Source organism: Ambystoma mexicanum, chromosome 14, assembly GCF_040938575.1.
Source record: "Ambystoma mexicanum isolate Mex_15411 chromosome 14, UKY_AmexF1_1, whole genome shotgun sequence".
NCBI lineage: Eukaryota > Metazoa > Chordata > Amphibia > Caudata > Ambystomatidae > Ambystoma > Ambystoma mexicanum.
In genome coordinates, this window is record NC_090940.1 from 597,046,432 (window position 1) to 597,268,940 (window position 222,509).

Below are 222,509 nucleotides of genomic sequence, written 5' to 3' on the forward strand. Positions count from 1 at the left end.
GGACGGCCATCAAGAAAGGTGTGCTGTCCAGGGGCACTCCCTCCAAATGTCCCAGAGAACACCCAGGGTCGGGTGGGATAGAGCTTGCTTTGGGATAGACCTGTGAGGAGCACACAAGAGGTCACAGACTTTTAGAGGGTGGACATCCATGTCTTCTAGGTATGACCAATATGTTTGTAAACCTTCCTTCATGTGTTCTAGAAGGACCCGTAGTTGCACTGCGTGATAGTACAGTTGGAAATCTGGGAGACCAAAACACCCCTCCTCTCTTGGAAGCGTCAAGGTGGCCCTGCCAATCCGCGGGGTTTTCCCCTGCCAAATGAAATCTCGGACCCCCTTGTGTAGGTCTATAAATGTTTGAGCGGGTACTCGGGTAGGGAGGGCTGTAAAAAGGTACAGAAGCCGAGGCAGTATGTTCATTTTGACTGCCGTCATCCGACCGTACCATGAGAGGATCATCCCTCCCCATCTTCTCAAGTCAGCGGCGATCTCGGATAGCATGGGTTCATAGTTGGAGGACCCTAGTTTTGTTAAATCCCTAGTGAGGAGAATCCCCAGGTATTTTATTTTGTTCTTGCTCACCGCTATCCCATGAAACCTAGTCAGGGGGTCTAGTACCGGGTCCACCAGTCGCATCGGAAGGAGGACAGACTTGGCAGTATTTATTTTTAGGCCTGAGAACCTCCCGAACGAACCAACCAGGGACCGGAGGGGAGGGACCGAAGAGCCCGGGTCCACCAGATATGCTAGGATATCATCCGCAAATAGGGATAGCTTGAATTCCATCTCTCCCCTTCCAATACCCCTGATGTCTGGGTGGGACTTAACCGCTATGGCCAAAGCTTCCATCGTGAGGACATACAGGAGGGGGCAAAGAGGGCAGCCCTGTCTAGTTCCTTGGGTGAGGGGGAAAGATTCTGACAGCACTCCGTTCACTTGGACCCTTGCTGTAGGGGCTCTGTAGAGTGCGGCGACCCAGCTCAGGATGTGCGACCCAAAGCCCATTCGTTGGAGAAGGAGGGTCATGTATCTCCACTCTACTCTGTCGAAAGCTTTTTCCGAGTCTAGGGACAGGATGCATGTCTCAAGAGTAGAATTTTGGGCGAAGTGAACCAAGTCTATCGTTTTGCGGATATTATCCGAACCCTGTCTGCCCCTAATGAAACCCACCTGGTCCCCGTGGATTAGCTTCTGCATTATCCCCTCCATCCTCCTACCCACCACCTTAGCCAAGATCTTGACGTCGATGTTGAGCAGCGATATGGGTCAGTAGGACGAACACTCCCTCAGGTCTTTTCCTTCCTTGGGAAGGACCACTATAATGGCTCTCATCATGGTGTCGGGGAGAGTGCCCCCCTCCAACACGGAGTTGAAAACCTTCGCCAGGTATGGAGACAGGGTGGATCGGAACCTCTTATAGAAATACACCGAGAAGCCATCCTCCCCCGGGGAAGTCCCCACCTTCATCCCACTAATCGCCTTCTCCACTTCTTCCTCGGTCACCCGGCCCTCCAGCCCCTCTGCCTGATCTCGTGAGAGGGAAGGTATCTGTATGGAGTCGAGGAACTCTTCGATATGGGCATCGCCGCCGTTGTATTCGGAGGTATATAGTGTCTCATAATATTGACGGATGGCTTCGCTTATATGGGGGGGTGTCAAATCCCATTGTGCCCCTGCTGTCCCTCACTCCCTTCACCATTCTGCTTCTCTGGACCTCCCTCAGTTTCCAGGCCAGGATCCTATCCGCTCTGTCCCCCTTCTCGTAGTATTTGTTTGACCATTTGGAGGCTTTTCTCCGTTTTATGGAGGAGTAGGTTTTTCAATTGGAGCCTGTAATCCTCCAGGGTGGCCATGTGGTCTCGCTCTAGGGTTTGTGCCGGGGAGCCCCCCGGTTGGAGGCGCGCTATTTTTTCCCTCAGAGTTCTCTCCTGGCTCTCCCTTTCCCTTTTCTGTCGGGAACCAATTTTTATGAGCACTCCTCTTAGTTTTGCCTTAAAGGCGTCCCAGAGAGTATGCGTGCCCACCTCCCCATTATCGTTAAGCTCGAAGAACTCTGTGATGGCCTCCAGAATAGTCTGGGCATGGACCTCGTCTCTCAAGATGGCGTCATTGCATCTCCAGCGTCCCCTCCGTTCTTTGCACCAGTCCCCTGCCAAGGTTACCCTGACCAAGTCGTGGTCAGACCAGGGGACGGGATCTATCCTGTAACCCGCTATGTGTGGTCGGAGTACCTCATCTGCAAGGATATAATCTATTCTGGAGAAGGCTTTGTGGGTGGAGGAGTAGTATGAGAAAGAGGGAGTCCCCTCTCGGGGGTGGGTAATGTGTCCACCAGGTTCAGGTCATCATTCACCCTTTGGAAGCAGCGAGACGTGGCGTCTCCAGCGGGTCTGGGGTTTGGAGCACCTACCCGTTGTCTATCTCTGGATGGGTCTAGGACCATATTAAAATCGCCTCCCACCACCAATGGGCCTTGGACAACAGTTTTCAGTCTCTCCCCCGTTCCCTCCCAGACTTGGGCCTGGCCCTCGTTCGGGGCGTATACAACCGCCAGGGTTATGGGTGATCCTTGTAGGGAGCCTCGTACGAAGAGGTAACGGCCTTCGGGGTCCCTTAGGATGGAGTCTTTATCGAAATTCAGCCCCCTTGCAATCAAAATTGCAACCCCTCTTTTCTTCCCTTTGTGAGATGCATAGAATATCTCTTCAATTCCACTACCCCGCGACCTGGGCTCCCTCCCCCTCGCCCAGTGTGTTTCCTGCACAAAAAGCAGGTCCAGCTTGGCCCTCCTAAACTCCCTACTGATTAGGGATCTTTTCGTGGGGGTGTTCAAGCCCCGCACATTCAGGGTTCCCACCCCTAGGGCCGGTCGGTCGTCAGCCATAGTCACTGTCGCCTTTCCCCTTGGTCACCGCTGTCGCAAGGGCGCTCCCTCCCTGCTTACTGTATTTTATTGTTTGGATCTCTTTGAAACGTTTCCCCAACATTCCCCCCAACGCATTCCCCACCCTAAAACCACCAACATGTGAACAAACCCCCCCCTCCCCGGCGTCCAGCCATGTAGTTCTTCCATTCCTGGGTTGTTGGCTGGACCACCAGCCGATTCCCCCTCAGCCAGGCATCAGATCCCAAGCTCGCTACCGTGAGCCCCCCCCCCCCCCCCCGGTCCCCCCTCTCATCGCTCCCCCGAACCTCCTATTTTAGTTACTGCCCCGGGCCTTGGTTGGTGCATCACTCGGTTCCCACAGTTATGGTCCCCTCTACGCCCCTTATACTTGCAGTTCAAGGGGGTGCAGCAAACCAGGCATCTCAAGTGTCATTCTGCATTCTAGGCCCGATGATCTCCGTGGGGTCGCTGGTGTCACCCCTCTGAGTCGGCCCGGTCATCCTCCATTGGCGTTGGTGGTGTGTTCAGTTTCTTGAACTTTCTCGCGCCGGTTTTTCTCCTTCTGGGGTTGAGCTGCCCGGGGGTGCCCCCTCTGAGCGCCTCCGGACCCACTGGTTCCCTCCAGGGGGGCAGATTCGCCCACACAATCTTGAATAGCGCCTTTAATGTCCTCTTCGGTTACCAGCGTTGTGCGTTGGCCAGAGTATTCAAAGGACAGGGAGATGGGATATCCCCATCTGTAGCGGACACCCTTCTCTTTCAGTTGTCGTCAGAGGGCAGCACATCCTCCGTTTGGCTAGGGTGTAAAGAGAGAGCCATGATCCTGGCTCTCTTCGTCCCTCTTCTCCAAGGCTGCGAGCCGTGTGTCAAATTGGATTTCCTGAGATGTGGAGGACGTTTGATAGTTTTCCATTTGTAGGACCCTATCCTCAATTTTGTCTACCCTTTGGTCCAGCTTCTCGAACTTCTGGGCAATGTCGGATCTCATTTCTCTGATCTCCTGAAGGATGGAGGCGAAGCCCTTTTCCATCGTCATTGCGGGTTGACCCGCGGGTTCCGTGTGGGCCATAGCGCCGGAGACAGTGGGGACCTCAGTCGTGTTTGGTGTTTCTTGGAAGCGAAACGTTTGTAGGGCCTTCTTCCAGCTCATGGGGTGTCGGTCCTTGCGCGGGGTCCGCTGCAGTCCGGGGGGCCCTAGGGGGAGTGCTGTGCCACCCCAGGATCAGTCCGTAGTGCGTCGCGCCAGTGAGTTTTGTGGTCGATGGGATGACCCCTGCAGGGGTTTGGGGTGGCCCTACAGGCGGGCACACGCCCCGCCAACTGGGGACTGGGGCCTCTCACCTGGGTCACGGGCAGCCTGTGAGTTCAAGGTGGGCCGGGGGTGCAATGGTGCGGTGGACGCCAGGGGTGTCTGTCAGTTCACTCGGGTGGCGTGATCGTGGGGTCTCCCTCCAGGGCTAGGGTGTTTATTGCCCCCCGGCTGCTTGGTGGGTCGTGGGGGTATGCTGTGCTGACCCAGGGTCAAGATGTTGTGGGTCTCCGGGACGTGGGATCCGGTCCTAATTTAAGGTGGGGCAGTCCCCCAATCGGGCCTGTTGAGCGGGAGGAGGCCTCTGGGCGGGCACTCGCCCCACCGGGTCCCGGCTGGGCCACACACCCGGGTTAGCCTCTTTAGTCGTTTCGGTCCTGACAGACTGCCTCGCAGTGTTTGGGGGGTCTTCTCTGGGCGGGTACACGCCCGGTATCCTCTGGGCCTCCGCCGCGCTCTCAGGTCCTCCTTGCAGGGGGAGGTGGGCTTAGTCGCCGTGCGGTCCCGGGTGGCGGGCCCGACCAGCGTCCGCCGCCTGTAGTCCTCCCTGGCGGTGGGGCTGGGGATCCAAGGCTGGCGGGCGGGCGAAGGTTGAGAAGCCGCAGCCTCCCTCGCGGGTGATCTGCAAGCCTCCCCAGGGGGCCTGAGCCGGCGCCCACGCCTCTCCGGAGGCCGATCGGGGCCGGCGCTCTCTTCCGTTCGGGCGCGTGTCGCACGCGGCCCGTGCCGTCTTCGCCCGGGGGGTACAGGCGGCCCACACCCTTAGGCGAATTCTCCGGATTCCCACTCCGAGCGCCACCTCAGTGGGGGACGGCCAGCTGCAGTGCAGGAGGACGAACCTACCCATCTCCACCTCCTGTGTCGGCGGGCCGCGATTTTATCTTCCGGGTTCGCGGCCGCCCGGGTCCTCTGCGGCGCTCCCGCCGGCAAGTCCACAGCGCCTGATCTCCGCTCTCCCGGGGTCCTCTAACCCCGCTGTTTCGATCGGTGGGGGCCCCGGGGGCTCTCCCGCACTCCAGCTTCCTCTCTTGCTGCGGGGGGGTCTTGGGGGGGGGGGGGGGGGGGCTCAATCCCTCTTGTGACCCGGCTGTTGGAGGAGCACGCAAATCAGGCAGCCATTGCCTGCGCGCCCCCTGGTGGCCTCCTATGGCGACAAATTTAAAGTTAATAGCTGCCGTTTATCACAAGATGGCAGGCCAGCATAGATCTTAACCACTGAATGCCCACTGAACAGCTATAAACCCTTCTATGTCAGCAAGAGGCTGATGTAGAGGAACCAGTGATAGAAAGCAATGAGGTAATTATACTGTACCATATCCTGTGGGAGGTGATGCTTTCCCCCCAAGACTCAGTGCAAGAAGCTGGAGGTATTTCCTCCAACATACCGCTCAAAATAGAACAATTACACACAAGATTTCACACAAGTTTTGTTTACCACCGAAGTCTTTGAAGCTAACAGACCAAAATAATAATGAGCTTAATGAAAGTACAATCAGAATATTTTCAACATCCGGTGTTTTTGTATTTCAAACAAAAAGGTGGACATTTTATTTTGATGGACGCCGCCATTGCTGTTGTGAGTGACAGGAGCAGATAATCGTTTATTTTTTTTGTATTTTTTCCGGGTTTCGTTAATAAATTCCACGCACGTCATGTTTGAGTATTTCTTCTCTGCCGGCCCCTCCTCCTTACATAACTGCCGCCTTCAAGCGGAAACTTCACAATGCTTCTGCGCGGGAAAATACGTACGCGGCTCCGACCAAATAAAAAAAAAATAAGGAAAATCTGAGCCACTGATACGGGCGGTGCTTGAGCCTGAACTATTGCTTGCCCGCCGAGTTCTGTTAAACTGTTCCGACCGTGTGTGGATTCTCAAGGGTTGGGGCTCTGTTTTCTCTGCTAGGCCCATTTCGTTTCACCCCCACGGGTCCGCCGCGGTGGTTTCTCCCTTCCCTCGCGCTCTGGTCCTCGCGCGGACGGCGCGCGCGCGCAGCTGCAGCACTAGCACAGCACTACTGACTGTGCGTGTTCTGGTGGGACCATGGCGGCCGAGGAGCAGCAGGCTGGTGGGCAGAAGCGCGGGCTGGAGCTCGAGGACGAGGTGCTCTCCCTGGAGGATGTGTTGGAGGAGCACGATGCCATGGAGGAGGAGGCCTGTGCCGTGCTGGGGGGCAGCGACCCGGAGCTGTGCTCTTACCCCCAGGTACAGAGCACCCCCTGTTTAGGGACTTCTCTGGGACCCATGCTGCTGGCAGAGCACCTCCCTCCTCCCCTATGGGGTGATTTTGGAGCAGTCACTCACAAGCGAAGTGTACAGCAGGCTTCCTTGCTACGGCTCACATATGCACTACCTAAGTCGTCCAGTGCATGGTTTTTGGTTCCCTGGATTTATAACGGGTTGAAAAGCAAACCATGAAGCCTAGGAATACTTGTGAACACTGGTCTCTCACTGCATGTTTTGAACTACGGCTCTGTGACCCCTTACCATTGACTTTGCCGGGTGGGATTCTGGGATCTGTAGTGCGAAACATTGAGAGATCATTTAGATAAACAGGACTAATAGCTCACCTAAGACTTGGATCAGTGGGGATTCTGGGATCTGTAGTCCAAAACAATGAGATGATTGGGAGAAATAGCTCATCTCTTTAATGACATGGCTCATGTTTGCATTCATGTAAGAGTGCCAGGGAGTTTCGATGGGCTCTTTATCGCTAGGAGTGAAAGGGAGGCATGTCGCTGTATCACTAAGGTGCCACAGTGGGAGAAGTTGCTAATGGCCCCAAATCACTAAACGTGTTTTGAGACCCGAGTTGGTGAGGGGTGGTCGCTATGGGGGCAAAGATGCCTTTGGAATGTACTGCTAGGGTTGCCTCAGTGACAAACCTGCTTGTAATTAATCCCAACTAGTGGGAATTGCTTGGGAATGCATCCATTGCACAGGTTTTGAAACTGCCACGTGTTAGGCAAGCGTTCATATAGTAACCCTGTTGAAAACTACATCAGTCTTGACCTCTTGGTATTAGGTATCGCACCTATTTGTATGGGTCTGTACTACACAAGCTGGTAGTGTGACTGAGCAGCCAGACTTATCTCAAGAGTGGTAACTGAGCTGTAGCAATGAAATCCATCAATACAAGTATCCAAATAACACTTGCACTGAAGGTTTTCTAGTAAACTAATTATTTATTTACCGGTCACTTTTAAATAAGCTTTTTTTTTTTTTTTAAAGCGAGATATGTATAGCAATCAAATGCACTTCAAAATACTTTCTCAGAATTGACACAAAGCAAGTAGATGCTCTTTAGGGATGCTTCATACACACTTCCTACACCCTGAGGTGACTTCACTAACTAGGACAGTAATGGCATTTATAGATCACTTGTATACTTTGCAAGTTCTGAGGTTTGTAGAATGGAAAGTTTAAAGGAAGGAAAAAGGTTAAACTGGTTCTGAAAGCATGTGAGCACTTTAAATGACCCAATGAAGTCTAGATAAACTAATATTGCAACACCAATGTATCACCTATGAGGGACAGTAAGAATCCATCAATGGGATAGAAGAGTCGTCAGGGAGCCAGGACCGCCAAAGTCAATTGGAGCAAAGTCAATGGAGCTGAAGCACTTCTTAGTAAAAATCTTGCAGCTTATTGAAGAAAATTCATGCTAGGGTCACAAGCTGTTAAACTTGTGAAAGTTAGAGTTGATATCAACTTTAGAAAAACAGCTACAGCAAGTCTCAACTGAGGAGAGCAAGCTACAGACACTGAGTTGTACCCCAAGTCGTAACAGTTCCTTTGGTTAGAAGAAGAGGGTCCAATCTGGTTGCAGTGATGCAGGTGGACCTTAGTCGCGGGGACAAGAGGGAGGACGTCTAGGGACTCCTGCAGCAGCAATTCTGTGTTCGTCGGCAACTAAGGGCTCTTTTCGGATCAGCAGCACTTCACGGTTTCAGCATTCGTTAAATAGCACCACTGCAGATCTTTGACACCAGTTGGGCTTCCTGCGCTCCTTTAGTCCTGCATTATGGTGAGGTGACTCCAGCTTGGGTCGTCCTGCTTTTGGAGGGTCCCGAGGAGCTTCCTGGAGCTTTTGGCTGGCTTAAAGACTTTGCATTTGACTACGGATTTCTTGATTTCTGCCGCAGCAAAGAAGTACAGCCAGTTGGGGAAGTTCTTCTCCGGGTTAGTTGGTCCCACTAACTCAAGGGAAGAAGTCGTTATTTCCGGAGCTTCTCTTATCAAACAGAAAAGTTTCAGCACAGAACCAGGGGTTCACCAGGCAGTTCAACTGTCCACGAGCTTCGTTCACGGTTTCTTTGTCTGGTTGTTCTTTACAGTGGTCGACTGTCTTCAGTCCCTAAACCCTTGCCTTTTTAAGCAGGTTTCTCCCATTCATGCACAGCATAGGCTGTCACTCAAGGGCAGCCAGCCAGCCAATCAGGACTGGGTGCATTCCGGTTTCCCTGGAGACCGAGGAAAGGTGAGTTTTGGGCACCTCTTTCCTGTCCTGCCAGACCCACTGAAGCAAGAGGCGGGTTTCAGTACTGAAGCCTGCCAAAGGCAAAACGAACAAAGGGCTCGAATCTGGTTTGGTGCGCAGTGTAAAACCCCTAAAAAACCTCACAAACAGAAAATGGTGAAAAAAAACGAGGGCCATTTTGTCACAGTTGTCACCCATGGGTGCAATAGTGCAGCTGAGGATTCAGCCTGCTGTAGAAAGCACAATGGTAGGACATTTAAACTACTGCCATCATCCATTTAAAGTAACATGGGTAACATAAAAATATTACATATGAGAAAGTAGGAAAAGTGTCTACTAAGTAACCCCCCCCCCCCCCGACCTACAAAGAGAAAAGGTAAGTAAAGTCAATTTCACTTTACTATTCTTGGGAACTGTAGGTCACCCAAGAAAAGGGTAGTTAAACCTGGTGAGAAATCTAGGATTTCTCAGTGCCACTGCACTGAGGGTGCTGTGTGTCACCATACAAAAAGTAGTTGCCTATGGAGTTGTCAGTCTCCAAAAACAAAGGAAATGCATAATCCAAATCAGAAAAATACATGAGGGGGTCAGAAAAAGGGCTCACTTCAGGGTTAAAATTAAGAAGTCCAGCAAACGAGCTGGGGGTCTCGAAGGTTGAAGGGAATTGGCACAGAAATGAGAATTATCCCCAACACCATTCTATTACAATGGGGTGTGGCAGTAAATGCATATATAAATCCTTGTTAGTCACCACCCATAAAGATGCAGTCCAGCCCAAACTGCTGCTAACTTCTCTTCTGCACGAACACCATAAGCACTCGGATATGTTTCAGCTTTATTTGCTGGTGTCGTCAATGAGGTGTGACTGAGCATAGCAAGCTCTTGACCCAGGTCTCTTTGTATGGTCTCATGCTGAAGGGACGGTTTGTCTCTCTGTAAAGGTGCTGCAGGCTGAAAGAATCCTGGCAGGATGTGGGGATGGCACTATCTTGTCCCGATCGAGTCACTCTGCCAGTTTGAATGAAGCAGATCCTTACCATTGGTGGGTCGGGCAGCCCTCAGTATGAAGTAAGCTAAAAGTAGGAGTCCTGCAGCCTTTCTCCACAATTGTTAGAGCAAGACCCCAAAGAAGAGGACCATTGTGCTGAAAAGCCAAACAATGCTGCTAAAGACAACCAGCAGTGCCCCAGCCAAGCCCTGGCTGGTTGTCTCTTTTGCACTGATCCAGGAAGAACCTCCTAAGATCCTCCGATCTTTGGGGGTGTGGATCAACTAGTCCTGACCCGTACCTGAGCAGTCTGCTACCAACAGCCTTCATATGTGTCCAGAATCATCCTGTGGGCTAACAAGCTTCATCAAAGGCAATCTCATGTGTCTGTTACCGTTTTTAGTTGCACCTTGGGAATCCTCATTTCTTCCATCTTGAGTTGCACCTTGGGAATCCTCAATTCTTCGACTTGTGGGCCAAGGCCAGTCCTCCTGCTGCAGCTGTTCTCCTGTATGAATAGGGGCCTTCTCCAGAGCCGTGTTCTTCCTCGCCACAAGTCTTGCCTGCCTTCATGGGACCTGCTGTTCTGAAATGCCTGGACAATCGTGCTTGAAGATTGCAGGGACCGTCTTTTCTAAGCTCAGAGCCGCTGTGTAGCTGTACCCTTGACCCCATGCAACCGACTGGAAACAGAATTGGTCCCAGTGAATCAAAGGTCTTGGCAGTCGTTCAGGGTGGAAGCATTTTGATTGCTGTGCACCGTTTTCTTCAGATTACTGCCCTACGCTTTATTTTACCCACCTTGAACTGTGGCTGCTTTTTTTTTTAAACTTTTTTTTTAAGTCTAGGTGATCTAACTTCCAGATGGGTACTTATGTTACTTTACATGCGTGGAGATTTACAGGCCTATTAAATATTGAGTGATTTGAGTACTCTGGTTAACTCTACTACTGCACCACCCCTATATCTCCTGAAGTCTGTCTTACTGCCTAGTCCACGTCTGATAACTTTGGCTGGACTGAAGTGCTAAAACCCTGTTCAACTAGTATGGCCTCTCAAACCCCCCTGCAAAGGCAGGTTCTCAAAATCCATCTTGCCATGTGCATTACCCTGATGCTAGTGGTGCCAGGAAGGAAGATATGTTTAGGGATGCCATTGGCGGTAACGCAATGGGCATTGTGCCATTAGGAGTTCAATACTGTCAACTGTGCCTGGCTAGCAGTGACCAAAGCACTTCTCAACCGTTGCTAGGGTACATGTGAGAGGGAACTACTTCTGTTATTTAGTGGACCCCCAGGCACAAAATACTTTTGCAAGTTAACCTGTAAGGGGTTGTCCTCAGAGATGGGGCATGAAGCCATCGTTGGAATATGAGAAAACGGGACGTTTACATTTTTCGGCTGCAGAGTGTTGACCTACCTAGTCTTTATATTAGCAAAGCCACTCCCGAAATATCGCATATGAGTTAGCAATGGGGTATAGTTCTGCATACTTCAAGGTGGCTATTCTTGTGTCCACGAACAATGACTTACTTCATGTGATGGTTGATGGAGGTGCATGCGACCAAGGGGGTGGTGTTTCTTAGTTATTTATCTGCAGTATTTTTCGACTTTTCCTATCCATGCCCGGCACTTCCGTATGGCAGAGCTCGGTTACAATGGAAGGCTATTGAATCTTGCAAATAACTTTGACCTAGAGCCCTAACCCAAGGTGCAGTGTATGGCCTTAAGCAGATGCACACACAAGATGAACATAAGCGCCCAAGCCCTGCCCAGACCCTGGTTAGCCTGGTACAACCTAGAGCTACCTGTTAGATTGGGATAAATTAAGCACTTGATCACACTTATAAAGCCAGTAGTTCTATTTATTTTTCTACACCGTGTGAACTAATGTACTAGAAAAGGCATGTGCTCTCCTTTTCAAAACTTAATTTTGTGTAGCGATAAAGGCACAGTTCATAGTAGTGTTCGCCTTTAGGAACTGGATTATCAAAATGCCACCTTTTACAAAGTACTCTATTAGTAGTTCTCTAGAAGGTGTTTAACAGGCTAATGTGTTATTAGGTTCAGTTTAATACGTAATGAAAGAAAGCATTGTTAGCCTCTCACAAGTCTGCCCAACTGACTGCTTGTTAACCAGCTTAATGAAAAATTGTATATCGGGGAGAACTCATTCAAATGGATCAAATCCTTCCGAAGCATCACACGTACAAGCAGGGAGTTTCAGATCCAAATCCAATGCAACGTGGAGCCTAGCTACCTATAGAAGCGACCCATCATTCAAGGGTTGGACTCCTTCCAAATGCACGCTACTGATCTGCAACTCGTGTTCAAAACAAAGCCCGGTCAAACAGGAAATGACAACACAGCGGGCTGGCTCGCCTGTAACCGCCAATGGGCTGGAAGCAAACTCCTAGGGGACTCTTGCCATTACCTCCCCCTTTTTATTTTCTGGTTTTCTTATGAGCGCGCCCTGTAACAATTAACCTATTTGCACGAGGTACCTTATGAATCGGATAACTAATTAATGTGCAGCTTGTACTATTCAAACGCTCTGCAGAAGAGGTAGCTGCTGTTCAGTAGGTGTTGACTGGGACCCCGAATCGATTGTTGGCTCATATATCTATTTGGATTCCCGCAGCTCATGATCGGTCTTGAGGCAATTCACAAAGCTGCAGCTAAATCCAAACGAAGCACAGCTTTTAAGATTGTGCAACAGACCCAAACGTTAATTCTAAACCCTACATTCACTCCTTTGACCATCGTGCATGCTTCAAAATGTTAAATATTTGATCTAGTAATAAGTGTCTTGAAGAAAGGCCATATTGCATGTGACTGTGAAAACGGATGAATGGCCTAGGATCGAACAAAGAAATGCTCACTACACCGCTTCCAGTAACATTGGACATACCTGAAAGGACTGACCATGGGTGGGCGTATTCTGATGTTGCCCATTGACTTAAAACATCTTGGTAACAGACTGTCTTCTGAATAAAACAGTTTTTGGCACATGCTTCTGCCTGTGCTTCATGAAGAAATCATGGTCTTCTGGCATGGCATCATCAGCACCTTTTTTGATATAGTCCATTTAAAACATTTTTTTTTTTTACTAGTCTTCGGTAGAGTTTTCAGTGGCCCTGTCCATCTCCAGTTGATACTTTGCAAGTTTAACCTGTCTCTCAGGTTTCCCAGTTGCCAAGGAAGTCATATTGGGAGTTCTTGCCTACTTATTCAAACGGTCTCACCAGACTGCTCCGATCTTCCTCTGAGCTTCACATTCCTCGCAAGTGCTCCAGCCAGACCTACGGATAAGGGGTGTACTCCCCAAATATATACACATGCTCCCAAAAAATAAAAATGGGGAGTACAAATATTCCCCCACCACCCCAAATAGGAAACAAACACATAGAACCATGTGCCCCTGCCTTTACCCACACTGCTCCATGGATATGTTTGGGCCAGTAGTACAGGTAGTACCACTGGGAAAAAAACTATTATAAATGCCTGGTAGGAAGAAGTAAACCTGTATCTTTTTAAAGTGCATGAATAACTAGGTGCAAAAAATATTCATTAAATATTTCCGTTTTCTATATAAAACATATTTTTGCTCGCTCATTAAATAGAATTTGAAAAAATAGGGCGCAAAATACTCCAGCTTCCGAATCTTATCTGGAGCATGAGTCTCAGGCGCACCATTCTATGCCACCATTGCAATGGAAGCCTGCCTTTGTATCGCCCCCCCTTTTGAAGCACTATTGATCAACTAGTAGCCAGACTGTGGTCTATTTGTTTATTTATATAGCGCCTTGTGTTTCAAAGCGCTTCAAGGCCTGGAGGGAACAAGGGAGAATACAGTGACATTCTTACAAGTCCCTGATACATTCAGAATGTGAAATTAACTATCGTTATCAGCCCGGCGACATTCCAGATCGTGCAAGTGTTATTGACCGTGATAGATGGGGTGGGGGGGAAGAATGAGACAAACCAGCGGCTACATTACTATGCCTCGCGACAATTGAGGTAGTATTGGAATTTAACAAGAGTTGGGGGAGGGGATGGAGTAAAGGGAGAAGAACAAAACAAGCGACTATCGTACTAGATCTGATGACCTTTCAGATAGGGTTGGAGAGGGAGAGGTAGGAGAAAACAAATTGGGGGGGGGCGGGGAGGAACAGGAGATAAACAAGCAGCTATCATACAGGTCAGGAGACATTAGTGATAGAGTAAGAGCTATTGACGGTGATAAGGAAGGGAGGGGAGGGGGGCGGACCGGAGAAAGAGACAGACAAGCGGCTGCATTAGACAATTGAGGTAGTGCCGGAATTTAACAAATGGCGTGAAAAGGAAATGGGCCCAAGGAGAGTTGCGAGTGGAAGAGTGAGAAAGGCTCGGTAGATTTAAAAGCAAAAAAAATTCGAATAAAACTCACATGTAGAGGAAGTGACCGAGTGGTGTTGGATGCATGTGTAGTTTTGTGTGTTTTGACCGGAAGGTAATTTAGTCAAGAGAAGGGACACACGCTTCAGTATTGGCCGCCAGAACTTTCTGTTGATGCAGCGATACGTCATGTTGTGTATGTGTGATGACCTTGAGATGTACTTGTGGTGCCCAGGAGTTGGGTGGCAACTAACTAGATAATTCTCTTGGATTCCAGGCAGTGGTCTGGTAAAGCTGTGCCCACTGACGTATACAAATAAACAACACAGATTCTAATAATTCACACTCTACAAACAAGAGGTAATATCCCTCGTTGAGAAATAAAGGAACATATTGCTCGAATCACATGATCCAGCTGCTACTCTATAGTTATCCTGGTAGATGTTCTTGTCGGCCATTCATAGCCCTGTGGTGCTATGAAACCTGTCTTGATTGACTTTCGTATTTGGTAGCTGTAAGCTGAGCAAACGTGCAGATAAACCATATTAGACTAGTTAATTATGCAGGTCATGTGGGAAATGCAGGGTATTTGTGATGTCGTTTCCCTCAATTCTTAGCTAGGGTTGTAGTTACTTTAATTTCTAGATTTATTTTTTTTATTTTTACCCACGATAAAACTTAAAACCAAGCAAATGCTTTTTGTGCATTGGGTACGATTGTATTTCACTTTAAAGCGTGTTATTCCATATCAACAAAACGATGAAATGGAAAGTTTGCTAGCTACCTCAGTATAAATGAGCTCTAAAGGTTGAATGTGGCTGGGTGAGCGTTACGCTCCCCAGGCGTTTGCTAGATCCATGGGGGGTGTAAACCTAGCTGAAGGTCAAGTTTATAAATGGTGGTTGATACTGGGGGTTTGATTGGTTGCAGGTCTGAAGCACGTGGGCAGATTCAGGCACTTGTACTTGTTTTTGATTAGTAATGTCCATCTGTTTCTCCGCAAACCTCTTGTGCTCTCCCACCCACTTTTCAGTGTTTTTAAGTGCTACCTTTCCATCATTTTTATTTTTTATTTTAATCTTCTCAGCACATCCTTGACTGGTGTAACTTTATTCTTCTCCTCTGCTCTTGTCTTTTAAGGGTTACATCAAGCGGCAAGCGTTGTATGCCTGCAGCACTTGCACTCCGAAGGGAGAGGAAGCCGCCGGGATTTGTCTGGCCTGCAGCTACAAGTGTCACGAAGGACATGATCTCTTTGAGCTGTATACCAAGAGGTGAGCTGTCTCGAAAAGCAAGCATTTGCAGTCAGTCAACCTTGCTGTGCACGTGCCAGGCCTCAAACTCTGCACAAGACATTGACTAGTAATGACTGACTCTTGGCAATCAAGCAGGGGAGCCGATTTATGAATTTCCGGGGGGGGCAAATACAGGAAGTGACATCACTGGCAGTTATATGACCGCAAATTTGCATGTAATCGCCAACTTGGAGCAACGGCGCGCGCAGGGGAGGCGGGTGTTGGCACGTGCAGAACAGTGGAAACATTGGCTAGCATGCACTGCATATACTAAAGTCAAGAAAGGAGATTTAAGCCTTCGAGTTGCATTCCAGTAAGACATTGCTGCCCCTACTCCACCGCTCTATAATCGTCCAGCAACACAACTAGGATGGGAGAATGAAATGCTTGCTAAACAGAAGGTACAGCTGCAAGATGGAGTACCGCCACCAAAAAAAAAAGTTCCCAATTCAAGGGAAACGAGAAGTAAAGACGTTTCCCGATTTAAAAACTACCAAGCAAGACGTGTGTGGTGCCATAGCCCAGTAAAACATCAACAATTCAAACTTACAATAGTGCTGCTGTAGATTGGCCAGCCACAAGTAAAATTTGCTAAGATGTTACCTCTGGGTAACCAGATAGAGTTAAGGATGTAGCTTAATCTTTAAACCTTTCAGTGGACGCATCAGATGTGCTGAAGTATAATTCAATCCTGGCTGAAGTATAATGCAATCAAGTGTGGTTTCAGACTTGGAGGGGGGGAGGGGAGAGGAGAAGAGTGTTAACTGCTTTTAACATTGTAGTTTACCAGAAATTCTGGTAAAGTAGTGCACAACGTTAAAAAGCAGTTGCCCAGGCTCACCCTGCACCCAGGTGGTGATTGGGACAGATGGAAGCACTCGCGTCTAAATGTTGTAGCCATGGTTGTCTCCATGTTTTAAAAACTCCCACTTTCCGGGTTTTCAGCATTCATTTGAAACGCCCCTTATTCAAAAAATGAAGGAGTCAGTAAAAAAAGCCAATACTGAAAAGCCTATTTCACACAAGTAGTAAGAGCGACTGTATAGCAGACCATGCCAATGTAGGATACTCCAGGATTACCTTCAGTCAAAATTCACCCACTGCAATGTTCCTAAATTCAGAGTGCAGAGTAGTGTCCGACTGAACCTCAATCGGCTCTTCCTGGGCATCAAATGGATGATGCACCACCTTCCTCTGCCAGAAAAGTCTGCATCACCCAGTCATTAATGCCAACATTTACTTCAGGGAAGTATTCATCAAAGCTGGACCTTAACGTTGCTAGGTGGCTTGCCCAGCTCCAACTGTTCTTTTGCAAAGTTCTAGCTTCCTCTTGAAGGCAAATACTTTTTTTTATTAATTCTTTCCTCTGTGTTCCCATGTCCACAGGAATGCCCCCAAAGGTGGGATTGGGAGTTTCTGGGGTGGTGAGTTCTAGTGGTCTTAGTTTCCTTTATAAAATACACAAATCACATAGTATGTCAACCAGACAATGCATCATTGTGTACAGCTTAAAGGGGGCGACCTGACCCAAAGCAGCACACTAGGAGATATATTTTGGAGCAATCAACATTGTAAACACACCTCTAGTTTATATTGTAAAGAGTGCTTGTGCTGCAATTAAAAGCACCCAGTTAATAAAGTCCAGACTTAAAACACTTGATCAGCATTCAGTGAGTAAAATAACCTTATAAAAATAAAATGCAGCTTTGCATAACATTAGAGAATTTTGGGATTATCAGGCACTGGCAAGCGGGCTCTGCTGTTGCTGTGGGAGACGTGAGACTTGCAATGGCGACACATTTTTTTTTTTAAACTTTGGTTTTTATTAGCATTTTGTAAAACAGAAAACGGGGCCTAACTGAGGCCCCCCTCACCCCCCTTTCACGGCCCTCCCCCTCCTACCCCCTCACCATGTCCAAACCAAATATAACAGCAAAAAAGAGACCAAACTTTCACGTATTTTCCTAGGTCTTTGGAGCGCCGCAACATGTGACCCATTCAGTTACTGGCTAGAAGCCGACATCGCCCCAGGCCGTGGGGACCCCCCGATTTGGTGTTGTCCTTCACAGCGGTGGTCGCGCCCCGGCCACCCGGGGACATGATTTCGGGACTAGTGGACATCCCATCCCCATGCCTGCTGGACCCCATACCATTCAGCGAGGAATGAGCATGAGTCATTGTTCACCAATGCAGTCAGTTTGTCCATCAAGAACATGTTCTTAAGTTTTTTGGTCCAGTCGTCTTTGGAAGGTGTTACCGGGCTCTTCCACCTCTGGGCCAGGGCTACTCTGCCTGCTCTCAACATGGTTTCCCACATCCTAGGGTACCGGTGTATTTCCGTTTCCTCCGGGGGGAGGCCCAGCAGCATGGTCAGCGGGTTGAGGGGTAGAGGGTCCTCCGTTACCTCCGCTATCCAATCTCTCACCGCTTCCCAATAGGTTTGTACCTTCGGACATACCCACCACATATGACTTCTAGTCCCTAACTGGCCGCAGCCCCTCGGGCATTCAGGGGATACCCCGCGAACATTTTCGAGAGTTTTACTGGATCCCTGTGCCACCCCAGCAGGATTTTAAAGTTGTGTTCCATGTCTGAGGTAAAAAGATTGCCATGAAACTATATCTTGAAAATGTGAGCCCAGGCGTCCTCAGATATCTCCTCCCCTGCCAGGTCACTCCAAAAACCACGGAAACCTCGCCTAGCCTGGAGGTCATGAGTGTTTAGGACAGTGTACATGCGGGAGACCGCTCCCTTTTTAGAGGTTGCTGACTCAAGGAGTTTCCCGAAGGGAGTTAGTTGTCTCCGCAGGTTAGGGCCCCACACAGGGTCGTTGAGGATGCCCTTGAGGCGGAGGTATTCGAAGATGGAGAGGGTCCCGCCTCCCAGTCTCTCCCGGAGGTCCTCATAACTCATTCTCCCTCCCTGAACAGCTGGCCCGCCCAATCCATTCCTGCATCTGACCAACTCTGGGATTGTCTGAACCCTCTGCTGCCCAATTTCAGGGAGGGCCCCCACAAGGAGGTCATGGGGGACGGCCATCAAGAAAGGTGTGCTGTCCAGGGGCACTCCCTCCAAATGTCCCAGAGAACACCCAGGGTCGGGTGGGATAGAGCTTGCTTTGGGATAGACCTGTGAGGAGCACACAAGAGGTCACAGACTTTTAGAGGGTGGACATCCATGTCTTCTAGGTATGACCAATATGTTTGTAAACCTTCCTTCATGTGTTCTAGAAGGACCCGTAGTTGCACTGCGTGATAGTACAGTTGGAAATCTGGGAGACCAAAACACCCCTCCTCTCTTGGAAGCGTCAAGGTGGCCCTGCCAATCCGCGGGGTTTTCCCCTGCCAAATGAAATCTCTGACCCCCTTGTGTAGGTCTATAAATGTTTGAGCGGGTACTCGGGTAGGGAGGGCTGTAAAAAGGTACAGAAGCCGAGGCAGTATGTTCATTTTGACTGCCGTCATCCGACCGTACCATGAGAGGATCATCCCTCCCCATCTTCTCAAGTCAGCGGCGATCTCGGATAGCATGGGTTCATAGTTGGAGGACCCTAGTTTTGTTAAATCCCTAGTGAGGAGAATCCCCAGGTATTTTATTTTGTTCTTGCTCACCGCTATCCCATGAAACCTAGTCAGGGGGTCTAGTACCGGGTCCACCAGTCGCATCGGAAGGAGGACAGACTTGGCAGTATTTATTTTTAGGCCTGAGAACCTCCCGAACGAACCAACCAGGGACCGGAGGGGAGGGACCGAAGAGCCCGGGTCCACCAGATATGCTAGGATATCATCCGCAAATAGGGATAGCTTGAATTCCATCTCTCCCCTTCCAATACCCCTGATGTCTGGGTGGGACTTAACCGCTATGGCCAAAGCTTCCATCGTGAGGACATACAGGAGGGGGCAAAGAGGGCAGCCCTGTCTAGTTCCTTGGGTGAGGGGGAAAGATTCTGACAGCACTCCGTTCACTTGGACCCTTGCTGTAGGGGCTCTGTAGAGTGCGGCGACCCAGCTCAGGATGTGCGACCCAAAGCCCATTCGTTGGAGAAGGAGGGTCATGTATCTCCACTCTACTCTGTCGAAAGCTTTTTCCGAGTCTAGGGACAGAATGCATGTCTCAAGAGTAGAATTTTGGGCGAAGTGAACCAAGTCTATCGTTTTGCGGATATTATCCGAACCCTGTCTGCCCCTAATGAAACCCACCTGGTCCCCGTGGATTAGCTTCTGCATTATCCCCTCCATCCTCCTACCCACCACCTTAGCCAAGATCTTGACGTCGATGTTGAGCAGCGATATGGGTCAGTAGGACGAACACTCCCTCAGGTCTTTTCCTTCCTTGGGAAGGACCACTATAATGGCTCTCATCATGGTGTCGGGGAGAGTGCCCCCCTCCAACACGGAGTTGAAAACCTTCGCCAGGTATGGAGACAGGGTGGATCGGAACCTCTTATAGAAATACACCGAGAAGCCATCCTCCCCCGGGGAAGTCCCCACCCTTCATCCCACTAATCGCCTTCTCCACTTCTTCCTCGGTCACCCGGCCCTCCAGCCCCCCTGCCTGATCTCGTGAGAGGGAAGGTATCTGTATGTAGTCGAGGAACTCTTCGATATGGGCATTGCCGCCGTTGTATTCGGAGGTATATAGTGTCTCATAATATTGACGGATGGCTTCGCTTATATGGGGGGGTGTCAAATCCCATTGTGCCCCTGCTGTCCCTCACTCCCTTCACCATTCTGCTTCTCTGGACCTCCCTCAGTTTCCAGGCCAGGATCCTATCCGCTCTGTCCCCCTTCTCGTAGTATTTGTTTGACCATTTGAAGGCTTTTCTCCGTTTTATGGAGGAGTAGGTTTTTCAATTGGAGCCTGTAATCCTCCAGGGTGGCCATGTGGTCTCGCTCTAGGGTTTGTGCCGGGGAGCCCCCTGGTTGGAGGCGCGCTATTTTTTCCCTCAGAGTTCTCTCCTGGCTCTCCCTTTCCCTTTTCTGTCGGGAACCAATTTTTATGAGCACTCCTCTTAGTTTTGCCTTAAAGGCGTCCCAGAGAGTATGCGTGCCCACCTCCCCATTATCGTTAAGCTCGAAGAACTCTGTGATGGCCTCCAGAATAGTCTGGGCATGGACCTCGTCTCTCAAGATGGCGTCATTGCATCTCCAGCGTCCCCTCCGTTCTTTGCACCAGTCCCCTGCCAAGGTTACCCTGACCAAGTCGTGGTCAGACCAGGGGACGGGATCTATCCTGTAACCCGCTATGTGTGGTCGGAGTACCTCATCTGCAAGGATATAATCTATTCTGGAGAAGGCTTTGTGGGTGGAGGAGTAGTATGAGAAAGAGGGAGTCCCCTCTCGGGGGTGGGTAATGTGTTCACCAGGTTCAGGTCATCATTCACCCTTTGGAAGCAGCGAGACGTGGCGTCTCCAGCGGGTCTGGGGTTTGGAGCATCTACCCGTTGTCTATCTCTGGATGGGTCTAGGACCATATTAAAATCGCCTCCCACCACCAATGGGCCTTGGACAACAGTTTTCAGTCTCTCCCCCGTTCCCTCCCAGACTTGGGCCTGGCCCTCGTTCGGGGCGTATACAACCGCCAGGGTTATGGGTGATCCTTGTAGGGAGCCTCGTACGAAGAGGTAACGGCCTTCGGGGTCCCTTAGGATGGAGTCTTTTTCGAAATTCAGCCCCCTTGCAATCAAAATTGCAACCCCTCTTTTCTTCCCTTTGTGAGATGCATAGAATATCTCTTCAATTCCACTACCCCGCGACCTGGGCTCCCTCCCCCTCGCCCAGTGTGTTTCCTGCACAAAAAGCAGGTCCAGCTTGGCCCTCCTAAACTCCCTACTGATTAGGGATCTTTTCGTGGGGGTGTTCAAGCCCCGCACATTCAGGGTTCCCACCCCTAGGGCCGGTCGGTCGTCAGCCATAGTCACTGTCGCCTTTCCCCTTGGTCACCGCTGTCGCAAGGGCGCTCCCTCCCTGCTTACTGTATTTTATTGTTTGGATCTCTTTGAAACGTTTCCCCAACATTCCCCCCAACGCATTCCCCACCCTAAAACCACCAACATGTGAACAAACCCCCCCCTCCCCGGCGTCCAGCCATGTAGTTCTTCCATTCCTGGGTTGTTGGCTGGACCACCAGCCGATTCCCCCTCAGCCAGGCATCAGATCCCAAGCTCGCTACCGTGAGCCCCCCCCCCCCCCCCGGTCCCCCCTCTCATCGCTCCCCCGAACCTCCTATTTTAGTTACTGCCCCGGGCCTTGGTTGGTGCATCACTCGGTTCCCACAGTTATGGTCCCCTCTACGCCCCTTATACTTGCAGTTCAAGGGGGTGCAGCAAACCAGGCATCTCAAGTGTCATTCTGCATTCTAGGCCCGATGATCTCCGTGGGGTCGCTGGTGTCACCCCTCTGAGTCGGCCCGGTCATCCTCCATTGGCGTTGGTGGTGTGTTCAGTTTCTTGAACTTTCTCGCGCCGGTTTTTCTCCTTCTGGGGTTGAGCTGCCCGGGGGTGCCCCCTCTGAGCGCCTCCGGACCCACTGGTTCCCTCCAGGGGGGCAGATTCGCCCACACAATCTTGAATAGCGCCTTTAATGTCCTCTTCGGTTACCAGCGTTGTGCGTTGGCCAGAGTATTCAAAGGACAGGGAGATGGGATATCCCCATCTGTAGCGGACACCCTTCTCTTTCAGTTGTCGTCAGAGGGCAGCACATCCTCCGTTTGGCTAGGGTGTAAAGAGAGAGCCATGATCCTGGCTCTCTCTTCGTCCCTCTTCTCCAAGGCTGCGAGCCGTGTGTCAAATTGGATTTCCTGAGATGTGGAGGACGTTTGATAGTTTTCCATTTGTAGGACCCTATCCTCAATTTTGTCTACCCTTTGGTCCAGCTTCTCGAACTTCTGGGCAATGTCGGATCTCATTTCTCTGATCTCCTGAAGGATGGAGGCGAAGCCCTTTTCCATCGTCATTGCGGGTTGACCCGCGGGTTCCGTGTGGGCCATAGCGCCGGAGACAGTGGGGACCTCAGTCGTGTTTGGTGTTTCTTGGAAGCAAAACGTTTGTAGGGCCTTCTTCCAGCTCATGGGGTGTCGTTGGTCCTTGCGCGGGGTCCGCTGCAGTCCGGGGGGCCCTAGGGGGAGTGCTGTGCCACCCCAGGATCAGTCCGTAGTGCGTCGCGCCAGTGAGTTTTGTGGTCGATGGAATGACCCCTGCAGGGGTTTGGGGTGGCCCTACAGGCGGGCACACGCCCCGCCAACTGGGGACTGGGGCCTCTCACCTGGGTCACGGGCAGCCTGTGAGTTCAAGGTGGGCCGGGGGTGCAATGGTGCGGTGGACGCCAGGGGTGTCTGTCAGTTCACTCGGGTGGCGTGATCGTGGGGTCTCCCTCCAGGGCTAGGGTGTTTATTGCCCCCCGGCTGCTTGGTGGGTCGTGGGGGTATGCTGTGCTGACCCAGGGTCAAGATGTTGTGCGTCTCCGGGACGTGGGATCCGGTCCTAATTTAAGGTGGGGCAGTCCCCCAATCGGGCCTGTTGAGCGGGAGGAGGCCTCTGGGCGGGCACTCGCCCCACCGGGTCCCAGCTGGGCCACACACCCGGGTTAGCCTCTTTAGTCGTTTCGGTCCTGACAGACTGCCTCGCAGTGTTTGGGGGGTCTTCTCTGGGCGGGTACACGCCCGGTATCCTCTGGGCCTCCGCCGCGCTCTCAGGTCCTCCTTGCAGGGGGAGGTGGGCTTGGTCGCCGTGCGGTCCCGGGTGGCGGGCCCGACCAGCGTCCGCCGCCTGTAGTCCTCCCTGGCGGTGGGGCTGGGGATCCAAGGCTGGCGGGCGGGCGAAGGTTGAGAAGCCGCAGCCTCCCTCGCGGGTGATCTGCAAGCCTCCCCAGGGGGCCTGAGCCGGCGCCCACGCCTCTCCGGAGGCCGATCGGGGCCGGCGCTCTCTTCCGTTCGGGCACGTGTCGCACGCGGCCCGTGCCGTCTTCGCCCGGGGGGTGCACACCCTTAGGCGAATTCTCCGGATTCCCACTCCGAGCGCCACCTCAGTGGGGGACGGCCAGCTGCAGTGCAGGAGGACGAACCTACCCATCTCCACCTCCTGTGTCGGCGGGCCGCGATTTTATCTTCCGGGTTCGCGGCCGCCCGGGTCCTCTGCGGCGCTCCCGCCGGCAAGTCCACAGCGCCTGATCTCCGCTCTCCCGGGGTCCTCTAACCCCTGTTTCGATCGGTGGGGGCCCCGGGGGCTCTCCCGCACTCCAGCTTCCTCTCTTGCTGCGGGGGGGTCTTGGGGGGGGGGGGGGGGGGGGGACTCAATCCCTCTTGTGACCCGGCTGTTGGAGGAGCACGCAAATCAGGCAGCCATTGCCTGCGCGCCCCCTGGTGGCCTCCTATGGCGACAAATTTAAAGTTAATAGCTGCCGTTTATCACAAGATGGCAGGCCAGCATAGATCTTAACCACTGAATGCCCACTGAACATCTATAAACCCTTCTATGTCAGCAAGAGGCTGATGTAGAGGAACCAGTGATAGAAAGCAATGAGGTAATTATACTTTACCATATCCTGTGGGAGGTGATGCTTTCCCCCCAAGACTCAGTGCAAGAAGCTGGAGGTATTTCCTCCAACATACCGCTCAAAATAGAACAATTACACACAAGATTTCACACAAGAATGGATCACCATACGTATCATTGATATCTGTGTGTATGATCCATATTGTCAAAATACTGTGACTCCAAGCAGACCTCCAAGGCCACATGATAATATGGTATTATATAGCACTTACCCATATGCATACAATATTTGTTCGATCACTCAACCTATGTTGGTACTTGTATCGACCCAAGAAGGATGAAAGGTTTTTGAAGAATAAAAAATGAAAAAATAAATTTGAAAAAAATGAATTTATCCGAATGATTTTTTTCAAACCGGCCCAAGCATGGCCTGAAACCGGCCCGTACTCCCCAGGGACTATTTTGGCCCGGCCATAGGCCAATCCGATCCTGCTGCCACCACCCATAGTGCGACAGAGGGTGGGCCTTTGTGGGGCCTCAGGGTCCATTAGGAGCCTATTCATGAAGACAAAAAAGGGCACACACCTTCTTTTGCCGCGATGACCATCATCAAGGCAAAAGAAGGTGTGCGCATTTTCTTTTGTCTTCATTAATAGGCTCCTAATGGAGCCTGAGACCAAGGCCCGGCCCCTTTCGCACTAAAGATGTGTGGCAGGGGGCGTGGGTCGGGCTGCTGCTTGTTAATGAAGCAACAGCCCGACTCTTTGGTCATTTATCTTTCTTTTTTTTTTTTCAAACTGTGGATGCGCGCCCCCCCTGGGCATGAGGCTGCGGCCCAGCAGAGGGGCGCGCCCCACAGTTAGAATACCGCTGCTCCTAAACCCTCCCCTCCAGGATCATACACCAATATGTGTACTAGAGGGGAGGGCTTAATCGCACATTTTCGCGATTATACCTGGCCGGAGAGAAGTGACGCAGTATCGATGGAAAGGGCCATCGATGCTGCATCACTTCTCTCCGGCTCAGCCCCGACTTGATTTTGCCCGGGGCGGGGGGTCGGGCCCCAGAGCCACCCCGTACTCGGCGTCCCTGCAAGCAAGAACTGGTGTGCTCTGTGAACGCGGAGAACTGAAGGGGCAAGTGACTTTTTTTTTATGCCTGGCTAGTTGCTTGCAACCTGACTTTTTTTTTTTTGTTTTTTTCTGCACATGACGAACTCTAGAATTCTTGAATGGTTTTACTTCCTTTTCACATGGTATTGGGCACATGGGCAAAACATTTAGATGCTTATGATTTCCACCTATGACTTAGCTGGGAGTCTGGCATGGGCCACTCCTTTATACCAGTGTTCCCACATTTTCGAGTTTCCTTGTGTAATGTGCTGAAGTTGTGTTTAGTGACCTGAATGTCAATCTTCACTATTGTTCTAACTCATGGCATGTACCTAAAGTTTGTTGTAAGAACAATTACATCTTTGGTTACACAGTGCTTTACCATTCTGTGGTGTGACTAAAAGCTCATGTTTCGATCTCTGTCAACAGAAACTTCCGCTGCGATTGTGGAAACAGCAAGTTCAAGAATATGCAGTGCAAGTTGTATTCAGTAAGTACTTTCACTGTGGTATTAAACCTTCACAAATCTTTCTCCCCACCCCACTCCTCCTTTGATCATCTTTTTAAAGGGGTTAGATCGAAGTTCATTTCACAGATAATGGCCCTTAACTACAACTTCTTCTTACCTATTGATTTACTGCACCGGATGCCTAGTGGAGTAACTACTTGCAGGGTACATGATTATCCCACACCGGTTGGTTCAATGTCTTAAAATCGCTGCAAAAATGGCCGTGCATACAAAATATCGTGGCAAAAATGCTGTGGTTTTGCCACTACAATCATGTAAAGGATGCAGGCGACACCCCTGGACCCATTATACCATTTAAGGGGAGCGGCCGGGGACCCTCGCTCCCCTTAAATGGTATAATGGGATACACTTTTACCGGGTCAAACTATAGCATTTCTGCTGCGATTTTATTACCGGATACCCACCGGTTGTGCAAAAGCAGCTTGCACCCAGAGCATTGCCATTGGTGTGCTTAAGAGGGCATTGAAATTAATGCAAACATTTACTTGTAGCCTGTTACAAAGTGGCCAGTGTGGATAAGAGGTTGTTGGTCTGCACGGATGTGCTGGATGTCAAAATGTTGTCGACATGAGGCAGTTCAGACACCCAACTGATAATCGTTCTTTGTTAGAAATGTGGTATGTTAGAGTGCTGAGCAAGCAACGTCGGATTGACCCGTCGGCCAATCGGCCCATGGCTGATGCGAAATCATGGCGAGGAGACCTGGGGCCGGATCCTGAAGCCTGGCCTGGGCCGGCCTACGGCCCAGTCATGGGCTTCACACTTCAGGAACCGGCACCCAGGGCCTCCGCCTCGCCAGTTGCAAAGGATCTGTAAGTAACTTACAGATCCTTTGCAATTGCAGCCCTGCCGCAGATGCAGAGAATGGTAACACTGAAGTGTTACCTTTCTTTGATACATGCGGCGGGCCTGGCCAACTGCCGTGGCCTGGGCCACGACTCCATGGCGCCAGAGGCAGTCTGTGTACAAAACATGGGAGGGAGCTGCAGAGCTGGGCAGGGCTGCCTCAGCCTGACCAGCTCCCTCCCAGTGTATGTTTTGTACACAGACTCTGCTCTCTGGGATGGCTGCAGCGCCCCTCTGCCCCCAGGATTCAAGAAGGGAGGACCACATCCACGAGTCACTGAAGAACCCTGTGTGTGTGGAGATTTCAAGACCCAACGGTAAGGGCAACTCAATGTCTTCTAAAATGTTACGTTTCCCATAAAGCGCCAGAGTTCGCTGACTTGTGTTGTGTGCACCATGGAAATGAGCATTCAAGAAGTATATTATGCAAGTAAATCAAATAAGTAGGATACAGACTATGGCAGAAATGCTTATCGGCAGATTTTAACACACGTGGAAGAGCCACCCAACAAAATACAGGTTATATATAACTCACCCTATCGTATTATCGGTAGCCAAAATGAGACTCTTAGAACACGTAATGCACTGTACCCCTGAAATATCTGGTACTCAGTCTGTCCATACAAGCTCCCTGAAGGAACTAATCTTATATGCGGTGCATACAAATCACAATACATAAATGTGCATTTACCATACCACACAAAATATCGCTCGTAAGGAAAGACTTCTTAATTGTGGGTAATTTTCCTTCCATGTGGCAACCCCTAAACTTTTTGCTGTTGTTTTCACCATGATCTAGACTTTGCCAGAGAAGTGCAGCCTTCTGCCGCACTCCTCTGGGCTTTCGCTCCATTCTTACGGGGAAACTGACATGCCCTTAAGACAGTCAGTACCGGGAAACGTTGTTTTCCGTAGTTCTTTTATCATGTTGCAGCTTTCGCGCAACATGGCACAAGAGGGCACTGTAAGCTAAGTTACTGCTCTCTTGGGTCTCTAGTGTTCTACAGGCCCTAGACACTCTTTGGATTGTTAACGAACGGTGCAAGTGAATCACGGACGGGACTGGTGGCAGCGATCGTTTCTTTGTGTTTTGAGCTCCTTTTGGCTGTTTAAGCGCATTTCTCGCGCTTAACCGAAAATGGTGGCCTGGCTTCCAAAATGGCTAGACCACGAGGCTTTGTCCTGCTCGCTGACCTTCTTGCCCCCTTCACCTTCCCCAGGTCGAGCCGACCCGGGGCCTTCCTTATTTGGGCATCTACTTTCCCGCGAAACACAGATTCTTTTGCGGGCTTCTACAGGCCTTGTGTGTGCCTCCAGGATGTGGGCTGGGATGTCTGGTCCCAATACATCTCCTGGGTGCCAGAGAGTCTAGGGTGGTGTGAATGCCTGGGACTTCCGTGGCCCGTGATAGGTCCACGTATGGTGTGCGTGTTTTGTGAGCAGATCTCCCAATGGGTCCCCTCCGTTTTGGCGCGAAGGGAACCGTGGATAAGAGGGGGCTGGAAACACCACTACCAGGTCGATCTCCTGAGTTCTCACGAACAAAGGAATACAGGAGCCAAGTATCCTGCAACTACGAGGCTGAACCGAGGAATCGCTGGTGACCCGCTGAAGGACTGCTCCTCTGCACTGCTGTCTCTTTGTGAAACCCTTTCTACCTCCGATCGAACGAGAAGGCCTGTACTGGTACTTCGACCCTTTGGAATAGTGGGAACAACTATTCTCGGCATCTCCACCATCTCCTGCACGGAAGCCTTTGGAAGTGTCTCTGGGCCATCCAGTGTACTGACCAGCCTACCCAGGAGTCTTGCTCTGTAACCGCCGTCAGGTTGTGTTGTATTACGAGTCCCTGCCACACTCGCACGATTCGTACACTTGGCATTCCCAGGTCTGAAGTGAGCAGTGTACATTGGGCTGAAATGCACACGGCTGCTCCGTTGCCCTGCTGTGGTAACAAACTGTGCGGGTTCACTGCGTTTGGGAAATCCTCAACTCTAACTTCTGCTGCCGAGGAATCTACACGACGCTGAGACATCCCCTGCTCGTATCTGAACCTGCCAGCACTGAAACTGACGCAGAGAAGCCTGGGTCTGCCTGCATCAGGGACCGGTGAGTAGCATCGCTAGGAACTGGTCGCCCTCCTGCAGTAGCCCATAGCTTTTCCCCGCTGTGTCAAACAGCACGCCTTTCCATACTCGCGCTCTGCTTCTGCCCACAGTGGAGGCTGCGCTTGAGTCGCGGAGCTCTGTTAATCTTCATTTGTTCACTGAACTGCCTGATTCCCTCGAGGAGACTCCCCTTGGCCCGTTGGCACCTGTGTGTGCAGGTACTTTTGAGCACAAGGCTCCACTCTTCGTAGGGCTTGGACTTCCTTCTAGTTAGGTGCCTCTGAAGGCGGACTGGGTCTAACTTTTATTCGCACTGCCTGTTTTCCTCCCCATCTAGGTGGTCTGCACATTTTGTGCGTCTAACTCATTAGATTCGTTGGTAATTGTATTATATATATTGTATTTGATTGTGATGTTGGTTTACTTGAGTTTTACTGTGATTTCTCGCTACGGTCAATGTTACGAAGGCCTTGTAATAAATGTGTCTATTATTTTTAATATAACACCTGCTTGGAGTAATTTGTAAGTGTCCTTGCTTTGTGTGCTCATTGCGGGCTTTCAGTCACCCTCACCCCTCTTGAGACCTAGTCTTGACCGCCGCGATCGCTACCTTGATTGGTCTGGCTTGTCCAGAGGTTACCCTGTTCCAAGAAACTAGGCTGGCCTTCTGAACCTCTGCCCCTCCTCGGCCACTTTGTGTTACACTTTTGGTCCGTGTCCAGGTTGTCTGGCCTCCCTGACCGTCATTCAGCCACTGAGTGTTCAAATGCTGCGGTGCGGGCCAACCCGGATTGGATTGGGGTGCATTGTTGGAGCGGTGTGGGGTACAGCATGGGGTGCTGCAGGTCAAGATTGGGTCTTTGGTTGTGCAAATGTTTCCAATTTGGCCTGCCCGCCAGTTTACCATTGAATTGCTGTATTGAGGAGATGTCTTCTGTTAATAACATGTTGTTATGCTGGGTCATTTTGTGTCGATGGGAATGGTGTTAATATATATTTCCCTAATATAAATGGATTGGTTTGGCACTTTTTTGTGATGTCTGTTTCAAATCGAATTTACAAATTGCATGAGATGACAATAAAGCGCACCTCAATTGAAGTGCGACTGAAGTTGCGAACATTTCCAAAACGTTCTCATTTACAATAACCGTGTACATGTTTATGGAGGCCTCGACCTTCTGGCCACTTGATGTGCTATGTCAAACATTGACTTCATTGTGCCACGATGAATGCTTTGTAATGTGTCTATCTTTATTCCTATCTCCCTGGCATGCTGTGTTCAGGATGTTTTTTTGCATGTATGAGGTAACGAGTGCCCAGAGAATGGGATGTCCTGCGAGTGCACTGCTTTCCCTATTTTGTCAACCTCTGATTCTGAAGCCTGAAAACTAAAAGTAGATGCACGCAGGCTTGACATGCTGCCAAATTTGTACCAGACGTGCAGATTAACTTTACTGGTCTGCTGTCAAATCTCAGTTACCAGTTTAATGGTATCCACTACAGAATAATTTCTCATTTTACTATAGCCGATATGATAGCTGAGTGGGTTGAGTGCTCGCTGCTGCGATGTGTGTGTGATTTGCAGGTTTGAATTCCCAGCAAGGCCATCTCAGCCTTTCATCCTTCTGAAGTTGATAAGTGAGTACCAACACAAGAGCTTAAGCATAAGTGCTATACAATAACATGATATAATTTGGCCTTGCATGTCTGCTTGCATTCACAGTAATTTGACAATATGGATCTATACACACCGATATTAATGATACATATGGTGATCCATTCTTGTATGCAAAGTTGTTATTTTATGTGTTGTAATGTAACACGAATGAGCCCTCCATAAGTAGCATTTTCTGTAAAGTCGTGGATTCACAGATGATGGTTTGAGGGCCACTTATTTTGAGGCGAGGGGTGGGCCACTTTTGTAAGGCGAGAGTGGGCCACTTTTTTGGGGGTATCTGGGCCTATTTCTTGTCCCAGTCCGACCCTGAACAGATGGCGACGCTTTCACTGCTTTCTTGTGTTGAAAATCACACGTGCATTTGGGAAACTCTTGTTGCTTTGGACTGCAATGAACTGGCTTTTCCATACTATACTGATGAACGCTTATAAACACATGCATACTTAGCAGGCTCACAGTCCATTAAAGTTCTGCTCTTTGGCCAGCTTGGTAGATTAAGTTATTTTATAGTAAATCTGAGTGAAAAGATTTACAATCCATATACTATTTTGCACAAGGCTTTCTATATGTTACGCTCCCACCCAAGTTCTCTGTAGCTGCAGACCTGAATGTCTTCAAATCTTCTTTTCTGGTACTAATTTTCCCAGACTACTTCTGTTTTTTTCTTTTCAGAAACTGCTGTCCAATGGGCCTAAATATGGAGTAATCTAAAAACGCAACCTGACTTCTCTACAACTTTGATGAAAGGCAGTTAGAAATTCCTTTGAACATTTGTTCTTGAACAATCGGCTCCCCAGCTATTATTCAGCCATCTTGGCTTGGGAGACCTGTACAACATAGGATTCAGGAAGATAAAGCACAAACACCTTGCCCAATCCCTAACATCTCCTCCTTGCAAAGCATCTTCCCACCCTATTTACAATCCCTAGTCCCCAGACAGCCCTGCCATTAACTCCCCTGTTCCCAGCGCCGACAATCGGGCAACCTTGCACATATGTCTCTCTGCCTTCCAAGGAAATGGATAACATCCATTGTCACTCCAGAAGGGGTAAGCACCAGTCGATACTGAAGAGGTTGTCTGATACTGGGACAGAAACGGATCCCGACGGCAGGGTTTACGCACACGCACACACACCCATCTGAATTTGATGATTTCATCACAGCTGATTGGGGTAGGGGGTGTGTGAACCAGATGACGTTGAACTCAGGCCCCCCCACCCCCCCCGATGAAATAGGGGCCATCCATGCGCTCATGTCCAGGACGGCCACGATGTTCGCCCTTGCGTCGGAGGAGCAGTGAAAGGAGTGTGCTGTACCAGTGCAAAGAGCAGCGCAGGAAATCTGTCATGTCTATCCCGCTGTTTGAAGACTTCTTGGAGGATGGTGTCACGCTCCAACCTTCAAGCGCAGGAGTGGTACGAACCAACCACCCCCTCCGCGGTCTGGGTGCCTGCAAGTCACAGCTTACACAGACCTCCGAGACCCCGGCGGGGAAAGAGGATTAGGGAATCGATGGTTGGACAGGAACTGGTTTTCAGGATAACCGGAACAAGGGTTAGGAGAGGGAAGGTGGACAGGACTGGGGGTTACAGGGTAAATACAAACTAACAATTAAACATGCATACCCAAACCTGCATATACATTACATGCCCACATTACAAACTGTCTTCAATGAGGCAATTAGAGCAAAGGACTTATCTCTGTTTTTGAGTGCTGGCCTCCTGCCTGCGCACTCTCAGGTCCGGTCTCCGGAGCAGATAAATGCTGCAGAGAGAGTTATGAGTTACTACCTTGTGAGTGTTTCCTCACACACACAACAGATGCATCAGTGGGTAAACGACATTCCTTCATGCACCCCCACTCATATCCAAGTTGCCACGTTCTAACTCGTATGCCCCCTTGAGTGGGTTTCCCCCTGATATGCGGTTAGGCCGCACGTGGCCCCGCAGTTCACGCTGATCCACGTGTTAATATGCACACATAGAGTAAATAATAAACGTGCCGCTAGCCGCACGTGGCGCAGTGCGACTTCAGTACAAGCCACGCCGTGTTCCCAGTTGCGGTTCCCTTAGCTTAGTGCACATGGCTAATTATGCATGCAAATAATATGCACTGCTCGTGGGATCGCTGTGCTTCGGTGCGAGTCTTGCGCGGGTCTTAGCTTTGGATTAATGCTGCACTTATCTTTTGCCGAACAAGGGGACTGATGAGTCTGGGCGGTGCCCCCTTGCATGTGCCCCGCTTCGCGTGAGAGATTCCTGACTGTTCTCCCCTGAATGCAGCTTTGCTGCCCAAGCGCGGTTTTCCCAGCATGTGCTGCAGCTGCTCCCCTGCGCTTGCGGTACTTATCTCAGGCGTGTGAGGGGCCCGGGTGATGGCTGGCTGGGGTGTGGCCCCTCGCGTGTGTCCCCTTGCGTGGAGCTGCAATAAACACGTCCTCTTCGTTCGGGAGTTCAAGCACAAGCCCCGTGCTAACGTGCGCATGCGCGGATGTGCTCCACCCAACGTCGGTGGGGTTTTGTAGTTTCCGGCCCAGGGCCTGCTGGGAAGTGGAGTTTGTAGGCCTTTGTTCCTGCAAAGAGGGCACCGAAGCCTTCTATAAGGCAATATTCGTTTGCGCTGGGGTTTTTTGTGTTTGCCCATGTGTGGACCACATCCACAACTCACTCCAGGCTCCCCTCTACACAATCCCAATGCCTGCACCCTGACAGATGGCCTGATTACGTTGGCGCATCCCGCAACTGCCCCGGTTTAAAAAAGAACGGTTCAACAAAAAGTACAGAGCCCTGTAGGGCTGGCTCAAGGTCACAGATTTTCGACACAATGTCCAGTCAAAGGTTGTGGATATGTCCTTTTTGGGAAGGAGGAGGGTGAGGCCTTACAGTCCATAAAAATGGACACGGAAACCGCTCACTCCTTGGGCACACTACAGCAAAGGTGCTAGTCCTTTTGTTTAGGAAAAGGGTGCTATGACAGGACTTTGCGGGATTACTGTCCCAGTCTTCCTCTTCCTACAAGACCCCGTACTCATCAGGGGACCAATACAGGAAAAGTCTCAGTCCTATAGGGGTTCGCAACAATGTTGTGGCTCCTCCCAATCTAGGGGCCAGTCTGGCAAACGAGCATGACCAGCCCAGGGCCAGGTCCTCCCACTTCAGCACCCCTGTGGGAGGTCGACTGTCAAAGCTCGCCAAAGAATGGACACACATCACGACCCACAAATGGATGCTATCTCTCCTCCAGCAAGGCTGCTTCGTGGACTACCCACCAGAAATTCCTCCCGCACACAAACAAGAAAATATGCAACAATGCTTGCTTCAAGAAGTGCAAGCTCTGCAGCAGAAGGGTGCAGTGGGGAAGGCTCCCAGGGACGAGTTTGCACATGAGTGTACTCCCGCTACTTCCTGGTAATGAAAAAGTCACTGCACAACAATTCGGGGTGGGGGGGGGGTTCTAGGCCCATATTTGATCTGAGGGTGCTCAACAAGTAAAGATGCAAACTGTCTGCATGGTCGCGCTACAGCAGGTGTTGTTGTCCCTCGGCTTTGAAGACACCTATTTTCACATTCCTATTCCCCTTTCACACCAGGGCGCCCTACACTTTGTGGTGGCATAAGTACATCAAGGCCCTTCCATTAGGCCTGCTCTGCTGGCGTTGCTAGTGGGGGCCCACCTGTCGCGGTAGAGCGTTCACGTCTACCTGTATCTAGACTGGTTAATGAGTGCCCCCTCTTATCCGCTGGCAGAAACCAACACCGCCACCACCATCCAGTGTCTACAGCAACTGGGTTTCTCCATAACATCCCAAAGTTGTGCCTGGTCCCATCTCAACAGGCCCTTTATCTCGGAGCAAGGCTCAACACCAAAAACTGCACCGCCAGACTCTCAGACGAAAGGGTAGCAGCTCCTCTACACAAGGTGCAGTGTCTCCACAGTGCTCGGGTAACGCTTGTCCGCAACTATAAATTGCTGCTGGGGATGTTGTCGTCATATATCCCATTGATCACAATCTGCCAGTTACACATGAGACCGGTGCAGGTATTCCTGGATGCCCATTGGATCCAAGCCTCGGTCCTGGGATGACCACATTGCTCCAACACTGGTTTTCGAACAGATCTTTTGCTGGTGGCCAGTAAGGGGGCATTTGGTGCACAGGGCCCCCATCAGGTTGCCTGACCATCAGGCCACTTTCACAGCGGATGCTTCACTGGAGGGCTGGAGCGCCCACTGTCAGGACCAACACACCAGGGATCTTTGGTTGGAGGAGGAAAAGAGCCAGCACATCAACCTTCTAGAGCTACAGGCATTTTATGGGCACTGAAGTCTTTTCTTCCCCTCCTGAGGGGAAAAGTGGTACGGGTTTACACAGACAACACAACGTCAATGTTTTATGTACGCAAGCAAGGATGAACAAGGTCCCTACAGATTTCCATAGAGGCCCAAGCCCTGTGGCATTCGGTTCTACAGCAGGACCTTTTTCTCATTCCCCTTGTTCTACTTGGGATTCAGAACACTTTGGCGGACTCCTTCAGCAGGGAGTTATGCTCTTGCCACGAGTGAGAACTGCACAGCGGCTTAACTTGTTTCGAACGTGGGGCACCCCAGAGGTCGACCTCTTTGCTACCCCACAACCACAGTCGCTGCAAGACCTTTGCCATCCGATTCTCCGATCTGGAGAGCTTGGGGGTCGGGGGGGGACGCCTTTGCATTACCATGGGATGGGAAGTTGATTTATGGATTTCCCCCTATTCCTCTAGTTCCCCGACCTTCAGACTGTATCGGTGCAAACTGATATTAGTGACATTGGGAGGATAGCTCAGGGGCAACGTGCTCGCCTTGGAAGCAAGACGACATGGAGCACCACAGGTCCGATCCCCGGGGTCGCGCTTAGAAACCTCTGGGTATTAAGCGCGTTATAAATAACCTACCGTATCATACCTGCATGGCTAAAACAGTTTTCTGCCCTTCCGTCAGCAACACCAGTCACTCTTGTCCAGGAATCGGGGAGCGGTACTGCACCCCGTCCTCTCTCTCAATCTGACGGTTGGCTCCTGTGTTCCTAGAGTTCGGGGCTCTGTCCTTTCCACAAGACTGCCGAGCAATCCTGGCCAGGGCTAGAGCTCCATCCACCTTGAAATGCTACCGGAGCAAGTGGAAACATTTTCAAGTGTGGTGCAAAAACCGACCGACTGCAGCCTCAAACCATCCGACCGGAGGATCGGAAGTTGTCTCAGTCTGGTTTAACTCAATGAAGGTGTACCTAGCTGCGATCTGCAGGTATGATATGATAGGTTATTTATAACGTGCTTAATACCGAGAGGTTTCTAAGCGCGACCCCGGGGATCGAACCTATGTTGCTTCGTGTCGTCTTGCTTCCAAGGAGAGCACGTTGTCGCAGAGCTATCCTCCCGGGACAACCTGGAGGATGCAACCGCACTCCAGGGTGCCATCCCTATGGTTTCACCAGCTGGTGAAGGAGTTTTTGCATGGGCTGTTCCTGTCTTTTCCACCTGTCTGTTGCCCAGCTCCAGCATGGGAGCTCTATGTGCTACCCGCAAGACTCATGATACCATTGTTTGAGCCCATGCACCAATCCTCTATTGAATTAAACGTCTTTCCTGGGAAACTGCGTTCTTGGTGGCCATAACTCCGACCAGGCGAGTGGGGGGGAAACGATTTTCTGTAAAACCGCCCTATTTGACGTTTCACAAGGACAAGGCTGTTCTAATTATCAACCCAATGTTTGTGCCGAAGGTGCCCTCTGCTTTCCATCTAAATCGGCAGGCGGTCCTGCTTGTATTGTTTTGGTACACCAACGTATCCAGCGGAGCAACCACTACACACACTGGATGTGGTGCTTGCCCTCAAGTTCTATGCGGCGTACTAAGTCCTTCCGTACATCAGATCAACTGTTTTTTCATGTGGACCTTCTGGGCCTGGGAAAGCTCTCAAAGTCCTCCATTGCAAGATGGATTGGTGTCTGCATCTCATTCTGCCATGAGCAAGCCGACAGACCCCTTCCTGGGATGCCCCTAGCTCACCAGAGCTGTAGCTGCAACCACTGCTTTTATCTCTGGAATCCCGCTGCCTGACATCTGCCGTGCAGCCACCTGAAGATTGTTGCATACGTTCACCAGGTTCTACTGTGTTCTGCGGAACCTTTTTGCATGAGGTGGGTAAGTCTAAAGTGGTAAGTTATACTGGGAGCCTGCATCCGCCCATGGGTATTGTTGCAATAATGCTTTGTAATCTCTTCACAGCATGTGAATCTATGGAAGATACAATGCTGGAGAATGAATAAGTCAGTTACCTGTAACTCTGGTTCTCCAGCATTTGGTGTCTTTCATAGATTCACATGCGACCCTCCCACCTACCACTCATGGCTCGTCTTTTGGATCTTGCTGCCACTCACGTGGGCTGCCAAATCTGAAGATGGCCGACAGTGGAGGAGTTCCTATTGGCTGTGAGCAGTATGACCCAAAATGCCTGACTGGGAATATTCACAGCATGTGACTCTATAAAAGATGCTTACAGGTAAGTAAATGAAGGATACCAATGCTGGAGAACCGGAGTTACAGGTAAGTAACATATTGCTTTTTGCAAGGAAACGTCAAGAAAGGGAATATGTGATTTACTATTTTTATGCTTAGTTTGGATGCTGCACAGTCCTGCGTTAAAGACGTCTGCATATCTTTTTTTTAAATTAAAAAAAAAAAAAAATAATATATATATATATATATATATATATATATATATATATATATATATATATATATATATATATATATATATATATATATATATATATATATATATATATATATTTTTTTTTTTTTTTTGATGGTCTGCCCCCAGACCTCCATGGAGGGGGGGGATGAAGCCCTGGATATCAGTACCTACTCTTTTTGTGTGATTACATTATGTAATCCATAAGTCATTACCTTTTGTGAAATTTGGGGTTGGATTCTGTGAGTTTGACAGTTCACTGCAAGATCAGACAGAAGAAGCAAAGTATCTGAGTGGGCGCCCCAACTACAAAGCGCCGTCAACGGCGGCAAGGTAAGTATAATACACTACTCCACTGGCCGCAGGCATGACTATCCACACACCTCCTTGTGCAGCAAGGTCTGTGACAAAATGTGGTTGTGCTGTTCATACATTCTTTGCCTCAACACATCCTGACAGTGCAGACCTACGAATAAAATTCAGGCGCGCTGAACACCGCTCTAGCACTGACGCGTCACCCCCTTCCCAGCACCCACCCAAATGCCAGACTGGATGGTTTGCTTCTCTACCGGAGCCTGGCCAGCCCTGCTAAGCCTTTTTTGGCCAAATGAACACACACATCCTAATCGTACTCCTGACCCCCAACGCTCCTGTCTTCGGTCCACCGAGGGCGTTCCCACTAACAGCGCATTGAAACTATAATAATGGTAAAATGGTGCTATACAAATGACAAGTACAATATAATTCAAGACAAGTTAAAATATGAACTGGGTATCTGTAATTTAGAATGTGTAAACTATATTCTGTAAAATCTTGGGGACTAGTAAAAACGAACCCCGATGAAGGACTAGGGAAGAGTCAGTGGCACTCCAGTTTATAAGGCTTCGAGGATAAGCCAGACTACCCGCTTGAACTGATAGAGCGGTAGGGCACAATGTGTCTCTTTATTCCTGGTTGGTAAGACTCCTGAAAAGTACTCCTGCTCCTCCAGCATCAAGTTGCCATATAAAATCACCCGGGATGGTAGCGACTACTTACTCAGTGCTGAATGGTGGGCTGACTACTGCATGAACAGGTACATGCAATAGAAGCTTGTACTTGCTGTGTGGCCGTTTTCCAGAAACCTTGTCTGGAACAGTAAATTAGACCTGGGTCGGATGTGATCAATCCATAGGGCGTTTTTTGGGGGATTTTTGTTTTGTTGTAGTTATGTAACTAGGGCAGTTTTGCATTCCTTTGTTACCATGAGTGTGCCACCGTGGGTGCACTAACAGTCCCAGACGGATGCAACCACCAGTACTAGAATCATGATTTGGCCATCCAGGTTCATGGCAGAGATAGGGCCAGGCTTTCCACTTCACTGCTACTTAGGACAGCCTATGCAGAAATGGCGAGTGGATGATGAGACCCATTTACCATCTTTAAGCAAAGATTTCAGGCAAACAAAGTAATGTACCCCTTCACATCCGCATTGTATCCTACATCACACTTTCAGAAAGGACCTCAGAACATAACTTGTTCTCTCGCACATAACCCGCCTGTACATTTCCTTTGCCTCCACTTTCCTATCCTAGTCTTTGTATCATATCCTGAAAACCTTGTGCAACTTCTGTTTCACCTACCACCATTGAAGCCTGTAAGGCGCTCGGAGACATTCTGGCTTAGGGCCAGTGCTGAATAAAACTTTCAAATAAATATAGAAATAACTTTTGATAGCATTTATCTAGCTAGATCCTGTTTCATCTATGTGTTCTTTTGTCTCTGGTTTGAACTAAGACCATGCACATCTGATCACATGCTTGCCACCTGTTTTATGTTGTGTACTGACTGATTTTTCTGTTTTAGGACAAGGACAATGTAAATATACTCAATAAATACGACGACAACTTCTTTGGCCTGTACTGCACTTGTAAGAGACCATACCCAGATCCAGAAGATGAGGTAAGCTGATTGCATGTAATTGGCTACCTAGAGTTTCCTTTCTTGTTCTTGAGTATATTGTCCATGTGGCTGAGGTTTGTGGGGGGCATTGGCACGTTTTAGAGTGAATGATGAACAGATGATCCCATTTGGTCATGAGGTAATCAAAAAACTACATTATATATAAAACTGGTGGCAAACATTTACCCCTGTTGTTGTTTTGAAGATTCTGGTAGCTGTGTATCGCACATATGATCACTTCTCTGGGTATGGAACCCCAAGGACTTTATATCCACAATGTGAATGCATCTTATTTCATATGGTGGCAGCACAGGAGAAATCCAAGGGTGGCGGTTGTGTTGAGCAGATAGTTGAGTTGAAAAGCAAAACTTCAGCCCCCCCCTCTTCTTCTCCTTCCTTTTAAACATGTCCTATCCCATTTGTGATCGGGGACGGGTTCCAAGGCTCCGGGGACCCATCTGTGAGCCATGGGGGAAATTGGAGAAGTTCCTGTACCAATGGGAAACCTGTACAGTAGCATAAAGGAAAACACAAGGTCTGCATAGTTTGTGGGATCGTGGAGTAACCGCATGAAGAAATGCTCTATAGAAGCCTGCAGTATTTTATCAAGAGGATGCCGACTAGCCAAATGAAGGAGCGCTTTGACTGGAAGACAGTCTGCCGGGTCCACTGATCCTCTCGGATGCTGATGGAAGTTGGTACAACCCAAGCTCGAATGTGCTGACAAAAGGCTTGTACCTGATTAGAGAGCTGAGTCAGTGGATCCATTTTTGAGAAACAGTGCCCGAGAGGCTGACTAAAGCCTTTGGGGATGCTGCATCGAAATCTGGATTAAGGTAAGAAGTTGACTTAAGGCAAATCGCAACTAAAGTCGAAATGGCGGTTTAGTGTCTCTGAGAACTACACTTTGTAGCAGAGAGACAGTTCAAAAGACTCTCTACTATCATACTGGATGAATTGTAGGGGCGCGAGAGCTAAGATTTATAAGTTGTATCTTTTTCTGAAGCAAGTCAAGAGGTGGACGAAGGCCTTTGATCGATTTATGGTATTCAAAAGAAACCCCCAATGGTGGGAGTAAAGCTTTTTTAGTATGTGTGGATATGAACTTGAAGGTCATTAGGGAACTATGGCTGTCTCTGAAGTGTTCAGTAATGCAAGGAGAAAGGTGTTGGGGCGGGGGAGGCTAAGCCTCTGAACGACTGTAAAAATAGAGTTTGGGCCTATTAGGGTAATTCTCAAAAATGGGCCAATTCCCAGCAACTTTGCTGCTGGATTTTGAGGACTGTTTTTTATCTGAAGCGAGTGAGACCCTTTTCCCACTCTCTCGTGTATTTTAATGTGATTTTATACACTTTCTTTTTGGTTATGGAGTCTAACCAACTCCATAGCCATCATCTTTTCCAATTATGTCACAAAGCACCTTCAGTGCAGTGACACAGGGAAGTCTTTCAGATTTCCCAAGGTTTAAATATCTTCTCTGGGATCAACTACGGTTTCCCAGAGCAGTGGAGTGAAATTGACTTCACTTAGTCCTGTAAAATTCTACACCCAGTGCTGCCCTATCTTATAATAGAGTGCTGGAGGGGTTACTTAGAATCCACTATGTCTAGTTAATCATGTAGCATTTATGTTACCCTTTCCTCTCAGAATGGCTGGTGGCAGTGGTTTTACAATGAACTACCATGATTTACCCCGACCGCGAACTGTTTGCAGCTCCGGTAACGTTAAATTGTGGGAGCCATGTTTTTCAAAATGGCGCTGAGCCTCCTTTCTTTAAAATGGACCCTGTCGTCTTTTTTTGCCATTTCTTTGTGGAAAGGTCCTTCTCGAGTTTCTCTGTGCGCCAAACCAGGTTTGGTCGCCTTTGGTGGGCTTCAGGAGTGAAACCCGCCTCTGGCGCCTGAGTGTCTGGGGTAGGCAGGAAGTGAGGGAGGTGCCGAAACGCCCTGTGCTTAGTCTCTTAGGAGACCCAAATGCACTCGGTGACGATTGGCTGACTGTCCGGCAAAGATAGCCACCCTGCTGGGTGAGCAGGAAGCTAGGCTGGAAGGAATGGGAGAGAACTGAATAAAAGGCGAGTCTCTTGGCTTGGAAGGCAGTCGACCACTGGACGAAGAACCGACTAAGAGCTTGAAGATTGATTGATATTCAATTTCTATCGCGCTCCTACACAAGTGTTTCAGAGAACGACAAGGCAAGGGAGGGGAACGGGGGAGAACAAAACGGCGTTCTTACTAGGCCCAGTGACTTTGAGAACACGCAAGTGCATGGGAGAGGGGAAAAGTGCATGGAAGGGGGGAGAGGTGGAAAGTGCGAAGCAGAGGAGAAACCGATAAATAACAATAAATAATAAAGGCAACAAACTGTTAATGCAGCCAGCAATTTACAAGTGCTAGGTTTAAGGCAGCAGACAGGGTAAGTCTGATAAGTGCAGGAAGAAAAGGGGGGGCTGTATGGGTACAGATACAGACCCCAGTGCAAGGGGTGGCCCGGAGGCAGTGCGGGAGGGTGGCAGGATGAGCAGGTACCTGGGCCCAAAAGACACAGGGTGGCCATGTGCATGGTGCCAAGAGGGAACCGATCAGCAGGGGAGAGGGGGAGCGAAGGCAGAAGAAAAGAGTACGTCTGCTGCAACTCCTGGACTGTTGGTTTGCCCGGTGAAGCCCTGCTGCAGGTCCGAATCGCCAAGTTTGCATCGACCGGAAGCCCTGCAAGGACACTCCCTTGAGTTGGTGGGACCAATCACTCCCTAGTAAGCCACCTGGACACCCATCTCGGAGCTGGTTGCATTTCCTCAGTGCTGCAGGAAACCGCAAAGCCAGGGAGAGGGACACCAGATTGCGTGCGTTGCTTGTAAGCTGGCCGGAAGCTTTTGGAAGATCCTCCAGACTCCACGAAGCAGGACTGACCAAGCCTGACCCCTCCTCCCCCCTCCCGCGCTCAGTTGAGTGCGGCACCTCCGATGTGAGGAAAGTCCACCTTGACAGCCAAGAACCATGCTTATTGCTATTTGCTGTACCGCAAGGTGCTGAAACACGAAACAGCCACTGAAAGTAAAGTTTGCTGGTTGCCAGCTTTGACTGTGCCAATACAGTGCAGGAGTCCCGCGACGTCCTCCCTCTTTTTTTAAAAAATGTTTTTATTTTGAAAGTAAACAATGCAAACCAAACTTGCAGCATTATTTACAATGGACTCGTAAACATCAATTAACACTCATTACTGCACCCCAATTCCCCCCCCCCTCCCTTATCAGCATTTCTGGTTCTGTATCCGCTGCGTGTGGCTGGGTATCGCTTCCTTCCGAAGCTGCAGGATCCACTACTGTGCCAAACAGTCCTGTAATTAACATTCTCCAAGCCGTCAGGTTACCTACATCTTCCTCCCTGCAATTGCTACATGCCTCCTGCCATACCACAGTTTCAGCCTCTGCCCATTTTTGCAAGTCCCGCCACCATACCTCTATCCGTGGCTTGTGGCATTGCTTCCAGCTCATGGCTATCCTTCTTTTAGCAAGCACATATGCCAGGTCCCTCAGTTTCCCACGGTGTTTAGTGTTCCGTGGTCTGGGAAACCCTCCCAGCAGGCAGGCCCAGGCCGTATCTATGTGTAGCGGGACCCCTTTGTCCGCTAGTTTCCGTGCCACTTCCCCCCCAAAAAGCTTCGATCACTGGGCAAGACCAGAACATGTGTGCCATATCTGCGTGTTCCTCATCGCATTTCGGGCATGCTTGTCTTCCTGCGTTCGCAAACTTGGATATTCTTTTCGGGGTCATATAGGCTCTATGCGTTATGTATAACTCTATCTGCTGCAATCTAGCATTTCTGGACACTTTCTTGTGGTATCCCATGGCCCGTTCCCACATTCCATCGGTCAACTGCACCCCCACCTCCGCTTCCCAGTCCAGCCTCAATTCAGTCAAATCCTTCCCCACCCGGGTCATGACCATCTCATATAGTCTAGAGATCTTGTGCCCTCCCTCCGATATGTCATATATCGTTCCGATTAGAGCGTCTGGTTCTTCCGCCAGCACAGTCTCCGGCCAGGTTTTGCGAATAGTCTGCACTAGCCTGAAATACGTAACATATTGGCCTCCATGCAACCCTGTCTCTTCTCCCAGGTCTTCAAATTCTTTAATAGCCCCTTCTTGCCATATGTCTCCCAATGTGGCCAACCCAACCGATTCCCAATAGTTCCTGATTATCATCCTAAGATGGTTGTCTCCCTTAGTTAAGGCAACTAGTGGCACCTGTGGGGAACACAGGCACGGGTTCTCCATCAATTGGCATACTCTGTGCCACATCTTCCACCCAAGCAACAGCATACCCGGGCGTTCATTCATTTCAAGTCTAGGAACCCAGATAATCTCTTTTAGGTAAAACGGGGCGCAGTCCTGCCCGAACAGCCTAGATTCAGGAGTTTCTTCATCAGAGAGCCATTTGGTTACATATTGCAATTGGCTGGCTACATAAGGCCTCAAAGTTCGGCAGCTTGATGCCCCCTCTATCATGGAAGTTCTGTAGCTTCCATAGCGCCACTCTATTGCGGGTGCCGTGCCACAGGAAGCCCTACACATGCTGTTCAGTTTGGCAAAAAACTTCTTGGGTATCAGGTGTGGTATATTACTGAAGAAATGTAACAGCCTAGGCAGGACCACCATTTTGAGCATTGCCCCCCGCCCCATCTTCGCCAGCGGCAGCTTCTCCCAAAAATTCATATTCGTGCAGATTTTCTTCACAGCCACCTCGGTATTGTGCAAGTGTTCCCCCTCCACAGTATGATATACATCTATTCCGAGGTAGAGGAAAGAATCAGCCGCCCAAGGTACGCACAACACTGGCAATCGTTCCCGAGGGACTCCTATGTAGCTCCCCAATGGGAACATGCTCGATTTTTGGGGGTTTACCGCTATGCCGGATAGTTCCGCATACTTTTCCATGACCTCTAAAATATACTGAAGATTTTCCTCCGGATATTTCAAATACAGTAACAAATCGTCAGCATATAGGGATATCAGGTGTTTCTTTCCCCCTACTTCAATACCAACCAAGTCATATTGTTGTCTGAGGTACACTGCTAAGGGCTCCAGGGCTAGAATATATAACATCGGGGACCAGGGGCACCCTTGTCTGGTGCCTCTACTGAGTTGCCACCTCTCAGATAGATCACCGATCCCGTGCGTACTCTGGCCAGTGGTTCACTGTACAACAATTTCGCCCACCTAACATAACCCGGCCCCATCCCGTATTCTTCCAGGGCCGCCAGCAACCATGGCCACCTCACTGAATCAAAAGCCTTGACTGCATCTAGGGACACCACCACCACCATTTCCTCATCGCTTCTGTTCCCCTCTTCAATCACCCGGTGGAGTCGCCTGTGGTTGTGAGTTATATTTCTATTGGGGACATAGCCTGTCTGATCCGGGTGTATCAGTTTACTGATGACCCTTCGTAGCCTATTAGCCAGGACCGCCGTCAGGATCTTGCTGTCCTGGTTCAACATTGACAGCGGCCTATAGGAGCCGCAGCAATGCCCTGGCTTGTTGGGCTTGGGGAGCGGTACGATTAGTGCTTCTCTAAGCGTATCCGGTAGCCGACCCTTCTCAAAAGACTCATTAAACATCTCTAGCATAGGGGGGAGTATCTCTGCTTTATATACTTTGTAAAACTCGCCCGGGAATCCGTCCGTACCCGGGGTCTTGCAGTTGGGCAGCTGTTTCACCACCTCCTCTAATTCATCTAGGGTAATAGGTGCGTCTAGTTCCTCCCTTTCTTCATCACTAATCTTAGGTAGTTCCATGTCTTTTAGTGTTTCTCTAATCTCCTCTTGATTTTTCCCCTCCTCTGTCCTCATATAATGTTCTATAATAGTCCAAAAATGCCTCATTGACTCCTTCCTGGGTGTCAACCACCTCCCCGTCCTCTCTAGTTATTATCCTAATCGGGGGCCTGGGGGTTTCGCTCTTGTATAACCACGCCAACAAGCGACCAAATTTGTCCCCACCTGCATGTTGCCTCTCGACATACTTTTTGTAGTTAAGGTTGCAGGCCTTTCCCAAAGCTCCGCACACCTCTGCTGCAACTCGAGTACAAGTTCTGCGTCCCCTCCTGCCTTGTCGCTTTCGCGCTCCAGTTTCTTCTCCGCCTTCTCTAGTTCTATTAGGACCCCACCCTGCAGGCCTTTTGACTTAGAAATGGCAGTACCCCGCAACACAACCTTAAAAGCCTCCCAGAGTGTACCCGCTGAATCCACACTGCCCGTGTTCACCTCAAAGTACTGCAAGATCGCATCCCTGATGTCGTCCCTGAAGACTGAGTCTCTGAGCGCCTCCGCAACGGAGGCGCCACGTCGGTATCCGCGCCCTAGGGCGACAGTACTGCCAGGTCAGCACCAGGGGCGAGTGGTCCGACAGGACCCTTGCTCTATATTCTATTTGGGTGGTCTCTATCATCACATCTGGCGTGGCAAAAAAAGAATCCAACCTTGTGTGTAAATGCTGCGGAGCAGAGTAGTGAGAGTACTGTTTCATTAGGGTGTTTCAGTCTCCAAAAATCCGCCAGCCCAAAGTCCTCTAGTAATGTCTGTAATACCCTGGCCGCCGGGGTGGGCCGATCAATCTTCTCATCAGATCTGTCTGCCTTTGGGTCGAGCACACAAGTCCCCTCCCCAAATAACCGCTCCCCCCACACACGCGCCCAGATGAGTACATAGGGTTCTGAAATACGTGGCAGTGTTTTGGTTGGGGGCATATGTATTTATAATACACACCTCTCTATTCTCTACCAAGGCCCTCAGTATGACCAGCCTGCCCTCCGTGTCCACCACCTCCTGTGAGTCGGAGCGGAACATGCGGTGCCACCCAGCCCAGCACTCCCCTAGCGTAGGCAGAGTACGGAGAGCCCACTACGGTGCCTCTCCACTTTTTCCCTACCAGTTCCAATTTTTGCTGGGTCAGGTGCGTTTCCTGCAACAGCGCAATATCAATCCTCTGTCTTTTTAGGTACATCATGACTTTTTTCCTTTTTAAATAGCTGTTAAGTCCCCTGACATTCCATGTTACGATCTTAAGGTCTCCCATGGCTCATAAGTGTCTTCCTGCCTCCCATGTAGCGACTCCCCTTTGCCCACGTGATACAGATAGCGTCTCGTTCTAGTAGCTTCTTGTGCCAGCTCAAACCCCCCCTTAACTATATACACAGCAAAACCCCAACTTCCCTCCCCTCACCCCACCCGTCCCTTCCCCAACATCACACGCCCCAACTGCTGCCCAGCTCCATCCTCGGAGCTCAGGCACCCCCACATCTAGCCCTGCAAGCACCGACCGATGCACAGAGCTCAGTAGGGTGAGGTCGCCCTAATGGCCACTCAACTAAAACTATCGTGGGATAAAGAGAATCGTTCCGTAAGGTTCCCGTTAAGTCAACATTAACCACAGTGCTTATGGCAAATAGTGCAATCGTCTGACCTTCTCTACTGAAAGCTGCGCAAGCGACTATATTCAAGTCCCACGTGCCACGCCATCTCGCGGCACCTTCTTCATGCCTCATTTATTTCTTCCGAGCTCTTTCTCGTTCGAACTTCTGACTCCTGGGGACATCCTTGTGCATCGAGCCATCCCATGGCATCCTCCGGGGTCTCAAAAAAGAGTTTTATGTTTATGAATGAGTTTCAATTTTGCAGGATAAAGTAACATATATTTGTGGCCCGCCTCCCTTAATCTCCGCTTTACTGACCCAAAATTCATGCGGCTACGCTGCACAGTCGGTATAATCCGGGTAAGCCGTGATGTTTGCCGCTCCTCGTGTGATCGTTCCTCCCTTACAAAAGTGTTCCAGTATCCTCTCCCGGTCGCGGTAATTAAGAATTTTGGCGATCACAGGCCTAGGCGGGTTCCCCGGCGGCGGCCTCCTCGTTAGGGCTCTGTGTGCCCTTTCTACTGCAAATCCTTGGGATAGGGCTCCTCCGGGTATCTCTTGCAATAACATGGATTCAATGAATTCTGTAGGATCGCGGCCCTCCATCCCCACCGGCAGGCCCACGATGCGGATGTTATTGCGACGGGCTCGTCCTTCCGCCTCCTCCGCTCTGCTCTCCAGGTTGCCCACTCTTTGTATCAGGGCGTGCAATTCGGCTTTATGGGAGGCGCAATCCGCAGTATTCGGGCAACTTCCTTCTCAAGGGACTCCGTGCGCTCCGCCAAGGCCCTGACATAATGTCGGAGTAGGTTAACGTCCTCCTGCACCTCTCCGACCTTGAGGTCCAGCGCCGTTTTTAGTTCGGTGACGGCTAGTTCGAGCTTAGATTCCCAGGCCGCCCTTAGGTCTGCAATCGCCGCCCGGATTTCTTGGTTGGCGCCCGAAGTCGTCATGCCGCTCGCATCCAGCTTGTCCCTGCTTTTGGTGATGTCTTGACCCGGGGACGTCTTAGTGAAGTCGTCCAGAGTGGGCTGTTCCGCCTTCGGCCTCACCGTTCTATTCGACATGACCCAGGGGACCTATAGTTTGCTCAAGTGACAAATGTGCACACAGTGCGCCGCTTTCGCTGGGTCACCGTGCGGCCCACTTCTTCCTTTGTTCCGGACCTTGGTCGGCCATTTTGTGTCGTCTTTCGTCTCCGGTGTTCTTTGTCGTCCGCACCGATCTCCGCCGTCACTCCTGCACCATCCAGAAGTTCACCACACGTAGCCCAATCATTCACACACCGGCATGTGTATTTTCAGTGGTCGGCGGCTCGTCTTCACGCACTTATTTGCCGGGATCATTGCAGGATCTCGGGAGCTCCTCCAGAACGCGTCCTCCTACATGGCCCTCGTAGCCACGCCGCCGCGACGTCCTCCCTCTTGTCCCCACTACTGATGCCCAGGAAGTGAAATCTGCAGAGCGGTACAGGAACAGAAGTCTTCAGCTGCATCTTTTTCTTCTTTACTAAGGTACTGTAAAACTAGCCTAAGAGAACTTGCCTCTTACTGTGGAAGTGCTTGTAACTTCTGCAACTCACAAGTCTAATCAGCTTGTGGTACTACATTTGGTTCTTCTTTTTATCAAAGACACCCAAGAACTTGTGCAAAGACTTTTCCATTTACTTACCTGAAGGGCTGCATTCTATACAAAGACTTTTGCCCATTGACTTTGCCTTAGCCTATTGAATTGACTGCCTTTTCACTTGCTATAAGAAAGTATTTGAACTGCTTAAGAAAAATTGTATTGTGTTCTAATCTTTTTCTTTTACAAACTATTGAGTATTCTGTATGCCAACAGTAAGGTATTCATGTCCCCAGCACCCTTGTTACTGAAGTCACCTGTGGGTGTAGGTTGTGTCTGTGGGCCATCCCAAAAGGGCCTTGTCTGATCCAGAAACTCAGTGTACAGTATTGAAGTATATTTGTGTTACTATTCTATTGCTCCCTTCTGAAGAAGGCTTTATAACTGACTACTTATTAATTGTTTATGCAAGAAACCTTGAGTGCAAGTTTATTAACTGTGAATCTTTGTAACTCAGCACAGCTCGCATTTCCCCTCTTGGGATAAGCCTGGCTGCTCAACACGCAACTTTGTAGTACAAGCTTATACCAAAGGTTGGGTTGCCTATACCTGTAGTCATAGTTGTTTGTAGTGTTCCCAGAGGGTACTGCATTCAAACTTTGCATAACAGGGCTGAAGTCTCTGAAGCAGAGATTTAAGTCTTTGAGAAGTGTGTGTGACTACATCTGGAGGGAAATGAAAGATTCCAAGCTTCCGAGAAAGGCACACTTGAAAAGACAATGACAGTCTCTCTCCAATCCTTGGTCTAAGGGACATAAAGGACACCTTCTGGGTTAAAAATAATTTCTGTTTAGGTCCTGTGAATGTGCTCTAAGTAGACCCAATGTTTTAACTTCTTTATTGCATTTTTCTGGGGATCGCTTTGTGCCAGCAGCAATTATTTTTTTGTAGTCTGGTTATTTGAAGCAGGGGGGTGGGGGTGACAGCCAGAGAAGTGGGATTTTTTTTAAAAATGTATATTTGTAAGGTGCTTATTCATCAAGCAAAAAGCGCCCAGAGGGCAACAGGGAGGGAACACGGGAATAAAAATCAAATAAAACAAAGTTGGAGGTGGTCCTACTAGGCCTTGTGAGCATTCAGAACGTGCAAGTGCAGAGAGAGAGAAGGGATGAGGGTTTGGGGGGAGGGGGCTGCTAGGTATACCCAGAGGGAAGTGCCAGGGAGTGACGCAACAAGTGCTTGGGTGAAAGTGGGCGGCTGCCAATAGATATGTACGTGCAGGCCTGTGGTGTTATAGGGCAATGGGTACTAAGGCAAGTGCTGTGAGCGGGTGGAGGCTGAAGGCGATTGGGTGACAGTAACAAGGACACACAAGAGACCTGGTCACCAATCTAGGCAGCAGTGGGGTTTAGCATGGGAGGGAGGAGGTGGCGAAAAGGAAAGTCTTGAGGAACTTCTGGATTTGAGGAGATCGGCTCAAGACGAAGGGGGAGCTGTTCCATAGAAGGCAGCCTGCTGAGGGAATAGACCGGCCACCAGCTCACTGTTTGGCGAAGCGCTTCACGCACAGGGAGTTGGCGCCTAGGGAGTGTAAAGATCTGGAGGGAAGAGTACCTGGTGAGAGCAAGTTGTAGATGGCGTGGTCTCTGGCCCGAGACAGCCTTATGGATGATGCAGAGGAATTTGGTCCTTGCAGCAACCAGGAGCCAGCGGAGAGTGTTTAGGGCTGGAGAGATGTGGTCCCTGATCTTGAGGCAAAGGATAAGTCCTATTCTGGATTAGTTGGAGGGGTTGTAGAGAAGAAGAGTGTAGATTCAGGAAGAGGTTATTGCAGTAGTCTGGAGAGAACCAGAACTCTCGAGACATTGAGCTTCTGGGGGAAAGTGAGGAGAAGAATTCCTTTGAGGAGGTAGTTGAATGTTGGCCTTCTTTGTATGGTCTTGGATGTGAGGGAGGAAAGAAGGAAAGGAGTCTAAGATGACTCCAAGGTTTCTGGCTTCAGATGAGGAAGTGGGGGGAGACCCAGAAGATGGTCAGAAAGAGGGAGCAGGATTCCTGTAGGAAGGATCTCAGTCTTGCTGGCGTTGAGGCAGGGGACATTGGAAGTAAACCAGGACTGGATGGCAGATGGGCAGTCTGGGACGATGGAGATAGTAAGGAGATGATCAGAAGGATGTTTGAAAAAGAGTTGTCTCTTCTGCATAACAGTGGAGGTTTGGAGATAAAGTGGAAATGAGGTGTGTAAGCGTAGCAAGATGGGCGTTAAAGAGCCAGGGAGAAAGGTTTGAGCCCTGGGGGACACCGCAGGTGGAGATGGATGTAGTGGAGGAGAAAGAACCCAGAGTGAACTGGGACAGCCGGTCACTGAGGAAGGAGGTCAGGCAGTCCAGTGCCCTCTCCGAGATACCTAGGGTATTGTGTAGTCGTTTTATGAAGATGAAGTGGTCGATGGTATAAAATGCAGAGGAGATATCAGTAGAATGAGAACAGCAGGAGAGTTGGAACCGAGATGCAAGCAGTTTCTCACGGGTGTTAGAAAACACATGCTAGCGCGTAGCCGTCGACCTGCTGCCACTGATCAGGTAAGTCGAATGTGCGTGTGTTGTATTATGCTGTGCTCAAATATCTAGGCAACAACTTGGTTGCATGCGCTGCCTCGCATCGTAGGTCCCTGCATCCTATTATTTCTCTCGCATCTCAGCCCTTACCTCTTTGATCTGTTGTGTACTATTCTGACACTCTCATGCTCCACTGATTTTCTGGAATTACTTTGCATTGCCTGCATTCTTCTTCTAGATTCCTGTTGTGTTCTGTGCCGTGTTGACTGTATTGACTTGGTGTTTGCTGTCTACGGTTCTTGATATCGTGTTGCTATCCACGGTTTGTAGCATCACGTTGCATTTGCCTACATTCTTCGCTTCTAGGTTCCCTGCAGACCGCTGTGTTTTGCTTTTGGTCCTGTATTGCATCTGCTTTCTTTACTTCCAGGTTCCCTGTGCTTTGCCTTGGTTTTGTACTACATCTGCATTCTCTACTTCTAGGTTCCCTGTTGTGCTCTTTTTTTCTTTCTGATGGTTCTGTACTGCATCTGATTTGTAGGTCCGTTCTTTTACTTTGTTGTGCCCCCCCTCCCTTTTGTCTCCCCCGCCACCCCACTCCCTCTGTGCCTCCCCTGCCTGGCCCCCCCCACCCCTGATTCCTCCCTGCACCCCCTATGGTGCTCTCTAGCATATCTTTCTAACTGTTTTTCTATCAACTGTCCTATCCCTCTCACTACGTCTGGCAGGAAAAAGTTCAAAAAGGACATCTTGGTCTCCAACCCAGGCCTCCCTATCGCTGATGCCTATACCAGTGCTTCCTCCAGACAGACCCTTACCGACATACTCTTTGTCTTTCCTTCTCCAGGCCTATGGATTCCCCCCCACCCCCCCCCACATATGGTCTGTTTTCTCTCCTTTTTCCTCTTCTCCCATTAATGGCGGCACCCAGTGGGATGCCCCCCTGGCCCCATTCCACTCCTTCAAGACAATCATTTATGTCTACTTAAATGGCACCGTCTTGGTCCAGGGCCCTCGGATACAATCTCCTCCTCCTCTTTGATCGAAGCTTCCCGCGCCTTATTAATCTTTCCTCTCCTGCTATTCCTTCTTATCCGTTTCTGGCTCCTCTGCTGCCTCCTTCCTTTGCCACCTCCTCGGCACCCCTTGCTGCTACTCTCGCCACCTTTTTGCCTCATTCCTCTGCCAACCCTCTGGCACTCTTCTCCCTCTCTGACTACCCTGCCTTCTCTTCCTTCCTCCTCTGCCCATCCTTGGGCACCTCCAAAACTTGCAGGGTGTACCTCTGGCATGTACTCCTCCCTCGGAAGTCCTTAAAATGTGGCAAACTGCTCCACATCGTTGCTCGAACTCTTGTTCAGCTGTCAAAAACTCCAGACATCTGCCATCTCCTGGAAGAGCTTGGTTTGGATGTACTCTGTCTCACTGAGACTTGGTTCACGGCCAGCCCCGTCACAAGTTTCGACACTCATCTTCCAGATGGCTACAAGATCCTCTCCAGAACCAACTGTCCCGGTGGGGGTGTATCCTTGATTTTTCCCCGATTGGATCCCTGCTTCCGTCATTCCAATGCAGCATTAATTCTTCTTTGAATGCTTGGTCTACAGGCTCCCCATCTCTCCTGGCCTCCCTCACTGGGCACGATCTACAGGCTGCCTGGCCAGGCCTCCCTCTTCCTCTCTGAGTGGGCTGACCTCTTCCTCGCTCCTTGCCTCTACCTCGCAACCCCTCCTCGGAGACTTGAACATCCACCTGGTTGCTACCAGCCCTTCTTCAGGATTCTTTCACCGCCGTTACAATTTCTCTATATATTCTTCCCTCTGGCCCGACTCGCTCTGCAGGGCACACCCTGGGTGTTGTGATCTCCTCAGACTTCCCCTTCTTGAACCCTCTCACCACTCCTCTCTCTTGGAGTAATCACTTTCTCCTTTCTTCCCACCTCTTTCCTAAACCTGCATCTCTGCAGCAACAACTCGCCGAATGTCTGCAAGGAGCTGGCCAATCTTGTTGCAGTCTCTACCTCTCCTGTTCCCTCCCAGACCTTCTGCACAGCCTTGGCCTCTCATCACTAGCAAAATTTGGGACATCTTGTCCACCCTCTCTTCCTCCTCTTCGTCCTCTACCACTCCTGGGCTGTCTGTCGTCCTCCTCCTTTCTCCTCCTTTCCCCTGTTCACCCCTAACAATGTTTCTAGACAAGTCCAATCTATGAGCAGGTTCTCCCCTGCTCATAATCCAGGACCACATCAACACCCTTGCTCCAGCCTTGGCCGATTTCTGCATTCACTCCTTTCCCCTCCCCTTCTAAAGAAGCCCTTGGCAGATCATCCTTTTCGGCTATCGCCTGATTCTGTTGGTTGCCTCCATTACCACCAGTCTGGCTTCAGAGCTGCCAGAAGCACGGAAACTGCTCTCCTGAACACCCTTGAAGACTTGCTCTCCAATCTTGACTCTAATCTCCCTTCTGTCTTCATTCTCCTTGATCTATCCTCTACTTTTGATACAGACAACTTTGGTATTACAGATCAGTCCCTGGTCTGGTTGATCTCCTTTCTCACCGGCCCTCTCTGGTCCAACTGGGGGTCTTTCCTTCTCTCACTCTCTCTACTTGTGGTGTTCCCCAGGGGTGTAACCTCTCTCCCTGGCTCTTCAACAACAACCTGGAACCTCTTGCCCACTGCATCGCTACTTTCTGCTCCAAATGTCAATGTTATGCGGAGGACTCTGCTCTTTCAGGCTCCCCTGAGCCACCTCTGCTTCTCATCTTATTTCAGAATGGAGTGCCGCCAATGAATTCTGCCTTAATGCCAGCAAGACTGAGATCTTCCTCAGTGGGTCTCTCTCTTTCTCTCTCTCTTTCTCTCTCTCTTTCTCTCTCTCTTTCTCTCTTTCTCTCTTTCTCTCTTTCTCTCTTTCTCTCTTTCTCTCTTTCTCTCTTTCTCTCTTTCTCTCTTTCTCTCTTTCTCTCTTTCTCTCTTTCTCTCTTTCTCTCTTTTCTCCTGTGAGGCTAAGAACCTTGGTGTCATCTTCGACTCCACCCTCTCCTTCTCTACTCGCATCTGACGTCTCTAAGCAGTCAGTTTTCAGCTGCACCTCCTCTGAGGTATTCTTCCTTTTCTCACTTCCCCCAGAAGCTCAGTCTTCAGAGCTCTGGTACTCTCTAGGCTGGACTATTGCAACAGCCTTTCTAAATCTTTCTGCCTCTACTCCTCAACCTTTTACAACGTGTGCAGAACGGGACCGTGGGACTTGTCCTTGGCCTCAAGCCCAGGGATCCTATCTCTCCAGCTCTGAAATCTCTTCACTGGCTCCTGTGGCTGCAAGGATCACCTTCATGACCCTCTGCTTTGTTCACAAGGCTTTCTGGGCCCTGGGACCGCTCTACCTCCAACCTTCTCTTCCTTCTCGAGCTCTCCGCTCATCCACCTCCAACTCTCTTACAGTCAGATGCTTCTCCAAGCAGAGAGTTGGGGCAGATCGATCTCCTCAGCTGGGGCCTCCTGTTGGAACAGCCTGTTATGGAGAATTCTCCTTTCTGTGCGAATTCCCTTCAACCTTAGAGTCCCCCAGCTCTTTTGCTGGATTTAGGACTTTTTAATTTTAACCCTGGAGTGAGGGACCTTTTTCTCACTCATGGTTTTTGACCTGGTTTGGATCTTGTTTTCACTGTTTTTAGAGTCTGACAAACCCCATAGGCATCTACTTTTTGCATGGTGACACACAGATCCCTCAGTGCAGTGTCGCTGAGTAATCCTTTAGATTTCTCATAAGGTTTAAACACATTTTCCTGGCTGAACTACAGTTCCCAAGAACAGTAAAGTGAAATTGACTTTTTTTTTCTCTTTTCGTAGGCCCAGCACACCCCATCTTATGTGGAGTGCTGGGGGGGGGTGTTACCTAGTAGCCCCTTATCCTACCTTCTCATGTAACATTTGTATGTTACCCTCACTACTTTAAATGGCTGGTGGCAGTGGTTCACTTTTTCATAGCATTGTGCTTTTCTACCGCAGTCTGAAATCTCATCTGCAGTTCAGCACCCATGGCCATGGGTGACAGTTTTGTCAAAATGGCCCCTGTCTTCTTTTTTCACCATTTTCTGTGTGTGAGGTCTTTATTGGGTTTTACTCTGTTCGTTGACAGGTTTGAGCCATTTGTTTCTTTCCTTTAGCAGGCTTCTTCCCTGAAGCCTGCCTCTGGCTTCAGTGTCTGGAAGCGCAGGATGTGAGGGAGGTTCCCAAAACTCTCCTGTCCTTGTCTCTAGGAATGCCTGAATGCAACCAGTCCTGATTGGCTGATTGGCTGACTGGCTGGTTGTCCTTTCAGGACAGCCACCCTGCTCTGTGATTGAGTCTAGGCTGTGCATGAATGCAACAAACCTACTTAAAGGGCAAGGGTTTTGTGACCAGAGGCAGAACCAATCACTGGGAGGAACGCCCGACGAAGAAACCGTGAACAAAGCTTGCTGCATCCTCCTGGACCTTTGAATTGCCTGGTGAAGCCCTGCTGCTGTGCTGAACTCCTTTTTTTCCTCGATAGAGAAGCTCTGGGCGGAATGACTTCTCCCCTTGGGTTAGTGGGACCAACTCACCCCGAGACTAGCTCCACTGGACCATGTGCCTCTCAGTTGCTTAGGAAGCCCAATGCCAGGGGTTGAGTATCCGTAGTCGAGTAAAACGTCTGTAGCACCAACAAATCTGGCTAGAAGCTCCAGGAGTCTCTGAAGGGCCCTTCAGAAGCAGGAAGACCAGAGCTAGAGTCCCCTCACCAGAGTGCAGGACCCAAGGAGTGAAGGAAGCACAACCAGTATCAGAAATCCACGACAGTGCAATATGCTAAGTGCTGAAACTGCGTTGCTGCTGAACCGAAAAGAGCCCGAAGCTGCCGAAGACCTCCCAATCCCTGCAGATGTCCTCCCTCTTGTCCCCACAACTGAGGCTCAGGAACACAGGGTCTGAACCCCCGTAGCTAGACAGAATCCAGCTGGACCACTCTTCTTCAAACCAGAGGTACTGTTTATGCTTGGGGTACTTACCTCATTGTCTTTGAGCTGTGCTTTCTTTTCTCAGTTGGGAATTGCAGTGGTTTACCTTTTTAGAGTTGATTCCTACTCTTCATCGGCTTTACAGCTGTGACCCTACAAGTGTTATTTTTGCTTTTTTGTTTTTTTTCTACAAACTCTCTAACTTTGCAAGACTTTGATTTAAGAAGTGCCTTCATTTGGAAAGTTACCTGAGGAAAGTACGCCTATTAAAAATCTTAGCGACGAAAGAGGCATTGACGTCACTAATCGTGGGAAATGAGCAAGGATTATTTATATACAAGGATGCCTCCCTTTGGCACAATCCTGGTCTGCAGATTGCTAATCGTCCTTATGAATTGGAGAAGTTGGATTGGTAGGGGTATTTTACAGGCTAGTGATATTTGGGGTGAAGACAGAATGGTCCCCTTTGAAAGGCTAGTAGAAAAATAGGATTACAAAACGGAGTTAAGAAGGTATGGTGAGTTGGTGGGTTTGATATCTGAAAGGATTTGAATGATGGATGCTCCACTATTGCGGAAACCTGAAGTCCTATATCTATTGGCCTGTGGATCGCAGAAAGTATCGACTATTTTGAAAGTTATGCAGTTAGATGTGCAGTGGACAGATTCATGGGAAAAATTGAGGTTGGCGTGGACAGAGGAGCTGGGTAGAGTTGAATGGGAAAAGGTCTGGAGAGTTTGTTAGCAGATTTGCAGCTGCGCTACACTGATCGGAGGATTTTGGATAGAATCTATTGGACTCCAGCTTGTATGTGTGCCTTGGGTATGATTGATTGTGATGGTTGTTGGGGCTGTGGGAAAGAGAGAGGTACTTTGATCAACATGCTATGGAGCTGTGAGTGAGAACTACTTTTGGAGTGATGTGGTTGATGGGATTGATCAGGTTTGGAACATTACATATCCTAGGAACCCGTCTGCAATTGTTTTACAAGTGCTGAGCAATGATTATAAGATTGATTGGGTAACATCGTGTTGGATTACTAAAGTTTTGTTAGTAGCTAAACAGATATTGAAGGTCTGGAAGACGAGGAAGAAACCAATAGTGGAGGACTTGATGTGCAAGTTCTTTCTAATTACGAGAAGACTATGTTTTGTAAGTTGCACAAGGAAGCATGCCATAATGAACAATGGGGGAATTTCATTGATCTTTATGGGTGAATTTTGGTTAATTCAATATAATTTATTAGGTTTGTCTAATACATATATTGTGGGGGGTGGGTGTTTGTGTTTTATTTTGTTTTATGTGGTCTATTGTGTTTGTGAATGTGGGGTCGTTTGCAATTATTTTATGGACTGTGTTGGTTAACATGTGTTGGTTAACATGTCTTTATGGATTTTTTTTTTATATTGACTGGTTTTTCTTTGATGTTCCTTATGTGATTGTGCTTTGTAGTTGCTAATGGCCTAGTTATCATTATTTTGCATGTACTAGGTTTTTCTTTTGTTGAAAATAAAGTTACAAAAAAAAGTGCCTCAGATCCATAGACTGTGTTCCAATTGACTTTGGCCGTTTTGGCTCTCTGAAGACTCTTCTAGTCCATTGACTTTGATGCCGTTTGTCCCTCATAGGTGGTACTTGGTGTAAACTGTTACTGCTGGGAAAGGCTTATCTAGATTTCATTGGAAGATTTAGTTGTCCTTACATATACTGCAAAACTGTGAACTTTCCTTCTGCAACTTCGGAATCTGCAAACTAGTGTGATATATAAATGCCATTACTGTCCTTGTGATTGAAGTCCCCTAAGGGTGTAAGAAGCATATCCAAAGATTATCCACTAACTTATTCGGATTCTGAAAAGTACTTTAAGTATATTTACATTGTGACATGAATTGACTTTATAAAGAATGCTTATTTAAAAATTGATGTTAAATAACTATGAGCGTTACTTGGCTACTTGTATTTACGGATTTCATTTGTACAGCTCACATTTACCCCTGTTGAGATAGGCCTGGCCGCTCAGTCACACTACCAACTTGTGTAGTACAGAGCAGAACCACCTCCGTTTCCGGAAGCAACCCAAGACCTTCCTTTTCACTTCCGCTCTTCCTCTACCATGCTGATGCATCTGACTGCTCTTCGCACTGTTCACCCTGTGTGCTCTAGCCCAATCTTCTGCACGTCTAGTTGCCCTCGCACAGCCTCTGGGCTCTCCAGCACTTAAGGGTCTGTATCTGCAACCCTACAGTCCCTTCTCACTGCACGTATGAGCCACCCGATGGCTGCACTTGTGAGTTTACTGCACTTCCCTCTTCCCCGCACTTCCGCAATCTGAATGACACAAGGCCTAGTAAGATCGCCATTTTATCTTCGGTTCCTTGTCTTGTCGCGCCTAGAAACACTTGTTTACAGGCGTGTTTTATAAAGGCCACATCATCATCCTATATCGTATCAAAAGCAGATTCAGTGCCTCTGGATGCTCAGAATCCAGATTGATGGTCGTGGTGTCCATCAACAAGTTCAGTGTGCTGGGTCAGTTGGGGGAAGACTAGCCTCTCCAAGAATTTCCTGAAGGGGGCTATGGATATGGGGCAGTAGTTGGCAGGGGAAGAAGGGTCTGCTGAAGGTTTTTTCAGGAGGGGGTGCGCGAGGGAGTCCTTGAGGGAGGAGGGGAAGATCCGGTAGCAAAAATGGTGGTTGCAGAAATCGGCAGGTGCAGGGGCAAGCGCGCTATTGTCCTTATTGGTTCTGGAGGAGCGAGGGGAGACCTGTTTTGAGGAGACCTTCATGGAGAGGAGAACTCTGGTAACCTCATCAGGTGTGGTAGGAGAGCAAGGCAGAGGGGGGGAATGGGAGTAGTGGGGGAAGGCGAGGGGGAGCGGGTCGCAAGGTGGCTCAGTATGTCCCTGAGTTTTTGCATTAAAGTGTGTGGCCAGTGCGTTGCAGAGGGCCTGGGAGGGAAGAGGTGAGGAGGAGACTGCAGAAGGGTTGGCTAATTCCCTGCAGATTTTAGAGTTCAGCCGTGTTCGACTCTAGCCTGGATGTGGGCACTTTCCTTGGTGCAGATGGAGTGTCTGTTTGCCTTTGGAGCAGGCGGCGTGCCAGTTTGTCAGAGGGTGAGCCTGATGTTTGCCATTTGCGTTTCAAGGCTGCAAGTGCAGAGTCATGCCAGGTGTTACGCTTGAAAGAATGTTTCAGGTGGATCCTAGTGACTGGGGCAAGAATATCAAGGGTATTAGTAATGGCAAAAAGTAAGTTGCTGAGAGCAGTCAGAGGTAATCTACAGTGGGGGGGATGCAACTGCAGCAGCTGACACCTCGTTTCATCGGACGGATATTCATGAACGAGGTTGGCAGGGCTGGGGCTGGTGCGGTCAGAGGGCCCATAGGACCTATGTGAGTGGAGAGGAGTGAGTGGTCTGACCAGGAGAGAGGGGTGACCACTGGGGGAGAGTGAAAGATCATTATGAAGGCATCAAAAGGTGTGACAAGCCGAGTGGGTGGTACCCAGAGGGGAGAATGGAGAGGGAGAGCGAGGTGCAGACGTCACAGAAGACTATAGCTGCTGTGATTGCCGAATCAAGGTGGATGTTGTATTGTTTTGTATTTATTACATTTATAGAGCGCTTTACTCCAAAGCGCTTTACATGACAACAACATGATACAGAAAATGTTAAGCTTAAATGCAAAACGTGAAATGAACCATCAAAACAATATGTAGAACAATTTTCCTAGGTCGGTAGAGAGAAACGGAACAGTGGAAGAGAGAAGAGATGGGGTTAACGGGACAGGGGGATGAAGAAGGTGGTATTTCAAGGAAGAACGGAAGGAGGGGTAGGAGGAAATGGAGCGGATGGAGAGAGGGAGAGAGTTCCAGTGTAGGGAGGCAAGGAGCTGAAAGGAACGGGAAGGGGCACAAGGAGGCGGGGGGTCGGTGAGTAGGAAGAGGTTGGCAGATCGGAGGTGGCGGGAGGGAGAGTAGGAGGGAGGAGAGGTGGGGGGGTGGCGAGATCATGCAGAGTTTTAAAGACGAGACAAAGGATGTTGAAGTCGCCCACGAGTTTAGAGGTGGTTGTGAGGAGAGAGGTGAGATCAGCCCATTCAGAGGAATAGGGTGGTAGAGCCAGGTGGCCTGTAGATGGTGGCAATGGGAGGTTGGAGAGATGACCAGCTTGCAAACCAGGCGCTCTAAGGAAGAGTAAGGCTGGGTGGGAATGAGGGAAGAAGGGACCCACTTGGGGAAAATCGGAGCAACCCCCACCAGCAGCACGGTTGGGGCGAGGCTTGGAGATCTTATAGCCATCAGGAAGAAGGGAGTCGAAAGCAGTGACTGAGCTGGCATTGAACCACATCTCGGTGAGAGCAAGGATATCTAGGTCAATGTCTACAAGAACGAGTCAGATGTCGGCTGAGTGTTTGATGGCAGACCGAGCATTGGGTGGCTAGCTGCAAGAGGTCGCCATCTTGGAAGGTTTTCCGATAGTGCCAGTGTGATAGACATTAATGATGGACCTGGATGATGCAAATCCCGCCAAGAGGACTTCCCATTTGGTGCCACCATTGATGGGTGAGCATGAGGGAGGAGAGTAGAGATGAGTCCATATATTAAAATAAATCCAAAATATATCTGGAGGGGGATATCAGTAAAGACCTGTCTGGAAGTTGTGCTGACAAAGGTGTCTGCGATCGGTAGGCCAGGGTTAGTGGTCCGGGTTTCTTTTTAGCTTTTATCTTCCAGACTTGGTGAGAGAGGGGGAGGATAGGTGATAGTGCTGCAGTTAAAAAAAGATTGTGGAGATGGCGAGTGCCATATGAGCAGCGGAGGATAGTCGGGAAGCGAAGAAAGAGTTGAGGGTTGCACAGCACAGTTTGAGCACAAGCCCATCAGCCGGCCTAGTAGCCGGGCAAACAATGGTAACAGAAAAGATGCCCTAGAATACTATAGTACTTGAGCTGGGTGTGAAACGCAAACCCGGTTTCAGTTTGGCGAAAAGACACAAAATGCAATGCAAAATGGGCTGCAAAAGATGTTAAAAACAAACACCAGTTTTCGGTTTGACAAATGGAGAGACAGAATGCAACGCAGGGCAAGGAGGTAGAATGATGTAGGCACACTTGGGTCCAGCAATTGTTATGGGTAGTAGAGGGACCATGTGCATGTCCAAATCACTCACTTCAACAACTGGATGTGTGGAGTTGCAGTGGTCCAAGGTTTGAGAGGTTGCAGGCTGCCTACCTGAGGATTGATCCATGATTTGCTGTGGGTGTGGGAGGGTGAACAGTAGGGGGCCCTCCAGTCCCTGTCAGGCACAGGCAGGGGCCTTGATAGCGGGGCCTTTGGAAGGGGGGCTGGCGTTTGCCTGCCGGCTCCCGGATTGGTTGCAGTGGATCACGAGCCAATCGGAGCAGCATCGGGTACACAATTGCTTTAGATCAGGGCGTCTGTTTTGGAACGGTGCAGCAGTCCCAAGAAGTATGGCCCAGGTTAAACAATGGTTCAACAGCGCCCTCAAGATTTTTCAAAATGTTTCTATTGATTCTTGGTGCTTGCAGGTAAAGGGCACTTTGTAAGCAATTAGAGCGCCCCTTGAACTTTGCTGCCCACCAGTGGCCTACCTGCTGTAACAAGTTGGAACAATGGTTATGGTCTTACTGCAGCATTTTCGAGTGAGTGGACCCCTGGTGTATTTTGAGACTGCAGGGGAGAAAGGTTTGACTTCAACATGATTACATGAATAAAACAGTTTTCATTGTTTCTCAAGTAGCTTACTGGAATGAGCGGTTTGCCTTTTGTACTATTTATATTGGCCTGTTGTAGCAATGTTATGAACACTGTATTACCATGCAACCTTTTTTTTAGTCGCCTGAAATGTCTCGTTTGCTTGCTTAACTCGTTCACAGACCTCCCTTATCCAAGTGAGTTCTTATTCACTGCCTAGTGTCAATGTAACGCTGTGAAATGTTTCCCCAAGCAGCTCAGTGCCCGGCTGTGTAACTCAGTGGCCGGTGGCTGCTCTTTGTGAAATGTTTGCATCTGTTATTTCTCGGATCAATTGTGTTCTCTGCGGGTCGCCATAAAAATGGAAATATGGCCGTAGAAGTCCAGTGTGACTCCAGTGAGACTCCAGTGTTTACTGTGTGTACATGGAAACGATTGCAAGACCATGGAAGCTCATTTCCTTCCTGAGACTCGAGGCTGAATAAATCGAGGCTGGGTTTCACTGCTGAATCAGTGTTGGGCGTTTGCCCAAGGAGTAGCCCAGGAATGTGGTGACAAATGTGTGGGAAAAAAATCGAAACGCTGGATGCTCAGCTATCATAAATGTTATAAGAATATTGGTTCTGTGCCATAATGACTCTGACGTGGTAAGCTCCGAATCAAGAATAGCCATCCTGCCCCAGGTCCTGTGGGGGACCCTCTGTGTGCCTCTTGACGCCTACTGTGGTTAGTTAACTCATAAAGCAACCTGCTCTGGAAACAGCCAACCTCATCCTGCAGAACTGCTTACCTGGTCCCAGGGTACTGCCCGCTTGACTCTCTGGCACTGCTTTGCCGCTGGGCCTCTTCTTCATCTTCACAAATTATCTAGGATCTCACAACGGAAGTACAGAAACACTTCTCTCCTGCTAAAGACTACCCCTGTTTCGCAGTATTGGTCACTCGTGGTTTCTTGTGAACGTGCCTACCTTTGCTGAAAAGCATTTCAGCAAACTTGTTACTTCTGTACCTGCTCCATTCTGATTTATGTTTTACCTATCTTTTATTGTATTGTTTTTCTCTTGGCATTTACTGAATGTAATTTATTTGTACAAATGTGTGTGTAAAAATGTGTTTTCTACCTGGGGAAACACCCCACCTCCTGAGTCATATCTGGGCTGCTCTGTCACCACTTTTACTTGGAGTGCCTGGTGATCTTGAGGGCACCTATGCTAGTACCTGTATTCGGAAGACGTACTAAAGGCCATGTCGTGGAAAAATAACAGACTATTTTGGTGGTTTGGTGAACAATTTATTAGTAGAAAGCAAGCAACATGACCAGACAAACCAGTGACAGTATGAAGTAGTTTGTTTGTGCCTACACCTCTTTGCGCCAAATTTCTGATCTGAATGAATCAAAGTACGTAGTCCAGTTTCTTCAAGCATATTTTCTTAATTTATTTGATATATATTCTGCCCATATGGATGACGTGTTTCGGCGTTTCTTTGACGCCTTTTTCAAATCCGGGCTGAATGCAAACGTAACATGTAATAAAACAAAACACAAAATATAACGTATGAAATAGCATTTTAGCATATTTTGTAACACATTTAGTAGTTAAAATAGTGACTTAGGCTGTGTAGTATATCCTTTGAGCATTCTCAAATTACATGAACACCTAAAAGTGCAGCACCTCTTAGTTACCTCAAATGGTTAAAAATAAATCCATTACAGTGACTATGTTAGTTTTTAAAATTAAATATGTGCAATCCGAAAAAGAAGTAAGTATGGGATGGCATGGATCTAACAATTTTTGGCTGTCAGAAAAGCATGTAAATTTGTTTTCTTACCCTTATTGAATGTAATACGAATCTCCCTTTCTTCATTTCCGGGAATTAGTTTTTAGTTGAAGTATATCACGGTAGTTCCAGGATTAAATCCCACCTAAAACAAATTTGATTATTCTATTATGCTAACATTAGCCTTTTAACCTTCTATCGGATTGATTCTTTGTGCATGATTCCCTTGCATATATTTAGACACATTTTATGCTCTGGTAAGCATGACTAGTAACATCTTTCTCATTGAATTTATATAAAAAGTGTTATTCATATTTGCAATCCTCCAATTGCATTGCATATCCTTGGTCTCATGCATTCTGTTACTCTAGCGGTCACTAGGAATTACTTTTTCAGTTACAACGACTGGTAATCGATTTGCTCCCCATTTGTGTCTACCAAAACACCCTGTCGCGTGAGTTTGAAATCCCAACAAAAATATATTTTATTTATGCCACTCGGCATCAAGCATGCTGATTTCTACATTGAGCATGCTTGTAGCGGTGGTCTTTCCACCCCTTAAAAGCGCTTACCTACAAAATTCACCTGCTCATGCCTCAAGCGTTGGGGGTCCCGTTTTGATTCTGACAAATCCTTGTTCATAAAGAGTTACAGATTGCTAGTCCCTCTTTCCTTTTGTTCATTTGCAAAATTCGGCGGCCATACTTTGGGCTGAGTTTTAGTACGGAAGTCCTTTTTTCCTTTTTGGTGTTTAAAATGGTCTGTTGCATTTGTGTTTAGTGTAACATTGGTTTGAATTTAAACTTCCGTATTTATCTTGCGCGGCTGATCTGTTACTTATTATTATGTCCAAATTATACAAAAATTAAAGTTAAAAGAGTAGTTTTACACTATGTTTATTAGTATTTTTTGTGCAATCTCTTTATATTATGTATACCTGAGACAGTTTCCTGTTGGGAATGGTGCGTTATGGTAACTTTAGTTTTCTTCATTGACCATTATTTTTTCACTATATTTTATTAGCATTCTTTTGACAATTTCAGAATGGTGCATTGTGGTACCTGTGGTTTGATGTTACTTTCGCCTCTCATCTGTTTAACTTTCATCTGAATAGCGGTTTCGCCCATATAGGATCTCCCCATGTGTATATCTGAAGCATATCATTTAGCAGTGCACATTCTTCTCACAATTTCAGAATGGTGCATTGTGGTACCTGTGGTTTGATGTAAATTTCACCTCTCTCCTGTTTAACTTTCATCTGATTAGCGGTTTCGCCCACATAGGATCTCCCCATGTGTATATCTAAAGCATATGATTTAACATTGCACTATTCAATAATATTTTTCTTTGCAACAAGTTATAATCGAACAAAATGGAAACCAGGAAAAAACATTTTTGTAATTAATGAAAACATTTGCAATATTCATAACAAGAGACCTGTATATTATCATTTTTTTGGTTTTGTTTCTGCTATTTCTCTGCTACTTCTCCAGCATCACAAAAAATGAATCATTTCATTATCTGAATTTAATCCATGTTCCAATGTTTGAAAATGGCAGATTAATCTGGCTTCTTCTTGCCTTAAGCAAAGTTCTTGATTTCCTCCTCATTTGCCCATTTTGATTCTTTTCAGTCCAATAAATCGAATGTCTTTTTTTATTTTGCATTTGATGTTGGTTTTGCCAATGAACAGATAACGGGAGGTTTTTGTCTTGACTTCCTATAGCTGAAATATGTTCTCTAATTCTAGTTCTTAACTCCCGAATGGTGCTCCCAATGTAGAGCAGATTGCAGACACATATCACTGCGTAGACCACATGTTTAGATCTACAATTAATTTGTTCCCTAATCTTTGTTTTGACACCTTCTTGGTTCGTAAAAGTAACTGTTTCTTGTACTGCATAGTGGCACATCAAACAGAAGCCACATTTCCTAAAACCTGACTGTGGTTGTCGTAACCATGTTTGTGATCTTGTTTCTTCTTTCTCCTCTTCGGACAACATAGAAGGACTCAACATGTTTTTCAAAGTTCTGGCTTTCCTATAAGTTATTGTTGGATAATCTTGTATGCGTTTCTCGATATGTGGGTCTAGTTTTAATAGATACCAGTTCTTTTTTAGGACTTTTTAAATTTCTTTGTTGTTTGCACAATATGCCGTAATAAAATGAATAGTATCGTCTGGTTGTATACTTTTGCTGCTTTGAGATAATGTTGATTGTCTGGTCATGTTTTTGGCCTTCATTTTTGCAGTTTTAATTGATTTTTGTGAGTATCCTCTGGCCTTAAATCTGTCTGATAACAGTTGACATTCACTCTCAAAATCTGATAATTCTGTGCAATTACGTCGTGCTCTAATGAACTCTCCTTTTGGAATGTTATAGATAACCGGTTTATGGTGGCAGCTAGTCGCATACAATGTTGAATTGACTTCCGTCTCTTTTCTGAATGTTTTTGTGTGTAATTGTCCTGTGGATACAAAAATGGTTAGATCCAAAAAGTTAATTTCCGTTTTGCTGCTTTGCCCAGTAAATTCTAGGCCAAATTCATTGTTATTTGCTTGGTTTAGTAGAGACTCCAGTTGTTCCGGTGTACCGTTCCAAATAATTAGTACATCATCGATGTACCTTAGCCATTTGATTATTTTATTCTTGAACTCTAGTAATTGGTATATGTGTAGGTCTTCAAACATTCCCATTACAATGTTGGCAAGGGCTGGGGCATATTTAACGCCCATTGCGACTCCACGTATTTGTCAAAAAAACTGATTATTGAAAATGAAAACATTGTTCTCTAAAGTTGTCATGAGCATTTCTTTATGCATGCATGCAGAGTTAAAAAATGACGCAGATCTATTTTTGAAAGTATAGTCCATTGCTTCCAGGGCCAATTCGTATTTAATAGATGTATATAGAGCCTTAACGTCCCATGTTGCTAGTAAGTATGTATCTTGCCACTCAATTTCTTCTACAATTTTGATAGCATCTGTTGTCTTTCAGATATGCCTGTATTTTGGGTACTTCAGGTCTTATTATATTGTCGATATATTCCGCTGTAGGTTCTGTAGCCCAACCTATGCCACTTACAATAGGCCTTCCTTCTGGGATAGTGTCCTATTTCTTGTGAACTTTCGGAAGAAAATATATGGTTGGAATTGTAGGTTTATTTACCCATAGGTGTGTCTGCTCTTCATCAGTTATTAGTCCTTGCTGGTGCCAGGCATTAATAAGGCTTGTCAAATCTTGTATTATTTTCGGTATTGGATTTCCTATTAATTTCTCATAACATTCTGGATTTTCCAAGTGGTTCATAGCCATCTTTATGTAATCCACTCTATTCATTATTATAATGTTGCCACCCTTGTCCGCTTCCTTGATAACCAATTGCTGATTTGATTGTAATTTTCTTATGGCAAGAATTTCATTTGCTGTAAGATTTTTGAGATTAGTTTTATTTTTTTATTGGTAGTCTTTTTCTTAAATGGTATAAATCTTGTGTGACGGCTCTGTAAAATGCCTCCACCATGTTGTCTGGTGATAGCTGGGGTGTGAACCTGGATTTGGGTTTCAATTCTTTCTTAGAAAAAGGAGTTGGCTGTATTTCTAACTCATGAATGGTTTGATGTATTGGATAGTCTCCTGGTTCTTGTAGGGATCGTAATAGGTGAATACCGCTTAGTTCTTCTATGGTTATATCACTTCTAGTTATGGCTTCAGATGTTTTTTTCCTTTTTTCAACTTGAGTTGCAAAAAATGTTTTCATTTCCGAACAAATTTGAAAAGAACCACATGTATTTCTATGGGTTCAAACTCAGTTGTCGGGGCGAATGATAAGCCTTTATTCAGTACATTAATTTCATCTTCAGTTAGTATTTGGTTTGATATGTTCATCACCAAGTTATTTATTTCTGTTGTTTTTTGGCAGCTTCTTTCGACGCCGCCCGTGTTAATCGTCGATAGGCGTCTAAGCCGTCTGTATTTTCTGGGTCCTCCTGATCCTCTTACCTCTTCTCCGACTCGTTTCTGTGAGGTGTCTGGTGCTTTGCTGATCTGAAAACGGACTTGTTTCGTCTGAATGTTTCTGTTTCCTTGTTTGTATCTTTTGATTTGATTTACAAATCCTTGTCCCTTCGATTTTGCACTTCCTAATACTGTTTCCACGTCATTCTCATTTTCGGGTTCTTCCTCTGCCTCTGAACTGGACGATGAAGTGTTGGGAGTAGTCTCTCTTGATGTTGGTTTGATTTTGTTGTATTTCTCTTGGAAAGTGAATACTCTATCATCTTGGTAATCTCTGTCATCACGATAGAATTTTCTCAATTTTATCTCGTCTTGATATTCTTTGAGAATTTCATGCATTTTCAAAAAGTTCTTTTCTTTAGTCACTTCTAAGGCTTTTGCCTCTTTAATTTCCTTTTTTATATTTTCAATTTGATCAGTTATTCGTCTGTGTTCTCTCTGTGCATGCTCAATTAGCATTTCTAACATGTGCTTTGAACATTGATTGAGGTTTATTTCCCAATTGTTAGCCAAATCTTTATCATCGTCTTTACTGAAATCTGGAAAGATCAAAATGCGAAGTCCTCTTGGGATCTGGTCCTTTGATATATAGTTTTTCAGAGAGATTATTTCCCAATACTTGTCAATTTCTTTGCGAGAGGCCCTCTTTAGTTTTACAAATTTATATCTGAGGTCCTCTCTTTTCGGAAAACTTGAAGTAAAAGCATGGGTGTTATTCCCTTTGGCAGAAAAAAGTTTGTTTGCTTCTTCTTCTCTATTCTCCATATATTCTGCCATTTTTTTTTAATGCGTTTTCCCAAATTGGTCTGCGCGGTACTGTATCCCCTAGTGACAATCAGCTGAGTGAGGAACTTCTTGAGTGGGGATCTCATAAGGTGTACTCTCGCGACCCGTATGTCAGTGCTATTAAAGTTAGCAATGGTTGTTTTATTTTATTCTTGTGTCGCAAGGGTGTAGGTCAACACGGAGACATAGAGTCCCTCAGCTCCGTTTGTAAAGTAAGCAGTAGTTTGTTTGTGCCTACACCTCTTTGCGCCAAATTTCTGATCTGAATGAATCAAAGTACGTAGTCAAATAAATTAAGAAAATATGCTTGAAGAAACTTGACTACGTACTTTGATTCATTCAGATCAGAAATTTGGCGCAAAGAGGTGTAGGCACAAACAAACTACTGCTTACTTTACAAACGGAGCTGAGGGACTCTGTCTCCGTGTTGACCTACACCCTTGCGACACAAGAATAAAATAAAACAACCATTGCTAACCTTAATAGCACTGACATACGGGTCGCGAGAGTACACCTTATGAGATCCCCACTCAAGAAGTTCCTCACTCAGCTCAGTGACAGTATGAGACTTTGACGCAAGTGAGTATTTCCCCCACCTCCTTCCACGCACCATTCTCTTATACCCAAAGGAAAACATGCATTTCAATGTAGGCAGCGGTCCATACAGGACAAGGAATCGTACTGAACCAATGTTACAAGCTGGGAACAAAGCCTGCATTCTCACATGTAAGATGGTGAAGGAAGGACAGCATAAAGTGATGTTAAGTGGAGCTGAATATACTCCTCAGAGGTTCACACATGGTCTGAGGCAGGTCAGCACGCTAACATTAGAATGATGACTTATGCCTGCAAAAGCCGCTTTTTCCTATGAACGCGGGAGTCTAAAACACGCTTGCATATGCCAAAAAGGAAACCTGTGAGAAGCGAGATGGGAAGTCGAGCATAGCTACACAATTGATCAAGAGCCTTCGTTGCAAGAACATGCACAGTAAACCTAAAGCCTCACCTCGCACTAGCAAGAAATATTTAAACATGGCAGTTTGCAGTATCTAGTCAATAGTGTAATGCAGCAGTATGCTAGGGGAGTACATGCAATGTTCAATTACAGACTCTTCCACTCTCCCTCTATCCCCCTTTTAACAGATTGTGAAACCTCTCCCTGCCCATCTAAAATACAAACGTACCAGAAAACAATCGTGCAAAACCCTTAGGTTGATTTTAAAACACGTGTTTGCATATTCATGCTTGCTACAACAAAGGATTTTCTTTCCTCCTAGTGAGTGGCCTATATAGAAAATAATGTATACTTTGATAGATTCCCTGCTGTTCATTGATGCTCCCATTTCACTCAGGAATTGTGGTTTTTGATGTTCGTTTCAAGTGAAATATGCAATGCGAAGCTTTTGGTCCATTCTGAGGGATACGATTATTATTGAGGAATGTTGATTTTGAGAAATAAAATGTGAATGCTGATCTGCAAAATAAACTGTCTTGCCTTAAACTTCTGCACACTATATCCATGCAAGCGTCTGCCTTTGTTAGGATTCCCACTGGTGTACATGTAGCTAAGTACTCCTTGCAAGCGCTGTTGATCATGTTATGGCTGAGTCCTGTTCATGTTTGTCTCTTTAAATTCTTCAGACTCCAGACGAGATGATCCAGTGCGTAGTTTGCGAAGACTGGTTCCACGAAAGGGTAAATATAGCGGTTAATAATTCTGCTTTTGTGTTTAATTACATGAATGTTTTACGACGTGAATGTAAAGCAATACCTTTTTTGGTGACAATGTGCAGACGGGTTGCCACATGGGCCCTTTGGATGTTGCGTCTGTTGTCTAATGTTGAATATATATTTCAAAATCCAAGCGCATGTGTTTTAAAAAAAAAAAAAATTCTGCAACCCCATGAAAATAAATTCCTATTCCCTTTCTGTGGTATGTCCATTCTTTGTGTCTGTCTGATGTGAGCCATTATGTAGAATAGTCTCAACAGCAGTCCACCAGCCACACACTATTGGACCTGGTCCGTTAGCTGTTAGCACATTGTTTATGCATTGTGCGTGGTCTAACTAATCCACAGTCGTTGCCCAGTCCACTTGGATGAATATTTCTGATGTGCCATTTGGTTGAGTGTTTTCCCCCCTCTTTAACTGTGAATGTTGACTAAATTTAAAGTGGAAAGTAGTTTTAAAAAGTTGGCATGAATGTATACTTCCTTTAAGTGAAATGCAAAATAAATCCCTTGTTCACACCCCTTGGGTTAGTGCAGGGATCTGCAACATGTGGCTGTACAGATATTCTGGGCTACAAATACCATGATCCCTTTCTGTTGGCTGTGTTAAATAGGCCAGATGGGGAGTTTTGATCCAAGACCTCTATAGAGCCAAAGGTTGCAGGCCCCTGCGTTACGGGGACCTAACAATCACTGCTAAGACAATTTTTCTGAAGTCCAACTAACGATTTGCAAAACCATACAACTGAGACAGTACACAACTCCACTCTTCGTATAAGGTAACATAGACCGAGCAGCCAGGGAGAGAGGGCTGTAGGAAAGTACAAAGAACCTGTAGCATACAAATGGTTCAAAAGAAACTTACACCCAGATGTGTTGTTGGCTAAGATTTGGGGTAGTACCCTTTTGGGTGCACTGCAACTACCTTAGCCTCCTGGCAATAGGAACCCAATTTATGGTATAAGTCTGTACTACACAGGTTGGTAGTGGGGTTCAGCAGCCAGGCTTATCTCAAGAGGGGTCAATGTGAGCAGTAGGGTAGTTGCACAGAGATTCACAGTGACAAGTATCCAAATAAACGCATACACTCAAGGTTTCTTGATTAAACAATTATTAATTTAACAGTCAGTTTGAATAAGCATTCTTCGGAAGGGGCAATATAACAGTAACACACAAATACACTTTAAAATACACACTCTTAGTTTCTCTAAATCAGCAAATACCCATTGGGATGGCACACACTGTTCCTACACCCTCGGGAGACTTAAATTGTTAGGACACTGTGGACATTAATATATAAGTGGTACATTTAGAGCAATACTGAGATTGGTGTTAAAAAAAAGGGTTATTGGAATAAACAAGATCACACAAATATTCTGAAGCAGGTAAGTACTTTTTGAACCCCCAATGCAAAGTAACAACTCCTTCCTGGAAGTATAGGTGCAACACAATGAGGGAAGAGAAGAGTCCTTCAGGGAGCCAGGCCAGCCAATGTCAAGTTGGCAAAAGTCTAGGTGAGCTGAAGCACTTCTTGCAGGTAAGTAAGTCTTGCACAATGTTTTAGAAGTCTGCAGAAAAGGAGCATCAATGTAGGGCCACAAGCGGTTTAGGCTCGAGAGAGTAGAAGATGCAAGCAACTCTACAGAGCAACCAAGACTCGTCACAACTGAGAAAGTACAACTACACACCAAGAGGCAAGTTCTACTGTAGAAGAAATGGTGTCAGCTGGCTTCTGTTCCTGTGCAGCTTTGCAGATCCCGCTGTTCCTGGGCCTCAGTTGTGGGGACAAGAGGGAGGACGTCTGGGGACTCCTGCATTGCAATGGGACGGTCAACGACCGCAACCAGCGATCTTCAAATCAGTGGCGTCTTGAACAAATAGCACCACCGCGGTTCTCGGATACCACTTCGGACTTTCCTCGTGTTTGGGGTCCAGCACTCGGTTGAGGTGGCTCAGGCTTGGTCAATCCTGCTTTCTGGGAGTCCGGGGGATCTTCCAGGGGCTCGGGTCCGACTTAAAAACAATGCACACGATCTGGTGTTCCTCTGCACTTCGGTTCCAGCAGCAGTGGAAGTACAGCCAGCTTCGAGAGGATGTCCAGACGGGCTTACTTGGAAGTTGATTGGTCCCACCAACTCAAGGGGAGAAGTCGTCCTTGCAGGGCTTCTCTAGTCTATGCGAATTCGGAGCATCTGCAAAGGAGCACAGCTTCACCGGGCCAACCAACGGTCCAGGAGTTGCAGCAGGCATCTCTTCCAAGTTCTTCTTCGGATTCCTTCGTCCAGTGATCGACTCTGCCTTCCAAGCCAAAAAGCCTCCCCTTTTATGCAGGTTTCTCCCATTCATTCCTGCCTAGCTGTCAATCACACAGCAGGGTGGCAGCCGGCCAATTACCTTTTGGGTGCATTACTGTAACCAAGGGGATTAAGCACAGGGAGTTTTGCGTACCTTCCTCCTTTCCTGCCAGACATACTGGAGCCAGAGGCGGCCTTCACTTGTGAATCCTGCCAAAGACAAAACAAACAAAGGGACCAAACCTGGTTGGGCGCACAGAGTAAATCGCAAGAAGGACCTTAACAACAAGAAATGGCAAAAAACTGGGGCCATTTTGTCAAACTGGGCACCCATGGGTGCTTCACTGCAGCTGCAAACGCAGCCTGCGTTATACGGTAGTAAAAAGTAAACCACTGCCACCAGCCATTAATTGTAGAAAGGGTAACATAACATTGTTAAATGAGAAACTAGACAAAGAGAATACTAAATAACCCCTCCAGCACCCTATGGGTCTAGAAAGTTACAAATGTAAGTACAGTCAATTTCACTTCACTGCTCTTGGAAACAGTAGTTTATCCAAGAGAAGGTATTTACACCTTTGGCAAATCTGAAAGACTTCCCTGTGGCACTGCACTGAAGGCGCTGTGTCTCGCATGTAAAAAGATGCCTATGGAGTTTTACTCAGACTCCAAAAACCAAAAGAGTTCAAATCACAGAAAAATACACGAGAGAGTGGGGGAAAAAGGTCTCTCTCTCCGGGTTTAAACATTCTCTCTCCAGGTTCAAACATTTAAAGTTCTAGAGTCCAGCAAAAGTGCTGGGGTCTCTAAGGTAGAGCGGAATAAGCACATTTCTGAGCATTCTCCCTAACCATTATAAAAATAAAGGCCCATTATGAATACTAATGGGCCATTGTAATCTTAGTGGTTAAGTACTTTTATCATAGTCATCGCTCTTCTAATGTCCAGAGTAGATTACACCAACAGCCTATACCTGGGTATGCCTGAGCGACTTAAAAAAAAGAAAAAAACTACAACGCTTAAAAATGCGGCAGCCAGACTGCTCCTCAAATGACCACGAAGAGAACACATCACTCCTGTGCTACAAACACCACATTGGCTACCAATCATCAAATTCAAATCGATGTGCATCATGCACAGAGCAATCCAGAACCAAGGTGCAGAATTCCTGAGAGAAATTACACCTACCTCGCCCCACAACAAGAACGTCCGATCAAGCAACGACATTCGCCTGGAGCCAAAACCTTACAACGAGAGAACTCAGAGGATCACACCAAAAAGCTGGAACGACTTATTCAGGAAACTGCTCAAATCGTGACTCTTCACTGCATAACTAGAAGAATGCCCACAGGGGCACAAACACATACCTGGTAACAATGATGAGTGAAGACACTGATGCCAGACCCCAACAATCTACCAACTGCATACAGAATCCAAGGAAGACATTCCACGACATATCAAACCACAAATTGAGTTAGCCAAAACGGGACACTAATGACAGACTACAATGTTAGACCAAGACACAAGATCAAAGACTATTCACCAATGGTACCCTGTGCCCAAATTAGGCCCAAGCCCAGCAGACCACCTTCAATATAGATGGCGAGGGAGTACAGGGGGCGGCCTATCCACAGCACCAACACCATAAGGGCAAGACTAGACCTAACCAGCCCCACCAACCCAAGATCCCTACAATAGAACTAGGAATGCACCGTAACATCTAATCTAACAACCTGATTACTAAGAAACGTAACCAGCTACTAAGAATACCAATAGGAATGCCACTTAAATATAACAAGATCGGCTAGAACCAGGATATACAACTCACTAACCTAACTCCAAATCTCTGCTTACCTGATTCACCCGAAAACTCACAGAACCATCTCTCGCCCAACAAACCGCATACACTTCACCACACTGCAACAACAACAAACACACAATCTGCATCAACAGCACACAAGGCCTTGTTCCGATTTGGTACTTACACCAAAGTTCAGCGCACAGTGCACACTGAAGCAGCCAACTGCACACTACTCTTCTCGCTTTCCTCTCTCCCTCGTCACCCGACTAACCTAACCCCCTGCCCTCTTGTTACAGATCCGCCTGAGCGCTTGGAGACCAACTCCGCTGGTGACGGTGTGCGATATATAAATACCTTTAACATAAACCTAGTCGTACACGTTATAAAAACACAATGCTTAAGTTACACAGACCAAAGCATAGACCTTGTTCAGAATAACTAACAGTATGTCTAGGCAATTCAGACCTAATCATACACATTTTGAATAGAACACACCTATTCAGGGGGCAGTAAAACCACAAGTTTCTTTTTATATTACTTGCAGTAATTCAAGGGTAGTATACCCTGTCAGTTATGCAGTGACACTTATTAGGACTGATTTTTCTATACTCTGGCTGGTGGACAGATGTATAGGAGGCCAACCTATATGGTGACTGGGTCAATTCTGGGGAGGTGTAGCCCAACTAGTTCAGGTAGAGGTGACAAGCGGTCTAGGCTAAGTTCTTCAGAGGTAGTGAGCTTGTAAAGAGTCCACAATGAATTAACACAATGGGAATCACAAATTACACTTTGACACAATGTATACACATACAGTTATAATTTATTGGCCAAAACACACTATAGGAAAATGAGCCCTAGAAAGTAGAGTTATCACACAACACTGATACAAATATGTACATTCATTTATAGGGCATAACACATCACAAACTCCTGCAAAGGAAAGGTAAGATTAGTATTGTGCACTTAAGGTCCACAGAGAATGATCCCTAATTTAAATTGTCCAGCCCTAAGTTGTCAGTCTTTGGCCCAATATTTCAGGTTGAAGTTCCACAGAATATTTGGAGCAGTAAATAATGTAGCTAGTATCTCTGGAGTCCAGTGAAGGGTTCTTATGGTTAGAGTACAAGTTAAAACTAGCCAGCAGAAGTAGCCCTAACTTTCAGAAGTCTTGCGCAAGCAATGGCAAAGCCAAACATGTTTAGAATAAAGGTTTATTATAAAGCCCATTGACTTATAATGGGAGTATAGTGGTAGGGAAGAAGCTCTGTAAATTATTCCCACCCGCCCCGGTGCTCCTAGACTTGGCAGGACAAAGGAAGAGGGTCCAAGTTTGCTTTTCCTGCCAAACGTCGCACTCCTCGATTTGCAGGTTCTAGCTGATCTCCAGTTGGTGTCTTTTACTGTTGCAAGGATTCTTGATTGAATAATGCAGTAAAACGTGATGCAGGACTGGACTCTGGTCAGGTAAGCGATTTCCCGACTGTGGTCTCTGCAGCACGCTGATGCATGGACTCCACTGCCACAGTCTGACTTCTCCTATCTCTGGTTCCCTTGATGCTAGGGCGCCAACATTTCGCAGAGGTTAGTCTCGTAGGGCCTGCTGAGGATCCCCCACGTTCCAGGTCCGAACTCTGAACGGTGATGCCGGCAGCACAGTAGCGCACATTCAGAGCTGGTCAGCCACAGGACGATCCCGGGACACTTCAAAAGGCTCTTCATTGCAGGGTACTGAGCAGACACCTGGAATGGATGGTCCCTCGATTCCGAGGGTCGCAGCTCCTTCGCAGGGCTCCTCCAGGACAGCAGCAGAAGTTGGTTGCCAGGGCTCCTTCAGTCCTTCAGCTTCAGTCGGGTCTCTTCGCAGGTCTCACAGCTGAATAGGATACTTGGCTCCTTCAGGTTACTCCAGGATCTGTGAGGAATGGGTGCAGGGGTCATTTTCTTATCCAAAAAGCCAATTAAGAGCAGCTGCTCTCACTAGCCAATGACAGGACTAGCCCTCATACACATCCCAGCAATGTCCAATCGGGACCACTGGCTGGAACATTTATGCATACCACTCAGACACACTGAAACCAGTTTGTGGATTGGGACCAGACAGTCCCAGCCCACATCCTGTATGCAAACACACACTGCCCTCCAGTTGCCCGCTAAAAGCTTCTGCTGTCCCTGGCACTGGAAGTCCTTATACCGATCTCGGGCCAGGAAGATGGCTAAAGAACAAGATGGCAAAAGGACCAGCGAAAAATCTCGTGGCACTGCCATGTTAGACCGGTAGCCACAGTTAGTAGCCAAACGTGAACGTGTTAAGGCTGAAACAAGTCCCAAAAAAGTGGGGAAAAGCCACTGCTGCCACCAACTTGTCCTTTTAGCACACCTAGAGTAACCAAAAATCCCCTAGTGAGTCTAGGGCAAAACAAAAATGTACTACAGTGTAAGCTGCATTGTACTGTTTCCCAGTACTGACAGCCCAAAGGATGTCAGTTTCCCCAAAGGCAGTGTAGTGAAGACTTCACTGCACTGCAAAAAGTACAGGTCAGATTAAAAAATAAAAGCAACAAAGTGTGGGGGTTCCATAAAGATGGAAGGAAAGGTGCAGTAAAGAGATCTTCCCTAACATTCGGTTAAGAAATCACTTAGTAAACCAACCCTGTTACCAGGATACTTTTCTGAATAGTGAAACAAAAATTCATGGAACAGTATGAACCTATAACTACATTAAGGATGACCCTCAGTTATACTAGGTGAGTAAGACCTAAAGCGGGTGGCACCAGCTTCCAATATCTAGCCCCAAAGAACTGGAACGCACTCCCTACAGCACTAAGAAATGAGAAATCCTATACTGTGTTCAGAAAAATGCTTAAAACAAAACTGTTTAACTAATTATGCTGCACCTACAAATGTACCTAAACTGAACTCTGACCATGATTAACTGTAACCGTCTAACCAACATGTAACCTGCCTCTTACCTCTGCACCATTATGTAAGCAGACCAAGAGCATGGCACAGCCTGTATGTAACTAATCTATGTAATCAACAAGCATTCTGTAACAAGCGCTACGATGCCCCAGGGCCGATCAGCGCTATACAAAACCAAATAAATTTAAAAAAAAATGTATTAAAGTTGCTTTTCAGATCAGTGGAACACAGACTAAGGTAAGCAAGAACTCTTTACACTAGTTTAGTATTGCACCAGGTAGACCAAAGTCGGCTAAACCCACATTAATAGCTGTGTGCCATTCTGAATAAGTAAAGGTATGTTAAACCCAAGGCAGGTTTATTTAGACAGGCTAAACGGGCCAGGGGACTCCCAACCCAGCTGATCTTATATATTTATATCCTAACCGAAATAAAGTGAAGCCAACAGAATTAACTTTTGGGACGTGGGGGACCAATTCACAGGTGAGTAAGATAACCTTATATGGCAAAAACACATTCAAAGGATAGTATGAAGTTTAGTAACTGCTCACATTTCAGACAGTTACCAACCAACTCTTTCACAAGTAACTTTTTAACACTTGTTATACTTTTCATGAATGAATCCTTTTCTTATCCAGTCCTTCCCTAGTCTATTGCATGAGTTCTCTTGGGGTGAGTCAGAAGAGGGACCCTAGTGGTCTAGGGGCCAGCTGTGGGCAGGTTGAGATGGGGTTCAGTTGCAGGAAAAGTTAGAGTTCCTGAGGAAGTATCTTCAAAACAATTGTATTTTACTTTGTTAGTTAGGGTCCTGGGACTTCAGAGAAGATGCCCTAGAGGGATTCCAGCATTGGGCCTGGGTGAACTGGATGAGAGGACTCCCAATCACAGGAATAGCCCCTAAAGCTTCACAGGAATCGCAAAAGGTTTCAGGTAAGTAATACCCCAGCCAACACAATACCTCAGCACAGAACATTTGCAGCAGGACGTCTTCAGGATCTGCAACCAAAAACCTGGTCCATGAATTCCTTGTCGTGAAGACCTGACACTGGAAGGGAATTCAAAGCCGTGATCAGCGGCAGGGGTTTCTTCGTGGCTGGATGTGGTTCTGTGGTTTTGGCGCCCTTTTCAGGAGCCAGGAGAAGACTGAATATCGCTGGTCGGATTCTCGTCGCTAATCTGGCCCAGCACTCTGGTAAGGGGACTTCAAGGATTCAAATGTAGTCTCTGGAGATCCAGCAGGATGCCACCAACATTTCAGCGCGATTCAGACTTTGGAAGACAGTGCACCGCCTAATGTTATGTTATTCAGATTTATAAGGCGCCAAAGCCCGCAGGCAACCAGGCGCCGAAAGACATAAGTAGCCGGGGGAACTAGAGATTTTATCCTAACTTCACAAGATTGTCTAACTGTTTGCGAAAGAGAAGATGATCTTCAATCTTACGTATCCTAGGTGGTAAGGTATTCCAGGCTTGTGCGCCCCGAACATGGAAGGCCCGCCCCAGTCCTCGGGATCTTTTTGTCTGTGGCAATACCAACAGGGAGCCCTCCATTGATCTTAAGCATCTGCTCGGTTGATAGGTATTGATCTTCTTCAAATATAAGGGAGCATTGCCGAAGATACATTTGACATGTAGTAAGCAGTTTAAATTGAATGCTAGCTGCCACCGGGAGCCAGTGGAGTTTTTTTCTTGCAGCGCTAGTTGGTTCAAAACTTCATCTGGAAGATGATTTGTACCGCTGCATTTTGTATTTTCTGCAATTGTTCAATATTGGCCTTACTGGCTCCTCCTAGTAAGGCATTACAATAGTCCACGCGTGGCCGAATCACTGCTCTTACAAGTTTTATACGGTTTTCCACCGATATTAGCGGGGCTACTTGTCTAAGTACCTTTTAAATGGTAGTTGGTGTTGGTAGAAATGGCTGTAACATGTGCCTCACTTTCAAGACTTTCTCCATATAGGTGCCCAGGGTCTTGACTTTCTGCACATTTATGGCTCGAGGTCCCAGGGTATTTGGGTATTGCAGCCCGGCAAGGTCGCAGCACGTCAAGGGATGGCTCAAAATGCAGGTCCTCGTGAGTCTAGTGGGTCTCGCAGGGGTCTGGGTCCCCAGGTCGCTTGAAAGGAAGGTTAACAGCATGCTCCGGTTACACAGCGAGCTGTCCGGTCGCTGAAAATCGATGCAGCTGTCCTTCATCTTCCTCTTCGGGTTCAGCTCCAGTGGTCCACTTGTCAGCCACTTCCAAGTTCAGAGTGTTTAACAGTAACTACAGCACAACTTCTGCATTCTTATCCTGCATTTTACAGTACAACAAGAGGTGGTCTGGCTGTCCAATCAGGACAACCAGCCCCCCACTGGGAGTTGGTTCCTTTCTCGCAAGGTGAAAGACAAAGGGCTGCAGAGTTTTGGACTCCTTCGCCTCCTGCCTTCTCAGACACACTGGAGCCTGGGTGGGGAATCCAAAGGATTCCTGCCGAAGAGGTTGTTCTCGCCTAGAATGGCAGGGGAAGACTTCAGAAACAGCAAGCACACAAGTAATTATGAAAAAAGGAGCCCACCATTTTAGCAAAATGGTGGCCCTTCTGTGCATTACTGAGGCTGAGTTAACAGCCTGCAAGAAATAGATTAAAAGTCATGGAGGTAAAACCACTGCCACCAGCCATTCATGTAAACTCACAATTGTAGCAGCATTTTACAAGGTGAGTAAGCAAAGGGATACATTTTATCCCCCAGCACTCCACTTAAGGTGGGGTGTGCTGGCTCACTATATGGAATGTAAAGGGGGATGAAAATCCCTCTTTGCTACTTCAGAACCATAGTTAACCCAAATACATGAAAGAGAAATTAACAGGGGAGCCCATAGGGGCAACCCAGCCTAGCCCAAAAGTTATAGGAAAATCACTCCAACCAAACGCTATGGAGCGACTTAAAAAGGTCACCCATTAAAAGAGTACAATGCTAAATGAGAGGGGGGGGGGGAGATTCCTCTTCACCTAGACACAAGGGAAAATAATTACTGAGTCCAAGCAAAAGGTTCCGGGGGTTGACGTAGGTCAGGAAGATTCATCATAAAATGAAAATCTTATCTAACAATCCCTATCTAGTATAGGGAAGATTGCATAGCTTTGGGGCGAGGTGCAACAGGTAGTACGTTTTGTAACCCTTAGTGCATGTAGTTTTATTGTGTTTCTAAATTATCTTAGATGTTCACGGTTTTATCTAATGGCGTCCGTCTTTTGGTTTGCAAGCAACTAGCCAGGCATGAAGCTGCTCATAAGTTTGCACATACGGCACACCAGTTTCTTCAGCAATAGTGTGGATGGCATGGTCTCATCATTCGTGGTCACTGGTGTGAATTCTGGGCAGCGAGGGTGGGTGAGATTTATTGCAGTGTGCCACAATGAATGCTGCTGGCTTCCTTGGTATATTTGACCGGTAGGTGTGTTGCGCCTGGGCATTTAGTTTGTCAGGTGAGTCGATGCTTATGCTGTCGTTGGAGGTGGTGCAAGGTTCATTGTGGAGTGCCTCAGCGAGCTGCTGGCTTTCATACAATATTTATCGGGTGTTGGTGATGTTGTGCGTGGGGTGACAGTTTGTGAGGTGCTGCGAACGCTGCCTGCATCAATTCTGTGTTTGGTGTATAGGGATGTTAAGTTCAGCATTGTAGTTTAGAGAGGGGGTGGAGTTCAGGGGTGAGTTGAGTAGAGCCATGTTTTTATGGCCTTTCTGAATTTCAGGTGATTTTCAGTGTTGCGAATGTGTAGGTGTAGAGAGTTCCAGATAATTGGCGTTTGGACCGAGAATAAGGATCTGCAGAGTCTGGCTTGTGGGGACTTAGTTCTTGCCTTCAGTCGCGCTGTCTCACTTGAGACTTGCACCGGCTTACTTTCTGAGTTGATTTCAACTCCCTTTGCACAGGCTTAACAGTGTTGCTACAAGTGATTTTTCTGAACTCTCGAACTTTGTGCAAAAATTTTATCCAAGAAGTGCATCAGAACTATAGACTTTGTCCAAATGACGTTGGCTGTCCTGGCTCCCTAAAAGCAGTCTTCTAAATCCATTGACTTTGGCATTGCTTGTCCCTCGTAGGTTGTAGCTTGTTGTGTACGGTTAGTGCTGGGAAAGGCTGATCTAGACTTCATTGGAGGATTCAGTTGTCCTCACCTTTTCTGAGAAACTGTTCTAACCTTTTTTTACTTCCCTAACCTTCCTTTCTGTAACTCCGTCTACAAAAGTGTATTGGTGTGATATATAAATGCAAATCCTATCCTTGTGATTGAAGTCCCCTAAGCGTGGAGAAGTGTATTCAGCATATCCAAAGATCATCCACTAGCTATATTCATTCTGAAAATAATTTCAAAGTTCACTTGAATTGTTGCAACCAATTGCCTTTTTAAAGAATGCTTATTTAAAACAGTGTTTTTTTCGCTACTTGGAGACTGATTTCATCTACAGCTCATATTTACCCCTCTTGAGATGGGCCTGGCTGCTCAGTCACACTACTAACTTGTGTAGTACAGACCTATACCAAAAGGTGGGTTACCTAATACCAAGCAGATGAGTCTTGTGTAGTCTGTGTGACTGCACCAATTCTTATCTAACACTTTTGTCTTCTCTAAACTGGACTACCGTGCCAGCATCCTCTTTGGTCCCCCTACTATGCTTTCCGTCTTCTAGACAAGATCATTAACTTCACTAACAGGACTCTTTGAACTCCCCCACTTCACAAGTTGTTCCTCGTATCGTCACCAGGCTGCGGTGCAAAACTGGGCCAGGTGTAAATTTCTTCTCCTGGTTCACAAATCTATCCGTGCCAAGGCACCACTGTATCTATACTCTACTCTATCCAACACTGCAAGCCTTCTCGTAATGTCCACACTGCCTACTTTACAACCTTTGGGGCTCCTTGCCATCCCTGTGCTTGCTCTCGCTTCCGCTCTTTCTCTCTTCTTGCTCCACTCCGTTGTCTTCCTCTGGATATCTGAGAAACAGTCCCTATGGATTGTTCAAAAATCAAAACGCCTACCTCCTTGTCTGAGTATCTATCTTAAACTACCTCATCTGCCTGCTAGCTGACTTTTTTCTCTCGCTTCTAACCTGCCTCCGTGCATCACTTCATCAATTTCGTCACTCACATCCAGAGCACAGCTGGCGTAAAGCCTACCTGCCCTAGTCGGGCATAAAGTCACTTGCCCCCTTCAATTCTCCATATACACACTGCGTAAAATTGCTTACTTGCCAAGAGTTCTGTTGCTAGTAGTGATTGCACATCTTGAAGCCTATCTGTAAATCTTAGCCATAAAATCCCTGCTGTTTGAATGTATTGCACTGAGGATTCAGTGCAATACACATACACATTGACTGTGAAGTTTCCATAGCATGTGAATGTAGAGGCTTGTTGCTGATAAATTACCTCTTGCTGTAGCTCATGTGAGGCTGGATGTGAGGATGGATGGCAAAATTAGCTGGAAGCTTTCAATGGCAACATTTGTCTATTGGACAACACTGGCTACATGGTTTGCCACAGCAGTTCTCATCCCATCTTCACCATTTAACCAAATGTGAAGATCCTTCACAAATTGGTGTCTTCTTCTCTGGTTCCGTTTGTCAAAATTGCGAGACCCTAAAAATAAACTATTTGACTACGCTGTGGCACAGTTCCTTAACATTTAACACTGTGTTGGGACCAGTTAGGACAGAAGAGTTGCCCTATCTCTTTGGAAAACGATTTTTTTTGTTTTGCTTTTGTGCAGTTTATGTTCTGGCCTATAAAAGGCTGCATGGTGTGAACGGGTTCTAGCTCTGTTCTAATATTCCGCTGTCCTACAAGTTTTTTTTTCTAGAGCCATCCCCACATAGGTCTTTGCCAGCAAGTATAAAGCACAAATTGTGCCCGTTTGATAGGCAGCTATTAAATAACATTGTAACAATTGTTGCCATTTGCTAGTTGTATACGTGGGATTATCTTAATGTATTGTATAAATGTGTTGACAGCACCTGGGTGCAATACCAGAAGAGAATATCGACTTTCAGGAGATGATTTGCCCCGCCTGCATGAATCACTGCCATTTTCTCTGGGCCTATGCTGCAACGCTGTCAGGTAGGAGACTTCCGTTCGAGTTGGGTGCCTAGCTGAAGATTTGTTTTTATTATGAATGATTGCTAACGTTATTTGTGTGTAGGAGATGCCTGGTTAGTAGCTTGGAATGTTTACGTGTGTGTTTAATGTGTAAAATATAAAACGCCAGCAAAGTTATGAGTTTTAAAAAAAAGCTGGAAAAATCCTTCCACCTAAAATGTGGAAGAATAACCCATCTGAGCTAAATTGCACCTGCCAGTTTTTACCAAACTTCTAAGGCTAATTATCTTTGATTCACTGGATGGTTGGATAACATTTTTGTTGGAGAATTCTAATTTCTGTGCCAATTCCCTTCAGCATCAGAGACCCCCAGCTCTTTTGTTGGACTTTAGGACTTTTTAATTTTAACCCTGCATTTAGGGAGCCTTTTGTATCACTCTTTCGTGTGTTTTGATCTGAGTTGGATTGTGTCGCCTCTGTTTTTGGGAGTCTGACAAACATCATAGGCATCTACTTTTTGTATGGTGAGACACAGCACCTTCAGTGCAGTGTCACTGAGGTCCTTTGGATTTCTCTTAAGGTTTAAATACCTTTTCTTGTGTGAACTACAGTTGCCAAGAATAGTAAAGTGAAATTGACTTTACTTACCTTTTCCCTTTGTAGGTCCAGCACACCCCATTTTATGTGGTGTGCTGGGGGACGGGGGGGGTTACATAGTAGCCCCTTATCCCACATTCTCATGTAACATTTTTTTTGTTACAAATTTTCCCAAAACTAATGTTCATGCTGGACCCCTCCATGACATTTTGGGGAAATGTGTTCATTTGAAACCAGAAAACATTTTCAGCATACTCCCATCCATCTTTCTGTAGAGAAAAGGTGAATCGATTGAAACAGTTGAACACATTTACACCAAATAGGTAGGACCGGAGAAGAGTCACACTTTGGATACAGGGCTCCAACTATTGGTAGAGGCCTGAACCACACAAGTATGTTGGTAGCAATGACTGAGCAACCAGGCTTCCCTTAAGAGGGAGAACAGGGCTGTAGGTGGTACAAAGAACTTAGAGTATGCACATAGCCCAAAGAAACACGCGAACACACTAGGTTAAATAAAAAATATTTAATTTTATATATACACCAAGGTAAGTACTAGAACATTCAAGAAGTAACTTTAGAAAAAACAATGCATTATTCACAATATGAAAATCACTTTAATATTTTCAACATGGCAGTATGCAATTTCAAAGGTAAGTAATACTTTTGTAATAACTTTTCATAATAAGAGTATTCTCAGAAATGTGTTAATTCCCTTCTACCTTAGAGACCCCGAGCACTTTTTTCTGGATTTTAGGACTTTTAATTTTTAATCTGAAGAGTGAGACCTTTTTCCCACTCTCTCATGCATTTCTGTTTAATTGACTTTCTTTTCACTTTAGAGCCTGACCAACTCCATAGGCATTATCTTTTACATTGTGACACACAGCACCTTCAGTGCAGTGGCACAGGGAAGTCTTTCTAATTTCCCACAGGTTTAAATACCTTCTCTTTGATAACTACTGTTTCCAAGCGCAGTAAAGTGAAATTGACTTTACTAACATGTGTAACTTTCTAGACCCAGCAAACACCATCTTACAATAGGGTGCTGGAGGGGTTACTTAGTATCACCCTTTGTCTAGTTTCTCAAGCAACATTTTTGTTACCCTTTCTACAATTAAAGGCTGATGGCAGCGGTTTCCTTTTTAATAACATTGAGTGTATTTACCGTGGGCTGCGTTCGCAGCTGCAGTAAGGCACCCAGGGCACGGTTGTCTTTTTCGCCATTTCTTGTTGGAAAGGTCCTTCTTGAGATTTACTCTGCGTGCCAAACCATGTTTGGTCCCTTTGTTTTGCCTTAGACGGGTTTCAGTACTGAAACCAGCCTCCTGGTTCCAGTGTCTCTGGCAGGGGAGGAAGCGAGGGAGGTGCCCGAAACACCCTGTCCTTGGTCTCCTTGCTTACCTGAATGCACCCAGTGCTGATTTGGCTGGCTGGCTGTCCTTGTAGGACAGCCACCCTGCTGTGTGAGTGACAGCTAGGCTGTGCATGAATGGGAGCAACCTGCATAAAAAAGACAAGGTTTCTTGGGCAGAGTCTACCACTGGAACATCCGACAAAGTAATCTTGAAGAGAAGCTTGCTGTACCCTCCTCGACCGTTTAACTGCCTGGTGAAGCCGTGCTGCAGTGCTGAAGCTCCAATTCTGAATCGACTAGAGAAGCCCCGGAACGGTCAACCTCTTCCCTTGGTTTGGTGGGACCAACTATAACCCCAAAACTTTGCTGGAGTACCTTCCCCAACTGGCTGTACTACTTTGCTGCTGCTGAAACTTGAGTGCCACAGGTTTAGAAATCCATAGTCTAGTACATTGTCTTTAAGCCGGACCAGAGCTCCAGGAAGATCCCGAGGACCCTCCCGAAGCAGGAACACCCAAGCCCGAGTCACCTTACCAGAGTGCTGGACTCCAGAAGCAAGGGAAGCCCATCGAGTGTCCATCATATGTGGTGGTACTGTTTGCCGATAGCTGAAACCGCGAAGTGCAGCTGAACTGAAAAGCACCCGTAGCCGCCGCCGCCGCCCTTCGAACTGCAGTGCAGGAGTCCTCCAGTCGTCCACCCTCTTGTCCCTACAACTGAGGCCCAGGAACCCAAGATCAGCAACTCTGCAACCAGGACAGAAGTCAGCTGGATCCTCTTCTTCAAACCCAAGGTACTGTGCTGACTAAGGAGGTCAGTAGCTTGCATTATCTCACTTGAGAGTTGCAGCAGTTGCTTTTTGCAGAGTTGATTTCAGCTCTGACCCTCACAAGCAAACGTGATTCCTTACAAACTCTAGCTTTGCAAGACTTTTGTGCAAGACTTTTGTGCTATCTAAACAAAGTGCCTCAGCTCCATAGACTTTGTTCAAATTGACCTTGGCTATCCTGGCTCCCTGCAGACTCTTCTGACCCATTGTTTTTGATTCTAACTGTCCCTCATCGGTGGTGCATATGTTTACCTTGCATTGCTGGGAAAGATTTAATCTAAACTTCATTGGGAGTGAAAAGTGCTCACATGCTCTGAGAACCTGTTAACCTTTCTCCTTCCCTAACCTTTTTCCTTTTTCACAACCTCAGAATTTATTAAGTACCAAAAGGTGAGTGCCAACACTGCCTAGTAATTGAAGTCACCCCAGGGTCTGGGAAATGTATTGTCAGCATCTCAGAGTAGCTACTTGCTTATTCTAAATCTGAGAAAGTGGTATGAAGTTTATTTTGATTGTTGCATATTGCCTTTTTAAAGAAGGCTTATTTAAAAATGACCAATAAGTAATCATTTTACTAGAAAACCTTGGATTTCGATGCTGCAGCTCACATTTACCCCTCTCAAAATAAGTCTGGCTGCTCAGTCACTCTACCAACTTGTGTAGTATAAACCTATACGGTGTAGTCTCCCACAGGGTTACTGCATACAATCTTGCCTAACAAGGGAGCCTAGTGGTCTAGGTGCCAGCTGTAGGCAGGTTGAGGCAGGGTTCAGTTGCAGGAAAGTCAAAGTTCCAGAAGATATTATCTTCTTTAAACAAGTATGCACTTTGGAGTTAATTGTTTAGGGACTTTTGAGAAGGCTCCCTATATTAGGTCTGGGCAGGTGGTATGGGCAAACTCCTAACCACACAATCACTCACTCGGCCTCACAGGATGCACACCAGACTTAAGGAAAGTATTACCCAAGCCCACACAGTATGTTGGGAGAAAAGAGCGGAGTGGATGCCTTCAGGATGCAGCAACACGCCCCAAACCCTGGTTTCTTGGTCTGGAGACGAAAGAATTGGACGCTGTGTTGGGTAAGAATTGGTGCAGTCACACTGTGTGAGACGACACAAGACATATCTGCTTGGTATTAGGTAACCCACCTTTTGGTATAGGTCTGTTTTACACAAGTTGGTAGTGTGACTGCGCAGCCAGGCCTATCTTGAGAGGGATAAATGTGAGCTGTACAGATTAAATCGGTCCATACAAGTAACACAGTAACACTGTCTCAAGGTTTCAGTTATACATATATTTACCTTTGGTGGACTTCAATTTGTATCGTTTTGCTCAGAATTTGTATTGTAATTTGTATCCTTATATTTTCAAGAGATGATCACTATATTGTGAGAGAATAGCTGGGTCGTATTGGAGGTTTCTCAACACGTGTATCCCCGTGTGTTTTTGATGGTTCTTCAAGAGATTTCTTGATGGACTGCTTAGTTAGTTAGGAAACAGTCGTTTTCCTTTGGTACCAGAGATCCCAGCATATTGTTGTTGGGTAGTTCTTAAGCAAACAATGTTTAATATATTCTTTTTTAGTTAAAATGTATTTGTGCTTCCTCTTATTGTCAGTCTGCTGTAAGCCGGTTTTGCCTTGGGAAACGTTTGTATGCCTTTCATTACGCAAATTGAACATAACGAGGACCGGCGTACAGCGAAGAGTTCGTGAAAGACAATTATTAAAACTGAAAAGGTAACAGTACCAAAGGCATACAAACGTTTCCCAAGGTGAAAACGGCTTACAGCAGACTGACTAAAAGTTAAACTGAGGAAGCACAAACACATTTTTTGAACTAAAAAGGAATACATTAACATTGAATGCTTAAGAACTACCCAACAACAATATGCTGTGATCTCTGGTACCAAAAGAAAACGCCTCGGTAAGTGCTATTTTTTTAAATAAAAATAAACACTAGCTGCGTTTTTCTTTCCAGGTTTCTCAGGCTCCTCCGGCTCGGGGGAGCCTGAGAAACTCGGAAAGAAAAACTGCAGCGTTTTCAAACACAACCGCGTGTTTTTCTGCCTTCCTTGGCTTTCACTTTGGGTCTCCGGTGCTCCCCCAGGAGAGCACCGGAGACCCAAAGTGAAAGCCAAGCCAGGCAGAAACGCACACGGTTGTGTTTACATGCTGCGGTGTTTCTGCCTACAGCTGATTTCCCATTTGGGGCTCTCGGGCTCCCCATGGGGGGCCCCCGAGAGCCCCAAATGGGAAATGCTAAATGCTGCAGTGTTTCTGCCTAAATCTGCTTTCCCATTTGGGGCTCTCGGGCTCCCTGTGGGGAGCCCGGGGAGCCAGAGAGCCCCAAATGGGAAAGCAGATTTAGGCAGAAACACAACACGTTGTTTGAAAACGCTGCGGTTTTTCTTTCCAAGTGTCTCAGGCTCCTCTGAGCCTGAGAAACTTGGAAAGAAAAACCGCAGCGTTTTCAAACACAATAACGTTGTATTTGTTTGCAATCGCTTCAAAAGCTACCGCAAACACAAATACGTTTTGAAGCTGCGGTTTTATATCTAGGTTTTCCGGGCTCCTCCAGCCCAGAAAACTTAGAAAAAAAAACGCAGCTAGTGTTTATTTTTATTAAAAAAAAATAGCACTTACCGAGATGCAGCTGCAGCTTTTCTGCCTGTAGTCTGCGGTCCCCGTCCTCCGCGTACAGCACCAATGAAGGAAAAGCCACCCATTGGTAGCTTTTGTTTACTCCAGCTGGCTGGCTTTTCCTTCATTAGTGCCGCAAAAGCCAGCACCGGCGGGCATCCATTTCACAAAATGGATGCGCCCATGTGCTTGCTTTTTGCACATTTTGAGCTTGAATAGCTCAAAACTTTACATAGGAACTTTAAAAAAAAGTGCTAGTATATTTTTTTTAATATTGCCTATCTATTTTTGAAATAAAAATTTTAGGCGAACCATCCCTTTAACACTTGCTAGCCTGGCTCCCAGAATGACTCTTCTCTCTGACAATTACCTTCCGTCCTGGAAAGGGTCAACTTATTTTGAATCGGGGGTTCAAAAGTACTCACATGCTACAGAATATTTGTTACCTTTTGTATTATTCTAATAGCCCTTTTCTTTGACGCCCAACTCAGTATTGCTCTAAATGTACCAGTGATATATTAATGTCCACAGTGTCTTAGCTATTGAAGTCACTTGAGGGTGTAGGAAGTCTGTGTGCCATCCCAAATGGGTAATTGCTGATTTGAGAGCAACTAAGAGTATGCATTTTGGAGTGTATTTGTGTGTTACCTATAAGGCTTATTCAAACCGACTATTAAATTAATAATTGTTTAATCAAGGAACCTTGAGTGTAAGTATTTCTTGCTCACATTGACCCCTCTTGAGATAGGCCTGGCTGCTCAACCACACTACCAACATGTGTAGTACAGACTTATACCAAAGGTTGGGTTCCTATTACCAGGAGGTCAAGGTTGTTCTAGTGCAGCCTAAGCGTACTGCACCAAATCTTACCCAACAGTAGGCCTGTACTATGCAAGTTGGTAGTGTGACTGAGCAGCCAGGCTCATCTCAAGAGGGGTAAATGTGAGCTTTAAAGCTTTAGCAATGAAATTCACAAATACAAGTGGCCAAGTAACACTTGTACTCAAGGGTTCAGTTATAAATATTTATTTATAGTTATAAATATTTAACATCAAATTTTAAATGAGCATCCTTTAAAAAGGGCAATATATGTAACAATGAAATATACTTCAAAGCCTTACTTTAAAAACTTCAAGAATCAGCATAAGTTTCGGGGCTACTCTGTAGAGATGCTTTTTACACACTTCCTACACCCGGGGGTGACTTCATTCACAAGGACAGTAATGGCATTTATATATCAGTAGCACACTTTGCAGATTCAGAGGTTGCAGAAAGGCAAGGTTAAAGGAAGGAAAAAGGTTAAATCTATTCTCAGGGCATGGGAGTATACTTAAATCTCCCAATGCAGTCTAGACAAAACCTTTCCCAGCAATAACAGTCTAAAAACAAGTCATCACCTCTGAGGGACAGAAACTATCAGTCAATGGATTAGAAGAGTCTGCAGGGAGCCAGGACAGCCAAAGTCAATTGAAGCACAGTCTATGGAGCTGGGGCACTTCGTAGGTAATAAAAGTCTTGCACAAAGTTAGAGAGTTTTGTAGAAAATCACTAAGGTCACAAGCTGTTGATTGCAACTCTGCTTTCCACAAGTCTAACAAAAGTAGCTACTGCAAGTTCAACTGAGAAGAGCAAAGCTAAAGACACTTGCGAAAGTACCCCAAGTCTGAACAGTACCTCTGGTTTGAAGAAGAGTGGTCCAGTTGGATTCTGTCTTGTTGCAAATTGTTGGGTTCCTGAGCCTCCGTCATGGGGACAAGGGGGAGGACGTCTTGAGGACTCCTGCGGCAGCAATTTGGAAGTAGTCTGCAGCTACATGCTCTTTTCAGGTCAGCTGCACTTTGCGGTATCTGCACGCGGTAAACGGCACCACTGCAGATTTTGGATACTGTTTGGGCTTCCTTCACTCCGAGTCCTGCACTGACTTGAGCTCATGGCTGGATTGCAGACGTTGCACTTGATTTCTCGACTCCTGGCACTCTGTTCCTGCAGCAGCGAAGAATTACAGCCAGTCGGGGAAGATGGTCCAGTGGAGTTTGTCTCGGGGTTAGTTCGACCCACTAACCCAAGGGAAGAAATCGTCCCTTCCGGAGCTTCTCTTGTCGATCAGAAAAAGGAGTTTCAGCACAGCAGCAGGGCTTCTCCGGGCAATTCAAAGGTCCAGGAGAATGCAGCAAGCTTGTGGTTTCTCCGTCGGGTGTTTTTCCGAGTGGTCGACTCTGCCTTTTGGGAACCTCTTACTTCCTGCCCTTCCAGACACACTGGATCCAGAGGCGGGTTTCAGGACTGAAGCCTGCAAAAGGAACAAACTGCTCAAACATGGCTTGGCATGCAGAGTAAAACCCAAGAAAGACCTCAAACAGAAAATGGTGAAAAAAAGACTGAGCCATTTTGACAAAATGGTCACCCATGGGTGCTAGACTGCAGCTGAGGATTCAGCCTGCGGAAGAAAAGCACAATGGTAGGAAAAACTGCCATCAGCCATTTAAACTAGTGGAGGAAGCTTACAAAATGTTACATGAATATGTAGGATATTGGGTTACTAGGTAACCCCCCACAGCACTCCACATAAAATGGTGTGTGCTGGACCTACAAAGTGAAAAGGTAAGCAAAGTCGATCTCGCTGAAGGTGCTGTCACCATACAAAAAGAAGATGCCTATGCAGTTTACCTCCTCCCCGTCTCCCTTCCCGGCCCTCTGTAACTCAATGGCCACACACTTTGCCACAATCTCAGGACATCCGGAACTCCCTTGTCACTCGCCTTCCTCCTCCCCATCACACCGTAAGAAGTTACCAGAGTTTTCTGCTTCATGATGGTCGCTTCTAAACCTGTTTCCCCTTGCTCCATCCTTACCCCCTCACGTGCTGATTTAATTATTTTTGCCACTGGATCTTTTACCTGCCCCCCTCAAGACCTCCCTTGTACACCCCCTCGACCCCCCCCCCAAAAAAAATCTCCAGCGGCAGACCTTACCTGTCCTGCTAACTACACCCTATTTCCATCACCCCCTTCCTGGGTAAACTGCTTGGCAAGCTTGCCTTGCCCCTGCTTTACTCACACTGAACGTCCCAATTTCATCCTGGGCACCTTCTCCTCTCCAACTTCCTTTTCCACCTGTGGCGTCCCCCAAGGTTCTATCCTTTCCCCTTGGCTCTTTAATATCTATCTTGCTCTGCTGGCACGCCTCATCTCCTCCCCCCCCCCCCCAACCCCCAATTTCCTGTGTTATGCAGACAGCACTCAACTCTTTCTCAAACTTCCTGCTGACCCCCTTGCACCTTCCATCATCCCTGACTGCTTATCAGCCATTCAGTCCTGGTGCACGTCTAACGATCTCTGCCTCAACGCCTGTGAAACTGAGATCCTTCCCATCGGGACCCCATGCGCCCCCTTTCTTCCCTTCACTCTGGCTTTCCTCCATGGGCCCCCCAACCCTCTGCTCCTTCCTCTGAAGCCAGAAACCTTGGAGTCATCTTCGACTCCTCCGTCTCCTTCCTCCCTCACACCCATGACATTGTCTAGAAGTCCCGCTTTCAGCTATTCCTTCTCAAAGGAATTCTTCCTTTTCTCACTTTTTCCCAGAGGCTTAAAGTTACCCGAGCCCTGGTTCTCTCTGGCTTGACTATTGCAACAGCCTCCTCCTGAATCTACCTTCTTCCACTCTGCAACGTCTCCAGCTAATCCAGAATAGGGCAGAAAGACTTATCCTTGGCCTTAAGCCCAGGGACCGCATCTCTCCTGCCCTAATGTTTTCCCTGGCTCCTGTTGGGTACGATTTTCATAGAAATGGTAAATCTTCCCGACCTGGGTCAACCCCCGAACTTTTTGCTTTACTCGTGGGGTGTTTTTCCTTAATACCCCTGTGAGTGGGAACCTTTTTCCACACCCACATAATCTTTTACTCTTTTTATGGGTGTCATTTTTCTAGACTCTCCATAGTGTCTTTTTATAGCCACTTTAAAATAAGTGCCTGTTGTTGCTGGGTTACCCTAGGGGCTCCCCTTTTAATTTTATTTTGTTAACCTTGAGAGAACTGCAGTTCCCAAGGGTAGACGGGATCTTTGTGTCCCTTTAGCATTTTATTTTGTGACTCCAGCACACCCCACCTTATGTGGGGTGTGTATACCTTCCTCCTAGCCCCAATCATTTCTTCCTTTGTTGTGTCTCACCACTTCTACGCTGATGACTCTCAACTCTTCTCTCCTTCTCTTCCTTCATCCCTGACATCCACCTTAAACTCTCGTCCTGTCTCACAGCTATCAAATCCTGGATGTCCTTCACCCTTAACACTGTTAAAACTGAAGCCTTATCCTTCCTGCCAACAACCTCCCTCCCCCTCCTTCTATTCTCCCCATCGCCTCCTCTGCCAGCAACCTCGACCTCCACTTTGACTCCAACCTCTCCTTTTCTAACCACATTCTTACCTCACGTGCCCATCACTTTCACCTCTATAACATTCGCAAAATCCGATCCTTCCACGCCACTAAACTTTACATTTCTTCTCTAATCTTTTCTCAACTCTTTTACTGCTCAACTCTCCTCTTTGGCCTTCCTGCCTCACATCTAGCCCCCCTTAAATACCTCTACTATTCTACCATCCAAGCTCTCTGCCTTCTCTCCCCTCATGATTCTATTTCCCCTTCTCTCGCCTCTCTAGACTGGCTCTCTTTTCACTCCCGAATCAAATTCAACTTTCTATGTCTTGTCTTCAAAACTCTTCGCGATCTTGCCCCACCATACCTTTACTCCCTCCTCTCGTTCTACTCTCCCTCTCGCTCACTCGGTTCAACTGATCACTTCGTACTCACTGTTCCACCTGCACCTTCCCGCTTCTGCTCCTTCCAACTCCTTGCCCCACACCACTGGAATTCTCTCCCTCCCCCCATCCACTCCATCGCCTCTTATTGTTCTGTCAGCAGCTCTAAAATCCCTACTCCAATCACCTTCCTGACTGCTCTTCTACTTCCTTCAACTGTTCTACCGTACGTTTACTCAATGATCCTGCAAATTGTTCTGCATATTGTTCTCGTTTATTTGTCTCATAACTTGTATTAATTTGCTTTGCATGTATTACCTGTTGTTCATGTAAAGCGCTTTGGCTTAAAGCGCTATATAAAATGTAATAAATACAAATGTGGAGTGCTGGGACACTAAAACTGTAACAATTCTGTTACACGGACAAGCTTACCTTCAATGTTCTTCTTTTTTGCCATTTTAGTGTTGCTTGTCCTTTCTTGTTCCTTCCCCTGACATCCAGGGCGGAAAATTACTTTGTGTGATTTTTATCTACGGTGGGAGTCCCGTGCACTCCCCGCCCAGGCTCCAGTCTGTCTGTGAAGGCAGGAAGCAAGGGAGGAGTCCAAAACTCCACAGCCTTTTGTCTTCCTCCTTGCCTGAATGGGGACAAATCCCAGTGGGGGTGGGGGGGGGGGGCTTGCTGTCCTGATTGGACAACCAGACCGCCCCTTGTTGTAAAATGCAGGGAGAGAATGCAGAAGGTGTGCTGTAGTTCCTGGAAGCTGAAGACAAGTCAACCACTGGAACCGAAGAGAATGATGAAGGAAGAAGCGTCAAACTATTTCCAGCGACCAGAGAGCCTGCTGTGTAACCAGAGCTTGCTGTAGCCCTTTCCTCCAATCGACCTGGGGACTCAGAAAACGACAACCCTGACCCAGAGCCTTGTGGGACCCACTACACTCGAGAAGGCCTGTATTTTCAGCCATCCCGCGCGTTGCTGCGACCTTGCAGGGCTTCAATACCCCAATACCCTGGGACCTCGAGCCATCTCACAGTGCATGGTCTTCCGAATCTCGCTGAAAACCTCTGGGGCATCCTGGTGTATCTCCAGAGATACGAATAGAGTCCGTAAAGTCCCCTCACCAAGTGCTGGACCTTAGGAAGAACAAAAATTCAACCACAATTTTCTGTCTTTTGTGCTCCTGTAAAAAGAGCCCAATCCACAGCAGCCGCAAGGAAAACCTTGCCTAGCTGCTAAGTCCCTTCCAGGGTCCTGTTTTCAGTCACCACAACAAGGAAACCACTGACAGGGGTTTTGGCTGCAGATCCTGAAGTTCTCCCGCTGCAAAATCTTCAATGCTGAGCTGTGTTGGCTTGGGTATGTGCTTAACTTTAAGTCTCAGGATTTCTGTGTAGCTGTGTTTTGTGATGAGGCCTCTCGTCCAGTGCACACAGTCCCACTGCTAGAATCCGTTTAGGGTGTCTTCTGTGAAGCCCCTGGGCCCTCTTCTAACTCGAAAGTAAAGTACCCGCCTGTTTGCCCAGTCTTCCTAAGGAACTCTTTTGCTACTTAAGAACCTATTCTGACACTCTTGGTCACTAGTCCCTAGTGACACCTTCTGCCACTGAGAACACTCGTGCTCCAAGAATAAGGCAAAGACTTTTAAGGGATTGGGCCTTTTGCCTATAAAAGTAGTTTAAAAGTGACTTACTTGAAAAAGAGTTGGTTGGTAACTAACTCGAGTGAACAGTTACAAAGGTTCTTACTTTGGATGTGTGATGCACTATTCTCAAAAGTATGCACCTTTCTTTCCTTGGAAACCGTTTTGCCATTCTAATAGAAAGTAGATGTGAAGGTATATTACTCGCCTGTGATTAGGTTGAGCCTCTTCCCAGAAGTAATGTGTTGGTTTCACCAGATTATTCCTGTTAGGATAATTGTAGGAGTATCCCGCAACTGGGTCTTACTTCCCCTGACTTGCTGTTAGCCTGTCCAGAATAAGTCTGCATTAGGTTGTTGCCTACCCAGAATAACATTGAGTCATTCAGTAAAGTGTAACATTGGGTTTTGCTTTCCCTGTGCTGTTGTAGACCCACGATTCTTTGGGTTCCAACTGTCGCCCGTAAGCCATACATAAGTTACTTGTATTGCTGGGAAAGATCTAACCTGGACTTCATTGTGAGATTAAAAACGTATATGGGTTTTACTTACCTTGAGTTAGCTGTGTGCCAGCCAAAAATAAGTTACCAGAGTTAACTGCTTATCTCAGTCTGTTTCACTGATCTCAAAAGCACCTGTAATTGACTATTACATCCTTGGGTTTTACTCACCTAGTATAACTTGTTATCATAAAAGTAGTTATAGGTTTTTACTCTACCTGGAATAAGTGTGCCACTATTCACAAAGTATATTGTCCAGTTGACTGATTGTGATTTGTACAGTGTCATTGTACAACTGGTTGGGTCTACTGCCCCTGCATTACTGAATGTAATTGTGAAAGTAACCATTGGTTTTTACTCCCCAGGAATAGGTGTGACCTGTATTAAAGGTGTATGAAAAGGTTTGAACGACTGTTGGGTGTTCTAAATATGGTTTATGCTTTGGTCTGTGCACCTTCATGCATAGTGTTTTGATAATTGTGATTACATATAATGTGTGATAGTACTTACCCCTAGATTTATCTGGGCCTCTTACATTTAACTAATTTATTTGTACATACGTAGTGTTTCAGTGTTTGGACCATTTCTATTACAATTTCATTTGTACTGATTCTACAGCCCTCTCTCCCTCCTAAGCCTGGCTGCTCTGTCTACGCTACCCTGAACTCGGGTGGTACAGCCATATATGAAGAGTGGAGTCTTGTACTGCCTCAGTTGAATGGTTTTACTAAGCCCATAGTTGGACTTCAGAAAAACGGTCATGTCCTGCTTTGATTAAAATCAAATCCCTCTGCATCATCCACAAGGTTGTCTGGGCCAAGGGACCTCACTATATTGAACTTTATCTCACTAAATACTCTCCCTCCAGACCTCCACGTTTCTCTGGCACCATCTTTGTGTAAAGCGCTTTGATAAACAGAGGGCAGGAGGTCGATCACTTTCCTCAGCTGGCTTCCTACTATGGAACAGCCTCCCCCTCCCTATGCACCTTGAGCAGGACTTACTTAAATTCGGGAAGCTCCTTAAGACTTTCCTCTTCACCTCCTACTTCTCATCTTCTCTCCTCTGCTAATGATTGGTCTCCTGGGCCCTTATGCATCCTCGGGGCCCCTAACCTACCACACCCAATTGCCCAGATTCTGTCTACTCAGCAATTTCCTTGGAGGCTTGCACTTACAATCTCTCCACCTTGGAGGCTCGCACTTACACCCAACACGGCTCCATGCCGTGTAGCACTTACTACACCATGCTCTTCATCTGTTGCTCACTCGTTAGCACGAACACTAGCACCTACCCCTTTTGCCCTCTTCCTTGCCGCACTTGCACGTTCTGAATACTCGCACGCTTCATCCTTTTTTCCTTTCCCCTCTGTTGTGTATTCAATATGTATCACTCTCTTGTTCCCTCCATTTGCCCAATGGGCACTTTGAAACAGTATGTACTTGTATAAGCGCCTAAACAAGCAAACAATAAATAAATACAGGGTCAATTAAAGCCTGACTCTCTCGTCACAACCACCACAAGAAAGAGGGTGGGCCCGGCCCGCCCTTATCCTCTACTGAGGCCCACCCTGATAAGGAGAGCCAAAATCTATATGCACTGAGCAGGACAGTGGCTTCCTCGGCTGCGTACCAAGTAAGAATCGCTAATAACACCACTCTGTTGGCGAGTTACAACTGTCATAAATGGGACAAAATGCTACAACAAATTGACTTTGTCCCAGAGCCTTTTAAATCGCAGTGGCTGAGGGTAAGCAGGTCGCTAACTGCATCCTGAAAAATAATCTGGATGCAGCAGATAACACAGGCCATATAGTAGCAGAGGGCACTCAAGTGCCATGCATGGTTAAGACAATCCGGCTCGAACTGGAATCTCAAGCCACCCTACTCAATATGTCAACTGAACCAAATGCTTGATCTGGGAAAGCAGTCGAGAATGCACTGGTACTAAAGAAGAGTAAGACACCTTAAGTCCCTGGGACACCCAACTAACAAATCCTTTGTTCAAAGAGGCACGTACACTATGATTTGGAGGCCAAAATTCTCAATGCTCCTCCAACTATAGTCTGGGTGGACAAACGTCATCGTGGGGTTCCTCGCAGGGGGAATCCTCCCAGCAGGATGGGGCCACAGAAGGTCTAGGAGTAGAGGCAGAGCCTCCTCAACCAAAGGCGCTATCTAACCCCACCCTCCCACCCCCTCAAGCAGCAATGACTACCTGCTTTAGGTCCCCTGCCATGCTTCTCCAGTAACGGGTTGCATTTCTCAATTTCTCCAGCATGGGGTCTGGCATGGATTCACATGCTCATGAATATAAGAATATTCCCCATCGTCAGGCTGGGAATCCTCGGTAAAGAACAAATCAGTATCAGTTTTGTTTCTGATCTGTCTTTCGTAGTAGTAACCAATCACTGATCTCTGCGTCATACTGACCACAGCCAATGACTGCCCTCTACCTAAGCCCCGCCTCTGGCAGCCATCTTCAGATTTTTACCGCACGTTCAAGTGTTGGGAGTCCTCGTGCTTAGCTCTCGAGCTTTTACTGCGTGTTTCGCGCTTTTTCAGGTGATTTTTCACATTTTTTCGGTTAATCGAGCCTCAAGCTCCACCGTTTCTACTCCCGTTAACGGCTACCCGTTGGGGGATTTTCCTACGCCCCTCAAGGGTGAAGATTTCGTCGAATCAACTTCTTGGAGGATTCCAGAAGATTCGCGGCCTACTCCGAGATGGCCCAGGATGCGAGTTCGTCGCCCGGACCCAAGCTGTTTCGCAGCTGCCCTGGATGCGGGCTGCAGAATGTGTTTAAGGAAGACGAACATTTGCGATGCCTCTACTGTCTTCATGGGGACAAGACTCATGTAGAGAAGGACTGCCAGTTCTGCAAGAACTTGTCGGAGCGGACCATGAGGGACCGTCGATCCCGTCTCGCAAGCTGGTTGGAGAAGGGCTTGACGGGTGAGAAGAAGAAAGGGTCCGAGTGGGCTTCTAAGTCCTGTGCGGGCGCCCCGGCGACGGGGGCCCAACACCAGGCTAAGCGCCGCGAGTCTGCTGGCTCCGGGAGCGCCGAAAGGTCGGGCTCTTCGGTCGGCAGGCAGGGCGCACCTTCCCCGGCACCGTCAACCACGAGCCAACGCTCCGGTTCGGGGAAGAGAAAGTCAGAGACCCCGGGTAAGCTTCGGGAGAAGCCCCGTCCGATCTCGGAAGAGGGGGAGCGAGGCGTCGCCCCTCCCCGAAGGAGAAGGCCCGGGACGCACCCAAGTTGGTGAAGGCCCCTACCCAGCAGGCGAAGGCCTCTATCGCCTGCTGGGTAGGGGCCAGGGGACTCTGGCCAAGCCGGCAGAGACACCGCCAGCGGAGACTGCCTCTGGGACTAGTTTCCCTGCCGCCAAGGAGGGAATCCTCTTTTCAGCCCATCGTCGTGGCCGCCATGATGGAAGAAGCGAGGGGGGGCACGGTGCCCTCCTCGAGCTCGGAGTCAGCCTCGGAGGAGGAACTGACCGAGGCCGTGAGGAACCTCAAAGTCAAATTCGAGAAGGTTCGATCCCGTCAGGAAGATCCTCGGGAGATAACCGAGGAAGACGACGGTGAGGAAGAGCGGCCTTCCCTTCCGGCGAGGCCGGATCCTAGGCCTCGGGATGGCTCGGCGGCCATTTTGTCTGCCATGCAGTCCTTATGCTCTGAGATAAGGACGAGATTCCCACGGCCCAGGCCGGAGGACCCGCAACCTGGCCCGTCGGGAAGTCCTCAGGACAAACGACGGAGGACCCAACCCTCTCCTCCGCTCGCCCCCTTGAGGCCTACAGTTCCCTCCTCATCCTCCCACGAGTCGGGAGATGACGTTGCGTTGGGCTCGACGACGGGTTCTGAGGGCGACGACGACGGAACGGGTCTCCCGTCGCACGGGCCTCGCCGCCCGACGAGATTGGCTCATTCCACGCCATGATCGCCAGGGTGTCCGAATTGTTCCAGCTCTGCCCGGAGGAGCAGAAAAATGAAGGTTTCCTCTATCAGCGCCGGGAGGCCAAGAGGAAGACGGTCATTGCGGTGCCCCTAATCGATGACATCTGGGAGGGAGGGCCTGTCGGTTCTCAAAAACCCCTCCACGGCACCAGCCAAACGGGACCGGTACGAGAAGAAGTACCGGGTCCCCGAAACCGATCCCCTATGCCTCAGGGCCCAGCCAACGCCAGACTCGGTCGTCTCGGCGGCCGCTAAGAAGAAAGCGGCGGGGTCAGGAGCCTCGACGTCGAATTCCCCGCCGGACGTCGAGGGAAAGAAGTTGGACGCCATGGGGCGGCGGGTAATTTCGTCGGCGGCGACAATGAACAAAGCGGCCAACGCCCTGGCGATCGTGGCCCGTTACGACAGGGAGCTCTGGTTTAAGCTGGCCCCCATATTGGACTTCCTGCCGGACGACAAGAGGTCCGGGGCCCTGGAAATACTGCAAGAGGGCGAGGTGGCGTCAGACCACGCCATAACGGTGGCAACCGATATTGCCGATACCGGGTTCCGCCAGCTGGGCAACGGTGTTTGCCTACGACGACGGGGTTGGCTTCGGGCGACCGACTTACGTCAGGACGTCCAGACCAGGGTGTTGGACATGCCGTTCGACGGCAGCAACTTGTTTGGGAAGGTGGTGGACGAATCCCTCCAAGCCATAAAAACGGAGACGGCCTGCGCCCTAGGAGCCCTTCAGCAACGACGGCCCTTTCGGAGCGCCGGAGGAAGACAGGGTGCCTCCAAGGGATCCAGCGGTGGCTCGTCGTCCTACCGCCAGGCGGCACACTCCTCGTCTCAGGAGGCCTACAGGGGTCGCGGCAAGCAGGGAGCGCCTCGCCGCCGTCGGCAAGGTGGCCAGGGCGGCAAGGCCACCACCTCCAAGCAGGACTTAACCGGCCGTGGTCTCGGGGGCCCCCACCGAAGCACCCCGGTGGGAGGCCGGCTGGCGAATTTCGTCGGAGTGTGGAAGTCCATCTCCACCGACCGTTGGGTGCTGGATACCCTGGCAAGAGGACACACTATCGAATTCCTGAAGAAGTGCCCTCACGTTCCACCTGTGGCCAGGAAGGAAAATCACGTCCCGCAACTGCTGCTGGAAGTACGGGCGATGCTCAGGAAAGGCGCCATCGAGCTTGTCCCGAAGAGGCTCCGGGGTGTACTCAAGGTACTTCCTCGTCAGGAAGAAGACTGGCGGCTGGCGCCCCATCCTGGACCTTCGTCGTTTGAACAAATACATGAGATCACAAAAGTTCAGGATGGTCCCCCTCCAGCACGTACTGGGACAGCTGGAGGAAGGCGACTTTCTACCGTCGTTGGACCTGGAGGATGCATACTTCCACGTTCCCATCCTCAAAGGTCACCGAAAGTTCCTCAGGTTCGTCGTCCAGGGACGCCACTACCAATTCGGAGCACTGCCGTTCGGATTGAAGTCGGCCCCCAGGGTCTTTACCAATTGCCTAGCACCAGTGGCGGCGCGGCTGCACCTGCAGGGGATTCACGTCTACCCCTACCTGGACGACTGGCTATTCCGCTCAAGGACGAGGGAACTCGCCGTCGAACACACTGCGAGGACCGACCAGCTACTCACAGACCTGGGATTCGCCATAAACTACCCAAAGTCCCACCTGGTGCCGTCGCAGGTGGCCCTGTTTCTGGGAGCGAAGTTTGATACAGTGAGGCGCCTGGCGGCTCCGTCGGAAGAACGGACGAAGACCATTCTAGGCAAAGTGCAGCGCCTGCTAGCCACGGACGTGGCCAGGGTGAGGTCTATCAAGTCCCTCCTGGGGATGATGTCCTCTTGCATCTACCTGGTGCGCCTCTGCAGACTACGGATGCGCCCTCTTCAAGAATTTCTCGACGCCCGTTGGATGTAGGCGACGGGCACCTTCGAAGACAGGGTCTCCCTCAACGAGGTGTTCCGGCGGGCGATCCAGTGGTGGGGCGTTCGAGCGCACCTCACGGCGGGCAAGGACTTTCAGACGCCAGCGTACCAGGAGACGGTGATGACGGACGCCTCCCTGGAAGGTTGGGGCGTCCACACCGGAGATCTCCACGCAAGAGGCCTCTGGCTCCCGGAGGAGAGGCTCCTGCACATCAACGTCCTGGAACTCCGAGCCGTGTTCTGGGCTCTCAAATCGTTCCTCCCGTCGCTCAAGGGCAAGGTGGTGCGGATCTTCACGGACAACACCACGACAATGTTTTACATACGGAAGCAGAGAGGCACCAGATCCCCAGCCCTATCGAAGGAGGCACAGGATCTGTGGCACTGGGCGGTCGCCCAGGGGATGTTCCTGGTTCCCTTCCACCTGGCAGGAGAAAGCAACCCCATCGCCGACTCGCTCAGCAGGGAACTGCGCGCGTGTCACCAGTGGGAACTGCGCCAGGATCAGGAGGATCAACTCTTCCGACGATGGGGCAAACCCCAAATCGACCTGTTTGCAACAGCGACGAACTCGAAGTGCAAGAAGTTCGCCAGCAGGTTTCCCCAGCCGAGAAGCATGGGCGATGCGTTCTCGTTCCTCTGGGACGGCCTATACCTGTATGCGTTCCCTCCGTTGCCGTTGCTGCTTCGACTCATCAGCCAGCTCAAGAGGTCCCGGTGCAGGATGATCCTCGTCGCACCGGCGTGGCCGAGGCAGATCTGGTTCCCGGACCTTCTGGACTTGTCAACGTCCCCTCCTATCAAGCTGTCGGCGGACGCGGACCTTCTCTCCAGAGAAGGAGGCGCCATCTTCCACCACGACCCGGCGTTGCTGAACCTGCAGGCTTGGCTCCTGCAGCGCTAGAGTTTGGAGGCTATGATATACCGGCCGAATGCAGAGAGGTTCTTGCAAAGGCCAGGGCGTCCTCGACTCTCAAATGCTACGGTCATAAGTGGAAGAGGTTCTCTATCTGGTGCCAAGCACAGAAGATCAACCCCCTTCAGATTACGGCCCCTTAAGTGCTGCCGTACCTGCTTTCGCTGGCAAAGGCTGGGCTAGCCCATGCCTCCATTGAGATTCATCTGGCGGCGTTCTCCAGATATACCAGAACCACAGGACGGACGTCCCTGTGGTCCCATCGACTGGTAAAAGAGTTTATGAAAGGACTGTTCCGGTCGTTCCCGCCGGTGAAGGCCCCGGCGTGGGAACTTAACGTGGTGCTGACCAGGCTCATGGGGCCCCCATTTGAGCCGATGCACTCCGCACCGATGAAGTTTGTGTCGTGGAAGACTGCATTCCTGGTGGCCATTACCTCCGCACGACGAGTGGGAGAGATCCAGGCCCTATCCTGCAAAGCACCCTACTTGACTTTCCATGCCTCGAGGCTGGTGCATGGGACGCACCCCTCCTTTATGCCCAAGGTGCCGTCGGACTTCCATCTTAACGAGCCCTTGGGGTTACCTGTTTTCTTCCCGTCTCCTTTGTCGCCGGCCGAGAGGACTTTGCACTCGCTGGATGTGGCTAGAGCGCTGAAGTTCTACGTGGACCGCACGAAGAGTTTCCGGAGGACATCACAGCTGTTTGTGAACTTTGGACCTGTGAATCAAGGGAAGGCTCTCTCAAAGTCTTCTATTTCCAGATGGCTCTCCAGCTGCATCATGCACTGCCACCGGTTGGCTAACCGCCCGCTGCCAGGCCGTCCGAGAGCCCATTCGACCAGAGCGATCGCGGCTACTACGGCGTTCTTATCTGGTGTGCCCCTGCTGGACATCTGCAGGGCTGCTACGTGGAGGTCAGCGCACACCTTCACGAGATCGGGATTCCAGAGAGGAGTCCAGGGTCGGCCAAGCAGTGCTGCGCAACCTGTTCGCCTAAGGTGAGCCTGGTGAGGAGGTAAGAGATGCTTAATGTTGAGTTTTTTGTATTGCTTAATGTTGAGCCTTTTGCCACCTCCCGTGGTTGTGCATGTGTGTACTGCTATTTATTCTTATATTCATGAGCATGTAAATCCATGCCAGACCCCATGCTGGAGAAGGAACAAGTTACTTACCTGTAACTGTTGTTCTCCAGCATGGGTCTGGCATGGATTCACATGCGAACCCTCCCGCCTACCCCTCTGCGGCTCTTCACTTGGTCATACTGCCTCTTCACGTGCTACCAAATCTGAAGATGGCTGCCAGAGGCGGGGCTTAGGTAGAGGGCAGTCATTGGCTGTGGTCAGTATGACGCAGAGATCAGTGATTGGTTAATACTACGAAAGACAGATCAGAAACAAAACTGATACTGATTTTTTTCTTTACCGAGGATTCCCAGCCTGACGACGGGGAATATTCTTATATTCATGAGCATGTGAATCCATGCCAGACCCATGCTGGAGAACAACAGTTACAGGTAAGTAACTTGTTCCTTACCCACGCTTCGGAGGGCATCGCCTCGGACAAGTGGGTAGTACCTACTGTGGCGGCATGTTATTGTATAGAGCGCATACAGAGACCATCCAACCACCCATCAAGACGGAGACCAGCAACACAGGAGGCACACCTTCTACTAGACGGTCAAAACACTGCTGGAAAAGGATGCTATAGAAATCGTCCCAGCAGACCAGGTAAACAAGAGTATCTATTCAACATACTTCCTTGTACCAAAGAAAGGTCTTACTATCCGCCCTGTTCTAGACCTGCGTCCTGCAAACACACACGTCAAGCTACAAAAGTTCTGCATGACAACACTACAAGAGGTAATCCCCCTGCTAAAACAGGGGGACTACATGGCAACATTGGATATGAAAGATGCATACTTTTGTATTTCAATGTTCCCAGCACACAGAAAATTCCTGCGCTTCAAAATAGCAAATCCGCACTAGCAGTTCAAGGTACTCCCCTTCGGTATATCCTCGGCTCCAAGGGTATTCACCAAAGTACTAGCGTAGTGGCAGCACACTTGCGCAGACCATCTATCCCAGTGTACTCTTGTCTGGGAATCCCCTCAGATTTGCAAGCAAAATACCCAAAGAACAATCAACCTTTTCCAATTGGGGTTCTCGATCAACAAGAAGAAAGTCTTGTTCCAAGCCAAATCATGCACTTCGTAAGAGCTATCGTATAAAACAAGAGGGGCTAGTCCTCCCATCAAAACGAAAGAGTTCAGAACATGCTGTTGCAAATACCTCCTCTCGCCAGTTGCCAAATAACTGTACGCAAGGCAATGCGCCTGCTAGGGATGATGGCTTCATGCATTTATTTAGTTCCACAAGCAGGGTTGCGCATGCACCCAATGCAGGAGTGGCTAGCGAAACAATGTTCTTGGGCAAGCGGCCAGTGGGACGATCTAGTGGTGGTTTTGCTAACCCTAGTACAAGTGCTATGCTGGTGGTCCAAGGAAAATCTGTTAAAGGGGAAACCCTTTCGCAATCCACCAGTTCTCCGGATGGGGAGCCCTTTACCTTTACCTTCACCACATAGCACATGGCTTGTGGACACAGATCACAGCCCAAAATCACATCAACCTTTTGGAGCTACTAGCTGTACTCCCAAGACCTAACTGCATCTAGCAGGTCAGACAGTGCAAATCCTCAAAGACAACACTGCCATGTTATACATGAACGAGCAGGGAGGCGCACACTCTCCAAGTCTGTCCAGGCTATTGTCATGATCACTGCTTCCAAGGAGCCAGGACCAGCCCAACGTCCTTGGAAGCAGGCCCCTAACCCTAATCCTAGGCACCAGCCGGTCCCCACTGGGACCTTTTGGACCTTGTCCTGGCGCCGGTGGCACCAGGCTCGTCAAAACCATCGGTCCCGGCACTGGAAGCGCCGGGCTCATAATATGTGTGAAGATGCTTGGGTGGATTTACCTGCAGCAGACCATGCTGCTTACTTACCAGCCACTTAGAGGTCCTCTGTGAACAGGAACTACTTTCTTACCTGGGTGGGGCAAGCTCCACTCCCTGGATACAGCACTGGAACTCTTCTGGAACTGGAACTCTTTTCTTACCTAGGCGGTGCCGTGGAGGAAGACGCCTCATCACTCCTAGGCTATTTAAACCACACCCGATAGATGAAACGTGCTTCGCGTTATTCTGCATCTGCAGCAGAACGCTCACCGAGTCTGTTCCAGCCTTTCTTCTTTCGATCCTGAACCTGCAAGAATTATACTTACCATTCCTGTATCCAGTCAACAGCAGCACCTGCAAAGACAAGAAACAGGTTAGCACGGCAACCTTTACTCGCAGTGCTTACTCACCTGATCCATCGGCTGCGGCCATTTCTTCACGCTGCACCTCCGCCTGTGAAGACCAAAGCATTGTTATTACTTACCGGCACCCCGCAAATTTCTTCACGCTGCATCGCCGCCTGTGAAGACAAAAGCATTGTTATTACTTACGGGCATTCCGCGGACTCCGGCGCTGCAACCCAACTTCTGAAAGACAAAAGAAGAGACATTAGACAGGTATTTACTTACGCCCATCGTGCTCGTCGCAATAAAACGCCTGCAAATACTCCGGCGTCTCTTCAGCACGAACTAAGCTGCAAGGGACAAAGACAGTTAGAGCGCTTGCATTTACTTACGCATTTCCAGGTGCTTCACTCCATCTTCCATCTCAAGAGTACTGCAAGACAAAAAGGGAAAAGCATTATACAGAGTCCTGTTCAATATTAACGTGCCACGCACCTAAAGACTATAAAGACTAAAAAGGTGTCTGGAAACTCACCGCTCGTGCAGTTAACGACGGTAACGATCCTCTGAGTTCAAGAGGCCTATGTTTCACCAGTGAAGGAACTGGCAACGGCACCCTGCACCAGACGCAGATGGAGAGTCCAGCATTCACCTATTTAAGGTGAGCACGTTGACCTGGGGGCTCTACGGAGAAGCTAGGAAGAGAGAGAGAGGGACATTCAACAACCCAGACCATTAACCCCCATATTCTTTCACCTACAGAAACATCACCCTACGAGTTCGACACACAGTGCGAAGAGGTTCGACCCCAGAAGCCAATCGAGTCCTGCACATCACTTTTCGAGTCAGACCCCTTCCTGCCAAGACCAGCGCCTCCGTGGGAATCAGGTGAGCGTTACAGCTATCCCAAAAAATGTGGAAGTGGGCACTCCAGCCGAACATGATCTAGTCCCTCAACATGTTCCAGGGGAACACTGTGCTCTAGCAGGCACTAAGCAGAAATCCTCTACTCAAGAGTGGCAACTCGACAGAGAAATTCTCCTTGTGGCGTTCTCCTCCTTTAGACTTGGTCACCACAAACCTGACTACACAATGCCCACACTTTGCATCCAGGTTTCCCCAACCACAGTCCAAGGGGGAACTGCCCTGTGGATGTGCTGGTCTGGCAAATTTGCTCAGGTCCCCCCCCCAAATCACCACTCCTCAGCAGGATAGTGCACAAGATGCACCAAGAACAAGCCACGCAAATCCTGATGGCCCCATATGTGGGCAAGACCACCATGGTTTCCACATCTGCCCAAACAGGCGATGTACAACCCGATCAAACTCCTGTGCCCCTACAGCTGTCCCAGCGGGGGTGGGGGGGGGGACTACACTCCATTCTCCCGTCTATGAACCTGGCAGCCAGTCATAGTTTGGGCACTTAAAACTACCTCAAAGGTGTATGGATATCCTCAAGGAAGACCAGGCACTGCTATTTCAACAAATCGAAAATGTGTGATATGGAGCAGATCAAAAGATCTAAATCCAAACAAATGTACCCCATCAAACCTTCTCCACTACATGCTCTACTTACAATACTCGAGCCTAGTATTTAACTCCATCAAGGTTCACCTAGCGTAAAACACTTCACATTACAAGGTGTACTGGTGGAAGGTTCTGGTTATTAAGTCTTTCATGGTGGGAGTAAAGAGACTTTACCCTCCAGTTTCCAACCCACCTCCAGATTGGGATCTTAATGTTGTACTCTCGAAGCTCATGGGTCCTTGAGCCTAAGGTACTGTCAGGTTGGAGTGACATATTCTTTACATACAGTATCATATACTCATTTACATTTGGTCAGGGGAGACACATATTTAGTATAGAAAGGTTTTAGGAAGTTACTATGGGTTATATTTTTAAACCGCCAGTTTTGCCCTTAACCTTCATTGCAGTCTATGGAGATTGCCCCAAGCCAAGATGGAGGTTCTCAGTCTAAATTCTGTTTGGCTGGAGATTGTTTATAGGGAGGACAATGAACGTTCTAAACTGCCTTTCATCGTCCTTGCCCAGCTGAGAGGTCGTGTGCCTTGTTGCTCCTGCTTAACTTTGTCAAGGGTGACAAGTTTCTAGCAGTTGAGCGGAAGATCTGAAAGTATAACAGGAGTCGTGTTTGGAGTTTGGTGGAGACACAGGACAGGAGTCAGAAACCTCAATTTTTTCTGAGGAAAGAAGTTTTCAAGTCTTATTCACAAGATAAGTGACCTTCCAGTTTTGTTGAACTTTGTAAAAAGGTTATATTTATCTAAGGGATTGAAATCGCAAATCTGTATCTAAAAAGATTGAAGCGCGTACGTTTGTTTTTATCGCTACGTGTCAAATCAAACTAGCGCGTGAGTTTTTTGTCCGTTACTTTGCGCACGCGTGTGTGTCTCTGCACGTGAGAGTGAAGCGCGAGCGTGTACTTTGGACTCGCGTTTAGTGTTCGTTTACGCAAGGGTTTTTTCTGCGTGATAAAATAAGCGCGTGTGTTTTTTGCGCGCGTATGTATTTATTAGTTAGTTGGACTTTAGCGCGAGTGCGTTTTACCCGCGAATTGAATTGTCAGCGCGTGTGCGTATTTCCCGCGACTTGGAGGAAAGCGCGTGTAATTTTTATCGCGTCTTGGACTTTAGCGCGAGGGCGTTTTACTTCCGCAAACTTGATTGTTAACGCGTGTGCGTATTTCCCACGATTTGGAGAAAAAGCGCGTGATTTTTTTCTTCCCGCGGTTTCTGGCTTTGCACGTGAAGATTCCATCGCAAGTTAAATTCGTTCCTGAGAAAAATACACCCTACAAATAAAATATTAAAAACAAATACAAGAACTTAAAAGAACTTCCTAAATCTTACTTGAAGACCTTGTTCAAGAATCTTAGAGTTGAGCAGACTAACTACAAAGTAAAATTACATTCATGGACCTACTGAGAAGGCTGAATTATCTATAAGGTTCTGGTCCACAAGTAAGGAAGTCTTGTCTGCTTTTCACTTCTCTGGGCATTCTGAAGAGAAGAACCAGGTATGGTTTTTAAACTATTTTGGTAAAGGATTTAGAGTTTAAGGTTAGTATAGTAACCCATGAGTAATGAGGTATATTGCATGTTTGTTTTAACTACAGGTGAAGAACCAGCGAGTTGATAGATTCCAGCCTGGTGTTTGTTTCTTTGTCCCTTCCCCCTTTCCCCTGAAAGTGAGGTAAACTGAGCAGTTATATTTGTCAGCTCAAGAGTGCCACATTTTGGGTGGATTGTCAGGGGTTCAGCAGCTTCTGCAGACACCAGGTTCTCAGCATGACACCTATGCACAAATCCAGCCTCAAACACGCAATTTACAACACAGCTTTCTTAGTAACCGCCACCTCAATAAGACTGGACTGTGAACTACAAGCACTGGCAGTGCAAGACCCTTTGACCCTAAATTGATATCCGAGTTCCATGTTAAACAGTCCCTTGAACTACCCACTTTTTTCCAAAATCCATCCAACTCGGCTGAGAGAAACCGCCATACACTGGATGGAAGGGGGGCAGTTTTGTACTATGTAAACAAAACCGCTAAGGAAAAAAGATGAACTGTTGTCTCCATAGCAGCCGGCAGGGAGGGTGATCACATTTTAAAGAACGCCATCTCCAAATAAAGTGCATGGAGCTGTGCTATTATCTATCAGAGAACCCTGCGTTTCACACCAAGAGCTCACCCAACCAGAGGTGTACAGGAACTACTTTGGCATTTATTGCAAACTTCCCTCTAGACGGCCTTTGTTAAGCAGCTACTTGGAGTTTATACATACCTTTACCCAGCATTATTACATTGACACGCATTCTATAGCCAATTCACAGGTAAGGGGTGATAAAACATCTATTTGCTGCTGTACCTTCTCACAACATACCTCCTTCTCCAGACACTGTTTGCTAGTCTATGTGGTATTGTGCGATCGGACTGAAAACAAAAGGTCAAATCGTACAAAAAGACCGAATAATTCTACCAACAAAGGTTCGAACACCAAAAGTTCGGACCTTTGGTGGTAGCATTGTAGGTAAGTATAAAAAAAAAGGACTGCAGGGGTGTCCCCCCGCAACACCCTGCTCACTATACTTTACAGTATAGTGAGCAGGGGTTGCGGGGGAAACCCCTGCAGCGCCCTAAAAAAAGAAAGGACCCTTCAGCGCTGGTTCCCCATCACAGAAGTGAAAGGGAACTGGCGCTGCAGGGACACATCGCGACGCAATGACAGGTAAGTGGGGTGTGGGTATGTTGGGGGTGTGTGGGGTTTGTGTTGTGGGGGTGCAGGTATGTAGGGGTTATGGACGTGTGTTCGCATAGGAAATGTACGAACCTTTTGTGGTTCGTACATTTCACATGCAAACATTTCAGCCGCAGCCAAATCAGCCGCGGTCAGATTACTTGGATCCGTCTATGCATGGCATGTGATCTAAGCACATCCACAAGCCTCAGAAGGGATACATAACTCACCGTAATCCTATTTCTGATGCTTGTATCTGCTTAGATTCACATGCGCCCACCCTTCCACCCCACTTGGAGTAGAAGGTGCATAGAGGTATTTCTCGCTTTGTCGCTTCTCATCTGCTTTATTACATCTGTACTCGTGCGACACTTCATGCTACCTCATGTCAGAAACAAAACAATTTTGGGGATCTCGACGCATGAAGGACAATGGGTGCAGTGGACGTCGGACTAGGGATAGTATTACTGACACACCCAGTCGACGTCCCTTTTGGAGTTTCCTAAACACAAAATGTAATGCTTTGTGACTACCACTAGATGTCGGCATATGCATAGCATGTGAATCTAAGCAGATGCAAGCATCAGAAGTACAATTATGATGAGTAATGTAATCCCATCTCATGCTTTTCACACATTTTACTGTCAGTGTGACTATGACAAAACGAGCACCATAGCACGTGTGCCAAAGAAAATGAGTGCCATAGCACATGTTCATCGCATGCAATGAAGGAATGACCGTTTGCATTACTAGCACATGTTTCTGACTAACCCACCCTTCCCCTCAACTCAACAGCACAAACCCACAGAACAGTACGTGTCATGCTTTGCACAAGCATGAGACCTACAGTTCCATGTGCTTGTGCTACTGATTAATTGGGGGTAGTCACAACGTTCATTCCTTCAGAACATTCAATGCACACTATGCTGCTCATTTCCTCTGTCGAAATACTGTGCACAGGAAATGAGCACCACACCAATGTCTAGTGCCAATGTCGGATGCACTTTGTTTTTATGCAAAGCAGCCAGCATCCTTCTTTTGCTGGTCGCCACACACTCATCCTTGGTGGTCTAGTGACCCCCAACACCCAGTAAAAACACATTTACCCCTTCCTGTGGGCAGATTGGCAGATTACACTGCCATCTGTCCCCACCGCAGGGAAGGCTAAATTACTTGACCCATCCTGTTGTCACAGGAGGGAGCAGAGGGCCACTCCAACCCCCTCACCGCGCCCCCCACACACACCATCCCTGGTGGTGTAGTGACCCACCCCCAGTAAAACAAATGTATCCCTTCCTAGGGCCAGATTACACTGCCAATCTGCCGCCAGGGAAGGCTAAATGTTAAGACGGATTTCTGAACTCTGTCCTGGTGGCGCAGAAGTTCAGAAGGCCAACCTAATTACTTGGAACAGGGTAACCTCTGGACAAGCCAGACCAATCAGGGTAGCGATCGCGGCGGTCAAGACTAGGTCTCAAGAGGGGTGAGGGTGACTAAAAGGCCCAAGGAAAAAAGGCCCTGTTCTACCCCTGTTCGCCCCGGGACACCAGGACTAGGCGACCTGATTACGCCAGGTGGCAGACCTGCTTAAACTACCTCCTACACTGTAACGCTCACCTGGTTCCCCCGGAGGCGCGAGTCTTGATCTGGCGAGGATACTGTCTTCAGTGTTAGGCGCAGGGTTCGTTTTGCTCCCGGACTGGGCCCCCTTCCCACCGACAGTTTAAGCTGAAGAGAGAGATGTCTGCAAGGGTAAACCAAGGTATTAGTGTTTGGAAGGTTCGGAAAGTTCCTAGCCCCTCTCGCCCTCTCTTTCCCCGTGGAACTGGGTTGATATTGCGCTTACCTTATATAGGTAAATGCCGGGCTCTCCATCCTGCGTCTTATGCAGGGGCGCTGGATCCAGTTGCTTCACTGGATGCGAGCTCTGCCTCTTGATAGCAGAGGATTTGCTGAGAGCGAAGACGCCGTTAATGCACGAGCGTGCCTTGTAAGTATTAAAGTTCCTTTTGCCTTGTTTTCTTCTCTTTCAAAAGTCTTAAGTCTGTAAAGTCTATGTCTTTCCCTTTTCAGATGCTGTGACGATGAAGATTATCCTTCTAATGGCACGTAAGTAGAAAGACTGCACTAGCGCTGGAGAATGCTCCGTAATGTCTCTTTTGTCTTTGCAGGTGCTGAGGTGCTGCGCGAACAGATTGAAAGCGAGCATAACACAGGTAAGCAGTCTTGTAACTAAGCGTTACTAACCGATGTATCTTGCCTTGCAGGTGCCGGAATGCAGCGCGAGCTGAGTTGGAACGGGCGCAACACAGGTAAGCAGAACTTGTAGTTGAATATTACTAACCGATGTTCTCTCTCTTTGCAGATGCCGGATGCCGGAAGAGAAAGGCAGAAAAAGGCGCCTTGGATGCTGCCGTTGGATTAGGTAAGTAGATTCACTGCCTTTACTTTAACCTAACCTGTGCCTTTGTTTTGCAGGAGCTGCAGAAGACTGAAGAAGACTGCAGATTGGATTCCAGCAGGTTATTTCGTGTTCACAGGATCTGGAGCTGGAGGTTTCCTGGAGCTGACACGGTGAGCGTCCTGCTGCAGATGCAGAATAACGCGAAGCACGTGAAACCAATCGGGTGTGGTTTAAATAGCCTTCTGTAGTGCTTAGGCGTCTCCTTCCACGGCCCCACCCAGGTAAGAAAAGAGTTCCAGATTTCAAAAAGAGTTCCTGTGTTCTGCTTCCAGGGAGTGGCTCCTGCTCCACCCAGACAGGAAAAGTAGTTCCAGGCAGAGAAGGATCAGGAGACCAGTTAGCTGGTAAGTAAGCAGCATGGTCTGCTACAGGTAGGTCCACCAAGCACTCTTATCCAATATGAGCCTGGCGCTTCCTGTGCCGGGACCAGTCACCATCATGAGCCTGGCGCCACTGGTGCCAGGACAAGGTCCAGAGGGTCCCTATAGGGACTGGCTGGTTCCTGGGATCAGAGTCATGGGCCTGCTTCCAAGGTCGTGGGGCAAGTCCTGACCCCTTGGAAGCAGGGATCATGACATACACTGCCTGGATGTCATATACTACTGTCGCACCTCCCACACGTACCAATGATCGACACAACACTAACTCTGCGCGTCGCTCCCCACCGCCGGTAAGCTGCCTGCTAGGAACTGCACGGCCTACAAAATCTACCATTGTTATACCCTTCCACGTTACTGCCGATCGCTTTTAAGCACAAGTCTATTTGTGTAAAGCGCATGCTTGAAAAAGAAATATTACGCCGCATACTTTCATGAACAATCCATTTATTCATAATCCAAAACTTTACCTGATGGACACATGACTTGTATGCATGTGCACAACTCTAGTGTGATGACAATATGTGAATGTACTCGCTGCTCTTAAATCAGACAAAACCTACCTACCGATGTGTATTTGCTAAAGGAGCGTGACCTACCCACACTTGATCAATGTGATGTCTACATAGTATGCTGTATTATATTGTTGCTAAGAATTATCAAGCAACTATTGTCACACCACATGGATCAGCCAGTGGTGCCATTAGACCCTATATCTATAGTCTTTAGACTCTAGGCTTACTACCTTTAGAATACACTTTAGCTTTGTAGCTGTAGTCACGACTCGGAACTCAGTTGCTGCCCTTCTGCATTATTAGCTTAAGTGTCCTACCCGAACCCAGGCGATGCCTAACTCCTCTTCAGCTTACGTACTATTCTGTACTTAGATGCTGCCACACTGCATCAGGTGTTGTGCCTTATGGTCGCCTACAGACTACATTTGATTGATTAGCGTTGTGCCTTATGGTCGCCTAGAGACCACATTTGATTGATTTGTGTTGTGCCTTATGGTTGCCTACAGACCACATTTGATTGATTTGTGTTGTGCCTTATGGTCGCCTACAGACCACATTTGAATGATTTGTGTTGTGCCTTATGGTCGCCTACAGACCACATTTGATTGATTTGTATTGTGCCTTATGGTCGCCTACAAGACCACATTTGATTGATTTGTGTTGTGCCTTATGGTCGCCTACAGACCACATTTGATTGATTTGTGTTGTGCCTATGGTCGCCAATAGACCACATTTGCAACCCCTGCTTACTAGCAACACTGCCCACATCATGTATTGGTGCCTATCTACTCTCATCCACCTACTGTATATCTACACTAGACGTTGGACTAGTCAACCTAATCCATTTCCTAGTCAAGACACTTACACCTGCACACTCATGTTAACCACCACCCTCACCTCGTGGCCTATCACCATGACACCTGCTAACCCGTATTTGGAGGATCCAGCACTCTGGATACGCCACTTTGCTACCAGACCAACACCTAACCAACCTTGTACTACGGCCATTAGAAACACTAGATTGAATTCTAGAACTAGCCCACTTACCTCTCCATGCTCCCACCACCCTAGCATTTTAACCAGAAACTTTAGATTAAGAGCCCGCAGCATGAAACATTCGCATACTGACCACAACCCTGCCAATTCGACTGACTCAGTCAATACCCATTTGCACGACCTACCTGTACCACCTGAAAAATCTTCCCAAAAAAGACAAACTCATTAAAGCAGCTTTGGTGAATGCTAGGTCTCTTCCTGCCCATGCTCTCGACATCGCTGACCTTATATCTCACGAAAAGCTTGATCTCGCAGTCACGGAAACTTGGCTTAATGCTGCCTCCGGTCCATCTCTGGCCCTTGCTATACCTAATGATTATGCTATTACTAGATGCGACAAACACCACTCAAACGAAGGGAGGTGGACTCGCCATCATATTCAGAAATACATTTGACATCAAAGTCATCCAGGACGCTCAAATCCCCTCTGCTGAATCCTTGTCTATTAAGCTACCTCTATCACCTAACCACACGGCATCTTTGCACCTTATTTACCGACCACCAGGTCCCATCTCCTCCTTTATAGAGGACATTGCATCACTCATAACCACAGTTCTGATGTTTGTTAATCTGCTTAGAATCACATGCTGTGCATAGGTCCGACATCCAGTGGTCACTGCGGAGTATTGCATTTTGTTTTTCGTAGTCGAAAAGGGGACGTCGACAAGGCGTGTCTGTAACACTATCCCTATAGTGACGTGCGTTGTACCCACAATCCCTCACGCGTCGAGGTCCCTCAGATTGTTTTTTTCGGCCCAGTTTCTGGTCGCCTTTCGCGGAGCTCCTAGAGAGACATTGCTATACTTGCCACGGACCTCGGTCCTTTTGTCATAACTTAATATAATATACTGATAACGATCCCTCCCCCTCGACGTTAGCTGTGAAGCTGTTTCTCCGCCGAACTGATTTTCGACGGAGAGGAAGAGCGGAGGAGATCCTTCGGCGCTGCCGAACACGTGGCCTGGCCTCGACGGCCAACTTACAGTAGGGAGAGTGGGGGTTAAAACTTTGTCTCTTCTCTTTGAGAATGTCTTCCTTTCTCCCCTTTCTTTCCCTTGGGGTTGTTATCGCCAGCTATTATTGCCTCAGCTATGGAGAGGACACCATTTAAGTTTTGCCCACGCTGCAGGGGCAAATATACTTGGAAAGATAAGCACAAGCTCTGTAATCGTTGCTTACCCCTCGATCACATAGAGAACAGCTGCGCAGCCTGCAAGCTCTTAAAACCCAGGACTCTTAAAGAACGTAGGGTTAAGAGGTGGGCGGACTACGCGATGTCAAAGTCAGTTTCCTCACCCGCTGCCGCTGTTGCTGAAAGTGACGAGGAGTGCGATAACTCGACGTCCGTTACGGAAGTCATGAACCCCCAGAAGGAGCGCTCCCGCTCCTCGTCGTCCGTCCCCGGCCCCGACGGGCTCGGCTCACGCCCTGCTTATGGGGATGAACACCCCGGCGACAAGGACGCACACAAACCCCATAAGGCTAAACACACTACCCAAGGCTCTTCTTCGTCGAGAACGAAGGATCCATCAGCGCCGAAGGGGACGCAGGGCACTCCGGCGTCTACCGCAGACCGTAAAGGTCACAAGCCCCACCCGCAAACGCAGCCGCGACCAGCGATTGGGCTTCCATCTAACACGGGCGCTACCCCAAAAACATCCGACGCAACGCTCCATAGAGCGACCGTCGAGGTACAACGCGCAACGCACACAACGTCGACACCAGAGCCCTCGACGGACAAAATCGTGGTCGAGAGCCTAGCGAGAATTGTCGCCGAAGACAAACGTACGCGGACGACGAAACAAACGTCGAATACCGCGTCGAAAAAACATAAAAGTAGCCAGGAACTGCCCCTTTCGCCAAAGGACGCTTCCGAACTACCTGAAGGCTTTTCAGAAGGAGACGGGAACCTCTCGTCGACGTTGTGGGAGCGTTCGAAACGATTCGAAGGCGAAAACACTAATTTCCCCCCTCTAGACTATTCAGGGGTACCCCATGAGACCCTTGAAAGACTCCATTCTTGCATGGAGAAAATGGAAAGGTTTCTAGGAAACAAAGACCCACCCACTCACAAAAGACAAAGAGAATGGCCACAGGATGACCCTAGAGTCAAGATTCCTAGGCTGGTTGACCTCACTGAGGAGGAGCAATACCTCCAAGAAGATGAGTGTTTGGGTGGAGAAGAAGAGGTAGAACTTGAGGAAGAGGGGTTCGAAGAAAATCCTTACACCACTGCTACAGGGTTTGAAGAGGATACAGCTACCTCGCAGCCCTGGCATTCACTGTCAGTGCAGCCTTGGCAATCCCCATCAGTACATTCAGACCCTGATGCCTTTCTCCCTTCTCCTCTCAAGGATTCACATGGGAACTCCTCTCCCATAGATGACCAACCTTCCCTCAATGCACTATTGCGCAAGGCAGCAGCGCATTTTGAGATTGATACAGGGGAAACTCTTCCAGACATTGACTTTGTAGAAAAAGTCATCAAAGAAAAAGCCCCTGTTAGCCAATCTATTCCACTCCTGGCTTCTATTAAAAGAAGAATTTCTCCTTCCCTTACTAACCCAGCTTTAGTAAGAGGGGTCAACCCTAGAATAGAAAAGCTCTTCAGCCCTTCATCCTCTGACCCTTTATACATCAGAGGACACTCTATTCCGGACTCCCTTGTGGTTACCAACACAAGAAAAAGAGCAGGGGTGCCACTATCCACTAGTGAAGCACCTCCAGACAAAGAAGGCAAAAAACTCTACGCACTGGGGAAGAGAATCACGACCTCCGCCGCCTTCTCTACTAGAATTGCTAATAACAAACTCACTTTTAGCTAGCTACGCAGATGCACAGTGGAACAAGCTGCGCAGCGAAGCAGAGGAAGCACCTGAACCTCTGCGTTCTCGCCTGCTAGCTATAATATCAGAGGGCACACTGGTAAACCAGGGCATCGTTAAGAACTCCCTAGATGCCGCTGAAACGGCTGGCCGCTCCCTAGTGCAGGGAATACTTCTCAAGCGCCACGTTTGGCTACGCAATTCAGGTTTTAAGCCCGAAACCCAAGCTTCCCTCATAAATAAACCCATTGAACAGACGCATCTGTTTGGGAAAGCAGTAGATGAGGCCCTAGAACATGCTAAAAAAGAGTTTGATACCATCAAGACTCTTGATCAAATTTCTAGGCCCCCTAACAGGCGAGGCTATGGTAATAAACGCTCCTTTCGTGGCCAAAGACAGCAGCAGAACCAACAACAATATTACTCTGCCTCCAACTGGCCCACTAACCAGGGTAACACCCAGTTCAGTCAAAGAGGCCAACGCCGTGGCAAAGGAAGAGGTCGTGGCTCCAGCCCCAGAGGTTCCACGCCCAATACCAGCAAATGACCCGAAAATTCGGGTCCCCTCCCATGCATCACCGGTCGGGGGCCGGCTAACATCGTTCCTTTCAGCATGGGAGGGAATCACGTCAGACCGTTGGGTATTATCCACCATAGCCCACGGATACTGCATCGAGTTCAACGGTTCCCCGAAGTACAAACCCCCACGGAACCGACGCATGACACCGCAACACCTCTCCATTCTTCTTCAAGAGGTGGAAGAACTACTGAAGAAAGAAGCTATAGAGCCCGTCCCCCTATCACAGGTAACAGAAGGTATTTATTCAGTGTACTTCCTTGTACCCAAAAAGGACTTATTGTCAAACCCCAAAAGTTTCGTATGGTGACCTTACAGGAGGTAATCCCACTGTTATCACAAGGGGATTACATGACACCACTGGACATGAAAGATGCATACTTTCATATTTTAATGTTGACATCGCACAGAAAATACCTCAGGTTCAAAATAGAGGACAAACACTACCAGTTCAGAGTACTACCCTTCGGGATAGCATCTGCACCAAGGGTATTCACGAAAGTACTGGCAGTGGCAGCGGCCCACCTGCGCAGATTATCCATCCCGGTATACCCTTACCTCGACGACTGGCTCATAACAGGGGATTCTTACGAAACATGCTTCTCCAATACCCAAAAGACCGTAGACCTTTTGTCCCAACTGGGCTTCTCCATCAACGAAAAGAAGTCCAGCTTAGACCCCAGCCAAATCAAACAATTCCTAGGGGCTCTAATTCGAACAAAGGATGGCCTCGTATTCCCCTCCAACGAGAGGGTCCAAAACATGCTGTTTCAAATTCCCCATTATGTAGCAGGCCGAGAGGTGACGGTACGCAAAGCAATGCGCTTGCTAGGGATGATGGCGTCATGTATTTATTTGGTACCTCACGCGCGCCTGCGCATGCGCCCAATGCAAGAGTGGCTCTACAGCGAGTGGTGTCAGGCCAGCGGACAATGGGACGATCTAGTGGTGGTCTCGCAGGCCTTGGTTCTCTCGCTACGGTGGTGGACAAAAGAAAACCTGTTATTAGGGAAAACTTTTGCCACACCCGCAGTGGAAGCCACTCTAACCACAGACGCATCCCTTACAGGATGGGGGGCTCACCTATCCCATCAGACGGCCCACAGAGTTTGGACTCCGAGCTTAGCATCCAAGCATATAAACCTGCTGGAACTACTAGCGGTGTTCAAAGCACTGAAAGCCTTTCAGAAACCGCTACAAGGAAAGACAGTGATGGTCCTCACAGACAGCACCACAGCCATGTACTACCTCAACAAGCAAGGAGGCACTCACTCTCCAGGACTGTCCAAACTGTCCCAGAATATATGGAAGTGGGCTCTCAGACACAACATGTTCCTACTGTCACAACATGTACCAGGGGAACTCAATCTTCTAGCAGACAAACTCAGCAGAGACTTCCCCCTGCCCGGAGAGTACGAATGGCAATTACACAAAGACATCGTCTTAGACGTCTTCACTCAATGGGGATTCCCGGAAATAGACCTGTTTGCAACTCTGGAAAACTCACAATGCCAAAGTTACGCCTCCAGGTACCCCCAGAACCAGTCCAAGGGGAACGGTCCGTCGATTCTATGGTCAGGGAAATTTGTTTACGCCTTTCCCCCGACTCCCCTTCTCAACAAAGTGGTGCACAAAATGCATCAGGAGCAGGTTACAATGATACTAGTGGCCCCAATGTGGGCCCGGCAGCCATGGTTCGCTCACTTGATGGAGATGTCCCTATCTCCCCCAGTGAAACTTCCCTGCCCGTACAACATGCTGTCACAAGACAAGGGCAGAACACTGCATCCATGCCCTCAGACCATGAACTTAGCAGCCTGGCTCCTGAGATCATAGAATTTGGACATTTACAACTCCCACAGAGATGTATGGACATCCTCAGGGAAGCCAGAAAACCTAATACTCGACACTGCTATTCTAGCAAATGGAAAAGATTCGTTATCTGGTGTAGAGGTACTAGCATCAACCCAGATGACTGCTCTCCTACTGACATTATTCTATACTTAACCCATTTACTGGATTCAGGTTTAGTGTTCAATTCCATTAAAGTCCACCTAGCGGCACTTTCTGCATACACCACTTCCCAACTTAAAGTGTCGTGGTGGAAGATACCAGTTATCAAAACCTTCATGGAGGGGGTAAAGAGGATACACCCTCCGATAGCTAACCCAGCTCCCGGATGGGACTTAAATGTGGTACTTTCCAGACTCATGGGCCCTCCCTTCGAACCCATGCACAAGGCAACTCTTAAAGATATCACCCTTAAGACTGCTTTCCTAATAGCTATCACCTCCATTAGGAGAGTAAGTGAACTACAGGCTCTTTCTGTACTAGACCCCTTCGTAACAGTTCACAAAGATAAGGTGGTTCTACGCACACACCCAAGGTTTGCACCTAAATTCATCTCGAAATTTCATGTAAACCAAACTATAGAACTACCAACGTTCTTTCAAAACCCTTCCAGCTCGGGAGAAAAAAGTCTGCATACACTAGATGTACGCAGAGCTGTCATGTTCTACATGGAAAGAACCAGACCACTGAGAAAGACTAATCAGTTCTTTGTCTCGGTGGCAGCAGGAAGAGAAGGAGATGCGGTCTCAAAATCCACTATATCCAGATGGATTGTTCAATGCATCACTCTCTGTTACACTCTTGCTAAGAGAGAACTACCCTTCAAGCCAAGAGCACATTCCACTCGAGGCACGGGGGCTTCCATAGCATTCATTGCAAATGTTCCCCTTGAGTCCATCTGCAAAGCGGCAACCTGGAGTTCTGTGCACACATTTACAAAACACTACTGTCTAGATGCACACTCTAGATCTGATTCCCAGGTTGGGCAGGCAGTATTAAGACATCTTTTTTCTACTGTTCCTTCTCATAACCCACCGCCAACTCCGGGTACTGCTCGCTAGTCTATGCACAGCATGTGATTCTAAGCAGATTAACAAACATCAGAAGACAATGCATTACTTACCGTAAAAGCATTTCTGATGGTTGTATCTGCTTAGATTCACATGCGCCCACCCTTCCTCCCCGCTCGGATGGAAGGAACATAGACATCCTTCTATATATATTTCTCTTTTTTCTGTACTCACTCACGGCGAAAAGGCTCCCTCAGGGCAGAAAAATACAAACAGAGGGACCTCGACGCGTGAGGGATTGTGGGTACAACGCACGTCACTATAGGGATAGTGTTACAGACACGCCTTGTCGACGTCCCCTTTTCGACTACGAAAAATAAAATGCAATACTCCGCAGTGACCACTGGATGTCGGACCTATGCACAGCATGTGAATCTAAGCAGATACAACCATCAGAAATGCTTTTACGGTAAGTAATGCATTGTCATACCAAACCCAACTCTCAAACGATCTTACTTGGGGACTTTAATCTTGGTTTTAACGACCCTAAGAACACTAACGCCCATGACCTAGCTAACACCTTATCGGATTTGGGTCACACGCACATTATTCACGAGCCCACTCATATTAAAGGCAGAACACTGGACTGGATCACTCACCTCAATTGCTCTATTGACCTTCTATCCAATGACCCATGCATTTGGTCGGATCACCACATAACCACCTTCTCTAACAAAGCCAATACACCTCACCAGGCGCCTATCATCGCCCCAGCTACCAGCACGAGAAATAAGAAAGATATTGCACCTGACAAACTCTTACCCATACTACTCCCCATCCTGAACAATATCGACTCAGAGGCTGACCCCACAGTCTCGGTGGATATCTACAACCAGGCTATACTTAAAGCACTGAACACCATTGCCCCCCTAAAATTGCGGAAACCCAAACCACAGCGTCACCTTAACACTTGGTTCACGCCGCAGCTAAGAGAATTACGCAAAGCTAAGAGAACCGCAGAGTCACATTGGAAAAAACATCCCACAGCATCCAATAAGCCTCCTCTAGTTACAAAGAAGCCATCTTTATTGCTAAAAAGGACACACATAACAAAAGGATTACACAAGCGGAATCCAACACAAAGGAACTCTTTAAGATTTTGAAAGAACTAGAATCCCCCATTGCCCCCATAGACAAATGTGTTACAGATGCACTATGGTGTAGTAATATTCAGAAGGCCTTATTAGATAAAATAGCTCGCCTACAATCTAAAATCAACGCAAAAAAATCCCTGCTACTTGCTGACCCGGAGTACAAACAATTACCTAACAAATCACCTACCTTTAAGTCAACTTGTAAACCTTTCAGCTTCTCACCCCTCTCAATCTGGGAAGTAGAAAACATCATCAGGAAACTTAAACCTTCAAATTGCCAAGGTGATGCCTGCCCTGCCCCGATCATCAAAGCTGCTGCGCACGACCTGGCACCATTCATAACCAACCTCATCAATGCCTCCTTCAAAACTGGAGTAGTGCCTGATAACCTAAAAGATGCGTGGGTCATCCCACTCCTTAAAAAACCTACTCTTGATCCAGCCAACCCGTCTAACTATAGACCGATAACCGTAGCTTTCTTATTAAAAATACTGGATAGAGCAGCCTATTTACAAATACAGGCCTACTTAGAATCAAACAATCTCCTAGGACTTAGGCAGTCAGGTTTCCGACCGAGACACGGTACGGAAACTGCATTAATAGATCTCGCTACCCAGATCCAAATCCTGAAAGACAATGGTAAACTTGCACTCCTCTTATTGCTTGATCTGTCAGCAGCTTTTGACCTGGTCAACCATCAAACACTCTGTCACCACTTGAAAACTGCAGCACACTTCTCAGACGCAGCCACAGTCTGGATCAGTTCCTTCTTGGCGAACAGAACCATGAGGGTCTTCTCTCCCGCTGATTCTGCTGAACCTTCACCAGTACCCTGTGGAGTCCCGCAAGCCTCCTGCGTGTCCCCGACACTATATAATATATTCACAAAGCCCCTCTTTGATATCCTTGACTATCTGGGTGTCACGTATACCAATTACGCGGACGACACCCAGATACTCATTCCTATCTCGGGGAACTATGAAACAGACAGCAAAACCCTTAATGAAATCTACTCAGTAATTCAAGCATGGATGGCACATCATGGACTCTGTCTCAATGACGAAAAAAACGAGTTGATCATCCTTGGCACTCACGCCAAACTCAAAAATCTCAATCCCGCATTTAAATCCTTCACCATAGATGGCAATCTCATCCCCGTGTCAAATAACACCAAAACCCTTGGGGTTTACATCGATGCTACCTTATCCTTCTCCAAACAAATTAACGCAGTAGCATCATCAGCCGCTGACACCTGCAAGCTGATCACTGCATGTAGGCAGTTCATCTCCTCACCTAATTGCATTACTCTTGCCAGAGCATTAGTCCTGTCCAAGATAGACTATTGTAATGCCCTTTACTTAGGCACTAGCTACAAAAATATCAACAAACTGCAAGTAATTCAAAATAATGCCATCAGATCTGCCCTCAACATCCCCAAAAAGATGCACATCTCGGAGACCAGACGCAAACTACGCTGGCTCCCAGTCAAGCACAGAATATCCCTTAAAACTCTGGCCCTTACACATAAAGCCAGGGCCAACCTTGCACCAGCCTACCTCACCAACCAACTTACACCTCGCACTTCTTCAAGACCACTTAGAGCAGCACAAGCTAACACTATGTCCATACCGAGATTTAAACTTCATTACTCGGGTGGTGCTAGCTTCCCTGTACAAGCCTCTAAATTATGGAACACAATCCCTGCGCTTTTGCAAGCAGAACCTTCATTTAACCTATTTAAACATAACACGAAGTGTTGGCTTCACAACATGGAATCTATGACACCATAACCGCCTGATCCCAGCATGATCGACTGTCACTGGCACACTTTTGTAATTCTAGTACTTATACTAGACTATATATATGCATTTGCATGACTAAGTTTGTACCCACCTGTAACTGCAATGTAACGTAACCCTTATTGACTGCTTTCAATTGCAACTGTAACCAGATCTAACTTATGCGCCCGTATGCCCCTAGGCCTGGCTGCGGTTTATAAATAAATAAATACAAAATACAAAATATAAAAGCCCGCAATGAGCACACAAAGCAAGGACACTTACAAACTACTCCAAACAGGTGTTATATTAAAAATATATACACATCTATTCCAAGGCCTTTAAAACAATGACCGTAAAGAAATCACAATACAACTCTAGTAAACCAACACATACCATACCAATACAATATATATACAAATACAAACCAGTCTTAAGCGTTGGATGCACGAAATGTGTAGTCCACCTAAAAGGGAAGGAAAACAGGCAGTGCGAAATAATGCTTAGACCCAGTCCGCCTTCAGAGGCACCTAACTAAAAGGAAGTCCGAGCCCTACGAAGAGTGGAGCCTTGTGCTCAAAAGTACCTGCACACGCTGGTGCCAACGGGCAAAAAGGGGAGTCTCTTCGAGGGAAATCGGGCAGTTCAGTTTAGTGCACAAATGAAGAAGAACAGAGTTCCGCGACTCAAGCGCAGCCTCCACTGTGGGCAGAAGCAGAGCGCGAGTACGGAAAGGCGTGCTGTTTTGACACAGCGGGGAAAAGCTATGGGCTCCTGCAGGAGGGCGACCAGTTCCTAGCTATGCTACTCACCGGTCCCCGATGCAAGCAGACCCAAGCTTCTCCGCGTCAGTTTCAGTCGCTGGCAGGTTCAGGAGAGCAGGGGACGTCTTGTCGTCGTGTTGATTCTGCAGCAGCAGAGTTGAGTAAAAGATGTCCCAAACGAAGTGAACCCGCACAGTTTGTTACCACAGCAGGGCAACGGAGCGGCCGTGTGTATCTCAGTCAAATGTACACTACTCACTTCAGACCTGGGAACGCCAAGTGTACGAATCGTGAGAGTGACAAGGACTAGAAATACTACACAACCTGGCGGCGGTTACAGAGCAAGACTCCTGTGTAGGCTGGTCAGCCTGCTGGATGGCCCAGAGACACTTCCGAAAGCTTACGAGCAGGAGATGGTGAAGATGCCGAGAATAGCTGTTCCCGCTATTCCAAGGGTCGAAGTACCAGTACAGGCCTTCTGGTTCGATCAAAGATAAAAAGGGTTTCACAAGGCGACAGCAGTGCAGAGGAGCAGTCCTTCAGCAGGTCACCAGCGATTCCTCGGTTCAGCCTCGTGGTTGCAGGATACTTGGCTCCTGTGTTCCTTCGTTCGTGAGAACTCAGGAGATCGACCTGGTAGTGGTGTTTCCAGCCCCCTCTTATCCACGGTTCCCTTCGCGCCAAAACGGAGGGGACCCAATGGGAGATCCGCTCATCAACACTCACACCATTCGTGGACCTATCACGGACCACGGTGGTCCCAGGCATTCACACCACCCTAGACTCTCTGGCACCCAGGATGTGTATTGGGACCAGACATCCCAGCCCACATCCTGGAGGCACATACAAGGCCTGTAGGAGCCCGCGAAAGCGTGTTTCGCGGGAAAGTACATGCCCAAATAAGGAAGGCCCTGGGTCGGCTCGACCTGGGGAAGGTGAAGGGAGCAAGACGGTCAGCGGACAGGACAAAAGAGCCTCGTGGTCTGGCCATTTTGGGAGCCAGGGCACCATTTTGGGCTAAGCGCGAGAAACGCGCTTAAAACGCCAAAAGGAGCTCAAAACACAAACGATCGCTGCCACCATTCCCGTCCGTGAATCACTTGCACCGATCAGTAATCCAAAAAGAGTATCTAGGGCCTGTAGAAGGCTCGAGACCCAAGAGAGCAGTAACTTAGCTTACAGTGCCCTCTTGTGTCATGTTTCACGAAAGCCGCAACATGATAAAAGAAACTACGGAAAACAGCATTTCCCGGTACTGACTGTCTTAAGGGCATGTCAGTTTCCCCATAAGAATGGAGCGAAAGCCCAGAGGAGTGCGGCAGAAGGCTGCACTTCTCTGGCAAAGTCGAGAACAAGGTGAAAAACAGCAAAGTTTAGGGGTTGCCACATGGAAGGAAAATTACCCACAATTACGGAATCTTTCCTAACACTAAATAGCATGCTCCCATCCATTTGGTGTAGGAGGGGGAGCGGGCCATCCCCCACTTCCACATAAAACATCACTGGTGGTCTAGTACCGAGGGAGAAACCTACCTTCTTTCATTCACCGCAGCCAATGTAGCTGTGGCGGCGAGTGAAATTACATTGTGTTACCGACTTGAAACTGAATGAAATTCAACCCCTGTGCTGTGAGGAGGAACCACCTCCTCACATAGCCCAGGGGCTGGATTTAGAGTTTGTGCGATCGCTGCGGAGGTTGTGCTGACGGTCCCCTAGACCACATCAAAAGTACCAGGATTGTGAGAGTAAACCCCTCTGCATCTTGGTACTTGTGGGGACAGTTCCCACAAGCAAAGCAGTACACTAGAGCCAGGGTGGGGGGCACTCACTGTATCCTGGGACCGTCGGTGAAGGTTTCCACGTAGGCCAGGACAAATCTAACATTGATATAGATCCAAGACATTTCCCGTTTTGAAACCTAGAATACTAGAAACTCTAGCTTCACCTTTGACTTGTGACAAAAATAAAATCTTATACAATTTTAACTGGGGTCATTTACATAAATCTGCCGCAATGAGTTTGTCATATTTCATGTAAGTGTCCAGAATCTGTTAAATATTCTGATTTTGGTGGTTCTTTTTAGTTCCAACAGTGACCAAAATAACCCCTCTGGATACCAGCAGCGAAGAGCTCCATGTTGAAGTTGCAGATGACTGTAAAACACGAAGCATGGAGATTCAGAATGGAGCAGGTTCTGCCAATGCTTCTTCTGAAGAAAATTCAGACACCAAAGCAGAGGAAGTTCTGGCCAAGGGAGAGATTGGACATTGCAATGGTCCATCTACATCAAAGGTAAACTAAATTGATGTACCCAATATTCACTATTTGAAACCTTTCTTTTTTTTACGGTGCTTCAAGCTAGTTGTGCTGTTTTGTAGGAGTCGTAAGTAACCAGATTAATGTTTTCAAAGTGAATAGCACTCCTATTATTGTCAGGGCTTTTCAGAACCGGCCCAGTTGGGAGGGCTCAAGTTCAATATTACTCCTTCCTAGAAATGAAAATGCAGTGGCCGGTATCTAACCAGTTTTCTTGTATAGGCCAGCGGGGTTAAATGACGAGGGAGTCCACTAGTGCAGATTCAGAGCAGCCTGGCAGGAAAGAGTTTGCTTTGTGTGGAAGTGACTGTTCAGGAGTTTTACACAGGATATGGTCTGTGACAGAACTTTGAAAATCCCAGCTTAGGTGACGGGGTTACACCTCTTAATCCACAGGTTTAGTAGCAATGGCTGAGCAGCCAGGCTTAGCCTAAGGAAGGAGAAGGGCTGCAGTGATGCACACAGCACTTAAAGCATACACTTTTGGTCCCAGGTTTACCTGGTGAGTATACTGATGTTCTGAACCTCCTGGGACCTTGATATTTGTATTTAGAATCTTGTGCGGAGTCTTGGCGTGCACCCTTGCAGCCTGTCCCTCTCGGTGTCTCCTTCTGCAACCTCCTCCCAGCCAGCTGCCCCTCCCCTGATGGGTCAGATCGCTGCTCTTAACCGACCCTCCCAGGGCAGCCCTCTGCCCGTGCAGCTCCTGCAGCTAAGGTCCCCAAGGCAAAGGGCGGCTCCTACAGAAGCGGCTCCATATTGTGTCTACAGGTGTCTACAGGTGTCAGCAGGGGAAGCCAGTGGCCAGCCGTCAACCAGCAGCTACTGCCAAGGTAGCTGTGGCGGAGTAGACCAATCACTCGACCCTGGAAGCCCTGCCACGTTGCAAACTATCCTAGCACTCTAAATGTTAGCCTGCGTCACACCTTGGGGAGCTGTTCAAATTGACTTGGATCACATCTATTCTTGCTGCATTGATTCACATCTAGAAAGTGCCCTCTGAGATATGATATGGCACTTATAACGTGCCTATACACACGTGTTTCAAGGTGCGACGAGGCAAGGGAGCGAGAACAAAGGGAAGAGCGACAATCCTACTAGGCCAGGTGTCATTGAGATCGCGCATCTGCAGGGGAAGGGGGAAAGCGCAAGTGGGCGAGGGGTAAGGTGAGGGGACAGTGCAGTGCATGGGATCGATAACCAAAAAATAAAAATAGAATATTAAACAGCAATACATAAAAGTGCAGCCAGCTGGTGGAAGTGCAGACATCGGGTGTCTGTGTTGGTAGTGGACTGAAGGGATACAGAAACAGTCCCCGAGTGCAGGAGTTGCCAGGGAGGCATGCAGTTTCAGTTACAGCTAGGAATTCAGCAGGGGAGAGGAGGAGAGAAAGCAGAAGCAAAGAGGAAGGTTTTGAGGTGCTTCTGGAACCGGAGGTGGTTCTCTAGTTTTGGCGAGGCAGTGAGGCTGTTCCAGAGGGAGGCCCCAGCCGAAGAAAGAGATCTACCACCCACTCGTTGCTTGGAGAAGTGACTGACCCTGAGGGAGTTGGAAGAGGATGAGCGAAGAGCTCGAGAAGGAAGATATTTTGGAAGAGAGTTGAAGGTATTGAGGCCCCCGAAGGCCTTGTGCACAATGCAAAGGGTTTTGAACTTAATCCTCGCAGCCACTGGGAGCCAGTGCAGAGATTTCAGTCCTGGAGAGAGATGATCCCTGGGCTTGAGGCTAAGGACAATCTTGCAGTCCTGTTCTGGATGAGTTGCAGAGGGTGGAGAGTAGAAGCGGGTAGATTTAGAAAGCGGCTGTTGCAGTAGTCCAGCCTAGAGAGAACCAGCGCTCTGGAGACTGTAAGCTTCTGGGAGGAGAGGAAAGGAATACTACCTCTGAGATGCAGCTGGTAGTGACTTCTTGGAGACGTCGGAGATATGAGGAGAGAAGGAGAGTGGAGTCAGAGATGACCCCAAGGTTTTTTGCCTCGCAGGTGGGAGCAGGAAGAGGGTCAAGGGGCTGGCCAGAGAGTGACTGGAAAGGAGGGAGCGGGTGTGCCGATGAGGAGAATCTCAGTCTTACTGGCATTAAGGCAGAGATCATTGGCGGCACACTACTCCTGGATAGCAAACAGAAGGAGACGAGGTGGCTGAAGGTAGCCGGAAAATGAGCAGAGTCATCCGCATAGCACTGAAAGTTGGGACAGGGCAATGCGGTGGGCAAGAAGTGCGCCAGGTATTGGTTGAACAGCCAGGGAGAGAAGTTAAACCCCTGGGGAACACCACAGGTAGAGATAGAGGAGAGGAAGGACCCAAGTTGGACCTGGGAGGGTCGATCGGAGAGGAAAGAAGTCAGCCAAGCCAGGGCCTGACTGGTGATACCCATGTTATCACGGAGACGGTTGAGCAGGATGGTATGGGTGACCGTATCGAGGCAGAAGAGGGATCAAGTAAGATAAGGACACCAAGGGGGTGTTGGAATCAAGGATGGAGAGCAGGTCCTCACAGATGTTCTGGAGAGCAGTTTCCGTGCTTCTGGCAGCTCTGAAGCCAAACTGATGGTCATGAAGACAACCAACAGATTCAGTGTAGAGGTTAAGTTGGGAGAGGGCCAGCTTTTCCAGGAGTTTGTCCAGGAAAGTAGTGATGGAGATTGGAGGATAGCCGGGGGGGGGATTCCACTGGCGAAGGAGTGGTTGCAGAAATTGGCCAGAGCAGGAGCCAGGGTTTCCATGTAGTCCTGTTTTGACGAGACTTTCATAGATCAGACCTGTCTAGAAACCTCGTCTGAGGAGAACAGGGGAAAGATAGTTCTGTAATTTATTTGCCTGTCCCGCTCACTTAGCCTGATTGATATCTAGAAAGTGTCCACTGAGAATACTGTGATTTATTTGTGCCGGACACCTAGAAAATTGTTGTTTGCATTGATTCACATCTAGAAAGTGCCAACTGTGACTTGGAAATCGTTCGTTAGCTTGATTTTCATCTGAAAAGTGCCTACTGAGATAGTAGTGTAAATTTATTTGCCTGTCCCGCTCACCTAGAACTTGTTCTTGTTACCTTGACTCACATCTAGAAAGTGCCCACTGAGATGTGATTTATGTGTCACACTGTTAGAAAATTGTTCTTGTTGCATTGATTCACATCTAGAAGGTGCCCACTGTGGTAATACTGCAATGTATCCTGTGCTGCACACGTAGAAACTGTTCTTTCTGCACTGATTATTTAAAGTGCCCACTGAGACAGTACTGTAATTTATTTGCCTGTCCTGCACACTTAGAAATTATTCTTGATTCACATCTAGAAGGTGCCCACTGAGATATTTCTGTGATTTACTTACCTGCTCCGGTCACGCTTACTGTTCTTGCTGTATTGATGCATATCTAGTGCACACTGTAATATTTCTGTGATTTAGTTGCCTCTGCCGCTCATGAATTCGTTCTTGTCACATCGATTCACATCTAGAAAGTGCCCACTGTGACTTAGAAATTGTTAGACTGACTCACCTAGAAAGTTGCATTGATTCTCACCTAGAGAGTTATGCGATTTACTTGGCTGTGCCCACTGAGATAGTACTGTGATTTACTTGCCTGCGCTGCACACCGTGAACTTCTCTTGCTGGTCTGATTAAAGTAAATCACAGTGCCCACTCAAGATGGCACTGTGATATACTTGCATACGCTGCACAACTAGAATTGCTCTTGCTGGTTCGATTCGCAACTAGAAAGGGCCGTCTAAGATAGTACTGTGTTTTACTTGCTTATGTTTTAGGCGCTGCTACTGTGTCTAGACTGCCATCCCACTGTTGCCCTCTCTAGACACGGGTTGTACATCTAGGGCCACTGGATCTACTGTTACTATTACATCAATCTCTAGATGCCGCCCTTGACCCTGCCCTCCTCCCCGCATGCCCCGAGATGGAGATCCCAGCTCGTCAAATACCCCCTCTGTGACCCGTCCTGATCCCTAGCCTCCCTGCACCACACCCCGCCCCCCCACCCATGACTCACCCCTCGCAGCACATGGCCTGCGCTCTAGTCTAGCACCCAACCACACCCCCCCTTTTTTATTAATCCCCTGAGTACTACAAACCACTACCCACCCAACCCCATACATCAATACACCCGGACGCCGCCCACCCACTCTCCTACCATCATACCTCATCCAGCACCAAACACCTGCCTCCTGAAGCACTCATCCCCCAACCCACCCTTTCACATCGACTTCCACTCTCCCTCTATAAGAACATCCTGATACCCCCCCACCCATACACCATGCCCATTCTCAAACTGCACAAATCCACCTCCACACCATCCTTGTGCCCACTGAGGAACTCCCCTCCCTCTAATCCAACCTCACATGCTGCCCTCTCCCTTCACCTTAGCCCACTGGGGACCTCGCCACCCTCTCAACCAACCTTCCATGCCGCCCTGTCCCTCCCCTTAACTCCTACTCGACCCCTTCAACATTCCCCCACTTCCATTTCCCTTCCCTTCTCTGAAAGTAGCTGGTCTCACACTTGCTGGAACGTCAGTCTCATCTCCCTCCCCCTCTGACACCCTCTCACACCCCTGTGGCACCAAAACCCACAAAATGCAGAAAACGTGAATGGTCCTTCCCCTCAACCCTCCACTCCTCAACACTTCTGCTTCAGCCCGGCCTCTCCCTCCCCGACCCCCAAACACTCCCCTCTCCCAGTTTCCACCCCCTTTCTCTTGACTTCTCACATTGTACACCTAAACCCCCAGTGCCCTCCAGACTCAGTCCAAAATCAACCCTCCTAAACTCCCACACCTCACATGATCCATTCAAACCCTCATAATCCCCCTTGACCCCCCTCTTCTCACATCCCTACCTCCACCCGCCTACTTTCCCACCCCGCATCGATGCAACCCTCTCACCAGACACTCAAAGTCCACAGGAACCCAGCCCCTCCCGTACCCCACCTCAACCACCCTGGACGTTCCTACCACAGCCCCACCAGGTACCCATGTTTGTCAAGCTCCCACTGCGAAGAGCATCACGAAAACCACCTCCCCTCAGTCACATGTATCCTTTTTAACACCCACTCCGTAGCAAGAAACAGACGCCACATCTTTGACCGCCTATCCTCTGACAAGCCCAACCTCCTTTTTATCACCAGAACCTGGTTCTCCAACGACTTTGCCTCTAGCCGCCCTCCCACCCAGCTACTTGGCGCCACAATAGACCCTTCAGAGGTGGGAGAGTGCCAGCCCTCTTCAATCCACATTTCTCCGACTCACTTGTCGAATCCCAGACAAGCATCGCCTCCTGTGAATACCTTCCAGTAAAACTCGCACTACCACTGACTTTCACCCACAGCTTCCTACTCCTCTACAGACCCTCTGGATACGACCGACATTTCGCCAACAACCTTTGTGACTCAATAGCTACCATTCAAGTAAGTCACCCTTCTCTTACACGCCTGGGAGACTTCAATATCTGGTTCGATATCCCCAACATCCCCATGATTCAATCCGCTGGTTGACAGTCTTGATGCGCTCAACCACTCAGGTGGGCACACCATTGATGCAATTTTCAGCTCCCATGACCTGGTTTATATATTCCCGCCTCAAACCACTGCTCTGGACCGACCACTATGCCATCCCGTTCTCTATCCACACAACCGCCCCTCCTCCTACAGTTCCTCTGATATACACCCCCACCCCCCCCACCCTTACAGTCAAGATCCTTCCCGACCTAGCCAAAGCCCTCCTTCATCCCCCTGCAATGCTGCCCATACCCCCAAACCCCTGGATAGACCGTTAACCATCGATTCCTTCGACTCCTGGCTTCGACTCACTAATTCCTCACACCCTTGCGCAAAGGACAGTCCCCCCAAATTATGCACGCCCCACCTGAGGAATGCCAAAAAACAAAATAACACTCGATTGCAAATGGCAAGCATCTAAAATCGTTCTTCGCAGATCCATGTTTGCCCTGCACCACTGTAACTAAAAATCCAAAAATCCAAAAGGCCAAAAAAGCCTATCACAATAAACAAATTCTCAACTGTGGCAACCGCAGCAAAGAACTCCACATGATCATATCAGAATTCGTGAAACCCACGTGCACCTCTACCTAATCCACACCCACACAATCAGTCTGCGACTCTATCTCCCTTCATTTCCACAACACTATACTTGACAGGACGGCAACCCTTAACACCAAACTGTCCTCCCCCTTCCCATCACCGACCCCCCCGACACCATTGCCCTCAATTTCCCTACTTTTGACTGCTTCAAACCCATCTCCAGAAAGAGTTCCTTAACCTACAATCAGCCAGCAAAACCTCTGGGTCCCTCCCGCCCCTGTCCTGAAGGAAACTTTCTCTACCTGCACAGGAGAACATACGAGAACCATACTAAATGACTCCCTCACCTCTGGTATCTTCCCTGAGGCCTTCAAAATAGCGCATTCCAAGCCACTTCTAAAAACAAAAGGCATCCCTTGACCCCAAGAATTACAGGCCGATCTCCAACACCAGATTTCTCGCGAAACTCATTGATCAGACAGCATATTCCCAGCTCAACTCCTTTGTGAGAGTCGAGGAGACAGTTGGATTCTACAATCGGGTTTCAGACTGCAACATGGAACAGAAACCACTCTGATCTAGATCTGGGATGATCACGATCACTGTAGATTGACAAGGCTGGGCAGCACTGATTCTCCTTGATCTCTCTGCAGCCTTTGACAGTTAACCACTCAATCCTCCTTCACCGCCTCCACTCCTTAGGAATCCGCTGCTCTCAAATGGATTCCCTCCTTCCTCACGTACGATAGTTAATTTCACATCCTTAATGTTCATGGCCTGTAAGAATGTCATTGTATTTTCCCCTGTTCCCTCGTTTGCCTTGATGCGCTTTGAAACACATTGTGTATAGGCGCTATATAAATGAACTATCATATCATAAACTATCATATATCCTATCAACGGGAAACAAATAACCCTCCTCCCCTTTTGTCTCAACTGCTCGCTCGGTGAACACTGGAGTACCCGAAGGCGCATGCCTAGCTGCTCTCCTGTTCAACCTCTATATGGCCACTCTACCAGGAATCATCCGCACGCACATCTCCTACGTAGTTACAACTACGCTCCCGATACCCAAATGATCCCAGCTTGTCTCCGCAATATTCACTGATGGATGGCAAACCATCTCCTTTTGAACCCTGAAAAAATTGAAATTGTGGTGTGCTGCAATACTGCCCTTCTGCCACATCTGCTTGCATGCCCCTTCCCACCCCCCATCTCCTCTCCGATATAGTAAAAAACCTAGGCTGCACTATGGACTTGGGCCTAACCCTCTCTGTCAAAATGCTGCTGCTACCACCTCAAACTTCTCAGACACATTTTTCCCTACCTCTCCTACCCAAACAGACTTTCCGCAGTTATGTCTGTCATGACGAGACTAGATTATGCCAACCCTATACCTAGGAGCTCCGGCATACCAACTCAACAAACTCCAAAGAGCCAAAAAACGCAGCCGCAAAACTGCTCCTCGCCTTGGGTCAAAGAGACCACATCTCTCCAGCTCTCTGAACCCTCCACTGGCTCCCAGTCGGACAAAGGGCCACCTTCTTCAAGACCTTATGCATCACTCACCGAGCAGTGTGCAAGACGGCCCAATGTACCTACAAGAAAAGATGAAACTCTATCTCCAACCTTAAGATCAAGCACTGCCCTCCTTCTAGTGATTCCAACCTCTAACTCTGTCAGGATCAGAGGATCCACCCTTCTCAACCTTGGCCCCAACTCTGTGGAACTCACTCCCCCCACATATTCGACACACCTAAGACTATATAACCTTCTGCAAAGCTCTAAAAACGTGGCTCTTTCCGTAATGCCGACCACGACCATCTAAGGCGACTATCAGATGGCAAATGCTCAATGAGATACCGAGGATTGACGCCACTGAATATGCTTATGAAGTCACTATTAAGCAAACGCACGCTTGAAATCCAGAATAGCGAACTACCTCACCTCTCATATCACTATGCTTACTCTCTACTCTTTTCTACAACACACAATTAGAGGGCAGCTACACCCCTCTATCAATTTCCGTCTAGCTGCTCACAAACAAACATTGCCCCATGAACACCTCATTCTAATAAAACGCAGCTACATCCCATGACAAACCGGCCTAGCTGCACACATGCATCCTACACAGGCCCAACACAGCCAGAACCCAGTCTTGGTGTCCATCCTCCAGACCACACCTAATGCTAGGATGCAGCTAGCATCAGGCAATTGCATCAGCTGCACACAACTGGTGCACCCAATCACCCTATGACACCTTACTCTCTCAACTGACCTGGACTACGGTCCCAGAGGGTGTTCAACCTACCAGCGCTTTGAGGTCCTACCAATGATATATAGAGCACTATATAATTGCTAAATAACAACTTGGTTTTAGGTAACAGTGACACACTAGAAGTTGTATAAAAATAGTGTTTATTTTATATACACCAAGGATCTAAAAGTAAGGTAAGTATGTACTATACACACAGTAATATTACAGTAGAATAAAAGGTAGCAAACTTTAAATCAAATGTAAAGCAACACACGTGAGAGAAACTATTAATACTTAATGGCAACTCTTCCAGCTTCAGTTAACCCCTGCTTAACCAATCTTTAAAAGGCCATCCCTATACTAAGTCAGGGGCGGTGGGGTTCTGGGGTCCAGTGACCAAGGCCTGAGGAGTGAATAAGCAGCAGGCAGAGCAGTCTGGAGGTTTTTTCAGGTCTTGCAGGCAAGTAACAGTTTATCAATTTAGGGCCCAATCGGTGGTTCACCCCAATGGGACTTGGGGTGCCCCAACTTCAGCCCTCCAAGAAAGTACAATACTATTAGCGAGATTTATCATTATTGTGCTTCATCCCCTCTCCATGAGGCCCCCAGCACTTTTTGCTGGACTTCTGGACCTTTATCTTTTAATCCTGAATGAGTGGAGCCTTTTCCCACTCATTCCTATGGGCTCTGTCTTTTGGAACTCTATTCTTTGTAGATCTACCTGTACTATGGAGTTTGTCTGCTCCATAGCTCTTAAAGGCATCAGTGTTTTAATACTGCAGCACACAGCTCCCTATGGGCAGTGTTGCTGGGGAACCCTATGGTCCTCTTTTAAGATTATTTTCCTATATCCTTAAGTAAACTTCAGTTCTTAAGGATAGTGGGGGACTTAGTATCTCTCCCAAACTGTATAGTCGGAGAGATTGACGCACACCACCTTCAGTGGAGTGCCAATGAGATGCTGCTCCTGTGACTTTTTAGTCACATAGACAATCGCCTATTTATGGCTGGTGGCACTGGACGCGTTCTACCACTATTGTGTATTTCTTTTATACCGCAGGCTATGTCCATAGCTTCGGCAGTGCACAATAGGGGCACCCAGTACCAACTTGGGGCCACCTTTTTTTGCAATTACTTGGGTGGTTGTTCTTTGTTAGCCCTTCTACCATTCTGGAAGGGGGATGTCTGTGTTTTTTGCCTTTGCTGGGAACTGTTGGGTAAGATTATCATAGAATTGGTAAATCGTCCTGACCTGTGCCAACCCCCGAACATTTTGCTTTGCTGGTGGGTTATTTTTCTTTAATACCCCTCTTTTGCCACACCCACAGAATCTTTTACTCTTTTTATGGGTAGCAGTTTTTAGACTCTCCAGTTTCTTTTTAAAGTTGTCCTCTTTAACAACTTTTTGGCAGTAAGTGCATGTTGTGGCTGGGATGCCCTCTGGGCTCCCCTTTTTAAACTTTCTCTGAGTACCTTTGAGAGAACTACAGTTCCCAAGGGTAGAAAGGTTCTTTGGATCCCTTTTACAATTTGTTTGGTGAAACCAGTATACCCCACCTTATGTGGAGTGCTGGGGAGATGCAATGTATCCCCTTTCACACTAAAACTGTAACAATTATGTTAGTGACAAGCTTATCTTCAATGGCTGGTGTCAGTGATACCTTGTATGTATTTGGTGCACCTTTACCGCGGGCTGTGTTCACAGCTGCATTAAAGGCACGTAAGGGTGCTCATTTTACCAAAATAGCCCCTGTCTTCTTTATTCGCCTTTTTAGTGTTTCCTGTCCTTTCTTGTTCCTTCCCCTGACATCCAGGGCGGGAAATTCCTTTGTGTGATATCTATCTTCAGCAGGTGTCCCCTGGACTCCCCACTCAGGCTCCAGTCTGTCTGTGAAGGCAGGAAGCGAGGGAGGAGTCAAACTTCACAGCCCTTTGTCTCCCTCCTTGCCTGAATGGGGGAAAATCCCAGTGTGGGGCTGGCTGTCATGTTTGGACAACCAGATCGCCCCTTGTTGTAAAATGCAGGTAGAGAATAGAGGTTGTGCTGTAGTTCCTGTTAAATACTGCAAACCTGGAAGCTGAAGACCAGTCAACCACCGAAACTGAAGAGGATGATGAAGGAAAAGCGGCTGAGATGATTTCCAGCGACCAGAAAGCCTGCTGTGTAACCTGAGCCTGCTGTAGTGTAGCCCTTCCTTCCAATCGACCTGGGAACTCAAACGATGACCCCGACCTAGAGCCTGGTTAGCCCTAGACTCAAGTAGACTTGCATTTTGAGCCATTCCACGCCTTACTGCGACCTTGCAGGGCTGCAATACACCAATACCCCAATACCCTGGGACCTTGAGCAATTGTGCGGTGCACAGTCTTCTGAATCTCGCTGAAACTTCTTGGGCATTCTGGTATATCTCCAGAGGCATGAATCAAGTCTGCAAAGTCCTCTCACTAGAGTGCTTGACCTTTGTAAGTACGAGAATTCAACCACGATTTTCTGTCTTCTGGGCTCCTGTAAAAGGCACCAATCCACAGAACCGCATTCGACCGCAAGGAAAACCTTGCCTAGAACGTTCTCCGTTGAACCCTGCTGCAAAGTCCCCTTCCAAGGTCCTGTTTTCAGTCATCATGACAAGGAATCCACTGACTGGGTTTTTGGCTGCAGATCCTGAAGTAGTTCTGCTGCACAATCTTCTTCCATGCTGAGTTACTGTGTTGGCTTGGCTATGTACTTGCCTTAAGTCTCTTGGGATTCCTGTGTAGTTGTGGGGTGTTTTCTGTGATGAGGAGGCTTCTCATCCAGTGCACCCAGTCCCACTGCTAGAATCCTGCTAGGGTGCCTTCTAGAGTTCGAGGAGGGTCCAGGGGCTTCAAAGAAGTACAATACTCACCTGTTTTCCTTCCTAAGGAACGCTTGACTTTTGCTACTTAAGAACCTATTCTGACACTGTCTGTTGGTCACTAGATCCTAGTGTCCCCCCCACACCCTCTTCCTTCTGCCACTCATGCTCCAAGAATAAGGGAAATACTTTTTAAGGATTGGGCCTTTTGCCTAGAAAAGAGAATAAGTGTTTTAAATGTTACTTACTTGAAAAAGAGTTTGTTGGTAACTGTAACTCTAAGAGTGAACAGTGACAAAAGGTTATTACTTACCTTGGATGTGTGATCACTATTCTCAAAAGTATGGTTAACCTCGTTCTTTCCTTAGAAACCATGTTTCCATTCTAATAGAAAATAGATGTGAAGGTATATTACTCGCCTGTGATTTGGTTACGTCTCATCCCCAAAAGTAATGTGTTGGATTCACCAGATTATTCCTGTTAGGGTATGAGTGTCCCCCAACTGGGTCTTGCTTCCCCTGGCTTGCTGTTAGCCTGTGCAGAAGTCTGCATTAGGTTCTACCTACCTAGAATAATTTTGAGTCCTTCAGTAAAGTGTAACATTGGATTTTGCTTTCCCTGTGCTGTTTAAACTGACACAAAAAGAGTCTTGGCGCCCGAAGTTGCTGATGGCTCCTTGAAAAAGTATATGGGTCTTACCTACCTTGAGTTAGCTGTGTCCTATCACAAACGTAATTGTAGGTTGTGTTCCACTATTCACAAAACGTGTACTGTCCAGTTGACTGTGATTTGTTACTAAGCGTCACTGTACAACTGGTAGGGTCTACTACCCTTGAATCACTTGATGTAATCTGAAAGTAACCATTGGTTTTTACTCCCCAAGAATGGGTGTGACCTATACTGAATATGTATGAAAAGGTTTGACTTCCCTAGAACTACTGTTACGTGTTCCAAATAAGGTTTATGCTTTGGTCTGTGCACCTTCAAGCATAGTGTTGTGTTTTTATAATTGTGATTACATATAATGTGTAATCATACTGATTTACCCCTAGATGTATCTGGGCCTACTTTTATTATAGTGTTTCCTTGGACCATTTGTATTACAATTTCATTTGTACTGATTCTACAGCCCTCTCCCTACTAAGATAAGCCTGGCTACTCTGTTTACACTACCATGAATTCGGGTGGTGCAGCCTTATACTAAGAGTGGAGTCTTGTACTGCCTCAGTTGAATGGTTTTAATAAACCCTCATCCTTTCAGAAAAACTGCCCTAACAGGAACCAGTAGGTATGCCCGCTGTTGGGGAGAATTTTCATTTCTGTGCTAGTCCCCCGCCTCCCTTAGAGACCCCCTGCTCTTTTGCTGGACTTAGTACTTTTTAATTTCAACTTCTGAGTGAGTGGGACCTTTTTTTTTATCACTCCCTCCTGTATTTTTCCTGGACTAGGATTTTATGTTTTCACTGTTGGAGTCTGACTCCTTTGGTATCTGCTGTGTATAGTGACACACTGCACCCTTCGTGCAGTGTCACTGAGAAGTCCCTTGAATTTCTCTTAAGGTTTAAATACCTTTTCTTGGTGAATTACTGTTCCCAAGAATAGTAAAGGGGAAATTGATCCTACTTATCTTTTTACTTTGTAGGTCCAGCACACACCCTCTTATGTGGAGTGCTGGGGGGGGGGGGGTTAATCTAGTAGCCCCTTATCCTACTTTCTCATGTAACATTTTGTTACCCTCAATACTTTAAATGGCCGGTGGCAGTGGTTTACTTTTGACTACCAGTGTGCATTTTTACAGCAGGCTGAACCCTTAGCTGGAGTACAGCACCCATGGGTGACCATTTTTTCAACATTTTCTGTTTGTGAGGTCCTTCTTGGCTTTTCCTCTGTGCGTTGAGGCATGTTTGAGCCTTTGTGTGTTATGCCTTTGGCGGGCTTCAGCCCTGAAGCCCGCCCCTGGCTCCAGTGTGTCGAAGGACAGGAAGTGAGGGAAGGTTCAGAAACTCCCCTGTCCTTTGTCTCTTGGTGTGCCTGTATGAAAACCGTCTTGATTGGCCGTCTGGCTGTCCGGGAAGGACAGCCAACCTGCTGGGTGATTGACAGCCTAGGCCTGTGAATGAATGAGAGCAAGCTTAAAATGTGAGGTTCTTGGGACTACAGGCAGTCGACCACTGGGAGAAACATCCAAAGAAGAAATTTTGAAGAGAAACCCGCTGCAACCTCCTGGCCCTCGAAGTGCACAGTGAAGCCCTGCTGCTGTGTCAACCTCCTTTTTCACATCGGAGGAGCTTCGAACGGAATGACTTCTGCCCTTGGGCTGGTGGGACCAACTTGCCCCGATAACTCCATTTTGGCGCAGTCCCCGACTTGCTGTGCCTCTCCAGTAGCCCAATGCCAGGGGGTTAAGTGTCCCTAACAGTGTGCAATGTTTTCTGCAGGACTAATCTGGCCAAAAGCTCCAGCAGCCTCCCAAGGACACTCCAGAAGCAGGACATCCCTGATCCAGAGCCCCAACCCCCACCCCTGATCAGAGACTCCAGGACTGAGGGAGCAAGTAAAGTCCAACCGGGGATATTCGTTCTGCATCCCTGCTGTTTGCGAGGCGCTGAAACCGCGAACAGCTGCTGCATCGAAGAAAATTCTTAGCTGCTGAAGTCCTTTCCCTGGTTACTGCGCAGGAGCATGCCAGATGTACTCCCTCTTGTCCCCATCACTGAGGCCCAGGAACAAGGGTGTGCTCGGCTGTAGCAAGACAGAATCCAGCTGGACCAAAAACCAGAGGTACTTTTGGTGGGGGGAGGGGGGGTTGGGGTACTTACCTTATTGCCTTAAGTCGTGTTTTCTCACTTGGAAGTGCACTGGCTTATCTTTTGTGAGTTGATTTCAACTCCCCTTGCACAGGCTTCTTGTGTTCCTTCACTATCTGACTAAGACTTTTATCTAAGAAGTGCTTCAGAACCATTGGCTTTGTCCAATTGACTTTGGCTGTCCAGGCTCCTTAAAGGCACCCTTCCTAATCTATTGACTTTGACTTTGGCATTGCTTGTGCCCTCAATTTGTAATTTGTTGAACACTTTTACTGCTGGGAAAGGATTACCTAGATTTCATTAGATGATTAAACGGTCTTCACATTAAAAGAAAGTATGTTCTAACCTTTCTATTTCCTTAACCTTTCTTTCCTGAAACCCAGAATCTAAAAAGTATATTGGTGTTTTAAGATAAATGCAATACTATCCTTGTTATTGACGCCACTTCAGGGTGTAGGAGAAATGTATTGGCATACCCAGAGTATTTACCAACTTTATTGACTTTGTAAAGTGATTCCAAAGTTTGCTTGACTATTAGAAACAATTGCCCTTTTTAAAGAATGCTCAACTAAAACTTGATGTGTATTATAAATATATTTATAACTGAAACCTTGCGAGTGTAAGCGTTACTTGGTTACTTGTATTGACTGATTTCATCTGTACAGCTCTACAGCTCACATTTACCCCTCCTTGAAATAGGTCTGGCTGCTCAGTCACCCTACCAACTTGTGTAGTACCGACCTATAGCAAAAGGTGGGTTACCTGATACCAAGCATGTAAGTCTTGTGTAGTCTCACATTGCGACTGCACTAATTCTTACCTAACGCACACTAGATTTTCTGGGTAGGCAGGAAGTGGGAGGGAGTCTTCCACCCTCCTGCCCTTTGTCTGCCACTGTTGGGTAAGGATGAGTGCAGTCCAACTGGTGTGGGACTACACAAGACTTATCTCTTGGTATTAGGTAACACACCTTTTAATAAAATAAGCCTGCACTACACAAATTGGTAGTGTGACTGAGCAGCCAGGCTTATCTTCAGGGGGGTAATGTGAGCTGTAGAGCTGTGCAATGAGACAAGTAGTATCCAATTAAACACTTACATGCTTAGTTATATAATAATTCTTTATACACCGATATTTAAAGCATTCTTTAAAAAGCAGTAAATATCTGTAACATTGATTCCAAGTTGGGATTCAATTCAAAAGTCAACAAGTAAGCAGGTGAGTAATTCATTGATATGTTACACATGTTCCAGTGCCCGGAGGTGACGTCATTTGAGGTCAGTATAGCATTTATAAATTATATAGTATCACCTTTGCAATATTGAGTTTTTCAAGGAAGGAAAGGTTGGCTTTAGATCAGAACAGACTTATAGGTTAGAAGATCAGTTAGATTCTTCCAAAGGGATGCATGCAGTCTATTATCCCAGCATTAAAGTGTTTAACATTTAAAACATGTGAGGGAACAAGCACTGCCAAAGCCAATGGGTTCAGATGGCTGCCTTTAGTGAGAAAGGGTAGGTTAAGTCAATGGACAACGTCAAAGTTCTGATGCTCTTCTTAGAAAATGTTCTTTAGATAGTCAGTGTTCAAAAGAGATCACAGCCACTCAAGAGGAGTCGCCTTTAGAAAGTGAAAGCTGTATGGCCAATGCAGGTAAATTGAGGTCAACTTAGTGTAGGGTTAAATTGCACTCCCAAAGATAGGAAGCACCCCAAATGGCAAAAGGATAAAATGCCCCAAACCACACAGTACCTTGAAAATGAAGACCTGTTCAGCTGGTTGCCTTCACGATGTTATGTTAGTTTGCATTTATATAGAGCCTTATGTACCATTGGTATGATCTCAAGGCGCTGGTAGGTTGAACGCCCTCGGGAAACGTAGTTCAAGTCAGTAGAGAGAGAGTGTCATAAGGTGTGTGTACACCGGATATGTGTGCAGCAGGTGTGGTACTCGTATGATAGCTGCTTCTTAGCGATAGGTGTGGTGGTTGGGAGATCAGGAGTATGTGTTTGTTCTGGCAGGGTGATACCAGACTGATTCTGGCTGCGTTAAGCATGAGGAGAACGCCTAGGCTGGCGGGTGTGCAACCCTCTGTGTTTATTTAGGATGATGGGGGCGTATGTGGCAGGTGTTGCTATGAGAACAGCTGTACCGAATGTGTCATAGTATCGCTGTGTTCTAGTTGAGTGGTGGTGTATAGAAGAGAATAAGCTTGGTGATGTTATATGGTGGTTTTCAGTAGGTGCTTGAGATAGAGCGCCTTCATGTTCCATGCGCTCCAACCGTTCCATGCGCTCCAACCATTCTTGCACAGTGTCCATTCCATGCCCTCTATCTGTTCCATGCATTCCATCCGTCGCATGTACTCCCTCAGTTCTATGCACTCCATCTGTTCAATCGGTTCCATGCATTCCTTCTGATCCATGCATTTCGTCCTTTCCACCCACTTCATCTTTCTTTGCCACAAACTATTTAGGTAGGCAATCTAGGGGCACGGCCCAAAACATTTATGGCAAAGAAAGTGGATTTTGATGTTTTTTCGGACAATACCAACGGTCAAAACTAAGACATCCATTGCTTATAGATTATTCAGCGCCAAACATTACCAGCAACCAGTTTCAAGGCACGCACACACAATATACACACAAAGGACAAGAGACATAACTCATGCAAGTGGGCCACATTATCCCAAAGAAGTGGTGCACACTCGCCAGCTGGGCAGCCGTTCAGCATTGCCCATCCCCCTATAGAGTAGTCCGCTCTTGGCGGCAGAGCATTTGGCAATCATTCGAATGCATTCATTAATGCGATTCATTATAGCGCCTTTCACTATAATTATGGTCCCAACGCGCCTTTGGTTGAATGCCCTCGGAGGGACCGGAGTCCAAAATTGTGTGAGCGTTTGGGAGGTGCTATTGCGCGGGTGTGCATTTCAGCCATTAACGTTATGGGAAGGAGCACAAGGTCCTACTAGTCACCCATGACTGAATGGAGTGTGAATGGACACACAGCGGAGGAATACTATGGACTCAAGGGAGGGGGGAATTGTGTTTAAAGGAGATAGTTATGTGGGAAGCTACAGTTTGAATTGTTGTCGTTAAAAGTAGCTTCATTCTTATATAATTAGATTTTGGCTATTCCTCATTGAAATGGCAAAGACCACACATTTACTTTGTTGTTGTCTATGCGATATAGTAGGGGTTTGCTTTTAGGAGACGCGATAGGTAACGAGATGTCCTTACTGTAGCTTGGTCCGCTTCTCTACATAGAGCTGCGAAAGTCCTAATCACAGAAATTGGGGCAATCTGTTCAAATTGGAGTGGGAGGGGACTAAGAAAAAGCTATTACACATATATTTACTGCTTGAAGTACACAGACTGATCTGGTATTTTTACAGACTGATCTGGGATTTTCCCAGAACCTCATAATTGTGGTAGGAGTGTGAAGTTGGGAGTGAAATACCAGGCCCAGGTTCCGAACCCTACCAACTCATTACACCCAACCAACTATCAGTCTAGAAATCCTTTGTGCGCTCATTTCAACACCACATTACTCCAATCAGCAGTGCCCCATCACCAGTTATTCCACTCTCTCAGCAATGCTCCATCACAGGAAACCCAACATAACATCACAGAACGAATTCTGCGAGACCTTCCATGTTGCATTAAAGGCCTACGTTCTCCCACCCAATCGGGCGAAGATCCAGTGCACTAGTGCCCTCCGTGCACTGTGAACTCACTAACCAGTTGGAATCTCATCTTTGGGGCATGTGTCTCTCCAATGCAGCGACGGTTGTAAGATATAATGCCCAACAAATGTTTTCGTATAGACCTCATATAGATGATTGTAATTGTTGCTGCCTTCATCTTTATAAAACCCTGAACCTTTATCGTACATCTGTAGGGTGACCAGATGTCCCAGTTTTCCCAGTACAGTCCCGGGAAAACTCCCTCCGTCCAGGGCCCCGGGAGCTTAAAATTTTATAAACCCCATCCCGGGATTAAAGGGAGGGTGGCTACGGTCCTGGTTTTTGCCGGGAACCGATTCTGAAATGCCGAAAATTGGCCCAGCGCGACTCTTCCAGTGCATGAATGGGGGCGTGAATGCTTTTCACACCCATTTCCTCCTCCTTCCCCTCCCCGGCCACTTTCCTCCAATGAGAGGAATTTGCCTGTGGCCATAGAACCCCTCAACAAACCAGTAACATAGAAGTAGGACTAGTGTTATTGTGTTTACTGCAGTCCTACTTCTATGTCTATAGCCTGGCCCCTTTTTTTTGTTTGTTTTTTTTGGTTGTAGACCCTTGATCCTGGCCCTTGGTTGTGGTGACGAAAGGGAGGACGTCTGGCGGGTTCTTGAAGAGGACTCAGCAGTGTTAGAAAAGATTTCCATGTATGTGCAATTCTCCCTCCAGTTGTGAACCCCCAACATTTTGCTGTTGTCTGACCATCCTAGCCTGACTTTTGTCAGTGGAGCACAACCCTCTGCTGCACTCTGATGGGTTTTCGCTCACTTTATGGGGAAACTGACATGCCCTTAAAGACAGTCAGTACTGCAATACTGTTTCCCTTAGTCTTTCACTTTGTTGCTAGTTCTTTGTTCTTTGCAACGGTTGTAGGTGAAAGGGTCGAATGAAAAGATTTTAAATACAATTGTTTCGAATCAAAAGGACCGAAAACCAAAAAATCAAATGCATCTTTTTTTTTTTTTTTTGTTTTTTGGGATCTCTCCCATTTGCCCAAAAACCACAATTTTTACCTATACCAAGCCCCCAAAAAAATACATTTAAAAAAAGGCATTCAATTCTTTGTTTCCGATCCTTTTGAGTCAAACTTATTGTATTCGACCCTTTGACTGGACACCCTTTGCAACATGTTACCAGTGCACAAAGTACCTTGCAGTACAGTGCGCTGGTGTCTTCCATTCATTTTTAAGGCCCTAGACGCCCTCAAAGGATTTTGGTATGAAATAAAAATGTTTCTTGGACAGAGCTGGTGGCAGCTGTTGTTTTCCATATACCCTTTCTTTCTGTCCATAACGCGTTTAACGCCTTTGGCCGTGAACAGTGGCTTGGCCCCAAAATAGCCATTCCACAAGATCCTTTGTTCTGGCCTTTGGCCATCTTGTCTCTTTGCCTTCCCCAGGTTGGTCCTTATTGGTCATGCATACTCCCGCAAAATGCCAAGCTTTCGCGTGTTTCTGCATGCCTGGTGTGTGCCTCCAGGATGTGGGCTGGACTGTCTAGTGCAATACACCTCATCAGTGCCAGAGAGTCTGGTGTGCTGGGAATGACTGAGACCACTGTGGTCCATGATTGGTCCACATCTGGTGTGTCTGTAACCATTGGCTACTCTTTGTTTTGGCGCGAAGGAGATTCTGGATAAGAGAAGGGCCCAAACATCCATACCAGGTCGATCTATTGAGTTCTCACTGAACCTAGGATAGGATCCAAGCATCCTGGAACTAAGGAGCAGAGTCGAACCGCTGGTGACCCGCTGGAAGGTTTGGCACCCTGAGCCTGCTGTTATCCCTCCGGACCCCTCTGCCTCTGATCGAACATAGATCGTCTGCAGAGGCGCTTAGACCCATTTGAATAGTGGGACCAACTTTTCACAGCACTTCCACCTTAACCTGCAAGTGAGCCTTTTCGGAAGTGTTCCTGGGCCAACCAGCGAACTGACCAGCTTGGACAGGACCTTTGCTCTGGAACTGCTGCCGTCTCGAGTGGAAGCTTGAGACTTTGGAGATGGTAAGCACTGGGTACAAGGCACTCCCCAGCCGAATTTCGTACATCTAGGCACACTAGGTGTCGAATTAGGAGAGTGCACCAGAACTGGAGTGCACACGGTCACACTGTTGCCCAGCCGCGGTGACTAACTTCGTGGGTGTGCTGCTGCTGTGCCCCCTTTGCTCTCAGATGAGCTGCAGTGAAATCGAGTCGATCCCTTCATCAGGAGAGGAGAAATGGTCACTGTACTGACACAGAATCATCCCTGGAACTCAGCCGCTGAAAGCAGCAGAGGCGCACAATTGCAGCATTTGAACCCGCAACTGAAGCGCCAAAGAAAAACAAAGCCCTAGTTAGGATTTCCTTTATCTCAGTACTGGGCTCTGGTGAGGGGGACTCTGGTGCGATTTCTTGCTTCTGTATGGTCCTCTGGATGCCAACGAAGATCTGGCCAGATTCGGACTTTGGAAGGCAATGCACTCACAAGTGGTCGAGGTATGACCGGTATAGGGGTTTCTGCAGTCTTGGAAAGTCGCAGCAAGTTGGGGGTTCTGGCAAAATAGTTCGTCTCGAGGCTAGTTGGTACCACTAGCCTAAGGGAGGAAGTCGTCCTTTATGGGTCTTCCCTGTCAATTCGAAAACTGGGTCGGCACAGCTGCAGAGCTTCACAGGGCACTTCGCGGTCCAGGAGGGTGCTGCTGGCGTCTTCTGCTTAGGATGTTGTCCTCCAGTGGTAGTCTCTGCTTCTAGTCCCAAAAACTTGCTTTTTATGCAAGTTCCCATTCATTCACAGCCCTAGGCTGTCGATCACAGAGCATGATGGCTGTCCTCCAGGACAGCGAGCCGGCCAATTGGAACTGGGTTCACTCAGGCACACCTAGAGACAAAGGACAGGGCAGTTTCGGGTCCATCCCTCACTTCCTGCTTCTCCGGACGCACTTGAGCCTGGGTGGCCTTCAGGGCCGAAGCATGCCAAAGGCAAACTACGCAAAGGAGTCAAACCTGATGCAAACAGAGTAAAAGCGTAGAAGAAACTAACTAAGCAGAAATGGCAAAAAATGAAGACCGTGTTCATTTTGGTAAAATGATCCCATGTGGGAAACCACTGCCAACAGCTATTCTGTTGAGTTAGTGTAACAAAATGTTACATGAGGAATGGGTTTAAGGAATTACTAGGTAACCGCCCAGCACTCCACATAGGGTGGTGTGTGCTAGACCCATAATGTAAAGTTGTTGGAGAATTTTCATTTCTGTGCAAATTCCCTTTAACCTTAGACCCCCAGTTTTGGAGTCTGACAAACGCCATGGGCATCTGCTTTTTGTATGGTGATGCACAGCACCTTCATTGTCACTGAGAAATCCTTTTAGATTTCTCACAAGGTTTAACTACCTTTTCTTGGGTGAACTACAGTTCCCAAGAATAGTAAAGTGAAATTGACTTTACTTACCCTTTTCTCGTTGTAGGTCCAGCACACACCATCTTATGTGGAGTGCTGGGGGTTACTTAGTAGCCCCTTTCCTACCTAATCATGTAAAAATATTATCCTCACTACTTTAAATGGCTGGTGACAGTGGTTAATTTTCCTACCACTGTGCTTTTCTACCGCTGGCTGAATCCTCAGCTGCAGTACAGCACCCATGGGTGACCATTTTGTCAAAATGGCCTTGTCTTTTTTTTTTCCTGCCATTTTCCATTTGTTAGTTCTTTCTTGGGTTTTACAAGCCAGATTTCAGCCCTTCGTTCGTTTTGCCTTTGGCTGGCTTCAGTACTGAAACCCACCTCTGGAAGAGAAGGAAGTAAGAGAGGTGCCCGAAACTCCCCTGTCCTTCGTTTTTAGGGAAACCTGAATGCACCCAGTCCAGAATGGCTGGCTGTTCTTGCAGTACAGCCACCCTGCTGCTTGAGTGACAGCTAGGCTGTGCATGAATGGGGGAACCTGCTTAAAAGGCAAGGGTTTTGGGACTAGAGGCAGTCGACCACTGAAGGACATCCCGATGAAGAAACCGTTAACGGAGCTTGCTGCATCATCCTGGACCGTTGAACTGTTCAGTGAAGCCCTGCTGCTGTGCTGAAACTCCTTTTCCTAATCGACAAGAGAAGCTCCGGAAGGGACGACTTCTTCCCTTGGGTTAGTGGGACCAACTAACCTAGAGACTAACTTTGCTGGAAGACATTCCCCGATTGGCTGTACTTTGCTGCTGCAGGAACCGAGTGCCAGGGGTTGAGTAATGCATAGTCTAGTGAAATGTCTGATGCGGTAACTAATCTGTCTAAGCACCCTCCAGAAGCAGCCCGACCAGATCCCGAGTCCCCTCACCAGAGTGCAGGAACCAAGGAGTGAAGGACACCCAACCAGTATCCGAGATCTGCGATGGTGCTGTTTGCGAAGCATTGAAACCGCAAAGTGCTGCTAAACCGAAAAGAGCCCACAGCTGCCGACAACCTCCCAAGTACTGCTGCGGGAGCCCTCAAGACGTCCTCCCTCTTATGCCCACGACTGAGGCTCAGGAACAAGTGTCTGTATTGCTGTAGCAAGACGGAATCCTGCTGGACCACTCTTCTTCAAACCAGAGGTACCGTTTAGGCTTGGGGTACTTGCCTCATTGCCTTGCTAGCTGTGCTTTTCTCAGTTGGGTATTGCATTAGCTTACTTTTATTGAGTCTAACTCTGTGACCTTGCAAGTGATTTTCTACAAACCCTCTAACTTAGAACAGAAACTAGATGTTTCTGATCTAAGAAGTGCCTCGGCTCCATAGACTGTGTTCCAATTGAATTTGGCTGTCCTGGCTTCCTGGAGACTTTTCTAGTCGAACTGATATTAGGTGTCCCTCATAGGTGGTAACTTGTAGACTACTGCTGGGAAAGGCTTGTCTAGATTTCATTGAAAGATTTAGTTGTCCTGACATTTACTGAGAACCTGTTTTAACCTTTTCCTTCCCTAACCTTTCCTTGCACTGTCCGTGTGACTAAAGTCACTTCAGTGTGTAGGAATTGTGTAAGCTGCATATCCAAAGATTATCCACTAACTTGGTCTGATTCTGAAAAGTAATTTTAAAGTAAATTTACATTGTTTATATGAATTGCCTTGCTCCTAGGTACACAGAAGTGTTTTTGTTAACTTTATGTGACTACCTTGGTAGTTGGCCGCAGACGGGACCACAAACTACCCACATTCACCATTTTACCACATTATTTATGTAGGGCAAACCTTCCATATGACCATCGCACACCGGCCACCATGAAAAAAAAATTAATATGATACCCTAACACCGTCGTCCTAATCCCCTCTGCCTTGCGATTTGGGCGGATACCATTACCCACTTGTTAAGATTAAAGCTCTCATACAATTACTTATGAAATGGATTGTGGATTGTTTGAAATGTGTGACAAACTTAAAGGAGAATGTCTTGTGTTTATTTTTTATTTGATTCTTTTGTCCTCCTTTTCAGACAGTTGCCAATGGGGATGCCGCCTCCATGTTGAATCTGGTAGATGGGGCAAATACTTGCAGGCTAAAGCTATTAAATGCCAACACAGTCCTAAAGGGAGACACTGCAACCTTCTGGCCATCACGCTGGCGAAGCAAGCTCTGTGCTTGCAAGCACTGTTTGGTAAATGTTAAAACATGTTTTATTATATTGAAAGTAAGTTTAATGTTTAGCTAAAGTATGAATGGGGGTAAATAATTATGGTGACTGCTCCCTTAATTTTCATTTTTTTACAATTCTTAATTTGTTCACCACACACTTCACTTCTGGTGAAGATATTTAACCACCTAATTTTTCTTTGTAACGTTTCTTAAAGTACTTCATGTCTGCATCAGCCTCATATTTTATTTCCAACAGCTGTAGTATTTCCTCCCTTTTTAGCACAACTTTTTTACCTTGCTAGAGGCTCACAATTTGCAACATAAACCGTGGTTACAAATGAACACCGTCGATCTAGCAAGACATAACCTATTCCCCCACCCACCTAAGCTAACCCCCAAACCCATGATATTGTCCTTCAGGCCTTGCCACAGGGCCAGTCCCGATGGTCTCGCAGCTCCCCAATCAGCCGCCAGCAAAGAGGAAGTGTCATTTGACGCCCCCATTTCAGCCTCCACATCAGGCCCTCTTCCCCAGCTAATACTGGGACGGATACAGCCACGACAACCACGGATGACATTGTCGCAGCGGGCGGCGTCTCCGCAGCCTAGGGTGTCCCCACCGGAAGAAGTGTGGTTGCTCCATTCCATGTTTGCCAGATCCTCTGAGCTGTTCCAGCTCGTGCCTGCAGAAACCAAGGAGGGTTTCTTGTACCATAGGCGCAAGGCCAAGAGGAAGACTATCATGGTGGTGCCCCTTCTGGACGTGTCGGTGGGGGCCTGGCCCTCTTGAAGAACCCTTGCACGGCTCTGTGCAAACTGGGTAAGCTGGAGAAGTACCGGGTGCCGGAATCCACGCGTGGAAACAATCGGCTAACTCACCCTCATCGTCTGTCCCTCCGGACAGCGAGGGGAAGATGACTGCCATGGGAAGGAAGGTGATTTACACCACAGCGTCTAACATCAAGGCCACCAACGCACTGGCAATCCCAGCCAGGTACGACCAGGGAGCTGTGCTACAAGCTGGGTCCGATTTCTCCCTGACGACAATCAGATGGAGGCCTCGCTCTTCCAGGACGGGGAGAGGTAGCGTCAGATCACGCCATCACAGTGGCGCTGGACATTGCTGACACAGGGTTCCGGCAGTTAGGGAACAATGTCTGCCTTTGTCGACGAGGCTGGATGATGAATTTCTGCAAGGAGGTCCAAGCAAAGGTACTGGCCATGCTTTTCAACAGAGATAACCTTCTTGGGAAGGTCGACGAGTCCCTACAGGCCAAGGCGAATGCAGAGACAGTCTGTTCCCTGGGCACCCTCCAGCAGCATCGCTCTTTTTCGCTCCTCCAGAGGAAAGTCTAGCAGGTCTTCAAAAGGCTTCTTCTCTTCATACCGCCAGCCTTCCAGATGTATGGCTCAGGAAGCCTACAGAGGCCGTTTCCAGGCCTACAGTGGCGGAGGATAGCGTTGACCGCAGGGCAGGGTGCCTAAGCAAGCCTGAACCGACCAGGTCCTCGGGACCCCACCTGTGCGCCCAGGTGGGAGGCCGGCTGACTAGGCTCGTCAGCGAGTGGTGTTAGGGAGAATTCTCAAAAATGTGCTAACCCCCTTCTACCTTGGAGACCCCCAGCTCTTTTGCTGGACTTCAGGACTTTTAATTGCTAACCTGGAGAGAGGGAGCCCTTTCTTTTCACTCTCATGTAGTTTTTTTTTTAATTCTCTTTATTGAATTTTCCAACAACTTATAAAAGGACGCAGTGTACCCATCGGGGCCAGGGGCCTTACCAGCAGGCAGCTTCCGAATAACCCCCCTCACTCCCTCCTCTTATCTTTTGTTGTAAGCCAGTCTGGGCGTCCCCCTCAATTTTACACATGTTAGCCCTTTCCAGGAATTTCTCTTGGGCTTGGCTGCAGGGGTGCTGTGAAGCATACAAGGTCTCGTACAATTCGGCCATGGCCTCTTGGATATCTTCTGTTCGAGTAACCCTTTCCCCCCTATCTGAGTTTAGAGCCGTGATTGTGTTTCTAGAGGCAGCTCCCCGAAGGAGGCGAGCCAGCAGGGCGTCCGCCTTATTCCCTCTTGCATAACATTTTTGCCTCACGAAAAGCAAGGCCCCCCCCTCTGCTTTTTTGGTCCGAAGGATCCCCAATTGTCCTACTGTCCTCCTGTAGTCCTTCTGGTTAGTCCTGCTGGGGTTCGCTGCTACCCTGCCTCTCGCTTCCTCAACTTCCGCTTCTAGCCTGGACTCCAAGGCCTGTAGCTGTTTCTGTCTGTGCCTTAACTGCTACAATTAATGTGTCCTTAAACGCGTCCCATCTTATCCTCACCCGTGTCCCCTCTTATATCCTCACCCGTGTCCCCTCTCTTGTTATCAAAGAACTCTCTCATCTTGCCCTCTATCTCCTCCCTTGCCACAGGGTCCCTCAGCAGGTGTCGGGTATTTCCAACCCCACAGCCCCCCCCCTCCTCTTTCCCAGTTCCAGCTGCATCGACAATATTTTATGATCTGCTATTCCCATGGGCCCAACATCTATCTCTTTGACCTTACCCACCAGATTGGCCGAGATCCAGATGTCAATTCTGGACTGGGTCCCGTGAACTTTGGAAAGGAATGTGTAGCCCTCCTCGTCCCCTTTCAATTCCCTCCATACGTCCCTCTACTCTACGCTCTCCACTTTGTCCCGGAGTTCCGCTGAGGCTACCGTCCCTCCTGACCTGTCTTTAACCTTGTTCCATGCTATATTCAGGTCCCCCATTATGATTATCTGGCCTCTTGCCCAGTCACCTATTTTCCCCATGAGATCGCAGAGGAAGGAGTCCTGCCCTGTGTTGGGCGCATAAATCACCCCTATTGTATACATCTCTTCCGCAATTGTGCCTTTTACCACAACAAACCTACCCTCCTTGTCCTTTAGGGTGTCCTCCAAGCGGAAGTTCACTGTGCCCCTGATGGCCAGCACCCCACCCACACCCCCGATTTCGTGGGACCAGACGCCTGAAACACCTGATCAAACCCTCTCAACCTTAAGCGACTCTCGTCCTTGCGAAGCAGATGTCTCTTGTAATCCCAAAAGGTCTGGTTTTCCCCGCTTCGTGAATTGCTCCAGCTTTTTCCTTTTCAGCGGGGTATTGAGGCCCCTAACATTATGCGTTACCCACTTGAATTGTGATTAGACACTTGTCCCCGCCATTCAAGACCCCCCCCCAGCAGCTCCCCACCCCCACTCATTTGCCCCATGTCCGTTACCCGGGTGCGTGGATCACTTCTAGTTCGCCCCTCGTGCAGCACCTGAGGATCCCTCCTTCCCCCACCCCCCTCCCAACCCCTAATGACCTTAAAACTTTGTCCACCCGCTCCCCCTCCCCCCCCCCCCCCTCCCCTCACCCCAGGCTTCCTCGCCCTTGGTGATCCAATGAGGTTTGCTCTTAGCGCCCTCTCTCCTCCTTGTAATCAAAACAGCCTTTGTGTCCACCACCCCCTGAGATTATTCAAATACCCGATTAGTTCTCCTCTGGTCCAGATCGCTCCACTGCCGCTGGCTCCACGTCAGCTCCCTTCCCGGGGGGCCTCCGCCACACGGGCCTCCTTCTTTTCCCCTCACCGACCAGTGACCATTCCCATGGCCTGGTTCGGACACCACTTCCCGCCTCCGAGGAGACGCTCGGGCCCGCCACCCTCGATTCCCCGAACAGATCTTGATCCATTTCAAGTTGAAGTAGGTCCTCTCCTTCCTGCATCGTGGTTATCCGCTTCTGAGAACCAGCCCACTCGAAGACCAGGCCAAAAGGGAAGGTCCACTTATATCTAATCCCCTTTTCTTTAATCTTCAGGGTGAGGGGGCTCCATTGTCGCCTCTTGAGCAGGGTACAGCTGGCGAGATCCTAGTACAGTTCAATACGTTGATCGTTAAAGGATATCGGCTCTTTTTGTCTAGCGGCCTTGAGTACTGCCTCTTTTTGAGCATATCTTGTGAACGCCGCTAACACGTCCTGCGGCCTAGACTTCGGGTTCCTATTGAGGAAGCCCACTCCGTGAACCCTGTCCAACTCGATCAGGTGAAGGCTCGCCCAGTAGCTCCGCAAAAATTCCTTGAACAGTTTCCTTCAGGTCCCTATCTTGCACCGTCTCTGGCAGGAGCTTCAACCTGATGTTGATCCGCCGAGACCTGTTTTTCATGTCTTCCATTCTTATTTCAAAGTTCCGCGTTACCGTGTCAAGTCTCTCGATAGCTTCACTGTTCTCCGTGGCCTCTCTGCCTATCTCCTGCAGGCCTTTTTCGACTTTGTCTGTTCTCTTCCCCCAGTTGACCCACTTCCTGCTTGATTTCGGGCAGCGCCTGGTTGATGTCGGACCTCATTAATTGAAATTGCTCTTAAAAGGTTTTCCCCAAGGATGCTTGGAATGAAAGCAGCTCCCCGTGCAGATCCTGGCATGAGATCTGTGCGGACGCTTCCAGGGTCTCGGCGTGCTCCTGCTCCATACTTCCCCCTGCGTTCCTCAGCTGCTCCCTTGCTTGCCCAGAGGGCCATGATGGGGCCTGAGGCGTCCGCCTGCGACTGACCGCTCTTATTGGCCTTGCTCTTGTTTTTAGCCGCCATAATTGTGGCTTGAAGGCCGGAGGGTCCCCTCTGATCCTGCCCGTGCCTCCCCAGGGAGTTACTCCGGACCAGGCCTGAGTTCCTTGCCTCGCTGTTCCTGACCAGGCCTGAATCCCCAGCCCTGCAGTGCTTAACGTTGCCTTGGGGCCTGTTGGAGTTGCGTGTAGTAGGACAGTACCTCCGTGAGGCCGCACGGGGTGCCGACGCCAGGCCGGCATAAATGTCCCCCAGGCCCCTCGCCGCTCACCGCACTGCTCTGGTACTATCCACTCGCCGCCCGGGGCCGTACTCCGCTTCACGGGCCGGCGTTCCTGCCCGGAGCTCGCCGCCGCTCCAAAGGACTTGCGTGGGCCCCCCCGGCATGCGCCCGGCTCCCGCGGGCCTCCGATCTGAGGCTCTGCCGCCGGGCCAATAGCAACTCTGCCGGTGTGTCCCGAAGGTGCCTCCTTTCCCGGGGTCTCCTCCCCGGCTCAGCCAGCCGCGCCCGCCCGATGGTCGGCAGGAGAGCCCGCTGTGCGGCCAAGAGCACGTCCGCTCCCCCGAGGCCACGCCACTCTGTCCGTTCCCTGGCGTGAGGACGGGGCTGCGATCTCGTCCCGCCAACAGCGCCCCCTCTCCTGCCCAGCACAGTAGGCCTGATGCATCTCCTTTCGCCCGCGGGCCTCCGATGCGCGCAGCGGTTGTTTCCTCTTCTCCTGCTGCGTGATGTAGCAGCTACGGGTGATCGAAAGTACGGGGGGGTGCCGGCTGCTGTTTTCCTGAGTTCCTCAGCTCATAAGGGGTGGTGGAACCGCTTAAGTGAGTTGGAGGTTCTGGAGCGCCGATGACACGTCTACCTGGTGTCAGCGGCCATCTTGGAATTCTCATGTAGTTTTTAATGTGATTTGAACTGTTTCTTTTAACTTTGGACTCTGACAAACTCCATAGGCATCTTCATTACGTTGTGACACACTGCACCTTCAGTGCAGTGGCACATGGAAGTCTCTTCGATGTCCCAAAGGTTTAAATACCTTCTCTTGATGAAACTACTGTTTCCAAGAACAGCAAAGTGAAATTGACTTTACTTACATTTTGTACCTTTATAGATCCAACACGATCTTACCATAGGGTATCCCCTTTGTCTAGTTTCTCAGGTAACATTGTTATGTTACCCCTTCTACATTTAATGGCTGCTGGCAGTAGTTTACTTTTTACTACCATTGTGTGTTTTTATCGTGGGCTGCATTCGCAGCCACGGTAAGGCACCCATGGGTGCCCATTTCGTCAAAATGGCCCTGGTCTTCCTTTTTCGCCATTTCTTGTTGGAAAGGTCCTTCTTGAGATTTACTCTGCGCTCCAAACCAGGTTTGGTCCCTTTGTTTGTTTTGTCCTTGGCGGGATTCACAAGTGAATCCCACCTCTGCCTTCAGTATGTCTGGCAGGGGCAGGAAGTGAGGGAGGTCCCAGAACTCCCGGCTGGTTGTCCATCAAGCCCAGCTGTGATTGACAGCTAGGCTGGAATGATTGGGAGAAACCTGCATAAAAGGCAAGGCTTTTTGGCTTGACCACTGGACGAAGGAATCCAAAGAAGAACTTGGAGGAGACGCCTGCTGCAACTCCTGGACCATTGGTTTTCCCGGTGAAGCCCTGCTGCTGTGCTGAAGCTCTGATTTCGCCTCAACTAGAGAAGCCCTCCAAGGACGACTTCTCCCTTTTGAGTTGGTGGGACCAATCGCCTCCCAAGTAAGTCCGCCTGTACATCCTCTTGGAGCTGGCTGTACTTCTGCTGCTGTTGGAACTGAAGTGCCAGGGAGAGGAACACCAGATTGTGTCCGTTGCTTTTAAGTCGGACCCGAGCGCTAGGAAGATCCTGCGGACTTCCCTGATGCAGGACTGACCAAGCCTGATCCCCCTGAATAGAATGCTGGACCCCAGAAGCAAGAAAGTCTGAAGTGCTATTCGAGAACCGCAGTGTTGCTATTTGCTGTCAGATGCGAGGAGCTGAAACACAGAACAACCGCTGATTTGAAGTTTGCCCATTGCTGACCTTCCCATTGCAGAGCAGTAGCCCCCAGACGTCCTCCCTCTTTTCCCCACGACCGAGGCTCGGGAACAACACGATCTGCAGAGCTGTACAATAACATAAGCCAGCTGGAACCATTTCTTCTAAGCAGGGGTACTGTAAAGTCTAAACTTACCTCTTGTTGTGTAGCCTTACTTGCTCTCAGTTGAGACCTGTCTTGGTTACCTTGCAGAGTTGCTAAAGCTTTGCCCCTCACATGCCTCCCAGCTTGTGGCCCTTCAAGTGTTCTATTTTTCAACAAGCCTTTTTCTAAAAACATTGCTAGAGGTTTTACCTACCTACAAAGATCTCCAGTTCCCCTCGACATTGTGGAATAAACATTGGTTGTCCTGGCTCCGTGAGAGACTCTTCTTACCTTTTGACTCTGTGCTTTACCTTTTCCCCAGGAAAGGGTTAAACTTATTTGCCATTGGAAGGTTTTCAAAAGTACTTGCCTGTTTGTGAATTATGTTAATCTTTGTTTTATTCCTCTATTTTATCTTTTACACCAAACCCAGTATTCTAAATGTACTAGTGATCAATGTCCACTGTGTCCTAGCTATTTGTCACCTGAGGGTGTAGGAAGTGTCTGTGTGCCATCCCCAATGGGTATCATCTAATTTAGAGAAACTAGGTGTGTTTTTAAGTGCATTTTAATTGTTACATATATTGCTCCCTTCTGAAGAAGGCTTCTACAACTGATTGTGAAATAAATTGTTATCAAGAAACCTTGAGTGTAAGTGTTTATTTGAATATCTGTTACTGTGAAACTGTCTCACGACATTACTGCTCACATTTACCCCCTCTTGAGATAAGCCTGGCTGCTCAGCCACACTACCAACCTGTGTAGTTCAGACTTATACCAAAGGTTGGGGTCCCGATTGCCATGAGGTCAAGGTTATTGTAGTGCACCCAAAGGGTACTGCATACAATCTTGCCTAGCAAGTGGGAAAAGATCACCACCGCCAGATGTGTTATGGATGCTCTCGCCCAAGGACATACACTGGAGTTTCAGCACAGGTGTCTGTGGATCCCTCCCGTCGGGAGCAGCACATCCCTGTCCATGCTGAGAAAGGCTTCAGAATCTATTCCAGATCATTTTTGGATCAGAAAGAAGCCTGCAGTGTCTGAACAAGTACCTAAAGTCTCAAATTCAGGATGGCCACGTTGCAACATGTGCTTGGCCAACTGGGAAAAGGACTTTTTCATGTCGCTGGACCTGAAGGACGCCTACTTCCACGTCCTCATTCACAAGAAGCACCGACGCTTCGTAGTGCAGGGACAGCACTACCAGTTCAAGGCCTTCCTTTTGGCTTGAAATCGACCCCCAGAGTGTTCACAAAGTGTCTGGTGCCGGTGGCGGCCCAGCTGTGTCTACAGGGCAGCCCAGCTGTGTCTACGGGGGATACATGTATACCCGTACCTCAACAACTGGCTCATCCGGGCCCGCTCGCGATCGTGAAGCTGCTGACGGATCTGGGATTCTCCATCAATTATCCACAGTCCTGCTTGACACATCGCAGAATGCACTGTTCCTGGGAGCCTCGGAGGAGAGGGTAGCAGCCATTCAAGGGAAGGTTTAGCAGCTATTGGCAATGAAGACGGCCACAGTGCGGACCATCCAGTTGCTGCTCGGCATGTCGTCCTGCATCTACCTCATCCGGCTCTGCAGGTTGCAGATGCGTCCTTCGGGAGTTCCTGGATGCTTGCTGGATACAAGTGTCCGGAACATTCGCGGACAAGATCAAGCTGGACGAGTATTGTCTGGCGATACGGTGGTGGGGTGTCCGCTCCAACATAGCTGTTTCAAAACCCCCCCCCCCATCCCCACATTCTGGGAAACTGTCACCACGAACGCTTCCCTGGAAGGCTGGGGATGTAACGCTCACCTGATTCTCGCAGAGGCGCCGGTCTTGACTGGGCGACTACCGTATCTTCAAAGGTGATGTGTAGCACCCGGTTGGCTCTTTGGGCTGGACCTCTGTGCACTGTATGCCTGACGTGTAGAGTAAGATGTCTGCAGATAGAAAATATGGAGTTAATGAACTGGGGTTATTGGGGTGTCCCTATCTCTTTTCTCTTCTCCTCTCCTGTAGACCCCCAAAGGTTAACGCTCTCACCTTCGGTAAGTGAATGCCGAGCTCTCCATCTGCCTCGGGGCAGGGTGCTGTAACAAGTTTCTTCACTGGATAGGTAGCGCAGGCCTCTTGACTTCAGAGGACTGCTGTCCGTCGTTTACTGCACGAACGGTAAGTTTCGAGTCATTAGTCTTTAGTAATGATGTCTCTTGTTTTGCAGGGTTCCGGCGATGGCGGATGACGGGCTGAAGTGAGTTGAAGATGGAGCCCGTGTGATGAATAGAAGCGCCGGGAAGCACGTAAGTAAGCGCTTGTTGCCTGCTTCACTATGCACTCTAACTGTCTTTTTATTTTGCAGGTACGAGTTCGGAGCGGCTGCAGGGTGCCGGAATACCCACTGGATTAGATGTGGAAAGGAGTAATGGCATGTGAGTATTAAAGTTCCCCAATGTCTTTAAACGCACCTTGTTTTGTCTTTCAGATGCGGGATGCAGCGCCGAAGGCCTCCGGAGCGTGCGAAGAGTTGGTAAACTTTTGTCTTTCAGATGCCGGAATGCAGTGTGAAGACCTCCGGAGCGCACGAAGAGTAGGTTTGCCTTTCAGATGCCGGAATGCTAACCTGTTCTTTCTTGTCTTTATAGGTGTTGCTGAAGACTGGATTCAGGATGGTAAGCCTTTGCCTTTCAGATGCCAGAATGCTAACCTGTTCTTTCTTGTCTTTATAGGTGTTGCTGAAGACTGGATTCAGGATGGTAAGCCTTTTTCCTTAGGCCCAGGACCGGATGCAGAAGACACGATGAGCGTTCTGCTGCAGAGGTTGCAGAATAACGCAAAGCAAGATTCATCCACCGGGTGTGGTTTAAATAGCCTCCTGTAGTGCTTAGATGTCTCCTTCCACAGCCACGCCTAAGTAAGAAAAGAGTTCCTGGTAAGAAAAGAGTTCCTGCCTTCCAGAAGAGTTCCAGTGTTCTGAATCTAGGGAGTGGCTCCAGCCCCACCCAACAGGAAAAGTAGTTCCAAACAGAAGAGGATCAGAGGCTCAACTGGCAGGCAAGTAAGCAGCATGGTCTGCTGAAGGTAAGTCCACCCAAGCATTATGAACCCGGCGCTTCCAGCGCTGGGACTGGGCATATTTATGAGCCTGGTGCCACTGGCGCCAGGACTGGGTCCAAAAGGTCCCAATTGGGACTGGTTGGCACTCGGAACCTGGGTTATGGATCTGCTTCCAAGGGAGTTGGGAAAACCCTGACCTTTTGGAAGCAGAGATCATGACAGGGGAGCCCACACGTGGCGTCTGCGTGCCAGAGGGGTGTGGATGCCAGAGGAGAAGCATCTCTATATCAACATCCTGCAGCTACGGGCAGTGTTCTGGGCCTTCCAAGTCATTCCTTCCGTCTCTGAAGGGCAAGGTGGTGAGGATCTTCACAGACAACACCACCACAGTGTTCTACAGTAAGGGGGCACTCGATCCCCAGCGTTCTCCGAGGAAGCGCAGGACTTGTGGCACTGGGCTGTCGGACAAAGATGTTCATCGTCCCTCTTCACCTAGCGGGAGTCGAACACCATTGCGGTCTCCCTCAGCAGGGAGTTACGCTCCTGCCACAAGTGGGAACTTGGGCAGGACCTGGTGGACTGCATCTTTGCCAAGTTGGGCAGGCCCAGACCGTTCTGTTTGCAATATCAGCGAACTCCAAATGCCAGGAGTTTGCCAGCAGTTTCCAGCAACAGAGTAGCCTGAGGGACGCGCTCTTTCCCGTGGGAAGGGATGTTTCTGTACGCATTGCCTCTCCTGCTACAAGTCATCAATGCACTCCAGTGACAGTGCAGGATGATGGTCATCACCCGGCATGGCTGAGGCAGATTTGGTATCTGGACTTCCTTTGGCCACCAGCGTCGCCTCCGGTGAAGCTGCCAGTAGTTTTGGATCTCATCAGGGAAGGAGGCGCAATCCTGCATCAGGACCCAGGATCGCTGAACCTGAGGGCTTGGCTCCTGCAGCCGTAGAGTTTGGAGGATATGAGTTTCCGGCGGACTGCATGCAGTGAGCTCCTACGACTCAGTGCTATGGTCACAGGGAAGCACTTCCCTACTTGGTGATGGCCTGAGAAGATTACCCCTCTGAGGGTCACGGCTCTACAGATTCTTCCTTCTCCAGCATGGGTTCTGGCATGGATTCACATGCTCATGAATATTCCCCGTCAGGCTGGGAATCCGCAGTAAAAGGAAAATCAGTTTCTCTTTCACTTAACTGTCTTTCTCCTATAAACCAATAACTGAGCTCTGGGTCATACTGCACCTAGCCAATGACAGCCCTCTCCCTAAGCCCCTCCTCTGGCAGCCATCTTCAGATTTTTACTGCATGTTCAAGTGTTGGGGGCCCACGTGTTTTGCTCTGTGAGCTGATCTGTTTTTTTCACTTTTTCGATAAAAAGTTTGATATCTTTTTTTTCTCAAATAGAGCTTGTGTGCTCTTTCCTGCATTGTTGGTGAATTGCAACGCTCTTCAAGGGCAGAATCGTCGAAGCTTCATTGAAGATTCCCGTAGGCCATCGGGCCTTCTCCGCACTCGGGACCATATTGAAGGAGAAGGAGGGAAGCTCTCTGCGTGGACTGCAGAACGCGTTTGTGAGGACAAACCCTTTCAATGTCTCTCCATCCGGATCACAAGGAAGCAGATTGCGAAATATGCCTCGGGTTCTCCAAGCGAACTGTGAAGGATCTTCAAAGTAGGCTAGCGGTGTGGCTCAACGCAAAGGCCTCTATCCCGTGGGGGAAGCGGGGGAATGCCTCAACAAGGACCAGCTGGTCCCAAGAGCGGGCTTAAGTCCTTTAAGGGTGCTCCATCCGTGGGGGACCAAGACAAGGACAAGCACTGAAAGTTAGTTTCCGTCGTGGGCACTGTGCAGGCGGGACCTGCGACGGGCAGGGCACACATCTTCAACGTCTGCCTCCATCTCCAGCCATTGCCCCAGCTCCCTCGAAGAGGAAATTGGCCAACCTGGTGAAGCTGCAGGAAAAGCCAGAGAAGACGAAGTCCCATGAAGATGACCGAACTGCCATAGAAGGCCCAGGAGAAATCGACGATAGATTGGGGGTAGGGCGTGGCTAAGGAGCCATGCAGTAGGAAGCGCTTCTGTGAGGCACCTGCTGATTCGGCATGATCCTGGGCAATAAGTGAGTCAATACGGTGTGTGTGCGCGCACACAAACTGATGCCAATATAAGTAAGAAAGCCGTGCAGACAGCCGTCTATGCTGGATGTGGAAAAAAGGACGTTTGACTAAGATAGAGAATCGAAGAGCAGAGTTCTGGCGATAGAAACGCGACTCAAGATGGCAGACGCCACATGACAAAGGGCTTAGCAGACTCTACCATTGCAGCACGGTGTAATTCAATGAGTCACTGGTGGTCGCAGAATATTGCATTGGATATTGCTAGGGAGAAGGTTGCCATCTCCGACTCATTCATGCTGGCTGCCGACGCGCAAAGGACGTGGAGACATGCTGCCTGCTCCGGTGGATGTTACTCCAGGAGCGTACGGAAAGAAGGGAGACCTGTGTTGGTGCGTACCCCGACAGAAGACACCGGTCTAACGGCAGACCCGCTGCGTAGAAGATGAGGCAAGGAGACACTGGTTGCCCGTGGAAGGCGCAGCTCCGTTGTTGCGGTGCCGCAAGGACAATTACTTGGCCGTGGAACAGATGGCGCAGTGCTGGGATTCCAGTGTGGCCTATGTTGGGGCGGACCCCAGGGCGACTGCGGCAGCAAATAAACGAATATAAAAGTCCAAGTAAGCCGCGGCAGCAACGGCAGGCCCCATTGATATGAGGAAACACATTTTCAAATATGGTCAGGCGGCTTCCATTGCGGTCCAACCTGTGTAGCGGGCTGCGTAACAATAAGCAGGCTGTGGTCCACTCCAGCATAAAGAGCACGGCCCACATCAGAGATAACTATACATTGGTTTTCACTGCGGTCCGTTCCAGGACTGAGGTATCTGCAATAACGACCCCGTGAGTTATGTGGAAACGAAACAATTTGCATAACCAAGCAGCTTCCACTGTGGTCTGGCCCGTGCAGCGGGACGAATGACGATAATCGTACTGTGGTTTCCACTGGGGTCCAATCCAGATAAATTAGCACGGTACACAACGATAATACGGCGGCAAGTCGGCGCACTGAAGGTACCCAACACAATAACAACTGCATGTTTCCAGAGTGGTCTGTTCAGGGATAACTAGCATGTCCTACAGGTAGTGCTAGACATTGCACAGAGGAGGGGTTGGGGGGGAGGGGGTTCCATTGTGTTCTGACCAGAGGAGCCTACCAAACGAAATCTGCAGCCGGAGGTGGTTCCAGGGTGGTCTGTCCCAGATGGAGCGGTGAGTGATACAGCATGTGTATGCCCATAGAGTGCAAGATTTACAATGGCCTGGTCTATGCTCGTGCTGGCAGTGGGGGAGGCAGTGGATAGTTGAGACACAGGAGATAGGCGGCAAGTGGTGCGGCAGCAATAATAGCAGGAGGAGTGAACCGCACGTTTGCGGCAATGTGGGCTTGGAAGTCAATGCTAATCCCGGCCCCTCAGCTGCAGTTACACATTGCAGGCCAGCACAGGGCATTCGTGGCTGACGTAGAGAAGGCACTTGGGGTACAGCGCCGCAACGACTGAATAAGGGGGTACGCACTACTGCGTAATAACCATATGGAGACCAACTCATCGGTGTGCTCTGTGGACTGGTGTGGGAGACCATGCCTCAAACCACTACCCGGCAGTCAGGCCGGAATCACAACAAGGCTACATACAAGAGCCCTGGCGGGTACAAGGAATACAATGCGCCAAATGGAGGGGTGCCATCCTGTACAAATCAAGGCTACGCAATAAACTTTTCTAGCTGCAGGAGGGCATAAACTGAGGGCTGTGTGCAGCAAACCCGATAACAGGCTGATGGGCAACAGAACCAATCGACTGGGGCTGCAGGTTAACGGGCATGGTGCTGCAAATCAGGACGGCAACACATCATGGCGTCAACCTCAAAAAAGCAAGGGGAAGCAGCTCACTTTGGAAGCATGCACCAAAACTGCGCACCCAGCCGACAGCTTTGCTCAAGCAACTTCAACACCTCAAAGAGAGAAGCCACTAGCGGAAGGAGACAATAGATTGGTGTCGACCGCCCTCTCGAAGGCCAAGGGGGCTGACCCAGACAAGGTAGCCCCGGCAGCGGCCACAGTATCCCTGCCCCCGAGACTGGAGGCATCGGCCAAGCCGGTGGAGAGGACACCGGAGAAGTTGCCATCCCTGAGGCCGTACCAGGCTCCCTGGGATGCAAAAAAGGGGGGTGAGAGGGAGTACTCCAGAGCATGGACATTTCTTCCTCGGATGAGGTGGACCAGGCATCGGTCCACACGATCCAGGAGGGCGTGGGCGAAATTCCCAGTAGGGACAATGATGGAGGTGACGACAGCGGACCTGCCGAGGCCTACCGCCCGTCCCCTCTGAGGGATGTATCGCTGGACATCCTTTCGACCCTGCACACCCTAGTGTCGGAGATTCAGAAACTGATGCCGATGACAGCGGCAGCCCCGGACGAACCTCTGGCGACAAAGAGGAAGCCAAACCCTAAATCTGGAAAAAAAAAACACCTTCTGTCCCAAACAAGGAAAAGATCACAACTGCTGCTAGTAACTACAAAAACAGCCTTTTTAAAGACCAAAAGAGAGACCTTTAAAGAATACAGAACGCTAAATCGGGTTCAAAAGAGCTTTTCACTATCCTTGGAGAGTTGGAGACTCCGGTTCAACCCAAAGAAATCCTGCACTAAAGATGCTTCTTGGTGTGCCAAGATCCAAAAAGCCTTACTGGACAAAATAGTCATGCTGCAATCCAAAATTGAGGCAAAAGGCGTAGTCTGACATTAACAAGCCTCATGACCCTCAGCCCCTACCGTGTCACCCATTCCAATTCACACCAGTCACTACCCATGAAGTACAAGACATCATAGCTAGCCTAAAGCCACCTAGATGTTGAGGTGATATTTGCACAGCTACGATTATAAAGGAAGGATTATAGGATATTGCGCTGTTCATCACTTCCCTGATTAATGCATCCTTTGAAACCTGTACAGTCCCACAATGGCCTGGGTCATGCCCCTCCAAAAAAAAAAAAATAGATCCAAACACCCCCACCAACTATAGACCCATAACCACATTGCCGTTCCTCCTGAAAATCCTTGACAGAGCAGCATACCTCTAAATACAAAAGCATTTAGAAGACCACCTCCTAGGCCTACGTCAATCCGGATTCAGACCAAGACATGGTACTGAAACAGCCCTCCTTGATCTAAAAATCCAAATGGATGAATCTAAAGATAAAGGAAACATTGCTATCCTACTGCTGTTGGACCTCTCGGTAGCTTTTAATCTGGTTCACGACCTGATCCTTACCAAACATCTGACTACTGCAGCCTCCTCTCCTAACGCTGCTACCTGGATTCAATCCTTTTAGCAAACAGGACCATGAGGGTCTTTGCATCCACAGCATCTGCCAAACCAGTACCAATCTCCTGCGGAGTCTCTTGGGGCTTCTGCTTCTCTCCTACCTTATACAATATCTTTACAAAGCTTCTGTTGGGTGTCACCTACATTAACTATGCGGATGACACCAAAGTCCTCATCACTCTTATGGGCTGCTACGACAAATGTTAAATATCTATCTACACATTCAGGTCTGGGTGGCTCCCCATGGCCTATTCCTAAACGATAAGACAGAGCTTCTTTTCGTTGGCTCTCAATCTCAACAAACTAGATGCACTCTACAAATCTTTCAATATCGATGGGAATATCATCAAGGTCTCTTGTGAGGGCAAAACTGACTCCACCCTCTCTCTCACCAGGCAAGTCAGTGCAACTGCCTCCACAACAGCGTACACTACTAAGCTGATTAATGCCTGCAAACCTCATCTTTCCACTAACTGCTGCATCATGCTTGCCAGGGCTTTGATTTTATCCAAGCTTGACTACTGCAACACTCTATCTAGGCACCAACAAACGAAATCTGAACAAACTTCAAGTGCTCCAGAATAAGGCTCTCAGATCAGTCTTAAACATCCCTCAAATCGACCACGTTTCAGCAATCGGACGCGATATTCAATGGCTTCCAGTACGAGACAGAATCTCACTGCGAACACTAGTAATCACTCACAAATGCCTGTGTAACATGGCTCCAAAATACCTGGTCGACAAATCCATTAGGAACCAGTCCACCAGACCTACCAGATCAAACTGCCTACATCGCCTTAACATACCTAAATACAAATTACAAAAACCCGGGTGGATCAAGCTTCCCTGTACTAGCTGCCAAGCTGTGGAACGCTGCGCTCAACACACTTAGAGCTGAAACCGCCTTCTGGTCCTTCAGAAACAGCGCAAAAGCTTGGCTCTTCACCCAGCAAAACTAACTCCCAGTACCCCTCCACTCTACTTGTCTGTACTTATTGTCCTTTGCCGTTTTTGTAACTTTTAGGTCAGCGCCTTCTATTTCCTCTCACTATGCATATGTGGCCACTGTATGACGTTATTGTGTGCTTTATTTCATTTTACCTGTATCCCCAATGCACACTATTTTCACGCAGTCTACCTGATTTCTAGACTTGATATGTAACACAAGTCAACTGCTAACAGTTTTATCTCTAACTGTTTTGGAAGCTTAAGCGCCCAGATACCTGGGGGGTTAGGTGCGCTCTATAAATACTAAACGAAACCCTAAGCCGCTGCATCAACCCCCTCACCTGTCTATCCCCCCCCCCCCCCAGCCTTGATAAAGGTGCATCTGCCAGCTATCTCCCGCTACGCCAGTGAAGACTCCTGCCCCAGTGTGGGAACTCAACGTGGTGCTGACGAGGCTCATGGGAGCCCCCTTCCAGCCTATGCATCAGGCCCCTCTCAAGTTCCTCTTGTGGAAAACCGCTTTCCCCGTGGCCATCACCTTGGCCAGGAAGGTGGGTGAGATCCACGCCCTATCCCGCAACAGCCACATTTGACTTTCCACGAATAGAGGGTGGTGCTATGGACGCACCCCGCCTTCATGCCAAAGGTTCCGTCAGAATAGCACCTCAACGAGCCTTTGGTGTTACCTTTTTTCCAAAGCCTTTGTCACCGGCTGAAAGGGCCTTGCACTCGCTGGAAATTGCTTGTGCTGGGAAGTTCTATGTGGCACCCACGAAAACATCACCACTGTTTGTGAACTTTGGTCCTGTGAACAATGGAAGGCCTTGTCCAAGGCTTCCATCTCCAGGTGGCTCTCTTGGCTGCATCACACAGGGTCATCGGTTGGCGAACCGACCACTGGCCGCCCGTTCGGGAGACAATTCCACCAGAGTAATAGCTGCGATGACGCCATTCCTGTCTGGTGTGCCCCTGCTGGCCATCTGCAGGGCTGCTACGTGGACGTCTATGCACACCTTCACAAGGTTCTACTGAGTCAACGGGGTTTCCAGAGAGCAGAGTCAGCCAAGCGGTACTACGCAACCTGTTCGCTTGAGGTGAGTCTGTTCCGGAGGTAAGAGTATTGCTTCTGTTGAGCTTTGCCACCTCCTGTGCTTGTGTGATGTACTGCTATGTTTTCTTTATTCAGGAGCCTGTGAATCCATGCCAGACCCCATGCTGGAGAAGGAACAAGTTACTTACCTGTAACTATTGTTCTCCAGCATGCGTCTGGCATGGATTCACATGCAAATTCTCACTCCTACCCCTCTGTCTCTTCTTGGTCATACAGCCACTTTACGTGCTTATCAAATCTGAAGATGGCTGCCAGAGGAGGGGTTTGGGGAGAGGACTGTCTTTGGCTGGGGCAGTATGACCCAGAGTGCAGTGATTGGTTTGGAGGAGAAATGCAGTTTGTAACTGAAAGTGAAACTGTTTTTTTTCTTTTACTGAGGATTCCCGGCCTGACAGGGAATATTCATGAGCATGTGAATCCATGCCAGACTCGTGCTGAAGATCAATAGTTACAGGTAAGTAATTTGTTCCATCCTTGAGTAACTACTGTTCTTATGGATAGAGGGATACTTTGTATCCTTCCTAAAACTTTATACTGTGAGATTAGCAGTGCTAAGGGGATACCTAGTATCCCCCTTCTCTGCTCCTTTGACTTTGTAGTCGCATAGCCAACCTTCTAGTTATGGCTGGTGGCAGTGTATTTGTTCTAACAACTATTGTGGTATATTTAGTCCTGGTTTTGCACTATAGGCTCACCAATGTGCTAACATGGTGGCTCTTTTATGTTTTTTTTTGCCATTTCTAGCGTGGTTAGCCCTTTTACCAATATGCGAGGGGGGGAGGGAGGTCTGTGTTTTTGACTTTGGCATGAACACCTTGGGTGTCCCCGCCTAGGCTCTAGTGTGCCTGGGCATTCATGAAGTGGAGGAAGACCCTTTCACTCCCCTGATCTTAGTCTGCCAGAATGCCTGAATGGTACCAGTGCCTACTGGGGGCTAGCTGTGCCCGATTGGACAGCCAACCCCCCTTATCTGTAAAATGCTGAGGGCGTTGGCAGAGGAGTGTGTGGTGAAACTGGAATAAAAGGTGAGGTTCCTGAGCTGAAAGTTAAGTCGACCACTGGAATCTGAAGTTATCAAAGAATATGACGACCAGAGACGCATGCAGACCCTTTGCAACACTGTGAAGCGACCACTGCTGCCCCGACCCAGTTTTCCACTTGACGGAGGTGCTCCAAAGAGGCCTCCTTCCCTTTGGCTGGTGGGACCAACGACCAACCAGCCCTGAGACTAACTGCAATTTGAGCTATCTCTTGAGGTGCTGTGCCTTTACAGAGCTGCTGACTGTGAATACCAGGAGACCTTCGACCCATTTGCAGTGCAATGTCTTGAGGACAAATCTGTTCAAGTCTTTGAGCTCCAGGTGAACCTCCAGACACACAATCCCTCTCATAGAAGTCCCACCGCCCCCCCACCCCCCAATCCTCCTCCACACCAGAGTGCAGGATTGCAGAAGCGATGATTGACCGGGCAAATGCTGTCCTTTGTTGGTGCTGAGGAAAAAGGCATGAAAACTGCAGACTGACGGAGACCATAGAAATCTGTGCCATGGGTCCTCTTGTCACCAGACCTAGGAATCGGGAGACTGGGTCAGTCGCTGCTGTACAGAGGAGAATCCAGCTACCAGCATATATTCTAACTTACGGTACTATGGGGTAAAAGGTATTGCTTACCTCGTGCCACAAAGTCGCTCCTGAGTTTTGGAGTGTGTTAGGCAAAGTACCCTCTGGGACCACTACACACAGCTCTGACTACAGGTATAGGAAACCCAACCTTTGGTATAAGCTTGTACTACACAGTTTTGGTAGCGTGTTGAGCAGCCAGGCTTATCTCAAGAGGGGTCAATGTCAGCAGTAAAGGAGTTACACAAGTATTCATTTAAAGGTATTCAAATAAACTCATAAATGTGCCAATTCCCTCCACCTTAGAGACCCCAAGCAACTTTGCTGGATTTTGAGGACTTGATTTTTTGAAACCTGCAGAGACTGAGACCCTTTTTCCCACTCATGTATTTTAATGTGATTTTTGTACTGTTTCTTTTGGTTGTGGAGTCTGACAAATTCAATTGCCATCATATTTTACATTGTGTCACAAACAGCACCTTCAGTGCAGTGGCACAGGGAAGTCTCTCAGATTTCCCAAAGGTTTGACTACCTTCTCTTGGTTAAACTGTTTCCAAGAGCAGTAAAGTGAAATTGACTTTACTTACATTCGTAACTTTCTAGACCCAGCAAGCACTATCTTACAATAAGGTGCTGGAGGGGTTACCTAGTAGCCCCTTTGTCTAGCTTCTCGGTTAACATTTCTTAGGTTACCCTTTCCTTGCTGAATGGCTGGTGGCAGTGGTTTCGTTTTAACTACTTTGGGGTACATTTACCGCGGGCTGCGTTCGCAGCTGCAGTAAAGCACCCAAGGGTGCCATTCTTGTCAAAATGGCCCCGGTCGTCTTTTTTTCGCCATTTCTTTGCGGAAAAGTCGTTCTTGAGATTTACTCTGCACGTCAAACCAGGTTTGGTCCCATGGTTCGTTTTGCCTTTAGTGGGATTCACAAGTGAAGCCTGCCTCTGGCTCCAGGGTCTCTGGGGTAGGCAGGAAGTGAGGGAGCTGCCCGAAACTCCCTGTGCTTAGCCTCCTAGGAAACCCAAATGCACTCTGTGATGATTGGCTGGCTGACTGTCCGGCATGGACAGCCACCCTGCTGGTTGACTGACCGCTAGGCTGGAATGAATGGGAGAGAACTGAATAAAAGGCAAGTGTTTTGGCTTGGAAGGCAGAGTCGACCACTGGATGAAGGAACCGAAGAAGAACTTGAAGAGGACGCCTGCTGTAACTCCTGGCTGGTTGGTTTGCCCGGTGAAGCACTGCTGCTGTGCTGAAACACCAGGTTTGCTTCGAGAAGCCCCTGAAATGACTTCTCCCCTTGAGTTGGTGTGACCAATCAACTTCAAAGTAGGCCACCTGGACATCCATCTCGGAGCTGGTTGAATTTCCACAGTGTTGCTGCTGGAAATCGTAGAGCCAGGGAGAGGAACACCAGTTTGTTTGCGTTGCTTTTAAGTTGGTCAGGAGCTCCAGGAAGATCCTCTGGACTCCCAGGAAGCAGGACTGACCGAGCCTGAGCCCCCTCAACACAGTGCGGGACCTCCAGAAGCGAGGAAAGTCCATCTCGACAGCCAGGAGCCTCTGTGTTGCTGTTTGCGGTAGACGCAAGGAGCTGAAACACTGAACAGCCACTGAAAGTGAAGTTTGCCAGTTGCGGGTTTTGACCGTCCCAGTGCATTGCAGGAGTCCTCCAACGTTCTCCCTCTTGTCCGCACGACTGAGGCCCAGGAACAGTGAGATCTGCTGAGCTGCATAGGAACAGGAGTCCTCTGCTCCATCTTTTATTCACTTTAAAGGTACTGTACAACGTCTAAGAACTTACCTCTTGCTGTAGAGTTTCTTGCATCTTCTACCACTCGCATGTCTAACAGCGTGTGGCTCTACATTGATTCTTCTTTTCTTCAAAGACTTCTATAACATTGTGCAAAGACTTTCTACTTGCCTACAAAGAAGTGCTTCATCTTACATGGACTTTTGCCTAATGACTTTGGCTTATCCTCTCCTACTGAATGACTCTTATTGGGGGATCTGAAGGAATTTGCCTGATTAAGAATTTTTGTGATCTCTTGTTTGTTCCAGCTAAGCTTTTTCTTTGACTTATTACCATATGATCCTTAATGCAACAGTGATAAATTAATGTCCCCAGCACCCTATCAATTGAAGTCACCTGAGGGTGTAGGTAGTGTCTCTGGGCCATCCCAAAAGGGTATCTACTGATTTAGAGATATTAAGAGTGTGTATTTCATGAAGTGTATTTGAGTGTTACTATTGTATTGCTCCCTTCTGAAGAAGGCTTATTCTAACTGACTGATAAATGAATAATTGTTTATTCAAGGAACCTTGAGTGTAAGTTTATTTGCATACTTGTAGCGTTAAATCTCTGTATAACTCCACTACAGCTCAGTGACCCATCTTGAGATAAGCCTGGCTGCTCAACACGCTACCAAAACTGTGTAGTACACGCTTATACCAAAGGTTGGATTTCCTATACCTGTAGTCAGAGTTGTTTGTAATGTTCCCAGAGGGTACTGCATACAAACCTTGCCTAACAGTGTCAAACTCTTAACAATTGTACTGCGAACAACTACCACTGAAGCAGTGGGCTTTGGAAAGTGTTTATAAGCATTCCTACGTGTGTTGGTTAATTGAACTTAGTATATTTCTGACTTGATTATCTATTTTAATGTAACCTTATCTGTGTGAGTGTTTCTTTGAACTACTGTGCTAACTGGGTTCAGTGTGCTTATCTTCCTCCTATGATGAGCCTGGCTGCTCCTCCATCTACCAAGGTTCCTTGAGTGGTACAGACTTTTACTAAGAGTTGGGGACCTGTATACCAAGGGATTGTTTTATGAAGTCTTGCCTCAGGTGAACTTGAGGAAAACTCCCCCAACACTGTTGCCACAGACTGCCTAGAAACAGATCATGGCACAGTACCCCTATACCTCTGAACTGCATGAATGAATCAAAGCAGCAAAACCGTCCTGCATTGCTACATTTTTTCCCCCCTTAACTCTACACTCTCATTCGGATCTGCCCGAGCGCCTGGAGACCATGCAAAATGCAGAGCAGAGTGGTGTAAAACGCAGCATCCTAACATAACCTCTACAGAGCCATTAATCTAAACACATTTTTGCAGAAAGAGTGAATGAAATAGTGCTGAGAACTTGTATAACATCCTCACTTGTGTTTTTTTTTCGTTCTCATTTTCAAGGCAATGTATTATGAGCTTGACTTGCCTTTCCTGTTGGAGGAATGTGACACTGTTGATGCTTATGAGACGAAAGGGAAAAGCGATAATGCCAACAGGCAAGATCCACTAATGTCTGCTCTGAACAGCATGGATCGGTTCCAGCAGGTGGAGCTAATATATGGTAAGTGTTTTGCCCGAGTGGCCAGCTGTATTTTCAATTGCACTCTTCTATTTTTACGAACATTTGTTTGCAGTCCTCTGAGGGTGCTCTAGTATGCTCATGCAGTGCTTAGCAGCCGGCACAAGAGCACAAAATGGCTAGAATTAGGAAAAAGGGCATGGAGGAGGGCTATTCTGAAAGGGTTGGACTAGTGGCAGTGAACTGGCGTGACTAGCACATTGAAATAGGTTTCCTATCTGGGGTTTTGTCATCTTTACTGTTAAGACTGGATTTCTATACTGTGACCTGATAGATGATAGGAATCCATAGGCGTCCTGCACCTAGTAAGATGTTTCTAGCCTGTTTTTGGGTCATTTTTTTTTTTTTTAAAAGTGTGTTTTTTAAGTGGAATTTCCTGATCGTTTTTGTGTGTGTTCAACTTCTAGAGAGGCCTATCTTGGGGGTGTAGGTTTTGAAAGAGTTGTCTTTACTGCACCTTTCCTTCCATTTTAATGGACCCCCAAACATTTTCCTTTTTGCTTTTATTTTTGATCCTGACCTGTACTTTTTACAGTGAAGTGAAGCCTTAAGCTTCACTAACCTGTTTTTTGCTCATCTGTTATCGGGAAACTGACATGTCCTTCAAGCTGTCAGTACTGGGAAACATTGTTTCCCTTAGTTTAGTTACTTTGTTACAAATGTTTTTAACTTGATATCAATCATGGTAACTTCTATCATTGTATCAAGCATCTTACCAATGCAAGCATCCTACAATACAGTACAATGCGGTACATTTTTGTTTTGCCCTAGACTAACAATCAAAGGATTTTTGGTTACTCGGTGTGCTAAATGGACAAGCTAGTGGCAGCAGTGACTTTTTAAAATTTTTGTGGTGCTTTTCGTTTTTTTGCCTTACCTCGTTTACCACCTATCTGTGGCTAGTGTCCAAACATGGCCGTGGCACATGGTTTCTAGCTTGCTCTTGGCCATCTTGTTCTTTAGCCTTCTTCCTGGACTTTGAGGCCAGGAAAATCTGTATATGGACTTCCAGTGTCTGGGAAAGCAGAGGCTTTTGGCAGGCTACTGAAGGTCTATGTGCTTTTGCTGCAGGATGTGGGCTCGGACTGTCTGGTCCCAATCCACAAACAGTTTTCAGTGTGTCTGAGTGATATGCATGAGTGTTTGGACCACTGCTGGGGGTGTGTGTGTAGCGAGTCCAACTTTTGTTTCGGAGGCGGAACGACCAAAAAGCACCCCCTCTCATCGCGAGGAGTACTCTGAAGGCCCACAGACCCTTACTAGGGCTTTAACTGGTAAATCCCCCCCATCTGAAGAGACTTTCCCTCCTACAGACCCCTCTGGTTCATCCTTGTGGACTAGATAGGTTTGAAAATTACATGGACAAATTGTCCCATTTCGTGGACTTCTCAGAGAGGTACATAATTCCTAAGAGACCTAGGGAGGAAGACTCCTGTCCTATTCTACCTGAGATTCAGAAGCTTCCAGTTCAGACTCAAACTAATCAGGTAGACATTTTTTGAGTATTCTGAGCCAGCCTAGTCTTATAAGGAGCCTTTTAGTCACAAAGACGACCCCTTTGGTCAGGACTCGACTGACCAGAGCCAGACTGGGGACAAGATCAGCCAGAGGAAGGCCCTTTGCGTCCACCCACTCCTACCGCAGACCCAGATGTTTTGTCTGGACCCGCCCTCAACAAAGGCAGCCATTGCCTATTGACGACCAAATGGCTTTCAATGCCATCCTAAAGAGGGCTGCAGACCACTTCCAAATCGCCACGCATGAAGCTGTTCAGGACTCTGATTTTGTTGAGGACATTCTAAAGGAGAAACCTGCTACTATTCCCCTGCTGAATTCCATTAAGAAGCACCTTGCACCTTCCTTCCTGTCCCCTTCCCTTACAAGGGCCGTCAACCTCGGGTTGAGAAACTTGTTTCGCCCCTCTCCATTTGACCCTATGTACATTCGGGGCCATACCACACCAGACTCCCTGGCTGTTCAAACTACCAGGAAAGGGCTGGGGTGCCACTGTCTACTGCAGAGGCTTCCCCTGACAAAGACTGCAAGAAACTCTGCCCTGGGAAAGCATATCACCACGGCAGCAGCATATTCTATCAGAATTGCAAATAATGCTACTCTTCTCGCGAGTTATAGCGATGTGCAGTGGAACCTGCTTCAAGAAGGCCTCCAAGAGGTCTAGGAACCCGCGCGATCATGCCGACTGGCTGTCGTTTCGGAGGGAAGGCAGGTGGCCCACAACATCCTAAAAAACACGCTAGACGCTGCAGAGACGGCGGGATGCACTCTGGCTCAAGGTAGTCTTAAGAGGCACGCCTGGCTAAAGATTTCAGGTTTTAAGGCGGATACTCAAGCCTCCTTGATTAATAATCCAGTGGAAGAGTCTAACTTGTTTGTTAAGGCTGTGGATGACGCCTTGGAAACGGCTAAGAAAGAGCATGAGACGCTAAAATCCCTCAATCAAATCACAGCCAAGCCCTTTCAACTGCGGGAGGTGCAGACTTGCTGTTCCTTTTGGAGGCAGTCCTTCTCCCGATCTCCACACGGGCAATATGGCGCAGGAAATTCCCCATGGTCCACCACTGGACAAGGTTTTGCTGGCAACAGTCAATACCAGCAGAGAGTACAGCGCAGAGACGAAGGTAGAGGCAGAAACTCCACCCCAAGAGGCTCCCCGGCCTCCGTATCAAAAAGACTTGCCAGTCCGGGTCCCCTCCTGTTGGGGAGAATTCTCAGACATGTACTAATTCCCTTATACCTTAGAGACCCCCTGCACTTTTTCTGGACTTTAGGACTTTTCATTTTTATCCTGAAGAGAGTGAGACCTTTTCCCCCGCTCGTGTATTTTTCTGTGATTTGAACTGTTTCTTTTGGTTTGGGAGTCTGACAAACTCCATAGTCATATATTTACATCGACACACTGCACCTTCAGTGCAGTGGCACAGGGAAGTCTTTCAGGTTTCCCCAAAGATGTAAATACCTTCTCTTGGTTAAACTACTGCTTCCAAGAGCAGTGACGTGAAATTGACTTTACTTACATTTGCAACTTTCTAGACCCAGCAGACACCATCTTTAAAATAGTGTGCTGGCGGGGTTACTTAGTATCCCCTTCGTCTAGTTTCTCATGTAACATTTTTGTTACTCTTTCTACAATTAATGGCTGGGGGCAGCAGTTTAATTTTTACTACCATTGAGGGTTTTTACCGCGGGCGGCGTTCGCAGCTGCAGTAGGGCACCCATGGGTGCCCATTTTGTCAAAATGGCCGATCTTTTTTTTTTTTTTTTTGCCATTTCTTGTTGGAAAGGTCCTTGAGATTTACTCTGCGCACCAAACCAGGTCTGGTCCCTTTGTTCGTTTTGTCTTTGCCGCCTCTGGCTCCAGTATGTCTGGCAGGGGCAGGAAGTGAAGAAGGTGCCCGAAACTCCCTGCGCTTAATCCCGTTGGTTACAGGAATGCACGCAAAGGTGATTGGCCGGCTCGCTGTCCTTTGAGGATAGACACCCTGCTGTGTGATTGACAGCTAGACTGCAAATGAATGGGAGAAATCTGCATAACAGGCGAGGCTTTTTGCTTGCAAGGCAGAGTTGACCGCTGGACGAAGGAATCCGAAGAAGAACTTGGATGAGACGCTTGCTGCAACTCCTGGACCATTGGGTTGCCCGGTGAAGCCCTGCTGCATTGCTGAAGCTCCGAATTCGCCTCGACTAGAGAAGCCCTCCAAAGGGCGACTTCTCTCCTTGGGTTGGCAGAGAATTCCAAGCCCTATAGGCGGCCACTGAAAAGGCACGCCCACCCATGCGGGACAGTCTGATACGAGGAACCAAAACTTGAAGGGCGGACTGAGATCGAAGACAACGGGCAGGCGCATACTGCAAAAACTTAGCCTGTAAATATTCTGCCCCTAATCCATAGAAAGCACAATGAACGATGCACATGGATTTGAAGAAAATCAGTTTCTCAATAGGTAACCAATGGAGCTGTCTCAACAAAGGGGACAGAGTTCCAAACTGAAGATGAAGAATGGATCTGGCTGCGGCATTCTGAAGAAGTTGAAGCCGCTTTTATAAGAAAATGAGGTTGAGCTAGGTAGTGAGTTGCAGTAATCAACAGCACTCAAAACAAGCCCAACCACCACAACGGCTTGACATTTAGCCGGAATAAATGGAAGACCTTTCCACAGAATACACAGCTTAAAGTGGTCGGTCTTGCAAACAGCTGCCACCTGCTCCTCCATGGAGAGGGAAAAAGTGAGTTTGACCCCCAAATTTCTCACAAGGGGGAAAGAGCCAAGAGGTGAAGGCCAAAAATCAGTGGTTCAGAAGAGAAGTGGTGCCAGCGACCAAAACCTGTCTTACTACCGTTTAACTTTAACCAGTTGGTCGCCATCCATGAGCTCAGCTCCTCCAGACACCACCTAAGCCGAGCCGCCGTATCGGATCTGGTGAGATTCAGGCAGACCAGAATTTGCGTGTTATCAGCATAGGAGTAGTATCGCAACCCGTGGAAAATGAGATGCAAAATAAATATATAAATGTTGAATAATATGGGGAAAAGAGCAGATCCCTGTTGGACACCACAGGAAAGTAGTGCAGGTTTACACCGAAATGGGGGGAAGGGAGACCAACTGAACGAACGGCCAGGAAGGTCGTGAACCATCCTAGAACTAGGCCAGAGAGACCCGTCGCAGAAAGGAGATGGGTGAGATGGTCAACCGTGTCGCAAGCAGCCGACAGATCTAACAAAACGACTGTTCGACACCACCCTGATCAACCAGGCGGGCAAGGTCGTCCAGCACCAAGTTCAGGACTGATTGCGTGCCCCTCCCAGGCCGAAAACCAGATTGGAATGAGTCAAAGAATCTGGAAGATTCCAAGAAAGTAGAGCAAAGGGGCCACCAATTCCTCCAGCACATTCGTTGTCTTGGCTCCCTGAAGACTCTTCTAACCTCTGACTTTGTGCTTTAACTATCCCTCCAAAAAGTCATACATACCGTACTTCTGTACCTGGTAAAGGGTTAATCTACATTGCATTGGGGGTTCTAAAGTGCTTGCCTGTTTGAGAAACTTGTTACCCATTGTTTCCTTCCTGTTTCCTTTTTGCCACAAAATCAGTATTGCAATACAAGCCTTCGAAAACCACCTGACAAACCAGTTGGTACAAGTCCTAAAAGACAGCACCACCGCAATATTCTATGTCAACAAGCAGGGAGGTACACACTCTCCAAATCTTTCCAAACCGGCTCAGAAAATATGGGAGTGGGCACTGGGACGAGGGATGTCCCTGTCCTCCCAACATGTTCCAGGGGTACTCAACACTCTAGCGGACTCTCTCAGCAGGGATCCACTGTCCGAAGAAAACGAGTGGCAACTACACACGTACGTGGTAGACCACATCTTCTCTCTATGGGGCTACCCCTCTTTAGACTTGTTCGCTACAAGAGAAAACAAGCTATGCTCAGACTTCACATCCAGATTCCCCCAACCAGACTCCAAGCGGAACGCCCTATGGATGAGCCGGTCAGGGAGATTTGCTTAAGCCCCCCTGATACCATTAATCAGAATAGTGAACAAGATACACAGTGATCAGATGACACTCATCCTAGTTGCTACTATGTGGACGAGACAACCTCGGTATCCACATCTGCGCAAGCTGGCGGTGCGATCCAATCGAGCTCCCGTACCAGGTCAACCTGTTGACGCAACACGGGGGGACGACGATTCACCCACACCCTCGCTCTTTGAACTTGGCAGCATGGCTCCTGAAGTCATAGTTCGGACACCTCAATGTTCCACAGCGGTGTATGGATATCCTAAAGGAAGCACGGAAACCAAACACCAGACGGTGCCCTCAAGTGGAAGAGATTTTGTCATTTGGGGCCAATCCTAAACGGATCAACCCAATAGAATGTACTCCATTACACATTCTAACACATGCTACGCTCGTTGGATTCAGGGTTGGTCTTTACTTCTTTAAGAGTCCGCATAGCAGCTTTATCAGCCTACATCACCTCTCAAGGTAAAGTTTCATGGTGGAAAGTGCCAGTCATTAAAGCATTCATGAAGGGAGTGAAAAGACTACACCCTCCAGTCTCTAATCCCCCGCCAGGTTTGGATCTCAATGTAGTGCTAGCAAAACTCATGGGCCCTCCCTTCAAGCCTTTGCATCAAGCTACTTTTAAACACATTACCTATAAAACTGCCTTCTTAGTGGCTATTACTTCCATAAGAAGAGTCAGCAAACTCCAAGCCTTGTCGGTGCAGGACCCTTCCTTTATCATCCATAAAGAAAGACAAATTGGTTTTACTTACTCACCCTAGGTTCTCCCCCAAATTAATTTCCAAATTCCACAAACCAATCAATCGAGCTTCTGGCCTTCTTTCAGAAGCCAACTAGCTCAGCTGAGGTCAAACTCCACACACTAGATGCGAGGAGGGCGGTTCTCTACTATGTAGATGAAACCAAACTGCTTTGGAAGACTGATCAACTATTCGTCTCCATGGCTACAGGCAGACAAGTAGAGTGCGTCTCCAAATGGATAGTCAAATGTATACAAATATGCTATTTATGATCAAACAAGACACTGCCTTCTACACCAAGAGCCCACTCCACACGGGGCACTGGGGCTACTTTAGCTTTTATTGCAAACCTACCCTTAGACAGCATTTGCAAAGCAGCTACATGGAGCTCAGTTCACACCTTCACTCAGCACTACTGCACAACCCACCACCTTCTCATAACACTGCTCGCTAATCTATGCATAGCATGTGATCTAAGCAGATTACACAAGCATCAGAAGGAATACACTACTCACCGTGATAGTATTTCTGGTGCTTGTATCTGCTTAGATTCACATGCGCCTGTTAGGAAAGATTTCATAATTGTATGTAATTTTCCCTTCATGTGTCAACACCCAAACTTTGTGCTGCTGTTTAGACACCATTGAATGACTTTGCCAGAGAAGCGCAGCCTTCAGCTGCACTCCTCTGGGCTTTCGCTCACTTTTTATGGGGAAACTGACATGCCCTTAAGACAGTCAGCACTGGGAGACTGTTTCCCTTAGTCCTTTCCTCATGTTGCAACTTTTGTGCAATATGTAACAAGTGTGCAATGTATCTTACCATACAGCACACTTGGGTGTCTAGTCATTTCCAAAGGCCGTAGATACTCTCACTGGACTTTTTATGAACTATGCAGATGTGTCATGGACAGGACTGGTGGCAGCTATCTTTTTGCATTATTTTTAACCCTTTCCTGCCATATTAACCGCATTTGGCACGAATGGGTGGCCTGGCTCCAAAATGGCCATGCCACGAGGTTCTTTGTCCTGTCCTTTGGCCGTCTTGCCCCTTCACCTTCCCCAGGTCGAGTTGACACGGGTCAGTCCTTATTTGGTCATGTACTTTCCCACGAATCGCAATGCTTTCGCGGGCTTCTGCATGCCTTGTGTGTGCCTCCAGGATGTGGGCTGGAATGTCTGATTCCAATACACATCCTGGGTGCCAGAGTGTCTGGAGTGCCATGAATGCCTGGGACCACCGTGGTCTGTGATTGGTCCACGTATGGAGTGTGTGTTTGTGAGCAGATCTCCCATCGAGTCCTCCATTTTGGCGCAAAGGGAACTTTGGATAAGAGGAGGCTGAAAACACCACTACCAGGTCGATCTCCGGAGTTCTCACTGAATAAAGGATAGGATCCAAGTATCCTGCAACTACGAAGCTGAGTCGCGGAACCGCTGGTGACCCGCTGGAAGGTTTGGCACCCTGAGCCCGCTGTCGTCCCGTGGGACCCCTCTGCATCTGGGGGTCCTAGAAGGTCTGCGAAGACACTTTGACCCATTGGAATAGTGGGACCAACTATTCTCGGCACCTTTATCAAACAAGTAATCTTTCTTGGAAGTGTCCCTGGGCCAACCAGTGGACTGACCAGCTTACCCAGTTGCTTTACTCTTGTCACTACCGCCGTTTCGAGGAGGCCCTCGAAACTTGGTATACTGCTAGCTCTGTGTCCACGGCACCCTCACACCGAATTTCATTCACTTGGCGTTCCCAGGTCTGAAGTGAGACGAATGCGCCAGGACCGGAGTAAGCGCGGTTACCGTGTTGCCCTGCCGCGGCAACGACCTGTGCAAGTTTGCTACATTTGTGACCCTCTTGCCCCTGAAGCCTGCTGCAGTGAAACTGGGTCGATTTGTCCTCCCGGAGCGGACAAATCGCCACTGTCCCGTTTGGGAATCATCGCTGTATCTCAGGAACTGAAAGGTACCGAGACTTACTTTTTGCTGCATTCGAACCCGTCAGCGAAGTGGACTGAACTGGCGAAGTTTGGCTCTCCTTTCGTTGGGGACCGGTGAGTACTCCTTACCCCAACTGGTGACCCCTAGCGCAACAGCCCATTTAAACGCATGAGTGGCCCCTCGGGGACCCTCTCCTTTACATAGCTATTGCAAAATAGCGACTCCATCCCACACTCTCAAACTGCCTCTCCCTTCAAGTAGAGGTCCTTCTTGAATAGTGGGAACTTGTTCTGCATCACCTCATCCACCTTCCTGAGTTGCTAGAGACCCTATTCCGCCCATTGGCACAAGCGCGTGCATGTACTATTGAGCACAAGGCTCCTCTCTTCGTAGGGCTTGGGTTGCCTCTTAGGTGTTTTATTGATGTTGAAATGGGTCTAAAGATTACCTGCACTGCCTGTTTCCTTCCCCTATAGGTTGTTGACATATTTCGTGCAGTCACCCCTTTAGACCCCCATGGTCTTGTGTATATATATTGTGTTGAGTGTGATGTATTGGTTTACTGAGTGATACTGTGATTCTTTTGCTATTGTCTGTTACAAAGGTCTTGTAATAAATGTGTCTATTTTTGATACAAATTACTCCAGGTAGGTGTTGTAAGTATCCTTGCTCTGTGTGCTCATTGAGGTACTTCAGTCAGCCTCACCCCTCCTGAGACTTAGTCTTGAACGCCTTCCATAGCTACCCTGATTGGGCTGGCTTGTCCAGAGGTTACCCTGTTCCAAGAAACTAGGTTGGCCTTCTGAACCTCTGCCCCTCCAGGTCAGAGTTCAGAAATCCGTAACAGCGCCCACCCTTCCTCCCCTGAGAGAAGGTGCATAGATGTTACATGAGCTTCTAAATATATCTGCTTGGATACAACTGTACTGACATGACACTCATGCTACCTCATGTCAGAAGAAAAACAATCCGAGGGACCTCGATGCGTGAGAGTTCATGGGTACAGCGGATGTCGCACTAGGGATAGTATTACTGGCACGCCCTGTCGATGTCCCTTTTCAAATTTCGAAAACAACTGTAATACTCCGCAGCGTCCACTAGATGTCGGCCTATGCATAGCATGTGAATCTAAGCAGATGCAAGCACCAGAAATACGATTACGGTGAGTAATGTATTCCTTACTGTCCTAGTTAAGTCACCTTATGGTGTAAGTGGTGTGTAAGAAGCATCCCTAAGAGTATCTAACTGGTGTATTGAGGTGAAGTGTATTTGATTGCTACATGTTGGGGAGATTCTCAGAAATGTGTTAATTACCTTCTACCTTGCAGACCCACAGCTCTTTTTACTCGACTTTAGGACTTTTTTGATCTCTCAGTAATTTTAATGTGATTTATTCTGTTTCTTTTGACTTTGGAGTCTGACAAACTCAATACGCATCATCTTTACATTGTGACACACTGCGCCTTCAGTGCGGTGGCACAGGGAAGTCTCTTCGATTTCCCAAAGGTTTAAATACCTTCTCTTTGTGAAACTGTTTCCAAGAGCAGTGAAGTGAAATTGACTTTACTTACATTTTGTAACTTTCTAGACCCAGCCTACACTCTTACAATAGGGTGCTGGAGCGTTACTTAGTATCCCCTTTGTCTAGTTTCTCATGTTTTATGTTACCCTTTCTACAATTAATGGCTGGTGGCAGTGGTTTACTTTTTACTACCATTGTGTTTTTACCGCAGGCTGCGTTCGCAGCCACGGTAAGGCCCCCATGGGTGATCATTTCATCAAAATTGCCCCGGTCGTCTTTTTTCACCATTTCTTGTTGGAAAGGTCCTTGAGATTTACTCTACACACCAAACCAGGTTTGGTCCCTTTGTTAGTTTTGTCTTTGGTGGGATTCACAGGTGAAGTCTGCCTCTAGCTCCAGTATGTCTGGCAGGAAGTGAGGGAGGTGCCTGAAACTGCGTGTGCTTAATCCCCTTGGTTACAGGAATGCACCCAAAGGTGATTGGCCGGCTGGCTGTCCGGCAAGGACGGCCACCCTGCTGTGTGATTGACAGCTAGGCAGGATTGAATGGGAGAAACCTGCATAAAAGGCAAGGCTTTTTGGCTTGGAAAGCAGAGTCAACCACTGGACGAATGAATCCGAAGAACTTAGAAGACACGCCGGCTGCAACTCCTGGTCCATTGGTTTGCTCGGTGAAGCCCTGCTGCTGTGCTGAAGCTCCGAATTTGCCTCGACTAGAAAAGCCCTGCAAGGACGACTTCTCCCTTGAGTTGGTGGGACCAATCAACTCAAAAGTAAGCCTGGCTGGACATCCTCTAGAAGCTGGTTGCATTTTCACTGTGGAACCGAAGAGCCAGGGAGAGGAACGCCAGATTGTCTACGTTTCTTTTAAGCAGGACCCGGGCGCTAGGAAGATCCTCCGACTTCCCTGATGCAGGACTGACCAAGCCTGAGCCACCTCAACAGAGTGCTGTCCCCAAAGCAGGAAAAGTCTGAAGTGGTATCCGAGAACTGCAGTGATGCTATTTGTTGTCAGACACAAGGAGCTGAAACACGGAAGAATCGCTGAATTGAAGTTTGCCCATTGCTGCTGCTGATCCTCCCATTGCAGAGCAGGAGTCCCCAAACATCCTCCCTCTTGTCTCCACGACTGAGGCACAGGAGCAGGATCTGGAGAGCTGTATAGGAACAGAAGCCAGCTGGAACCATTACTTTCTAGAGGTACTGTAAAGTCTTAAGAGAACTGTGTAGCCTTATTTGCTCTCAGTTGAGACATGTCTTGATTACCTTGCTAAAGCTTTGCCCTTCACAAGCCTCCCAGCTCGTGGCCCTTCAAGTGCTCTATTTTCTACAAATATTTCTAAAAACATTGCAAGACTTTTTGCCTACCTGCAAAGATCTTCAGCTCCCCTTGTAATTGTGCAATTAACATTAGCTGTCCTGGCTCCCTGAGAGACTCTTCTCGCCTTTGACACTGTGCGTCGTCCTTTCCCCAGGAAAGGGTTAAACTTATTTGCCATTGGAAGGTTTTCAAAAGTACTAGCCTGTTTGTGAATTATTTGTTAACCTGTTTTATTTCTCTATTCTATCTTTTGACACCAAACTCAGTATTGCTCTAAATGTACTAGTGATAAATCAGTGTCTTAACTATTTAAGTCACCCGAGGGTGTAGGAAGTGTCTGTGTGCCATCCCCAATGTGTATCCTCTAATTTAGAGGAACTAAGTGTGTTTTGAAGTGTATTTTAATTATTACATATATTGCTGCCTTCCGAGGAAGGCTTATACAACTGACTGTGAAATTAATTGTTTTATCTAACTTTTGAGTAAGTGTTTAGTTGACTAACTGCTACTGTGAAACTGTCACATTACTGCTCACATTGACCCCTCTTCAGATGAGCCTGGCTGCTCCACCACAATACCAACCTGTGTAGTTCCGAGTTATACCTCGGGTCCCTATTGCCAGGAGGTCAAGGTTATTGTAGTGCACCCAAAGGGTACTGCTTACAATCTTGCCTAACACTACATATATTGCCCTTTTTAAAGAATACTTACTTAAAAACTATTGTGAAATATAATTATTTTAAGAAAAAATCCTTGAGTATGTGTTACTTGGCTACTTGAATTGGTGGAATTCATTGTTACAGCTCTGCAGCTCACATTTACCCCTCTCGAGATATGTCTGGCTGCTCAGTCACACTACCAACTTGTGTAGTACAGACCTATACCAAAAAGTGGGTTACCTAATACCAAGAGAACAAGGGTTGTGTAGTCTCCCACAAGATAACTACATCAATTCTTGCATAACACATAAACGCTGGGGTTGAAATTTCCCCAGAGCCTTGCTTGATTAACGTGCCATTGTCCTTCATAGGCAGCTTCTGTCCAGGTGTTAAATTGCAAATCATGTTTAGACAACTTACTTTGTATTTTTGTTCAGACTGTGCTCTTGCATCCAGTGTGAATATCGTGAAGATGAAACATTACATTCTGGGAGTTATATTTGCAATCTTAGTTGCATCATTTTTAAAACAAACTATTTAGCACACTATATATTTAATTTCATGTTTTTATTCTGTCCCACTTTTGTTTCCTCACCAAACAGAATACAATGATATGAAGACGGAACTTAAAGAGTATTTGAAGAGGTTTGCAGACGAAGGGAAGGTTAGTTTGTGGTGTCTTTCTCTTTTGTAATGTGTACTTTGGGCACTTTATTTGTTCACATATCATGTACAACTGCAGTTTAAATCATGCCTCACCCTGTTTCCCACTTGTTTCTGTCTCTCTCTGTAAAGGGGGGAGGAGGGGCTTACATTTTGGTTGTAAGATGTTGAAGGCACCTTGGTATGTTCCTCCAGTTGAGGTTTGTGCATTCGGATACAGTGGTTTGGATTTGTTTCTTTCCTGAAAGGCCTTTCTCCAGTGTGTACTGGATGTTGTAGCTTTGGCCGGCATGCTGTTAGGTGACAATGATTTTCAACCATTCACTACTGATTGTAACAATGCATCACACTGTTTTAGTTTGGGTGCGAACACTACGGATGCCTTTCTATTAATAGTTTTTCAGAACCTAATCTGGGGAGGGACTCTAGAAAGACAACCTAAAGGTGTAAAAAGCTTCACATTATAATCTTTGATCAAAATCCTGTGCTAGAGTGGCTGTGTAATTAGGCTTAGACTCAGGTGGGGTTTAGTGTGAAGTACTGTTAACGAGCTTAGGAACAGAGTACCACGCACGCAAGTACATTAATTTACTATGTATTGCATACAAGCATCAAATTTTACACAATATTGGTAAGCAAAATTACCATGAAACAGATCTTCAACCAGAGTTTGGAAACACAAAAGTAGGTTACTTATATTTTGTAAGGCAACCCAGTTAATCCTAGGAATACACACTGTAAATGGCTAAAGTGAGGGAAAGGTAAGGTGTACTTTCACAAGCCTTAAACTAGCTAGTATACCATAGCACACAAGAAGAATGCTTCGGAAGTTCACCCATACCATTTTCAGAGTTCAGGCAATTACTGGCTGGGGACCTAAGTTGAAACACAGTAGAAACTCTGTCTTCCTGCTATGGAGGGGGTAGATTACTGGGCCCTAGACGGCCAAAGACTCCTGGCTCAGTCTTCACCAACTTCGAGGGGATTGGGTCCTCCGACGTATTCCATATCTATGACATGTAATCACCACAGTTGTGCTGCTTCGGAAACTTTTTTTTTTTCCTGCGTCCATGCGCCGTCGTCGAGGACCTCCTCCGACGTCATCCGATGTGATAAGTAGGACGCACGACGCCCGTAGCCTGTTCCGTTTTTTCCGCGAACATGTTGCTTCGTGAATCTCGGTTAACGCCTCGACTCTTTGGAGTTCTGTTCTTCTCGGTTCTTCGAACCTGTTCGTTTTTGTGAAAATCCTTCGTGTGAAGATGTCTTCTACTTCGTCTTCGACCCTGCGTCCGGGCTTCAAGAAGTGCGGGGAGTGTGGGTCCAAGATGTCGGTGACAGACTCGCACGACGCCTGCCTCTGGTGACTGTATCGACTGCCAGTCGCTCACGTCCAAAGCCTTACGCGAACGTAAGAAGTTGTCGGTAGGTCGGGTGTCCAAGCCCCGGAAGTCGAAGTCTGCGGGGTTTCGACGGATGATTCGAGGGGTGACTCTCCGCGTCATCGTCGGAAGTCTCGTGGGTCTCCTTCTAGGAGTCGGTCTCGCCATTCCTCAGCCTCTTCGAGGCATTCTCGGAAGCGCCGGCACCGGTCGTCTTCCAGGTCCTCTTCGGAGGACTCTGCCCGGCACGTCGCTTACCCCACCAGCCGTGCGACGCCGGAGGAATGGGCTTCCTTCGGGAAGAAAATGCTGGCGATTCTTGAGTCGCAGGGTACTAAGCCGTCCGCGCCCCCGAGTGGGGTCGGTCGGGAGAGGTCGAGAGACACCGCTCGCAAGAGTGGTCGGCACGAGTCACGGGAGAGGTCCCGTTCGGACAAGGAGACTCGTTCTCGACGTACCCGTTCCAGGTCCCGGTCGTCGACGCGTTCGAGACCGTGTGCACCTGTGAAGTCTTCGAGGAAGACATCGACGTCTGAGGCGTCGACAGGCTTTCTCGAGGCTTCGGCTCTGAGGAAGTCGTCGAAGCCGTCGACGCTCAGGTCGTCGAAGGACACGCTCGGGGCTCCGGCTTCGAGGGCTGTGTCGATGCTGGCGGCGCTGCATCTGACGTCGACGCCGATCCTCTCGGCGCCGATGCCTGTTCTCTCGACGCCGGCGCCGATTCGCTCGACGCCATCGATGCCTTTCGTGTCGGAGGTACCCCGTGACACGGGGGAACCCCCTAGGAAGGCTCTGGTTAAGAGCAAGCACTCTCGGGTGCCTTCTTTTCACCACCTGGAATATATTTCAGAGGCGGATGAGGATTCTGATGGCCTGGTTCCTAGTCAGGTTCCAGATGAAATTGTCTCAGGCCATAGTCAGTTTGACTATTTGAGGCAGTCACTGCATGATGCCAGTGGACTGGACACCGGAGGTGGAGTTTTGTAGGCCTGAGCCTGGCTCTCATGCCGATTCCTCGTACCGGCGCCTTATGGCTAGGGTTTCTGAGTACTTGGGATGGTCTGCTCCCCAGGGGATTTTGTGCAGGATGATCTAACGGACATCCTTGATGTTGGTCCCCCAACTGACCCGTTACTGCTGTTCCATATGGCTTTACAGAGAAGGGTGGCGGCGGCTTGGACTGCTCCGGAGAGTCTCCCGGCAGTGTGCAGATCCTGTCGCGAAAATACCGTCCAGCCAGTAGCGACCCCTGCTACTTGACCAGGCACCCCAGTCCGGAGAGTTTGGTGGTGCAGGCGGCCACGGCCCCAGCAAAGCAGGCGTCGTACCCTACCATCCCTCCTGATAGGGACGACAAACATTTTGATGGCTGGGCGAAGAAAGTGTTTTCTTCTGGTGGTATGGCTCTTCAGGCGGCCAACTCCATTTGTGCCTTGTCTCGTTTCACACACTCTGTGGAACTGTGTTGCGTTAGCGGCTGAACATATTCCCGAAGGGGGCGAATGGGGATGGTTTCCTTGCTATGGTCCAGGATGGTAAGGATGCCATGTGAGTCCGTTCAGTCGGGTTTGGACTTAGCTGAATGCGTCAGTAGGGCCATGGCGGCGAGCACCGTGATACGCAGGTTTGCGTGGTTGCGGAAGTCGGGGTTTGCTCCTGATGTGCAGTCCCGGCTCCTCAACATGCCCTTTGACGGTGAACACCTTTTTGGCAGCAAGGCTGACGAGAGCCTTGAGAGGTTGCAGACCTCAAAAGCTGCAGCGAAGTCGTTGGGCGCTGCAGTTCGCCAACCTCCGCCTTTTCGTCCTAGGGGACAGCAGTGGAGGGGTGGTTCCTTTCGCTATTACTCGTCCTTCAGTAAAACGAGAGGAGCTGGCAGTCAAAGAGGCCAACGCAGGGGTACCGGAGGTGGACGACATGGTACCTGTGGTGCCAAGGCCGCTCGGGCAGTTTCTTTGCCGACGCAGGCGCTCCCACTCAGTCATGAGGCCATGTCCCATGGTTTGCCGGTTGGGGGAAGGCTGGCGCAGCATCTTGTATAGTGGCAAGCCATTACTTCAGATGTGTGGGTTCTGGAGATCATAACCCACGGCTACTGTCTTCCCTTTCGGCACAGGCCTCGCGACAATCCACCGGGGAACCTCTCTTTGCAGAGTCCGGATCCGCTCCTTGCGCAGGAAATTCAAGCCCTGCTGGAGAAAGGCGCCATAGAACTGGTGCCTGTAGCGGAGAGGAACAAGGGATGGTATTCCCCTTATTTTTTGATTTCGAAGAAAGACGGGGGATTGAGACCCATCATGGACTTGCACGGTTTGAACAAACTCCTCAGGAAGGACAAGTTCAAGATGGTTACTCTCTCTCAAATCCTCCAGGCCCTTCAGCTTCAGGACTGGTTGGTGTCACTCGACCTCAAGGATGCTTACTTCCATGTGCCGATCCATCCCAAGCACAAGAAGTACCTGAGGTTCGCAGTTGGCGACTCGCACTTTCAGTTTCGGGTCCTGCCGTTCGGATTGACCTCCGCCCCAAGGGTTTTCACCAAGCTCATGGTGGTGGTGGCAGCACATCTCAGGCAAGCGGGGGGATTCACGTCTACCCCTACCTGGACGATTGGTTGATCAGGGGGAGCTCTCCCGAGCAAGTCCTGGATCATCTGTCCGTCACCTGCCACTCCCTTCACAGGCTGGGCTTCTCCCTCAATTTAAAGAAGTCCCATTTGACGCCAACACAGCGGCTCCAGTACATCGGAGCAGTGCTCGACACTTCCCTGGGGCAGTGTTTTCCTCCCCAGGTGAGGGCTCTTCACATTCAGCAGATGGTGCACAAGTTTCAGCATGCCCAGACGCTCCCAGCGTTCGCGTTCTTGAGGTTGCTCGGCCTCATGGCATCCTGCATTCTTCTGGTGCCAGAGGCTCGCCTGCGGATGAGATCTTTGCAGTGGGTACTCAAGACGCAATGGTCGCAGTCCTCCGGCAGGATGTCGGACCCGGTTCAGGTGCCGCCCTCGGTCGCCCGGGACCTTCTGTGGTGGGCCGTCGAAGGCAACTTGATGAAGGGGGCTCCATTCTACCAGGGGTATGGCTGCATCTACTGCCCTGCAGAGGGGTGTTCCTATTCGCAACATCTGTGATGCAGCCACCTGGGCTTCAGTACATACATTTGTACGTCACTATTCCCTCTATTCCATCCGAGGACAGGATCTGGCCTTTGGCAAGGCGGTCCTTTGCTCTGCTATTTGATTGGCTATTCTAAATTTTGATTCTAAATTCTTTTCCTCCACCTTGCTCTGGTACTGCTTTGGGAGTCTGTCATAGATATGGAATACGTCGGAGGACCCAATCCCCTCGAAGAACAAGTTACTTTCTTGCCTGGTAACGTTCTTTCGATGGGATGGTCCGACGACGTATTCCATATCGCTCCCGCCCTGCCTTCCCCGCTGCAGAATTTCTTTTGCGATTGCAGCTTACGTTCCGCAAGGCTTTGTGTCTGACTGGCAGTTGACTAATGTCACACGTTCTGGGGGAAAAAACTACAACTGAGGCTACGGGCGTCGTGCGTCCTACTTATCACATCGGATGACGTCGGAGGAGGTCCTCGACGGCGCATCGACGCAGGATGCAAACGCCGAAAAAAAAAGTTGCCGAAGCAGCACAGCTGTGGTGATTACATGTCATAGATATGGAATACGTCGTCGGACCATCCCATCAAAAGAACGTTACCAGGTAAGAAAGTAACTTGTTCTTTGGCCCCATAAGTTTACTACCGTCTGCTGAGCACCGGTCAGTGTTGGATATGGGTGCGTAATGAGAAGCTATATCACCCTTATATTGTAATGTGCAACACCACAGGACAGTGTCTCTGATGGCAATGTGGGGTTGCTCGATTTTTGGTTTGCAGCAGCACAGAAAGGGACTGATTTTGTTTACTGCAGACGGGAGCAGGCGAAACCCAGGACAGTCGGTTTGGTAAGTATTGATGCAGTCCAACTGGTGTGGGACTACACAAACCTTGTACCATCCTGGTACAAGGACCTCAATCTAACCTCATACTCTTTGATAGGCTACTTTCCTCCTCACAGGCTCCCTTGCCATCTGTTTCTACGGCTGCTCAGGCTCACTTGCCAGCTAGGGCCACCTTGGCTACTCTGCCTCCTACTAACCTCACCGCCTCTCACAACTGCTACCTTTTCGCTTTCAACTAATACAGGCTCCACTGCCTACACGCACTGCACTGACAACCTTGTCAGCCTCTTCTACTCGGGTGTCCATGCCACCCATTGCTGCTGCATCTGTGGCTCCCTTGCCTCCTGTGGCCCCTCGTACACTGGCTCCCTTGCTATCTGCTACTGCCCTGGCTCCCTTAAATGCACCCTCCTAACTGACATCCTTGTCATGCTCTGCCGCCTCGTACCTCTACCCCTCAGGCACTCTCGCGGCTTATGTGGGGGCACCTAGGCCACCGTACCCCCCTCCCCCCTCCCCCCCTCGTAAGTCCTTCAAAAGTGGCTATCTGCTCCACGTTGCATGCTTAACTCTCGTTCTGATGTCAAGCACTCCTGACATCTGCCACCTCCTTGAACTCCTGTACGTTTATGTTCTTGCTCTTACCGAGACATGGTTAAGGAACCGCTCTGTCACAAGTTTTGACACACTTCTCCCTGAAGGCTACAAGATCCTCTCTGAACCCAGGCACAACAGGCCAGGAGGTGGAGTAGCCCTGATCTTTCCTGACTGGGTCCCTGTTTCCATCATTCCCACTCAGGTCTACTCTTCCATGGAATGGCTGGTCTGCAGGCTTTTCCCTCTCACCTGTCTCCTCTCTTACTCTGGCCACCGGGTCAGTCCAACCTCTTACATTCGGAATGGGCTGACCTGGCCTCTTCTCTACTTTCCTTCTCTTCCCAACTCCTCCTGCTGGGGGATCTTAAAATCCATCTCGACTCAAGACCTTTCCACCGCCTGTGCGACTCCCTTTCGAATGGATTGTGTCCTCCCACGTATTCCTCATCTTATGATAAATCGTTATCTCCAGCTTCGCAAAAAATAATTCTTCGCAGAGGGCGCTGTACTTGAGGTTGTGGCGTCGATTGTCCCTCGACGGACTCCGTACTCTGTCGACATCACCGATGGTATAACCAGCTTGAGCCGTGCCAGTTGCTTCAGTTCCCTTTTTCCGATCTCTTCGCTATAGAGAACGGCGCACTTGAGATTTTCTGTGAAGAAAATGCCGTCTTCTTGGTCTCAGACACCAAAGACTGGGTTCAAGAAGTGCGTAGATTGTGGATCGAAAATTTCCATCACGGATCCTCACCGGATTTGTCTCTGGTGTCTCGGTTCCAGTCACCGGACCGACGACTGTGGTTCCTGCCAATCCATGACCGAGAAAGCTCTTCGTGAGAGGAGAGGTAAACTGTCGGTGGGGAGGGAAGCCTCTAAGAAGGCTACATCCAAAAAACATAAAGCGACTGATTCGAAGGAATCGGATCGCCATAGGCATTCAAAGAGATTTCGATCTAGGAGTAGATCGAGACACTCTTCTTCCTCGTCCAAAAAAATGAAGAGGAGACATGGATCTCCCTCAATCATCTTCCAAGTCGACCGAAGAAATTCGATGTCCGACAAAATCGGATTCTCCCAGAAAATGGGAAGAATTTCGTAAAAAGATGGAGGTATTCGAGAATGCGGCCCCGACCCCCTCGAATGAACCTCGGAAGAACCATACCCCTAAGGTTGCTCCATTGGACGACAAAGGGAAGTCTAAAACTACCTTGGTAAAAACCGGGAGTGTCGAGGATACTCGTAAAACTCGAGTCGACGACAAGTCGTCGAGGACTCTTCGAGAGTCGAGCACCTCTCCGGTGCCATATAAAAACAGAAGTCATCGAAGGCTTCGACTTCATCGCCATCGACCGTTTTGGCATCGAAACCAAAAATAACCTTGACGCCTGTATCGAAGTCATCTTCGAAGTCATCGAAGATTCCTTCGATAACTTCGAAGGATTTTTCCATTCCTTCGACGCGTATGGTAGAGGAAGAATAAGATTTACTCAGTTGCCCAGGTCAGACTTTTTAAGTCCATGTCCTCGATTTATGAGGAATCTGGCTCGGAGGAAGAAGTCACTCCCTTTTAGAGTTTCATATGGCACAAAACAAGTTCCTGAGGAACTCATTGATCAAGAGTCCAACATGAGAGACCTGAGTGACGCACTACATTCTGCCAGTGGAATTGACACCTCCCCAGAATTAGAGTTTGCCAGACCTGATCCTGCAGAACATGCAGACTCGGGGTACAGGAGTCTTCTGACCAGAGTAATTGAGGTTATGGGTTGGGCTAACACTTCACCTGTAAGATGGCATGACGGATATAATTGTCAGAGGTCCTCAAAAAGACCCAGTTCTCCCAGTGGAGTAACTTTGCTGAAAATGTTGGGGGGGTTCGGGGGACATCATGATAACTAAAAGAAAGGGGCAGGGTGGAGTGGGCAGTCGTTGGCACGGAGGGATAAGAATAAACTACTACACGACAAGAGTCCATTGCCGACGCGCTCAGTTATAACTTTTATAAGACTGATGGGTATCTTTAAAGTTCAATTCTAAAGACACGCCAGTCTTCTGAAACTTATAACACCACAGATGGTCTTTAGAATAGACTGCATCGACAACAGAAAAAAGCCTGCTCCACCATTACCTTAAGCAGGTCTGCAAGCAGGCTGAAGGGAGCTGGTGTTTGATTATTGCCATCAGGGCACTTACTCAAACAAGCATATAGACACACTATAAAATTGATGCCTGCAAGATTTTAAAACAGCGCATTAGTTTGCTTATTCTGATTTCATAAATTACTTGCAACATCTTTTATTTGATTTGTTTTAGATGTAGCAACAGTTTACACAAATAGTGTGTAACCCTGATTATTTGCATTTTATTTTATGTATAGAGCAGAAAACGCCAAAGTATTTAACAAGTCTCAGGAGGATAGCTCAGGGGTAACATGCTCGCCTTGGAAGCAAGATGACACGGAGCAACACAGGTTCGATCCCCGCTTAGAAACCTCTGGGTATTAAGCACGTTATAAATAACCAATTTTATAAAAAATTATAATTATCAGAAGTAAATACTACTTGTTCGTCAGCCAGTGCAGGAGCGTAAAGAATGTTGCTGTACTAGGCATTCTTGAATGCTGGCATGGAATTAATTAGTTAATAGCTATTATCCCTCTATGGTCTTGGACCTACTATGGTGGGGTTTGCATAGCCAAATGACTGTCCAATATCCACTTTATTCCTCAGGGCTATTTCTATAAACCAGCAGGCGAGGACAGTGTTAGACGATTAGGAACAGGCTTGGCTACAGACTGTTCCAGACCACTTTGGGCAAAGATAGGATGTCAGCTGGCACTTCCACAAGTTCTGGGGTAGTGTCACTGGGTGTTTTGCTCCAGATCTCACAATGTCGAGTGATCTCACAATTTTGAGTAGAATTAATTGTCTAAGGGATTTGAAGGAGATTGACTGGCAGGAGGCCCAACTTAAAGATGGTCTGCCACTGGTGGCCCTTTAGAGAACCAACAGTAACCAAATGTATAGTGAAGGCTCAGAATTTGCTGGGGGGATCTAGAGGGGCTTAATGACTTAAAGGGGAGTGCTATTCATATCCCAAAGCCCATTTCCAAATGACCCTAGCACCTGCTGACCGATGTCTTGGGATGATGGCTCACAACACAGGTTCTATCCCCGAGTCCATACTTAAAAACATCTGAACAGACAGCCTGAACCACGAAGGACATGAGCCCACAATTCTCTAAACAGAACCCCCCCTGAGCTGAGAAAGGTGCATACTGGAGCTTGCCAAATGATTAAGGGTCGATAGACTGCACACATTGCATTCTTACAAGGAGGCTCAGAGTGAACTCAGAACAAAACATACATCACACATGAGGGAAAGATCCAGAGTGGAGGTCATGCAAGAAGCCACATGGACACAGTGATAGATTTCACTCATGAAAGATGGTTGCTCCATGCATGCACATACACACAACACGAGTGGGCAGATGTGAACAACACTTACACCAAATAGAGCTCATGGCATGTACCAGTAATCTGGTACACATTAAATCACAAGACAATGCCCAACGCAGGCCTACTGTACATGCAAAGATATAAACATTAAAGCTCACACACACGATGCATGTAATTCTCACAGAAATGCTTACACACAGTCCGGGACGCATGGTTAAGATGACTCCCATCCACACACCGTCATACAATGGCACCCACTGTCCAGCACATACAAACCGACAAAGTCAGTAAAGGCAAAGGGCATTCATGGAATTTCATGCACGTTTCAAAGTGACTTTGCACTGCCGACACAAACCCTGATTCATGGAACTGTGCAAAATGTATTTTTGCAGTGCAAAGTCAGTGCAAAGTTCTTTTTGTACTGCAAAAATGACTTTGAACTGACTTTGCCCTGCAAAAATAAACTTAGCTCAGTTCCATGGATCAGGGTTTGTGTTGGCAGTGCAAAGTCACTTTGAACCGTGCAAATAATTCCATGAATAGGGCCCAAAGCTCCTTCACACACACAGAGTACAGCACAGACGGATCGACACACAGAGTAAAGACAAATTGCATAAAAACACAGTCCTGCTCACACGTCCTCTCAGAACATGACAGACACGCTCAGAAAACTTAACACACACTACATGACAGTCTCAGTGAAGTCAAAGCATCACAGGTGCAGTCCTACACCACACAGTCGCAGAGTGCATGGCTGGCAGAATCAAGTAAAGCCGCAGCTCGTTCACTTTGAGAAGCCCATACACACCTGAAACACGGACATGCACTACCAAGGACAGACACACACATAAGAGGGCTTACTGCAGACACACACATCCGACAACAATGAACCTTGACACATTTGAGACGAAGCGAAACCCACTAGACAGCCCACTCGCAAACACATGGGACATGCACGCATGTTGACATGCCCTGACAGGTGCGTGCACCAACACACGGATTAAACAGGAGGGAATGCAGACAACTAAACACAACACATGTTAATCTGTTCACTCGCAGAAATCACTTGTTCGCAGATCACACTGAGTGTCAGGGGTGATGTGCAGGTCATAACAATACCACAATTTGCCTCACACCTCATCCAGACAACACCAAAGAGGCGTTCTGGAGACCCTGTTTTTGATGCCTAGTGACGAAGATACAGTGATGGGTGAAGCGAAGGGGGTTCTTTATTTAAATATAAAGGGTCTCTCCAGTAAATGGTGTCACGGCAGGTCTCAAAACACAAGATGAAGTCAAATAAAGGAAAATGGTGGTTGGGCGTGGCGACTTTTCACGAGCTACGCCCACGTCTAAAATGAATATTCCCTGTACCCCAGGGGACGGGGACTTCAAGCCTGTCGAATACAACATTACGCCTTTTATTTTAAGGCAACGAGTGAATGCATGCAACCTTCAACAAACCGATACATTGTGCCAACCTTAGTTCAAATGAAAGCAGATGAGGACTGCAGGGCCTTTTCTCACAGCATCAAGGGTTTGTGGGTGTTTAAAATGATGATGGGAAGTTTCAAGTGATGACGAGCAGAGGAGATGCAGAGCTCTGGACTGAAGGGCCAGACCAGGCGGGAGATGTGCGGGCGAGACTAGGTCAGGGTAACAGGCAGCTGAAATATGAAGGCTGCTCATCTGGCACACTGGACTCAGAGACAGGCCTAGCTCACAAAACCTGAAAGAGGTGAGGCCTGTGCAGTTTGAGGCAGCTCTGTACTTCGCCTCTCCAGCTCCACAGGCTCTCACTCTCCCCAGTCACTGGCCCTCCTGCCAAAAGATGGGGGGTGGGGGGGGGGAGACAAAAGGGCATGCCACAAAAGTTGGGGGGGGGGACAAAACCCCCTGTCCCCCCCCCTATAATTACGCCCATGAGTTCTCCCCTTTCACAGGGGTCTTCAGAGGAGGGTGGAGAAAAACTGGGAAAAGCCTGAGAGCATTGCTGCTGCAGATAGTAATTTCCCCAAGAAATACAGACCAGCTGGTACGGATCCTGAATACTTAAACATGCATCCGACTCCAGAAAGTCTAGTTTATTCAGGCAGCATCCACATCAAAGCAAACTGCATCTCCCACTATCCCTCCATATAGAGAGGATAAAAAAGTTGATGCCTGGGCATGTAAAGTTTTCACTTCAGGCAGTAAGGCCCTTAAACCGACAAATGTCACCTGTACCCTGGCCAGGTTTACCCATACCCTGTGGGACTGTATTTCGGTGGCGGCTGAGCATATTTCGGAAGGCGAGGAAAGGGAAGACTTCCTGAATATAGTCAAAGACGGGAAGGAGGCAATGGGGGAATGTCTCCAGTCTGGACTGAATACTGCTGATAGTATCAGCAGATCCATGGCTGCAAGCATTGTGCTACGCAGATTTGCGTGGTTGAGGAAGTCGGGGTTTGCACCAGACATGCAAGCCAGACTCCTCAACATGCCCTTTGATGGCTTCAGGCTGTTTGGCAGAAAGGCTGATGAAAGCCTAGAAAAACTTCAGACCTTGAAAGCGGCAGCTAAATCGCTTAGTGCCTCCATGCGCGCCAGCCTCTAAAACCCAATTCCGGCTCATCTTCCTGAAGGGGTCGTTCTTTTCGTTACTACTCCTTATTTGGTAGAGGAAGAGGACAGGCTTCTCAAAGGGGCAAAAGAAACTTCCCTCGTGGAGCACGAGGAAGAGGTGCAAAATCAGTCTTAGGAGCTGCATCTGTACCCTCAGCCACTCTTGCAGACGCCTCCAAATCCCTCTGAGACCTTGTTGCACAAAACACCAGTGAGAGGCAGGATCTCTCAGCATCTGAAGGAATGGCGGGTCATTAACTCCGATGCTTGGGCATTGGAAACAGTAGCTCAAGGTTACTGTCTCCCCTTCCAAAAAAGGCCTCAGAATCATCCACCGGGAGCCAACTCTGTAAAAACTCCAGACCCGCTCCTGTTGCAGGAAATATTAACCCTGCTAGAGAAAGGTGTCATAGAACAGGTACCTCTAGCAGAGAGGAACAGGGGTTGGTACTCCCCATATTTTCTCACCCGAAAAAAGGAAGGAGGTCTGAGACCCATCTTGGACTTAACTTGAAAAGTTCCTCAGGAAGGACAAGTTCAAGATGGTGACTCTTTCTCAGATCCTTCAGGCTCTCCAACTCCAAGATTGGTTGGTATCATTGGACCTTCAGGATGCTTACTTTCATGTGCCAATCTATCTAAAGCACAAAGTACCTGAGGTTCGCGATTGGCAACTCTCGTTATCAGTTTTGGGTTCTGCCATTTGAGTTGACCTCCGCCCCGAGGGTTTTCACCAAACTGTTGGCAGTTGTGGAAGCGAGTCTCAGGAAAGGGGGTATTCACATCTACCCCTACCTGGACGACTGATTGATGAGAGCAAGTTCTCCAAAACAAGCTCAGGAACATCTTTCGATCATTTGCCACTTCCTCCACAAATTGGGCTTCTCCCTCAATTTCAAGAAGTCCCATATGATGACCATCCCAAAAACTCCAGTTTATCGGAGCAGTCTTGGATACTTCCTCGGGAAAAGCCTCGCCTCCCGAAGTGAGAGCTCTCCACATCCAGCAAATGGTAACGAAGTTCCAGAATGCCCAACGTCTACCGGCCTTAGATTTTCTCGGGTTGCTCGGCCTCATGGCATCCTGCATTTTCCTAGTACCAGAGGCCAGGTTGAGAATGAGATACCCTTCAATGGGCACTCGGAACTCAGTGGTCCCAGTTCTCAGGGAATATGTCGGATCTTCTGCAAGTCCCGAGCACAGTTGCTCAGGATCTTCTATGGTGGGCTTGCAACGACAACATTCTCAAGGGAGAATCTTTTTGGCAACCATGGCTGGAGATAACAGTAGTGACGGACGCCTCGCTCACGGGCTGGGGAGCACACACCAACGATCTGACAATCGGCGGTCGTTGGTCTCCATCGGAGTCCAAACTACACATCAACCTTTTGGAGCTGAGGGCAATCAGACTAGCTCTGAAGGCCTTTCTGCCCTCTGTACAGGGAAAGAATGTCCTGATAATGACGGACAACATGGTGGCCATGTACTACCTCAACAAAAGAGGAGTAGGGTCACTACCGCTGTGCAGAGAGGCAATACAGCTATGGTTCTGGCCAATACAAGAAGGAATCTATTGGCAATTCACCTAGCCGGAGAGAAGAACACGGCAGCAGACGTTCTGAGCAGGCAGAGCACGGCCTCTCGAGTGGGAGCTGGCTCAGGAAGTCCTTCTGGAGATCTTTGCCCTTTGGGGAACCCCTCAAGTGGATCTGTTCGCCACTGCGATCAACAGGAAGTGCGCTCAGTACTGCTCAAGGGAGTTTCCTCAAAGAGGAGCTCTGGGAGACGCATTCGTAGTGGAGTGGAAGTTTCCACTACTGTGTGCGTTTCCCCCAGTCCCTGTGATTCCTCAAGTAATCAGGAGGTTGAGAAAGTTCAGGAAAACCATGATCCTAATTGCCCCGGATTGGGCCAGGAGGACGTGGTACCCGGACCTTATAGACATGTCCATCTGCCCTCCAATAAGTCTTCCACAAAGAGAGGATCTTCTCTCACAAGAGGAAGGTCGGGTTCTCCATCCAGAGATCAAGACACTCAACCTTCACGCATGGTTTCTGAGAAGTTGAGCTTCAAGGATTGGGATCTTCCGGATGACGTGTCGGCCAGAAGGCCAGCAACAAAATCTTTGTACCAATGTCGCTGGAACAGTTTTAGTAATGGTGCAAAGATAAGGATGTAGACCCTTTTCAATGTGGCCCTCCAGTAGTGCTCTTTTCTTTTACATCTAGCTAATCTGGGGCTCCAGATAGGAACAATCAAAGGATACCTTGCTGCGCTGTCCATTTTCAAACACACCTCGGAATAGGTTTCATATTTCAAAATACCATTAATAATTCAATTCTTAAAAGGGCTTACTAACGTATACCCTCCAGTACCTTCATGTCCCAACTTGGGATTTAAATTCAGTACTAAAATTCTTGACTTGCATAACTTTTTAGCCTCTGCACTCCTGTCCATTGAGGCTTTTAACACTAAAAAACTGTCCTTCTTGTGGCCCTATCATCAGCCCGCAGGGTTAGTGAACTTCAGGCGCTCTCATGCAAACCACCATATACTGTTTTTTATAAGGATAAGTTAAACCTTCCTTTTTACCAAAGGTAGTTTCAGACTTCCATTTGTCACAAAAAATATTACCAACTTTTTATCCTCCTCCTCATTTGGGCAAGGAAGAGGAGAGACTGCATAGACTAGATCCCAAGAGGGCTCTTAGTTTTTACATCTCAAGGATGTCTAAATTACGACAAGATGACAAACTGTCGGTGGGTTACACTGGTCATAAACTGGGCTCATCAGTAACAAAACGGACCATATCCCGCTGGATCATTTTGGCCATAATTGAATGCTAAAGATTGGCGGGAAAAGACCCACCAGATGGGCTTCGAGCCCATTCTACAAGGAGAATGGCTACTTCTGAGGCTCTAAAGCGGGGGGGGGGGGGGGGGGGAGTTCCGGCAGCAGATATTTGTTCAGCTGCAACTTGGAAAACAATGCATACTTTTATCAAGCATTACTGCTTGGATACTGCCTCCTCCAATGAGGGGTTATTTGCCAAGGCAGTTATGCATTCTGTCCATGAAAACTGTAATTAGTACTCCCACCTCCAAAATTGCCACTGCTATGGGAGTCTATCGTAAGATGAGGAATACGTGGGAGGACACAATCCATTCGAAGAATAAGTTACTTACCAACTGTAACGTTCTTTCGACTGGATGTTCCTGCCACGTATTTCTCATCGACCCTCCCATCCTACCCCGCAGTACAGTTTAAGTTTTCTTACACTTTTCTCTCACGAAGAATGTATCTGTCATGGGGCACGCCTGGGTGTTCCTCCTATATGTTCATCGAAAAAACAGAATTTAAGCAACGGGCGCAGCTCGAGCCATTTACACCATCGGTGTAATCGACAGAGTACAGTCTCTGTCGAGGGACATATGACGCCTAGAGCACAGCGCCCTCTGCCGCAAATTTATTTTTTCCGAAGCAGCGAAGCTGGAGATAACGATTTATCGTAAGATGAGGAATATGTCGGAGGAGCATCCATTCGGAAGAACGTTATAGTTGTTAAGTAACTTGTTCTTCTCTCTGCATTCTACCTTCTGGTCCGACACACACCGCTAGCCACACCTTGGATACGCTCATCTCCACAGAATCCCTATCTATCTTTCTCACTACCTCACTCTCCTGGATTGACCATGCTCTTCTCTCTTCTCATTTAAAGCTCTCTTCTCCTTTAGCACTGGCATACCCTGCACTGCCTTCAAGGTCATCGGACCCATTGTGTCAATGGCTGCCTTTGCCTCCACCTACTCATCTGTCTACTCCTCCGACTGACTCCCACCCTGACACAGCCCTCTTTAATTTGCGGCTTTCCATCTCCAACACTCTTGACATTCTTGCCCCTCTCATGACTGAAGCCTGCCAAAAAGTGCAACTCTTGGTGTGACTCAGAACTGGCTGCCCTTGAACGCAAGTGCAGAGCAGCGGAACGGAAATGGGGGATCATCAGGTGCACCGTTTGACAAACTGGCCTGCCGCCGCCTTCAAAGGCAATATAGACTCTGCATCTGCTCCAAGAAAAGAGCCTATAATAAAGCCTTTGTCTGTCATCTAACACAGCCAAACTTTTCGAAGTCTGCAAGGAACTGGACAACCCTACTGTAGCCACATCTTCTATTGCACCCACCCAGGCTCTTTGCTTGGCCCTGGTGGCACACTTCACCACCAAAACTCAGGACATCCTGTCCTCTTTCTTCCTCGGCCCCCCGCGGCTGCCCCACCCCTGCCCTCCTCTCGCTCCCCGGTCACACCTGATGAGTTCTCTAAACAAGTTAGGTCTATGAAAGCCTCTTCCAAACAGGTGGACCCCTGCCCCTCCAAAACATTCAAGGACAATATTGGCACACTCAGTCCAGCCTTGACCGACCTTTCCAACCTCTCCTTCACCACTGGGGTTTTCCCTACTTCTCTCGAGCACTCTTTTGCGCACTCTGCTAAAAAAAAAAAAAAAAAGAAACTCTGCTGACCCTTCTATTCCGGCGAACAGTCGCTCAACCTCACTCCTTTCCTGGGCAAACTCCTGGAGAAGTTGGCTATCTCTCAACTTACTCTCCACAATGAATCTGTTGGTTGTCTCTGACCATCAGTCTGGCTTTAGAGCATCCAGGGGCATGGAAACGGCTCTTCTGAACACCTGTGAAACCCTGCTCTCAAATCTTGACTCTAGCTCTCCTTCTATCCTCATTCTTCTTGACTGACCTGGCTTCTGCTTTTGATAGGTAAATCACAACATCCTGACCTCCCGTCTCCGTGATGCCCTCGGCATCACAGATCAGGCCCTGGCGTGGCTCGCCTCCTTTCTCTCCGACTGTACTTCCCAGGTGGAACTTGGGTCCTTTCTCTCCTCTATCACTTGTTAGGGAGAATTCTAATTTCTATGCTAATTTCTTTCAACTTGGCGACCCCCAGCTCTTTTGCTGGACTTTAGGACTTTTTATTTCTACCCTGGAGTGAGACTTTTTTTCCTCACGCATGTATTTTGATCTGACTTGAACTCTGTTTTTTCTTTGGTTTTGGAGTCTGACAAACTCCAACTACCTTTTTGTATTGTGACACATCACACCTTCAATGTCACAGCAAAGTCCTTTGGATTTCTCATAACGTTTTAAATACCTTCTCTTGGGTAAACTACTGTTCCCAAGCGCAGTAAAGTAAAGTGAAGTGAAACTGACTTTACTTACCTGTTTGTCCCATGTAGGTCCAGCACACCCCATCCTATGTGGAAGTACTGGGGGGGTTACTTAGTAGCCTCTTTTCCTACTTGCTCATGTAACTTTTTTTTATTGCCCTTTCTACAGTTAATTGCCGGTGGCAGTGGTTTAATTTTCCTTCCATTGTGCATTTTTACCACAGGCTGAATCCTCAGCTGCAGTAATGCACCCATGGGTGCCCATTTTGTCAAAAATGGCCGCGGTCGTCTTTATTCGCCATTTCTTGCTTGTGATGTCTTTCTTGGGTTTTACAATGCACGCCAAACTAAGTTTAAACTTTGTTCGTTTTGCCTTTGGCGGGCTTCTATGCTGAAACCTGCCCCGGCTCCAGTGTGTCTGGCAGGGCAGGAAGTGAGGGAGGTGCCTGAAACCCCATGTCCTTAGTCTCCTTGGTTACCTGAATGCACCCAGTGCCGATTGGCTGGCTGTCCGTGCAGGACAGCCACCGTGCTGTGTGAGTGACCGCTAGGCTGTGCATAAATGGGAGAAACCTGCATAAAAGGACAGGTCTATTGAACCAAAGAGTCGACCACTGGACGAAACATCTGACGAAGGATTTGTGAAGAGAAGCTTGCTACATCCTCCTGGACCATTGAAGCCCTGCTGCTGTGCTGAAGCTCCAATTCCAAATAGACTAAAGAAGCCCCGGAATGGACCACTTCTCCCCTTGGGTTGGTGGGACCAACTAACTATGCTTGAATGCCTTCCCCCAATTGGCTGTACTTCTTTGCTGCTGCTGGAACCGAGTGCCAGGGGTAGAGAAATCTGTCATGTGAATAGTCTTTAAGCCAGACCTGAGCTCCAGGAAGATCCTTGAGACCCTCCCGAAGCTGGATGCCCCAAGCTCAAGTCTCCTCACCAGAGTGCTGGACGCGCATCAGGTGTCCAACATCCACGGTGGTGCTATTTGCTGATAGCTGAAACCGTGAAGTGCTGCTGAATTGATGAGCCTGTAGCTGCCGCCGACCTTCGAACTGCAGTGCAGGAGTCCTCCAGACATCCTCCCTCTTGTCCCCACAACTGAGGCACAGGAACACAAGATCTGCAACCAGGACAGAAGCCAGCTGGATCCTTTTCTTCTAACCTAAGGTACTGCTCTGACTAAGGGCTACTTACCTTTTGTTCTGTAGCTTGCGTTATCTCACTTGAGACTTGCAGTAGCTTCTTTTTGCAGAGCTGGTCTCTGTTCTACCCCTCACAAGCCTAACCGCTTGTGGCCCAACAGTACAAACTCTAACTTTGTGCAAGACCTTTGTGCAATCTAAGTGCCTCCGCTCCATAGACCTTGTTCAAATTGACTTTGGCTGTCCTGGCTCCCTGCAGACTTTTATGACCCATTGACTTTGATTATAACTGTCCCTCATAAGTGGTACATTGGTTTAACTGAGTATTGCTGGGTGAGGTCGCCTCTAGACCTCAATGAGAAATTATAAAGTGCTCACATGCTCTGAGAACCCGTTATCCGTTTACCTCCCCTAACCTATTCCTTTTTCACAACCTCAGAATTTTACCAAATGCCAAAGTGATATATAAATGCCAATACTGTCCTAGTAATTTAAGTCCCCTCGGGGTGTAGGAAGTGTGTATGAAGCATCTCTAACGGGTATCTACTTGCTTATCTTGATTATGAGAACGTGTTATGAAGTGTATTTCGATTATTGCACATTGTCCTTTTTAAAAAAAAATGCTTATTTAAAACTGAGTTAAATAATTATTTTACTAGAAAACCTTGAATGTAAGTGTTATTTGGATACTTGTATTTGTGGATTTCGATGCTACAGCTCTAGAGCTCACATTTACCCCTCTTGAGATGTCTGGCTACTCAGTTACTCTAACAACTTGTGTAGTACAGACCCATACCAATAGGTGGGTTACCTAATACCAAGAGGACAAGACTGGTGTATTCTCCCACAGGGTTACTGCATACAATCTTGCCTAACGGGGACATTGAATAAAAGGCAAGGCTTTTGGGACTACAGGCACAATCGATCACTGGAATATCATATCCGATGAACAGGACAAGCAGAGACGCCAGCAGCACCTTCCAGGACTGCAAAAGCATCAGTGAAGCCTTGCAGCTGTGTTGACCCGTGTATTTGTTTCGACAGGGAAGATCCCTGCAGGACGGCTTCCTCCCTTGGGCTGGTTGGACCAACTAGCCTCGACCTGCTTCATTTTGGCACATCACCAGACTTGCTGTGACTTTCCTAGGCTGCTGAATCCCAATGCTCGGGGAGCCCTGATTGAGTGCATCGTCTTCACTGAGATCGAATCTAGCCAAAACTTTGTGGGCACCTTCAAGGATATCCAAAAGCAGGAAATCTTCGTCCCGAGTCCCCTCACCAGAGTCCAGGACTGAGGGACAAAGGAAATTCCAACCAGAGATTTGTTTCTTTGGCGTTGACAAAAAGGCACCAAAACCACAAACGGCCACTGAATCTTGTGGAATCCATTGCTGCAGAGTCCACCTCCAGAGTGCAGCTGCTGAAGCTTGCCAGATGTCCTCCGTTTCGTCACCACGACCAAGGACCTGGAATAAGGGTCTGCATTACTGCATCTGAAAGGCATCCAGATGGATCTTCAATTCTAAGGTACTGTGGGGCTTGGGGTATAACTACCTTTGCCATTTGTAGTGTTCCATGGCTTGGGAGTACTATTTGTTAGGCAAAGTTTGTATGCCGCACCCTTTGGGAACACTACAACAACTCTGACTACAGGGAATGTGAAACCCAACCTTTGGCATAAGTTTGTACTACAGTTTTGGTAGTGTGTTGAGCAGCCAGTCTTATCTCAAGAGGGGTCAATGTGAGCTGTATGGGAGTTAGTTTCACAGTGACAAGTATTCAAATAAACACTTACACCCAAGGTTTCTTGATTAAACAATTATTAATTTATCAGTCAGAATAAGCCTTCTTCAGAAGGGAACAATATAAAAAGCAACACACAAATATACTTCAATACTATACACCCTGAGTTTCTAAATCAGAAAAGCCCCTTTTGGGGATGACCCACAGACACAACCTATACCCTCAGGTGACTACAATAGCTAGGGTGCTGGGGACATTAATATCTTACTGTTTGCATTTAGAATACTGTTAGAAGTTGGTAAAAGATTATTAGAACAAACAAGAGACCACAAATATTCTTAAGCAAGCAAATACATTTGGGTCCCCTAAGCACAGTCATTCAGTATAACAGGCTAAGCCAAAGTCAATGGGCAAAAGTCTTATAGGGTGTCTGGTAGGTAAGTAGAACAGTCTTTGCACAATGTTTTAGAAGTCTTTTGAAGAAAAGAAGAATCAAATGTAGGGTCAAAAGCCGTTAGACTTGTGAGTGGTAGAAGATGCAAGTAGCTCTACAGCAAGAGGTAAGTTCTCTCAGACTTTTTACAGTACCTTTTGTATTGATGAAAAAGTGCAGCAGATTTCTGTTCTGAGCAGCTCTGCAGATCTCACTGTTCCTGGGCCTCAGTCGTGGGGACAAGAGGGAGGACTTCTGGAGACTCCTGCACTGCAATGGGGCGGTCACCGCTTGCAACCTGCAATCTTCAAATCAGTGGCTGTTCAGTGTTTCAGCTCCTCACGTCTATCGCAAATGGCAACACCGCAGTTCTTGGCTGTCAAGATGGGCTTTCCTTGCTTCTGGGGTCCCGCACTCTGTTGGGGCTCGGTCAGCCCTGCTTCCTGGGAGTCTGAGGATCTTCCTGGAGCTCTAGGCCAGCTTAAAAGCAACGCACGCATCTTTGTGGAAATTCAACCAGCTCTGAGAAGGATGTCCAGGTGGCTTACTTTGGAGTTGATTGGTTCCAGCAACTCAAGGGGAGAAGTCGTCCTTGCAGGGGCTTCTCTGATACGAATTTGGAGTTTCAGCACAGAAGCAGGGCGTCACCGGGCAAACAAACGGTCCAGGAGTTGCAGCAGGCGTCCTCTTCAAATTCTTCTTCAGTTCCTTCGTCCAGTGGTCGACTCTGCCTTGCAAGCCAAAAGCCTTGCATTTTGTTCATTTCTCTCCCATTCATTCCAGACTAGCTGTCAGTCACCCAGCAGGGTGGCTGTCCTTGCCGGACAGTCAGCCGGCCAATCACTACAGAGTGCATTTGGGTCTCCTAGGAGACTAAGCACAGGGAGTTTCGGGCATCTCCCTCTCTTCCTGCCTACCCCAGACACCCTGGAGCCAGAGACGGGCTTGACTCATGAATCCCGCCAAAGGCAAAGCGACCAATCGGACCGAACCTGGTTTGATGCGCAGAGTAAATCTCAAGAAGGACCTTTACACAAAGAAATGGTGAAAAAAGAAGACTGGCCATTTTGCCAAAAATGGCATCCTTGGGTGCTTTACTGCATCTGCGAATGCAGCCGCGGTAAATGCACACCACGATAGTTAAAACAAAACCACTGCAACCAGCCATTCAGTGAGAAAAGGGCAACATAAAAATTTTACATGAGAAGATAGACAAACGGGATACTAAACCCCTCCAGCACCCTATTGTAAGATGGTGTGTGCTAGTCTAGAAAGTTACAAGTGTAAAGTCAGTTTCACTTTACTGCTCTTGGAAACTGTAGTTTATCCAAGAGAAGGTATTTAAACCTTTGGGAAATCTGAAAGACTTAACTGTGCCACTGCACTGAAGGTGCTGTGCAATACAATGTAAAAGATACCACCTATGGAGTTTGTCAGACTCCACAACCAAAAAGAAATGCAGCGTTCAAATCCCATTAAAATACATGAGTGGGGAAAGAGTCTCGTTCTCTCCAGGTTAAAAATCCAAGTCCTCAAAATTCAGCAAAGTTGCTGGGGGGGTCTCTAAGGTAGAGGAATTGGCACATTTCTGTGAGAACTGTCACTGCTCAGGCAGTTGCTAAGGCCTTCCTTGGTATTTTTACCAGGGTTGGTTTTCCTAAGGAGGTTATCTCAGACAGGGGGACCAATTTTATGTCCCACTACATGCAAGCCATGTGGAAAAACTGTGGAGTGACCTACACATTCTCAACAGCTTACCATCCCCAAACCAATGGGTTGGTGGAGAGGTTTAATAGAGCATGATAGGTGCTTTAGAGGAACCCCTTAGAAGAAAGTGTGATCTTTTACTGCCATGCCTTCTCTTTGCTTGTAGATGAGACCCTCAAGAAGGGATGTCAAATTGGTCAGAGTAATGTGGTGAGGTAGGAGGTGGTGAAAGAAGGCCATTTCCTAGCAAAGTGCAAGCTGTACAAGACTGGCCCACCGCTACTACTCAAACCCAGGCGAGAGCCTTTCTAGGCCTCACAGGTTACTATAGGAACTTCATTGAGCACTATGGGACCATAGCTTCTCCCTTGAATGTGATCTCCTCACCCAAATTCCCCAAAAGGTCGAGTGGAATGAGGAGTGCACGAAGGCATTTGAAGGACTTAAAGCCCTTTGTCAAGCTACCGTCTTAAGAGCTCCTGACCACAACCAATCCTTTATTGTACAAACTGATGCTTCAAATGCAGGAATAGGTGCTGTGCTGAGTCAGCTGGATGACAATGGCAGGGAACACCCTATCTGCTTAATCCGTAGGAAACAAAGTCTCTGAAACCAGGTGGGCAACCATAGAAAGTGAACGTTTTGCCATAGTGTGGTCTTTGAAGCAGTTTAGACCGTACTTGTATGGATCTACTTTTGTAATTCAGACAGACCACCAACCCTTGAGATGGTTAATGCAGATGAAGGGGGGGGGGGTAAAGTCCTAAATTGTTATGATGGTCTATCAGCCTGCAGCGGTTTGATTTTACGATAGACTATAGGTCAGGGTGTAATCACCAAATGCTGATGGTCTCTCCAGAAAGTATGATGGACTGGAGTAAGGAGATTAATCCAGGGGTGGATTAAATTCTCCTGTCCCTTAGTCTGGGGGGACGAGTGTTGGGGAGAATTCTCAGAAATGTGCCAATTTCTCCCTACCTTTGAGCCCCCCAGCTCTTTTGCTGGACCTTTGATTTTTAACCTGAACAGTGTGACCTTTTTCCCACTCATGTATTTTTCTGTGATTTGAACCCTTTTCTTTTGGTTTTGGAGTCTGACAAACTTCATAGGCATCATCATTTTACATTGTGGCAGTCTTTCAAACTTCCCGAAGGTTTAAATATCTTCTCTTGGATAAACTACGGTTTCCAAGAGCAGTAAAGTGAAATTGACTTTACTTACATTTGTAACTTTCTAGACCCAGCACACACCATCTTACAATAGGGTGCTGGAGGGGTTACTTGGTATCTCTTTTGTCTAGTTTCTCATGTAACATTTTTGTTACCCTTTCTACAATTAATGGCTGGTGGCAGTGGTTTGTTTAACTACCTTTGTGTGTTTTTACCGCGGGCTGCGTTCGCAGCTGCAGTAGAGCACCCATGGGTGCCCATTTTGGCCCTTGTCTACTACTTTCGCCATTTCTTGCTGGAAATTTCCTTCTTGAGCTCTACTGTGTGCCAAACCAGGTTTGGTCCCTTTGTTTTCTGTCTTTGGTGGGATTCACGAGTGAAGCCGCCTCTGGCTCCAGGATGTCTGGCAGGGGCAGGAAGGGAGGTGCCCGAAACTGTGTGTAATCCCCTTGCTTACATGAATGCACCCAAAGGTGATTGGCCGGCTGACTGTAGGGCAAAGACAGCCAACCGGATGTGTGATTGACAGCCAGGCTGGAATGAATGGGAGAAACCTGCATAAAAGGCAAGGCTTTTCGGCTTGGAAAGCAGAGTCGCCCACTGGACGAAGTAATCTGAAGAATAACTTGCAAGAGATGCCTGCTGCAACTCCTGGACCATTGGTTTGCCAGGTGAAGCCCTGCTACTGTGCTGAAGCTCCGAATTCGCCTCGATGAATTCCTGAAAAGGACTCCGTTCTATCCTCTGGACTCCCAGGAAGCATGACTGACCAAGCCTGAGCCACCGCAACAGAGTGCTGGACCCCAGATGCGAGTAAAGTCCGAAGTGCTAGCGGAGAACTGCAGTGGTGCCATTTGCTGAGAAGTGAGGAGCTGAAACCGCAAAGTGCCGCTGAATTGAAGTTTGCCCTTTGCTGCTGCTGACCATCCCATTGCAGTGCAGGAGTCCCCAGACGTCGTCCCTCTTGTCCCCATGACTGAGGTCCAGGAATAACAGGATCTGCAGAGCTGCACAGGAACAGAAGTCAACTGGAACCATTTCTTCTAACCAAAGGTACTGTGAAACTAAGGGGACTTACCTCTAGTTGTGTAGCCTTACTTGTTCTTAGTTGAGACTTGTGTTGGTTGCTATTGTAGAGTTGCTTACAGCTTTACCCCTCACAAGCCTAAAGAGCTTGTGGCCCTACATTGATTCTACTTTTTCTACAAAGTCTTCTAAAACATTTTTCAAGAAGTTTACCTACCTGTAAGAAGTGATTCAGCTTACCTAGACTTTTGCTCAATAAACATTGGTTGGCCTGGCTCCCTGAATGACTCTTCTTACCTCTGACTGTGTTTTACCTTTGTTCCAGGAAAGGATTAACTTATTTTGCATTGGGGGTTCACAAGTACTTACCTGCTACAGAATATTTGTGTTAGCGTTGTATTATTCTAATATCCCTTTTCTTTGACGCCCATCTCGGTATTGCTCTAAATGTACCAGTGATATATTAATGTCGACAGTGTCCCAGCTATTGAAGTCACCTGAGGGTGTAGGAAGTGTCTGTGTGCCATCCCAAATGGATACTTGCTGGTTTAGAGAAACTAAGTGTGTATTTTGGAGTGTAGTTGTGCTACTTATATATTGCCGCTTTTGAAGGCCTATTCATACTAACTGTTATAATAATTGTTTAATCAAGAAACCTGGAGTGTAAGAGTTTAATTGAATACTTGTCACTGTGAATCTCTATGTAACTACCCTACTGCTCACATTGACCCCTCTTTAGATGAGCCTGGCTGCTCAGCCACAATATCAACCTGCGTAGCACAGACTTATACCAAAGGTTGGGTTCCTATTGCCAGGAGGCCAAGGTTGTTTTAGTGCACCCGAATGGGGTACTGCACCAAATCTTTCCTGACACATGCTGTTCCAGATCCCTCACTATGTAGCCAGTCGCTTAATAACTGTTCTCAAGGCCATGCTACTGTTAGGGATGATGGCTTCCTGTATCTTAGGCCCACACGCACGTCCGTGCATGCGCCCCATGCAAGAATGGCTCAGCAGCCAGTGGTGTCAGGCCAGCGGATAATGGGACGATCTAGTGGATGTCTCGGTGTTGGGCAAAGTTTGTATGCAGTACCCTCTGGGAACACTACGAACAACTATGACTACAGGTATAGGCAACCCGACCTTTCGTATAAGCTTGTACTACAGTTTTGGCAGTGTGTTGAGCAGCCAAGCTTATCTCCAGAGGGGAAATGTGAGCTGTAGTAGTTTCACAAAGATTCAGCTACAGATATTCAAATAAACTCTTACACTCAAGGTTTCTTGCATAAACAACTTATCAGTTATAAAGCCTTCTTCAGAAGGAAGCAATATACTAGTAGCACACAAATACACTTCAGTACGGTACACTCTGAGTTTCTGGAATAGACCAGGCCCTTTTGGGATAGCCCACAGACAAAACCTACACCTACAGGTGACTTCAGTAACAAGGGTGCTGGGGACATTAATACCTTACTGTTGGCATACAGAATACGCTCCATAGTTTGTAAAAGGCAAAGATTATTAGAACACAAGAAATTACAAATATTCTTAAGCAGGGCAAATACTTTCAGATAGCAAGAGAAGAGTCATTCAATTCAATAGGCTAATCCAAAGTCAATGGGCAAAAGTCTTTGTATAGGATGGAGCACTTCAGGTAAGTAAATGGAAAAGTCTTTGCACAAGTTCTTAGGGGTCTTTCATAAAAAAAAAACACCAAATGTAGGGCCACAAGTTGATTAGACTTGAGTTGCAGAAGTTACAAGCACTTCCACAGTAATAGGTAAGTTCTCTTAGGCTAGTTTTACAGTACCTTTGTAAAGAAGAAAAAGTTGCAGCTGAAGACTTCTGTTCCTGTACAGCTCTGCAAATCTCACTGTTTATGTGCCTCAGTCGTGCGGATAAGAGGGTGGACGTTGGGACTCCTGCACTGTCGAAGCTGGCAACCGGCAAACTTTACTTTAAGTGACTGTTTCGAGTTTCAACTCCTTGTGGTACAGCAAATAGCAATAAGCGCGGTTCCTGGCTGTCAAGGAGGACTTTCCTCACATCTGAGGTCCAGCACTCAACTGAGGGGTGTCGGGCTTGGTCAGTCCTGCTTCGTGGGAGTCCGGAGGATCTTCCAAAAGATTTCGGCCAGCTGGTGTCCCTGGCTCTACGGTTTCCTGCAGCACTCTGAGGAAATGCAATCAGCTACGAGATGGGTGTCTGTGTGGCTTACTTGGGAGTTGATTGGTCCCACCAATGCAAAGGGAGAAGTTGTCCTTACAGGGCTTCTCTGTCGATGGGGACTTGGCGATTCAGACCTGCAGCAGGGCTTCACCGGGGAAACCAACGGTCCAGGAGTTGCAGCAGCCGTCCTCTTCAAGCTCTTCATCGGTTCCTTCGTCCAGGGGTCGACTCTGCCTTCCAAGCCAAGAGACTCTCCTTTTATTCAGTTCTCTCCCATTCATTCCAGCCTAGCTGCCACTCACCCAGCAGGGTGGCTGTCCTTGCCGGACAGTCAGCCAGCCAATTGTCAGAGTGCATTTGGGGTCTTCTAGAAGATTAAGCACAGGGAGTTTGGGGTACCTCCCTCACTTCTGCATACCCCAGACACTGAAGCCAGAGGCGGGTTTCACTCCTGAGGCCCGCCAAAGGCGAATGAACAGAGACAAACCTGGTTTGGCGCGCAGGGAGAAACTTGAAGGACCTTTCCACAAAAAATGGCGAAAAAAGACCGGGGACCATTTTAACAAAGGAGGCTCAGCGCCATTTTGAAAAACATGGCTCCCGCGATTTAACGTTACCAGAGCTACAAACAGTTTGCTGTCGGGGAAAATAATGGTCGACCATTGCAAAACCACTGCCACCAGCCATTCTGAGAGGAAAGGGTAACATATGAATGCTACATGAGTAACTAGACACATGGGATACTAAGTAACCCCTCTAGCACTCTATTGTAAGATGGGGTGTGCTGGGTCTAGACTTTTACAGGACTAAGTAAAGTCCATTTCACTCCACTACTCTGGCAAACAGTAGTTGATCCCCGAGAAGGTATTTAAACCTTGGGAAATCTGAAAGACTTCCCTGGGTCACTGCACAGAAGGTGCTTTGTGCCACACGTGTAAAAGATGATGCCTATGGACTCCATAACCAAAAAGAAAGTGTATAAAATCACATTAAAATAAGTGTGGGAAAAGGGTCTCGCTCTCTCCAGCTTAAAAAAAAAAACACTCGGCAGGTCTCGTCTCTCTGCAGTGGTGGTCGAGGGACAACCTCTTGAAGGGGAAACTGTCACCGCCCCCCACCCCCCTAGTACAAGCCACTCTTACCACAGACTCATCTCTGACGGGAAGTGGGACTGAGCTCCTTCATCGCGCAGCGTTTGGTCCCCAGCGGTAGCATCCAACCACATAAACCTGTTGGAGTTGTTGGCAGTGTTCAAGGCACTAAAAGCATTTCAGACACTACTTCAGGGGAAGACGGTAATGGTCCCCTCAGACAGCACCGCAGCCATGTACTACCTGAACAAACGGGGGCACCCACTCTCCAGGGCTATTCAAACTGTCCCAGAACATTTGGAAGTGGGCTCTCAAACCCGGGATGTTTCTCCTGTCTCAACACGTTCCCGGGGAACTCAATCTACTGGCAGACGTGCTCAGCAGAGACTTCCCTCTACCCACAGTACGTGTGGCAACTACACGGAGGCATAGTCTCCAACATCTTCGCAGAATGGGGCTTCTTAGAGATCGACCTGTTCGCAACTCTGGAGAAGGCACAATGCCAAGATTAACCCTCCAGGCACCACCAGAACCGCTCCAGGGAAACGGTCTCTGGATTGCATGGTCGGGGAAATTTGTTTAAGCCCCCGCCCCTTGACACCCCTACTCAACATAATAGTACTCCGGATGCACCGGGAACCAGTCCTGATGATTCTGTTGGCCCCCACGTGGGCCCGCCAACCCTGGTTCTCCATCTGATGGCGATTGTCAATCTCTTCTCTGATGAAACTACCTTGCCCATACAGCATGCCCTCACAAGATAGCATGTGCCACACTTGGACAGAATGTGAAGATAGCATGTGCCACACACAGATGGAACTGCGAGGGATAGCATATGCCACACTAGACAGAATGTGAAAGATGGCATGTGCCACAATTGGACAGAATTGTGAAAATAGCCTGTGCCACACACAGATGGAACCGTGAGGGATAGCATGTGCCACACTTTGAATGAAATGATATTTTATTTATATCGTGCTCGTACACAAGTGTTTCAGAGCGCGATCAGGCAAAAAGGGAGGGAAACAAGGGAGAGAAAAAACAGGAAAAAAACGGCGATCTTACTAGGCCCAGTGACATTTAAGAAGGCGCATGTGCAAGGGAAAGGAAAAATGGGGGGAAAAGTGCAAGCAGGGGGAGTGGAAAGTGCGAAGCAGAGGAGAAAAAACATAAATATAGAATAAATAATAAGGGCTTTAAACCATGGTAGTGCAGCCAGCAAGTGGCAGGTGAAAGTCAGAAAGGTATAGCTGATAAGTGCAGAAGAAACGTGGGAAGGGGACTGTATGGGTACAGATACAGAACCCTAGTTCAGATGGTGGCCTGGAGGCAGTGCAGGAGGGTGGCAGGGTGAGCAGATACCTGGGCCTGAAAGAACATTGATAAATCAGTCAATGGACTTTGACGGATTTATCAATGTTAGCTTGCGCCACACTTAGGTGGAGTTCTGAAATATAGCATGTGTCACACTTAGACGGAACCCCTATCCATCCTGTCGCTTTATATACGTATGCCGCTATGTATGGAATAAAATGCAGTACAGAAATAACTTGTTAGCAAAAGGCAATATAATCACTTTTCCTTGACAATTCACCCCCCCCCCCCATGCAATGTAAGAAATGGAAGGAGAGCACACAGTCTTCAAGAATCCCAACAAAATGCAATACGAAATGCAGTCCCCCCCCCCAGCAAGCTTAGAGGAAAACAGGTAGAGGTTTGAAACGCAGGCCCAAAATGCTTTTAAATGTGATGGCAATGGATGGGAAAATGTGCTAACTGATTTTAATTCCCTGCAGGAGGTTCAGGGTGAGGGAGAGATACTTTATATTCGTTCAGGCTCACTTTAGCAATGCTCTATGCGTAACTACCAGGTTGCAAACGGATTTTAACAAGGAAAGAATGGAGCTGCTATTTTGACAAGTGGAGAAATTGAGCCAAATCGCAGTAAATTTTGCGAGTGCGTGAATCGCGATTGCGGTATAAGGAGTAGGAAGTCGGTTCTAGGTTCATTGGAAAGCCTAGAATTTCGTTCCTAGCCCAAACTCAAAATGACAGGTGACAGCTTGCAGCTGCAGAATTGACAGGTGACAGTTGTGCAGCTTTAAAAATGACAGATGACACGATTTCTAGGAGGCTGTTCTACTCAGGTTAAAATAGTTTGGATTAGATTATTTTAACTAAGATTGGTTCTGCACAGTTCTGCTAGGTACTCGCAATATCAATTTGAAATAGGCCTCGTCACGGTCTGGTCAGGTTGGACGGGACTTCCGGCGGGTGGTTCTGAAGTCCCGGCTATCTGGGTCAGCTCTGCTCTCTGGGTCTGTCAAGCACCGGATCTGCTCACAACGGTCTGGTTTGTGGTTGTCTCGAGTTCCGGATACAGCACTGCTTTCTGGATACTGTTACAGGTTCTTGCAAAAATTCTTGGCAAAAATTCAAACAGCTCGCCCGGCTGTTGAATAGTTTGGTTGGTTTTGAGGCCTGCTGAAGAGGATTCAGCTGGTGTATTCAGGCCTCTCTGCTACAAATTCTGGAGTTAATTTCTGCTACAGGTTCTGGAGATTGATGGATTTGAAGTCTGGATCTCTGGATGTGAAGTCGTCGGTCAGCATGCTCCGGAGCAAATGGAATTGAATGTCTCTACCTGTCCCAGCAGTCTCTTTTTATGTGTTTTGAAAATGGGTGTGTGCCTGGGCCTAGCTAAGCCTGCCCCTCTCTACTTGTCATTGGCCCAATTCTCCCCTCTCCCATGATTGGGGGAAGGAAATGGATTGTCGTCATGATGAGGTCTGTTTATGGATCAGAGGATCCTCCCCTGGTCAATTTGCACACAAATCTATTTCTGACCCAAATACATATTTATCTATGTACCATTTTTCTAATATTATAGGTCCAGTTAACATATTTTCTGTAGCACCAAACCATCCGATCCCTGTCTTTGTACGATGTCGTGTCCACTGATGACAGAATTCTCCCCTTTTCATCCAGATAACGACCTCTAAACCTTTCCAGATTTTACACAAATGTGCACCAGGGATATGGGTTGCAGATGATAAAGTGTCAGATTTTTAACATGCATACATTTGGAGTAACAACCTTTTTTCTGCTACTATCCCCAGGAACATACCACAGGGTCCTAACACCTCTTAAAATGTGCACAGAAAAATCACAAGAATGATATTTATCTAATTTTGACAGGTCCGTACTATGAATTATCCATCTATTTGAAAGTATGCCCTGGTCAAAAAGGGCTGTGGCTTCCCACATCACATGGTGGAATAACTGGTTTATCCACTTCCCCCAAGCTCAGCTGGCTAGCAGAGGCACTGCCCCTCCCAGTTTCCCCCAGGAGGAATCCACTTTACGGCCCCCCCCAATATAACATTTGCCCGAGTCCAGGACAGGCTTTTGTTCAACCTCCTGCGGTGCCTCTCCCCTAATCTAATCAGAGAGGTGTCAACTCCTTTTGGTGGGGAAGCAGGATGCAGCTAGGCCTGGGAAGAGTGGCTGAGCAGGTTTCAACTCCTGTCGGGGGTAGTTGTCAGGCAGAATCCAGTTTCATTAAGCCAGGTTTCAGCTAAATGTCACTTTTTGTTCCCAGTTTAAATCAAACTTACAATTTTTACATATACATTAAATAATTACTTCAAGTCATTTCAGAATACAGTTTTACATTGTATCCACCTCTTAGCAAGTCTTTCCTTGTCCTGGTTTTGTTTCATTTGTTCAGTTTTACACAAGTCTGGTGGTTTTAAAACGCTGGCTTTCTGATAGTGGTGAGTACCAGTATTGCAACCATTTTTGGGATTAAGAAAATCCATTCCCCACAGTTCTGAGTTGCTTTTTGGCAATCAGCATTGCCATTCCAATGGTTTCAGGCTACTGTGTGTGCAGCCCAATGGTGGTTTTAGGCAGTGCCCTCCCGTGCTCACAACATAGGCAAAAATGGGTGGCAGCCTATTCTTCATGTTTTCCCTGTGCACTCTCTGGGGAGTTCTGGCCATCATGATGTTTTCCGTGCCAGTACTGCAGTTTTATGGTAGGGCTTGGATGCACGGGTAAAAACATCCCACACTCCTCAGGCCTAACACAGCCAGAACTCAGTCTGGGTGTCCACCCTCCAGACTGAACACATCCAACTGATTTCCTCAGCACCACACCTACAGGTAAGAAGCAGCTGCCATGCAACAACCACACCAGCTGCACACATCTGGTGCGCCCACACACCTTACGACTCTCTCTCTCCTGACCTGAACTGCGGTTCCCGAGGGCGTTCAACCTACCAGCGCTTTGAGGTCATACCAATGATACATAAGGCGCCATATAAATGCCAAGTAACATAACAAGACATGTGGGGGAAACACTCCGCCCTTGCCCGCAAACTCTCAACTTAGCGGCCTGTCTCCTCAGGTCATAGAGTTCGGGCACCTCCAACTTCCTCAGATGTATGGATATTCTGAAAGAAGCAAGAAGGCCTAACACCAGGCATTGCTATTCCAATAAATGGAAAATTATCTGGTGCCATTCTAAAAAGCATCAATCCCATTGACTGTTCACCTACCCACATTGGTTTGTACCTGACTGGAGTCGGGCCTGGTTTTTAATTCTCTAAAAGTCCACCTGGCTGCACTTTCGGCATACACTACATCCCAAAAGAAAGTGTACTTAGATTCACATGCACCCACCCTTCCTTCGGAGTAGAAGGAACATAGACGCCTTACTATGCTCTCTCTGTACTCACTCACGTTGGTCATATGGCTCCCTAATGACAGAAAAAACACAACCAGAGGGACCGCAACGCGTTAGTGTCTACGTCCCCTTTCGATCCTCGAAAGACAAGATGCAATATTCTGGGATTACCACCATGTCGACTATATGTACAGCATGTGAGTCTAAGCAAATACAATCATCAGAAATGCTATTACGGTAAGTAATGCATGTCATATGTTCGAAAATAAACCTAATGGCCATTTCATGCTCTAACAATGCAGGAATATCCACTTGTAACAGGGTTGGTTTGTGTGATTTCAAAGCTGTCACTGCATTACTGACCGAGTCTTCTACCCTTGAATTACTGACTGTTCTAAAAGTAGCTCTAACCTTGTTTTACTCACCAAGAATAGCTGATTGCATTCTGAATGTGTTCTAGGTTTGACTCCCCATGAACTGCTGATTGCTTAAGGTTATACTTTGGGTTGTAGCCCCTAAATATGGAGTTTTTTTTTATGATTGTGTTTCACTTATTTCTCCAAGATTTATATGAGCCTACTTGTATTTAAATCATTTATTTTTACAATACATAGTGTTTCAGTGTTTCTTTGGACTATGTATGTTATAATTTCTTTGTACCAAACTACAGCCCTCTCCCTCCTAAAATCAGCCTGGCTGCTCTGTCCATGCTACCAAAATATTCTCAGGTTTTACTGCCTTATACTAAGAGTTGAGCTTATGTCTGCCTCAGATATGTTTTTATAATGAAGTCTGGTAGGACTTTAGATGAACTGTCTTAACATGGGGCAACCCAGCCTAACCCCAAATGTTATAGGAAACTAGAACTCCAATCACACTCTATGGAGAGACATAAAAAGGGACACCCATAAAGAGTCAAGGACTATGTGATGGGGGAGGAGGGAGAAGATTCCCACTCACCTACTGACAAGGCAAAATAAGGCCAAGAAAAATTTTGAGGTTGCCACAGGTCAGGAAGATTATTCACATTTATGAAAATCTTACCCAACAGTCATCCACTCAGGTAGGTTTACAACATAGAGTGTAAATGGCACAAATGTCATTCCTACTTAACACTCAATAAAGCAGATCTCCAAAAAGCTGTGTGTATGGTCATTGAAGGCGTTCTGCAGACACGGTCAGGACAAAGACTGGACATTCTTTGATGCGCCAAATGGTGATGAAAAACCTCTTCAACTGTGACACCAAAATGTGGTCCCAGCTTTTTACCGCTCACTATTGTCCAAATTCAATAAGCATGTGAATCTATAAAAGATGCGATGGTAGAGAAATCAAAGATGTGTACGTGTAGTTATAGTTCTTCCGCTTTTATACATTCACTGGCTACTCACCCAGCCTCCTTCAGAGGTCGTCATTGCTTTAATAGTGCAGTTCAAATATTAGCTGTCTGGTGGATGATTGGTTAAAAACCAGCCATACTGACTGACTTAAGAACCCTATGTGGAGTTTATCCATGATGTATTGCTACTGTAAAATATTCCGTTTTTTAAACTTGGGATTCCCACCTAGACTAAGGTTTATTCAATAAACATGCACATATATGAAGTACCAATTCTGTAGAATTATGCCTACCGGTAGGTAACTTGGATGTACTCGCTGTATGGGCTACTGTACTCAGTCCGCACCCCATTCTTCAATATGGCTCCCTGCTAAGGTGCCATGATTTTTTTTTTTTTGGTAGCTGAAGAAATCCCAGATAGGTGGTGTCCTGGTACATATGCAGTGGAGCTCTGGGGCGTTGCGGGGAATGCATCTGGCGCCTATATATGATTTAATACTGCACCTCATGAAGCTCTAGACCAGTTCCCCTGCCTTGGAATGCCATCAATAAGTAGGGAGGGAAGGGCACTATGGATTAGAAGTACAGTGAGAAATGTGTACTTTATCTGCAGTTTAATGTCTAGATGGGCACATGGGTCGAAAGATCGAAGTTCGTTTTTGGGAGATGGTATCTTTAAGAAGTGGTACTTTGAGAATATAATTGTTTAACTGTTCTGTTACGACGTGATGAGCCTACTCGTGCCATAGTTCGATTTCTTACAAACATGTGTTCACCAACAGGTTGTTAAAACTGAGGACATTCAGCAATTCTTTGAAGAACTGCGGTCAAGGAAGAAAAGAAGGGTGGACGGGATGCAGTATTACTGCCGTTGAAATGGTGCCAGTACTCCACTTGGTCCCTCACACAGAGTGCATTAACAATTGTTGTTGCTTCTCGGCATGGTTTAAACCCGTTGCCTCATCCCTCCCCTAAAGAGATGCTTTAAACCTGCTTTGCATCCAGTGTTTCTTAAGAGATTGTGCAATGCTACTTTGTCAGAAAATGTGGTTATTGGACTACTTCACTCTCCTAGACCAACTTTGTTTTCCTCTGACAACCAATCTACTTTCACACATGCATATCCTGTACCCCTATGAACGTACTCATTTTAAAATTTTCTTTTAGATTCGTTTTGCCCTATTTCTTTGCCTGGTTGGGAGGTAAAGCTGCCATGAAGCGACAGATTTTCTGATGTAGGAAAGTTTCTGCAGCAGAGTTATTTTGGCTGTATCAGCTAAATGTGTGCTGCTTGCTTTAGAGCCGCTCCCTGGTAAATGATGTTCTGATTATTCAGTCAGAATAGCAATGCTTCTTTTAGACTTAAGTGTACCGATTTTTTTCACTTGATTTTATGTGTAGCTGTGTCTGATAAAATACAGTGTCAAATGGACGTTTGCTGTTATTTGAATGCGGAAAGTAAGGGACTTTCCCGTTCGAAGAATTGAGGATTTGCTTTTGTGTACATTTCATTGGCCATGCAAAGCAGCCAGAACCACCTCGCGGAAGTGAGGGAAAATTGGTAAACTTCCCGAGCCGCTGCATTTTTTCTTTATTGATTTCTCTTTCCAGTATTGCTGACTTAAGTACCTGGCCATTCTCTCTCCGATCTTACACATACTTTGATCAAGACATGCAAACATACTGGTTTGGGGAATGCACCACCTCTTCTGTATCTAACCCCCTTTGAAAGGGGGTTACATTTGGTTATAAAGTGTGCATTTGGAACCTTATGATAAATATCAGGGCCTCTGAAAAATAGCCAGAATGATGTTCTTTTGCTGACATATAAAATGTTGGTTGTGGTCGATTGAAATAAAAGCTGGAACTTTTCTTTCATTCCTTCTGTTTTTATAACTGCTGTTTGTGGGTTAGAAAAAATGTATAAGCACCGTGAAGCCGCACATTTGAACTAGGTTCACACAGAATGATTGTTGTAGTTTATACTACGAATTTTCCTCTTTGTATATCCGTGACTAAAGCATTTCTCGGCATATGCTCACAGGAAAAGGTCATGATATTCTTAGCAGCGCCATTATCCTCGTCCCCAAAGGATTTATTAAATTAAGTGATTCATGACTCTGATGATAAAGATTTTTAAAAATAGTACTTGTAGTTGGACAACCTTACTACCTACAACATGTTTTGTTTGTCCCGCTGTTTGCACACATTTCAATTTGAGAGGATTTGTGGTGCTTTTAAAACCATTTTTGCAATGTTTGTTATTTGTAGAAATTGGTTTTTAATAAAGCTATAGTAAACTTTTAATAAAATATTATTGGTTGTTAATGTTCTTCTAAATTTTCATTATAAAGAGTGAGGGCAAGGTCTTTGTGCGCAAGCAAGACCATTTACTCTGTATCACGAAGACTAGCTTTGAAAGAAAGCCCCTTAAATGGGGATATGGGTGAGCAGCTTAAATCTTTCAACCTATGGATTATTTTCAGCCATGTTCATCACTTTGTTCTCTACAAGAGAATATTGCCTTCTTAAAGAATTGTTTAGTGTATTTTATTGCATCAAAGACCTTTTGCACTTAATAATTGCAGTCCATCCATTGCATAATACTGGAGCAGGTGCCGTTGCACTTAAGAAAATGAGTGGTTGGCTCCGCCCACTGTCAGACGAATTTCTTGGACTCCTCACAAGTGGGTGGCATGTGCTACGTTTTCTATAATGGTTTGTATTTTTCTGTTGCTCGTTATTTAATTGTATTACTTTTTTCATTACCTTGTACAGTAGAAATATCTGACATTTTGCTTTTCAGCTTAAAACCTATTTTAAAACAGCCCATTGACCTGTTCTTGGGTGGATGGCCCATGGGAGACTACCAGAACCCCCCTTTGTTATGCATATTAAGTAACTTTGGATCCCACCTGAAGTTATCAGGGGGATCCATACGTGGACCCCTTGCTCACTGTTCTCAGAGCGGCACAGCTCCACCTCACTGATGATGCCCAACAAGGCTGAAACACGTGTATGGGGCCGTATATGGGGTTGCTGTTGGTACTCTTGTTCAGAGGAGAATTGCGTAGCATTTCAGTGCTAGACTGCCCCTGGGCAGGACAAAAAGATTCATATGCAGGGATATTTCTTCTCTGTAAAAGGGACAGTGCGCTAAAGACTTGCTTGAGACTCCCCCAGGGGCCATCCACCCAAGAACAGGTCAGTGGGCTGTGTTTGTGCTGGTAGAGAGACTCCCAGAACCCCGCTTGTTATCCATTTCAGTTTGCTTTGGGTGCTCATCAGTTTGTTCTGGAGGGCCTCAGGGCGCGTTGGTGCTATGCATTTGCTGGGTGCCAACAAGTTCTGGTCCGGCGTTCCTGATTTTGTTAGCGTGGTCCGCAGAAGGTCTTGGGAGACCCAGGTGTGATCTTTGTTAATTCATGGGGGTTTGTCGTCTGAAGGATGGAACATGTCCCAGATTAACATTTTCCAGGCCTCATATGCAGGGTTTGCATCTTCCCCCAGCTCTAGACACCCCTTCGCCCCATACTCTAGTTTCGGCCCCAGCCAGTGCTCTAGTTCCCTATGCCATCAAATGTTTTGTCCCCTGCATCCTTCCATGCCATTGCAATAGACATTTTGGCCAGTATACTTGCCATGTCCATAAGTTTGACCAGATGCCTGACTTTGCCTATTCTAGGGTAGGCTCCTAGGAGGCATTCCTTCGGTGACCATTCATACCTCACCACCCCAGCCTTTCTACAAGTCTGTTCTATCTTGGCCCAGAAACATTGTACTTTCAGGCACCCCCAAAACATGTGAACATTCCTGCTCCCTCCGACCCAAACCATGGGCATAATGGGTGTGCACTATTGCTAAATTTAGCTATGCTGCCTCGTGTCATGTAGGTCCTGTACAAGACATTTAATTGTATCAACCTGAATCCAGCATTTCTGGGCACGTCCCGGGATACGTTAGTAGCCTCTCCCATTCCTTTTCCGTTATGCAGGTTCCCAGGTCATTCTCACAGCCTTGTTTCAGCACTGCACTTCTGCGGTTGGGCCTGTCTGCCAGCTGACTATATAACCTGGACACTGGTCTCCATCCGTCACCCAGGTTGTGGAGTGACACTAGTAGTGGATCTGCCTCTGGCTCCTCCGGCCATTCATTCCACTTCTTAGCTAACTTTCTGATCCTCTGATACCATAGGAACTGGCCTTTGGGTAACCTCTTTCTCTCCCGTATCTTCAAACTCCCTAAAGGCACCTTCCTCGTATGTGTCCCCCCAGGTGTAAATGCTGCATCTTTCCCATTGCTGGTTACAATTGTCAGGTCGGTTCTGTTTGCACAAACGTCAGCAGCAATCGGGGTCTCAGGTGAGCAGGGGTGCATTCATCCCATCAGTTTCACGGCCCTGTGCCAAATCCCCCTGCCTAGTGTTAGAATAATCAGGACACTACCCAGGCACCCCAGCAGAACCCATAGTATTTATGTTGGGGTAGCAGGCGCCACTAGCTGTTGTTTCTGAGGTGGTCTTGTCTGCAAGCCATCTGGTCACAAAGCTGAGTTGTGCTGCTAGGTAATAACTCTCGGTCTGGTAGCTGAACCCTCCACCCACGCTCCGTATACAGCAACATGAGTGTAGTTGGGGACAATCTGCATCTAGCAGAGCTCCAAAGAAGCTCCCTTATCAGTTTTTCCAGTAGGCGAAAAAGGCCGGGATATAGTAGTGGATGTTCTGGAAAAAATATAGGAACCTCGGTAAGACTATCATTTTGGTAATGTCAATCCTGCCCATCACCGACGGGGGTAGTTTGGACCAAAATTTCAGGGACTTCCGGGGTCCCTTAACTGGCAATTCGGTATTGGCCTTATGCATCTGTTCAGGGTTGTGCCAGACATTTACTCCTAGATGTCTAAAGGACTACAGCTGGCACCGGAGCACAACTCCTGGGAGTTCCTCAGCTGTTTTCCCCGCCAGTGGAAATATGCAAGATTTCTTCCTGCTAAAAGGGATTCCTGACGCTTTTGCAAATGCAAAGTTCTCCAGTACGTCTAAGATTACTGGTACGTTGAGATGTGTCTTTCAGGTACACTAACGCATAGTATGCATATAAGGACACTACATGGTACACTCTTCCCAC

The 222,509-nt window shown here is 47.9% G+C and overlaps 1 protein-coding gene across 1 annotated transcript; it reads left to right on the top strand.

Annotated features, from left to right (window-relative positions):
* Positions 1 to 5,915: 5,915 nt before the first annotated feature.
* LOC138526989 (putative E3 ubiquitin-protein ligase UBR7) lies at positions 5,916 to 219,692 on the top strand. The gene is made up of 11 exons (XM_069637960.1): positions 5,916 to 6,399; positions 15,179 to 15,312; positions 25,366 to 25,426; positions 38,669 to 38,764; positions 69,220 to 69,273; positions 82,319 to 82,424; positions 125,531 to 125,739; positions 148,884 to 149,045; positions 171,107 to 171,266; positions 183,620 to 183,681; positions 218,163 to 219,692. The coding sequence occupies exons 1-11, from the start codon at positions 6,238 to 6,240 to the stop codon at positions 218,253 to 218,255; spliced, it is 1,299 nt and encodes a 432-aa protein (XP_069494061.1). The 5' UTR covers positions 5,916 to 6,237; the 3' UTR covers positions 218,256 to 219,692.
* Positions 219,693 to 222,509: the final 2,817 nt, after the last annotated feature.

What these genes read in the sequence shown, in the direction of transcription:
- LOC138526989 (XM_069637960.1), top strand. Translation starts at nt 6,238, where the DNA reads ATGGCGGCCGAGGAGCAGCAGGCTGGTGGGCAGAAGCGCGGGCTGGAG. An exon ending in AAGACTGGTTCCACGAAAGG is followed by an intron (nt 69,274 to 82,318) that starts GTAAATATAGCG and finishes ATGTGTTGACAG; the next exon opens with CACCTGGGTGCAATACCAGA. An exon ending in CTATGCTGCAACGCTGTCAG is followed by an intron (nt 82,425 to 125,530) that starts GTAGGAGACTTC and finishes GGTTCTTTTTAG; the next exon opens with TTCCAACAGTGACCAAAATA.